Here is a 288358-nt window from a genome sequence, read left to right as displayed (position 1 = left end):
ACTGAAACTTGAAAGAAATATCAAAATCATTTTGCTCTGGTGGTTTTTAAATGACTAACTTTATCTTGCTTTTATATCACTTTCATCTCCAAATACATCCACCACCATCACACCAATCCCATACAATGAATTGTGCCTGGAGATAAAGATTTGAAAATGAAGAAAAAAAGGCAGTTTAACAAAACCCATTAAAAACTCTTCTGACAATGCATGCAATATTCTATAAATATAGTTCCCTATCTCTGACAAGGGGGGGGGGGAATATTTTTGCTTTAATTTTAAACTCACCAAACAACCTTTTTTGATGTACAGTTTGATATATTGAGTGAATTTATCCAGTAAGAGAAAGGGAACGCCTTGGGCAAATGACCTCTCTCAGTTATCTTGCTAGATCTATATCTCTGACTGTAAATTAATAAATCTCCATCCTGCTTTATAAATCGTCTCTGGTGAGTGCTCATGAATCAGTTATACAAAGCCTAATCACCTCAGGGTGGACTGATAATATCAGTTCCTGAGTCTGAAAAGCTGAGGACCAGATCTGTGACCTAACATGACCCCACCAGGGTGCTGTGACTCAGGGAGGCCCCCAGTAAGCAACCAGCTGGCCAAGCTCTTCCCTAACATTGTCTTTCAGCTGCAACCTTCACAACTGCCAGAAATTCAATATTTCTATCAGTAGTAAGCCTTTTTGTTATGTTAATATTGTAGATGGTTTCAGTAGTCTTTAATATTTTGCTGTATTAGGACAGGGCTAACACAGATAGGTCTCTTCCCCCCCCCCCAATTACTAGTAATTAAGACACTCTAGATTGTCCCTTCACAAAAGTTTTCCCCTTGTCAATTTTGTAAGGTAGAGCAATGGATAGAGTGCTGAACCTGGAGTCAAGAAAAAAATCCTCTCTTGAGTTCAAATCTGGCCTCAGACACTTACTAGAGGTGTGACCGTGGGCAAATCACATCATCCTGTTTGCCTCTAGTTTCCTCATCTGTAAAATTTTCTGGAGAAGGGAATGGCAAACTACTCTAGTACTGCCAAAAAACCTCTAAACAGAATCATGAAGAGTAGGACATGATCAAAACAAATCATCAACCACAACAAGGTGGTTGGTGCAAGTATCACTGTCTGCATTTTATGAATAAAGAAATGATGATGATGATGATGATAACAATAATAGCAGTTTGCATGTATATAGAATTTTCCAAAAGTCTAAGAAAAGTTTAAGCCTTTATAACCTAAAGGTCTGCAAGGCATGCTACAAATATTACCTCATTTTGTCTTCACAATGAAGTAGGTGCACTTATTATCCCCCATTTTACAGAAGCAGAATTTGAGTGACTTTGCCAAAGTCACACAGCTAGTAAGTATTTGAGATAAGATTTGAACTCGGGTTTCCAGATACCAGACCCTGTACTGTGCCTCCTAGCCAAAGACCAAAGAAAGAAAAATTTTCCTGTGATTAAAATCCTTTGGGATCCAAGGTCAGAGTTCTGTCTCTCACCCAGTAGCTCCTAGGCTTATTCCTGCTAGGAAACATTGGTTAAATGTGGAATGTTTACCTGCCTATCTACATAGTTTCTAGTTGTTGTTGTTGCTAGGTTTGGAGTTTTTTTTTTTTCCTTTAAGTTACTTTTTAATCAACAAAGCAAAAATAGTTATACAGTAAGTTGATGTATTTATCTCCCGAAAAAGGAAACTAGGAATTAAAAAACCAAACAAGCAATCAACATTTATTACTAGGCACTGTACTATGTCCTGAGGAGGAAAGAGAGACAGAGACAGAGAGAGTGAGATAGACAAAAAGAGAGACAGAGAGACAAAGACAGAGAGAGAAGAGACAGAGAGAAAAAGATAGAGATACACAGAGACAGAGAGAAAAGAAACAGAGAGAGAACAGAAGAAGAGTAGAGGATAGTCTCTTCCCTCAAATCTAATAGGAGAGCTTAAAATCTAATAGGGGGGATACCATGCAAATAAATAGTTATAAAGTTATCTATATACAAGATAAATAGGAAATTATTAACAGAGGAAAGGAACAGGAATTAAAATTAAAAAGGTTGGGAGAAACTTTACCTCAAGAGAAATCTTTTTATATTGACTTTCAATAAAGAAGGTGAAGGTAGGAGATTGTTTGATGCCCTCAACTCCATCCATTATTTATAAATCATCCTCCTTAAAAAGAGGGATCAGACCTTAGAAAAGAAATGACCCCAAGTTTTAGAATTTGCCTATCCCATCTAAAACTCATTTTACAGACAAGAAAACTGAGGTCCAGAAAGATTAAGGATTTACCCAACACCAAACAAAAAACTCACTTCCAATTTACTGTTTTTGTTGTACAAAGGCTAGAAATTCCACCTACTTCCCAGTCTAACAACCTAAAGCCTCTTAATCCCTTAAATACATCTTAGAAGTTGGAATGGCAATTATAATGAAACATTCTGCTTTGAACTATCTAGATTCAATAAGGAATGCAGCACACTCTACTTTAATGACTACATGCTGCACTTTGGGTAACAAACACATCAGCCAGGATATCAGGAATGTGTGAATTGCAAGTCAGCACTGCAAAATTGTTTATTTTCAGCCTTTCCAGAAAGAGTGAGAAAGAGGGTAGGTAGTATGCATAATGAAGAAATATGAGACATCAGGGAAAAGAGTAGCTTTTCATAGGGCCATAGTCAAAAATATAGAATTTAAAGGGAACTAAGAGATCACCTAGTGTACCCCTCTAATCTTACATAATAGGAAACTGAGGCCCAGGAAGATTAAATTACCTGTCTAGAGTTACACATATAGTAAATAACAAAAGCAACATTGGAATCCATTGGTCCCTTGCTTCTAAAACCAGTGCTCTTTCCATAGTAACAAAGTAAGTCTGATTCCTCTTTCAGTTTTGAGAGAGGACTAGGAGAGAAGGAACAGGAGAAAGAACTACCTCCTCAATCCATCAACAAGCATTTATCAAAGACTTACTCTATACCCAGCACTACCCCAGGTATTAGTAATGCAGACATAAATAAAATAGTCCTTGCTTTCAAGGAGTTTTGTGTTCTATGGCGATTCTATACTACATTCTCAGTCATGAGAATATAACTTCAACCCCCCCCCCTTTCTCACACACACCCCCAAGCCACTAACACTTTCGGTTGTGGGGAAAAGAAAAAAGAGGGGTGAGACCAGAAGAAAAGAAGGTAGAAGGGAGGAAATGAAAGAGAATTATAGGGCAATTTGCACTCAGATGTGGGGGAGCAAAATTAAAGCTGCCAAAAGAAAAACAGGAATATGGTTTTTCTTCCTTCCCCTGATTTTCTCCTCCCATCCCACCCCCAAGCTGCTCCTATAATTAGATGATAAAACTGGGTCTGAGAATCACATGTCATAGGGGCAATACCAAAACACAGTGTCCTTCCTGCCAAGGATTTACTGAAATTCAATGGCAAACCACATTCACAAAGATCTCTTCCCTTGAATGGATGAAGTTTGTGAGGAGCTCCTTTCCTCTACAATATTCTTGGTGCCATCCTCAACATGATGAAAGACGATTAGCAGGAATAACATCCAATCAGAATATTAAAGTTCTAAGGGACTGATAGAATATCAACAACTTGAAGTTAGGAATAGTTTTGTTATTATATCTGTATCCTCCATCCCCCCACCAGGATGCCTTGCCTATAATATTCACAGCACAGGCTGGATAGAATTGAATCAAATTGAAGATCATTGCTTTCAAAGAGCTCACATTCTTATCACAAGCCATAATACATATCAGAAAGTTCAGCAGTGGAGTGAATGGAAGACCTTGGTGAGCTTAACAGGGTATATACAAGGCAAATGGCTGTTTCGGAGAGTTGGAAGATAAGAAAGTTGGAGGTAAAAGAAGTTGGTAAGAGTTGGTAGATATAAGGAAGCAATGGTAGAGCAAATGATGAAGTGTTGTGGTCTTCCATTTTACTGGGAGGATTATAGTTAGAGTCTCTTTGTTTATGTAAGTAAAGTAAAAGGCCATGCCCCCCCCCCAAAAAAAAAATTAAGGCCATGTGCCCTGAAGTAGTGTGAGGTGGAGATGGAGGGGCTTAGCCTACTACCATTGGGAATCAATAAATTGAAAAGCATTTATTGGGCACTAATTTTGTGACAAGAACTATGCTAAACACTGAAAATACAAAGAAAGGTAAAATAAAATAATCCCTGCCCAATTCAAGTATCCCAGAGGCAATAAACACCCAGTTAGAGTCAGCTCTCTAACTTTTCACCATAAGAATAAGACCAAATAAGAATTACCAAGATCTAATTACAATTAGATCAAAATATGCAGGAGATAATCCTCCTACCCTCATTTGTAAGGAGATAACCCAAAAGAATTGGTTTGCATTTCTCTCTTATTGGTTAGAAGCAACATTTCATAGGGTTGCTAATAGTTTACAATTCTTTTGAGAACTATTAATTCATATGCTCTGACAACTTTACTAGGGAGTTTTAGTTAATGTCATTTAAGCTACTTCTTTGAAAATGGTTTTTTATTCAAACGAGGCCTCTTTTCATTCACTTTTCCAACAATTTGTTGCAGAACCATCATTTATAGAGCAAGGTAAGAACCCAGAATCTCCCTTTTATCTGTTTAACTTATCACTACTTCTTTTCTCATTGACAGAGACCTGAACCCTGAAAGAATGAGATAAGAATGAGTCAAGTTAAATGGAAAGGGAAAGATGGGGACAGAAAAGTCCAGAGTACCACAATGCATTTTTGGCATTTCAATTCAATCATTTATTCAGAAAACATTATACTAGCCATTGAGATCAACAAGACACAGCCCATATGCTGAAAGGAACCTACAAACATTAGAAAACATTCAAGTTAATTTATATTAAGATATTGATGGAAATTATAGCCCACATAAGCTCAGAAGATTCTTCTCAAGTTCAGCCAAAATACCATACTTTTCTAGAATTCTATCCTTTCCTTCTCATCTTGATTGATAATTTATAGACAAATCCTCAAGTTCCCTCAGCCTATCTAAACATTTCTTCTTAGAAACCTTTTCAGAATTAATCTAAGGTCTTTAGATTGAGACTTCTCACTTAGATAAAGTATCAAAGCTAAAGTAGGATAGGATAGTTTACACTTAACCCTATTGATATACTCTCAGATAATACTAGATAATGCCTCTTCCATCTTTAGAGATCTCTTTCAACTCGCATTTCTAATGCTTTTCTTATAGAAACATTATGTGGTAGATGGTACAAGTATAATTATCCTCCACAATAAATTGTAGTATATGAAAATAATGGTGCTGTAAAATCACCTATTTTACCATAAATAATATTTATGCTATACGTATATATAATATGCTATAAAATCAGATGGATAGGAACAATTCAGAGAAGTGTGAGAAGATTTGTATGGTCTGATACAGAAGGAAAAATACAGAAACAAAAACAACTTATACAATGACTAAGACTGAACACTATATAATTATATAGTGCCTTGCCTATAATATGCACTTCATAAGCACTGGCTGGATAGGATTGGATCGAACTGAAGATCATTGCTTTCAAGAAGCTCACATTCTAATCATAAGACATAATACATATAGGAAAGTTCAGCAGATGAAAGACCTTGGTGAGCTTAGCCATGTAGTTCAAGACACTATATAGTTATATAGCTTTCCAACAAATAAGAGCTAAGAATATGTTCCTGTCTCTCTTACTTATAGAAGTAAATGACTATGGAACATTATTACTTTTACTGCTAGGCTTGATTGATGTATTGCTTAATTCTACTAAAAAATTACTTCTTTCCTTTTTTTAAATTTTTGCTAGGAGAGAAAAATCACTGAGTAAGAGATAAGACAATAAATATATTCAGAAATAAAGGTAATGTAAAAACAAAAATTTTAATAAAAATTGTTTAAAGTGGTATACTAGAACTCTAACCCTCCTCTCCTAATTCAAAATCCAGACGATATCTACTATGCCAAAGCTTCTTAAACTGTGGGTCATCACCCCATATGGTGTCACATAATTGAATGTGGGAGTCATGAAATTATGATTTATCATCAGTAAATGTTTCATTTATATATCTATTTTATATACCTACATATCTGGGGTCTCATAAAAATTTCTCAGAAGAAAAAGGGTCAAGAGTGGGAAAAGTTTAAAAAGCTGTGCAGGTATTATACCATATTTCAGGAAGATTGTTTACAAGGAGTAAACTCTCAAATTAACAGTCAATGGGAATGACAAATACATGGTAATTCAATGATTTCTTTTCAAGCAAAGACTTGTAGAGAGAACACAAACTGCATACCTTTAAGGTCACCTACTCTTCAAATCTACAAAAATGTTTGAATTAGTGTGATGATTTTACCACAGGAAAAAAAAAAAATTAGAGCTAGGAGAGAGTTCTGAGGCCTTCTACCTCTTGTGTGCTTATGTTTAGATTTCACAGGGTATGGAATCTTGGGTGTGGAGCAATTTAGGGGGCTGACAGATGAGCCCCGTGGGCTTGATGACTGAAATATCATTAGGAATTCTTGAGAGGACAGTTGATTTACTTTTCTCCCTCTCTACTCCCCACCCTGTGCTGCTTGGCTGAGAGAATATGTGAGGAGGTGAATTGGACGAGCTCTATTACCTCCCTTCTAACAGTATTGGCACACTGGACTAATGCAAAATAAGAAAATTTAGCATCACAAGCCAGATTAACACCATTTTCAAGGAAGAAAGGTCAGCTCAACCAACACACTGCAAGTCTTTTCAAAGAAGGATTAGGCATTGAATTAACAGAAAGGGGTATGACCAAAAGGCAGCATTTCCATGTTGGTCCCCATTCAGAACTAATGGATTTAGACTTTAATTCAATAAACATTTGTTGAATACCTACTATGTGCCAGACACTATGCTAAGCTAAGAACTTAAAAGAACATCTTGAAGCTTCCACAGTCCTATTAAACTAAATGAATATTCATTCATTCAACAAATGTGTCATTGAGTGCCTATTCCATGTAAAGTACTGTCCTGGATGTCATGGAAGATACTAAAAAGACAGTCTTTTCTATTTAGAGCCTATAGGTGAAATTGTTTAGTTCTAACTGTGAGTAGTGACTTTAGGTAGCACCATATAAAGACTTAAGATTTACAAAGTCTTTTATATTTATTAACTCATTTGATCTTCACAACAATCCTGTAAGGTAGGTACCACAGATACTATGAGTACCATTTTGCAAATAAGGATATTGAAGCTCAGAAAGGTTAAATGATTTTCCTAGGATCACACACCTAATAAATGTAAGTGGAGATTCAGTCTCAAGTTTCTCCTGATTCCAAGCCTTGTACACTATCTCACGCTGCTTAAAAGGTACTAGAAATGGGATTAACTGATGCATAGAATCCTAAAACATGGAGAAATATAATCTTCATCTTTCAAGGTTCAAGTGACCCAAAGAACAATGTAAACATGATATCCTGTACAGTATCTTACCAATATCAAACAAATGACTTCAAAGTCATTATCAAAGATATGATTTACTAGAAAAGGTGATTCGTTTTTTCTTTTTTTTTCCTAAATTGGAGGGAAGAGAGTTGAGAAGGAGGTTAGCAATAGTATCTCCACCATCACCACCACTACCCAAAAGAAGAAGAAAAAAAAAGAAAGGAGGGTCATTAAAGTATTTTTTAATGTATAGAAGCAAAAAGAAAGAGATGAAGAAAATAGTTGATCAGAGCAACTTTGAAAATAATATTGATTTTATTATATACTTAAAAGAAAAAACAAATTTGATGTAATAGATATTCATGAATTCAAATACAATCATTACCTACTCTACTTTGTGCATGAAAATGCTCATTAAGAAAGAAAGAGAAGGAGGGACAAAGGGAAAAAAGGAAGGAAAAGAGGAATCAGAGAAAAAAAGAGAAGGAAGGAAGGAAAGAAAGGTAGAAAGAGAAAACTGTATTATATAAGTATAATCTAAAATATTCCCATATTGGTCACATCTAAAAATGAACTTATTCCACATATTAGTACATCATTTCTCTGTCATGTCTCTTCTTTATCAGTCCTCCAGAATCATGGTTGATCATTTTGTTTTTTAAAATTGTTGATTTTTAAGATTGATGTAATAGTATAAATTGTTCTGCTTCTGCTCACTTTACATCATTTTCCTATATTTAAATGTCTCTTTGAAATCAACTTTATTTCTTAATGCATAATAGTATATTTCATATACCATAGTTTGTTCAATCATCCCAAAATTGATGAGAATCCCTTTAATTTCCCATTTTTGTCACCACAAAAAGAGTTAGTATAAATCTCTTTGAACATATGGGTCTTTATCCTTTATCTTTCATTGAGGAGGGTATAGGACTAGCAGCTATATAGCTGGGTTGAAGTTCATATGCATTGTTCAGTAATTTTTATATATAACTCCAAATTGTTTTCCAGAATGACTAGACACATATAGAGCTCTACTAACAGTACATCAATATGCCTGGATTTCCACAGCCCTTCCAACACTTGTAATTTTCTTTTGGGGATTTTTTTTTGGTGGGTTGGATGATCAGGAATTAGTTCCAATTCTTTCTAGCTCAACTCTTGAGTTCTCCCTTCTCAGTCTGTCTCTAAAAGAGAGAATTCCAAGGGATGACTCAATTCTGCCTTTTCCTCAAAGTTCTTCATGGTCCCAAATCTCTTGAAAGCTGAGAGAACTATTTGTCCTTCCTGAATTTAAGATTCCAAGATACCAGTCAGCCTTCAAACCTCTGTTTCTCAGAACTCTTTGTTTAATGACTAAATTGACTGCAAAGCTTTTTACTCCAATGATTCAAGCAAGCAATGTTGATGAGAGCTTCAAACAGTCAGAAATAAAAGGAAAACTGTTCCATCTCCCTACAAAACCATAACATATGGCAGGTGCCAGGAAGGATAAAAGTTCAGGAATAAATACCTTTAACACAATCTTTTTTGTCTGTTTGGGGTTAGTTTTGCTTTTTTTTTTTTTTTTTTTTTAAACCAGGTATGATCTTGTGGGAGTACATTGACTCATCATGCAAAAATGGGAGTAGTAATTTAATTAGAAATGGGACATTTTTCCACACACTTCCTACACAGACATATTAACATTAGGCCACAAAGTGGGGTGATGCAGTTATTCTTATGGCTAAGTACACTTAACCATAATGGGTCATTTCATCAAATAGAGTAGAGGCTCCTGAGTATTGGGATTCATTGGGGTATGGAAATGATGAAAGAATATTGACAAGAGTGTTGATTAGAGAATTAACCTAAAACAAAAAAAAATTAAAAACTGGAAAAGGAGGCCAAAGAAAGGAATTAATGCACACCCAAATGCCCCTCTGCTGCCTAGAAATGCTGAGTCTGCTCATGATTGGTTGCAAATATTTTAGTATTTCAAGTTTATATCTCTCCACTCATGTTCATCATTTCACTCATGCTCATCACAACCCATCGGTCATTTAGTAGGTGATCTCTGAGACTTATTATAGCCATATTCCCCCCCCAAAAAAAAAAACCACATTACTATTCAGGTAATCTAATGATAAATATCCCTGAATTTAGCTACATTCAGTCTTTAATGACAGACATGTAGTCCATGCCTGTGTCCCTACTTTCTAATTTGGAAGAATCTACCAGAGCTTTCATTCCTTTGACATACCCTTTGAGAACCTAGGTTAACTTACAAGGTTGCTATGATAATTCAGTCATAGTGAAGCATCAGACGACCTTCATAAAGGGCTTGAAATTTTAAAAATAACAATGATAATAACATTTCTAAAAATTTTGAAGCCATAAATTTGATATTTCTGACTCCCTGACTTCCTTTCTTACCTTTGAGTCCTGGTCACCTCAGCAAGAGGCCATTCTATCTTTCTTGACTTTTTTTCAAACCACTGGGTTCAACCTGTTCTATATACTTAATCATTTTTAATTGTATTATAATTATTTAAGTAGGTGTCTCATTCCCTCTAGTAGATTATAAACATCTCAGGGACAGAGACTTTGTTTTTTATCTTATCCCAGCATCTAGCACCATTCCATGTATGTAGTAGATACTTAGTAAATGTTTGCTAAATTAAACAGAAAAAATTTGACATATACATATGTAACCCAGATTTCTAGACAAGCTTGGGGTATTGTGCTTGAAATTCTACTAATCAGTACAGAGAATGCTATCTCTTTCAAAAACAAAAAAATAATCTCTCTCTGTTCCCAAGATCTTGCACCAACTCCTCCCCTCATAGAGTCATGCTGAGTTGTGTCACCACTCTCTCTACCAATTAGGAAAGTTTCATGTAAAATGTCCCAGCCTTGCCTAAAAACCAAGGCTATCTATAATACACTTAAGTGCCCTTTGCAAACCTAAAGTCATATTGTAAACTTAAGAATAAAGAAATAAGCTCCATATAAATTTGTTTATTTACAATTATAAATATAATTATCACAAAGTTGGAAGAGTTCTCAGAACGCATCTAATATTCTAATGCAACCCAACCTGAACAAAAATTCCATTTATTTGTCAAACATTTGCTTAAAGACTTCTAATGAGGGAGAAGCCCACCATCTCCACAGCCAACCCATTCCTCTTTTGGATACTTCTAATTCTTATGAAAGTTTTCAAGCCTAACCCCTAACCTAAATCTGCCTCTCTGCAATTTTCACTTAAGTATTTAACATATATATTGGGAAATATAAGGCTTCGGGGTAAAGAGCAGAAAAATACAGCAATTAATTATTTTTTCAAAAATTTACCACAATTTGGAGGTAAAAATAAAAGTACTCAAAATAAAAAAACTCTGTCCCTCACCCTCTCTATCCCACCCACTTCCCACTCCCCTTCCCATTTACCACCCACCTCCTAGCCCACCACCTTATTTTTCTGTGCATAAATTCTAGTTGAAAGAATAGGTAAGATGTTCCTAACCTTGCTTGCTTTCACTACTTCATCTTCCCATGGCCATTGTATGTTATTGGTTACTATTACTATTCATTGAGTGACTCTGTGTCTTCTTTTGGTCAGAGCATGATATAACTAAGGCCATAATCTTGGGTTTGAGTCTCTAAACATGTCATTAATTCCTCTTGGAGACAATTACTATTCAATGGCTACCTGAATTAATTATCTCAAAAACAGTGAGCCACTTCAGATAGTAGGGATGGTTCAGAAGTCCATTTTGCCTCTAAGAAATGCTGTCAGGTAAAAGCTATCAATGTTTAAGGGCTGCTGATGGTGGGTCAATATTATCAGAGGCTTGAGAGTAAGACAAAGGAAATCATTATCTTCATCATTGTAAAGGAAGCAAATTCTAAGAAGCACTACTCCCAAGGACAATGAGGCTCTTAGCACTTCTTCAGATCAAGGATTCTAATGAACACAAAGATTTCTAGATTAATCAATCCACAAATATTTATTCATTGAGCTATATGAAAGGCACCAGTTATAGTGAGATACAAAGAAGTAGGTTGGAGATGGCCATACCATGTGTTTACAATATATTTGAACAGACAAGAAATATACACAGGAAAAAAGATCAGCAATAATAGGACAAACAATAGAACATAACATTACAAATGACTGTTATAGAATACAAGTTCTATAAATGTTTAAAGATTAGAGTAATGTCTGTGGGCTGGGATAGTTAGCAAAGGCTTTACAGAGGTAAAATTTTTGGGTCAGAGTTAAACTTTGAAGACTATATATGAATTAGAAAGATAGGGAAGAAAGGAGAGTGTTCGAGATGAGGGGAAGAACCAGAAGGTTCATTCCCAGAAGGGAAATGAACTGAGCAGAAGTGCATTATAGACCTAGACATTATCCAGGACAGAAATAGGAACAAATGAAACAAGAATGGGATCAAGCAACCAAGAAACTGATTTTCTTCTAAATGAAATTAATATTGGACCAAAGATATCCAGACTAATCTCTGTGCCAGTGTTATAATGAGTATCCAGAAAATCTGCACACATGGAAAGCAGGTTTCCCTTTAGTCATTGTATGACTATTCTGGCATGAAGAGGTGGTAGGTACTATAGGTAGTAAGTGAAGAGATTTTTGGTGGCGGTATCTAAATAGATCTAAAATCCTCAATCTTTAGAGGAATGGAGCTTATTGATGAAAAGAATTGAACCAAGGAAGTCATCACAGGAAAAATGCAGCTGTGGTAGCTGCTCTTACGGGCTGGGAAGTCATCTCAGGATACAACTGTGGCATGTTCTGCTATTTTCCTGGGAAAAAGAGGTTTTTACAAGACTTGTATCCAATTCTTCATGATCCCATTTGGGGTTTCCTTGGCAGAGATACTGGAGTGGTGAACCATTTCTTTCTTTGCTTATTTAGAAATGAGGAAACAAGCCAAAAAGGGTTAAGTGACTTGCCAAGGTCACACATCTAGTAAACCAGATTTGAATTCAGGAAGATGAGTCTTCCTTATTCCAAGCCCAGTCTCTATTCATTGAGCCACCTATGCCTCTTGCAAAACTTAACCTTACCCAGATTTATCAATATTGGCTCTTCATTGTAGCTCCCTCCAACCAACATTTAATGAGGCGTCTTTGAAGTTAACTACCTTCAGTTTAGAATTTCTATTATCCTTGGAATTTTCTGATGCTTCATGGAAATATTGCTTTTCAAGGTTATGGTGTAATACCATATTTAGATGATGTCCTGGTTTTCAGTGTAATACAGAATGAACTAAAGAAAGCTTTCAGGAAGTCCTATATCATTTAAATAAAAGTAGCATAATCAGATATCTGAATTTTTTTATTTAAAGGCAGCAGTGGAAAGGGAAGAAATCAGAAATTCAAAAGTTACAATAGCACCATCTCAAATTACTTCATCAGTAATGCTGGTATTTGCTTGTACAGGAAGATCCAGTACATGGAGGTCATCATCCAGATCCTCTTTGGACAAAGCAAGAGTTTCAGGCCTCCCATGGGGTCATTCAATTTTCACTATTTAAATAAAAGAGTAAAAACCCATTTCATTACCTACAAAAAAAGTACTGTGCTATTGAACTCCAATCTTTAAGGGTCTAGATCAACTTTTCCATTTTACATAAAAGGAAACTGAGTCATACAGAGATCACACAAGTCATCATTTCTTGCCATTGATGCCACACCAATTCTGTGTCAAGGAAGTAGTCAACCAAAAAAAAAATCTCACTTGACACTAAGACAATAATTGTTGATTATTCAAGAACCATGTGGCCTACAGAATGGAACTTTACACAGATTAATAAAGTGACACTTGACATTATTACAGGAGTAGCAGAGCTAACAGCTACTCCTGCAGGCATTTCCTAATTTGTTCTAGTAGCATGTTGTTATATCCTAGGGCAAAATCTGTTTGAGATGCTTACTCCAACATGACTCAGAATAAGCAAGTCTAGGTTCCCAGAGAAGAGCAACCACCACATGGCCACAACTCAAACTCTCTCTCAGGGTTCCAGGAGTAGCCCTTGTTATAGCGGGGGAGGAGAAGGGGAGGTGGGTTAGAAGAGGGAAATATATGTCCCCTTACATGGCATGATAGTTCCTGAGCCTCATTCATGAAGGATACCTTTTTGCCTTTTTTTAAATAGTTTATACTGATATATTTTTGGTTTTTTCTCATATTACCAAAATTTCCTCCTTTATCCCTTCCCCTCCTCTCCTAGAAAGTCATTCCATAGGATAATTTTTTAAAAAGGTAAAAAAGAAAAAAATTCATGCATTATAATTAATATATTTTTAAAATCTGAAAATATATGCAATTTATCTTGGGGATTTCTCATCTCTGAGAATGGGTGCATTGAAGATATCTTCTCAAATCTCTTTTTCCTAACTTGTTCTTTGTAATTTTACAGTTTTGATTGTGTATGTGTATGGGATTAGTCATTCTATTTATATTGTTGTAGTCACTTTGTATGTTATTTTCTTGACCTGTCGTGTTCTCTTCTTTTTCTAAAATATAATCATTCTCTCTGGGAGCAGGTTTGTTGGGGAGGTTTTCTGGAGGCAGCCTTGTTTCAGTTCAGAGTAATAATCACCTCAAATACAGGAGTTAAAATCCAATCTTTTATTGTCTCTTCCAAAATAGCCCAGTTAGTTTTCCTTAATTCCAAGAGCTCTCGTTGCTAGTCTTTTGCCTCTGCCAGCTTCTGCCTCTAGCTCAACTCCGAGTCCTGGCAATATTCCGAACTGACTGACTTTTGGCTTTCAATCTCTTCCACTCACTTCTCCACTGACTGCTCCTTTTATGCTCTTTTAGAGGTATAAACTCAAAGATGGACTCCTCCTCTGAGAGTGGGATTATGGGAGCTGTGAATCTCATTCTTGTGAATATCATATTGAATTCTGATTTGTGAATCTCCCAAACTTGTGAACTAATGTGTGTGAGCTAATTTGTGAACTCTCAAAGGTGCAAACACAAGCACACAAGCATTGCTTCCATCAATTCCAGTGAGTCAGCACCTTGTTTCAAGTTCAGGCCCATAACATTGACCCTTTTTACTTTGCTCCACATCAACTCATGTAGAGCTATCCATGCTTCTCTGAATTTGTTATTCATCATTTCTTATAGCTCACTGATATTCCATTGCATTCTTGTCCCACAATTTGTTCAGCCATTCAACAGTTGATGAGTATCACTTTGTTTTCATTTTTTTCCTATCACAAAAAGTGCTTCTATAAATTCTTTGATATCTATAAAGGTTTCTTCTTATTGCTGACCCCCTTGGAATACAAACCTAATAGAATCTCTGGATCAAAGCATGTGGGCATTGTATTTACATAATTCCAAATTACTCCCCAAAATGGTTGCACTAATTCACAGTTCCACCAGTAATGCACTAGTATGCCTCTTTCCACAGCCCTTCAAGCTTTGACCATACCCATCTTTTGTCATCTGTTTGTAGGATATCAACATTGTGTTGATTTGCACTTTTATTATCAGTGATTTGCTAACAGTTTACTAATCTCCTTTTGAAAACCATTTATTCATATTCTTTGACCACTTTTTTTGGGGGAATGACGTGTGTGTGTGTGTGTGTGTGTGTGTGTGTGTGTGTGTTTTGAATACCAAATCCTTATTAGAGATATTTGATAGAAAGGTTTTTCCCACTTTGACTGTTTGTCTTATCTTAGGTGCATTAATTTTTTATGTGCAGAGTTTTTAAATTTTATGTAATCAGAGTTATCCATTTTAATTGTCTAAAACTTTTTGTCTAAGAAAAACATCTCCTAACTATGCCCAAAGAGCTATAACACTACAATCCTTAGAACCAGAAATATCACTAGTAGATCTATATTTCAAAGAGGAAAAAAAAGTGGAGGCAGAGGTGGGTGAAAGACCTATATGTATGAAAATATTTATAGCAGCTTTTGGTGGTGGCAAAGATTGGAAATTGAAAGGGTGTTCATCAATTAGGCAATGGCTTAGCAAGTTGTGGTATATATTGTAATGTAATACTATTGTACTATAAGAAAGGAAGAGCAGGATGCTTTCAGAAAAACCTAGGAAGACTTATATGGATTGATACAAAGTGAAGTGAGCAGAACCAGAAGAACACTGTAAACAGTAATAATAACAGTGTGTGATCAACTGTGAATGACTTACCTATTCTCAACAATGGAATGATTCAGGTCAATTCCAAAGTACTCATAAATAAAAATGCTATCTACCTCCAGGGAAAGAACTGATGGAGTCTGAATGCATATTGAAGCATACTGTGCTTTAAATTTTATTTTTCTTCTTTGCTTTTTGAATTTTGTTTTCTTTCACAACATAACTTACAAAGAAATATTTTGCATGACTGTATATGTATAATTTATGTCAAAATGCTTGCCTTCTAAAGAGATGAGGGAAGGGGACAGGGAGAAGAATATTCAGAACTCAAATTTTTGAAAGATGAATGTTAAAAATTGTTTTACCTGTTATATACATATATATATGTATATTTATAAATATGTATATAAATATACACATATTTGTATGTGTTTTGTGTATGTGTGTGTATATGTATACATATATACTTTAAAAAAAAAAAAGATTATATCTCCTAACCATAGCTCTAGAATACATTGTGGAATATGGTATATGGTATTAGTCTAAGTCTGTGTTCTATTAGACTGCTTTCCATTTTTCCATTAGGGTTTTTTAATATGAAAAATTCTTTCTTAAGTAACTTATGTCTTCCAGTTTATTAAATCCTGGTTAATGAATTCTATTGTTTCTGAACCTCCCTTGTCCAGTCTGTTCCATTGAACTACTTCTCTATTATTTTTAACCAATACTAGATGATGTGACTTACTCTCTTCTCCTGTCAGGAAAAAAACCCAAATCCTTTTGTACAGAATAATGTGAAGTCAAAACCTATTGTTAATTCATCCATCCTGTCTCCAGTCTAGTTAGCATCTTTAAAGACATTCACATCAACTTCAGGGAATTTAGCTTTCCCAGACTTTCTTATTACCATAAGTTAAGACAGTTGTAAACTCTTATCAACCATCATTGCATTCAAAAAGTAAGTTAGCTTTTCCAGAATGTCTCAATTGGCATATCTTTAGATAGGTCTGGGTCCTGGTTTGCCAGGTGCAATTTCTCTAGCTCTCTAACCCTCCGTTTTTATTTCCCACCTTTGCCCTGAGAAACTCCAAGGTTACATTTCCTTTATAAAGGATCTGGTTATGATGAATATCTTTGTTAAGTTTTCTTCAGGAATAAGTCCACAATGAGCTTTTTCTCTCTTCCTCTTCATAATGCCTTCTCTCTAATGGCACCTTTCTCCTTACTCTAGCTAATTCTGGTTAGTCTGCTAAACTTTTCTATGGATCTAATCTGCCAGTTATTATACTTAGGCTTGATAACATATTCATTTAATGTATTCTTCCAAATTCCTTTCCTATCTAATGATATGTTCTCCCATCTCTATTTCTTATTTGCCTAATTTACTTCTTATTTTTTTCTGTAAACTTCTAAATAAACCTCCCTTTTGGCAAAGAGAATGGCCATTGTGAATTTATCACATGTTTATTTCTATCTAGTCTTGTATCTTGACCTCATCACTAAATAGTATGTTTTATGATATAGTTTAAGGTCTAGAATCTGTGTCTTCTTCTTTGTCTCATTTCATTAATAAGTTTTTAATAACCAAAAGTGCCTTCTCTTTCCCCTTTAAACCATGAAACTGTTAACATATAAAAGAGGCATCACTCTACATCCTTTACAAATGATTTAAACCTTTATATTTATGCCACAATATATTTTCTCTCCAAAAATGCTCCCATCCCTTGTGAGAAATTTTAGCAGTTTGTATTAAAAGTTCTTTTTCTATTCCTTTTAGATATCAACTTATTCAGCATTGACAGGCAAATCCTATAGAAGTTGATTTAGTTATTTACAATTCTTCAAATATTTTTAAAAATTGTCAATTCATCTGGTACCATCACTACCATTCCATTCTTCTCTTCTGAAGGCTAGCCACCTTTAGCTTTTTCAACAATCTCCATATGGTCTGAGGATAATGGAAAAGACCCAAAAGCCATGACTTCTAAAACAAGAGTTAAAGTAAAAAATAAAAAAAATACAGTAGTCAGCCAACAAGTATTTTATTTTTTGCTCACTATACACCAGGAGCAACTAGGAGGTACAATGAATAGAAAGTTCCTAAGTTCAAATCTGGTTTTAGACACTTAGGAGCTGTGTGATCCTGGGCAAGTCAATTAACACTACTTGCTTTGTTTCCTTCATCTGTAAAATGAGCTAAAGAAGGAAATCGAAAATCAGTCCAGTATCTTTGCCAAGAAAACTCCAAATGAGGTCACAAAGAATCAGGCACAAGTAGACGACTAAATAACAGTAACAAAATATACCCGGCACCTTGCTAAGCATTGGAATATAAAGAAAGGTTTAAAAAAATCATTTCCTGTCTTCAGGAAAGGAGAGAGGGAGGGGGCAAGGAAGGAAGGAAGGAAGGAAGGAAGGAAGGAAGGAAGGAAAGAAGGAAGGAAGGAAGGAAGGAAGGAAGGAAGGAAGGAAGGAAGGAAGGAAGGAAGGAGGAAGGAAGGGGAAGGAAGGAAGGAAGGAGGGAGGGAAGGAAGGAGGAAGGAAGGGTGAAAGGAAGAAAGGAAGGAAGGAGGGAGGGAAGGAAGGAAGGAAGGAGGAAAGAGAAAGATATGTCCTATATAGATACTAAGTAATTTCACAAAAGGAAAGTATATTGACAACTTGGAGTGGGGAGAGGAGTGGAAAATTAAGAAAGGCTTCATATAAGGAGGTGGCATCTAAATGAGTTTTTTTTTTTTCCATTCACTACCTTTCTAGAACTGTTTCCTTATCTATGAAATGAGAAGGCTGGACAATATGGTCTTTAAGTCGTCCTCTAGCTCTTAATTAAATGATTCTATTAAGTAAAACCGAATGAGCAATACATACAGCAGTTTTGTTTTGGTTTTTTTAGCCCGTTTTACAATGTGCTTTTAAATTGTTTATATTGCCCCATTTGTCTATATAGGTTACAAGTTCTTATAGCAGCCACCCTGTTTAGTCCTTCCTTACATATCCCAGTACTCTACACAATCCCTTGAAATGATCTGAAGATGGACAGTGATGAGTGAAAACATAAAAAGTCATTCTCCTTTCATTTGCAAGAAGTTTCCATTTCTCTTGTTGATTTCAAACATTATGTAAGCTAAACTCCTTTCCTTGAATAACTAACTGCATTTGGGTTTGAGGAGATTTCCATCATGGAAAGGGAACTTGGGTGTTTTCCTGGGCAAATAGCCAGACCCACTTTAGAACTAACACTATGAAAGGTCTAGTTTCAACTAATTTTCAGCCGTGACAGTGAAGAGTAGTAGCAGACAAATTTCTTTCAACTTCTCCTAAAATAAGAAAAGCTCTCAGTTGGTAGTGTATCTTCTGCTGCAGCCCAGACACACTGTGGTTACAGTCAGCTGGATTGAACAGGGATATCCTGCTGACTGTGCAAATTTAAATAAGGTTTCTTTACAATCCCTGTCGCTGGTGATTTCAGAAGATAGAAACCTTGAGCTTAGAGGCACTGACCCCGCTGGCGACTGGGGAAAGGCTTAGCATATAAGAAAGGGGAGGAGAGAAAGGAAGGCTGAATCAGTTGCACCTTAAAGGCTGCAAAGAATCAAGCTTTGTGATTATCTTCCTCCTACCTGTCTAGGCAGGAAAGTAGGGGATAAAGGGGGAGGGGAAATCTTTGTGTTCAAATCCCAGTGGTTACAGTATGCTGTTTGGAAGTAAGCTACAGAAATTGGAGACTCTCTCTCACCCTCTGCCCTCCACTGAGCAAACTTCCTGTAACTAGAACTAATCTCCTTGACAATAAATGGGATTGGTTGGATGTCCAGGTACTCACAATTCTTTTCGGCCACCTATTTTTGGGAGAATGTAGTTTTCACCACTCAATAAACATGGGCAGTATTCTCCATGACTTAATAAAACAGCAGACACTGGGAGCAAATTAATGAGTGAAAAAAAAAAAAAAAATCAAGGAAGGAAGTTGCTCCAACCACTGTTTGTTATGAACCTAGTTAGATTGTCCCATTTCCCCTACATAGGTTACAAGCTTCGATAGCAGCCACCCTGTTTAGTCCTTCATTACATATCCCAGTACCCTACACAGTCTCCTTGAATCTATAGCTTTACATATATTTATTTAATATGTATTTTACATATATATATTTAACATATATACCTATGTAGATTTTATATGTGTATATATATATATATATATATATATATGTTCTATATAAGTTAGATGTTGACATCTTCATTCAGTTCAGATCCAGACATACCAACTATGTAAGCTTGGGAAATAGCACAACCTTTTATGGCCTCAATTTCCTCATCAGTAAAAATAAAGGCAATAATAGACTCCCTAAAATAGCAGCTTTAAAAGAAATGCTTTATGAATCTTAAGATGCTATATAAAGATTGCTTTCTCTTGACTCTAATTTCTGTCACACATAATTAATGACTAAGAAAAAAATTTTCTACTTTATGAAGAGAGGTGGGAAACAATGAATCCTGTCCTTTTTAACAAGATATTGGTTATGAAACCTTCCTTCTTATAAGCCTTCTTCAAAAAAGTAGCTTGTAAGTCATATCCCCAAAGAGATAAGGATTGGGGGGGGGGGAGGGGAAGACCCATATGTTTTTAAAATAATTATAGCAGATCTTTTCATGGATCAAAAAGAACTAAAGGGAGGTGGAGGAGATGTACTTCAGTTGGGGAGTAACTGAACAAATTTCAGTTTATGAATATAATGAAATTCTATTTTATTTTACCTATTGGCTAGGAAAAGTGATGATGTAGATAGAGTGCTGGACCTGGGGTCAGCAAGTCAGAATTCAAATCTATCCTCAGATAAGTACTAGCTAAGTTGTTTAACCTCTTTCCTCAACTGTAAAATGAAGATAATAATAGTACCCACCTCCCTCTTTGAAAGAATATAAAAACTAGTCAGGATTCCAGAGGGAAGGTGAGTTAACATATTGCACTTATCTCCTGCAGAGAAGTAAGAGAATTACAATACAGAATGAAAGTGCATTTTTGGATCTAGACAATTTGGGAGCTTATTTTCCTTGACTGTGCATATGTTAATTATATATTTATTATGATGTTTATCAATATCAATATATAATTTATATAATCTACATAGGTATATATGTTAAATACATATGTAACATACATATTAAATAAATATATGTAAAACTATAGATTCAAGGAGACTGTGTAGGGTACTGGAATATGTAATGAAGGACCAAACAGGGTGGCTGCTATCGAAGCGTATAACCTATGTGGGGAAATGGGACAATCTAACTAGGCTTTCTTTTTTCTAGTAAGGGAATGAGGGAGAGAGAGAAAAAGAAAATGCTTGTTAATTAAAAATTAAATAATTTAAAAGTGATATCTGGAATGCTAGGCTCAGAGTGAGAACATGCATTTAAATCCCATTTTTCTGTTATCTGGGACAAGTCACCTGACTCAGACTCCTCATCTGTAAAATAAGAATGAGATAGTGTGTGTAAAATGTTTTGTACATTGTAATATTCAACTTTTTGAGGAGGTCCCAGAAATCAGAGGTTCCAAGTTTGTATACACATATGTCCCCTTATGCCATAGGGAAGCTTCCGGCTGAATTGTAGGGGGGAGCTAAACCACAATTCTATCAAAACTGTTCTTTTATCCACTAGGTAAACACCTTTCTCCTCTAAATAATAGTTGTACTTAAGCCTGATAGCCCCTTTTGTATCCCTGAACTGGCGTCACAGTCTCAAGTGTATTTGTTCCCTTAGAGCAAGGAAATCTCACTCAGTCGGGCACAATCAAGCCATTTAAAGCTTAATGTAATTACAACAGCTGCAAATTAGCCAATGTTTCCTTTTTCTTTGTTTCTATACTACACACACCCAGATCTTAAAAGTCTATTAAATCTCACCCCTAGGCCATCCCTTCCTAAGGAACTATCTAGGACCTGGTATTAGTGTTACATATTTATTGGGACTTCATCCATAGTAGAAAAAAAAAGTCTACTCAGGGAATAATTTTCAATGAAAATTTAGATGACAAGATGAGCAGACAGGAATACATAAGTAGGGTGCTAGCTATTTACTTGATGTGATTTGAGGAATTTAGCAAAGTTCCCCTGCCCCACAATTTTTTTCTTGTAAAGTCTTGCCATTACATTTACATTTGGGGATTATTTCTAGAAATGATGAAAATTGTTGCCTAGCTGTAATATGAACTCCCAGACAAGTTAGTAGGGATTCCTTTATCAAAGGATTCCCTGGATGAGAACAAAGTCAAGAGGAAAGGTTTGTTGGATAGATAGTAAGGGAGATCGAAGAATTTAGAATGGAGAATAGGATGGGGAATAGCAAGAACAGAATTAGAAAGGGGATGAGAATCTAAAATGGGGATGGGAGGAGTATAATTTATGTAATGGAAAAAATATTTAATATATTTGGAGCCTATGAGCCAGATTCTATCATTGTATTTACAATGTGACCTTGAGCAAGAAAGTTCCCTACCCTTTTATCTATAGAATGAGGGTTTGAGCTTGGTAATCCTTTCCAGTATAAATATTATGTGGTCCTATTAAGGTCTCGAGGTAGAGAAGTGATTGGTAATAAGAGACCTTTTCTATTCATTCCAAATTAGCCAAGGGCTAATCCTAATTTATGTGGTAATAGTGCTATAATCAAATTATACTAACAGTACTACTCATTATTACCGTTAAAAAACAAACAAATGAACAAGTAACACACTTGAATTTACAAAACAAAATAGTTTTAGTCCCACCTCTAATACTAATTAGCTTTATCATGTTATTGAAACTTACATATCTAAGTCTCTGTTTTAGCAACTAAAAATTAAGGAAAATAGTACAAAATCATAAAACTCATCAGATATCATCAAAAACATTTATGGATCTAATTTTTGGTTAAATGCTTGGTTACAGTTGTTTGTCCTTCCTTTTCAAAGTGGACCAATGATATTTCAGGAGTGATATCTTGACTGGCACAAGAATTAGATGAGCAGAGTTGCACAAAGTCATCAGCCTCACTTTTTCTTCCAAACTCCTTCATTGAAGTTCAGTGTCAAGACAAAGGTTAAGACAACTGGTAATGGCCCAGGATACAATGGATGACCTTGGCATCTTTGATATTTGACCAACCTCTGAGCACTCCACAGCATCTACTTCAGCCATCTTCATGACTATTGGAATAAACTTCTCATTTTTCAATTCTGTTACATGAAGTCTTCACATGCTTAAAGTAGGCACTTCCCTAACTCATTCCCCTAAATCATCAATGAGTTTGAGGCCAGGACTAGCATATCTGGTGTGAACCCTTTTCAGGGTTGTTCATTCATCTTTGGCATCTGCCCGTCATTCAACTCTCACCTATGGTTCCAAGATCCTATAGCACATTCAGAAGGCAAACCCTAGAAAAACCCTCTTGATGACTGGCTAGACCACATTGTACATAACAGCAAGATTGTATGATGATAAACTATAATAGACTTAGCTCTTCTCAGCAATACAGTGATCCGAGACAATTCTAATAGACTTGGGATAGAAAATGCCATCTAGAGAGAGAACTATGGAGACTGACTGCAGATCAAAGCATACTTCTTTCACATTTTTTTGTTATTATTGTTGTTTGTTTTTTCTTTCTCGTGCTTTTCCCCTTTTGTTCTGATTTTTCTTTCACAACATGACTAATATGGAAAGACTTTTAAAATGTATGATCCATATTATATTGTTTGTTCTCTTGGGGAGGGAAGAGAGGAGGGAAAGAAAAAGAAAAACAATTGGAATTCAAAATCTTACAAAAATGCATATTGCAAACTATCTTTACATTTAATTGCAGAAATAAAATACTATTGAAAAGGAAGAAAGGATATTTTAGTTGGGGAGGGGAGATTTTAGATGGCCTTTGAGTGAGGACTGGAAGGAAGGGAAGGACCCATACAAGCAAAAAGAAGGGAAATAGTAATCCTGAAACTGAATAAGCAAAGGAAAGAGATGGGAATATACACAGTCTTTCAAATAAACAAATAAGCAGAACATTTTGGCTGGAATGAAGCCATTCTGTGGGAGAATGAGATGAAATCAAAGTCTTTTAAAGCTAGAATGGGTTTTTAGAAGGGATGTGTAGATAGCAACAGTGTGTTTTCAGATTGACCTTCTAGGAGAGGAATGGAAAGGGTAATAACCTGGCAGTGGAATATTTACCCTGCTTACCTCACAAAGATGATCTGAGGTTTGAATGAGATTTAAGAAAAAATGGATGTTTAAGTGCTTTGTTAAAATTTTTTTTTAATATTCAACAATTATAATGTGTTATTATGCCTCATTTCAGCACCTGCATTAAACCTGCTAGCTTTCAAAGTGTTGAGATAATAGAAAATGCACCATAGGAAGTTAGCTGACCTTCATCCACTTCATGAATAGAACATATCTGCTCCCCCTTCCATCTTAAAGCACAGGAAAATAAAAGTAATACAAAGAAAATCCATCTTCCTAAATTTGCTGAGGGTTTCACTCTACAAAGTTAATTGAACCTGGCCCCCAATATACATATTATAGGCTCAAACTCATTATTTATTGTTTTTTCCCAGGAAGAGGTTTCTTTCATCCCAATACCTATGGGAAGTAGTAAAAGCCCCCAGAAAAGAAAAAAAGATACCACTTCAAAAGAGAAAGTCACCAAAGTATGTCTCCCCTTGATTTTGCAGCTCCATTTCAAAACATAGGCATCAATATTTCTCAAGAAAAATGTATGTATTCAATAATGGCAAGTCCATCCAGTTCCATAAGCACTTCTCTAACATATAAAGCCAATAGCTCTAGGGGAGGTCATATACTGCATTTGGGACATTCTGCAGACATTAAACTACTTAGCAGACAGACTAAAGAGCAGGGAGCTGCAGTAATTCAATCAAGAGGATATTAAAATATGGACAATAAATCCCCAGCTCTGCCATAGTTCACAAATGATACAGTCTAGTAAGGCAATCTTCCTTTTGGTCCACTGCTCACGGAGTACTCAGTTTCACAGGGCAGTAGTCTGGGTAAAGGCCAATATTGGAAGAGTTCCATTTTTTCTCTTCAATTAAATGCATCACAAGTTTGTGAAGTCTGGGAATTATACAAAACACCTTTCTGCTATTGTTGCTGCTACTATTATGTTGTCTCAAAAGTGTAACTGCCGGGATCTCTCAACAGGGTTTCCCACCTCTTCAGCTAAGTTAAAATTTCCCAGAAAGCAAAGAAGCTCTGCTCCTACCCTAATCAGAAACAAGCTTCTTTTGCAGGGTCCAACTTTATCTCTAGCTGTAAACTTAGACTTAGGAGTCTGAGAAGGACTCATAGAAGTCACAAAGAAGGAAACATAACAAAGGGCAGAGAGCAAATAGCTTGGAATTAAAATGTATCGTAGCATCTCTTGGACACAGCTTATATAGCAATTTAAGACTTACAGAGTGCTTTCTAGCAATTAATAACCCTTTGAGTTAAAAAGCATAGTTACTCATTCCCCTTTAGACAAATAAAAAAACTGAGGAATAGAGAAGTAAAATCAAGATCACAAATGTGTCAGAGCCAGAATTTCAACCCATATTCTTTCTTCTATTTGCTGTTGATTGACTTTTCTTCTAACAGACTGATGGTCAGTAGGTAGCTGCTTCAGAAATGGCTTCCACATTAATAATTACTCACAACTCAACTTTCTGAACTTCTCTTTTTTCCCCTTCTTCTCCTCTGAACAATCTCACCTTTTCACCCAGAAGAAACCTCAGCTTTGAGACCCCATTCTCCTGATTGATGACTTCCTACCTTGGACCATTACTGTGGAAGTTGTCCCCAGCCCTGCTTCACTTGTGACTTGATCATTGTGACTTCTCTTTGCCAACAACCTTTCCAACCTGCTGCAAATATTCTCCTCCTTCTTTTTCCATCTTACTTTTTGTGTTGTCTTCCTTTACCTCTTTCCATTTACAAGTTTCGTGAGGAATAATTTTCTTGTTTGAATCTATTTGGATACTTAGCACTTAGTGCAATGCGTATAGTAAACTACTCTGTCTCTGTCTTTCTCTGTGTGTATCTATAGATATCCATTTGCCCATTTGTTTACCTGTCTCTAAGATTAATTTCTTTTTTGTATGATGTTATTTGATACCTTCTTTGTCAAACATCTTCCAATTTATTATGTCTGTATATATACATATATGTAAATATGATTTTTATAATATATGAGTATTACCTATATTATTTATAGATATAGTTTTGAGGTCTCTGTATTAAATATCTCTATATATGTATATCTATAACTAGGCACACATAAATATATGCATGTATGTATTTTAAATGTATATATGTTTTATGCATATATATGTATATATGTACATATATACCTATAAAGTTAAACATATATACAATTAAAGTTTACAATTTTTATCCATATATGTGTGTGTATATTTATTTTTATATGCTCATGGGATTTAAGATGAGGGCAAAGAGTAAGTTTTTGCAAATGAGAGAAATAAAAAAATAGGGCAGGTTGTAGCTAGAGAATAGAGTTTTCATGTTTACAATCTTTGAAGGGCTGTGATTTTTTTGATAGTGTGACATAATTTGTAGATGAAGTGGGGCAAAGGAAATTGCTGGAGCTGAGGTTTCTGAGAAATTGTAAAGTTAGGATGTTTGAGGGATCATCAATCTGAATATTGAAGTCACTGAAGATGATGATCAGGGATGAAGAAACAGTGAAGAATTCCTGTATTGCTGATAATAGTAAACAACAGGGAAGAAATGCCACACATTGATGCTTGATCTTCAAAGGAGGCAAGGATATTGAAAAGTAGAGGCAAAGAAATATTCTAAAAGCAGCAGTTGAAAAAATGCATATTACCAACCACTCTTCTGTGTCCTATGAATTAGGTAAGATAACATAGAACATAAGTGTAATGTAGGATGGGAAATGCAATAGAGATGCCCAGAAATTTATAGGAAACAAAATCCAAGAAGCAAACCAGCAATAAAAAGATGTCTATCTGTACCATATGAGGGAAAAGGAAGGTAAATGGGAGATTTCTTACTCAAAAAGAGAAAACTAACCTCATAGAAATCCCTGAAACTTGTTTGAAGGACATGTAACTAGAATACATATGCTTGGAAGGGAATATGACTTATTCAAAGTGGGGGAGAAGCAAAAATGATTTTTTTAAATTAATAGTAAATATTAAGAAACTATATTCATATGAAGAAATCCAAGAATCAAAGAAAAGAAAGAGGGAAGAGAGCCTTTTGGTAAAGAATAATAAAGGGAGATACATAGTCTTTGTAAGATCTAAAAGATTTTTAGTGTGAGATAAATTGGTTATTACCTTTAGCATTGTCATTCTTAAAGTAAAGAGTTTCTTCTGTATGTTGAAACTATGCTTAAATTATTTTCATGAAGCCCAATTCTGAACAAGTATTTTTGCAGAATTGAAAATATATAATAACTCATTTTAAAAGAATAATAAAGGCAGGAAAAGAAGAAATATTGTCATCAGAATACACAACAGATCACCTGGGACAATAGGAGAAAGTAGATGAGAAGTTCAATAAATAGAATAAAAATTTTGCATGAAGGGATAACGTATTAATTATAAGGAACTTTATTATCTAAACATCTGCTGGGGTCTCTCTATCTAAGGAAGAGAAGGCTAATCATTTCTTGACTTCCCTAATGATAATTTCATCATTCAAAAGGTGGAAGAAACAACAAAGTGAAGTGTTATGAAACTGATTCTCATCAAGAGGAAAGAATTGCTTTCTGTCATGTAAATGATAGGAAACTTAGGGGAAAATTATAATCACATCTAGAATTTAGATAGAGTAGAGGAAAGCTGGGCGGATTTAAAAAATTCAGAGAAAGGAAATATAAAATTTCATAGACTGAAATTCTGCAAGTAAAGCCAGCAAGGAGTGATGAGAAGCTCTCAAGAATGAAATTCTGAAGAAACAAAATATACACATACACACAAACAAACATTTCTATTGAGTTAGAAAGGGGTGAGTCCTTAAAAGAGAGCAAGGTGGAATGAACAACTAACTGAAGATTTTTTTATAAGACAAATATGGAATATGAATCAAAGGCAGGTAAAACAGGTTGACAACAGTATGAACTATGTCATAGACTTGTAAGAAATTAGTCAAAAGTGTTATAACTCAGAATGAAAGACATTTTAATTATTTTGTAGAGGGGGAAAAAGGAATTATATCAAGGGAAGGAGAGTCAAATGAAAGGTAGAACTTCTACTTGAGTGAAATAATGAGAACAACTAACAGAAATAACAAAAGAAAAAACTCAGTACTTCTTTTCCATCTATTTCCTGTGCCAAAGTGATTAATTTTTTCTCTGGAAAGAACAAAAAAAACTAATAAGGAGTAGTGAGGAGAACTCATTCTAAGTAGCAAAAGAGTATTTAGCTGTGCTTAATAAATTCAAATCACTTGTCCTCACATATTGTATCCTCAAGTACTAAAAGAGCTAATAGCTACAATGCTGAATTATCATGTCAATTCAATAAATATTTATTAAATAACTATTTGTGCAAGGAACTGGATGAGGTACTTACGATACAAAGGCATAATGAAAAATAGTCCTTCCTGCTCTAAATCACTATTAATCAGAGAAATGTAAATTAAGATAACTCTGAAGTACTACCACATACCTCTCAGATTAGCTAAAATGACAGGAAAAGATAATGATGAAGATTGGAGAGGATGTGGGAAAACTGGGACACTAATATATTTTTGGTGGAGTTGTGAACTGATCCAACCATTCTGGAGAGCAATTTGGAACTATGCCCAAAGGGCTACCAAACTGTGCATACTCTTTGATCCAGCAGTGTTTCTATTGAGCTTATATCCCAAAGAGATCTTAAAGGAGGGAAAGGGACCCATGTTGCAAAAATATCTGTGGCAGCCCTTTTTGTAGTGACAAGAAACTGGAAACTGAGTGGATGCCCATCAGTTGGAAAATGACTGAATAAATTATGGCCTATGAATGCTGTGGAATATTATTGTTCTATAAGAAACAATCAGCAAGATGATTTCAGAAAGTCCTGGAGAGACTTAAATGAACTGATGCTAAGTGAAATGAGCAGTACTAGGAGATCATTATGCATGGCAACAACAAGATTATATGATGATCAATTCTGATGGCTGTGACTCTTTTCAACAATTAGATGATCCAGGCCAGTTCCAGTGATCTTGTGAGGAAGAAAGCCATCTCCACCCAGAGAAAGGACTGTGGGAATGAGTATGGATCACAACATAGCATTTTCACTCTTTTTGTTGTTGTTTGCTTCCATTTTATTTCCTTTCTCATTTTTCCTTTTTGATTTGATTTTTCTTGGGCAGCAAGATAATTATATAAATATCTATGCATATATTGGATGTAACATATATTTTTCACCATGTTTAACATATATTGGATTATTTGCCATCGAGGAGAAGGGGTGAGGGAAGGGGAAAAATTGGAACGCAAGATTTTGCAAGGGTTAATGTTGAAAAATTATCCATGCATATGTTTTGAAAGTAAAAAGCAATTGTAAAGTTACCCATGTATATATCCTGTAAATTAAAGGCTATTAAATAAAATAAAAAAAAAAAAAGAAAGTAAAAAGCATTAATTTAAAAAAGAAAAAAGAAAAATAGTCCTTCCTTTCAACCAGCTTGCATTCTACTTGAGGATGCAGAGAAAGCAGGGAGAAAATTTGGGGCAAATACTATCACAATGCTTAGGGTTTGGGGTTTTTTTTAAGAAGAAGAGAGAGAGATGAGTCTAGAAATAATAGACCAACAAGTTTGATTTCAAATTCTTGCTAAATTCTAAATTGTTAAAGGAATGGCTAGTAAACATCTAAGAAAGGAAGGGAACTATGTGAGAAGCAGTGCAACTTCATCAATAACAGGTCAAGTTCAATCATTTTAATTGTATTATATTATGAAAATGCTTGTTTCATTCCAAAAATTAAAAATAAAATAATTTTTTTTTATTTAATAGCCTTTTATTTACAGGATATATACATGGGTAACTTTACAGCATTAACAATTGCCAAACCTCTTGTTCCAATTTTTCACCTCTTACCCCCCCCTCCCCCTCCCCTAAATGGCAGGATGACCAGTAGATGTTAAATATATTAAAATATAACTTAGATACACAATAAGTATACATGACAAAACATTATTTTGCTGTACAAAAGAATCAGACTCTGAATTATTGTACAATTAGCTTGTGAAGGAAATCAAAAATGCAGGTGTGCATAAATATAGGGATTGGGAATTCAATGTAATGGTTTTTAGTCATCTCCCAGAGTTCTTTTTCTGGGTATAGCTAGTTCAGTTCATTACTGCTCCATTAGAAATGATTTGGTTGATCTCGTTGCTGAGGATGGCCTGATCCATCAGAACTGGTCATCATCTAGTATTGTTGTTGAAGTATATAATGATCTCCTGGTCCTGCTCATTTCACTCAGCATCAGTTCGTGTAAGTCTCTCCAGGCCTTTCTGAAATCATCCTGTTGGTCATTTCTTACAGAACAGTAATATTCCATAATTTTCATATACCACAATTTATTCAGCCATTCTCCAACTGATGGACATCCATTCAGTTTCCAGTTTCTAGCCACTACAAAAGGGCTGCCACAAACATTCGTGCACATACAGGTCCCTTTCCCTTCTTTATAATCTCTTTGGGATATAACCCCAGTAGTAACACTGCTGGATCAAAGGGTATGCACAGTTTGATAACTTTTTGAGCATAGTTCCAAACTATTCTCCAGAATGGTTGGATTCGTTCACAACTCCACCAACAATGCATCAATGTCCCAGTTTCCCGCATCCCCTCCAACAATCATCATTATTTTTCCTGTCATCTTAGCCAATCTGACAGGTGTGTAGTGGTATCTTAGAGTTGTCTTAATTTGCATTTCTCTGATTAATAATGACTTGGAGCATCTTTTCATATGACTAGAAATAGTTTCAATTGCTTCATCTGAGAATTGTCTGTTCATATCCTTTGACCATTTTTCAATTGGAGAATGGCTTGATTTTTTATAAATTAGAGTTAATTCTCTAAATATTTTGGAAATGAGGCCTTTATCAGAACCTTTGACTGTAAAAATATTTTCCCAGTTTATTGCTTCCCTTCTAATCTTGTCTGCATTAGTTTTGTTTGTACAAAAACTTTTCGGTTTGGTATAATCGAAATTTTCTATTTTGTGATCAGTAATGATCTCTAGTTCTGCTCTGGTCATAAAGTCCTTCCCCTTCCACAGGTCTGAGAGGTAAACTATCCTGTGTTCCTCTAATTTATTAATAATTTCATTCTTTATGCCTAGGTCATGAACCCATTTTGACCTTATCTTAGTGTACAGTGTTAAGTGTGGATCAATGCCTAGTTTCTGTCATATTAGTTTCCAATTTTCCCAGCAATTTTTATCAAACAGTAAGTTCTTATCCCAAAAGCTGGGGTCTTTGGGTTTGTCAAAGACTAGGTTGCTAAATTTGTTGACTGTTTTATCCCTTGAACCTAACCTATTCCACTGATCAACTAATCTATTCCTTAGCCAATACCAAATGGTTTTGGTAACTGCTAGGGCAAAGAATTTTAAATTGAGAGGGTGCCCATCAATTGGAGAATGGCTGGATAAATTGTGGCATATAATGAGTCATGGAATATTGTTGTTCTATGGGAAGTGATGAGCAAAATGTTCTTGGGGAAAAAAAAACCTGGAAAGTCCTCCATAGAGTCAAGCAAAGGAAAATGTACTATTTACAAAGTAATAGCAATGTTCTGGGATGACTAGCTGTAAATTCTGCTATTCTCAGTAGTACCATGATCCATAACTACTCTGAAGGATTTATGATGAAAAATCCTATCCAAACAGGGAGAAGAAACTGATTGTGTCTGAATATAGATTAAATCATACTTTCTCTCTCTTGTTAAAACTTTGTTTTTCTTGAGTTTCTTTTTTTAATTAGGGTAGCACATCTATGTTTTCTTTCACAGTATTACTTACATGGAAATGTTTTGCATAACTTCACAAGTGATTGCTTAATGGGTATAGGGAATGGAGAAAAGGGAGAGGATTTGGACTACAAAAGCTTAAAAAATGCATAATAAATAAATGAATGAATGAATAAATAAAAAGTAAGTAAAATATAAATAGATAAACAAACAAATAAATATGATTTTTTAAAAGAAAAGAAAAGAAAGTAGGAACTGTATTACATGTAATTGAGGGGGAGAAATAAAATATTAATTTTTTAAAAATAATTTTTCTCTTGGATTTAAAAAAAACAAAGTAGCAATTGCCTTTGCCTTTCTGTGTATCTCCACTACTTGGCACAATACATGGCACATTATAGGCTCTTAACTTGACTAGAAGGAGTAGGTATTAGATGACAGGATCAGCATTGCAGAAGGGCTTACTCTAGAATGATCCAGAGGAAGACAGCCAGGATAATGATGTATCCTTACCATTTGAGGATCAGGTAAAAAAAATTAAGAAGGGAAGATTTTCAAGATGCAAGGTAGATGACATAGATATCTAGAATTTGAAGATTTAATAGTGCTATGTTGAAGTATCTGAAACTATTGTTATATAGAAAAAAGGATTAAAGTTTTCATGTCCAGTCTTAATAGGAATGCTGAGAAACAGTAGGTACAAATTATAGAAAGGATATTTAGGCTTAATATAAGAAAAAAAAACTTCCAAAATATTAGAGTTTCCTCCCCTTAAAAAAGTGAGTGAGCTGCTTAAAGAGAGTGGGCTCACCTGATTAGAAGTCTTCAAAGAAAGACTAGATGATTATTTGTAAAGGATTCTTCTTTCATACAATTGGTCTTCCAATTCCAAGATTCTATGACTGTGATTCAATGAATGGGAGTGGCAAAAATGTGCTTACTCAGTCAAGAAATATTTATTAAGTCCTACTATGTGCTAGTCACTGTGCTAAGGACTAGGGATACAAAGAAAAGCAAAAGATAGTCCCTGTCCTTGAGAAGCTCACAATCTAACAGGAAAGAAAACATATAATTATGTAAAAATGTAACAACATACAGGATTCATGGAAAATAATCAATGGAGGGAAGGTACTAGACTTAAGAGGAATCAGGAAAAAGTTTTCTGTAGTAGATAGGATTTTAACTGGGACTTGAAGGAATCTGGGGAAGTCAGGAGGAGGAGATGAGTAAAGAGAGAATTCCACGCTTGGGAGACAGCCAGTGAAAATGCCTGGAGTAGGGAGAAGTATGTTATTCATGAAGTAACAAAGTGGTCTGTAGCACTGAAATGAAAAGTTATGTGGAGGTTACAGGGTTATTCAAAAGATGACTGGAAAGGTTCAGGGAGGTGACTACATTATGAAAGGCTTTGAACACCAAATATAGAATTTTTAATTTGGTTCTGCTGGTGATAAGGAGTCACTGGAGTTTCCTGAGTAGGTGGTGAAGTGGTCAAACTTGCACATAAAGAAAATCACTTAAAAAAAAAAAAAAAAACTTAAAAGGGGCAGCTAGATAGTACAGTGGATAGAGCACCATCCCTGAACTCAGGAAGACCTGAGTTCAAATCTGATCTCAAACACTTAACACTTCCTACCTGTGTGACCCTGGGCAAGTCACTTAACCCCAATGGCCTCAGCAAAAGAAAAAAGAAAATAAAATCACTTTGCCAGCTCAGTCTAGGATAAACTGGAATGAAGAAAGATTTGTATTAAGCAAACCCACCAGCAAAATATTGCCATTTTCCAAGCAGAGGATAATGAGGAATTGTATTTGGTTGGTGAAAAGTATCAGAGGAGAGAAGGTGGCAAATTTTAGAGATTTTTAAAGATTAAATCAATTGGCTTTGCAATGGATTGGATATTGGGAGGGACAAAATAGTATGAGGAACTGAAGATGATGCCTAGATTTTAACCCTGGGAGACTGGGAGAATGAGAATGCCCTCAACAAGAATAGAGAAGTTTGGAAGGAGGAGGGATTGGGAAGGAAAATAAATGAGTTTGGTCTGGGAGATGTTAAGTTTTAGATGTCTCTAATTCAAGATGTCTGCCTTAAGCAGGTACCTATTAAATCCTTATTGAATGAATGAAGAGTTGAAAGAAGAGCTGTCAAACACAGTGCTTGGGTTTAGAAACGATAAGGGAGATAAGCTTAGTTTAGCTTATCTTAGCTTCTAATTCTGACACATACTCTAAAGGTGGCTTAAGGAAGTCAATGAACCTCTCAACGACCTTATCGGTAATAAGATACACAAGATAGGAGAAGGATATTTGACTACTGGCTGAAGGCATCATATAAAACAGGCCAAAATAGGATCAAAGTCACAAATAGAGGTCTTAACTTCCGTGAAGAGAAAGAATACCTCTTCTTTTGTGACCAGAGTGAAATAGAAGAATGGAATGATATTGAGAAGAACTAAGAAATGGAATAAGGCTAAAGAAGTTCCTAGTGGATGACCTTTTGCATAAAGTAGGAAGCTATACTAATTGAAAGATTGAGAACAGGAGAAAAGGAGAGGAAATAAGGAATATTTTTTAATAAATACTGTCAGGAATGAGATATGAAATTCATAAGGCTAGAGTTGAGGAATGCCTGGGTCAATAAGAAGTTATGTAAAAAATTTTTCACAAGTGAAATCAGTAGAAATAGAATTATAAAAAGATAGCTCTCTTCCAAAAACAAGGATTTGTAGATGGGTCAATAAATACAGAAGGTTGGGGAGCAAGTTGGGTGGGTAGTAGTCACAGAAATATTAAAGTGTCTCCACATAAGATCAGAGTTAGGAATAGAGGCAAATCAAGCCAGAGTGTCAGACTAGGAGAATGGAGAGGGGTCAAGATGTGAGAAATCCCAATAAGAGTGAAAAATAGATTCAATATGAGTGATGGGGAAGGGACAAGGAATGAAAGAATAGGTGCCTATGGTCTGAAAGTAAAAATTCAAATTCTAGATTCTGGAGGTGGTTTGATTCTGAGATGGTGACATCTAATCCAATGTATGACCAGTGTAATATATGAATGAAGTTGTGTGATAAAGGTAATTGTTAGGGTCAAGGAGAATTAGGAATATTGAGATTATTAAAGATCATTATATATTTTATATATATTTATTATATATATATATATATCTTTTACATCTATTAATATATATTTATAATTATAATATAATGTAATATAGAACATATATATAATTATATACTATTAAAGAATGCTATATACAAAAATACATATTTTTGGACCTTTTCCTTCCCCTACCTCCTTTTAAAATCTTTTTTGGTATTCAATAATGGCATTGATAGGTCAAAGGATATGCATGAATTTATTACCCCTCAAGCATAGATAAATAAAGAAATCTATTTTATGCTAAAATAGCATAAAAAATGCTATTTGAATGACATTTCATTCAAGTAACTCTAATACTAATAAGAATAGTTAACATTTATATAGTACTTACTATGTGCCAGGCACAGTGCTAAACACTATAATATTAACTCATTTGATCCACACCACAACCTTGGGAGGTAAAAATTATTATTTCCCCCATCTTACAGATGTGGAAACTAAAGTAAATGGAGGTTAAAAGACTTGACAAAGTCACACAACTAGTTTAGTATTCGAAGTTGGATTTGAATTCAGATTTTCCTGACTCCAAGTCTAATGTTCTAGCTATTATTCCCACCTAGCTGCTCCTGAGTATTAGTGCTAATACTAAAACTAATACTAATGCCCAAAAGGACTCTACAACCCTACCTCAATCAATCAACAAACATAATTATGGTTTTTTAATATGCAAAGAAATTTGCCTATAACCTGTGATCTCTTTGTCAGGTTCAAAACTCTTTTTCAATTTGGTCAGGAAAGAAAAATATAACTAATTCACCAAATAAATCAATCACACATATTAGGGATTTAAATAGGAAAGGAAACTTCTGCAACTGTTCAGTCAAGTAGTGGAGCAACTCATTGGTGAATGACTCCAAGTTCAAAGCGAAAGGTAAAAGGGAAGGTAAAAGAGAGTTTCTCTAACTCTTTTCTTCCCCTTTCCTTCAACAATCACATCATGATACAGAAGAGACCTTCACTAATAGCAGAGAGCTTTACTAAGAGCAAACATATAGTCCCCTGTGAAAGGAGAGGCTGTACTCAGGAGTAGAGACATACCAAAAATAAATATAAACGTGGACTGCGACATTTAGAAAATACCCAAAGTCAAAGAGGGCTTCAAGAAGACTGATGGTGGAATAAAGAAGAATGCCAGTTATGGACTTAAGGATTTCCAATAACCAAGAGTTGTGTTTCCCTTTGACCACATGTGCTCTATATGTATGCTTCATTAATATAAGATTATGAAGGCCATCACCAGTTGTCTTGATCTATGTCTTGCCACTAGTCTTTGATGACTCTGGAGGAGAGAGTAAGGCAAATGATTTTGCATAGCTCTAACTCACTTAAATCCAATTCACTTGCAAGTCATCACCATCATATCATCATTGGTCCTCTTCAAGATCAAAGGATGAAAAACAAGAACAACACATTCTTTTTTTTAATTATAACTTTTTATTGACAGAACATATGCATGGGTAATTTTTTACAACATTATCCCTTGCACTCACTTCTGTTCTGATTTTTCCCCTCCCTCCTTCCACCCCCTCCCTCAGATGGCAAGCAGTCCTATCCATGTCACAGTATATCCTAGATACAATATATGTGTGCAGAACCAAACAGTTCTATTGTTGCACAGGAAGAATTGGATTCAGAAGGTAAAAATAACCCGGGAAGAAAAACAAAACTGCAAACAGCTTAAATTCATTTCCCAGTGTTCTTTCTTTGGGTGTAGCTGCTTCTGTCCATCATTGATCAATTGGAACCGAGTTAAATCTTCTCTTTGTCAAAGAAATCCACTTCCATCAGAATACATCCTCATACAGTATCGGTGTTGAAGTACATAATAATCTCTTGGTTCTGCTCATTTCACTTAGCATCAGTTCATGTAAGTCTCTCTGTATTCATCCTGCTGGTCATTTCTTACAGAACAATAATATTCCATAACATTCATATACCACAATTTCCCCAACCATTCTACAATTCATGGGCATACATTCATTTTCCAATTTCTAGCCACTACAAACAGGGCTGCCACAAACATTCTTGCACATACAGGTCCCTTTCCCTTCTTTAGTATCTCTTTGGGGTATAAGCCCAGTAGTTAGCATTGCTGGATCAAAGGGTATGCACAGTTTGATAACTTTTGGGGCATAATCCCAGATTGCTCTCCAGAATGGTTGGATTCCTTCACAACTCCATCAACAATGCATCAGTGTCTCGGTTTTCTCACATCCCCTCCAACATTCGTCATTATTTTTTCTTGTCATCTTAGCTAAACTGACAGGTGTGTAGTGGTATCTCAGAGTTGTCTTAATATGCATTTCTCTGATCAGTAGTGATTTGGAAGACTTTCATATGAATGGAAATAGTTTCAATTTCATCATCTGAAAATTGTCTGTTCATATCCTTTGATCATTTATCAATTGGAGAATGGCTTGATTTCTTATAAATTAGAGCCAATTCTTTATATATTTTGGAAATGAGGCCTTTATCAGAACTTTTAACTGTGAAAATGTTTTCCCAGTTTGTTGCTTCCCTTCTAATCTTGTTTGCATTAGTTTTGTTTGTACAGAAGCTTTTTAATTTGATGTAATCAAAATTTTCTATTTTGTGATCAATAATGGTCTCTAGTTCATCTTTGGTCACAAATTTCTTCCTCCTCCACAAGTCTGAGAGATAAACTATCCTATGTTCCTCTAATTTATTTATAACCTCGTTCTTTATGCCTAAATCATAGACCCATTTTGATCTTATCTTGGTATACGGTGTTAAGTGTGGGTCCATGCCTAATTTCTGCCATACTAATTTCCAGTTATCCCAGCAGTTTTTGTCAAATAATGAATTCTTATCCCAAAAGTTAGGATCTTTGGGTTTGTCAAACACTAGATTGCTATAACTGACTATTTCATCTTGTGAACCTAACCTATTCCATTGATCAACTAATCTATGTCTTAGCCAATACCAAATGGTTTTGGTGACTGCTGCTTTATAATATAGTTTTAGATCAGGTACAGCTAGGCTACCTTCATTTGATTTTTTTTTTCATTAATTCCCTTGAGATTCTCGACCTTTTGTTCTTCCATATAAATTTGTTGTTATTTTTATTTTCTTGGAAGTCTGAAGAATATCACATTCTAAGATAAAAACCATTCTTTCCTCAGCTATGTGTGTTCTTGTAGGAAGTTGAGTTTTGGTTTTTTGGATCTGGTAGGGTTGGATAGAGTTTGTACTATGCTCTTAGTAAATATACTCTTTATCAAAACAAATTGTCTGGCTAACTATCAGTGGGAAGTATACTGGTGGGATATTATGAGCAGTAGTCCTAAAACTGCAACTTTTCAAGATAACCCTTGAATTCTGGAAGTAAATGGAAGCCACCTCTCTGGAGACACCAACATGTGAGTACAATGCTATACTGACACTGATACTAACAATAACAGTAATAATAGAATGGTATAGTAGATAAGAGCTGGACTCAATAAGATCTGGGTTAAAATCCTCCTTCTGAGATTAGCTATGTGACAATGAGCAAATGAATTGACTTCCATGTGCCTCAAGGAATTTTTTTAGGACTTAGCCTACTACATCATAGACAAGTTGTTATTGGAATTGATTGAGCTAGCTCTCCCAATGGAGCTCCCCAAGTACAGGAAATCTCATGTTTTTAATCTATTTGAGGATCAACATACCAAAAAGAAAATTGTATACTTGAGCTTTAAGTCAAAGTTCAAATCCCACTTGGAATATAAAACTAGATGTAAGACCACTGAGAAAGTCACAAACTCCCTAAGCCTAAATTTCTTCTTTGGAAAAATTTAATTAATAATAAATATAATACCTATCTACCAGGATAGTTAGAAAGATCTGAAAAGATTGTGTATGTGTGTGTGTGTATAGTGTTTTGTATGACCAAAAAATGGGACAGTTTTGTTGCTAATGTATCGTACTTAATGTAAATTTTGTTATTCATTGTATATTGAAATGTTTGTGTTGATTGGTAGATTTTAGATTCATAATAAAAGAGAACATTTTAAAAATCATTCTATAAACCTTATACTATTATATAAATATCGACTTATACCATAACTTAAAGAATAGATGCCTAGCAGGGTTAATATACTGCAAAAAATCTGTGATGGCATTTGGAATTCTAGTGTTTCTAAGCCCCTGAAGGAATAATAGCAGGGGTGCTCTAAGAACCAGATTGTTAAATTTTCAGCAAAAAACTACAAATCAGGGTTTGATTTATTGCTTTGTTGATTGTCTAGGCTTAATAAAGAGATGAAGGTAATGTTAGTGATGCAAATTAAAATGAAAAGTGTATCCTGCAAATATTTTTAATAGAGATTGTTTGTTAAACATTTACCAGCATACCACTGAAAAATAATAATAATAACAGCTGATATTTACATAGCATTTTAAGACTGCAAACATTTTACATATGTTTTCAATTTAATTCAACATTAAGTCCCTACTTTGCTCCAGGTATTCTGCTAGGCAATAGAGATAAAATACAAAAATGAAATAGTCCCTACTCTTAGGAAGCTCATATTCTAATTAGGAGGTCCCAGGTATACACAAATATATAAATAAAAAGCAAGAATAATGCTGTGAGATAGAGTAAATGTTACAAGGGTGACTCCCTGGGTAGATCATGGAAGAGGGATATATTAGGAAACAAAAATGATATAAAAAAAATAAGATGAGTAAAAACCCAGATTTTTATTTAAAAAAATAAAATGTATAAAGTTGCTCCTCATGGGAAAGAGATGGGGACAACATGGAACATTCTTATTTTATTAATGAGGAAACTGAGTCTCAGAGAAATTATGTGACCTGCCTATGACTACACAGTAAGTATAGCAGAATTCAAACAGAATTCCAGTCTCCTGATGCCAAGTTCAGTGCTCTTTATACCTAATTTCCTCCTTAAAGTTCTGTGGGGTTCCCAATAGGAGAAAGCCAGTTAATATAGAGCAACTATATAAATCTATAGTTATACCTTGAAACTATTCTACTTTGATTAAATTCTTACATACCTTGGGTATTGAAATTTCATATTTTCTATCTATTGTGGATATTAAGTAATTTTAGAGATTAATACTTTAATTCCACTTATTGGAAACCAAAATTTCGGAGACTTTGTTAGACATCAATTCCTTCTTTTATCTCTTAAATTAAATTAAATGTTTCTTCAAAGTGCTTTAAGTAACCCAAATAGAAACTAAAAGAGAGTTAATATGGGTTAAATTATAAATCTTAATATCCAGTTTTTAGATTCTTCTCAATTTATTTCCAATTTAATTTTTAAAATATGGGTCATTATTAGGAGCTACAGAAAGATAGGACTACTAATTCATTGTAGATGGAACTACAAACTATTCCTACAAATCGAGAAAGCAATTGGACTTATGCTTTTTAAAAAAATGATTGAAATGGCCATGACTGTTGATCTCAAAATCCTATTCTAAGAGGTTACAAAAAGGTCCCATATACCTCAAAATATTCATAGACACATTCTTTAGTAGCAAAATATAAGAAACAAAGTATATGCCCATTGATTGGGAAATGGATGAATAAACTGATATGTTAATAAAATCAGTATTGCTATGTGATAAGATGACAAATATAATGAATTCAGAGATGTATGTTAAGAGTTCACATAAACTGATGAATAGTTGAAGAGGAAAAATCATTAAAATAACCAAGATTATCCCCAAATTAAAACTAAGAAAATGGACCTTCTTTCCCTCTTTGCAGAAGTGGGACAACAGAGCTATGGATTTTTGCATATATATAAGTACTATCAAGCCATGATGTGTTGGTGGATTCTTGCTAAGTTGCTTTTCCTTTTTATCTTTAAATCTTTCTTCTAACAGTGACCTTGAGTAGGTGTTGAAAAAGAAATATATTTATAAATGATGATGGTATGATAACAACATATCAATAAAAATAAGATTTTCTAAAATACATTTAAAAAGAAAATGTGCAAAGTGTCTTCTCCTAACAGATAAGTGGAAGTTACAGATGGAAAACACTCTCTACACTGTCAGATACAGTCATGGGCATTGTTTTTTTTTTAGAAGGGGGGTTAATAGCTTTTTATTTACAAGATATATGCAAGGGTAATTTCTCAGCATTGATAATTGCAATACCTTTTGTTCCAATTTTTCCCTTTCTTCCCCCCATCCCTCCCCCAGATGGCCAATACATATTAAAGTGTAAATTAATTACAATATATGTATACATGTCCATAAAGTTTTTTTGCTGTACAAAAAGAATTGGACTTTGAAATAGTGTACAATTAACCTGTGAAGGAAATAAAAAATGCAGGCGGACAAAAATAGAGGGATTGGGAATTCTATGTAGTGGTTCATACTCATTTCCCAGAGTTCTTTTGCTGGGTGTAGCTGGTTTAATTCATTACTGCTCTCTTGGAACTGATTTGGTTCATCTCATTGTTGAAGAAGGCCACGTCCATCAGAATTGATCATCATATAGTACTGTTGTTGATTCCTGGTCCTGCTCATTCAGCATCAGTTCATGTAAGTCTTTTCAGGACTCTCTGAAATCATCTCGCTGGTCATTTCTTACAGAACAATAATATTACATAATATTCATATACCACAATTTATTCAGACATTCTCTAATTGATGGACTTTCACTCAGTTTCCAGTTTCTGGCCACTACAAAGAGGGTGGATGGGCATTATTTTTGATGAATTATCTTTCTCCTGAGGGAGGATCTATGCAGGAAAGGGTAGTAGAAAGTGACTAAAGCACAAAATTCCCCAAATTATATTATTTTAAATTTTTTTTATTTAAAAAAAAAGCCTATCTTTACTCTCATTAAAAATCTCTAAATTCTAAATCTAAAGTGACCAGGAGGCAGCACAGTCATTCTAGGGATTCCTTCCTTTTTTTATTTTTTTTAGTTTGAGCCAACCTACAGCTATCAGACATTGGTAGACATTTGTTGAGCTCCTAAGACTATTCAGGAGAATACACAATGTCTGAGGAGACTTAAAAAGAAACATAGTCTCAGTTCCCATACTCAAGAAATTTCTAGTATGTGCCATCTATTGTATAAAAAACTATCACCCAAAGTAGTTGATCCCATAAGGCTGGGACCCCATTGTGTTATAGTAGAAAAAAAATATTGAGTATGAGCTAGGAGACCTGAATTATAGCAATGGTTTGCTGATAACTCCAGATCTCTTCATATCTCTTGTGTGTGCTTTCTCATCTTTAAAGGTCTATCTTATAAATGTACAGCATACCCTCTGGTGCCATTCACCAAATTCTCATTATACTGGCAGGTTAGGTTCCCTGAGGATGATTAACAGTTTCTCTCCTAGGACTTTAGGATAACCCTAAAAGTTTGAGGGTTTTAATATTTTTTCTCAATTGCCCCCATCAAGTGTACGCTATCATTATCAATTGACTAATCAAGATTTATGAGTTTCTACAAACTGATATTTACTAAGATGTACCAAGAATATTTGTTATAGAAACATGCACCTAGAGCAGTCATATACCCTCCCCTTGCACCCATTATATCCTCAGAGAGAAGAGTAGGTTCAAAGTTAGAAAACATATGTAACCAAAAGGTCAGTTCATAGATCCTCATTGCTGTATGTCTTTTTCTCTCTGTGTATAGTTCTCAAGAAGTTCCTCTTAGGTATAGCTCTCTGATGTGCTTCAACAGTAGAGTTCTGAAGTTGCTTTTTCTCATCAAATTTAGTTTCTTCTTGATGTTTCTCAATCATGCAGATGCTGTCATTAGGCACTGCCGCTCTGGGGCCATTGTTACTGACACCTCTGAGAAATCCAGATCTTTCAAAATTCATAAGGGAAAAACTTGGTCAATGGCAGGAGAGAAACTCAATATTTCTTTCCCTGGGTGTTACCTATTAGGCATCCTTCACTACTAGATTCAGTCATCATTTAATAGATCTGCCACTAAAACTCCATTTTGAACTGGCTTGTTATGTTAAACATAGGTCTACATGTATGTCTGATTTAGCCAATGATAAGAAATTTCCTATATGGCATCATCTGTCTTTATCCAAGTTCTGAAACTCTTTCCAAACTGATTAATATCTTGTTTTCACTTAGGTCATGCTCCTGATTGATTGATTCAGTGGTCTGAATCTTCTGAGATTGCATTCATTGGAATGGAGGGAGGGGTATCTACTCAGAGCCTTATATATTAATTAATTACATATAAATTGCTTATAATTATAATTGCATATAAATGTAAATCTACAAAAACTTTCTACATAATGTCATAATCACCTTATAAGATGTCAGGCAGATATTATAACCCCTCTCTTACATATTAATATGAGGAGGGGTTTAAGTGACTTGTTCAGGATCACATAATTAGTTAATGACAAAACCAGGACCTGAATCTTAATCTTTTCCAAGATCTTCCCACTACTCTGCTTCTCATAATGATATCTTACATTGTCTGCCTTATACACAAATTGTCCTGAGGTTCAAATTTGAAAAGCATTTTCAAAGGTCTAGAGAGTTAAGTGAATATAAGGTCTTCTTATTACTGGAAGGAACCCTTACCCTGGCATGATTTATGATAGGGGTGTGAGAGTATCAGGTTAAGGCAGCAATACTTCCTTCAAAAACCTGGGATTTAAATTTATATTACTGACTTTAGAAACTCCTAACTCCTACTACGTTCATTATCTAAATAACTTTAGCAAAAGAAAAGAAAAATCTTTATCCATATTTTTCCATTTAAAAAGTTAGCACAGTTTTGTGGCCTGGCTGTATCATAGTATGATAGATTTAGAGATAGAAAGAAATTTAGATAGCATTTAATTCAATCCCCTCATTTTATACATGAGACACTTGTGACTTATTTAGCTCATAGAGGTAATCAATGATAAAGATAGAATTTGAACCCATGTCTTCAAACTCCAAGGCCAGTGCTCTTTTCTCTTCACAACAAATTGAGCATGTATCTGTATATGAGGTATATGAGAGAGTGAGTGAAAGACAGAGAAGAAAATATATCATATTCTTTATATAATGGATTATGTACTCTAAATATAAAAAAGAAGTGTGTGTAAAAGCAAGGTAATATTTTTTTCCAGGGGACTGAGAGGCATTTTCCCTTTGCTCAAGGTCTTAAGAAAAGCTTCAAAGGTAAATATCACTGGGCCAATAAAATTTATACGATTTATAGAACTAGTCACATCTTACAGAGAATCATTTTGGGGAGGGGCCTATACAAGAAGGATAATAGCTAGGTGTTTTAATTTCCTAAATAAATCTTTGGACCTGATGACATTCAATTTCTTTTTCTGGAAACATCTTCCCTCTGTTTGAGGTCTAGCATCAGTTATTAAATGATGACCACTCTCCTGAAAATCCAGGTGAGTAGTTGAAATTGAAGGCAGTCAGAAAGGAGAAAGCATGTAGACTGTATCTGGCTAAATCCACCCCATATTTATACACAGAGAAGATCATCTGTCAATAATAATTATATCTGGGAAAGATAATTACCAGCTAAGGTATTATATTTATCAGATAAAATTATTAAACAAACGCAAAACAAAATGAGATGCAGTTGCATTTGTATCATTGTTTTAAGCAGAGTCATATTTCAAAGACTGGAAACAAATTAAAATGTAAAAATCACTAAATTAAAGAGTCATAATTTATTCCCTCTCATATTGCACCTCTCTTTCCTTACTGCTACCCACATAACAAAAATTGCCGAAGGAATGGAGAAGAAAACTTGCCCTCCTCCTCCTCCTCCTCATATAAAGAAATGTTGCTATACAATAAAGCAATATTCTATTCACTGCCCTGACAGAAGGAACCTTAAAAGATGTGTTATGACCTAGCTTGGCAGCAGCCAAGAAGTGGGGAACTGCCCCAGTACCAACATGATACACTTAGATGCCACTGAAAGTGAAGTTCTGTTTAGTATTATCCAGATCCAGCCTTTGACAAAAGGCAAGTGATATTTGCCTTTGGTGCTCTTCCATAGAATCATGCCCTCTTGCCCTTTCAGAACTCCTGCCCTGTCTTCCTAACAGCATAACTCTTGTGTCCACAGACACTAGAGATCCAAAGTCTTCTAATCCTGCCCTCCCCTAAACTCCACTCTCCTCTAGAAGGAACTAATTTAGCCACTAAAACTCCTGTTTCTTCAGTGCTCTAATCTGAGATAGCTGTTAAGAAGAAATAGAATAAGCTAATTCACAATGAGATGTAAATAATTAATAGCAATGATTCAATCTATTACTTTTCCAGGGTAAACTGGTGTTTAAAAGAAGATATTTAGAGACATAAGGCTTAACTCCAAAGGAACATATAGTTGAAAGAGCCTTGGATTAAGAATCATAGGATTTGAGTTAGAATCCAGACTCTTTAACTACTTCCCTGTGTGATTTGGGAAACTTGCTTAACTCTGTGAAATGGTTTCCTCATCTGAAAAAGGAAGTGTTTAGTCTATTTGCCCCGCTCAGCTCTGAATTTTAATGCTTTTCAAGTGGTTGAAGTTGAGGCAATATGAAAGGTGGGTAGGGGAAATTTCTTGATGCTCTTCCAATTATATCATGTAGGTAATTGCTTTCTCCAAATAAAGGCTCAGGGCTGAAATATTGGGGAGTTAAGAAAAGGCCATTGGGGACCCAGTCCTTAAAATATACACAATATGTTCTGTATCAGGCTACCAGGCTTATTGAGACTGCTTCCAGAAATATATGATATAACAGAGGAAACATTCTCCTCTCTGCTTCAGAAGTATCTTTTCACTGTTTACTGTGTAGCAACAAAAACCTTTTAATTTGGCTACTGAGTATCCATACAAAAGCCTCAAATAGTCAAAAGCTCTCTTTTCCCTGGTGGCTTTCAAGTGAGGAGGAAAAAGAATACCATAAGCTTCCAGGTAGGAGGAAGTTTAGCAGCTGTAGAAATGGCAACAAATTGCTGTCTATTAATCTACATTCTGTGGCCATGAATGTGTAGTATTGCTTCTGCTTCTGTGTCTTAGGGTATATTCTTTTCTGATCTTAATTGAATGTAAGATGTAATAGAAACGACGGGCTTACATAATTTCTTCCTCCTCACAAGCCGCTGGGGTGGGGGGAAGTTTATTCTTTTGTTGAGTCTTGTGTACTCACACTCAGTTTCAGCTTATCAACTAGTTAAGATTTTTTGTTACTATACAGTAAACAAAAAGTAAATAGAGACTACCTGAATATGCTCTGAAGTGGGGGGGGGGGGGGGGGGGAAGGGGAAAGGAAGGATGTAACTATCACATCATGCAGCAGGTTTAACAAATCTCCATGTGGGTTGATATTAGGCAAAGCTCTCTATGAATGATTTAAGGACTGTGCCCTATTAACAAATCCCCCCTTATTCCCCTTACCTTACACTTAGTATAATTGTTTCGTGCTTCTCTTCTTCACCTATTAGTCATGGGATTATTTATTTCTCCTCCTAGCTAAGCAAAGAATGACACCTGGTCAAAGTATTTTTTGTATAATTGTAATAGCATATGGAAGTGGAAGAGGAAATTCATTTTTATCTATTTTGGCAAAAAGTCTATCATTCTAAGCTCAAGAGTAGGAAGTTGTATAATGAGAATTTCTATGTGCTGAGTAATAAGGTATAATAGGCAATAGCAACAACATATTTTCACTTGTATAAGTATCGCCAAAAGGAAAGATCTTTTGTCATATGATTAGATGATGTTTAAATGACCAAGTTAGTCTAAGTATTCTTGAAAGATCATTTAGATTTCCACTCTCCACTGATTATTTTATACATGTGCTCCATCACAACTATGTAACAGACTAATTGCCTATCTGGATTGATAGTCTACTCATAGGAAAATCCTTACATAATGATGATATATTCATATACAATTTCATACTTGTATACATATATGTATATATGTATAACATGGCTACATTGTGATATATAAAATATTAAATACTTTGAATTATTATACTTTTTATATTTCTCAAAGCATTTTCATATCCATTAATTCATTTGCTTCATCCAATTACCCTGATAAGTAGGCAAGAACAGATATTATAATTCTAGCCTACACAATAAGGGAAACTGAGGACCAAAGAAAGTGACTTGCCTAGAGACAAATGATGCCTGCTTTTAAAGCAATGGTTTGCCATTTTGAATCCTGATAGAAGATTTTTCCACCCTAGATCTGAAGACTTTTATGAAAAATTTATAGAATATGAATGACTCAGAGAAACTTGGAAAGACTTATGTGAATTAGTGCAGAACAAAGGAAGCAGAAACAAGAGAGCTATCTGCATAGTGATTATAATAAGTTAGAAGAAAACAACACTGTACTAAAAGACATTAAAATTCAAGTCAATGTAATGGCCACTCTCTTCTCTATTAAGAGGTAGAGGACTATGGATGTAAAATGAAGTTCATGCTCTCAAACAAAGCAAATTTTGGTTTGGCTTGCTTTACTTTGATTTTTAATAAGTGTTGCTTTTGTTGAAAAGGAGGTAGTATTGAAGAAAACATCAAATTTTTTTGAAAGTATCAGTAAGATTAATTAATAATAATTTATTTTCAGGAAATTATAATATAATTGTAAAATATATTATATATGTAATAGGAAAATATGTATTTATATGTATTATATAATAAGGAGAATTATATTAAAATAATTGATGGTGTCAGCCTTACTACCTTATAGATGCGTGGGTTATTAGTCATTCTAAAAAAATCATACTGAAAACTGATTCCTAATCTCCACTGATTTCCCTCCAGCTTTTTGTTTTTTCTTTTACTATTAGGTATGTTATATAAGCAATGGATTTCGCTATACCATCTAGCAAACTATGTGGGAGAAAGGTGTTACACATAAAAATTATTGGGTGCAATAGTGTCAGCATGACCTAACAATAATTCAGATAATAGCATTTCCTTGACTACTATAGTACCTACTTTTTATTTATTTTATATTTTAAATAAATAATTTATTCTATATTTTTTGATGAATAAAAATCATTTATATTATTTTACTTTTTTATATAACTACTTCTGGTGGGAAACTCCCACTGCATCCAGGACCATCTCCACTCATCCTGATCTATGTCTTACCAGTGGACCCAGATGGCTCTGGAGGAGAAAGTGAGGCTGATGACTTTGCACAGCCTTCCCTCATTTAAATCCCATTCACTTCCATGTCAGGACATTATTTCCCTGATGTCTCTTTGAGAATGAAGGACAGACAGCAATCAGCTAGTAAAAAGGCATTGGGTTTGGAGTAAAGGGGTCTGAGTTTGAATTATGGCTATACTAATTACTAGATATATGATTTTACTGTCACTTCACTTCTTGGGTCTCAGTTTCTTCATCTGTAAAAAAAAAAAAAAAAAAAAAAAAAAAAAAAAAGCAGTGATAGTAAGATTGGTCTAACTCTAAATCCTGTAATTCTGGGATTTGGAGCCTTTACTTCCTGAGTTGTCACTGAAAAAAAATCTAATTTAAATTAGTTCTCCATAACAGTTTCTTAATGCCAGAAAACTGTATGAGTTTGTAAAATGAGTAATTTCTGCTGATATCTTTGTGGCTTCATGGTGGGTTGGTTGGTTGGGTTTTTTTCCTAACTTCAAATCCCTTTTACCCAAATAACTTAGTGTTTCTAGAAAACAATTGAACACTGTTTTTCTGACTTTCAAATCTCATTAACACATTTGGCTTAACACAATTGCAAGACTTCCACACTATGTTTCTATGGTTGTCTGTATGTTATCCAGTGAATATGTATCCATGACTCACCTTTTGAAACTCTTAGTTAAAACACACACACACACACACACACACACACACACACACACTGTTCCCCAAACAAAAACCTAACCCCAAACAAAAAACATACAGGACTCAACAATGCTGAGGCAACTAACTACACTGGACTAATTTTTTTTCATAAATAATCTCAAGTAAGGGCAAATCCATTTTCATTAATTTACTAGTGCTCCATAAAGCTAAATTATAAAAATAATAGCTCCCAGTTTAGAAGTGGCTCTGCTACCTTATTACAGTATCATTGCAGAAAAACTTGGGTCAGGCCTAACTGGGAGATTGCTTTTCTTCTATTAACATGGAAAATAAATCCTAAAATTTAGATTGAGATGGGAGTAGATCAAAGCCAGGGCTAAATGTGAGTAGTGAGAAGGCTCCTGAACCCATTTCTCCAAGTTTAAGGGTCCCCTCTTATTTCTAGGATGCTGACATGTTCTGACAGACAAGAGAGTTTATGTTCTTTACAGAGGAAAAGGGTAAAGGGCGAGTGAGAAGAGAGAGGAAAGGGAAGGAGATGAGGGGGTGGGGTGACAACGGGATGTTTGTTTTGGAGGAAACATTCAAGGAGAATGTCTGGGAAAGATGGGGGAGGGGGTTGGGGAATGGCCAGGATGAATGAGAACCCATATAAAAATTCCCCAGTGCAAACACAAGGAGAAATTTCTTTATTTCAAGAAAACAATGGAGACAGAGGTAAAAAGGAAGATAGTGCACTCATTGTGGAGAAGCAAGAAGAAACTTATCCTTTACTTTCTCATTCTGATCTTCTAAGCCTCTGGTCTTAGAATTTTAGTGACATGAGACAGTTTCCCACATACTTATTCTTTCAGTAAACAGTAAAACTGAGTCCCTACTCAGTAAAAGGTACATAAGTGAATGACAGGGTCATTTACTCACAAGGTGTTATATTCCGGTAGGTTTGATAAGACATGTACTTATATAAATACAATGAAAAAAAAAATAAATGGATAGAGGAAGAACAAAGTATTAAGATAGTTCAAAGGAAAAAGAATTTGTTTCTCATGAAAGGCATGGAGGTGGTGGAGAGGGAAGAGAAATGGGGAATTGATTCAGGAAAGTTCTTTGTGAAGTAGCCAGCATTTTTAGTGGGGCCTTCTTTCATCCAATCCATAGAAATGCATTGTGTCAGCATTAGTATGGTTATATTAAATTGCTTTTCAATTTTTTTATGTCTTATCTCCCTAATTCATTGCTAAGCTCCTACGTCTTATTCATTTTTGTATCCTCCACAGAACCTAACACAGCTTTATACATAGTAGGAGTTTGATAAGCGTTTATTGATTACTGAAATACTGTTTGGTGAAGTGAGAGCATCTTGCCATAAGCACCAAGTATTTGGTGGTCACCTTGCCTTCGCCAGCCTGGGAAAGTTTCCTGTCTTCCATGGAATCCTATTCCATCATGTCCCCATCATATCCAACTTTTTCTGGCCACCTTTCCCTTTTCAGCAGTTGTTTTGCCCTAAGATGGGGATCTTCTACTTCCAACAACTCTACCTCCTCCAGAGTTTATTAGCTACATTCTGCTGGCTGATGCTCTTCAGAAACTCCCAAATTGAACTCTTCTGGATCATGATGACCTACTTGAACTCATTCCTCAATGATTAATATATTCCCACCTCATAATTCTCTCCCATCCCAATGATTCTGAATTTCAATCTGTCATTGTCCAGGGCCTTTTCAGTCCCCCTAGTGACTGTTCTTCTTCTATTATCATTACCTTAATAATCTCTACTCTTTTGAAGTTCATATATATTTTCCTTCTTTCTCAATGAATTGAGTTCAGTGTGTAACTCACAGTCCTTTTTTTTTTCCCTTTCCAATTATTTTTTATAAGGGAACTTCAATTTACAAATTGATCCTCTCAGAGAAACTCCCTTTTTCCCCTGTTTCTCAACTTACTCATTTTCCATGACCTATTTTTTTATTCTATTCAGCTACACACAGAAATGATCATACTCTTGAATTCTGCCATCATCTATATGTGATCCACTTTAATGTTCATGAATTCTTGATCTTGCCATCATCCATGTGTGATTCACTTCAGTGTTCATGAACTCTAATATTCCCTTATCTGCTCCCAGTCTGTTAACAATTCATCTCTCCTTCAACCTTTCCTCATTTGTAAAAACAAAGGAGATTGGGCTAAATGACTTTTAAAGTTCTTTCTTGTTCTTCAACTATTCTATAAGAAATTCGTTAAGAAAAGTACTAGCAGTGGAGAACTCATCTATCTTGATTCAAAGATTGGCTGGGCATGTAAGTAGTCTTTCTAAACACAACAAAGATACAAATGAAACATGAAAAATTTGATCCATCTTTTGGAATTTTTTGCTTGTACATCAAACATACAAGTAATTGAAAATAGCTGAATGACTAAAGACACATTTCTCTTTTCTTCCAGATTCTTGTTACTCAGTAGGCAGAGTATGAGCGCTCAAAATAAGAAGGTATAATAGGGAAAATTCAAGTTAGAACATTTTATAAAATTGTCACATAATAAAAATTTTTTTAATGTGGTAAAGATAATTATTTTTCTGATGATATATTTCTTCTATGATCTTAAGAAAATTATCCTTCTTTGGGACAGAATATTTCAATGGTGTTGAAGTATGACAATAATTTATTAGTCCTTCATGATCTTTGCTCAGATTCCTAGGCCACCAGTTCCATAGAATGACATTCCTAGACCTTATCTTCCCACATCAAAACTCTTTTCCTCCTGACCAGATTGGATCCTTGAATTCAGAGATACAATCCATCAATTACCTGTTCCCCTTTTGTGTTTGAATTTTTTAAATCAAACATATTTTAAAAAAAACATTTTAAAAAACAGGAATAAGAGAGAGAATATACAAGTTAACAAATAATATATTTGAGCCAATTATGATGATTACCCAGTCTCAGACCAAGATGTAGGCCTAAACTTTTTAGTCTATCCTTAACTAATCCTTAACTAGCCTCTTGAGCACTTGAACTTCACCATAACTCCTATTGACCTCCTCTTCCACAAATATATGGTATTTTCACTATAAGAACATCCTTATATCAATTTTGGAATTTGACTACCTCAATTCCTTGGTACCAACTCACTAATTCGCCCTCAAGCTTCCTGATAGCATAAAGATTTTTGATACTCCAAGTCTTCTCCTCACTTTTTTTTTTTTATTTTGGAGGGTAGGAGGAAAGGATATAAATTTCATTGGCCTGGGGAACTCCCAGTGAAGAAATTGTCTGTATCAATGCAGATCAGGAGGGTTGTTTAGGATCACTCAGAATTTAAAAGATTCATTGAGTTACACAGTCTGTATATCTCAGAGGTTCAATTGAACCTGGATCTCTCCTGTGTCAACACCAGCTTCTTATATATTATGCCATGTGGCCTGCCCATATTCTAGTAGGGGTTTGATAACTGACTGGCATTCTGGAATTTGTAGCCCAGAGGGACAACCTTCCTTCACAATCCTGAAAGTTATTTGGGATTATTTTTGAACCAGAAGGCAAATTTGAATCATGCCTGGGAATTGTTAAAAGGGCAGGAATTTTGAAGCAGAAGACTTAAATTGACGCTACCAGTTATACCAGTTGAAGGAAAGTCCAAAAAAGATCTGTTCTTTCTTTGTAAATCTCTAGCTGTATATTAGGAATTTTCCTAACTAGGGATTCTTACAATAACTTTTTGCCTGATATGTGCTCCATAAACTAAATAAAAGAACCAAATGGCCATAAGAATCATTATATTGCCCCAAGGCTAAAAAATGAGTTCATTTTTGTTATAGGTTGTTGTAGATTAAATCTTCAGAGAAAAATAGGATAAGAAGAAAGGATAGAAATGACAGCATTGGCTTAGAAGCCAGGAGACCTGGTTTCTAGGTTCAGCACTGCTACTAACTTTTTGATATTGCTTAATATCTTTTGGGGTCTCAGTTTCCTCATCAGTTACAAATAGTGGGTTGTTTTACTTTCCCTTGTGGTTGTAGATTTTATATTTCTATGGATCTCATCTCATCTAAATGAATATTCCCTTTCTACTGCAATTTTCCAAGCCTATTCATATATTCTCTAAGCTGGGATCTTCTATAAACCTATACATAAATTTTCCATAATAGATCTATCCAATATCCTTGAAAAGTTCCTAATATTCTTAAAAAAAAATCTTGCCAGACATTTTTTATTTTATTTTAAAATTTTATTGATGACTATTGCCATTACATCACAGACATTCCCCATGACATCCTACAGAATAGAAGCCTTCTCTGTCAAAAGAAAACAATGCAGCAAAAACATCCATTCCAGAGACCATATTTGAAATCATATACATCATTTCTAGTTGTTTGTTCATCATTCTGGTGTGACGAAGAAGGTATATTTAGAATCTGCTCTGAAACATACCTTATGATAATACAATACAATACAATAAACATTTATTAAACATTTCCTATGTGCCAAGTATTGTGTTAAGCACTGAGGATACAGATAAAAAAAAAAAAAAAAGAAAGGCAGTCCTTGCTCTTGAGAAGCTTACAATCCAATGTGGAAGACAATACACAAAAGGAAGTTGAAAAGTGGGAAGGTTGCCCGAACCAAGAAGTGAAAATGGTAGGAAATGAAGAAGTTGGTGAATTTCTGGGATTGCTTTAAAGGCCAACTTTAGGAAGAGTTTTATGCTCTATCCTCTAACCCTTCAGTCTGAAGGACAGAGGCAACTAGGTGGCTAAGTGGGACATTAGATCTCATAGCTTGTCTAAGCAATCAACTTTTGGATAGTTCTAATTGCTATTCAGTTTCTCTTGACATTAAGCCTAAATTTCCCTCTTTGCAACTTACACTTATTGCTCCTAGCTCTGTCCTTTGAGTCAAATAGAACAAGTCTAGTCTTTTCTTCACATAATAGCACTTCAAACAGTTGAAGAAAGAGATCATGTTTGTCATGAGTCTTCTCTTTTCCAGGCTAAACAGTCCTAGTTCCTTCTACTGATCCTGATATAACATAAGATTTCACCAACTTGATTTCCTTCCTTTGGATCCTGACTGTCAACCAACCACATTCTCTTCATCAAATGAGTAGTCCTAATATAAAAAGAAATGGGGTTGTTTGGCATAACTAACTAGTTAAAAGAAGCCATGAAGACTCTAGGGTTTTAACAATCCTGTCCTAGATTTCTCCAAGAATCAAATCAAGCTCACTGACCTACAGTGTGTAGACTCTACTCTCTTTCCTTTTCTGAAAATTGGGTTGTTTTGTATTGGACTACCTGCCATCTAGGGGAGGGGGTGGGAGGAAGGAGGGAAAATTTGGAACAGAAGGTTTTGCAAGGGTTAATGTTGAAAAAATTACCCATGCATATGTTTTGTAAATACAAATATATAATAAAAAAATTTAAAAAGAAAGAAAATTGAGATGTTTGTCCTTCATTCTTGTAGTATTTTTCTAGCATTCCATCATCTTTAAATTATCACCAACAATAGTTCAGAAATTACAACTGCCTGTTCTTTTAGAATTTGAGGATATAGTTTATCTAGGACAGGAAGCACAAATTTATAAAGGAAAGCTAGATGTTTTTTATCTTCCTAATTAGCTAGGATGTCAACTGTCTGCTTGTCATTTTTTGTTGTCATGCTAGTATAAAGATCATCATTTTTAAAAATTAAAGCTTTTTATTTTCAAAATATATACATGAATAATTTTCAACATCTACCCTTATAAAACCTTGCATTTTCATTTTTCCCTCAATTCCCTCCACCCCCTCCACTAGACAGCAAGTGAAGATCATCATTTTTTTGCAAATAAAATAAAAATGAAATATGATTTAATCAGCTCTGTCCTTTTTTCTCAGTTATTATTGTACCATTCACCTAAAGCAAAAGTCCTATCCTTTTTTTGATTTTTTTTTCTTTCAATGTAGCTAAGAAGAAAAAGAATCCCTTTGTTATTCTTTCCTTAGGTACCTCAGTTTGTCCTGAGCTTTAATATTCTTCCCATTGCTTTTGTTCATATTCATTTGCTGTTGTTTAGTCTTGCTTCCACTTTCTGTATATTTCTTTGTTAAGTTTAACCTAATTTATGAGTTCCCTATGCATGCACATTAATATCTTCAGACAAACTCTATTTTCTTTCTTCATTAGAATTAGTAATTGCCCTGCACAGCACAATGATCTCCTGGTTCTGTCATTTCACTTAGCATCAGTTCATCTAACTCTCTCCAGCCTCTCTAAAGTCATCTTTCCGATTATTTCTTATAGAACAATAGTATTCCATAACATTCATAAATCATAACTTATTCATCCTTTCTCCAACTGATGGGCAGCCATTCAGTTTCCAGTTTCTTATTACTACAAAAAGGGTTAGTGTTTGTGGCTACTTTTTATAGTATATAACATGGAAATATGCATAGGCAATTTTCTCCTTTTTCATTTTTTGTGGCCTATTTAGGTGTACTATATCATAAATCTGTTAGCAGTATATTATAAATCAGGATCTAGAAATCCAAAGTCCATTCTCATATACTGTTTTTTAGTCAGTTAATCACTTCTCAATTGATTTTTTTTTTCCTGAATCTCTTGCCTTCAGTGGGCAGCAGTGTGAAAAATTAAAGCATGATTTTTTTTCTTTCTGGTCTTCAGTTTTTCAGATGAGGCTTCATAATGGTTAGGAATACTTTTTTGGTTCCTTCTGGAAGTGTGGGATTCATTAGAAACTGATAGTTGTCATCTACTTTGATCAGTCTTGAGAGAGTCTCATTAGTGTTTTTGAGTAGGAAATCTCGAACTAAAAATAATTTTCTCCTCTTCCTCTACCCCTTACTACATAATCTGTCATCTTTGTGGCTCTACTATGGCATTCTTGTAAAGACATGCAGCTTCTTCCTCAGCACATTCAGTTCTCTTTTCTTTAGGAAAAGAATCAGTTTTTAAGCTCAAATTGTGGAGTTGCTCTTTTTTTCCCTCTACCTCCTCTGTGGATTTCTTTCCCTTCCTCTAACATCTACTAAGGAGCAAATCTCCCCTCAACCTCAGAATATTCTCTTCATCCCAACCCCATTGAAATCTTGATTATGTTTTCTGTAGGAACAGTTTATCGTCTCTAACAGGCTGAATTTTGGAGAAGCATTTTGACCATGGCAGAAATACAACTATTTTCACATCAAATTAAATCACTGCATATTTCCCCTGCATTCCACTGAGATTAAGATTTTCAGTCTCCCTGATGTATTGTTGGTGGAGTTGTGAACAAATCTAACCATTCTGGACAGCAATCTGGAATTATACCCAAAAAGTTATCAAACTGTGCATACCCTTTGATCCAGCAATGTTACTACTGGGCTTGTATTCCAGAGATACTAAAGAAGGGAAAGGGACCTGTATGTGCAAGAATGTTTGTGGCAGCCCTTTTTGTAGTGGCTAGAAACTGAAAAATGAATGGATGCCCATCAATGGGTTGCCCAATGAATGGTTGGATAAATTGTGATATATGAATGTTATGGAATTTTATTGTTCTGTAAGAAATAACCAGCAGGATAAATACAGAGAGGTTTGGAAAGACTTACATGAACTGATGCTGAGTGCAGAACCAGGAGATCATTATACACTTCAACAACAATATTGTATGAGGATGTATTCTGATGGAAGTGGATATCTTTGACAAAGAGAAGGTCTAATTCAGTTCCAGTTGATCAATGATGGACAGAAGCAACTACACCCAGAAAAGGAACATTGGGAAATGAGTGTGAACTGTTTGCATTTTTGTTTTTCTTCCTAGGTTATTTTTACCTTCTGAATCCAATTCTTCTTTTGCAACAAGAGAACTGTTCGGTTCTGCACACATATATTGCATTTAGGATATACTATAACATATTTAACATGTATAAGACTGCGCGTCATCTAGGGGAGGTGGTGGAGGGAGGGAAGGGAAAAGTCGGAACAGAAGTGAGTGCAAGGGATAATGTTGTAAAAAATTACCCATGCATATGTTCTGTCAATAAAAAGTTACAATAAAAATATTTTAAATCTCCTTTTGTTTTACATTTAAGTTAAAATAAACAAGTTTAAAAAAGAGCAAGATAAAAAAAGAAAGATATGCAGACTAATGAAAGATTGCTGAAGCTATGAATTAATAAAATTATTTGTAAAAGTTATTTGGAATTATGAAAATAAAGTTCCTAGAGAGCAGCTAGTTGGTGCAGTAGACAGAGCACCAGCCTTGAAGTCAGGAGAACATGAGTTCAAATTTGACCTTAGACACTTAACACTTCCTAGCTGTATGACTCTGAACAAGTCACTTAACCCCAATTGCCTCAGCAAAAAAAAAAAAAAAGAAAGAAAGAAAGAAAGAAAGAAAGAAAAAGAAAAAAGAAAATAAAGTTACTAAATTTACATACTTTTCTCTCTAAAAATTCTTCTATTAGACAAGGAAGTTACTGACAAAAAAAAAAAAAAAAAAGCTTACCATACAACAAAATATTGATACCAGCACTTTTTGTGACAGCAAACAAACTTCATAATCATTATTTGAGGAATGACTAGACAAATTGTGCGACATGGTTGTAATAGAATAGTATTGTGAAGAAATGACAAACATACTGAATATGCAGAAGCACTGGAAGACTTAAACAAATTGATACAAAAGGAAGTAAGCAGAGCTAGGAGAACAATATAAAGGAAAACTACTGTGATGTAAATACAAAGAAAAGCTATAGTGAACAATGGAAACTGAATATTAGCCAATTTTGAAATATAAACCTGGTCCTGAAGAAGATACTTCTTAGGTTTACTCATTTCCTTTGTAAAAAAAAGTCCGTAGGTGTTAACTATTGCATATAATTTCAGGCTTTTCAATGTGTTAATTGGTTTTTGCTAAATTTTGCTTTTATCTTTAAAAATTATTTATTATAAATTGGAGGATGTGCAAGGCATGTAGGAAGAATTGTAAATAATGTAAAGAAAAAATATGCCAATTATATATACATACATATATATGGAATTTATAATTTGCCCCCCTCACCAATCTATTTTATCATTTTACTTGTCTCTATTTGTTATACTTAGCTTTTCTTGCTTTGTCTTGCCTTTCTTCTTTTTGAGTATATTTAATCAGATCTCACTTCCTAATGTTTGTTAATTCTTTTCTATCTTTCTAATAGTCCTCAATTTTATCTATCATAAGTCTAGACCTGGAGAGGATTTTTTTTTCAATTTTCTTTAATTTTTCTTCAATTTTAAAAGTTTTTCTTTAAATTTTCCTCAATCTCTCCCAAATTTTGCCAGATCTTTCCTTTCTAAATTTAAATTTGCTAATCCAAACCCCTCCAAGTCATCTACATAATTTACTTCTTAAATTCAAGTTCTCTTTTTCCCCAATCTTCCCAAAACTTTCTCCCAAAGTACAATTACAATTAATAAACACTTATTAATCACCTATTATGTACCAAGTACTGTGTTAGTCACTGGGGATATCAAGAGAAAAGCAAAATAATCCTTGCCCTCAAGGATCTTACATTCTATAAGAGTAGATAACACGAACATAAATAAATATATTTTTAAAACAGATTTAAAGTGATTGGCAGGGGATGGCCCTAACACCTTGGGGATCAAGAAAGATCTCAAATAAAAGGTAGTTTTTGAGCTGCATCTTGAAAGATTCTAGGAGGCAGAGACTCAGAGGGAGAAAATGAGAATTGTTCTGGGATTGGAGTTAAGTAGCCTGTAGGGTTTGTGGAAAGGATTAGTTAGGTGGTCTATCAGTCATTGTTTACTTTCACTAATTGATCAGTCTTTAAATTGATACAAACTCCAGACTATATTTTTATGCCACTTCTAAAAGATTTCATTTGGTAGATAATAAATAAATTCTATATTAAAACTGCAACATATTTCATCCTATTGGCAATGACATGGGTGAACTTGTCAGGACACTGGCTCCCATCATTTGTTAGGTTGTCTATGATTGGATATGTTGCTTTTTTGTTTCTTAAAAAAAAAAAAAAGCCATCTAGATATCTTCATTCTGACAAATTGCAAACCAAGAAGTTTAAGTAGATGAATTCAGAAGCCAGTGTGACATAGAAAAGGAGAATGATTTAATTAATGTGAACTATGCTTAAATTAAAGCTGCCAAAATGGAGAATGAGGGTAAGAAGGAAGAGAGTTTATTTTAGGTACCAAATAATTCCACAACTATTTGGTCAAGCAGCAAATGGCTAACAGCAAAGTCAATCTGTGGAACAGGGTGAATGCACTAAAATGTTCCCTCCCTTTATTCCCTCCAGTGGCTGATTTAGCTGGAGGGAAAGAGTAAGGTTGGTGATTTAACCCTTTAACCCTTCACAAGTTGACTGAGGGTGGCCCTTGTATTTGTATACATTGGCAGTGGAGGGAGAGAGGAGAAAAACTACTTTCATTTTTAGGAAGTAAGGTGTAATGTCACTGCACATGTCATTTTAACAACTACATACATATCTGTTAAATCGAAATTGATTCTACTATCATAATTATTCCCTGTAGTAAAGAAGATATTCCTCTGACATGTTAAGGCGCATGTTGCTTTCACTTTAAAAGTCTGATATGTCTCTTCCACTTTGAATACAAAGAAAAAGGGAAAGAACAAATAGAACTAAGAAAAGACTGAGAATTATGAGATTTCCTCTATAGTCTTTTATTCCCCAGCTGATAATTTTATAGTGGGAGAATCAAGTTGAAATCCCCACAAATATCCAATCATGGCCCCCTTTAGAAGGCCTAAGAGACATCTGCAGAAAGTGAGGGAAGCTCATGTGAAAGAAGAATACCTGGGTCGGAGGAAGGGTCCAATGTGGGGGCCTGAATCACTGTTAGGCAGCCTTTACATAAGTCAATTTAAAATTGTGGTCAAATGTGTATATTTGTAAACAGAAACTCAAACAGCCCAAATGTGGTTTTAAAAAATTCTCATCACTGTCAGTTATCTCTGATCTTATTCAGTTCCTTCCCATCACATTTCCGCCCCTCTTCCCCCCTCCCCCCCCCCCCAGCTCCTTATACCTAAATGACATTGAGCCTCCCAACTGGCTGAAGTGGCAGGCACAGAGCATTGCTGGAGAGGGAGGTTATCGCTCCATTCATATTACATGAACTTGCTCGGAGCTCTGCTGGAGGTTTTACATATTTCATTTACTGGAATTTTCAATCCTAGCAATCCGGTTGAAAGGAAAAAATGACCTGGGTTTGAAGAGACCCAGACGTAAAGTATTTCGAGATAACGGTACAATACCCAGCTTCACCCACCAGCTGGCTATTTATACCATTCACATTATGCAATTCAGCCCGAACCATTCATACCCAGATCGTGAGCACAGCACGTCTCAATGGCTCTGAAGGACTCATTCCGGTGTGCTGGGTCAGTTTGCAGTTTGCACCATAGTGTTCACTATGAGTTTTTGTTTTCATCCTCGTCAACTGATCTTTGGTTAGGTGCAGGGTTTATATCTGATCTACCTGGCCAGGCTGCTGAAGATCTGCAATCAAGCTCATTTGCAAAGTCTTGACAAATTCCAGCTTTATATATACATTTTTTTAATGGGGGAGGGGGAGAATAACACAAGCAGAGGAGAGGCAGCAAAGTGCGTGAAAGGGATCCTTCAGCTTGGTTTTTAGAACAGACCGGAAGGAAACTGATAAACTCGCTCTCTGTTTTAATCATTGCGCCCGCCCCATCGGATATGTCCTCGGCGCTCCTGTCATTGAGAAATACCAAAGGAGAAGGGATGGAGGGTGAGGTGAGGACAGGGCGAGCAGCTGCGGCAGTCTAGCTGACCCAGGTGGAAGTGGCGGCGGGGGAGGTTTCGAGCAGCCCTCTCCCGTCTCCCCTACCCCTGGGGGTGGGGGTGGGGGAACGCACCCCGAGAAGCAGCTCCTGCAGCCGCAGCCCCGGGCGGTGGGGAAGAGAGGGGAGCGGCTAAGCGAGCGGAAATCGATGCCGCGCCCCCTCCCCCTCCCGCCCCCCACTCCTCCAACCCCTACCCTTTGCAACTCGATTCTCGGGCAGGATTCCGAACTTGCTTGACTTCTCTGGCGGTCCCGCACTACGAAGCCTGCCACTCACGTCCCTCGGGACGGCACTCACGCCGCTGGCTGGTGGTGGGGAAGAAAGGAAGGCCATGGGGGTAGATTTAGGCGAAAGGCACAATTGTAGAAACAACCAAAAAGTCTCCCCCAGCTCAGAAAAGCGTTCTGAGGGTGGAAAGGGAGGAGGGAGAAGCAGAAGCTTCCTCGTGAAACAAAACCTGAGGGTCTACTGAGCATGCCCGGCGTTAGCTTGTTCTGTGAGTTTAGTTTAGGAACTAGTAGATTCCGGGCTCCACGTTTTGGCGGTGGCTGAGGGAGAGGGCGGAGGGAAGGAGAGGGAACCAGAGAGATTCAGGATTGAATCTGAATAGAAAGGCTAGCTGGAATTTCTCAATGCAGGGCTAAGGCCGGGAGTAAAGAATAATGTAAAACACGAGTAGGTAACCCACACTTTATATACTCCACTCCCATCTGGAGCTGTTGTTGAAATGCAAAACCTGACTCAAAGAGGATCCTATTTTGAGCCACTATTTTAGACCTGAAAAAGACTTTAAAGAGCATTAGATCCAATCCTCTCACCAAAGCAGTTCTCTGGTTAGACTCCCACACGTATTTTAGGTTTAGTACCTTTTGTTTTGCTAGTTCTCAGGCAGAGCTTTAGCTAGCCTTGAACAAACATGCCTAAGGCACTCATGTGGGGCGGGGGAGGGGAAAAGGAATGTTTGCAGACTACTGTCCTTGGGTCCTCCCCAAAGGCTCTCTGCAAGTCTGCATTGCAGGATGATCCAACCAACCTGAAGTGGTGGGGCTGCATCGTGGTCAGTGTCTGTGTAGTTGCTTCCTTGGACTTCATCCCCAGCCACCCAACTGCTTTTGGCCCAGGTGAAGTGATTCCTAATTATACCTTGGCAATGAGAAACGGGCCTTTAACTGAAATGAGGGGAAAAGAGCATTTTGTTCTTTTGCTTTATCGTTAGGTCCTCAGTCATGTAAAGTGACACAAATATATGATACAAAATCATATCTATATTTGTCTCACTGTGTTTACATAGTTCTCTGGCATCTAAGAGCACAGTCATAGGATCTCATTTATCCTCAATATGTTTACAGGAGAGGTTAGGTGTAGGTGTTATTTCTATTTAATCAATGGGAAAATGGGGGTTTGGAGAGATTAAAATGACTTGCTCCAAACCAAAGAGTTAGTCATTGATAGTGTGGGCGGGTGTGAAAATCTAGAACTACCTTCTTTGGACTGGCAAGTGCTTTTCCATTAAAAAGTATTTATTTAAGTGCCTGGATGGCTAATGCCCCTTTGCTTTCCACAAACTAACCATCTAGAAACTAGGTACAAGCCAAGTTACATGTTCCTAGGTAGGTAATGTATATTACACATTGTATTTTATAAAATATATTGTTATTTAGAGATAGATCTTGGTTCCTATCCTTTCACTGATAACTCCTTATGTGATCCTGCATAAATCATTTAATCAACATATATCTACTAAAGTAGTTCTCAAGTTAGTGGACAGGAGTGAGCTTTCTCTTCGTTTCCCTGATACCCCATCATACATTCTTTCTGTATGTGTATACATTAATGCTGAAGGTGTGGATTTTTTTGCCCTTATTGTGGAGGACAGCCAATCTGAAAGGTAGAAACCCAGAAGAATTTTATTTATAATAGTTAGATAACAATAAAATCTTACATTAAGGCACTTTCTTTGTCTCAGCTGGCTGTCATAATAACCCTCTGAGGTAGATAAGGCATATTTTATTCCCATTTTATAGATTAAGAAACAGAAATCTTCCTCATAGATCTTTCAAAGCATTTTTCTTTGCAACTCTGTAGTTCTCTTAGGCAATATGGTACATTCCAATCAATCTATCAACAGGCACTCATTAAGGTCCAATTAGGTACTGGAAACTGTCCAGCAGATAGTCATCTGTGTTTAGGTGGCTCAATTGATATATTGGATGGGGGGGGGGGGAAAGTGTGTCAGGCATTTCTGAGTTCAAATCTATTTTCAGACACCATAGGTGTGTAACACTGACAACCTTAACATCTTTGTGCTTCAGTTTCCTCATCTGTAAAATGGAGTTAATAGGACTTAGCTCAGCATAAAATGAAATATATATTTGTAAAGCATTTTGAAAACCTTATAAAGTACAATATAAATGCTAATTATTACTATTTTATACCCAAATAAACTATAGGTTCCATTCAAGGTACACAAGCCCACTTGGATCTATCCCAACTTCCATCGAGTTACCAGGCAAATGTTTTTTGTTGTTGAAGCAACCTGGGGGTAAGTGACTTGCAGAGTCACACAGCTAGGAAGTGCTAAATGTCTAAGGGTGAATTTGAACTCAGGTCCTCTTAATGCCTGGTAGGTGCTCTATTCACTGTGCCATCTAACTGCCCCTATGCAAATTCTCATTGAAAGGACTTACTCAAGTTCACATTTCAATTAGACCTAAAACTCAGGCATTCTGATACCTAATCCTAAACTCTTTCCATTATTTGAAATTTCCTCCAGGGCTTTATATGTCAAATCTATCTAATAAATGCCAGAAGTATGATAGACATGACATAAATGCTAAACTTGATTAGTTACTCCTAGTTAGTTATCCTACAAATGCCCCTATTTTTATTATACAATATATACAATACAAATATCTAGCCTTGAAGCACCTAATTACTCTGTGGATTGAACAATGGATTTAGAGTCAGGAAGACCTGAGTTCAAATTTGACCCTAGATGCTTGCTGTTTGACTCTGTACAAGTCACTTAACTTCTGCCTCAATTTCCTCAACTGTAAAATAGGAATAATAATAGCACCTACTTCCTAGGGTTGTTGTGAGAAACAAATGAAATAATAATTGTAAAAAGAACTTAGCACAATGCCTGGCACACAGTGGAAGCTTCCCACTTTCCATTCCTCTAGTATTGCTAGTAGACATACTGCAAGGGTCTACACAAGATACAAAGATGAATAACACACCCTCCCCTCAAGGGGTGTGTGCTCTCTCTCTCTCTCTCTCTCTCTCTCTCTCTCTCGGTACTGTCCTAAGGGTGAAGATATTTGGCTGTTATCCATCTGGCATCCAAAAACAAAGACAAATGGAATAGCAGAGGAGAGGGAAGGAAGGGAGAAGAGGAGAGAATGAAGGAAGGAAAGAAAAGAAAAAAGAAAAGGAGAGAGAAAAACGATATAATTTGGAAAAATAGACGTTCAAGGCTGCCTCTAGAAGAAATAATTTTTATATGGAAATAGGATAGTAGATTTAGCGTTAGAAGTGACTGTAGAAGTTATATACATTACCCTTCTCATTTTATTGGCTAAGAAACTAAGATTTAGAAAATTAAGTGACTTGCCCATTGGTTACATAGTTGAAAAGAAGAGCTGGGGGCAGAATTTGAACACGGATTAGAAGGGAATGAATTGAGAATTGGAAGGAGTCTTGAAGGCCACCTAGTCCAATCTGTTTATTTTGAAGGTGTGGAAACGAAGGCCCAAGGGAGATTTATATGAGTCACAGATCAGAGAGAGAAATAAGATTTGAATTCAGTCTACTACCTGGACTTGAGATCCATTTCTCTTTTCATTCTACCACACCTTCTTGACTCCAAATTCAGCACTCTATTCCTTATACCTCATGTTTTTAGAAATTATCTAGTTCAGTCTCATTTTCCATAGGTAGAAACATTCATTACCAGTGTGACTTGTCCAGGTCGGATATCTAGTTTATGGCAGAACTGGACCAGAACCTAGGTCCTGGAACTTCTAGATTAATACTAGTTCCTTATATAACACATTCCATTGATAACCAGGGTGTATGACATTCTGCTTCTCAGCAGCCAACTAGTGATGGAGAGCGGAAGGAGAGAGGTCTGGGGTCACCTCTCTTTCCTTGCTCCCTCTCCATAGTCTGGCGACAAATCCTCTTCTCTTTCTTCAAGAGACACACAATTTGGGACCCTCTTTAAACCGAACAATCCCTATAATTTCTGCAGGAATGCAAACATTTTAGATCAGTCTGCTTGCCTGTGCATCGTTTAGGTCCGAGTGGAGGAGAATTTGAGACAAACAAAAACCTGTTGGTGCTATGCGGTTGCCGAGCCCTCCAAAACTAGTCACTCTTCTCCCCTCCCCCTAAATCCTAGAGGGCGCAATGCAAGGACATCCAGAGAGCCCTCATGCTAAACAGGAGGGGCAAGGTAAAGTTGGCTCCACTCTGCCGATCCCCGGATCCCCACGAGTTTCTCCCGCTTTACCCTAATTTGTCCTCCCCTACCTCAGTACTTCCCTAAACACCCTCCCTTCCCTCCTCGTTTAAACCCCTAATTTAATCCCAGGGTTTGGGAGCTGGCGCTGGCTGGGGGAGCAGGCTCCAGGAACAGGAGCCAGATGTGTATGAATCCCAGTGCAGCTCCCGCCTCCTCCTCCTCCCCAACCCCTGGGGCAGCTAAAACCCGGAGCATGGGAGAGTTGGGGCTAGACTAAGAAAGCCCCAATAGAAACAACTCCACTCCGCAGCTCCTCCAGTAGGGAGAGGTGGGGAGGGGGGGAAATAAGCCGGACATGCCCAGTGGGGATGGACAAAGTTTTTTTTCCTTTTCTTTCTTTTATTTCTTCTCTCTCGGGTTTTTTTTTTTTGGTCGCAAGTAGGAAGCTTTTTGCACTCCACCACCTCTGGCCGCTGGGAAGACGTCATCGCTTCCGCCCTACTTCCTCCTCCTGTTGGCGGTGGTGAGAATCCAATATGGAGTAAAACGGAGGAGGAGTAGGGAGATGGGGCTCGGACGGGGCGCCCAGCACCGCCTCCTAGGCGCGCCTCCCCTCGCGGCGGACCGCTCCCTGGGACAGTGATTGGTCCAGCTTCTCCCACCCTGGGGGCGACCCCCCGCCCCGGACCCCGAGCCCCCTCCTCACTCCGGGCAGACCCCTTCACCTCCCCTCCTCTCCTCCCCACAGCAGTTCTCTTCCACTCTTCTCCCTTGGCTGCTTGTTTTTCTTGTCTTCGTCCCCTCCTCCTCTTTTCGTCCCCCTCCCCCCCAACCCAAATCTCTTCTCAGTCCCCTTACTCTTGGAAACTGCACCTTCCTTGCTTCCTTCGAAACCTCCTAGCCTCTTGCTTCATTCTCCCTCTTTGCCACCAGACTGTAGAGTCTCCCACTCTCTTTTCAGCTCCCCTTTTCCCTGTGCCTCCCCCTTTTGCTTTTCCTCTTTACTCTTTCCCTGCCCCCCACCTAAAACCTCAGCACTTCTGCTGCTGGCTACTTTAATTCACACCCTCCCTACTGTGCCCCCGTAATCCCCAACCCCTTTTCTCCTGTCTCCTCCTCGCCTCTTCTCCCCCCTCCCCAAATCAGGCGATCTCTCGAAATGTGAGGAAGGGGGGGTGGGTGGATGGGAAGATGAAGGGAACAGAGCTACCCGCTGCGGGGCATTCATCTAGGTGAACAAGAAAATGACCGAAGAAACACACCCAGACGAGTAAGTTTTTGTATTTCGGGGACGGAGGAGGGTAAAAGAGGGGGTTCCATGAGAAACTAACGTGGGGAAAGGGAGGAGAAACACTGATGGGGGAAACTTCATGGGGTTAAGTTTGTGATGTCGATGAATTGACTCCAGCTTAGAGAATTTCTGGGGTGGGATTTTTTTTTTCTTCTTTTGATGGAAGGGGGGGGGGGGGGCGTGATAGCGCAGATAATGTTGAAGTGGAGGGTTTTACCAAGAGACTGGAGCAGGGATGATTCTATGAAACATAGTTAAAGGAGTGGGGGAAACGAAGTAGCCCCCTTCCACCTCTGGCCCTGGGACGGAGGAAAGGGTGGTGTTGATAAGGTGGTGGGAGACTGTCCGTCTAATAACGAAAGGGGGGGGGGAGGGAGAGAAAAAGAGAGAAAGAGAGAGAGAGAGAGAGAGAGAGAGAGAGAGAGAGAGAGAGAGAGAGAAGAAGAAGGAAGGAGGGGTTAGTAGCTAGAGGATTTGCAAAGGAGGGTCAAGCCTTTTCTTTGCCCCCCCCCCCCCCCAAGGTCGGGACAGTGGTGGGGGAAACATTTCCCTCCCCTTTTTTCTCCTTAGTAACTCTGACTCACAAAGGTCCCTATACCTTTCGCTGCAGAAAGGGAAGCCTTTACACTACCTTTACCTTCCCTCTCCCCCCCCCGCCCCCCACACCCTCTTTCTTCAATCGCTTCCCTCCGGCCCTCCGTTTGTTGTTACTTCATTATTTTTAAGCCTTCACAGCTCCCCTCTGGTGGCTCTTCGGGAGTCCGATGATGCCCAATATCCGCCATTTCTTTTTCTTGAATCGCTCTCATTTGCATACCACATTTTCATTCATAAAAAACACACTAGAGAGAGGGGAGGAAGAGGGCTCCACCGCGGTAGCAGCGGGTGGCATTTGTTGTACACACGGTCTCCCTGCCCTGGCCAGCCGGCATTTTATTGAAACCCCTAGGGGATGTGTGTGTGTCTGGGTGTCAGTCTGTCCGTGGGTCAGTGCTTGTCTCTTCCTCTCTTGCTCCCCCCACCTCCTAAGCAATTTCGGAGAAATGGAGGTAGAGGTTCTTTTGAGGAGGGGGTTAGAAGGAACTGTGTCTCGGGCTAATGGAGAGCCCTCTCTGCCTATCTTGGTTGATGTTCACACACACATGCAAGTGGAGCCTAGTGTGCGGGATGGACTAAAGAGGGAGGGGGTGCGGCTCTGCGGGACACACACACTCACCCTGGTAGAACTGGGAATGTGAGGAATGATATTTACCCGTAGGGGCTCAGACGGAGTTCTTTGGTGGGAATGATACTGTAGCGCTGTGTCTGGGTGCCTGCAGTCTGGAGGAAGGCTTAGATCATTTGTTACGAGTTCCCCCTCCCCCTTCCCTGACACTTTATTATCATTACTACTATTATTATTCCAAGTCCTGTGGGAGTGTGCAATTTCCAGACAATCAGTCTCGGTGTTGAGGTGACTGCTTTTGATTTGACTTCCCCCCCCAACTTCCCTCCTCCCCCCCCCCCCCAAGGCATTTGCCTGCGCCGGTGTGTCTGGGGTGGGGCCGGGTCTCCTGGTCTCTTTTCGGATGCTGGGTGCCTCTGTCTCTAGGTCTCCAACCCGAATCAGTTGCCTAGCTATGGCTGTTAGGTACTTAGTAGCTCTCCCTCCCACCTCCCACCTCACCTTTTTTTGTGAATAAGACGAACCCTTTGTCACATGATTCCTCCCCCCCTCCCAGCACATTCATAAATTTAGTGCAAACCTTCAGCATCTTTCATTCAGAGCTGCCATTAACCTAGGTACCTCCTTTCTCCCTACACCTTTTTTTCCCTCCATGTCTTCGAGCCACAGAAATTCAGAACCCGAACTAAACGACCGGGGCGAGGGATGGGGGGATATTAGAGAAATGAGGTGAAAGATATTGCCCGGGGCGGAGTTTTTTTTTTTTTTTGGGGGGGGGGGGAAGGAAAGGGCTCAGTCCTCCAAGAATTGATTGAAAAGCCAAGCGGAGGGAAGTGACTCAGTTTTGTGCGACAGGATGATTTGAAGGGGGAGGGAAATCTCATCATGCGGCAGGTGAAAGAATGTTAATCTGGCTCCCCCAGCCCCAAACCAGGACTTGTTTTTTTTTTGTTTGTTTGTTTTTGTTTTTGATGTAGCCTCAGCAGGTATTAGGAAGGGAGGTTAGGTACGAATGCAGTTCTTAAAATGGTGAATGAATGAATGAATGTTGCTCCACCCAAAGAAGCCTGCTCTTTCCTTTTCCCCCATCTGTTATTTTGTTTAGACAATGGGGTTATAATCTTGGAAAGGGAGGCTTATCTTAGTTGGAGTATGAGGATTTTCGTCCTATTTATACATCCCACTATACAGTTTTGACCTGTTCGTCTGGAGCCATCCTTTGCTTGGATTTTGTCCCAGCTGGTATTGGTTTTTCTGGTTTGTTTGGCCTTAACTGCTAGTAGTCTATTCCAGTTTTTGTTTTTATTTTGCTTTCAGATGGTCCTTTGAAATGTTAATAAAAAGGAAGTTGAATTTTTATGGCTGACATACAATAGGGGGAGGAAATGTCTGTGAATCTTACACCTGAACCTGTCTTTTTTTCATTTTAAACCATACTAATAAAATATCGTGTTATAGAACAGAATGTATGCTAAAAGGATCCCAAGCAATTGGGGACCTTTAGCTGGAGGTCTGAGGACATATTCCCAACCTAACATAATTTCCAAATTCTTTTTTTGGCACATGAAATTGTTGAACAGTTCAAGATTAGAATTAGAAAATACACATTTTGGATTTAGGTTGCTTCTTAAATTTCAATATAACTAAAAGATCTCTAGTAATCTGTTACAAAATCAAATAAAATGTAATAGATGCTCCTAAGAAAGTATATTCCCCATTTAAATCTTATATATTATATAGATAAGGTATTCATGTGAACCCTCTAATATTCATTTCTAACAGGGACAGAATTACTTTTAAAGAAATTGCAACGGTAAAATTGTTTCTTTATCCAGTATCAAAAGACTACTGTTAGCTCAGTTATGCATTAAATGAAGAAGATTAAAAGGATGGATAAAAATAATTGTTCAACTCCATAATGAAAATTTTGGCCTATAAGTTTATTTGATGATGCTGTAAATAAGCTAAGGGTTCAAATAACAACAAAATGATACACTGCTGGGAAAGCAATCTGATTCAGGAGTATAAAGGAAATTTATTCAGTTTCCCAGTTCCCATTTTCTGGAACTTATTTTTTCTTGGGATGGTTTTGGAAGTTTATCATTCGTCTGAACCTTCCTTGGAGAAAGAGAAGGAAGGTGATGGTTCAAAGGCCTTTCTCTTTGTGAAAACAATTGTTTTTTAAAATTCTCTAAACCCACAATATCAACAACAAATGCATAGTTCTAAATTGTCAAAAATAGTAAGATGGAACTAAGATGAGGCAATGAAGCAATGGCTTTTCCCATTTTGATTTACCCACACCTAAAAGACCCCTAAAAACTTTTTGTTGTTGTTGTCTTCATAATCTCTTTTCAGATTTTCTTGGCAAAGATACTGAAGTAGTTTGCCATTTCCTTCTTCAGCTCATTTTACAGATGAAGTAAGTGAGGCAAAGAGAGTGAAGTGACACGTACAAAGTAAGTGTCTAAGGCCAAATTTGAACTCAAGAAGATGAGTCTCCCAGATTTCAGGCCTGGCATTGTATCCACTGCACTACATAGCCGCCCATTCATTTATGGAGCACTTATCTGCCAGGCACTGTATTACGCTTTAAAATTCTTGCCTCAAGGAGTATATATGCATTTTAATGATGAAGATAAAAGTGCAAAAAAAAACTTTATGTAAAAGATATATGTGTGTGTATACATACATACATACATACATACATATGTATATCTCTATATACACATATACAGGGGGGGTTAATTTCAGAAAAAATAGACTAGTAATGAGTCTTTGGGGAAGCTATTAGTTGGAAATGAAGAGGGAGAGCATTCTAGGGCATGAGAGATAGCTACAAAAACACATGGACATTGCAAGTGTACTGGTGTCATTATACTGTAGAGTATGTGAAGAGGAATAAAGTGTCAAAAGACTGAAAAGACCCAGCTTGTAAGGGACTTTAAATGCCAAAAAGAATTTTATCCTGGATGTAATCTGAAGTATATACAATTAGAGTGGGGAATGACATGGGATGATATGATCACATCTGTCTTTTAGGAAATCACAGTGGTAGATGGAATGGAGTGGGAAAAGCCGTAAAGATAGGGAGACCAACCCAGAAGAATATTGTAATAGGCCAGGCATGAAATGATGAGGACCACAATTAGATTAGTGGCTGTGGCAATGGAGAAAATAGGATGTATATGGTAGATGTTGTGAAGGTAGATTATGTCAAAACTTGGCAACAGGTTGGATATGTGAGGTGAGATTGAGCAGTCAAAGATGACCCCAAGGTGTTGATTTAATGACTAGAATATCTGAGTATCAAGAGATAGGTGAACTCAATATTTACAAGGAAGTTCAGAAGAAGGGAGGGTTTGAGGGTTTGTACATAAATTCTTATTTGGCCAGGTTGCAGGGTTTACAGGAAATCCAGCTGGAAATGTCTAGAAAACAGTTGTTCATTTGAAACTGAAGTTTAAGAAAGATATAAGGGTTGGTAATATAGATCTTGGAACAATCTATGTAATGATAATAATTGTACACATGGGAACTGATGAGATCACTAAGGAGAAGAGGACCCAGAACAGAACCTTGGGGGACACCCATGATTAATTGGCATGACCTGGCTGAAGATCCAGCAAAAGAGACCAAGAAAGATCAATTAAGAAGATGAGAGAATAATCAAGAGAGAACAATGTCACAAACCATAGAAGGAAGAAAGTATTCAGGGGAAGAGGGTGATTGACAGTATCAAAGGCAGAAAGGTCAAGGAGGCTAAGAATTGAGAAAAGACCATTAAAGTTGGCATTTATGAGATCTTTTGGTAATGGGAAAGAATTTCAGTTTCAGTTGAATGATAAGGTTGGATACACAGCAGTGATTTTAGAAGAGAGAGGAGAGGTAATGGGAGTCAGTTTAGAAGGCTTTCTGAAAGAATTTACACAAGAAGAGGAAATACAGGATGATAGTTACTGGAAATTGTAGGATCAAGTTAACTTTTTTTTTTTTTTTTTTAAGCATAGGGAGACGTGGGTCATAAGGAATCGGCCAGTAGACAGGAAAAAAATTGAAAATTGTCAAGAAAATGAAGGTGATAATGAGGACAATCTGTTGGAGGAAACAGAATTGGGATGATCTCAAGGGTACATGTTGAAGGGTTCACTTTAGCAAGGAAGTTTACCTCTTCATCTGATAAAAGAGTGAAGGAGAGATAATACAGGAGAGAAGAAAGAGGGAAGAATAGGGAGCTCACCATCAAACTATCAATTTATTTTTGTTTTTGAGAATTTCATGATAATTCTTGGTAATTTAGTCACATCCCATCTGGAAGTGTTTTTGAGGGTATGGATTGGCTTTTGTCAAAATTCTGTATTTTCTACGGGCCTAGAACTGTGCCATATAATAGAGGTATCAAACGGCATAGTGAAAAATTCTCAGTGGGCAGATTAAAATATAATTGGGAAAATTTTTAAGTACAGTACAACATAGGTAATATTCATTTATGGTTTCTTAAGTCAATATGCAGCAATCAGGGATCTTGTTTTATTTGAATTTGACACCTTTGCTCCACACATAGACACACACACACACATACACACACACACAGATACAGACACACACACACACAGAGTAGACAGTTAATACATTTTTTAAAAGAATTTGAATCTTGGAGGCTGATGGGAAAAATCAGAATTAGTTATCACTGAATCTAGAGTATAGGTCTTAAAGCTTATAAAATATAAAATCTTGATATAGTTGAGTTAGTAAGGCTTTGTCTTGGATTTGTTATAAATTTCATTACTATTTCATCATAAAGTTCATTGAAGCAGATCAACTGGCTGCTCAGACCTAAGGTGTCACCTTGGGTCCATTCTGGACTTCATGCCTCCTTGGGTCAAGGATTAGACTTCATTTTGTAAATTTAGTCAATAAATCTATAAATCAGCATGCATTTATTAAATACCTATTGTGTGCTGTATCCCAAATAAGCACTTGGGATACAAATACTTGCTTATACTCAGTGAGTTTACATTCAGCAAGAGAATACAACAAGTACATATATAAGCAGATACAGAATAAAAATGATCAGTACAATATAATAAAATATAAGGTAGTTTGGGAGGGAGAGTACTAATCACTTTGGGGAAACCAGAAAAAAAATCCATGTAAAAAGTGACTAGAATTTCTTCCTAAGGAAGGGAAAGATTCTATGAAGCATTGGTGAGGAGAGAATACTTTCCAGAACTGAAGCACAGCAGGTGGATGAAGTATGTGAGGAAGAGGAAGCTGGATTACAAAGTGAGTGTAAGGGAGATGTAGGGAGCAGTATACAGTAAGCCTAGGAAGATAGGTTGGAGCCAGGTCATGAAAGGCAGTGTATATTTTTTTCTTCATCTGGACTTAAATATCATGATCCCTCTACTATTGGCTTATCCTGGCTTTTCTCGGTGCTTTCTTAATGTATTCACTATATGGAATATTCCCCAGAAGCTAGTTTCTCTTTTCTTATTGAAAAATTTTTCAATTGAGACTGACCTATCTTTATTCTTCTCCCTGCCCTATTCTTGACTTCATACTCCTTTGCCGGAATAAGTCCATATCCCCACTTTTCAGCTCCTTTTTGTGTATTGTCTTTTTCACATTAGAATATAAGTTCTTTGAATGCTGGGACTGTCCTTTTTGCTTGTATTTGCATTCCTCTACCTTAGCACAGTTCTTGGCACATTGTAATGGGCTTAATAAATACTTGTTTTCTTCCTTTCTTTATCAAGAACAGTAGGAAACCCCTAGAGCTTACTGAGTAGGAGAGCAACATGAGTAGAAAGAAGTTATCAAGCTCCAGAAAACTGTATATAGACCTTTTTAATGAGAAACTGTCTTACATGCCAACCAGAGTACCCATTTATTGATTTGTAACAGTACTTTCAGATGGCATCAGGGCAGTTGGGAAACTGAATTTAAAAGTCAGAAGATTGGTTGGTGAGTAGGAAGTCAGACTCAAGAGAATTTTATGGTCTTGAGGGAGGGAGCTTGGAGAATTAGTTGTTTTTCCCTATCTATTGTTGTTGCTCAATCATTTCAGACCCCATTTGGGCTTTTCTTGCAAAGATACTAATGTGGTTTGTCATTTCCTTCTCCAACTTATTTTATAAATGAGAAAAGTAAGGAAATGACTTGCCCATAGCTAGGAAGTATCAGAGGGTAGATTTGAACACAGGTTTTTGTGAATAGAGCCACCTGCTTGCTAATCTGTATGGATACTGGAGGCCATAAAAGTACAAGTTCTTTATCTGTCAGATACCATGGTCTGCCTTTCCCTTGCATTCTGAAAATTTCTTTTTTGATGTGTCCTCCATTTAGGAGGTCTTAAATCATCTCTTCCAGTGGGTTACTTCTGGTAAATCATTCAGTTTGCATTCTTATTTTGGCATCACATAGATACAAGTTTACTGACCTTGTCTCCAAAATCTGAGGGAATATCCTGTTTAGAGTTCATCATTCTTGTCTCTTTCTCTCCCCTGCTATCCCAATACCTTCTCTTAAGATTCACTGCATAGTAGTTGGTCGCAGTAAGTCTGACTGTCTGAAATTGAAATACTTGTTCTATTAACCATAGAACCTTAGACTTTTAGAAATAAAACGGGGGATTGTGGGCATTGACCAGTCTTTTGAATTGAGAAAACTGAGGAATGAATAGTGCTTAACTTGCCTAAATTCCTGAAGCTGTTTTGGGATAGTTGGGGGAGAGAGTAAGGTACAACACTGAAGTATCCTAATTGTACAAGTCTGATGATTGTACTTTATTTGACATATTTCCTTTTTTTCTAAAGAATACAGCATGGAAATTGGTGGGGCCTCCTTTTTAGGGGCAAGAAGAGAAGGAAATTTCTTTAGCACCTACCATGTCCCAGGCTTCATTGAAAAGACAAATAGTGAAGCTTAAATATTTTGGTCACGTAACAAGAAGACGAGACTGGTTGGAAAAGACTGGTGGTGGGAAACATTGAAGGCCAAAGAAGGGAATATAGTAGTAGAGGATGAGACAGATAGATAGTGTCATGCAGACAACAAACATGAACTTACAGACATCTTGGGAGATAGTCAGGACAGGGCCTGGTGTGCTATGGTCCAAGAAGTCACAAAGAGTCAGACATGCCTGAGCTAAGCACAAGGAACACAAAAAGAGGCAAAATCCTAGCCTACAAGTCCAAGGGGAAGCAGAAAGAGAACAAGCAAACAAATATGTACAAACTGTATAGGATAAACAGGAAATAATAAACAAAGGGAAGGCACTAGAATTAAGAGAGGTTGGAAAAAAACTTGTGGTAGAAAGTGAAATTTGGGATTGAAAGGAAGCCAGGGAAACCAGGTGGTAAAGATGGGGAGGGAGAGCATCCTAGGAAGGACAGCTAGTCCTGAGAGATGAGATGTCTTGTTGAGGAACAGTGAGAGATCAATATTACGGATCAAAGAACTGGAAGGTATAACAAGACTGGAAAGCAGGGGAGGGTTACTAAGTTATGCAAGCCTTTGAATGTCAAGTAGAGGATTTTGTATTTGATCTTAGAGGTGATAGGGAGCCACTGGAGATCATTGAGGGGGAGTGTGGGTTGGACCTGCATTTCAAGAAAATCACTTTGGCAGCTGAATGTCAGATGGACTGGAGTGTGCAAGAACCATTTTAATAGCCTATATATGAGGTCATGATAACCTGCACCAGAGTGGTGGCAGTATCGGAAGAGAAAGAGTGTATTTAAGAGGGACTGAAAGGATGAAATCAGTAGATCTTTGCTGCTGACTGAATTTGGGAAATGAGAGAGACAATGAAGAGGAGCAGATCATACCTAGGTTGTGAGCCTGAAGGACGGGGAGGATAATAGTGCCCAGATAGTTATATGTTTGTTTGGGGGAAAGGTAGAACTTTTGGATGTGTTGAGATTAAGATGTTTATTGGACATACGATGTAAGTTATCTGAAAGACATTGAGTTGTGAGACTGAAAGTCAAGGGAGAATTTGGGGCAGGAGTGGTAGATTTGTGAGTCGTTAGCATAGAAGTGATACTAAAATCCTTGGGAACTGATAAAATTCCAGTTGAAGTAGTACAGAGGGAGAAGAGAAGAGGACCCAAGTCAGCACTGTGGAACACCTATGATTAGAGGGTTTGAATGATCTGGATGAAGATCCAGGGAAGGGAAACTGAGGAGAGGACTGATATGTAGGAGGAGAACCAGGAGAGAGTAGAATCTCAGAAACCTGGAGAGAATAGGAGAAGGTGATTTAGTTGAGTCAGAAACTTTTACAGAAATGATCTTATTAGATTCTCACAACAGCCTGCCAAAAAGGTCTATGACCCACACAAAAAATGTTTAAAACTCCTGCTCTAGAGATCTTGACATTGGATGGATCCCAGAGGAACATGGAGGATTTTTTTTTCTCACTGTCACTGGAAGGATTGCCAGAGGAACACCTACAAAGTGTTTTGGTCATATACACCTTCTTTTATTCTCCTTCGCTTTTGGTAATAGCATGTCAACATATGATAGGTTGATAAACAGCTTTAATGCTTCAAATAATAAAACTTCTTTCTTCTTAAGTTAGTCATTTAATTTTTTTTAACTCCCACTTGAACCAATATCATGCATAACCTTGGTTATTTTCTGGAACTTTTCTGTAGGCAATAAAGGGATCATAGAAGTCTTTCATCACAAATTATCCTATCCTAACGATTATGGATCATAGATTTCTGAGCTGGAAGGGGTTGAATCTTTCAATTTAATGGATGAGATTGAGACCCAGTGAGTTTAGATGATTTACTAAGTCACATAAAGGGCCCAAATCCAAAGCGCTTTCCACACAATGCTGTATGGATGCATGGGAAAATTGTTGCCTGTCCTATTTCTAACAAAATGGATGACTTTCTAGGACTGAAAACATCAGTGTTTGGTTTTCAGTTCAGTATTCTGTGCACGGGAACATTACTGAACTTAATGTGAGAACTCAGGATCTCTGAAATGAAGGAATTAATATTGTAAAAGTTTTTGGTTTTTTCTTGCCAGTGCCCTATTTCTTTTTTTGTGGGGAAGGTGGTAAATCCTATGCTGACTTACTAGTTTATTCTTGTAGGTTTCTCCTCTAAATTATAAAATAGAATCAGTACTTCAAAATGTGGTATTAACTAGGAAATTGTTAATTTTGCAGGGATACCAAGAAGATAAAACTACAATAGGAAATGATTATACTGGAATCTTGTTACTACATCGTTAATAGATTGAACATTCATCTCTTGAAGATTGTTGACAGGACATGTGTATATGGAAGCTTTAACATGTTCTAACAACTTCTCATAAAGGGATAGAATAGTTTCTTTCCTTTTGGGTCTTGCTCAGGATCACTCAGCTTATTAGCTGCCTGAGGCCAATAACCTATCTATTGTATCACCGAGCTGCCCCAAACTGTTTTATTGCATGAACTTTTGGGGCTTCTCACTCCTTTTTTTCCCCCTTACTTTTGGAATAATCAGAAAAATGCTTGTTTCCAAAAGATATGATTTAGTAGCAAGGTACAGAATTGTTAATGATTTCTTAAATTTATTAAGACTTTTTTTAAAGGATCCTTGCTTTTGCCACTTACTGCCTATTTAACTGGGACAACTTACTTAATTTTGATGGGCCCCAGTTTCCTTTACTGTTAAAAATTTTATAAAAAGGGGGATGATAATTCATGACCCTGCAATCTCTTCTAGCTCTCAATATATTTTTCTTCCATTTCAAATTGAATAGTTAAATATTTGTTTTGAAAGTGACAGAAAAAAAATAGCTTTACCATTTTTCTTTTTTAGTATTCATAAATGAAGAAACAATACAGCTATGAATGTTTTTGAAATTTTGATCCAATTTGATTAAGCCATATAAAACATTATTCTGAAATGAGTAATATCATAGTAAGTATTCTCCCTACCACTTAAAGGATATATGTAATACTGAAGCTAATATTTCCATATTTTCCTTCACAGAATAAAATATTTCCATTTTTTTCATCTGGTAAAGGATGAGTCATTTTTGAAAGCATCTTCATAATTATTATACACTGTTAATAATTACATTCGGTCCAGAAGTGTTATGTGAATTCAGAATTTTTCTCAATTCACAGGATCTAAATCACATTTTGTGTTTTAGAGGTGGGAAAGAACTGGGGAATCTTTTGGTTTATTAAGCGTCATTGAGATTTAGTGAACAGAGAACTGAATTAGAGATGGGAAGATCAGGATTCAAAATCCCTTCTGAAAACACCTACATAATTACTATAATCAGCAAGTCATTTAATCTCTTCAAATCTTATTTTTTTCCTTTAGTCCAATGTAGGGATTGGACTAGATTTCTTAAGTACCTTCTATCTTAATTTTAAAAAAACATTCTTTTTTTTTCCCCTGAAGCAATTCGGTGATGACTTGCCCAGGGTCATACAGCTAGGAAGTATTATCTAGGCTGGATTCAAAATCAGGTCCTTCTAACTTCAGGGACAATGCTCTATCCAACTGAGCCACCTAGCTGATCCCCGGTTCTAAATTTTTGATCCTATGAAACAATGTGTTTGAGGTTCAGATAGTTGAAAGGTTTGCCAGGAGCAGGAATATGAACTTTTCTTCAAATTAGAAATTGTGGTCTTTGACTATATCACTTTTTCTACTCTTTGCCTTACCTCCTACCTACAGTGCCTTTCACCTGACTTACATTGCCTTTCCCCCAGACTTTCGCCTATCCAAAGATTGCCTGAACTTTAAGGTTCACCTCCCTAAAGGAAGTGATTTCTGTAATCTTCATTGATTTCTTATTCTCAGAAATCTTAAGACACATTTCATAGTCTTGCTAATTAATAGACCATATACATGAAACAGACTTCCAATAAAGACTATCCCACTTTTGAAGGCAGAAATTATGTATTTTTTCTTTGTTTGTATTACTTTATATTGCCTAGCACACAAATTGTTTACATGAATTAAAATTATATATCAGCTTAACTCAAGGAAAGGAAGGAGAGAAGCCTGATCCCATTAGAGAGATGAAAAAGTCAAGATTTTTGAATCATTTTGAGGGAGCTGTCCTAATGTGAGAGGGATTTTTTCAAATGCTACTGGTCCTAAATCCATGTTATGATGGTTTAAGTTAACACAAACCATTATTCCAGAGGTATACAGATAAATCTCTGTCATTGCATATTCAGGCCCTGGCTTTTTCTTGAACACTGGTCAATACGCCTTTAAATAGAAGAAAAACTCAACCCTAGTAAGGAAAAAATCAGTAGCCAGAATGAAGTGCAGCATTACCTGATATTCCCCCTTAATGGGAAATTAAGGAAAATAGGATATTTGCAAGTTAATAGAAAAGTATTTATATGAATGTATATATTTTATATTTATATAATGACACCTTGTTTTTGTTTTGTTTTGTTTTGTTTTTTTGTTTTTTGCAGAGGTAGTAACAAGGAATGAGTTGAGTGTATGGGACTTTTCTAGCTAGCATTTGCCCCTAAAATGAAAATTACTTTAAAAATTCTGTAATTTCTTTGGGATTCTTGCCATCAGAGATGATCCGAGTCTTTCAGCAGAATCTGTAAGAATTCAATCTTATGTGGTCACTTTGGTGATGGGTAGTCCTTGAATTTTATTTCACTTGATCAAGATGCTATCAAAGCTTGTCCTTCACAGGCAATGGACTGTTGAGAATATATTGTCACCACTTCTACAGGACTATAAAAGAGTTAAATTAATCCCCAAATAATTGAAACAATTTTTGATAGAAACATTTCCAAAATGTTACATATTTTCTCTGAAGTGGAGTATATAGAATGGGGATTGAACTTGTGATGTCTTTGGTATAAAGAATATCTGGATAAGGATACTCAGTTTCCACCTTTTATGCCACATAAGTATCTTAGAAAGTTGCCTGTTGTACTGAGATGTTAAGTCAACAAGTCTTTATTACTGATCTGCTATGTGCCAGGCACTGTGCTAAACACTAGGGATACAAAGAAATGTAAAAGATATCCTTGCTTTCAAAGAGCTCACAGTCTTACTGGGGAAGACAACATATAAGCAACCTTGCACAAACAAGACGCATCATAGTTAATCAGAGGCAGAACACTAGCATTTGCTAGGGCTGGAATAGACTTCTTGTATAAGGTAGGATTTTAACTGAAATTTGAAGAAAACCAGAGAATTCTGGATATAAAGATGAGGAGGGGAAGCATTTCAAGCATGGGAAGCAATGAAAATGCCTAGCCTAGAGATAGGAGGAAATAACCAAAAGGAAGACTGTGAAATGGTTCGAAGGTCCTAGACTGTGACTTACTTCAGATCACAGAAGCACATATATCAGTTGTGAGTCTTAAATCCACTTCTTCCTGGCTCCCCATTCACCATATGACTCTACTTTTCCGAATGGACCAGACTGAATATAACGTGATTATTCAGCATCATTGTTATGAATTGGAATTATTCTATTGTACTGAAATAGAATGGGAACTCTTGAATTGGCTTTTTGTACCTGTACTATGTGATCCCAGGTAAATGTGCTTTTTTTTTTTTTGCTTCCTTATAGGGTTCACTGTCATTTCTGCTTGATAACTGCATACCTGTCTTTAACAGAAATCTTGTAATCTGCTATTTTAAAACTGCTAGTGGTTTGAGAAATTCAACCACGTCTATTGGAATTATATCTAAAACGAGTTAGTCACTGACTCTGAGCAAGGGTCCAAGAAGCTTTTTCTAAGTTAAGTGCATGCATTTTAGTGACAGCTATTTTGGCTGCTCAGAGGCATCTTAAAATGTTCCTTTCTTGGCTATGTTTCTTATAGTTGAAGTTGCCTGAATATGTGATGAGTAAGGTGTTATTATAATCAGTTAAAGGAGACATAATAAAGACAGATTAAAATCATGCCAAAGTGTTTAGCCTAAACCATTCAAACCATTTTGCTTCTCAAGGAGCTCATTTTCTAAGGGAGAGGCAACATGTACATGCAAAATATATAAAGAATGGATGGAGAACCAGCCTGAGAGCCAAGATATATAAAGCATGGGTGGAAGGTAATCTTTTAGCAGGGAAAGGCACAAGCAGCTGGACTGAGAGAAGGCTAAGATGTCTTAGATTGTGGGCTCAGATAGTAAGAAAAGTCTAGTAGCTCTTGAATTTAGCCTCAGTGGATGTATTACATTAAAAAAAAAAAGCTGTGGGAAGGCATAACCTGACCTTAGCTATTAAACTTAGGATCATAGGATTTAAAACTGGAAAGGATCATAAATCTAATGTCCTTATTTTCTAAATGAAGAAACTGTAGCTAAGAAAGATTAAAAATATTACCCAAAGTGACAGAGGCATTAAGTGAGATCATCCATCAATCAAGAGCTTGAAAAGGACTTAGAGATCATACAATACCATTCTCTCATTTTATACTTTAGGTAACAGATCAAGTAAGGAGGCACTTACTCAAGGTCATATGTAGTCAGGTACAGTACAAAAATCCCAAAGGAGAGAGGTGGGACTAGATTGCAAATCAAACCTGATCCTGGGTCATTCTGCTTCCAAATTCAATATACTCCATTATATTGATGCCTTCTCTCTTTCATCCCAAGAATTGGAATCTCAGGTTCTGATTTCCAAACCAAGCCTCAGGAAGTGGTTATGGCTGAGTTATTTCTGGACTTCTAAAGCGATTTTCTTAGTCTTGTCTTTAATTAAAATGAGTACCATGTCACATTAAAAATTATGGAAAACATCAATTCAATTCAGTAAACAATTATTAGGTGCCTTTTATGTGCTAGGCATTCTGCTTAGTGCTGGAGATAAAATGGGACAAAAGACAGTTCCTGCCCTCATTTAGCTCACAATCTAATGGGAAAGACAACATGCAAACATATGTAAAACCAAGCTATATGCAGAAGCAATTAACAGAAGAAATGTACTATAATTAAGAGAGATTAGGTAAGGCTTCTAGTTGGAAATACAGTTTTAGTGGGACTTAAAGGAAGCCAGGGAAGTCACAGTAGAGAATGGGGAGTACTCCATCCATGGGGGAACAACCAAAGAGAATTCCCAGAGCCAAGATGGAATGTCTTGTTTATGGAACAGCCAGGCCAGTGTGATTGGATCCAAGAGTTTGATTTAGGAAGTAAGGTGAAGGAGTACTAGAAAGGTCAAAGGGAATCTACTTTATGAAAACTTTGAATGACCAGCAGAACATTTGGTATTGATACCTGGAAACAACAGGAAGCCATTGGCGTTTATTGAATTGGGGATACCTATACTAAGGTTGAGCTTGTAAACTCAAACTTGATGGTTAATTCTGATGGTAAACTTAGCTTCTGGTGTTTAATTTCTTTTTATAAAAGCAACACTTGAATGATTTCATGGTACTAAGTTTTTCTTAGGTGCCTAGCTATCATAAAAGCTATGGAGGAGTGCTTGGACTACAGTGCCTGCTTGGGTAAGCTTTGGAATGGAAGGCCAAGAACTGCCTGAGGGTGTGTTAAAAACTTATGAAAGTTTAGTGGAGGAGGGAAGTGTTGATGGGAAAGATTGTGTTGGCTTAATGTCAAACAAAGCACAAACCTTCTGTTGAAACTGTTTTCCGGGAACTCCTGGTCCTAAATGAATGTTTAGTTTTGCAGATGAATCTCTTGTGATCTTTTCCATTTAAATTATGGACATAGTCAATTCTTGCACATTGGGCACTTAAAAGGGCTTTATTCTTTTCGGGGTTGGTGCATAATTTTTTTCTCAAAAGCTAAAATCAAACTACATAGTGTGCTCCTTGAAAGAATCTGAACACTTTCTATTGCTCTTACCTTGGTGAAAAAGGAACTAAGTTTGGGGGGTTGGGGAGGGAAGCATTGGGAGTGTGCCTTACTGATGTCTGAAACCAGGCTACTCAAGTAGTGATCCATCCATCCATCCATCCACCCAGATTTGAAAGTCTTTTGGGGGCATGGCAGTTGAATGATCATCTTTATTTTCCCGTTTAAATGATGTGAGTGCAGTAGCAGGGGTGACAACAGGAAGGGGGATCTGTGACAATATGTCTATTCTTTATATTGCTTGTTTCCCCTGATTGCAGGAGTGTGTGTGTGTGTGTGTGTGTGTGTGTGTGTGTGTGTGTGTGTGTGTTGGAGCCAGTGAAAGAAAACATTACCTGTTGTCGGTGATTTGCTCGCCTCTACATGGAAATTTAGAGGGGAAAAGAAATGGTAATAACAAGCATTTATTAAACACCTACTTTGTGCCAGGCACTATGCTAAGTACTGGGGATACCAAGAAAGGAAAAGACTGTCCCTTAGGTCACAATCTTGATGAGGGAGACAGTATGTGAACAACTATGTACAAAGCTAGTAAAACCAGAGGTAGCACAAAGCAAATGTTTGCTTGTTGATAATTTGCTTAGTTTCTACTTTTGTTAAACTGCTTGGGATTAAAGATCTTAATATGATTTGATTCCTTGTTATGTATATAATTTGATTATTTGGGGGAACAGCGACAGTTTGATTTTTAAAGTGGAAAAACTGAAAAAAAGTTCAGATGGAATTATCTTTTTTGTAGACCAGATATGAGTTGAAACATCTGCGTGAGTTTATTTGCTGGTAAAGAATGCATAATAATCACAAAGGTTTTCATAAAATTTAGACCTGGAAAGACTTAGAAACCATCTTTTTCAGGAATTCTTAACTTAGGGACTGTGAACTTGGTAATTAAAAATATATTTGTATGAGCTATATTTTGATATAATTGGCTTCTTTTGAAATGTTATTTGTTTTATGCATTTAAAAACAACTTCTGTAAAAGAGTTCAACAGACTGCCTAAGGGATCCAAACGCACAAAAAGGTTAAGAAATCTTGGTTGAAATGACTCATATCTTGAAAACCAAGATATTTATTGGTGTAAGTCATCTACCTCTTGATTCTCTCCTTCCTTCTACCCCACCTCACTGTCTACTTCCAGTTTAAAAAAACAAACAAACCCTAAAACCCAATAATAATCTCTGTTCCATGTTTCAGGTCAGTTTTGAGGGGAGTGGGGATGAGCAAGGAGTAGAAAAATTTGGCCTGTGGAGATCGCCATAGAGGAAATTCTAGTGAATCCATGCTCAGAGAGATCAAATACCCCTAGAGAAGTAAAGCCCCAGAAATGAAATGTTTTTTGTAGTCAGTCCCATTCTTCACTTCCAAACAAATTTATTCCTATGGAAAGTTTGCAGCCCTGGGAAGCATGCATACTCAACTCTAGAAGAAATCACAGGAAGTAATTAAATAGAAAAGGTCAAAGAATGAGGAAGTGGTTGTGTTTCTGATGCGAATAGCATTGTTGTTACTTAGGGTCTAGTTGGGAATGTTTAAGTCTCTTGGAATGTGGCTGCTCCTGGGCTTTGATTGTATTTAAATTACAGCCCTTTTAGTTTATATTCTCTGACATCAATCTAGCTAGGAAATGAATTGCTTTTAGTTCTTATCAGGAATCCCACACATGCCTACCACTGGTCTCCTAAGCGACTTTCTTACACTCTGGGAAATTATACTTACAGAAGGTTAATTTGAAAACTATTTAAGATTCCTATTAGGCTTCTGGATTTTTTAAAATTACTTTTTTGATTCTCAAAAAGGACCAAGATGTCTGGGAGTTGTTACCATATCATGGAAATGAATTGGATTAAGGTAGGGAGGGTTGTGCAAATTCATTTCTCTCACTTTCTCCTCCATTACTCTTTTGATTAAACTTCTTTATCTAATAGGGTTAGGGCACTTGAATAAGGACAGGGGCTGTGATTTCTTTGGTTTAGGGACTCGAAGATAAAGAGATTACTCTTAACTATGTAGGTCTGCAATTCCTAGTCTTAGAGATTTGCCTAGGAGAGGACTGGGAGTGACTTGTATAAATTCTTGCTGTAAGCATATTTCAAAGGCAGATCTTAAACCTATGTTTTCCAGACTTCTTGGTCTACAGTAAACACTATGCTGTCTCTTTTATTTAATATACTAAATTTTAAAAATTGAGATAATAATGGAATATTGTTGTGCCTAAGAATCAAACAATTTACCCACATTTAAGCAGGTTAATAAGCAGATGAGCTTTCCGTGTTATATATCCATGCCTAATGCTAATAGGAATAATAGAGAGGGGGAAAGATGTATATATGTATATTCATTTTAAATTTGTATGTTGGTTTTTTAGAATTATTACTGATAACCTACAAAGAGACTGGAATATGAACAGCTACATTTCATTTTGAGCTCAAAGTGCTAGGAAAACTGAGGGGTAGAGTGGTCAAGATAGTTTTTATCCTAAAAAAAAGAAAATAAATTCTAAAAATACAAATTATGTCAAGGTAACCAGATAAGCCTAAATCAAGGTGATCATAGCTACTCTGCATAATCTTTAATTATCCTAGATATACTGTAGTTTTTATCCATTGTGACCTTAAAGCTTATTATTTCCTTAAGGGAGCTAACTTAAAGCAATTTTTAAAGACCCCCCCCTCTTCAAAAAATGGTTACATTTTTTTCTACTGAGGTATGAATGAGTTATTCTAGACCACATTAAGACCTGGAAGAAATTTGAATATGTTCATTTCTTTCATACATCAGGAATTCATTAAATGCATACCCTACCCTATACTAAATCATGGGGATACAAGAAAGTCAAAAGCCTCCAAGGAGATTACATTTTAAGGGGAGACATCATGTAAAGAACTAAATATAGACATGCTATATAGAGAGAAGATGGTAAGTGAGCGATCTCAGGGGATGTTTCCAATAGTCAGGAAGACCCAGAATGATCTGCAGAAGGTGGGGATTTGAGCTTAGTTTTGAAAGAAGCAGAGGATGGAAAAGAAAAAACCTTCCAAGCTTGGGGAAACATCCTGTGAAAGACTGTGAGTTTGAAGGTGAGTATTAGGTATAGTCAGTAACTAAAAGCTAAGTTAGCTTGATCTGAGAGGATACGTAGGGCAGTAAAAGATACTGCATAAGTAGGAAAGGGCCAATGCCAGAAGACTTGATATTTGATACTGGAGATAACAGGGAGTGAATAGAGCTGGTTGAATAGTTAGATGATGTGATCAGATCTACACATTGGCAGTTGAGTGGAAGATAAATTGGTGTAGACAGAGAGACTCGAAGCACCAAGACTTATTACCAATTGGTAAGATAGTATAGATAAAAGAGGGAAGCATGCATGGGGCAGAGTTAATGGACATGATATGAATGAAGAGCCTGGAAAAGTTTTTTTGGAGTAGTCAGAGAACTTGGGAGTAGTCTGTAGTAGAAGGATAGACAAGGGAGAGAGCAGTGTTGGGAAAACCCAAAGAGAGGGGAAGAGTATCCAAGGGTATCCTCAGTGTCAAATGCTACAGAGAATTCGAGAAGGATTTCCTGAGAGCAGTTTTGTTGAATGGTGAGATAGGAAAAGGATTTAGTAGTTAGCAAGTAGATGATTGCAAGGGTGGTCATTGGATCAAATGAAAGTTTTATAAGTATGGGAGAGACATGGATTTGTTTGTAGATTACTCAAAAGGTGGAAGTAAATAGGAAGAGATTAAAGGATTACTTCCTTTGAGAAAGACATGAAAGACATAGTGAGGAAGATGTCTGAGATGAGAGTTGGGAAAATAGGACTTCATAGAGAATGCTCTTTTTATTTTTATTTTTTGGTTGTAAAGTATGAGGGGAGGTCCTCAGATGCAGGAGTAGAGTGAGGGGATACTCTAGATGTAGAGAGATGAGAAGATCTCGAACTGACTCTTTGGAGAGGGGGTTAGTGAATCGATTAGGAACATGTAGAATGATTGCTATACTGCAATGAGGGCTCAATTGAGATCAGAAACACAAATTATTGGTGTACCCAATTGACATGATTTCATGATTTTTTATAGCTATATTCAGCTCATGAATAGGAGTAAAGGAGGAAGATGGTGGGAGTATCCAGGATCAGGGTTTGGCAAAATACTGTCAATGATGGGACAAAGGAGTGGGGGTTTCTAGAGTAGAAGATAGTATAAAATTCAATTGATTCACCAAGGGATCATGAGGGATGGAGAGTATAGTCAGTACATAGCTATGCCTAGGAAAGAATTGAAGGGTGAAGGAAATGGAGACTAGAGTAAGGGCAAAAGACAGTATTGTGGGATTGCAAAATACAGGGAAAATGGAATTATAAAAGCTTATGCTTAGATAAAGGAATTATGAGGTTCATGAACATGGAATTGGAACACATGTGGTAGGTGGTAAGATCAAGGATTTGACCCTCTTTGTATAGCTAAGTTAGAGGGGGGAATAGTAAGTAGATCATGAGAATTGAGTAGATTGAGGAACTAGAAATTAGGATATTTGGAGGATCATTAAATGTATATAGTTGTATTATATGCATATCTGCATATGTATATGTATCTGCACATGTATACACACACACACACACACACACACACACACATATATGTATACCAAAACCTCAAGGTGGGGGATTTTTTAGGCTGAGATTCTTGAAGTGGCAATGGGAAACAAAGAATCAGGGTTTATGAGATAAATCAATATTGGAAAAGACAGTAGGCTAATCATGGAAGCATAGTCATCAGGAGGGAGCCTAGGTATCACTGAGTACCAGGATAGAAGTAGTGAGAAAGAAAGTTTATTACTATGGAGCAGGCTTTCCAGAGAACATATTAAGTAGAAAGGCCATCATATCAGAGCTGAACATTATATAGGTAGGTAAGTTCGAGGTGGATAAGAGTAAGGAATGGGAAATGGGTTTGTATATACGTCAGTCTCCGAGGTTTCAGAATTATGTGGAGAGGGACAAGTCTAAGATTCAAAAACTGTAGGAAGATGGAGTATAAAAAATGTTAAGCAGTCATTTGCTGGGGCCTTTCTACCACCTATCAGCACATCCTCTCCCATTTATCTTCTCTCAAACATACTGGTTTCTCTTTTTGGTTAGCTCAGGGTTGGGCTTTTGTAGGAAGGGAGAAGAGAGCTAGCCTTCATCTGAGAAAGAATTATAAGTTTGAGAATGAGCTCTCAGAACACCTAGCCCTCAAGTCAATTCAGCAAGGTTTGTTGTTGTTTTTAAAGAATAATGGATAATGGAGCTGAAAAGATAGATTTGGGCCAGAATGTAGAGGTCTTTGAGTGCCAATCAAGAAGAGTATGGATTTTTTTTTCAAGTAGTAGTGATATTTTCATTGAAAGTGCTATGTTATGTATTGGTCAACCTGCCATTGGGGAGAGGGGATGGGGGGGAAGGAAGGGGAAAATTGGACAAAAGGTTTGGCAATTGTCAATGCTGTAAAATTATCCATGCATATAACTTGTAAATAAAAAGCTGTAATAAAAAAATAAAGATAAAAAAGTGCCATGTTAAAAGAAGAAGAAGGAAGTGCTATATTTAGGTAATTATCCTAGTGATATTCATTGAAAGAAGTCTGTTTAGTGTGTTTATGCTAGTCATGGGGTGGAAGATTAGAGAAAAGGGGAAGCTTGAAATTGGGACCATTATTCTACAGAATCTGTTGTGCTAGACGTTGGGGGAAATTCATAGATACATGGGGCATAGTCTCTACCTTTTAATTTACAGACCAGTAGATTTAAAATGGTTCCAACTTGTATTAAAAAGAAGGGCAAGAAAGACTTTTATACTTTATTTCCAAGTTTATCATTAATATGAATATTAGAAAGATGGGCACAGGGACCTGTCTGGACATAATGAAGAGCCTTTTTTTGACTGTGGCTTGAGAATGACCTTTTGAAAAACATTTTGGAGCAATCTTACCCTAAATTTCTTTTTCACTGAAATGGTAATAAGATTGTAGTTTTTATTTTTACAAGATGTTTTTCAAGCAAGACAAGATAGTTGAAATTTGAGCTTATTCAGAATCATGGAAATTAGAATGGGCAAGTACCTTAGAGATGATCTGAAGATTTATCTCTTTTTTTTAAAGATGAGAAAATTGAAACCCAAAGATGTCAAATGACATGCTTAAAGATACTTAGCCAGTCAGTATCAGTTGTTTTCTGTACATCAGCAAGGATTGATTCAACACTTTTCAGACAAACATTTTTGCCCTTGAGTTGTTTATAACCTGGGACAACAAAACAAAACAGTTAACATGCTTGAAATTTGTCCTTATGGCTTCTCTGTTGATTAAAAAATTAACCAATTGTGAACTATAAATATTGACCTCTTAACATTGTGTACAAAGTTAACATCTGTACAAGAAGATTCAAGTCTTGATAAAATGAAGAGTTTGTGCCAGATGATTTCTTAAGGCTTACTTGATATGGTTGCATATCATGTATTTTATGTTAAGATAATAGCGAATCATAACCCAAGACAGTGCACCTCATAATAACTATTTAGTTAGAATTTTTTCAGCTGAAAGTATTCTAAATAGCTCAGAACATTTCTCCTGAAGTGAGATCACAGGTGGTGATGTGATGTAAAGGATTAATCCCCATTCATTTATACTTGAGGAGATTAATGACTTCATTCATAGATTCTAAGAAGTAGCAGGTGGAAGAGGGAGCATCATTTGATAGTTAACCTTTGGGGTGATAAGCTTCTCCAAATTTGTCCTTTCTTCAAACTGTAGAGACCCCAGTGCATCATTAGGCCTATTTTTGAAACTTCCAAATCTAGAATGTGCTAGGATTTCTCTAACATATATGGTCTTTAAAAACCCAAAAGCATTACTGTGTAATGCCATAGTGAGTAAGACTTTAGGGAAGCAATCATTCATCCCTCAAACATTCAAGGAAGACACTGTTCTAGTTTCTGTGGCACTAAAGCACTCTGCTTAGAAATTTCTTTAATTTGGTGTTCAGTGCATTTTGATGGAGAAAAGTGCTCCAGCCCTTGATGCTTGCTTAACACTTGGTTGTTGTCATTGTTGAGTTGTGAGGTTGGCCCGTGCCCACCAGTGCTTTTATTGGGCTCAGCCACGGACAGCTCCTCCCCAGTGAAGGTGGCTGCACAGGACTGTTATTTTGGTCCCCACAATGGTAAGCTGTGCATATAGGTGGGCACAACAAGAGGCAGTTCCTGCACGGTTATGTGGCTGCAGCATGTGGCTCCCAGCTTCTAAAACAGAAAGGCTGGATGGGACACAGCTGATGGGCTCTGCAGGGGGAGAGTAGCAGAAGCTGCAGTTGTGCTGAGGGGAAGAAAGCAAAGGACCCAGGACTCCTGGCAGCCCAAACCCAAGAGACCTGAGGATGTGGGACTATAGCTTCTGCTTCCACATTCAGGCCTATCTCCGGGGAAGCTTGGATGGCATGATTTCCTTTCAGAAAATGAGTTGGGTCAAGAAGGAAGGAGCTGGGTTGGGCTACCTTGTTTCTCTGCACCTGAAAGCCCAACTTTCCCTTTTGGGAAATTGGGTGGGGAAGGGTGGTTAGGCTGCGAACTGGAGATGTACTCCTTATGGGAAAAATTCATTTCATACTCGTCATTTTCACCACTTGTCATGCCTTCTGCAACAAGTACAGAGGTACTACTGTAGTACAGGGGACATAGAAAATAAGTGTTTTGCCCTCAAGAATTTTACTCTCTATAGGGCAGTGAGGCAGAAACATACATGTCTTTAGCATAGAAATGGATGAAAATAGTAAGCACTAATTTAAAATAGTAAAAGGATACAAATTAGTAGAGACATTCAGATTCGGGAACACACATTTTGGTTAGGGAAATAAGGGAAAACTTTCTATAGGAGATGGCATTTAATCTGAAGTTTAAAAATGGGTGATTCTCACTGGCTAAGAAAAGAGGAATGGGTTTTAGTGATAGGGGACTGTTATTCTATGCAGAAGGAACTGCGTATAAACAAAGGTCTTTTATTTTCTATTTAAATGAATCAAAAATTTAATTTGTTCAATTGGAAAGAAAATGATAGTAGTTTACCAACAGACTGGTGTCTTAGCAAAGAAAGTACTAGATTTGGAGTCCAGAAGACCCTTGAACAAAGTTATTAAAGGAAAATCATGGTTTCTTGTGTTTGGCTAGAGGTTGGACTTGTCAACCTTTGAAGTCCCTTTAAACTCAAAGGAAAAACAAAATTGAAAAGAGCCCTTGAGAAGTTGAAATTTCTAAGAAGAAGGTTGAATGTTGGCAACCCCCCCCAAAAAAAAGGTTTATGAAACATAGTAGAATTATTTCTCTTCCTCTTCCTCTTCCTCCTCTTCTTTCTCCTTCTTTTCTGCCTCCTTTTTCTTCAGCTTTTTACTGAATGCCTTTTTACTGTTAACAGCCCAAAGTATGTGGTCATAGACAGCAAGAATTAGTGTTTGATGTGCAGAGCCTCTGGGGTCAAGGTGGATTCAGTGCTCTGAATGTGGCTGTTTTTATGTGGGGATTCAGAATTATGCTATAGGCAAACATGTTATGAAAGCAAGGGAGAAAGGCATGGTTTTTGTCTTTGTTACTCTAGACATAGTATGTCTTCAAGGATTGGTGATTTCGTCAGTGTAAGTCAGTGGTTCTCAAACTTGTATTTTTGCTAATAGTTGTGAGGAATCCTTGCAGACTTCAGGATCATGAAACCATGGAAATGGAGTAGAAGGGATCTTAGGCTAACTATTCTGACACCCTCATTTTATTGGTGAGGAAACAGAAGTTCCTAGGGAAGTGAGTGTACATGAATATCACCTGAGATTGTATTTGAACCCAAGCCCTCCGACTCTAGAGCCTTTCCATTGTACCATGCTTCATGAAATTGCAAATATGAGTCCCAGTTTGACACATACCTAGCTGGACCCAGTCCTGACACAACCTTTAAGCAACTCTGCTGTATTTGAACATCCATCCCTCATGTGTTGAGTCTATATCATTACAGATACAGATTTTACAATCCTTCTTTCTGAGTAGATGTTCCCTTGAGAGTGCTATTGGGGTGGGGAGGGTATCCTGGTGGGAAACTTCCATTGTCAATATGGATCAGCATTTGCTTACAGTCTTAGAGAGTTGCCTGGGGCATTGAGATTAAAAGGTACCCAGAGTCTCCTGGCAATCCTTTGACCAGATCTTTCTGACTCCAGAGCTGGTTCTATGTCTCTCTTCCCCCTCCACCCCCCATCACATAGTCTCTTTAGACAAGATCTGGGAATTCAGACCTGTGGTTTCATGAGTAGAGAGAACTCCCAGTGTGGAACACCCACCCACTCCTCCACCAATACAAGTATGTTGCTAGTTTAAAGAGTAGTCTAGAACACTTGAGAAGTTAAGTGACTTTTCTCAGGGTCCTGTCCCTATGGGTATCAAAAATAAAACTTGAATTGGTTCTTCCTAGCAATTGTATCACAATGTCATTACTGGAGGTTTGGACTTTCTAATGATGACTTCTCCAAACTCTGTTAGACTAGTCTTCAGAAAACAATTATGTAGAGTCACATTCTGGGTCACTTTTACTTTTTTTTTTTTTTTTTTTTTTTTTTAAATTTAAATTCCAGGCCTTAAATAGAAGATACAGATCATTGGGTCATAAACATGGCTTCTTTTCCATTACACATCAGTAATGCTTTGTGGGCACCTCTTATCAAAGTTAGTTTCTCCAAACTATCTACAAGGTTAAGTCAGGGTATAGATGATAATGACATAACAATTTTAGATTAAATTTAGGTCCCAGAAGATTTGAGGGAATTAGAGCTCTGAAATTCTAGATTAAGAACAGTAAGAGACTATAGAGACAGCCTAGGACAACTCTTATTTTATAGATGATAAAGCTTTGACTGAAAAGGGCATGACTTGTCTAAATTTTTTATAGGAGGATCAGAACTGGGATTTCAATCCAGGTTTCTGTCTCCAGAGTCAATGTTCTTTCTACTTTTAGGATATTCCTTCTTGAATCAAGCTCACTGTTTTGAGATAACAATAGTTGAGAATTAGTCCTCCATTATTTTTCTCCTTTTTTAACACCATTGAGGATTGGAGCATGGGAGAACTCTAAACAAGGTGAATGAATGTCCTAGGAAACTTCAATGTGTTTTCTTGACACCGCGTCCAGACTGATATGAGATTCACGTTTGTAGGAGAGTAGTTTTTTCAAACAATTTGTGTGTGTGTGTGTGTGTGTGTGTGTGTGTGTGTGTGTGTGATACTTTTGTATTGTTAACAAGTTAATTAGATGCCTAAGTTGACATCATGATTAAGAGATTCGTTTTTTGGTTTTTTTTTAACAAAACATATGCATGGGTAATTTTTCCAACATTGACCCTTGCAAAACCTTTTGTTCCAAATTTTCCCCTCCTTTCCCCTACCCCCTTCCCTAGTTGGCAGGTAGTCCAATACATGTTAAATCCAATATATGTATACATGTTTATATAGTTATCTTGCTGCAGAAGAAAAATCAGATCAAGAAGGAAGAAAAAACCTGAGAAAGAAAACAAAATGCAAGCAAACAACAACAGAGAGTGAGAATGGTATGTTGTGTTCCACACTCTGTTTCCATGGTTCATCCTGAAGGATGAAGAGAGCCATCTATACCCAAAGAGAGAACAGGATCTGTTCACAGGTCCATTAACAATATATCAATGTCCCAGTTTTCCCACATCCCTCCAACATTCGTTATTATCTTTTCCTGTCATCTTAGCTAATCTGAGAGGTATGTAGTGGTTATCTCAGAGTTGCATTTCCATGATCAAGAGTGATTTGTGACTACAAATCATTTCAATTTCTTCATCTGAAAATTGTCTATTTCCTTTGACCATGTATTAATTGGAGAATGGCTTAAACTATTATAAATTTGAGTCAATTCTCTATATATTTTAGAAATGAGGTCTTTATCACATCCTTTGGATGTAAAAATGTTTCCCAGTTTATTGCTTCCCTTCTAATCTTGTCTGCATTAGTTTTGTTTGTACAAAAATTTTTAAACTTAATATAATCAAAATTTTGTTCTGTGAACCTAACCTGTTGCACTGATCAACTAATCTATTTCTTAGCCAGTATCAAATGGTTTTGATTACCACTGCTTTATAATATAGTTTTAGATCTGGTGCAGCTAGGCCACTTTCATTTGCTTTTCTCTTCATTAATTCCTACATGAAGGCTTCTGTTATTTCTTTCCTTCTCTCATATCTTAAAAAATGTCTCCTTCCTCAGATTTTTCTATTTAGTGAGACTCTACTCTCTCTATTTTTTTACATTTAATTGTTTATATAATTTTTTTTTTACATTTTAATTTGTGTGTGTGTGTGTGTATGTATGTGTGTGTGTTGTTATTCCCCACTAAAAGGTAAACTCCTTGAAGATAGGAGCTATCATTTTTGTCTTTGTATTCGTAGTTCAACACCTGGTAATACTTACATTCAAAAGGACTTGTGATCTCATTAGTTTGGGAGTCTCTTTCAACCATAAAAATCCCTAATCAATATTCATCCCTGTCCTTCCTATGCAATTTTTGTTTATATTCTCCCATACAATATGAAGGTCATTCAGTGTGCTAGAAGCTTTCCCTGTTTTTTCCTTGCTGTTGGGTTATAGACACTATTCTGGTTGCTTTAAACCCTATAACATAGTCTCCTGGAAAAAAATCAATCACTGTTCAAGAATTTAGCCTGATGGAGCAGCTAGGTAGCACAGTGAATAGAGCACCAGCCCCGAAGTCAGGGGGACCCGAGTTCAAATTTGGCCTCAGACATTTTCTAGATGTGTGACCCTGGGCAAGCCACTTTACCCCAGTTGCCTCAGGGGAAAAAAAATTAGCCTGACCATCCACATTGGAAAGGCCAGATCAATGAAGAAATCAGTTGTTATTTATTATCATAGTTGGCAATTTTAAAAATGCTTTTTGAATGAAAGAATTTCTTCCCTCTCCCCTATAAGATCTCACCTTGAATTATATATATTTGTGTATTTTGTGTCCTTTATATTAGACTAAGCCTTTTAAATTATATTTTGTTAATTTTTTATCTTATACAAAATAAAGTATAAACCTCTTACACAGTTACATAGTAAATTTTGACTTAAAATAAATCAAGATGTCATATTTTCTAGAGAAAAAAATAAAAATATAACACTTAATAGTCAGACCCATGATCTGGCCAAATATTCTTTGTCAAACAGTGGCATCAAGAGGTCTTATGGAAGAGTAGGGTCAAGATTGTTCTTGTTTAACAAAGGTTAGGAATGTGCCAGTTTTTCCCTGCATCCTCCATCATTTAATTTTCTTGAATTGCTTTTCCTCCTTTTTATTCTTAATTTTAAAAGGGTAGCTCACTGAGAAAGAAGGGAAGGAACTCATTAGGAAATGAAGGAGATATGAAAGGAAATGATAATTAAAACAATTTAATAGCATAGTATATCTTTTATGCACTCTAGGAGTTAGCTCAGGTTAGAGTCCCTATCCCAGAGAGGAAATGGGATATACAAACAGAAACAAAACAAAACAAGAGAATTGAGAGAAAGCCAAGGGGAACCCTTCCCTGTCTTCTTTTATTCATCCCCCAACCTCTGAGAAAGGGGAAAATAAAGCTTTGAAATCAACAATTGGGCTTTGATCCTAGTTTCTCATAATAAATTGTTTCATATCTGTCATCACTGAATTTCTCCAAACTTTAAAAAAATATTTTCAGTCTGCATCACCTCTGGGGTAATGAATTTCATAAGTCAGTTACTTACTCTATAGTCAATGCTTTACAGCCATCATATTTGAATCCTTTCAGAATACTTGTGAAATAGGTAAGTTATGAAGTAGTAAGAGTTTCTTTGGGTTAAGCCTCCAAAAATTTGAGTAACTTTGAGAATTAATCATTCTGGGCATAAATCATCTACCTCAACCCATGGAATAGTAGCAAAGGAAAGTAACATTAAATACTCTTAACTTTCTAAAAGATTATGTTTTTGTCCTAAAGTTATATATACTTTTTACTTTGAAAGATCTGTGACTTTACTACAGTGAGTACTGCTCCACTGGCCCAAGTTATAGGGGTGTTTGAAATGTAATTAATTTCTTCAGTTCTGGTTTTCCTTTGAAAAAGTATTTCAAACACCTTTATTATTAAATCTCCTTTTTTTTCTTCATATAAGATTAAGCTCAGATTGTCATGGTTCAGGTCACCTAGGTTTGCACCCTGAGCTTCATTGATCTTTGGAGTGCATCATTCCATTCCCATCTATGTTTTCTATTGAGTGCAGAATAGTCTTTCATTATTCAAATTTCCTCTCCTTGGTATATAAAGGTTTTATAATTATTTGCAGAACTTGCTTTCTAGATTTTACTTGATATTTAGGAGCCAGTCATCGGCTATTTAATATGTGGGCTGATTTTTGATACATATTACCTTTTTTATATTGACATTTTTGTGCTATTCTTTTGACCCTGTGTCACCTGTGTTATCCAGTGACAGGTGCCTGGTTGTATGTGTCTTATTCTAATTTATTTTTGTCATCTTGACATTTCAATAAGAAGATTTTAGTATCATTTGCAAATCTGGAGATTTCACAGGGACTTTATACAAATATTAATGAAGACTAATCAAGGAATGTTTTAGAGCCTCCTCTTCTACCCTCCTCCCCCAGTAAATATTTATTTAAATTCATCAAGGAGGATTTATTCTTCACAGTGTCTATCATGTTGGATTTTATTCAAGAATCATTTGTGTGAGTTAAGTTGAAGAATATATTCCATTCCTTCCCTGCTCCCACTCTAGCTCTCTGTTCTTTCCATTTATCCAGGTTTTTTCCCTTGGTCTTACTTAAATGACCAACCCATGTCATATGAAAACCATTTGAAGAAAATATGGCTTTTAAGCTTGAGAAAGACATGGGAGTTGTCTCAAGGCCCACATGTAGAAAAGGGATCATACTTCTTTCACTTCCATTCTTTCTTTCTGGGACTAACCCAGAGGTTTTAATTAGAAGAAATGGATGGAAGTTGCAAAAACAAATTTCAAAACTTGATACAAGAAAATAGCTTTTTAACACTTTAGGGCTAAAAGTGGAATGGGCTGCCTTTTTAAGAGAAATGAATCCTTTGTCTCTAAAGATCTTTAGGTAGAGACCATACAATCAGTTGGCCAGGATATTATAAAAAGGGAGTGAGTTCTGCTTGAGTTAGGCGATCTCTAAAGTTTATGATGTTCTTCGATCATTTAGCCTGTTGAGGTAGGGAGGTATGGGTCATTTCCCATGATACTTAGTGCTTTGCTAGCTCCTACTACTTCATATTATCTGAACTATGTTATTGAATGTTAGAATGGCTAAGGATATATTTAAAAGAATATCAACTTTTAAAAAATTATTCTTCTTTCTCCTCCCCTCCCCCCACCATCCTGTAGCCTTGCACTTTATAACAGTATATAATCTACCAGAAGAAAAAGCAAAATAATTCCATACATAAATTGTTATGCATGAAAAGAAATTTTCTTTTAGAAACTGTGAACTAAGTTATAATTGTTGATCCATATAAAACCCTCTCATTTATTAAATAGAATATAAAAATCAAAAGTACACAAAAATCACTTACAGCTGTCATCCTAGGTTAGGTCTGGGTTTTTTTTTTTTGTTTTTTTGTTTTTTTTTTTTAAAGAAAAATTTGGCTGAAACTTTAAAAGCACTCTTCATTTTTTCAGAAGAGAAACTTCATGATGTAGTACAGATGCCTTTAGGACATATGAATTTAGCTATTTCCAAAGTTAAAGTAGTAAATAATAAATTGGGGGGGGGGTAGATAATTTATACAATGATTAATTCTTTGAAGTTAAAAAAAAAATTAAACCTTTGTATTATGGTGGAGCAGTATCTGCCTGGATCTAAAAGGAAACAGTCTTATAGAACCATATGCTTTACCTAAACATGAAAACTACATTGATGCAAAACAGATTTTTCTTGAGTAAAAACTGATTCCAGAATTTAAGATTACAGGTATAGGCTATACCAAGGCTGTGACATAGGCTGTGGAACACAGCCTATAAATATAAGAAAACTAGAAAATTCTTCTAATTGCTTGGGAAGACATGGAAGGCTTGACTGGTGAAAGTATTTAGTTAACTAATAACTTACTGAAAATCCTTTTTAAAAATTCAAGATTTATTAGACATCATGATAAGGTAATAAATGACTAGTTTATCTTGTACCCTGAAGAAGGAATATTGTGTCCTTGAGATGTAGCTTTGGTGGTTTCCTGTTTTTAGTGTTAAGACTTTATAATGAGGGTAAGATAGAGGAGCTACTAGTATTTCTTTTCTGCAAATAACTTTTTATTTTCCACAGTGAATTTTGCAGCAGCTCCAGTTGTGCCAGTTGTGCTTGCAACTGTGTGACATTCTCTCTCATGTTCACATCCCACATCAGGATGTCTGAATTGCAACATTCCTTCTTTTCTTGGGATAGTCCATCGTGGCAAATAAGTTTAGGGATTATAACTAGGAAATCATAGTTTTATAGTTGAAATTAACTTGAGAGAGCATCTAGTCATAGGATCATAGATTTAGAGATGAAAAGCTATCACCAATCCTCTAATTTTACAAGTGAGGAAACTGAGGATCATTGACAGCGATTGCCTTTGCTTATGACCCCACAATTTACCAGGAGTTTTTTTTAAAGGTAGAGCAACCCAGGTTTCTTTACTCTCCAGGCAAGTGTTCTTTCTCCTATAACACATTGCCTCTTTTAGGTGAATTTAGATTATTCTTCATTGTAAAAGAAAATAATTCATTTATTAATTCTGAATTTTTTTCCTGCTTTAGGACTTATTTCATATGTAAACTTAATTAGCAATTGAAATGAATTATTAGAGTTTCCAAGTTTCCCCCCCTGATTTGATGCTTGTGTTAATATCTCTCAAAGTAACCTTATAAAGAATCTAATGAAAAAAGGAAAATGTAATTTTAAAAGGGGAAGGGGGGGCATATGCATGTGGAGGTAGGAAAACCTTGGTTCCAATACCATTTCTACTGCTTAACCAAGTCACCTCATTTCTCTAAGCTTTAGTTTTCTTCATTGTAAAATGACAGGGTTGATCTAAACAGATTCTCAATTTCCTTCTAGGTTTAAATCTATGATCCTTTTACTACATGCCTAACATGATCATCCAGCTTCTGCTCCAACACTTAATAGGGATAGGGAAACTTCCAGGTTCACCAGGCAGAGCCAACCTTTTCCCACACTGTTCTAATTTTTAGAAAATTCTTTCTTCTGTTGAATAATAACTGCTTCTCAAACTATATGAATTGAGACTAATCATTTTTCCAGGTGACATTTTTTTCCCCCTTTAGATATTTGAAGCCAGGAGTCATGCTATAAATGCTCTTAAAATATCCCCCTCCCAAGCTAAATAGCCCTAATTTCCTTGTGCATTTGTCATATGATTATACATAGTCCAATTTGTCAGTATGCCTTTAAGAGGCATTGCCCAGAACTCAGTAACAATATTACAGATGAGAATCTGAACAGGGCAAAATACATTGGATCCATTTGCTTTCCTTATTCTGCATACCATACTTCTATTAATGTAGCCTAAGGTTGTGTTAACTTTTTTTAAGCCATAAATTCTTTTCATATTGAATTTGTCAGATAAAACCCCTAGAAGCCTCTCCTTTCATTTTCCTTCATAGAAACTGCTGTTAATCTATATACTTGTGCTATTTAATATATTGGCAGGCTTATCACCAACTTTTTTTTTTAAGCCTATGAGCAAGGCAGATAACTGTACAAAATTAAATTTATAGAATTATAGATTTAGAGCTTAAAAGGACCTCAGAGACCATAAATTCATCCTTGTGATTTTATAGATGAAGAAACTGAGTCACAGAGACATGAAGTAATTTGTCCAGGGTCACCCAACTAGTTCTGTTCTTGAAGCTTGGTCTTCCTGACTTCAAGTCTAGTGTCCCATTCACTATATCATGTTTATCCTCGACTCTTTTTTTATATGAGTCCTCACTCCAATAGTACTCTTTGGAGTACAGAACAAAAAGAAAACTATACCTGTTACTAGAATCTCTATCATTGTTAGTACATAATTAATATCTTCCCTCATGGGTTTATTACACTGTTATTATGTCTGTTTTATAAGGGAGGCAACTGAGACAGGATTAGATGACGTGCTTAAGATTATATAACTAGTAAGGGGTGTAACTCTTGTATCAATCCAGTATCAATCCATTCTTATCATTATCCTATGGCATTCCTATAGAATTCTTAGTGCATGCTCTTAGGAACATAAAACATCAGAGTTGGAATGAATATTAAAGTTCATTGAGACCAACACCCTGCTTGAGATTAAAACTGACTTCTGGTCAGTTACTCTGCTTAGGTATCAGTGACAAGGAAAGATATAGAAAAGCAAGGAAGTGTCTTCTGCTTCATAAGGGCCACTCTACCATCAGTGGAGAGTCCTTGGAGAGTCTGTTGTGAAATCTTTGCTTTTCAGACTCTGTATAATATACACATCACAATTTATTTTTAAGGATTGAGGCAAGAGGCAATATAGAGGTCATAACTTTAAAACATTGCGCCATTTTCTAGTGTGCAGTTTCTAATAGGGATTATTTAGTTCCTCTGCAGGCAACCTCAGATCCATTACTCAAGCCAACTCATGTATTATAAGTTTCTGAATGTATTTATGTAATCTGCATTTTATGAAGTCCCATAAAAACATATTTACTCAATAAGTCACAAGAGCCAAAGATCAGATCCCCTGAATGTGTGTAAAGAGTTATCCTTTATGTTTAACAGGTCTTCAATAAGGAACCTATTAACACTGATTTCATAAGCCAGTTAAGCAAAGGAAATTGAGATGTTAAGGTTGATACTTTATCTCCAACTTTTGTTCCCTATTATAACCATGAAATATTTCAAACAGTGGGTAAAAGTACAGTTTGCTAAAGTGTGGTTTGACCTGTCATAAGTATTATTTAATAATACTAAATGCTGTAATTTGACATAAGCATTTGATTGTTGACCAACCTTCTATCTGCCTTATGAAGTGGAATTTCTGAGGATCCTGAGAAAGGTAGACAGAAGGACATCAGATTAACATGCCAGTGGTGATCTCCTTCAGTTAAGACTTTTGGGACCTCCAAATACTTCTTTTCTTAGGTGGTCTACCGTGCTTAGATGCAGAGCTTATCCAATTTCTTAGGTGCCTCTTCAGTTAACAGGACCAGCAGGGCAGGAACAAAACTTCAGTGCTGAGTTTTCAGCTGGCACAACTTAGAACAAATAACCTATGTTGATTGGGAATCACTCAATGATTTTTAAACAGACACTGGAGTTTCAAATTATTTTGTTTTACATTTTAAACAGTGTTCATTCTATGAGCTTTTGATTACCATATCCCTGGTTCCCTACTGGATTCTAGAATTAAAAAGACAAAACTTGAAAAGTCTCTGCCCTCTAGGAGCTTATAGTCAATTGAGAAAGAACTACACATATAAGAACAGACAGAATAAATAAAGATCTCTTTGGAGAGGGCAGGCATTAGGAACTTGGGGAGTCAAGAAAGGCCTTTTGTAAAAGTAGTGCTTAACTTGGCTTTGAAGAAAACTGGGGTTCTAAAAGGTAGAGGTGGAGGTTGAGAGGAGGGAGGGTGGGAAGTGTATTCCATATCTTGGGCAAAGCCAATGCAGAGTCATTGAGATAAGAGATTGATGTGTAATTTGTGAATACCAATAAGGCCTATTTAAAAGGATTGTATAGTGTCTGAATTATAAGTAATATTTAGTAAGACTGGAAAGGTAAGTTGGAGCCAACTTATAAAAGGCTTTAAATACCATCAGAAGAGTTTGTAGTTGATCCTGAAGTTAGAAGAAGCCATTGGAGTTGATTGATTTGACATGAACAGACCTGTGTGTTAGACAACACTTTGGAAGCTGTGTGAAAGATAGGGATGAAAGAAGGAAGACTTGAGATGTCTTTAATTAAAAATTCAAATTTCCTTCCTTTGGTATTTTGATGGGTACACGATTTCCAGTCTATAATTATGCATCATAGTCTATCCATACCTGCCTGTACTGTGCAAGGGCCCCATTTAATCTTGCTGTAATCTTCCACAGAAAGTCCACCCAACCTGATTTTAGTGCTCCTCCTATAACATGGGAACAACAGGCTTCCCATCTGTTATCTCTCATGCTCATTCCACAATCAGCATCTCTGTGTCTCTTGTCTATTGTACTCTTGGATGGTATCCCTTAATATCACTTCTGGGTCACAATTCTTTGCTGGTAATATGCTGTAAGTCATTTAAACCCACCATACACTACTCTATTTCTGGAAATTATTTTAGGGATATGGTCAATACCTAGAGCTGAAAAGTAGTTTTCATTTGGGGAAATCGGCAAGGATTGCACTCTATCACAAGAAAACTAAAATTGTTAGGTAGAATTCATTCAAATTGACATAAGTATTTGATTGTGAGGGATGTGATTACTGCAGGATAATGATAGCTGCTCACAAACCATCAAAGCAGAGAATTCCATGGATTTTCTTATTCCATAAAATGGGAATGAAAGCATTTGTGCTATTGTCTAACTACCTTGTTTGTAAGAAAGCACTCTTTGAACTTTAAAGCTTTATGTAAATGAATATAAGGTAATAAAACCTTATATAAATAAATATAAGAATAATGACAATTGTAATAAATATGATAGGTGTTTGGGTACCTTTTGAAGTGGAACCATCAGAAAAGGATCTTGCTTCTTCAGTGATCACGGAAGTTGAAAGAATATCTCATCCTTGGACTAGGGAGTGGAAGAGTGAACTATCAAGGATCCTTGGTGACCCAAAGGATTGAGTTACAGGAAGAACTGACCTATCTCTGGGTGTGGAACAAGAAGGACCTGAAAAGAGACTAATAAATGCCTTAGGCTGAGTCAGATTGGATTGAGTAAAGTGACTCAGCCTACAAAATTTTATACAGACATTTATTTATGTATGTTTGTATATGGACATATACATACGCACATGTATTTGTATTTCATTCCTGTCATTCCCTGGAGCTATATTAAAACTATATTAAACTAGTTTCTGTTCCTTTAAATAACTTAGTAAGTTAATAGTATTCAGGCACACTAAACTATTAGAGTGGAGTTGTGGGAAAGAAAGGCTTCTCAAAGGTAATGGGAAAGACCAGAAATAATGGAAGTCTAGTCTTGGGAGGGGGAATTACCCTCCTAGTGACTAGGATGACTGCAGTCCCAGAAAGTCTTAACCAGAGGCAATGGAATTTGACCGATAGAGCTAGCTCTCTGTTTAGGTATCTATCCTGGGGACCATGACAACATTTTTGAAACCTTGCTTCTTTTCTCTCCTTCCTGTCATCAGTAACACTTTTTTTTCTTTTTTCTTTCCTCTAAAATGTATTCTTATGGTCATGACAGAAATAACAGCACAAATCCTGCCTTAACACACAATCTCTCTCTTTCAATGTAAAAAAAAAAAAAAAATAGAATTATTTTTACTAATAGCAAGACCTACTAAAAAGGATCAAAAATTTAAACAAATCAGTCAAAAGAACTTGGGGTTATATTAAGTATAACGATATTAATAAATATTATTGTTACTACCATTTATATAGTACTTTAATGTTTGCCAAACATTTCATATTTATTCTCACTTGAGCCCAGGTTTTAATAAAATGTTCTAAGGTAGATACTATAGGTATTATTATACACATTTTCTAAAGGAAGAAACTGTGGCTCAGAAGTGGCTGATTCACAGTTACAGAAGTCAAAGGTCAGATTAAAATCCTAGTCCTCCTGAATCTGGCTCAGCATTCTTATCTACCATACTGCTTTTCCAGTGTCAGATGTATTGTGAAAGGAATTCTTATCAGGGTTCTTAACACCGGATTCATGCTTTTTTATTTCTTACTGAACTGCATTTTTCCAATATAAATGATTTTGTAATTCTATGTATTTTACCTTACAGATTTAAAAACTTTCTGAGAAAACTCCACCAGAATTCCTAACAGGTCAATGACACACAAAAAATTAAGAACTCTTGGAGTACAAAGCATCAAAAATCAATCCCAATTCTCATTTTCTCTAATCCATTTTACCTTAGAGACTCTCTAATTCAGTCTCTTTATTTTTCAGATGAGAAAACTGAATCCCAGGAAGTTTTTTTAAAACAATCCAGAGCCATAAATTCTGAGCCAAAATACAGCATTAATGTGTTAGAAACATAGAATTTGAGGGTTCAGAGGAATTTTAATGGCCTTCTGGTCTAACTTGTACTAGAGAGAAAACAATGGCACCGTTTTCTCCTGGTTTTCTTCCTATCTGATTCACCTCAACTTCTCCCTCTCCTTTGCTGGATTTCATTCAGGTCATGTCCACTGATTTTGGGTGTCCCCTCAAGCTTCTGCCCTGGGCTCTCTTTTTTTTTTTCTTTCCTATCTTGCTAGGTCATCTCATCAAGTTTCCATGGATTCGATTATCATTTCTACTCAGGTGATTCCTAGATCTATTTAGTACTAGTCTTCTGATCTCCATTCCCATATCACTAGCTGCCTTTAGATTGGAGCTCCTTCTCATCCCAGCTGCCTTTAGGATGTTCTAACTGGAGAACTGCTACTCCAGCATGTCAAGAGTGTTTGGTTCTTGATTCTATCATCCTGTGCATTTTATGTCATCTACAAATTTGATGAGCATGGTACCTGTGCCTTTATCCAAGTCAGTAATCAAAATATTACGACAGACAAAACACATTCCTGTGTATGACCCAGATCTCATCCCACACTGACATTAATTAACATATCAACACTAAATCATTCATGACTTATTCTTTGAGTTGTACCTTACAATCAGTTAGAAATCCAAATAATTGCATTTTTTTCTAGTTCACACTTCTCCACTATCTTTGTGAAAATTGTATGAGATACTTTGTCAAAAGCTTTGTTAAAATTGATATAAACTGTATCTACAGTGTTCTTTTCATATACTTAGTATCAAAAAAAAAAGGAAATGAGGTTAGTCTAGCTTGACCTGCTCTTGATGAAACCATTGACTCTTTTGTAATTACTATTTCCCATTCTAGATGTTCACCAACCCTCTCTTTAATTATCCATTCTTTTCTGTTCCCAAGAATCAAACTAAAACTCTGGTATATTATTTGCAGACTGTTCTGTAGTCTTTTTTTTTTTTTTTTCTATTAAATCATTTGCCTATCTCCTGTTTTTTAGTACCTCTCTATTAAACAATGAATGTCATTGTACAAAATATATTCATACCTCTCAGTGATTCTTTGTATAACCAGTCCTCAACTTTTGCAGGGATAATATTACTAGAAAATGGCATCAGAGTCAGAAGTGGGAATGTTTATACTCTGAATCTGTGGGAAATAAGAGTTTAAGTTCCCTTGACCACTATATTTTTCTGCATACAATTCTTTATAACAAAATACTAATTCTGATAATATGCAATTTTCCTCTAACAGTAACCATGAAATAACCTAGAAAATGCAGTACACAAAATAAAGTTGTAACATGGAAAACCTTTTGCTCACTGATAATTCTCTAGAATTCTGACCTTTTGTGCTGACATGTTAAAAAATTTAAAAATTTTAAAAATCATTAATTTCAGACAATATTCACTTTTCATAACAAATGAAATCTATAGCACCATAAATAGCCAATGAAATGATTAAAACTAGAACATTTTTAACCTGATGTTGTTGCTGACTTTGTTAATAGGAGTAATTTGGTATATGATGGCGGGCAAGATTGAGGTTGTCACAGCTGTTGAGTTGTTTGATTTGTAAGGTAATTATTGTGTGGATTACCTTCCACTATAATCAGATCACAATGTGAGGGAATTGTATTGTGTACTCTACTGCTGTGAACCTCTTTACCTTGGTCAACTTGTGAAAAACCAAGGGAGAGGTTGTTGCAACTTCAGTTACTGCTTTCAGAAGACTTTAAGATTGTTGTTGTTCCTCACATGTGCACTAAAAATAAAAATGAGGTTATTGATAAAATCATTCAAATGGTTGAAGTTGAGAAAGCTAAATGGAATGTTAAAAATAGGAAGGTTGAAGAAAGGCTTCATATTCTTTAAAAAATATTATGAGATAGGAGTTTTTATAATAAAACTCAGTTTCCTTTTCTCATTCCATTCAGTTAACTATTTGCATTATCCAAATTTGATTCACATGCAACTTTTTAGGAATATACCCATTGATTACATAAATCAGGCAAAACTTCTATATTTATTTTATGAAAAAGGAGAACGTTTATGCTGTCTTTTCATAAAGAGAGTTTAGGTAGTAATGAAAATAAGATGGTTGAACATGTTAGTAATTTAATAGATTTCCCCTTTAATATAGATTTCTCTCAGTTTAAAGCATATTTCTTCACAAAGGCATTACACACAGCTGTCTTAAGTCTAAAGAGATTAAGTCCAAACTTTTCATTGTCTATAGTATTTGGGTAACTTTATAATTATTGCCTCTGTATATAGTTCAATGAAGGACAATGCTTCAAGTCAAATTTATTACTGTCTCTGAGGAAGTGGAGGATACCTAGTGAAACAAGTTAACTCTACGCCCTGAGGTTCTAAAAGGAAATCTGAAAAGCTAACTGTTTCTGCTTCATGTCTTTTCCATGTTAATAAGGTGATGAGATTTGCCCAAAAGAAGAAAGGGTGTTATGTGGTGTGAGAAAAGTAGGAGGTACATGATTCTTCTCATCTTTCTAATTTTTTTAAAATAAGTACTTGGCTAATTTAGAAGTTTCTTCTAATGAAGTAGAGTGCCCAATCATTCTGAGGTGTGGCAAACGTTGAATTAGGCTACAGTCCATACAGTATAAAGATGACTTTTGGCATCTTTATAAATTATGTGCGCCTATCATACAATATGACTTTTGATTTTTTTAAAAAGGGACTTTGCAATCATAAAGAATTCATCAATGGATATCCGAGTAAAGAGGTTTCAGATAACACTTAGCAAAACAAACTTTTTTGCTTTTGTTTTCTTTTTACTATTTTTTAACCTGTTAGACCCATTATTCTTTTTTTAATTTTTAATTTTTTTAGTTGAAGCCTTTTATTTTCAAAACATATGCAAGGATAATTTTTCACTGTTGGCCCTTGCAAAACCTTGTGTTCCAATTTCCTCTTCTTTCTCTTACCCCCTCTCTTAGATGGAAAGTAATCCAATATATGTTAAACATGGTAAAAATATATGTAAATCCAATATAGGCATACATATTTATACAGTTATCTTGCTGCATAAGAAGAATCAGATCAAAAAGGGGGAAAATGAGAAAGAAAATAAAATTCAAGCAAACAATAACAAAAGAAGCGAAAATGCTATGTTGTGCTTCAAACTCAGTTCCCACAGTCCTTTCTCTGGGTGTAGATGATTCTCATCATTGCAAGATTATTGGAACTGGCCTGAATCATCTTATTGTTGAGAAGAGCAACATCCATCAGAATTGATTATTGTATAATCTTGCCATTGCCTTGTACAATGAAATCCTGGTTCTGCTCATTTCACTTAGCATCAGTTCATGTAACTCTCTCTAAGCCACTCTAAAATCATCCTGCTGATCATTTCTTATAGAATAATAATATTCCATGACATTCATATACCATAACTTATTCAGCCATTCCCCAACTGATGAGCATCCACTCAGTTTCCAGTTTCTTGCCACTATAAAAAGGGCTGCCACAAACATTTTTCCACATGTGGTCAACCTGTTATTCTTGAATAATGACTGCTTTGTGGAAGAAAGTAGAAGAATGGGAAATGGAAACAGCTGAATTTGGGTAAAATAGATCAAGATTTTTTAATGGGACACAATGTGAATTTTTAGACTGGGTTAAGTGTCTTTCTTGGATGGTTTATTTAGGATGTCATCACTCAATAACTTTCCCATTCTTACTAGGGAATTTTAATTCTTGAATTAGTCCAACTCTTTCAATCTAGAAGTTATTTGATGAATAAAAAGGAAAGAGGAAACCTTTTCTCCCATTTTCAAGCGGGTCAATTTGAAGACTTAGGACTGGGAACCTAAGAAAAAAGGAGACATTCACTTAGGAGTAAACAGCAGGTCCCCCAACATGTGGGTACTGGGTGGGAGGAGAAAGGCAGAAGGCTTGTGAGCCTTGAGGACTTTTTGAAGGAGATCAGATGTGGCTGCTTAAATTAGTTTAAAGTGAGAAATGTAATTACTATACTTGCTCAAACCAAATGTCTGAACATTGTTATAAAATGAGGTGCAATCACAGAAAAGAAGATTACAGCTCAGCAGTTACTCCCACAAAATATCTTTTGTTTCTTGGTAGCCCAATGTTACTGATATTGTCTGACTTTCCAAAGCATTCTCTTCTGGGGTTTGGGGGGGGGAAATTGAAGTCACATTTAATTCAGGTATATGTTTGGAATTTAATGCAATTTTTAACTCTGCTTATCTGGGATACTCATCGTTCTATATTTATAACCAGTATATGATGGAAGAAAGAAGAATGCATAATATACCCTACTAAGAATATTCTAGATCAGAATAAAAGAAAAACCTGAGCCAAAGAAAAACTGATGCTAATTTAGAGGCTTCTCTTTCCCCTGTTAGCCACATTATGAATTGCTGAAGGAAAAATGAGAGGGGCATTCCAGGAATTGGCTCAGATTCTTTAAACCAACCAGCAGAATTCTGTGTTTAGTTGTTGAAGGAAGCTATAAGTTTATAAAAAAAGTGATAGACAAACAGCTTGACTTTGAACCGAATTTCAGATACTATATGTTTAACACACATTTATTAAGTGCTTATTGTGTAAGAAAGTCAATCATTCAACATTTATTAAGTGCCTACTAGGTGCCAGGCAGTAGTCTGGCCTAGAATGGACCTAGAGTCAGGCAGACTCATCTTCTGGAGTTTAGATCAGTCCTGACATTACTAGCAGTGTGATTTTAGTTTTGCCTCAGTTTCCTTATCGTAAATTGAGCTCGAGAAGGAAATGGCGAATTATTTCAGTATCTTTGCCAAGTCACAAATGGACTCTCAAAGAGTCACATGATTGAAAACAACTCAGCAATAAAATGTGTCGGGTATTGTGCTAAGGAACCAGGGTTACAAAGGCAAACAAAACAAACCGAAACAAAATTCTTGTCCTCAAGCAACTTACATTATTATAGAGACATACAACTTATACACAGATCTTTGTACTAAGCAACTGAGTAACTTCAAAATAGAGAGTATATTGATAACTCAGAGGGGGATCAGGAAGGGCCTTCTTATGTGTCATTACATAAAGTGCACTGACTAAAGATAAGTGATAGGAGAAAATGCATCTGACCATCCCCCACTGGACCTAGGAAGACAAAAATACAAAAGGAGGTGGGAGGCAAGATGATCCTCCCCTGAATAGAAGGAAGGATGGACCTTTGCCCTCATTGATCTTCTTTGAACTGATAAAGCACTTAGTCTCTACTTTGATGCTTCAGGAGCCCCACTACTAAGAAGTAATGTCTTTAAAGTGCTTATCAAACTTTAAAGTGCTGTATAAATATGTTTATTTCTATTACTACATTATATACATTGCAGCTCCTCCCTCAGTTGGCAGTCTTCTAGATTTGCTGTGGTTTAAAGGTTAATCACTTTGCTGCTACAGGGATCATGAGCCCCACTCTCCCCTGGGAAAGGCTAGTTGCCTGCTGACAAAAGTGTTGTTATTTGCTGTCGCTCAATTGTTTTGGTAATATCTGAGTCTTAAAGATTCTTTTTGGAGTTTCTTTGATGGAATTACTGGGCAGGATTGCCATTTCCTTCTCCACTTCATTTTATTGATGAGGAAACTGAGACAAATGGGGTTAAGTGATTTACCCAAGCTCATACAGGTAATAAGTATTTGAGCCTTGATTTGAACTCAAATCCTCCTGCTATCAGTCCTGACCTTCTATCTACTGAGCCACCTAACTGCTCTACTAACAAAAAGGACATTGATTCTTGAAGTTTGCATAGTTTGGTGTAGGAACTGACTGGTTCATATAACCTTTCAAAAACCCATGGTAGCCTCCATGCTACATTTAGCAGTGGAGCATGCCAGTAATCCATTTCATCATTTGTATACTACCTTAAGTTTAATGATTTATCAGGTTAGTCTTGTCTCTTTGAGTGGATTAGTAAACTCTTTGCAGATGGGGACATTTTACATATGTATTTTATGTCCTCTACAGCCTGGATTATCACAGCCCTGGACTTGTGATGAGCTAGGGAGGAAGATAGGGGCCTGATTATGGGAGTGAGTGTCTCTATGTGATAAGGATTAAACTGTCCATTGGTATCAAAGAAAACCATCATTTCATTTCAGTTTTTATAGATAATGGGGAAGCCCAGGGGAAGTGGGAAAACTTGGCTAAAGAAATAAGAACATCATATATGTGAATTTTTTCATTTAACTAACCTGTAGCACTTGATATATATCAATATGTATGATTGATTGGAAATAGCTAACACACATATAGTATTTTAAGATTTACAAAATATTTTATATATTTTATCTCACTTGATCATATGTAGTGTATATGTGTGTGTATCTATATATAATTCTCGTACAGTTTAAAAAAAAAGGTACTCATTCTTATTGCTACTATTTGAGGAAAATAATTTTTTTTTTCAGAGTAGACTGTGTTAAGTACTTATCTGAATAAGACATTAAGGTGTACATGATACAAAGCAAATTTAACTTGATGTGGACTCTTACAGGGTTTTAAATTAAGAAGAAAATTATTAGATTGAATGGGACTTTTTGTTTTTTGTGAGATTCAATTTTTTTCCCAAGATAATCAAGGTTAAAGGAGATTTGCTCAGGCTCACATAGCTAGAAAGTATTTGTGGTTCCTGTTTGAACTCAGGTCCTCCTGACTCCAGGGTCAGTGTTCTATCCACTGTGACACTTAGCTGCCCCTAGACCAAATGTTAAAGGTCAAATTTTCTTGATGTTTGAAGTATTTTTCTTGGCATACTCTTTCTTGAATATTTAAGAAAACTAACCTAAAGACTAGGAGGTCCCAATTATCTTTATATTGAATCCTTTTTTAACAACATTCCTTTTCTTTCTTTTCTATTAATTTACTTTTATTTATTTTTTTATAATAGCTTTTCATTTTTCAAAATATGAACAAGGATAGTTTTCAACATTCATCTTTGCAAAACTTTGGATTACAAATTTTTCTCCATCCCTCCGTGCACTCTTCCCTTCCTCCCCAAACAGCAAGCACTTCACTATAGGTTAAACATGTGCAATTCTTCTAAATGTATGTTCACGTTTTATCATGCTGCACAAGAAAAATCAGATCAAGGGGTGGGTGGGAGGGAACAAGAAAGAAAAAAAAAAAAGCAAACACTTGTTTGTAGTGACAAAACAAAGTGAAAATACTACGCTTTAATCCACCCAGTCTCCATAGTTCTCTCTTTAAATGTAAATGACACTTTATATCACATCTATTGGAATTAAGAATCATTTCATTGTTGAAAAGAGCCAAATTCATCATAGATAGTTGATCATCACATAATCTTGTTGCAATGTATAATATTCTCTCTTGGTTCTACTCACTTCCCTTAGCATTGGTTCTTCTAAGTCTTTCCAGGATTTTTGGAAATCAGCCTGCTCATCATTTCTTATAGAACAATAAATACTCTATTACATTCATATATCATAACTTATTCAGCCATTCCTCAACTAATGGGCATCCTTTCAATTTCCAGTTCTTTGTCACTACAAAAAGGACTGCTATAAATATTTTTGTACTTGTAGGTCCTTTTCTCTTTTTTAAGATCTCTTTGGGATACAGACCCAATAGAGGCACTGCTGGATCAAAAGAGTATGCACAGTTTGATAGTCCTTTGGGCATAGTTCCAAATTGGTCTCCAGAATGGTTGGATCAATTAACAATTCTACCAATAATGTATTACTGTCCCAATTTTCCCACATCTTCTCCAATATTTATCATTAGTTTTTCCTGTCATCTTAGCCAATCTGAGAAGTATAAAGTGGTACCTCAATATTGCCTTAATTTTAATTTCTCTAATCAATAGTGATTTAGAGCATTTTTTTCATATGACTGGAAATAGTTTTAATTTCTTCATCTGAAAATTGTTCATATCCTTTGACCATTTATCAATTGGGGAGTGGCTTGAGAATAGGCCTTTCCTATTCTAAGGTCCTTTAAGGTTTTCAAATGAACAAGGTTTTGAGGAAAACCTTTGAGGTTTTCAAATAGTAGTAACTGACAGGTTTGTTATAGCAACTTTTGGGAAACAGACATTTTAAGGTTCAATTTAGAGGGTTGTGTGAACAGTTGACAACAAACTTTTCAAGTAGTTCTTACCTTAAGTCCTTAAGTAAATCAAGTGTTTTGGTTTCACTTAGCTAACCAAAGTAGGTACTGTTTAAATAATATATGGTACACTCTAGAAGATGTTGGCTTCATACTTTATTTCCTTAGTCTATCAAATCTGAAACTCATTGTCCAAGCCTTGCTAATTAATTTCATCCCTTTTTAATTAGCAACAAATCTACTCTTTGCAAAGCTTTGCATAAAGGAAAACTTCCAAGTTATTTCTTGGCTTCTTGAAGTGTTTCTACCATGTCCATTAATTTTAACATTCCTTTCTTAGCTGGGTGTGGTGTCTGACCTGCTACTAAGGGAGTCCTTGAGCTCAGCAGTTTTGAGCTGCAGTAGCACTAACACCATCGGTGCTCAAAAACAGTCAATCAAAAAGCATTCATTAAGCATGGACTATATCACTAGACACTGTGCTAAATGCTGGGGACAAAGAAAGATCAAAGAGTCTTTTCTTTCACAGTTTAAAGGGAGAGACAATCAGCAAGCTATTCAAACAAACTTTATTCAGGATAAATTGAGCATAATCTCAGAGGGAAGACACCAACATTAAGAGGGACTGGGAAAGGCTTCTTGTAAAGAATGTGATTTTATGCTGTAAAGTTACCCATGTATATATCCTGTAAATAAAAGGCTATTAAATTTTAAAAAAAAAAAAAAAAAAAAAAAAAGAATGTGATTTTAGTTGAGACTTAAAGGAAGTGAGGGTAACCTCAAAAGTCAGTAGGTAGAGATGAGGAAGAGCATTTCAAGGATAGAGGACAGCCAGGGAAATACAAGAAGTTGGAAAGTGGAGAGTCTTATGCAGTGACCAATGTTACTAGATTTTAGAGTGCCTCTAAGTCTGTCACCAGAATGTTGAGCCTCCTGTCCCCTAAAAAGGGAAATTTTCCACTCCTTTAAGGAGAGATGCCAAGTGAACCCAGTTACAAATGGAGTAGGACAAAGCATCAGTGAGACCAGACTGGCTACTTTACTTCTGGCCTGAGTGAGATTGGGAGACCCAGCTTCAAAAATTTTAATAAATATTGATTTCCCAAAGTCTTGAGTAGTTTTTCTGGAATGCCTTCAAGAGCTATCCATTTATCCTGTAATTTTTTTTTTTTTGTTTTAAGTAAAAGTTATCTGCTTATCCTTTAGGCAGTGGGGAACCATTACATTATTTGAATAGAAGAATAATTTAGGTAGACTTCTCTCCTAGGAAGATTATTTTGTCAGCTGTGTGAAGGCTTGAAGGAGAGAGACCTAGAGGCAGAGATACTAATTAAGAAGCTTCAGACTGATGAAGACTAGAAGTAGAATTGGTGGCAGAAGCATGAAGGAGTAAGACATATTAACAGAGAAGAAATTCATTCCAAAAACAGTTTCAATTAATTTTTTTCTTAAAATTTTTTTTTCAATTAAAATTTTTAAATGGTATTAAATACCTTCTCTGTGCAGGGTATTGTATTAGCTGCTGGGGATACAGCAACAAGACTGAAATTGTCCTTGCCTTCAAGAAGTCCACATTCTGCTGAAATGCTTACATGATTGAGAATATGGGATCAACCTAGACTGGGAATATAGCCAAACCAAGCATTTGAGCCTCAATTAGTTTTTTTTCAACAGTAATCATAAAAAAGCCTTCAAATGCATGAACAAAAATAAAGTGATGATTCATGCCATTGTAAACACTAAAATAAAAACAAAAATTATTTTTCCCCATCCTTTCCCTTTTTTCATTTGTTAATTTTTTTTTTCTAATTTTATTGTTCTCATCTGTCTTTCCTGCTAACCCTGGACTTCAGCAATGTTTCTTTAGAATTGTTACCAATATCTTTTATTTTTATATCACTTTCATATCTAAATATACTCTTCTCCAGTGAACCATTCTCTGTAATAAAGAATCAGAGGAGAGGAGGCGAAAAGCTAATCAGCAAAATCAATAAATATATCAACCTAGTCTCCACCCCATTCCCTAATACACATACTCAAGACATTGTTCTACTTCCATAGTCCTACCCCTTTTGGCTCTTCTCTTTCCACAACCTAACATTTTGTGATCAAGATTCATTTTCTTATTTCTTTCTCTGGAACAAGGCTGTCGTCATCATACAGTTCCTATACATTTTTTCATGTTTTTCTGGATTCTTTATAGTCACTTGTTATGGTGCACTAATATTCCATTACCTTCATGTGCCACAATTTATTTACCCATTTCTCTCCCACCCCCAATCAGTTGGCATCCTTTTTGTTTCTTTATCTTCAACAATGCCTCTTCTTCTTCTTCCTCTTCTGTCTCTTCATCCTCCTTCCTATTCTCTTTCTCCTCCCACTCAGTCACCAACTGTTCTCATCCATTCTGTCTCCACAAAATCCTCATTTCTTCTGCCACCCATCTTTTTTAACTACTACCTCCTTTTCTCATCCTTTCCTCTAACTCCAACTTCTTCTGTTTATTCTTCCTCACCCTCACAAATCTCCTTCCTTTCTTCTTTCTTCTCTTAAGTACTAAAAATAGTGTAGTAGGCAAGAAAACTATTGACTGATAGGTGAACTCATGGTGTCTTCTTTAGAAAGGTCTGTCACTGTGGTTAAGTAATAGTGTGTTTTGTGTACATTTTGAGGTTTCTCTTACTGTGCAGGAGACTTGAAGGGAATGTAGTGACCTTTCCACCTGGCATTTCTACTTTACATTTATCCTTCATCTCATCCCTTTCTTTCACTACCACAGCACTCCTTCATTCATTCTGTTCTCTAGTTTTCAATCTCTGTATCCATTGACTCATTACTTGCTGCCTACAAATATTCCCAAATGTCCTGCTATTCTTCAAAAAACAAAACAAAACAAAACCAACTCATTAGACCATACTATATTATACCTACTGTTTATTATTCTATACTTCTCCTCCCCGTCTTAGCAAAAAAACCTGTAGGTATAGCTACTTAATGATCTTCCATTCTTTCTTTTAAAATTAATTTGTTTATGTATTGCCTAAATTTCCCCTTGTATTCCTACCCCTTCTCCTAAGAACATCTCATGTACAAAAAAACATTAAAAAAAATTAATGAATGAAAGAATAAAAAGGGAAAAGATAAGCAAATCCAATTAATATGTTGAAAAAAATCTGAAATTATTTGGAATGTTATACTTATTTGGAACACTCATTTCTGCAAAAGAATGAAAGGTGGGGGAATATTTTGCATATTTCTTTTTTGGGACCAAAGTTTACTCTTCATAATTTTGAAACATTAACTTCCAATTGTTTTGTGGTAGTTTTAAAATTTACATTATTATAATCATTGCGTATAATGTTTTCATAGCTCTGCTTATTTCATTTTGTATCAATTCATGTAAGTTTTTTCATGCTTCTATATTTTTCATATTTATTGTTTCTTACAGTAATATTCCCTTACATCTATATGTCAGAATTTGTGTAACCATTCCCAGTTGATGCTCATCTACTTTGTTTCCAGTTCTTTGTTATGACAGTAAGTGTTGCTATATAAATATTTTGGTGTATATGAAGCCATTCTTTTTAACCATGACCTTCTTGGGGTATATGCCTTCAGTCAAATTGCTGGGTCAGAGTTCACCATTTCCATAATTCAGTTTACTTTCCAGAATGGCTATATATATAGTTCATTCACACCAATGCCTTAGTCTGCCTGTCATTTCATAGCCTCTCCAACATTGAATGTTCTTGCTTTTTGTCATCACTGATTTTCTGGGTATCAGATTTTCAATTACTTTATTAATCATATGGAGCATTCTTTCACATGATTATTAATAATTTGCAGTTTTTCTTTTGAGAAATGTTTGTTCATATCCCCTTGACTATTGATCTCTTGGGGGGGAATGGTCGGATGGTCTTATTTATAGATATCTATAAGTTATTTATTCTCAGTACAGAACCTTTTTCAGAGAAATTTGATGCAAAAAAATGGCATAGGTTAATTTTGTTTGTGCAAAAGCTTTTCAATTTTGTGAGCCTATTAAAATAAGCTCTTTTATTTCTCCTCTTTTATAAATCCTATGAAATATTATTGGGAGGCAGCTAGATGGTAAAGTGGATAGAGCACTAACATTGACCGAAGGAAGACCTGAGGCTACATTTGACTTCAGACACTTGCTAGTTGTGTGACCCTAGGCAAGTCCCTTGACCTTTACCTGCTTCACTTTTCTCAACAATTAAGTGAGGGTCATATGATTGTTGTATCAATTGGCATAATATTGTAGTATTTAGCAGGAGTGCCTGGTACATAGTGGGGGCTCTAAAAATGCTGGTTCCCTTCCTGATCTGGGAACTGGGAACTGGAACCCGGAACTGCTCTTTCCAGAGTTACCAATGATCTACAGATTGATAAATGTAATGGCTACTTTGAGATCCTCATCCTTCTTGACTTCTCTACCTACCTACCTTAGCACTCCTTTTCAGACTCTTTTTGTAGTTCTTTCTTTATACATGTATGCTCAATAACCCCAAGTATCCCCTAGTGCTTTGTCCTGGATCTTCTTCCTACCTCAAAGCTTTCCTCATCCTCAGTCCCATCTTCACTTGGTTGTCAAAATGATTTTCTTAAACTGCAGGTCTGACTATGTCACTTTCTCTATGTCAGCTCTTTCTAGTAGCTCTCCACTGTGAGGATGAACTAGAAAATCACCTGTTTGTCATTTAAAGTCCTTCACAACCTTCTCATTACTCCTGTCTGTACACCCCACCATTCCCTCTAAGGTTACTTTCCTTCTTTCTGTATTTATCATATATGTTCTGATTTGTCTGTTTTCTGCTCGATTAAAATATAAGATTCTTGAAGTCAGGGACTGTTTTTTTTCTTTTATCTCCAGTGCTTGTCACAGATAGTAAGCACTTAATAAATAGTAGACTTGTTGATAATTTCCCTAATCTTGCTTTTTGAACAGTTACACTGAGTTCTCCTGTTAGGAGAGAGTATCTTCATCCTGTTCTGCAGATCTACATTCTGTGGACCTTTAGCTTGGGAATGAACAAGCTATGAACCTTTTAAGCACAGACTACCCTGAGGAAAAACTTCATCTGTAATCATTGTTAGGATGGCTAACTTGTCTCTGCTTGATTCCAAAATCATATAACATGGTTTAGTTAAATGCATTTACATTATACCTGGAAAGGAAGATTGGGATTGGAGGCAATGTGCTGCGATGAAAAGAATGCTAGACTTGGAGTCAGAACATAAGTTCTAAACTCAGCATTACTGGTGCGACACAGACCAGCCTTTTAGGTTTCCTAGGCTTCAGTTTCCTCATCTGTAAAATGAGATGGGTTGGACTAGATAAGATGTAAGGCTCCTTAAACCTATAAGTCAATGATTATGTTAGAACATGAGCAAAAATTAGTTTCTTGATATTCAAGGATTCTGGGCCTTGGCTGTTGCTAACCTCTAGTAATATAGGGAATAGGGGGATGGAAAATGTAGAATGTTGGGGAAGGATTGCTCATTCATTTTTAGTGATGTGATCAAAAGGCAGATCTTGCTCTTCTTAGGAAGGAAAATAAAACACATTTTTAATCCTGATTTCGTTCGTAGTCTTTTACATACTTTCTTTAAGCAAAAAGATCTTGTATTCTTATTTAAAAAATTAATTTGGCATATGGCAGACCTTCTTGAGCTATCTTTAGTTGATTGTGGGCTACAAGTGATTAAGAATACATCTGTACTTGTTACCAGTGCATACTTTTATGGAATATATTGTGAGGCAGGCCCAAATAAAAGTATAGCTTTTTCTCCTCCTTCCCCTCCTTCTTCAAGGATTGAAGTTTATTTGATTCTGAATTGTATGAGATATCTGTTTTCGACCACCAGAATACATAGAAAGATTACGTTGCTTCAGTTGGAGCAGTAAGAGTTTTAGTTACTTGAAGATTTTTCCACACTTGTTTTTTTTTGTTGTTTTCAAAGTTTCTCTATGTGAAAAATTCTTTGCTTCTGGAGCACTGGTTTCTGTTGTTTGGCAAAGTACTCAGTCATCTTAAAATGTGCAGAGAATATTGAACTCCTCTCACCAATATCAAGTGAAGGAAACATTAGGGAACCCTTTTGGGTTTCCAACCTCTTAGCTAGATCTTCTAGAGACCTTTCTTATCTGAGCAAGTTTCTATTTTCTCTTTCAAATAATAAAGATTGCTTCTTACAGCTAGAAGAATTATACTTGAAATGATATTAAATTAACCAAATATTAAAGGCCTTCTTTGTGCTGAGCATTATGCTAGTTGCTAGGAATAGAGTGACAAAAAGTCCTTTCCCTGAAGGAGTATATATTCTAATGGGAGAAACAAGTAGAATATTGTTCTATTAGCATAGTAGGTATCAAACTAATTTTTCATAAAGGCAGCTGGAGAGGTCAGGAAAGATTTCCTGTAGGAAATGATGAGCCCTGAACAAAACTAAGTTAAATGTAAGGTATAAGAGGATGGTCTTTACTAAGGTACAGTGGCAGGAGATAGAGGAGAAAGTCCAGTTGAATTGGACCAATTTGAATTCAATGGGGAATGGAAGAAATGTATAATAAGACTGGAAAAATTACACAGGAGATAGGACTTTAAATGTCAAACAGAAATTAATATATTAGGTAATCACTAGTTCTAAATCTACAGGTCAGTGAACCATCTGCAAACACTTGTTCAAGATACATGAAAGCTAAAAGAGAGAAACTGTGTAGCACAGGCAAATAAAAATAATCCATTTTCACTGACACTTCATTACCAAGAAGCAATAGCACTGGCTCAAGATCTCAATTTGGTCATCTTTTTTTTTTTTTTTTTGTCTCCATATTATTTAGTGATCATCTTGGAGTTTTATTTACTAAACTCTAAAGGGGAAAAAAAAAACACTTTTCCCCCTCTCCATGAATTCTGATGTGGTAATGTCTACATTACTAGATGATGGTAGACCCGAAAAGTTGGGGTTTGGTCATGTGAAGAATTCCAATGGCCATTCCCTTTGGCGAAAGACAGATTTATTTAGAGGATTCCAGACAAAATAAAAGGATACAATAGACACCAGGCAAATATGAAATAGAGAGAGAGAGCATATGAAAGACAGGTTTCTCAGCAGAACTCACAATTACCACACCCAACATTGAAGATCTCATCAAGCTTAAATAGAACAGGTGATACCTGTTCTAAAGCATCAAACAAATGATGATATGAAAATTTTTAGAAATTTGCCTATTCTGTGGTGTGAATCAGCTCAGAAAGGGAATTACACCAAGTTGAAATTTCATGGCAGTTTTAAATAATATTCTCTATATCCTTGTTCCTATCTGATAAGAACCAGATTCCCTATTTGTTGTTAAAAGTTAGCCACATATGGGATATTGGTTAGTCTTCCTTTCCCTACATGGCAACTGACAGACATTCTACAACAACTGCCAAATATTAGAAGATCATTTTTAAAAACACACCAATTAGGAATATTAACTTTCTAAACTTAGCAAGGGAGAAAAGTCACAATTTCTTTGCAATTATCTCCATTCTCCTTGCCCACTTTAAAAATGTCAGCCAATCATAAAAACCCATGGTATAATAGAAAAAGCCTGCAACCAGTCAGAAGATGTGGCTTCAAATTCTAAGTCTGGATCATTGGACAGTTCTTATCATCTCTCTGAGCCACAATTTTCTCATTGTAAACTCTTTCAGCTCATTTATGATCCAATGTTGACCACATTAAACACCCAAACTGAGTGTTGATTATGTAACAGACCTTGGTGATCTTCTTGATCTTTAAATATTGCCTTTGTCTCTCTCCTTGGATATTGCCTAGGGGCACCGGGTAAGAGGTCCTAGTTTCAGGTCCCCTACCTAGGAAACCTGTCAACTAGCTTATATTAAACACTTAAGTATGTTCCAGAGACTAGGAGCAGCTAGGTAGTAAAGTGGATAGCACACTGGACTTGGAGTCAGGAAGCTCTGAGTTCAGTTGGGGCTTCAGACAGTATGTATGAATTGTATGACCCTGAGCAAGTCACTTAACTCTGTTTGCTTCAGTTCTTCACCTGTAAAAAATGGGGACACACTAGAGAAGGAAATGGTAAACTACCCTTGTATCTTTGCCAAGAAAACCCCACGGAATTGTACATGACTGAACAAATGTCCCAAGACTATGCTTAGTTAGTGCCTGTGCTGGGCACTGGGAATAAAAAATAAAGGCAAAAACCAGTCCCACAGTCCAAAAGGGATGATATCAACAAGTGACTATGTACAGATAGAATACAGAAAGGCTTGGAGATAGTTACAGAGGGAAGGCAGTAATATTTCGGAGGATTAAGAAAGGAAACATGATTTCTAGTTATTTAACTCATTATAACAACTTTCCATTCCATTGCTTTTATTATGATTTATTTTATTTTGATATTATTTCTCAATATGTAATATTGATAAACATATAAATATATTGATATGTAATATTGATATCAATATATCAATAAAATATTATTTTATGATATATACATAATCCAAAAATCAAAAGAACTGGCTAAAATTTCTGCTGAGCCAAAAACAGTCTACCTTATATCTAGCTGCAGTACTTTGAAGTTATTTACTCTAGAGAGAATAAACAGTTTCTGTTGGGTTGTTCAGTCATATTCTATTTAAGAATGCTAGAGACAATGGCTAACATTTTGGGGAGGTACATCACATGTGGCATCAAGATTTGGGAGGGGGAAAATTTTTTGTTTTGTTTTGTTTTTCATCCTAGAAATTCATTGCCAGCATTACTATGCAGCTAAGGTGGTAGCACTTTGGATAGAGTGCTGGATCTGAAGTCTCAAAGACCTAAGTTCAAATTCTGCTTACCATACTCAGTAGTTCTGTGATCCTGGGTAAATTACTTAATCTCCAGCTGCTACAGTGTTTTCATCTGCAAAATGGGCATATTAGCATCTATCTCCAGGCTTATTATAAAGCTCAAATAAAATTATATTTACAGAGTTATTTGCAAACTTCAAAAGCACTAAAGAAATACTAGTTGTTGTTATTATTATTACACCAAATAAGTTTCAGGGAAAAATGAAATATCTGTTTTGGAATACAGGTATTATTATCTTTATTGATCTGGTTATTCTCTGATACCTATTAAATGGTGCATAATTCAGAACATCTGACTTTGTTTAGAATCTTTCTGAGTTTTATTTTGTCCTTTTTTTCTTTATCCCCAGAAGCATAAAAGTCCTTTTCTTGTTTTTTTCCTTTTTATTTTTGATGGCAGAAATGTGTGGGGAAAGTGCAAGAAAAGAATAGAAAGATACATTTTAAGAAAACCGAACACCAAACTCCTTTCCCCAAGGTATTTGAGCTTTGAAAGGGGTAGGCTACTACTTTGGGGCCTCAATTTCTCAAGGTGTGGATATGGTCTAAGGTCTGTCTTTTTCAGTTCTTAATTTCATGTAATAAAAAAGAGTCTTAAGTATTTTAAAGAAAATAAGTGAAAGCTTTTTAAGGGTAAAATGATAGCTGTCTTTTAACAGGCTATAATATAACCTCAAGCTGCTAATTCCCTGAGAAGGGGATATGATATCGCCTGTTGGAAGGAGTGTGAGGGGATAGGGGAAGAGGAAGAGATGGAATCTCTGGGCCTGGGCCAGTTGGGTTGGTGACCTTGAGAAGCAGCCCAGAGCTGGGGGAGGGGGCTTTGAAAGTAAAACTGTAGATTCAGGAAGAAGGGATGAGCTAGGAGAGACTGGCAGGAAACCTGAGGAGCAGGACCCTAGGGGATAGAACCCAGGATGTGCTAAGTGGAAATGGCTGGCTCTGTCCTGAAACCGAGAAAGGAGGGACTGAGTGCTTCTAATCAGGATAAAAGGCTGCTCAGATGTTTCTCCTACTGGCAGAGCCTGGGAAAGAGTTGTTGGGCCAGGTGACTGACTGCCCAGAGAGTTGCTCTGTGTAAGGAGAAACTTCCTAAAAATGAGAGCTGTCTGAACACAATGGCCTCCAGCCAAAAAAGGGCTGACCCCAATTCTATGGATAATTATGGACTGAGAACCAAGGGTAACTCAGTCCTGGGGAGTGGAAGTAAGGTATATGTACTAGTATAGACTAGCAGATTAAAAGTTCTTTGAGAGCTGTGCAATTTTTTTCCTACTTAATACCCCATGAGTTTTGAGATTTTGTTTGCCCAGTGCTTGGGGACATTTGAAAATACTTATTAAATTGAAAAACAGGTTGTAGAAGTAAGGCCTGGAGGAGTAGCTTTTCACCTGAGTTCTGTGAACTTTGGAGGTAGTGGGGTGAGTGCATTTTGATGGTTATATTTTAACATAATTGATTTCCTTTATACTCTGTGGATTTTATTTTATATATTTAAAAATATTATTCTGAGAAGAGGTCCAGAGACTTCACTAAGCAGTCCTTTCCCCATCTCTCCCTCTCCCTCTCATCTCCCCCCACACACACACGCAAGAAAGGAAGAAGATTTAAAAGGGAAGAGACAATTAATTTAGTCTTTCCAATTCTGCCTTGGTTTACTTCTGATTTGCTTCAACTATATGTACCTGACAGTAAACAATCCCTCCTCCCCCAAATGAAGATCATTCGTGCTCTTGAATAGGGTCTGTGGTCAGATAAATTCTTGGTGTGTGAGTCACATCTCTTTTACTTCCACCCCTTTAAATGTTGTTCCTACTGCCCCCTCCCCCCCAAAAAAATCATCCTTAAACTAGCTACATAGATGTTAGAATCTTTCTTTCCTCTCTTCTCCTCCTCTAACCCCAGCCAACATCTCCAGATTTTTCCCTCCCTTCTGCTCAAGATAGAAATGTAGGTCTTCTCCCACCCCCTCTTACAGAATCAGAGGTCACCAGCCCAACTCTTACCTGCACTTGGCAAGTAGTTTAAGGACTTTAGTGAAAGTGAAGTCATTACTTCACAAGTCAGTCCATTCAGCTTTTGTGATAGCTCTCATTATTAGGAAATCTCTGTACATGAAGCAAAAAAAAAAATCTCATTCTCTGATACTTCAGTCTATTGTTCTTTGTTCTTTTTACCTTTTGGGACCAAGCAGGGGGTAGCCCAGAAAACACAGATGACATCTATCATGTTTTTACCTCCCACTCCCCCCAAAATGCATTTCTTTTCCTTGTTGTGTGGTTTTGTAATTTCTCTGTCTGCCTGCCCTTCTGAATACATTGAAGTTTATATTTTTCCTCTTTGTGGTGTCCAGAGTGAACATAATACACTAAATGTCACTTGAATAGGGAAGAGCATGTTGGGACTGTCTTGTCACTGGACATCATACCCCCAGGAATGCAACAATCTAAGGTGACATCTACCCCATCACATTGTTGATGTTAATCATTGTTCATTTCCCCCAAAGATGAAAATACATTAACTTTGATCTGGTGAACATTAAGCAACTACTGTGTGTAAAGAAAAATATAGCTTATTTTCTGCTATGGAGAAAGACAGAAAAATAAGCTAAAGATCTTGGCTCCAAAGTTTCATTTCTACTTGGGACACAGATAAAAAAAAAAAAAAAAAAACACTAATACAAAATAGGAATTAAATACATGAGAAATGCAGACCAAGTGCTTTGCAAGGTTAGAAAAAACAAAGGACCATTTGAACTGTCATTTTAAAAGGATAGTAGAAATTTCCAAGGAGTTAAAGGAGCTCCATATTTCATTTACTTTAAGCACTCTCTTTGTATGTATCCATTGATTAAGGAAAGATAAAGCAAGTATAGTTTTTCTCTTTCCTTGAAATATGGGACTGAAAGGAAACAGGCATTTGAGTTCTGGATTGAATAGGTATTGAATACAAAGCTGGGTGTGGAAGCAGAGCTATCCTAAACCATATCCTATCCTAAACCATAGTAATTACATGATTATTAGTCATGTGTTGAGTGATGAAACTTGCTATCTTTGGCCCCATACCTAACAGAATCTCTACCTTGAGGGCTTGTATTCTGTTTCATAAACCATACTTTCATTTATATTGAACCTTCTACCTTTTCTCTCCTCTGTCATCCTCCCAGGGGAAAAAACCTAAAATATTATAGTTAAATTGAATGAATAATACCTTTGTTTATGATAAATTGGCTTTGTTAACTTGGTGACTAGTCACTGTCAATTGAGGTAAATACATTATAATTATTTTCAAAATGCTGAAGCATAGTTGGTATTGATTGTGCCTAAACATTTCATTGCCTACATTTTTTACAAAAGTATTTTTCAAGGGCATGGTGAATAAACATATTCAAGGCAAATTATATTGCCCCTTCCCCTTTTTCTTTTTCAAAAAACAAAACAAAACTCACTCATCCTATTTCAGATAAATAATATAAAACTATTTTGGACCAGATTTGTAATTTAATCAGCATGAGAAATTCTTGGATAGAAAATTTCCTTTGCCAATGCATATCAGTACCTGTTCTATGATTTACAATCTTAGAGTTACCTGGGATACTAAGAAGTTAAGTGATTTCACCTCTTACCATTTAGTATATGTCAGAGACAGTACATGAAAAGCATCTTTTTAATTTGAGACCAGCCCTCTAGTCACACCATCATAGCTACTTCATAGAAGTATAAAGACAACAGTGTATTTTATATTTAATAACAAATTAGCTACTGGCTTATCTTGAAGTTTCTGGTTTGGTTCTAGTATCACAGAATTTTAAAGCTGTGTAGGCACCGTAAAAATCACATCATTTAGGGTTTAATAGATTTCCTTGGATTGTAGGAGCCAGCCCCCAAATTTAGGAGATAGACACACTTTTTTTTAAAGCTTTCAAGGATTTTTACAAGCCACTAATGAATATTATTGATTATGTTTAAAAATCTAATCATGGAAAAGCATTTTCGGATTTTAAGTATGAATAGTGGGGCATTATTTTTGCTGACATTTTGCTGGGCATTATAGTAGCTGACATTTCTGTCTTTCTTTATACCCATTTATCATATTTGTTTCTGAAACAACCTTATTCCCAATTTACAGATAAAAATATTGAAACTGAGAAATGAAAAGAGGTGTGCAGGGTCCCACAGCAAGAATGTGACAGAAAGGAGATTCATGTCGGCTCTTTTCTGACTTTAAGTCCTAAATTAGACTATACTACTGGAATCAATTTTCATCATGACCAATGACTTTACAAAAGAAAAATGGTATGAAATCAAGGCTACTTGGGGAGGTAGGGATATTTGTATGATTTTTTCCTACTTAATGCCCCATAATTTTTATTCCCCTTTCCCGCATTCCTAACAGCTTTATAAAAGCTTTGAAAATTACCTAGTCATTAACTTTCTAATTCAAAGGTAGAAATAGTCTAGTCTATCCTTCCCCTCTCTCCCCCCCCCCCCACCCCCAGCCTCTACAAACACATCTCTTTCCCTTCTCTTTCAAAAAGAGACCATTTTGAAACAGTTTTTCCTGGCCTCAGCTTGCCAGAATTAACACCCACCCAACCCCTTCCAAATGCCAAGCACCAGGATGAAATTGCCAGGTGCCATGGCAACCAGTGCCCAGGACTAGTGGATTTGTCATTGGATTTTGAGAAGAAGGGGACTTTAGAGATCATTCTTGTCCAATTCCTTTTTACAAGAAGAGAAAGATGAGACTTAGTTTTTCTTCCCAGTATTAAGCACTAAGGTTATAAAGAAAAATAAAATATGGTCCCTGACCTCAAGGAGCTCACATTTAATAGAAGACAAAACATGAAAATAGGATAGGTATGTATGTTCAAAATACAGAATGGATAAAAAGTACTGTTGAAAGAAGGCACTCTCCCTGGAAAGGACCAGAAAAGACCTCTTACATAAAATAGGATCTGAGCAGATTCTGTGTAGTCTTCTTGTCCACCTCCCCAAAATCTTTCGTGGCACCTGGCATCCTTTTGCCTTTAAGATAAAATGCAAACTTTGGCTTTTAAAGACCTTCCTAATCTGACTCTGATTGAGCTATGAGCTCCTTAAAAGCAGGTACTACCTTTTACCTTTGTTTGTAACCTCAGTGCAGTATTTAACACATAGTGGATCCCTCCAAGTATTTGTTGATTTGACATTACACATTACTCCTTTTATCCACCCTACGTTTCAGCCACAATTGCTATTCTTCAAATGTGACATCTCATCTCCTTGACTTTTTTGATTTCTCCCTAAATTATCTTGGTTAGTCATCCCTCTATATTTGCAGGGGTTAAGGACTCTGAAATGTGGAATGCCCACCCCTAATTTTTATTTTTAATAATTCTGACCATATTTCTTAAACACAAAACAAGTAAAACAACACACTGCACTCATAAAAAAGTTGCAATTTCTACAAGAGATTAGCATCTTGTATACTCTGCAGAGTCTTAGTCTCCAAAAAGAGGAGAAAAATCACATGACTGAGAATGGATAGTAGAGAGACAAAGAGGAAGCATTTGCAGAGTGCATAGTAGCTTGTCATTCTTAAGTACACTGAAACTTTTAATAAAATTTAACTTTTTTGTTTGTTTTTATTTTAATAATTATAACTTTTTATTGACAGAACCCATGCCTAGGTAATTTTTTTACATTATCCCTTGCACTCACTTCTGTTCCGACTTTTCCCCTCCCTCCCTCCACCCCCTCCCCCAGATGGCAAGCAGTCCTATACATGTTAAATATGTCACAGTAAAATTTAACTGTTTATAATGAATTTATGTATATATACTTATGGTAGTAAATTATAAAATAATTTAATACGATATAGTATTTATGCATTAATGATTTAGTAAAATCTTTTTTTTTTTTACATGCATGTCATCAGTGATTTCCACAGCTAAATTTCCAAAAATTCTCATTTAAGTATTGATGGCCAACCCACAAATAACTAAAACCAGGAATGTGAAACCTATGGATGTCAAGAGATGACTATGTATTTATATATAGATGCATTTTTTTCTAGTGAAATAGAAACTCTGGAGAGTAACAACTATTTCATTTTTTTCTTTGTTCCCTCAATATTAGCAGAGTACTGTGATACATGGTAGGAATTTCATAAATTCTTATTGACTGATTTGATTATATCTGGTCCACTTTTCAAAACAGTTTTGTTAAATATCCCATCTTGAATATAATATTGAGTTATACCACTCAGAATTTACCCCAAATTTGCATGTGAAAAAGATCAGGCTTTGGGATTATTAGAAGGAAGAGTAAACTATAAGATGTCATGGACCAATACCCATAGTACCAGCTAGAATTTTTTTCTTAAATACATTTTGAAGAAAGAGCACAGCCAATTAATGTGTAATTTCAGAGAAGTCATCTAAGTGTTGCTTTTAATCAACAACTTAACAACAAAATGGATATTGATGATACCTACAATATCCACTCCTCAGAATTGTTGTAAGCATCATAGAAAGAGATGCAAGGGACCCCCTCAGAGACCATCTAGTGTAGCCCATGACTCAATAATAATTCCCTCTATAAAAAACAAACAATGATCATAAAACCTCTGCTCAAAGGTCTCTAATAAAGAGAAACCCATTTCCATTTCTCAATGCAGTGCTTAACCAATCAAAATTTTTCCCTTAAATCAATTGTACTAATTCTAATTTGGGGGTCATGCAGGACAGCCCCATATAACAGCTAAAACACCTTTTTTTCCTTTGAATCTCATAGCACATAATCTTCAGTACTTGACCTTTACTATCTTGATCATTCTTAGCTCTGGAAATGCTTCCATTTATTGATATTCTTCCTAAAATGTGTAACTCAGAACTGAATACAATCCTCCACAGATGGGTTATTACTGGGACAGGGTATGATGATACTGCCATTTCCCTTTTCCTGACCACTTTAACTCTCATTTTCAAGTTTATGATAGAAATTAGTTTTAGATATTGTCTTACTGTTAATTCCCTTTGAACACTGGATCTACTCAAATCCTCAGATCATTTTGAAGTTCATTGTTATTTAAAGTTTTCCCCATGTCTTGTGAAGCTTTTCTTTTTTTAATCTGAGTATAAGACTTCCCCCTCCTTGCCAATTTAATACTACTGTATTTGACTTAATATTTTATCTTTTTAGGTCTCTTGATTCTATAATACACAGTGTTAACTATCCCTCTCAGGTTAGTGTCACTGGAAGATTAGATAATCATGTCACTGATACCTTTTTAAAGTCATTGATAAAAATATTATGCAGCTTTAGGCCAAGCACTGAACCCCTTGGGCACTGAAGACTGCTGCCCTCGAGGTTGATGGGGATCATTAATGACTACCCTACCACTTTAGCCAATGTAGCTAAAGTGCTTTACAAATCTTAAATCACCATACAAATGGCAGCTATTAGTTATAATAATAATTATTAGAGGTGACTCTGTTCTTGGGCAAAAGGAAATTGTTGGGAAAAAATAGATTTTTTTTTTTAAGGAAGAGGAAATATTAAGCCATTTTTCTCCCTGATCAGACCTTTCCTTGTTCTTTAGGCCACATTGGGTACTGAGTGGTGAAAGAAGTTAGTTGCCTAGTATGAGTTTTTGCCCTGAAGTTTTAAAATCAGCTTGTCATGCACTTAGGAAAGGCAGTCATAGTTGTATTCACAGGGTTTCTCCCTTTTTTTGATCTTAGCAGTGTGAGGTCTATCTAGGGAAGAAGGAACATTTTGGCTTATTTGTAGTTTGGAAGGCCCTTAGAAAGTGTCTCTAATAAAAAGGATCAAAGAAAATAAGTAAACTAATGGGTTTTATCTGTTTTGGAGTGGGAGTGGAGATCCCTGGTTGAATTTTTGGTGAAAGTGCTTTTGATATGAGTAGATATACAAAGCTGGGAGCCCTTATTTGCAATTGCTAAAATGGTTTCTGTTTTGTTGGGATTTTTTTTTTTTTTTTTTTAATTTGCATGATTACTGGAGGGCTGCTGGAAAGATCAACTAGTCCTAACAATTCAGGAAGTTGTGTTTAGGATTTCTACTGTTTTTATAAGATTTTTTTTTTTTTAAGTTAGCCTTGTGGCTGGTCTGCCTGGGGGGGAAGGGGAAGAGCTATAAAGAGTTGCTTCCTATGCCTCTTTTTTTGGCCTGATTAAAGGGACTTAAGGGCCCAAAGGCACATTCCCCTCCTTCCTTTCTGAGGCTGGGCCTCCCTTTAGATCTACGCTTTTAACTTTCTGCAGCTCCGGAAACTTTTGTCTTTATCTCATCTCTTTTTTGTCTGGGAGAGACGGGAAAGGGGCCAGTTATTAGATAGTGTTCTTCCTCTTTTTTGTTATACCCTATCTTGGTAAAGAGTGAAAGAAGTAAAATCGGCCATGTGTATACACATACACAACACACATGCGTACACATACACACACACACAGAGTCTATCTCTCTTTGTCTCTTTTTCTGTCTCTTCCTCCTCTTCCTTTTTTATTCTTTCTTCTGTTCTTCCAACATTTACACTAAAGCAGGCATTCTAGGGATTGGGGAGTTAGGGAGACAGACTTCAACCACTTTATTGACTTAGCCAATTATTAAATTGGTTCACTGTGTCTTGCTTAAGTTTTCTTTTTTTTTTTTTTTAATTTAATAGCCTTTTATTTACAGGATATATACATGGGTAACTTTTGCTTAAGTTTTCTAATGGCAGTTCCACTTCACAGCTCTTTTCCTGAAAGAATATTTTACCACATAGGATCTTAGTATTTAAAGGTCTGGAAAGGATCTTCGAGATAACCTAGTTCCCCTCCCTCATTTTACAATTGAAAGAATTGTAGTGGAAAGAGAAGAAATGACCTTTCACCTCTGGATTATTGGAATAGCCTCCTAATTGGTCTCCCTTTATCAAGCCTCTCCTCATTATCCAGTTCATCTTCTATATAACTGCTAAATTGCTATTTCTTAAGCACAGATTTGACCATTTTTCCACAAAAATTCAATGGCTCCTCCTTACCTCTCTAATGTAAACTACAACAATCTCTTCAATTTGACCTTTTAGAGCTCTTCACAATCAGGATTCTATCTATCTTTCCAAATTGGTTCTAAAAATCTCACGTTCTACAGGAACTCTTTCCTGATCCCTCCTAATTCAAGTGCTCTCCTTCTAATGATTATTTCTAGTTCATTCTGTCATATCTTGTTCTTAACCTGGTTATTTGAATATTGTCTCCTCCATTAGACTGAACTCCTTGACAGCAGGAACAGAAATTTATCTTTCTTTGCATCCTCCAATGCACAGTGTCTGGCATATATTAGCACTTACTTATTGTTTGACTGACTGATTATGCTACATACTTTTTGTCATTGACTAGTTTTCTTTTCCCTTTATTGGATTTCTATCCTCCATTTTGAGATTGCCTTTCTTCCTTTTCCTCTCATCTACATACATCAGGGATGTATACCAGTTTCCTTTCAGGCTCAGTGCTACCTTTTCTAGAGGCAGTTCCTTATTTTTACCAGTAGTTTTATCCCCCAGGCTTTTTGAAAACAGATTTCTCTTTTTTGTCTGTATATTCCTAGAATCTTGTGCTTATTAATAAATACTTGATAAAGCTAGGATTCAAATTTAGCTCTCTGGCTCCAAGTCTCAAATGTTTTTTTCATTATGCCATATTTCTTTCTTTAAAGCTTCACAAAATCTTTGGGTCTTTTTGTTTTTGTTTTTTGTTTTTTTAGGACAGGGCAGTCTCTGGGCTTTTAAGAATGTATTATAATTGAAAATGGAGACATGATTATTTAATAGAGTTCATTCTCCAATGCCCATAGTAATAATATGTTTTATTGAAGTGCTTATTGGTTAAAGTGTTGGGCCTGGAGTCAGCAAGATTCATCTTCCTGAATTCAAATGTGAGCTCAAACACTTATTAGCTATGTGACCCGGGGAATTCACTTTATTCTGTTTGCCTCAGTTTCCTCATCTGTAAAATGAGCTGGAAAAGGAAATGACAAAGTACTCTCATATCTTTGCCAAGAAATCTCCCATTGGTGTCACAAAGAGTCAGACATGACACAAAAGTGACTGAACAGTAAAATAACCTCTAAACCCACATAGATTGGGATCAATAGACATTAAGTTCCAGGTTCAATTCGGCCACTGATTAGCCCTCTGCATAGGCAAATCCCTTGATGTCTTTAGACTTTTGTTACCATAAAAATGACACCATAAAGAGGGTGAGAGGAACTCAAAATGGAAAGATTTCCCTTTACCTCTGTCCTTCAAATTTTATTAACTTTTTTTAGTCCTTTTACTGGAAGCTGAGTATTCTTACCTGTTACCTTGGTAACCATTTTGAGCATTTGGAACAATGGTTTAAAACATCAAATTGCAATGGTGGCTCTAGCTTAATAACCAGAAATTGTCTCTATTCCAAGTGTGTTTCATAGCTGTCCAGTGATTGCTTACACTGGGCTTTATGAAAAACCCCTCACATCATTCCAATCAAGTAACGGGAATCTTTGCTACCTAGCCATGTTCCTTTCTATTAGGTACTGTAGTGAAATAGGTGAAATGTTAAATTCTTTACCATTGTTTAATTGTTTCAGTGACTCCTACACATGATCAGAGTTGGAGTATATCCTATAAAAATGATCTCTAAAAAAATTGCTCAGAAATTTTTCTATTTCATCAAATCTAAAAATTTGCCTCTATGCAGTTTTTACAGTAGGTTAAGTTCTGCCCTTTGGGGTGAAATAAACTAATTCTATTTCCACTGCAGGCCACTTTCTGAAATCACTTTTAACTCATTCAGCTTTCTTCACAGAATCTTAAGAGAGTTTCACAGATTCCTCATTTACATATCTAGTCTAATTTAGTTTGGAAAAAGAATTCTCACTGCCTTATACCCAGCAAGTGGTATATAAGCAAATTCCACTCTGGAATAGCTCTGATCAATATAGAAAATTTAATTTGGCTTCTTTATAGACTACACATTGTTCTTGCCCCAAGATGGCCAAAGAGAACAATTTCAGTCCTCCTTCCATATGTCAAGTTTCAAGTCTACAGTCAGCTAACATGTTTCATATAAACCTTTCTTAGGCCAAACATCTTTATCATTTTATTCTTGTTTCCATCATGTCAATATCATTTCTAAAACATGGTACCCCAGAAATTGAACCCAAAGCACCAAATGTGGCTTAATTAGGGCATCTAGTACTTTTGCCTACTTATAGCCTCATTTGAGATTGACATTGGGAATACAGGGCCAATAAGTTTGGTGCCTATCAACCCCAATTTAGAACAAATTAAAGACTGGATTAATTCTTTAGCTTTTGCACAAGTATTCATGTATATATACACCTTCATTTTTTGCAACATTTGTACATAAAAAGTTTTACTTAATTAGATGCTAATGATGAAATGGTTATCTTAGTTCAGTTACATCAAAACTTCATTATTTTCACTTACTTGTTTGTTTAAAGCTCTAAGCAGTGTTTTTCCCCTGTTTTAAATACATATATATATAATATATACATACATACATATACATTATATATATATACACACACACACATACATACATACATACATTTAGGCATATGTCTAAAACAAAATCCAGATTTTAATACAAGGACAATATAATCATTCTTTAATGTATTTATATACACTAAAGAAGCTTTGATGATCTTCTTAATTGTATGGTTAAATGGTTAAAATGGTTAACAGACTTGACACAGGCAGGAGACTTTACTGCATCACAGGAGGGTGTGTGTGTATGTGTACACATGCGCGTGCCCATGTACTCTAGATGTGTCTAGATTATAACAACCTTCCACTTTTCATTTACAGATAAAGAAATAATGTATTGGTATAGTCTAGGAGCTTATGATCTAAAAGGAGAACTAAAGGTACACTGGTAGTCAGTGTACAAACAGGAATAAATACTACAAATGGTACATCAAATTATCTGAGGAGTCCAGAAAAAGGAAAAATCACTTAGGACTTTTGCAACTAAGTAGGCTAGTTTTACTTGGTTTCAACTCTTCCGAGGAAAAACTGATCACTTCCAATCTCATCTCTTGAAGCTAACTCAGCCTTGGATATCCTTCTCATGCCCCTCTACCCTCTATTCCTAGAAAGAGCTAAAGGATGGAGGGGCTAAACTCTCCCCAAAACCTTCCTTTATAGAGGTCAGGGTTTAGATTTTCTAGCCAGGATTTCAGCTTCATGGAATAAGATCCTCCTAGACACTCTCCCTCCCCTCTTCCCAGGCCTTCCCTCAGGTATTTTTAGCTCCTTTTTGTGTATTGTCTTCCTCTAGATTGCAAGCTCCTTAAGGACATTGACTGGCTTTTTTTCCCCCTTACGTGTATCCCCAGTGCTTAGCATAGTGCCTGGCACATGGTAGGAACTTAATGAATGCTTATTGAATAGGTGCCACAGTAGATAGAACACTGAACTTGGAATCAGGAGGATCTAATGAGATGATATTTTTAAAACCTGATTAGCACAGTGCCAAGTACACGATACTTAATAAAAGTTTATTCTTGTCTTCCCTTTCCTCTTCCTCTTCCCTTCCTTAAAACATCAAGGAAGAAGGAGGCACTTGAGCTGAACCTTAAAGAATGGCCAGAACTTTGTTTACTTAGTATTGAAAAAAATAGATTTCTATTTTGAAGAAGCATCACTCTTCAGGAAATGATGGGGCCATCTATTGTTCTGCGCTAAGGGAAGTTCATCGTTCTAGGGAAACCCAGATGGTAGTGGTTATTATAAGCTAGTTTTATTTAATGGGATCAGACTGTGCAGCTTTAACTCTGTCCAGGTCAGCCTTATATGGTGGTTAAATATTTGCTTGTTATCCAAGGAGGAGCAGAGAAGGGAGTGAAATGGTGCTAAACCAATCAATCCGGTCCATTGGAGGTTAAAAGACTCAAAAAACAGGTTCTAGTCTTGAGGAGTTGAGAGATATGAGAGTAAGTCTAGAGAGAGGGAAGGTAGACGTTCCCTGTGTCAATTTGTGGGAATCTGATGATATTCAAGATGTCTCCAATTGTGGAGTTTTATGGAGTCTGGGTTCAAGTCGTTATTTTTATATCTATCTATCTAGAGAGACAGAGAGAGAGACACATAGAGACGCACGAGCTCTTAAGAGCTCCAGATTCTGAAAGAGTCACACCTTCTTTCCTTTCCCCTTTAGGGATTTAGAGCACTCAGTACTTGCTAAGAATGAGACAGAATTAGTGACATTGAGAGAAGTCCTGAGGAGAGTAAGGAAGAAGGAAGATGGGCTGGTTGTAGAGCAGATGGACAATATTCATCTGCAAAATGAACTTTAATACCTACGAATAAACTATTAGGACTGCGGAGGTGTTTTATAAACTATGAAGCACTACTGCACAATGGTAAGCTATTTTTAGGATCAGTCTTTTCTTTGTCATTCTTCCTCAGGGAAATCTTCTTTGTTAGTAATTGCAAGTGTCTGTGTGACATTAGCCCTCTTTCCCTATCACTACCTGAACCTAATAGCTCACAGAAGAAATGGGTACATATATTTATATCCCAAACCCTTTATCAGAAGGAGTGATTGGCCTCCATGACCATGCCTCAATGGGGGCATTTTAGAATCAATATCTGAAGTTTTGCTAAATAAAATATCTGTAACCCCCACTAGTATTCTTAGCTATAAACTTTCCCCAACTAACAGAGGATCCACAAACATTTGTTAAAAGGTTTTCATTATGGCTTTTCCAGTCTTCTCCATATTACCCTCTCCTCCATATTGCATCCACCAAAAATGTGTCCCACTTTTCTTTCAATCCCTAAAGGATAAAAAAAGTTTCCCTAATATGTTTGGGTTAGTGTAGGACCCCAAATATTTTAGACCAAGTTAAATTGCATAAGGTTGGTGATACAAGCAAATGTTTGATAGGAGTGTCTGGCAATGAAGTTTTTCCAAAAAGAGATGGAGATCCCTAGTGGGACAGCTTGAGGAAACATGGATTGCAGCAGCTGTGCTTCTGTAGCAAATGACCTGCAGATCAAGGTTTTTGTCAGTATCTTGAGCTTCACAAGAACAAATATTCACCCAAAAATAACATTTAAAAAATAAACTTCCAGTTCTTCCTGTTTTTATAACTTGTCTATTTCCTCAGAGTTTAAGGCTGATCTCTAGTTTTGTGGGTTATTAATCTTCAGAGGATCAAGCCCTCCATAGAAGTATTTCCTGTACATGTTTATCTGCCCTGTCTTCAATTATTTTCCTCAAATGATAAGGGAACTTTTCCATACTAATGTGACAGAAATTTTCTTTCAAGTGGAGATCTAGAATTGGACAACTTTGAGGGTTTTATAAGAAGAAATAAAAAGTAGGTTTTCAAGAATCTAGGCTATTGGTGCCATTTAGTCTTCAAATCAACAAGCATTTATTAAGAACCCACTAGTAAAGACAAAAGATGGAGTCAGATTTCTCCCTGTAGGTTCCAGGTAAGCTTTAATTGATATCTCCTACAGTTCTTGAAGGATTAAGAGCAACCTACTTAATGTCAAATGTCTTTGGGGTAGACAAAGGGGTAGCCTAGAGGGATTTGCTTGATGAAGTCCTAAGTGCCATAATGATTATGTATGATAGAATAATAGCCTCTTCAAAGTACAATATATCTTTGAGAAGGAGACTGCCACTATACCATTTTGATTGGAAGTGATATGGTTGTATACCTGGAAAGAGAGAAGTGTTTACAATCTAAATTCAAACAAGCCAGACTGCTGGCGTGGGTTAGTCATGGAAATAAACTTTAATCCATGGCTAGAATTCAGCTGTTAGTCTAGTCTTCAGGCATTTTAAAAGATTCTACTATGTGCTGGCCATTGTGCCAAGCTCTAAGAATATAAAGAAAGACAAAAACAATTACCATCCTCTAGAAACTCATGATCTCTTGGGTAGCAGAAATATGACTTTATATAAACAAGATATATACAATGTACATTGGAGAGTCGCTGGGGGGAAAGCACTATCATTAAGGGAGATCCAGAAAGGCTTCTTGAAAAAGGCAGGATTTTAGCAGAGACTAAAGGAAATGTGGAAGCAAAAATGAGGAGAGAAGATGGGGGGACAGCCAATGAAAATTCATAGTTCTTTTTCCTTCCACTCCCCTATTCCTGTCATCATCACTAAACACACATATTTCACTGTGCTCCTCAGCCAGCAGTTGGAAAACAAGTAGGTAGTCCTCTAAAGATCTTTTAATATAGTATTTAGTCTTGGACCTTAATGGCCCCAAAGATATGAGTATTGTTTTTTTCCCATTATTATCATCATCATTATTAATATTATTATTAAGGGGTTGTCTCTATTTGGGCAGCTAGGTGATACAATGGACAGAGTATCAAGCCTGGAATTAGGAAAACCTGAGTTCAAATCCAGTCTCAGACACTAGCTGTGTGATCCTGGGCAAGTCACTTCAGCCTGTTTGCCTCAGTTTCCTCATCTGTCCAATGAGCTGGAGAAGGGCATAGCAAATCACTTCAGTACCTTTGCCACGAAAATCCCAAAAGGGATTGGGAAGAGCCAGATACAATTGAAATGACCGAACAGCTCCCTTTGTTGCTCAGACCAGAAGTACAGCAGCCACTCACAGCCCAAATCCCAGTGCAGATGGACATGGAAGCTTGGACCTGCTCCATTTTGCTTCTCCTTAAGTAGCCTGTTGGCTTGCTCCTTCCCCGCTCAGGTGCTCATCAGACACTGCTTATCTCAGAACCCTTGAGTTCAGTTTATCCACCAGCTTCATCTTCATCAGGATGAGGGATTGGCCTCCATGACCATGCTTCTATTTAGCACTTTAGGAAACTCGTTAAGCTTATTGGTCCACCCTATTCTGACCAGTCTTGTTCATACTTTGTTGGGAAAGGATCATACAGGGATCTTAAAGGCCAAGTAGTCAAACTCCTGTGTTTTGTAGACAAGGATGCTAAGGGCCAGAGAGGCTGTGATCAGTCCGCAGCCTTCTAGTAAGTAGGAGACCTAAGTTTTGTGACTCCAAGTTCAGCAGTGTTGAGATCTGAGAGCTGAAATAACCTGCTGAAACTTTAATCAAGTTTTCAAGCTTTGAAATTTCTTTCTTTCTCTTTTTTTTTTTATTAAAGCTTTTTATTTTTCAAAACATATGTGTGGACAATTCTTCAACAGTAGCCCTTGCAAAACCTTGTGTTCCACTTTCCCCTATCTTCCCCCAATCTCTCCCCTAGATGGCTAGTAGTCCAGGATATGTTAAACATGGTAGACATATGTTAAATCTAATGTACGCATACATATTTATTCAATTATTGTGCTGCACAAGAAAAGAAAATCAAACTGGAAAAAAAGAAGTGAAATAAAATGCAAGCAAGCAACAACAAAAAGAGTGAAAATATTATGTTGTGATCCACACTCAGTCCCCACAATCCTCTCTCTGGGTGCAGAGGGCTCTCTCCATCACAAAACCATTGGAACTGGCCTGGATCACCTCACTGTTGAAAAAAGCCACGTCCATCAGAATTGATTATCACATAATTTTATTGCTGTTATATACAATGTTCTCCTGGTTCTACTTACTTCACTCAGCATCAGTTCATGTAAGTCTCTCCAGGCCTCTCTGAAATCATCCTGCTGGTCATTTCTTACAGAACAATAATAATTTCATAATATCTTTCCAACTGAAAACCTCAAATCACCTTGTGGAGTTCCTGTGTCCATTCATCTCTTCTCCTCTCTCCCCAGCTTCCAGGTGTTCCTAATCACTTCCACCCTTTTCTTTCCCTCTACCTGAAACATTCTAACAAAATCCTACCCAGTCTCTAAGGTCAGGTTCAAGTTCTTGTATGAAACCTTTCTAAATTCAGCAACAATCTTCTTCTCAGAACATTGACTGCCTGTAATGTGATACAATTTATAAGAAAACTGACTCTAGAATCAAATGGGTCTACGTTCAAATATAAGCTTACTATTTATGTGACCATAAGCAAGTCCCATAACTTCCCCCAAATATTAGCTTCCTCACTTATAAATTAATGGGTTGACTTACATGGTCCCTGTGGTTCCTGATAAATGGCACATTCTTTTATAGTCATGATCTCCTCGGGGTCAAGGGCTATTATATTTATTCTTCACTTTTGGAGAATAGCTTTATGATGGAAAAGTAAATTTTGGGGAAAGGAAGCAAGGTGATTTCCAATGTGAGACCTCATTAGGAGGTTATTTTTATGCTTATTTCCCCCACAAGTCAATCACTCTGGAGCTCTTGCTGCTAATCTTAAAAGAAAGATCACCTTTGGAATGGATGGATGGATAAATGAAAAAAGCATTTATTAAGCACTTACTATATGGTAAGCACTGGGAATACAAATAGATGCTGCCAAGTCATATGGAAAAGACCCATCTTTAGAGCACAATTAACGAAGCAGATAGTAATGCATGTTCTTTATTAGAACCACTAATAAAGCAAAGATGGGACTAGAATAACCTTGGAGCTTTAATAAAACCACATCCATTTCTGATGTTGAACAATCTGACTACAGGCACCTACAAAGCCGCCTAAGATTATGTCAAATTATTTTTAAATTCTTCATGTGCAAACTTTTGGAATAATTCAGTCAGAGTGGGTATAGATAAATGAGGATAAGAAACAGAAAGATCAGTGGAGTGATACCAATTAAAACTTTTCAGAGCAGTGTTTAACTTTTTTGGTCATAGACCTCTGGCAGAATGGGCCTCTTCTAAGAATAATGTGATTGTTTTGTTTTGTTATGTTTTTAATTTGTAATCAAAGGAAATATTAACTTTCAGTTACAGGTTAGTGATAATAAAGATGAGAATTTTTCTCCTTCAAAGTTCACAGACCTCCTGAAAACCGAGTATTTCAGGTTAAGAACTGTTGTTTTAGACTATGATTTCTCAGGATTGATGTCTTCCTTTACTCAAGGTCTGTGGAACCAGAATATTTCTCCTACATATAATCTTGAGGAAGATTCCAAACAGACCTTTCTTAAAGAGGCTTGGTGATCAAAGGTAGAAATGTTCCATCTTTTGAACCAGATGTGGTTAGCATTCAATTCCAAGAAGTGGGAGTTGAAGAATAACATTGGCTACATTTGTCTTTAAATACGTATACTATATAAACGATATTAGAGCTACTTCCTCTTAATATAACTAGAATTTTTCCTTATATTACAGATTATTTCTCTTTGCACCCTCCAGAGTCTTTTCTTGCATCAGTCCTATTGAATATTAATAATTTGCATAAAGGGGGATAAGATAGCATGAATATTGAATTTCAGACAAATCAGTTCCTCAATATACATGTGTTAAGTACTCTACTATGTGACTAATCTGTTGGATTATAGACAGTATCTGAAAATCTCACAAGTCTAAAACAAAAGGTAAAATTGAATATTATAAAGTTTAAAAGAAATAGATATCTGTCTTAGACTTGTACAATTAATTTTTTTTTTTTTGAGTCCAAGTCCAATATGAGGGAAATCTAGATAACACTCTGTATGAGAAAGACTTAAAGGTTCTGGTGGCACTCAATGAGTCTGTAGTTGTGATGTTAAGAGCCCTCCCACCCCCCAAAAAAGAAGACATGCTGGGTTTTTGTTTTGTTTTTTAAGGTGAGGAGAGGAGACTAAACCTGTGATTTTATTGATAGAAAGACCTTCCATGATGGAAGATCTATCAGTTTACCTGATCAGTAATTTAATTGAAAGTCTTAAGAGAGCTACTGAGGGCAGTGAGAGGTTAGTGAGAGTAATTTACTTAAGGTCACACAACAAATATATATCAGAAGCAGAACCTGAACCCAAAGTTATTGCTTGGTAGATAGCAGCCCTTTTCTCAGTTTCCTCCTCCTCCTGTGTTCTCACTCTTAAACAGTGTGATAGCTCATGACCCACAGGTCACCACAAACAAATTAGAGAAAGGCTACCAAAATTTATTTGAGAAGATGGTCATTACTGGAGGGGGAAAAAAGGCTAAAGGCCCACATTGATGTCAGAACTTGCCACCTGCCCCAGGGAAATATCTTGTGGTTCCTTCTTGTGGCTAGATTTGCATTGCTGAGAGAAAATTTGTTCTTCCCTCCTCAAACTATACCAGGTGTTGGGAGGTGGGGGAGGGGGACTAGAAGAAGAGAACTTCAACTAATGACCAAACTTGAAAAGATTCTAAGAATTGAGAGGGACTAGAGAAGTTAACTGTCTTCCCCTTTTCTCCCCTTCCCCCCAAAAAGAAAAACAGTCTTTTAGATACTTAAAGTCAGATATCACAGATCTCATTTATCCCCAAACCTGTTTCCTAGCCTAAGTATTTTTATTTCCCAATGTGATGGAGGGTAAGCAAAATCTCAAAGTTGTTTTAATTTGCATTTCTTGTATTCATGACTTGGAACATTCATATAGACATGGATAGTTTTAGCATTTTTAGAAAACTGCTTATTCATGTGTATAGATAATTTAAGGTTTGGTAAGTGGCTTTTATTTTTATATAATTAAATCAATTGTTGATGTATTGGTTATCTGACCTTATATGAGATTTGATGTAAAGATTTTTCCCCTAGTCACTCTCTTTTAATATTCTAGCTGTGTTTATTCTATTTGAATAAAAAAGTGCTTAGTCTTATACACTCAATCTTGTCCTTTTCATCTTTTAAAATAATTAACAATAATAATTAGCATTTGTAGGCATTTTAGGGTTTACAAAAAGCTTTACAAATAGTATATCCTTTTATCTTCACAACAGTCCTGGAAAATAGTTACTATTACTGTCATCTTTTTATAGATGAGGGAACTGAGGCACAAATAGATTAAGTGACTTGCCCAGGGTATCTGAAACTGAATTTGAACTCAGATCTTCCTGTTTCCCTGCTATCTCCAGCTGCCTCTCCTCCTTATTTGTTTAGAAATTTTCTCCCATCATCCTTTCCCAAACTTAGTTGTCCATTTCCCTCTAATGCTTAAGTGGCATGACCTTTTTTAAAAAATATATATTATTATTATGGATCTTTTTGTATATATAAAGCCACAAGTCCATTTGAAGTTTATTGTGGTAAATGGTTTAACATGTTTTAAACCTCATTTCTACTAAACAACTTTTCAGTTTTCTTTGAAGGCTCTTGCTAAATCAATATCCAGTCATTTGTATTCTTGAGGTTGTCAAACATTAGGGGCTGCTATGCTCAGTTGCTTCTGTGTCTTGCTTGTCTAATCTGTTTCACACATCAACTTTTCTTTTTTTTTTTTTTTAATTTTGAGATTATTTTAAGATAGTGCCTGTTTTATAGTATATGTATATGATGGAGTTTCCATTTTGGTAGTGCTAAGATTCTTTTTTTCCTACTTTTTTCATTTCTCCCCCCTTAAAATTTGTAACTTTTTGTCCTTCCATTTTTGTTATTTTGCCTTCTACAAAGAAACTTTTTACATAGTAGGAATATAATGGTGCCAAATCTATAACTTATTTAAGTAGTATTATTACTTTTAACTATATTAGTACAGCTCAACCATGATCACTGAGTAGCTCTCTAGTTATCTAAATCTTGATTTTATTTCAGTAAAGAATATTTTGCGATTGTACTCCTATAAATTCTGTGTATGTTTTATTCAAGTGACTTTTCCTTAACAAAAATATATCCTTACTGTGACATATTTAACACGTATAGGACTGCTTGCCATCTGGGGGAAGGAGTGGAGGGAAGGAGGGGAAAAGTCAGAACAGAAGTGAGTGCAAGGGATAATGTTGTAAAAAATTACCCAGGCATGGGTTCTGTCAATAAAAAGTTATAATTATTTTATAAAATTTTATCTATATCTATATATCTATATAGATATATCTATCTGTCTATCTATCTATCTATCTATCTATATATATATCTTTGTATTAGTTTAAAAAAAAAAAAAAGCTCTGCTCTCCTGAACTTTCTTTTTACTATCATGTTGCAGGAAGGGAGGGAGAGAAGCAGGCAAAGGGGTGCATTTGCATGTATTATTGCAGCTGCTGATGTAGATAATTGGTTTATCTCTCAGCTGGATTCAAGTGTGCTCAGTTTCCGGTTTTATCTCTTCTTTGCCAGGCCCCTAGTTTTTAGGACCTTAATTGCACCATCTAATTGCTGGGAAGTCTGGTATGGACTACAGACCAGCATAACAGACATGATAATCGGGGACAGCACAGGAAATCTAAGCAGATAGCAGCAGTCTGTCAGCCTCTATCTTTCTCACGAGGAAGATCTCGTCTAGGCTCCCTCAGCCTTGCCTTCCAGGCTCTTAAAACCAGAAAAATATGAGAGAGGAAACCCAATGTATTGAGGTTCCTTGAAAATCCAGTTTTGCTTCTGTTCTTGTCTGATTGAAGTACAGCAGCTGCCTAATGCCATGTTACAACATTGCTAATAAAACTTACATGCAGTCAGCTTTCAATTATCCGAATAGGGATTGTCCATGCCAGATATTTAATCCCTAACGGGCTTCTCCCTGCCATATAACATATTACTGATTCTGGGCCACCTTCCCATCTTGTCATAAGTGGTTAGTTCTCAGGAACTATAAACTCATTTTATCATTCATCTGAGCTAAACGCTATTAGGAAAGTAAATCTGCTGTTTAAAAAAATTTTTTTAATCTATCATGCAAACCTGATTTTAAAGGATATTTGATATTTGATCAATCTTGGCACAAGAAATTATCCACATGTACCTATTCAAATCCTTCGGTACCAATTTCACCGGTGACTGGAATTGGTAGTATACGGTGGTCACTAAAATTTTACCTCATAGAATTAATATACTTTTAATATACTAATTAGTATATTAGTAGATAATTTTAGTATCTTGTTTAAGGAAAATATACAAAGCTACTATGGATTCACTAGAACTTTTAATGGGTAGTTCCTTAACCAGGAAAGCATAATGATGATTACTATTTTACTATTACTTTAAAGGTCTACAAAATGTTCTACACACATTATCCTATTTGACCCTCACAACAACTTTGAGAAAGTAAATTCTTTGATCATCCCCTTTTTACAGTTAAGGAAGAAACTTGAGGCTCTGAGAGAGGTTTAGTGACTTGCCCAAAGAGTTTTGCTCAGTAGTATTTGAGGCAGGATTCAGACTATCTGATTCCTAATTCAGGACTCTAGTGTGTAATGTAATTAAATCTACATAAAATTTGGGGGGAAATGGTAATGCAGATATATATGAGATGGTGTGTTATTTTTGTAGTTTCTAGAAGACATAGAAGATCCTATAGAATCAAGATGTATTGGGCTTAATAAAAATTAAAATGACAGTACATATTCATTTAGATTCACTCCTTGACCAAGATTGGGAATGGCTATCAAGAGAATAGGAGACACTTCTGTGTCTTCAACCTGAGATCCATTTTCTTTCTCTTCCCTACTGTTTCAGTCCCAAGGCACAGCTTATCAGGGGTGACTGAGGAAATGGAATTTGAATGACTTAAATGATGGATGAGGGTAATTTAGCATTTCCCACTATCTTGTTAAAAATTCTGAGATCTTTCACTCAAGGGTCAGGAGAAGGGGCACATCTACTGTCACCTTAGTTCCTCTTTGACTCTGCTAAGGAATCCTTATTTAATCGTTCTCTCTCAGAGCTCTTTGTCAAATATAAGGAAGTATACAAATTGACCTTTTTAAGGCTCTTCTTTGGGTTTACTGACTTCATCTTCTTCTATATTTTAAAGGTTCAGAATTAGTTGAAAACCCATGAAAGTGCCTGGATAAATGATACTCTTCTCCTTCACCAGGGATATACTGATCTGGGAAATAGAGTCAGTCTAAAAATAACTTGGTGATATCTAAACTGTGGAAGGAAATAGGGGAAAATGTGCTTCGAATGGACTCCCTACCTTAATGAGCTCCTGACATCTGTGCCTGTGTCTACATGTGCCTCCTGGAGTCGGGGCAAGGAAGAAGGAGCACTCTAGTCTCTAGGCTTTTTTGTTTGTTTATCTTTTGGCATATAGATTTTAGTAGTACAGTTGCTTTGTGATCTATGAATTTGTGTTACTTTCAAACATGACTATATAGTGAGAAAACCCTGTGAATAGTTAAGTATACTCAGAGATTAATACTAGTTATTCACTTTGATAACCAGGGAAGGAAGTTTGAAATTCCAGAGAAGGGGAAAAAAAGGTAGGAATTCCTTAAAGGGCTTGCAAGAAAGGGAGGAAGTTTTAGAAAAGGGCCACTTAAAGGGCTCTGAAAGATAGCCATGTGTATGTATGTTTGCTCATTATCTTTATTCTACTCCCTAAACAGAATTTATCTTTCCTTCTAAATCAGGAGTTCTAAACTTGGGATTCCACAGACCTTTCTGTAGATAGATTTCAAGGGGTCTGTGAGCTTGGATGGGAAAACATTCCATCTTTATTTTTACTAATCTTCAGTTTCCTTTCCAATCCTTTATATATCATGCATTTAAAAACATTCTTCTGAGAGAGGGGTGCATTGGCTTTACCAGAATGACAAAGGGATCCATAACACATGCTCTAAATCTATCCTTTATCTTCATTTTCTTTGTTTTTATTTAGGATACCATCACCTTTTCACCCAGGATCTCAAACTTGGAAGGCATTCTGACTCTTTCCCCTGTCCCTTACCACCATATTCGATTTTTTGCTAATGTGCATTTTTTGTTGCTCAGTCATTTCAGACTCTTCACAACCCCTTATGGGATTTTCTTGACAAAGATATTGGAGCAGTTTGCCATTTTCTTCTCCAGCTCATTTTACACATGAGGCAATTGAGGTAGACAGGATTAGATTATTTGTCCAGGATCACACAGCTAATAAGTGTCTGAGGCCATTTTTGAACTCAAGAAGATAAGTTTTGCTGACTTTAGGCCCCACATCACCTAGTTGCCCCTTTGTTGATTCAAACATTACAATATTTCCTGTTTCCATCCCCATCATCACTAAGTTGCCATGTTAGTTCAAGTTCTTACCACTTCTATAGCTGTATATCTTATATGTCTCTTTGTATTATGCCCACCAAGACTAAGATTGTGAAGGTTCTAAGTATGATCCAAAGATTTCAGCCTAGTTTTGACTTTCCATTTCTAAGTAAAGACTTTGGGTTTTATAAAGAAATTTCTAAATTGTGTTTCATACAGATAGACCTCATTTCTTGTAATGCCCAAATAATTGGGATTACCTTTTCTCAATGAAGAACTGTATTTAATTTTCTCAAAGATATATAACTCTTTATTCTGTATTTTATTCATAAAAAGGTGTTTAGTTTTATGCACTCAAAATTACCAATGTTGTTTTTCATTCTAATAATAATGATGATGATAACAAGCATTTATATATAACATTTAAGATTTGCAAAGCATCTTATAAATAATATCTTATTTTAACCTCACAACAATCCTGCAAGGTAGTTTATTTTCAGAAACTGAATATACCCATTTATGCTGGATTTCATAGTCCAGCTTGTTAGCTAATATTAGTTATCATTATTCTCATTTGACAAATAAGAAAACTGAGATACAGAGAGGGTAAGTGAAAAATTGCATCTCTCCATACATTGTGGGGAGTGAAAATGCTGACTGTATCCTTTTTCTTCTAGGACTCCCTTCTAGCCTTAGAAAGGGCCTATGGTTGCAGCAGCCAATTTGTGGATTTATGAGGAAGGACTTTGAGAGCTTTTGGCAGGTCAGGATCTTTTAGTTGAGGGGGCAGGAAGAGAAGGGCAGATTTTTCTAAATTTAATAGTATGTCTGAATGTTGAACTTTTGATAGAGTTAAAAAAGTTTAGGGGCCAGAACAGAAATTAATCTAGCCATTTGGTTAACACTGTAACCTTTGCAATTATGTAAATTATTCAGCTTAGAAAATCTGGCCCATACAGATGATAGAAGCATTCCTTTTCAGTTCAAATTGATTTATTTTTTAGAAACTAAATACATTCATTTATGCTGGGTTTCATAGTCCAGCTTGTTAGCTAATGTTAGCTATTAAGTTCCTGTTATTATCCAGCAGGGATACAGAGCCAAAAATGAAATGATTGTTGCTCCAAAGTAAGTTTTCTTCTATAAGAGGATTCACATGATCACATGTAATATATAAAACAAGAATCTAGGACATTTTTTCAAAAGGCAATTTGGAAAGAAGCACTAGTGATTGAATTGGTAAGGTAAGACTTCATGAAAGAGGTAGTATTTGAGCTAAACTTTATTTTATTTTTTTGTTAGAGGGTATATATATAATTTCACTTTATTCTAATAATATTTTTATAAAATTTTTTATTTTCAAAGCATATCCATGGATAATTTGACGATATTGACCCTTGCATTGCTTTGTGTTTCAGATTTTCTCCTTCTTCCCTCCATCCCACCTCCCCTAGATGGCAAGCAATTCACTATAGGTTAAACATGTTAAAATATATGTTAAATCCAATATGTATAAACATATTTATACAATTCTCTTGCTGCACAGGAGAAATCAGATCAAAACAAGAAAATAAATGAGTAAGAAAACAAAATGCAAGTGAACAATAACAAAAAGAGTGAAAATGTTATGTTGTGATCCACAGTCTTCTCTCTGGGTGCAGATGTTGAGCTAAACTTTAAAGGAAACTAGTCATTCCAAAAGGTAGAGATGGTGGTGAAGTACATTGTGGGAATAAGGGGAAACTTTCTCAGAGGCATAGGTAAGACATGGAATGCCATGAATGAGGGGGGAAAAGAAGGCTAGTGGGATTAGACCTCTTTTATGCCCGGAAGGAATAGGCTGAAGCCTGATTGTGAAGGAGGAATTTGTGTATATATATACTAAGAATCAATAAGGAGCATTTGAACTTTTTGAAAAGCAGAGTTATATAGTCAAGGATGACTATTCTGGCACATGTATAGAGAGAATGGATTAGAGAGGGGAAGATTATTGAGGCATGGGATGAATTAGGATAAGTAAAGAAGATGTATACTAGACTGTGTAGAGAGAAAAGAGCAAACATGATAGGTCATGGGGAGAAAAAAATCAACTTGCCTTGGCAACTGATTGGCTGAAGAGTAAAGAAGGAGCTCAGATTGCAAAACTGGATGACTAGTATTCTGATGTTGCCTTTGGCAAAAATAGGAAATAGGTTTTAGGGTAAAGAAAATGAGGGATATTTTGCATTCGAGATATCATTGGGATTTTCACGTGAAGATGTCTAGAAATTAGTGATGAAGGACTGTCTTACTGGTACTCGGGAAGAAAAACAAGTCTGAATATTTAGATCTGTGAGCCATCTGCTTGGACATGATAATTGAATCTATTTAGATTGATTGATGAGGTCACCTAGAGAGGGAGGGACTAAGATGGTGTGTTGGGTTCATTCATAGAGTGGGCTATGTGAGTATTCAGCAAAGTAGATATGAGGGAGAACCAAGAGAGTGCTATGTCAGGAAAATCTTGAAAAGAAAGAATGTCCAGAATAAGGTTAACCATTAGTTTTAAACAGTGAAGAGTCAGGAGTCCTTTTTTGAGCCATTGACCAGTTGAACAGTCTTGGACACACATTTGATTCTTTGGAATTTTAGTTTCCTCATCTGTAAAATAAGAACGTTGGATGAAGTGGTCACCCTTATAAAAAAAATCTAAAAGTTGTTATTTTACAATTAAAATTTATATGTAATATTATAAAATTAATATGTAATACACATGTATAATAAAATATATCTTAAAATTTTACCTTGTCTCATTAGATAAACAATAAAGTTTTTGTAAGGTTTAAATATTAAAGTCAAACAGTCATTCCTACATCTGCTTTAAAAGTTGCTGGCTCAGGGATAAAATTTAAATAGAAATATCTTTGCACATGTAAATATCTTTCTTTTGGAAGGCATGAGGAGGTAGGCAGGGGAAGGTTCTCTTGTATTTCATTTAAACACGGATCAAAGATGAAGATTAAGTCACTGTTTTGTAGTCTTTTATAGAAGAAACTCCTGTGGGGTCTGAGGCCTGAGCAATATCATAGATGAGATTCTCTTAGAAAAAGGTTATTTGTTCTTTGCTTAGCTCAGCTCAGTTCCCTTTATGCTTCTGTGATGTATGTTGAATATATTTTTTTAAACAGAGTGGATCATTTCATTTCTTATCTGATTTCTTGTAACTAAATGGATAGGTTAAATATAAAAATGGTTTTTAAAAAAACCCCAACAACAACAGATCTATAGATTGCATAGATTTTCTTTGAATCTGTCTCCCAACTATCTCCAAATAAGAACAGGTTAGTCTGTTGATGTTGATGTTGATTAGTCCTGTTCACCTTTTGAGTGTTTGACATGTAGCCCAAGGTTGCATTATGTAGGAAACAGAATAGCTTCCTGGAAGCCAGCAGAAATTTACTTGAAAATTCCATGATACCCTAAGGGATTTAAGATATTCTTGGTGTGGCTTTTTGCCGCCAGTGTTGCAAATTTCCTTCCTCTTCCTATGTAACTCTTGTCTGTGCTCTGCTTTAAGGTCGCCACTAGGGGCATCTAATTCTATCTTCTTTTTCAATCCTAAATTTCTTTGTTATTGTGTAATTTTTCCTTGTTTGCAACTTGTTGCAGTTCCCTAAAGTTCCCTATGTGTCTCTTCACTGCCTAGTGAGGGTGTGCTGATGTCAATGGATTTTTTGAAGTCCTGAGTACTTTCTCAAGTATTTTCCAAGTATAATTAATAAAACACTGTGATAATAACAATGTTGGTGATAACAGCTAAAATTCATATAGCATTTCATGAGTTTTCAAAGTGTTTTTCTCACAACTAAGTTAGAAAAAATATTTTTATTATACCCATTTTGCAGATGAGGAAACTCAGCTTAATTGACCCATGTTAGATGCCTGATAATTGATAAAGTTTTTCTTATTATTCCATACTGCCTCTTGCTTACAACTAAAAGCTGAATTCAAAGCTAATGTTTACATTAGTAGCAGCCCACTTGACCAGTGTTTATTTATGAAGAAAAGTCAGCATTAGTAACATTGGGATAAAATCAGCATGAAGGAGGGGTTCTGCTAAGACCAGGAGTAGATCCTTCTTTTCTTGCTCTTTTTTTGTATCAGGAAAATTTTTATTTGCTGTTTTTCCTGATGGTGATTTTAATATTGATGTTTGGATACCTTAGATATTCTGTGTTCATTAATTAATTGTTACAATTGGGCCAAACTCCCTTTGCTCAGGATTTGTTTCAATTTTTTTTTATTAGTGGTAGTATCAATAATAGTTACTGGTTTATATAACACAGTGAAGTGTTAAAAGCATATTATATATAATTTATTTCTAAGCCTATTGATATTATGATGTTTAGCTGGCCCTGACTTTGTGCAGGATGCAGGAACATGTACCTACTAGAAGTTCTGTCACTCCTTCCCTAGTAGGGGTCACAAAAGCAGAGTGGACTAAAGACTCAAGATCTTTCTTTAGAAGAGGTATTTCAGTCAGAAAAGCTATTATTGGATCCTACAGTATATACAGAATAAGAAAAAAGTTCAGAAACTAATAGTACCTCCATAGTTTTTAACCCCACAAAAAGGTAGGAGTGTATATGTATGTTTTAGAGAGAAGGGCGTCACAGTTTCAGTCTGAAGCCTGTGGAAATGGAAACAGAAAAGGAAAGGAATTCCATACCAAAGGAAAACCTACAGTTATTTTTCCCTGAACCTGCATAGCTTTCCATTTGGCTGATAAAATCTGTCTAGAAACAGTCTACCTGAACTTCAGCAAAAGATAAGCCCACAAAGGTGCCACCTAGGTACAGAACTTGCAGAACTCAGACTTGGAAAGCAAAGATCAGAATTTGCATTCAGTTAGATCATTTTGCAGCAATGAAAGCCTGAGTTGTCCTTGCAGTACAAGAACACTTGGTGTCCTAGGACAGGCACAGGACACAAGAGGACAAGATCAGCCCAGACATTCCTTACAGAAATAAATGGAACATGCACCTAACATAAAGTCTAGAGTCAGGAAGTAGGCTGGAAGAATAAAGAAACAAAAAGAACCTCACCATAGAGAGCAATTATGATGATAGATGTTCAGCACACAAACCCACAAGAAGAGAAGGATTCCAAAATATCTACAAAGGCTCAGAAAAACACAACTAAATCCTAAATTCAACTAGAACTCCTAGAAGAGGTGAAGCAGGTTTTTATTTTGTTTTGTTTTGCTTTGTTTTAAGCATAAAAATGATTTTAGAAACTAGTAATAATATTAAAGGGAAAAGTGCCAAAAAGAATAAAAACCATGTAAGAAAGAATTAGAAAATTTAAAGCTTGAGACAAGTGGTAGAAAACCTTATCCCTGAAAATTCAAATGAGCCAAAAAACTAATGATTCCCTGAGATATGGAAATAAGAAATATTAAACAAAGTCGAAAAACTTAGGGGGAGGAGAAGGAATAAAAGAAAATGTAAGATACCTCATAGCATAAACAACTGGTTTAAATTGAAAAGATATAAATTGAGAATCATTGGGCTATCTAAAAACCATGAACTTTTCCCTCCCTTCAATGAAAAAGATCCTTGCTAGAAACATTTCAAGAAATTTTAAGATAAAATTGTCTAGTTCTCTAGAATCAGAGGACAAAGGTGAAAATAGAAGGGATCTATCAATCACCTCCTAAAAGAAATTCCAAAATTGAAACTCCTAGAAACATTATAGTCAAAATCCATTTCAAAGAAAAAGTTACTGCAGGCAGCCAAAAAGAAAAAAAATTCAAGGACCATGGAGCCACATTCAGGATCACACAAGATTTATCAATCAACTATCTGTATTTAGGAGTAGAGAAGTTGGAATACTTACTGAAAAACAAAGGATATAGTTTTGGAAACAAGAATAACTTATCCAAGAAAACTAAGTAAAATGTTTTATAGGGAAGATGTGAACCATGAAATAGAAGATTTTCAGGGATTTTTGGTGGATAAAGACGTTCCAACAAGGAGGTCCAATGTCACCTTTACTATATTTAATATAACCTGAAAATTATGGCTATGGTGATAAGAAAAGAAAAAAATTCAGAAATTAAACTATGCTAAAAAGGAACAAAATTATTGCTTTTTGAAGCTTATATGATGGCATTCTTAGAGAATCCTAAAAAATCCACTAAAATGCTAATCAAAACAATTAACATCCACAGATGTTAATAAAGAATAAAAACCATGTAAGAAAGAATTAGAAAATTTAAAGGAATTAAATTAAGGTTAGGATATAACCTTAGTTATAGGATATAACTTAGATAGGATATAAAATATATCCTATAGGTTAAATATAAAAATGGTTTAAAAAAAAAAAACAACAACAACAAATCTATAGATTGCATAGATTTTCTTTGAATCTGTCTCAGGATATAACCTGTAGGATATAAAATAAATCCACTTCAGCAGCAGCTTATTACCAACAAAATCCAACAGGAAGAAATAGAAAGATAATTTCATTTAAAATACCATAGATAGTCATCTCCACCCAAAAGAGGAATTCTGCCACTAGGGCAGTCCATGTCCCTAACCTGTTTCCTTATTTGGTGGACTCCCATGGCCCATTCACAGTCTTTACCCCAAAATACCCCTGTAGTAGTGGAGAGAACTTAGAGTCTTATGTTATCTATCATCAATAAAAATCATAATTTTCAGGGGCACACACAGAGAAAACTACAGAAAGTATAAAACACTCATAAGATATACATAAAAACTATATACACAATTACAAAACACTTCATACAAATAAAGCTTCTGAAGTAGAGAAATATTAATTTCTTTGTACAGGCTGAGTCAATATAACACAATAGACAATACCACCTAAATTAATTTGCTCATGGTAAGTGTCTGAGGCCAGATTTGAACTTAGGAAGATGAGTTTTTCTTGATTCCAAGTTCAGCACTCTATCCACTGCACTACCTAGCTGCCCAAGATTGATAAGTGGAACATATTAATAAACTATGTGAAGATATAAATGAGCAGAATAGCCTACAGTAGAATAAATTGAGAGTTTCCAGCTATTGGGGCAAGAACTCATTGTTTTCCAAATTTGAGTTATTGGTTGTTTGGTTTTTTGTTTTTTTTCAGTGTGGTGGAAGGGCAGGTATATATCATACCATACACCAATATAAGCACCAAATTTGTACATAAGTTATACATAAATAGCACCATCATGAACAAATTAGAACAACATGAAAGAATTTGCTTGTCAGATCCAAAGAGAAAAGAATAGTTCACGACCAAATAAGAGACAGAGAAGGTCATAGGATGTAAAATAGACAGTTCTGTTCACATAAAATTTAAGTTTTACACACACACACACAAAAAACAATTGCAACTAAAATGAGAAGAGAAATAAGCAAATGAAGGGGCATCTTTGCATCAGGTTTCTTTGGTAAAAGTCTCATTTCTGATCTATGTTGTGGACTGATTAAAATTTGTAAGAAGAGATATTCCTTAATTGGTAATGGTCAAAGAAGAGGTAGTTTTCAGTAGAAGGAACCTATCAATTACCATATGAAAAATGTTCTAAATCACTAATTAGAGAAATACAAATTAAGATAATTCTTAACTCCATACATCCATCTAATAGGGAAGAGTTGACCAAAAAAGGGGAAAATAACAAACCCCTCCAGCGAGGGGTTGTGGGAAAACAGGTGTATTAACGTACATTAATGGAACTCTGACCTGGTCTAGCCAATATTAAAACTAATTTGGAACCATGCCACAAAGCTACTAAGCTGTGCATACCTTTTGACCTAGTCTTTACTTCAAAGAGATTGAAGAATGAGGAAAAAGACCCAGATGTATCAAAAAATATTTATGACTGTGTATAGGTGCATGTGAGTGTGTATGTATATGGTGGTTGTGCTGGTGATAAAGAGTTGCAAGCTGAGGGGGTGCTTTTCAATTGGAAAAAGGCTAAACAGGCCATAATATGTGAATATGATATTATGCTATTGTGCTGTGAGAAATAATGAAAGGAATGGTTTCATAGAAATTTGGGAAGAATTTAAAGAACTGATTCAGAGTGAAGTGGGCAGAACCAGAAGAACAATTCATACAATAGCAATAGTAATGGAAAGACAAACTATTTCAAAAGTCTTAAGAATACTGATGAATGAAATGAGTGGCCACAGTTCCAGAAAACTCATGAAGAAACATGTTACCTTCCTTTTGAGAGAGAAGAGAGGTTATGGACTTGGAATACAGATGAAGACCCCTTTTTGGGGGGAACTTGACTAATGTAAAATTTGTTTTGCTTGACTATATATATTTATAAAAAGGGTTTTGTTTGTCTTGCTTTATCAAGGATTTATGAGAAGATGAAAAGGAGAAAAGATAGATTCTCTATTTGAAAAAAGTTAAAAATAATGAATATTAATATGTCCAAAATGCATCTCAAGGATCTTTTTTATTAATCTTTGTAGTGGTTGGCATCCATCTTCATAGCAAATTCCCTTGAATTCTGTTTTCTTTTGGATCAACCCACTTTGAATTCCCTCAGTGCTTTGTCCCTTTTCCTATTCTAACCTGGCATGCCTCCTGTTGAGCTGATTTTTCTAACCTTTTCAGTCTTGTTCAGCTCATCCTGGATTTTCTCCCATCTGTTCACATACAATTTTTGCAAACTCCTAGAGTTAAGTTTTTTTTCCTTGTAATTTCATCTTCTACCCATCTTCCAAAACTTCCTGTCTTTCTAGCACTTAGGAAACTCACTTAGAGAAGCCACACAAGTTACTATGCTAAAGAAACCTTCATTTGATGTTTTAAGTTGGCTCACAGCACTTCACATAATAGCCCATCAGAATTTAATTATACTTCAGCTAACCTGGGTCCAGCAAGGATAAACATTACTAAAATCCATTATCACTTTTCTATAGAGAGTCATTCACCATTTGGTTCAAGGTTTTATAATAGGTCATATACAACATCATAATTGGAAGAAACCCAAACTATTTAATACAATCTCAACCCAAACAAGAATTGTTATAAAAGTATTAAGTTTTTTTCCATAGTGTTTTTCAAATCTTATTAGAGTTAGCAACTTCTTGATTTTCTTTTCAGATCAACCTTGCCAAGTCAGATAAGTCTCTGCTGGCCTCTGTTTCCTCATCTGTTAAATAGGGAGGTTAGTCTACATGATTTCTAAAGTTCCTTTCATCTCTGAGTCTCCCCATGTGCTCCCCTTATGATTTTGGTTAGGAAACAGCTCTATTTTAGAAGCTAATCTGTGCCTATCTATTGTAGCATTGACTTTTTTTTTTTTAAGGTATGCAAAATTTACCAGCAAATTACCATAGGAAAGGCACTATTTCCTAAGTGTACCCCCAAAGTAAGCTTCTATTTAAACATCTGTTTATTAAATAAAACATAGGATTGGTGTTTTGTTTTTGTTTTTGTTTTATATATTGTTATTTAAGGTTCATCCTTAACTGGAAGATACTTTACCATGTTTCCTTTGTTCAGATTTCCTCTTCCAGGGAAATAGCCCCAGGAGTTTCTTCACCTGCATTATCCATTACTGCTTGGTCAGAGAGTTAGCTGCGGATTCATTTTTTCCAAAATAAATAAGCTTTTTCTGCCAAGAAAAATATGAAGCTTGGATGGGGGGGGGGGTGAGGGGGAACAGTTAAATATCTCAGGAACTGCAAGGGAAAGTTGCTTTTTCCCTAACTAGGACTTAGACCTCATCTCTTGATCTTGCTTAGCTTCTTTGGTCTAGCTTTGGTAGCCATGGATGGTTTATCCATTGTAGATTTTGTTTTCTGGCACCTATCTGGTTGACTTGGTTGCCTCCCACCTTTATCTTTAAACAAAGACCATTAACTTGGTTTTAACATGATTCACAGATATGGCAGTAGAAGGAGACTTAGAATCAATACCCCAAGCAACCTAGAATTTGAGATTCTGAAATGGTGGAGGAGAGCTCTTGTGAAATAGGTCAAGAAAGTTGTAAACCTTAGAAAGGAAAGCAGCCTTAAGTTGGGCATATTTCAGTCATAGTGTCACAAAAAAAGAATTGGTATATTTCTGTATGTCTGTAAAGAAAAGACTATTGGCTTTTCAGCCACATTCACATATAAGATAATGGATTTAGAGCCATAAGGGAATTTTAGAGGACTAGCTCAATTCTTTCATTTTAGAGATAAGCAAGTCTGGAAAAATAAAAGAAATTTTTTGACCTTGGACAATTAAGTAGCCGAGCTGTGATTCAGACCTTGATCATCAACTTCAAATCTATTGGAGACAAATCTCCATTATTATCATGCTCAGCATATATAAAACTGATTAATGTTCAGGGTAGTTAGCAAAATAATATAATTATTAAGCAGAAAAAAGTATCAAGGACCCCAAACCACACTGAACAAAGGATTTGTTCCTCTTCTACTGAACTGCTGACTTCCATTATGCTGGACATTTGGCTAGTGAACACAGCTGACATCTAGATTTGCTGTCAAATCTTGACACTAACCAGGCTTTGGACTTTGGCCATAGTGTATACATTTGTGAGCAGATAATCTCTAAGGCAGCAATGCAGATTAACACAGGCCAGATTTTCAAGAAACAAAATACCAGCAAGCAAGTTAAAATTCTGCTTTATCAGGATGCTAATGTCTCCTGCTATTAGTCATTTCTAGGAAATTTGTAAGTTTACAAAGTACTGGTAGCAAAACAAAGAAAATTACACGAGCTCAAAGGCTAAAGGAATGTAGCTCACCCGAAGGCCCTTGGTAGCCTTTTTCTCCAGTACTTAATTGATGAACTAGTGGAGTTTAGTCCATAACCTTCATATAGTCATAATCTTCAGCAGGTTGCTTTACTTGGCTATGTGTGACTAAGTCAGATTGGCTTTATGTGTTCCATATAGACTAGAGGAGTCAAACATCTGAGACCAGTATTACTACATAAGTGCTCCAGAGACAGATTAAAATATGATTGGGAAATACTTAACAAAATAAGAGAAATACAAAAAATACAGAAAATGTTAATATATGATTTTCAAAGTCAAGTTGTAGGTAACTGGGAGGTTCCCAATTTCTATCAGAGTTTGACATCACTGCTGTAGACTACTGAAAATTCCATCAGTAGAGTCGAATCCTAGGTATATATTTTAGGCGTGGCTCCTTCAACCACTGCTACTGCCACAATTCACTGGTTAAGATTTTGTCCCATCTAGCAAGGGACATGATGGCCATTTGTTTTTCTATATGGAGTAGCTGATTAACTCAACTAAATTTTTCTTAAATTACTTTGAACACTCAAAGGACTTTCATACAATTATTTCATGCAAACATATGTGTAATAAAACAATCTAGGGCTTAATTTAAGTTAGAAATCTGATTTATAGGCTACTTAGAAAAGAAATATGGCTTCATTGCTTTTAAATATAAGGAAAGTAATGCATAGTAATCTGGGAGTTCATTTGATATTTAAATCTTGCCAAATGGATGTTTTGGGGTTATCCATTTTAATTAATAAGATTGCATTGGAATGAGCATTTCATTTGCCTGTATATTGTTTTACTCAAGTGATTAAAAATAGTTGTTCTCTCATTTTGTTAGACTAGTTCCCTACAGTGTTATTTATTAATACCTTGTTAAATTGCATTACCTAAGCTTAATTTGCTAAGCAAAAGGACCTTATCCCCCAAACTAATTTAATTAGGTTTAATTATATCACTATTAAATGTATATGAATATTTGTCACAAGCATATACACTCATTTGGATTCATCTTTGAGGGAAGTGCCTTTTGAACTATGCTCTCTCAAAATTGGGACATTTTGGAGAAAGATATAACTTGTTTGAGTTTTATTGCATTTGGGTGTTTTGCCACCTTTTTTCTCTTTTGTTTCAGAGACATCTCTGGTGGGGGAAAAATAGCTAAACAAACATTCATTAAATATTTATCAAAGCACTGTGTTAGGGACTAGAGATACAATGACAAAAATCTACCTTCAGAGAGCTTCCATTTTGGAGCTTGCTGGAGAAGGTGACAGGATATATGCATTTTTGCAAATAACCAAATGCATGCATAGTAAACATGAAGTCATTTCATCATAGGGGGAGCCTCATACTAATAGCTCAGGGGATCAGGAAAGGTGTCATGTAGGAGAAGATGACACTGGAACTGACTTTTGAAAGAAGATATAATTATAAGAAGTAGAGGCAAGGAAATGCAGTCTAGAAATGGAGGGGAACTTGTGCACAGAGAGGAGAAGTGGGATGTAATAAATGAGATCTTAAGTAGGCAAGTTAGCTACAATGTGTAAAGTATGTGAAGAAGAGTAATGTGTAATAAGTGAGACTAGCAAAGTAGTAGCCCATTGATAAGGGCTGTAGATTTCAAACAGAGGAATTAACATATTATCCTGGGAGCCACTGGACCTTAATGAGCAGGAAAATGGAAGGATAGATTGCAGAGGGGAGAGTTTTGAGTCAGAGAAACAAATGAGCAGGCAACTAGTGGATTAGTGGATTAACTATTTACTGATTTGTGATGCTGGGCAAGCCATTTAACCTCTGTTTGCCTCAGTTTCCTCAACTAGAAAATGGGCCATCATGAGGATCAAACAAAGCAATATTTGTAAAGCATTTAGTCCAGCCCCTAACATATAATAAGCATTATATAAATGCACGCTTTCCCCTTCCTTAGTAGACCCTTGTAGTAATTGGTGCAAGAGACCATAAAGGTTTGAATCAGATGGTAGTACATGTAGGGGAAGAAGGAAACAAGTTTGAGATAAATTGTGGAAGCAGAGTCAACAAGGTTTGTCAACTGATCAGTCTGATTAGTTACCAGAAATTTAATCAGTACCTGGGACATGCTAAATACTGTACTTGACTCCAGGAATATAAGTACAAAGACTTTTTTAAAAAAGGATCCTTACTTGCAGGGAGCTTTCATGCTAATGAGGCAATCATTAAATACATGTAAATACATGTAGCAAAATTAAAAGTTAATAAATATATTTCATATAGAAGCCTCTTCCTTCATTCTTAACTCCTTTCATTCTTGGAGAAAGAAAAAAGGAGTTGAGGGTACCTCGGGAAGCAGAGGGATTGGCGGGGGGGGGGAAAGGTCTTTTATTGAAGTGACAATGTTTTAATTTTTGCATAATTATGTCTATGATACATTCCATGGAAATGCCCAATAGGCCATGGGAAGGAGGGGGAAGCATTTAGTAATTGGTATGCACTGTGCTAAGAACTTTGGTATCATTATCCCCATTATACAGTTGAGGAAACAGACAGTGCCTAAGTGACTTATGCAGGATCTCAAAGCTTATAAGCACTAGAGGCAGAATTTAAACTCAGTTATTTTTTTTTCTCATTAGTATTTTATTTTTCCATTTATATGTAAAGATAGTTTTCAGCATTCATTTTTATAAGATTTTGAGTTTCAATTTTTTTTTTTTGCTCCCCAAGATAGCAAACAATCTGATATAGGTTATACATTTACAATCATTTTAAATATATTTCCATACTTGTCATTGAACTCAGTCTCCTGACACCAGACCTAGCAACAATGCATTACCTATTGGTGTTACACACTAGAACTCAATAAAGAAACCAAGACTGCATATATAGATTTGAGAGTTATTTGCATAGAAGTATAATTAGAACCCATGGGAACTGGTAAGATTACAGAGAGAAAGTATCTAAATCAAGAAGAAAGGACTCAAGTCAGACCCTCAGGTCCATCCAGAGTTTTGAGGAAGGACATGACTAATAATCAAGCAGATTTTCTTTATTTTATGATGTCTGTGGCCATTGATCTTTTGCTTCATGTTTTGATTGTAAGACACCTTGTCCAATATCCACGCAAGTACTACTCCAGGCTGAGTTTTTAATAGAAAGATCCCAAATGTTTTAGATAATGTTAAATGTGACACTAATGCATTACCTTTAGGGTTTTTTTCTCCCAATATAGAACACATATGCTAAAATAAGTATTATTCTCCAAATTAAGCTCATCAAGATGTTATAGGCTTATTTCAATTATACTGATGTTCAAACCAGTTAGGGTTTTCTCTTGGGAACTGTCTTCAGAACCAATGTACAGACCACACAGGAAAATCAGCTTATTTTCTTAAGTGTTTCTGTGTTTGTATAAGCTGTTATCCAGCATTCCCTTAACCTATACTCTTAACTGTGCCTTTATATTTTCTTCACTACATTCATAATTGATGCTATCTTGACAGTCTTGAGTGCTTCATGTCCCTTCCAAATTTTCAGAAAGTGAAAAAATCTTTTTTTAAAAAAAGCTGGTATATTGTTAATGTTAAGAGTGCCTTAGTATTGCAAATTCTTTGAAATATAAAATCTTTGTAAAGTATGTAATTTCTATTCACCACTTTATTCCTTAGTCTTGCCTGTTAGGGTATGCTGACTTCAAAATACATTAAGAGAATACTAACATTAGGGTGGGGGTTGACTATTGTTTAGAAAAGATCAAAACATAACATGATCCCTGTCCTTTAGATGTGGATGTTTTAATTTGAGAAAGTCAATCAGAAAGCATAAAATCATAGAATTAAAAGGTTCTCAGTGATTTGTTGCTTATCGACTATAACTAAAATGTGTGCGCCTTTTTAAAAAACCTATATAACTTTTATATTAATTCATACAACGTGGAGTACTTCCTAAGCCACATAAAGAAGCTCAGTATATTCCCCTCATGATTCAAATGTTTTAGTATTAATATTATGAATGAGACTGACATGTTCATTGATAAGGAGAACAGCCACTAAATTGTCACATAAGACGTGAGTATAAAACATTTATTTAGGGTTTTATAAAAGATGCAGCTGTTATAAACAACTTTAGGGCATTTATAACTTAAATATCAAACAGGATGACTCAAAATAGATTGCCAACTTTTTCTTATTCAGGAAGCTAAACCCTTCATAAAAGTATGTCTTGTTGAGTGAATCCTATTAGAAAAAAATATATATTGATACCACAAGACAGGACCTGAAGTCAGGAAAATCTGAGTTCAAATCTAACCTCAGTCATTTACTTAGGTAGGTGACCTTGGACAAATCACTTAATTGTGTTTGCCTCAATTTCCTCATCTGTCAAATGACCAGGAGAAGGAAATGGCAAACCACTCCAATATCTTTGTCAAGAAAATTCCAGACCTGACTGAAACAACTATACAGCACCAACAATGATACTACATGAGAAGATAATTTCCTAGCAATCCTGACTTGTATAGTATTGCTTTCTACACAAGTGTGGTCAATGTTTATAAGAGACATCTGAGGTGTACACCTATGTTTATTTAGCTCTGAAGCTGAAAGAGGTGAGATCTCTTGCAATTTTGAAACAGTTGGTTTGGAGGGGAGCGATTTATAACTGTAGGTGTATAGACAGTAATTTTAGGTACTTCCTTGCGGTATTTATTTTTTGAGATACTTTCAACGCTATCATCAATGACTGATTATTGCAACTTACAGGAATTTTTAAAAGAATATTTTAATTGGAAAAAGCATCAGTCAGCTGTCAAGCTTCCAGCTTCCACTTTTGAGAGCAGGATGTTGAATGTGAGTAATGACACAACAGGCCTATAAAATGCAGAATAACCCTCTGATGACTCATCCAGTACAATGCAGTATATTTGTCAAGGAGACTGAATCATATATGGGGGAAACCACTTTTCAGGCAGCCAGCTGGTTCTCAGGTCAGCAAGAGACGATCCATTTTTATCAGAAGGTTTATAGTAGCAATAATGGTAACACCGAGCACTCTGGCTCGAAAATGTAGAGGAAATGGCATCTCCCAGCAGGTATGTGCTTAGTATTTACATATATCTTATTCTGGCATTCTTTTCTGTTGCTTGTCTTCTCCATTTTCTGATCTTAATTTTTTTTAAGATTAAAAAAACAGGATTTCTAATCATGGAAGCCTAATTCATTTTTTAAATATATATTTCTTCTCTATGCATCAATATGAAACTTCATCTCCAGATAGAAAGTCATTTTCTCCCTCTTCTTTCTTTAAAAAATAATTTTTTTTTCTATGTGGTCAATGTGAAATATTTTCATATTTAGTTCCTCTCATGAAGTCCTGAGTTTAAAAGAGGAGGTTGTAAAAATGGAAGTGGTTAAATTTTAAGTTATTGAATGAATAAGGATGGTTGAGTTGAGGAAGGGGAATTATTGGTAAACTATTATATAGAAAATTTCTTCCCCTCCTTTGGATTTTTATTTTAAATGCATGACTTAATGCAAGAAGCATTCTAATAGTGAATGTAGTTATATTTGCAAATCAAAATGTAGCTATATTAAATTCATGTAAGTATTTTTTCATTGAGGCAGAGTGGTATAGTATTATGTAGGGGAAGAGTAAATATAACTTAAGAAATGTCATGGATCATACTATCAAATCTCATGGTTAAGACTTCTTGCTGAAATGAAGGGCCTGCCTTTTTTGGGGGGGGTATGAAAATCAAACCATGCTTAATCCACAGAATCCATGTACTTAAACATGCTAAGCATTCCATTATATGTTGACAGTCTATTCAGTGTCTCCTCATTTTAAAAATAAATGAATTTTTTGAGCCTTAGATGTTACGGGCAGATGGCTATAGTTAGAGCATGGCATGTACTATTTATGTTTCATGGGCCAGCATAGCGAGGGGTCAAGACTTGTAGCCCATCTACTCATTAGTTCTCTAAAATTTGGAGTTTCTTTAGTAGAATTGCATATATAGGTACATCCTTTCACTACTAGCAAAATATCAACTGGTTTTGGGGATACCAAGCCTGGAAAATATAAGCATTTTTCCATATCCTTTTCTCCATGTGAAACCTTCAGTAATGGTTTGTTTATTCTTAGCTTCTTTGGAACATCAGTTTTACAATATTAGTTTTAGGAAAGCTGCTAATGAATACATGATTTATTCATCTCAGTAGTATCCATATATTAGATTAGGTTAGGAAACCAGCAGCAGGGAGAGGTTTTGTTTTGGAGGTAGAGGGTTAATTTGTTTTTTGTTTTGATTTCTTTGGAGGAGTGGGGAGGAATCAAGGTGTCTTTACTTTAGAATTGCCCATTTACACAGAGAGATATAGTCAGCTTAAAATTTCATTAATTTTACATATTATATAAATGAATGCCACCTGTCATACAGTAATGTGCTAATTATAGTAGAAGACAATAAGGAAGAAGAACAATATTTCAAATATGTGGGAGTTTTGTTAAGAATTTTCCTATCACATCTGTGCTTTTTATATATTAAGTGGATGTTTAATAAATAGCATTCGATAATTTTTTTAAAGTCATGTTCAGTATGAGGACAGATTTTCATTTATTTTTTATTGAACTTTTAAAAAGTCATGTTATTATTTATTAACTTAGATCAATTCTTTTGTCTTTTCCAAAAATGTGGCTCTTTGTAACATCTTTGATTTATGTAACAAAATTTAGTACCTACAATGCTCATTAAAAAAAAAAATCTGTAAACAAATTATTAATTAATATCTACGTTATGTCACCTATCCACTTTACCCTGAGGTCTTTTATAACAAAACTACTTTGACTTGCTATTAAGGTGGGTTAAAATGTTTCATTCGTCTTAAAGATGTATAATAAGTGAATTATTTAAGGTTTGTAGGTTTTGATTTACTAATTGTGTTTTCCACAATAATCTCTGTGCTACTCTTGGTCTCCAGTGATTTCTGCGTCTGTGACTTTCTTAGGACTTCACTGATCCTTTCAGGAAGGTATAGATTCTTTTAGCTTGCTTGCATTATCCTCTCTCTGGGTATATTGATCATTGTGAATTTTTTTTTTTTGAAAGAGAATGATTTCTGGAGTTGGGGCAGCCAGTCCTTAAAGGCTTCAGTGCCATTGAGAGATATGTACCTTCGAAAGATAACACAGTTTTCAAGTCTTTTATCTCTAAGAGAAAAGAGACCCTTCAACAATCAGTAAAATTTTTTTAGGCCTAAGAAGTTCAAGGTTTGCTACTAGAAACTGCAGGATAAAAAAGAAAAAAAAAAGTTTCCCCTACCCCACTTTTATCCCCCTTCAGATTATTGGAATTTTCCCAGTAGAATTGGAATCCATTGTCCCTGGAAGTAGATAACTTTCCAAATTTTCTCTCCTTTAATATCTGACATCTTATTCATAGATAAATGGAATGCTTTTTTTCCTTCCTTGGTAGTCACTGTAGAACTGTTTAATGCTGGACTTTAAGATACAGCTCAAAAAATGGTCTTCTACACGAAGCCTTTACTGATTTCCCCAGCACTAGTTCCTCTCAGCCTACCCTGTATTTAACTACTTTATTTATGTATTTATTAATCTTATACTTGATGTATTATATGTGTGTAAATATACACATCTACATACATATCTGTAAGTATATACATGTATGTATGTGTCTTTCTATATGTATTTGTCTCTTCCACTGGGATATAAAGCTCTTTGCAAAAAGGAGTCATCTCATTCCTGTTACTTATATCATTAACTGGTTTGAAAAGAACATTCACTAATAATTTCTAGCAGTAGAAATAGGTACTTCTTCAAATTTTATATTTCATCTTCTCTTCCTCTTTTCTGATTAACCTTTAAATGAATGAACATAACCCTAATACCAAGCCAGAAAAGAAATTGTTTTAACCATAATTACTTTTGGGGAAAACTTGGTTATAAAGTGACTTGGCTTCCCAGCTCTGCTACTTATTACTTGTGTGATTATGGGCAAGTCATTTCACTTCTCTGGACTATGGTTTCCTTATCTATAAAACAAGAGGATTAGGCTAGATGGCCTTAGGTTCCTTCCACGTCTGATTCTGATATTTTTATGATCTTTGCTGTACATCAGATTTGTTTTACTAGAAATTATTAGTGGATGCTCTTTCCATGCCAGTTAATGCCATAATCAACTCAAGATAAAAATTCATGAGTTTTTGTACATAGGTTCATTCATCAATGTGAAAGCCTGATGCCCCAACTAGATTAGAAAATATTTGTTATGTAGAAAATGAGTTATGATTATTAAGGGACCTTAGAAATATTCTACCTCTATCATTTTCCAGATGAGAAGCCTGCTACTTATTACCTATATAATCATGGGCATTTCATCTCATCTGTCTGGGCCTGCTTCCTCATCTGTTGAATGAGGGCATTCATTGGACTTAGAACATCTCTAAATATATAATCTTATGACATAGGTCCAAAGAAATGAAGTAAGTTTGTTATAAAGGTCATATAGTTAATGGCAGATCCAGGAGGAGAACTCCAGGAAAATGTTCTCCTGGCATATCACAACAATCATATGGATTTATAGTCCTATATAGATTTATAGACCTAATTTCAATCTTATCTCTACCATACAGCTCTGAAATCTTGAAGAGGATTCCTCTTCTGAACCTCAGATTATTCTCTGTAAAAAAGGAAGGGGAGGGGCCAGAAGGGATTTTCTCTTTTTTTTTAAGTGGATTTTTAAGGCCCCTTCCAGCTCTCAATATTATAATATTTTGAATGGCAAAGGACTTCACAGATATTTTTTTAAAGGGCTTTCACTCAAGCGATTACTTTTGTTTTCAGCATTATCTAGGAAGGTGAGGAGTTACTGAATGAACTTGTCTTAAATTGGTATTTTCATCCCATACACAAAATCTCCATCCTCTCCTAGAGACCAACTTTAGTGCCTCATTAGGCCATGAAAGGAGTTGAGTCAACAAACATTCACTAAGCACTACATAGGTGCAGGCTCCAAGAAGCTATAGCAGTGCTGCACCCAGGCAAAATCATCTTAGCAGATGTAAGTTACCCTCATCCTGGTTTATTTAGTCCAGGTCTCAAATCTGTAGGTGAGTTAGGGGGATATCTATACAAGTCTGTGAAGGCTTCCCCCTACCAGAATGGGTGGATGAGAGCAACTTGGTCCAAAGGCCATGAAGGTAGCAGAAGCAGGCTCACAATCTAATGAATGACTGGGTTCTTGTGATTAGGTTTATCATACTGTACATTCTGATAGGTCTGAGAAAGCCACCAACTTGGAAGCTTTTGATTGAAAGCTTGCCAATGGAATTTCTTTTATTAGATCAATCTGAGTAAATTCAGTAGACTCGATATCCAAATGGTTAGTCACCAGATAATAATTTGTAACTGGTTATTGTTTATTTGTGAGGGATGACTGAGAGGAGGGGAGAATACAGAATCTCATGTAACCCTTTACCAAGGTGGTAAAAAGATCTGAGGTAGAGGATAAACTTACATACATTATAATATTTAAGATATTTAAATATAGTCTCAGTATATTAACCCAATAAGGAATGTCAATTGTCGTTGAATCCAAGGACCATTTCTGTTGAGATAAAAGGACTCTTCAAATTATTAATAAAGCACAGGCAGCATATGTCATAAAGGCATGAGAAGGGCGAAGAGCAAAATTAGTGTCTTTGGGTGGGCGTCTGTTCTCATCATGCAGCCAAGGAACTAAAATGTACAAAATCAGGCAGGAACACATTCCAAAGAAAAAGAAAACAACCAATGTTTTTTGTTTGTGTAATATTACATAAACATATGTAGTATGTAATATTACAAAAACATAACTGACCTGTGTAACAGAAATGGAACTGTTGCAAAATAGCCTCTCTCTCAACCATTTCTTTTTGTGAAAGCAACGTCTAACTTAAGTTCTTGATCTCTTTGGATTTTTGCTGTTCACTTAATTCCTGAAAACTGTAATAATAATGACAAAATTCAAATATACTGAAATATGCTTGATGAAAATACATACCATGATACCAATGAGAAGAGATATGATTCTTGGTGCTCTTACCCCTGGACCTGATCATGATGTCAGTGATCTTAATGGTAAAACACTTAAAGATCTGAAATAAATCATTTTCTTCCAGAGAACATGCAGGAACAGTAAAGCAATTTAGTGTGTTTTTGCTTGAGTTGATAACTTTCCATCTTTTAAGGTAATTCTATGAGAAAACACTTTTCACCTCTATTAGAATGATCAGTAAATGAAATATTTGCATTTTTATGTCAAATTTATGAAGAGCTCTATTTTACACAAGGAAACAAAACTTAATCAATACTTTGATTTGTAATCAAGGGCATAAGTTACCTTTGGGGCAAAGAAATGTATTATTTGTTCTTTTCTTTCTTTCCTGGTTGTACCTATACCTCAAATACATTATTTGATATTTGAGAACTGGTTTTGAAAAGACTATGAAAAGCTACAAAACTAGAGCCAAAAATGGATAGATTTTTATAAAACATTTTTGCTGATGAAGAAAAAATATAAATGGAACTCAAATTTTTCCCAATAGAAATTGATCAGGCCCCTAATACTTGTGGAATAGAATGATTTGGGCTAAACAAAAATAGTTGTTTATTTAGATTGCTTAAGAACTGGTTGAAGAACTAGATCTAAGAATCCTGAAACTTAATTCTTACACAAGATTACTTAGTTAGAATGCTTTAGAAGTAAGACTGGAATAGAGGCTTTTCTGAATCTAAGCTCTACCCTCTAACCACTAGTTCTGCCTTTCTCTATAGCATTAACCTAAAAAGTGGGATTGCAGTAATTTTGTTGATGATTTCTTCTGAGAACCAGAAATGATTTTTACAGCAGACTGTTCTGAACTGCCAACTTCATTACATGACAGTGCAAGCTTACAATATAATGTCATTCAATCATTAAATAATTTAAGCATAGGAGACTCTTTATCTCAATATCAGGTATATTCATCCAGAAATTTATTTCAGTGGGCCACATATTCCTTGCAAGTGTATCTAGATGGTGGATTGACTCCCATCATTGAAATTAAAATTAATCTTTATAAATAAGTAAGCTATAGTCACTGCTACTTAATCCAACAAACATTTATTTAAGCACCTACTGTGTGCAAGGTACCCTGCAAGGTGCTAGACAAAAGGAATAGTTCTTGGCAGCAAAATGGAAATACAGTGCATACATACATAAGTAGTTTATAATTTGGAGAGAGATTAGCAACTGAAGTGTAGGAGTATGGGCATGGGAAGACTTCAGAACGAAGTAGACACTTAATTGACAGAAGTTAAGTATTCAGAACTGCACATGGTAGGGCAAGAGAAGAGGTGGGGAGTCTAGCTTATGTAGACATAAGATAGAATGTCTAGGTCAGGACCAGTACCTCTGGAATGAATAGTGAATTAAATCTGAACAGGCCCTTAGACTCTCTCAAGTTCAATGTCTTCTTTTAACAAATGAGGAAAAGGAAAATCACTTACCCAAAGTACTGAAAAAGTGAAACTTAAGTTATACTCTTGTCTCCAAGGTAAGTGCTTCAATCCACATGTCCCCTAGCTGCCTCTTGAACTCAGAGATCAGTCAGCTAGCTTTTATTAAATGCCTGCTGTATACAAGGCATTGTGCTAAGTGCTGAGAGTACATGGCAAAACAAATAAACACAAAATCCAAAACAGAACCTCCTGTTTCCAAGGAGCTCATATCTGATGAGGGAGACTTGCAGAGAGCTATGTTTTTTTTTTTTTTTTTAGTTTATTTATTTTTAATACACATTGTTTTATGAATTATGTTGGGAAAGAAATATCAGAGCAAACGGAAAAAACATGGGAAAAATAAAACAACAGAAAAAAAAGAAGTAAACCTAACATGTGTTGATTTACATTGTCTCCTTCATTCTTTTCTGGATGCAGATGGCATTTTCTGTCCAAAGTCTTTTGGAATTGCATTGGATCACTGAACTGCTGAGAAAAACCAAGCTTTCATAGCTGATCATCGCACATTCTTGCTGTTACAATTTATTACTGGTTCTGCTTGTTTTGCTCAGCATCAGTTCATGTAAATCTTTTCAGGCCTTTCTAAAATGAGCTTGTTAATTTTTTATAGAACAATATTATTCTATTATCTTCATGCACCACAACTTGTTCAGCCATTCCCCAACCGATGGGCATCTACTCCTTTTCCAATTCTCTGCTACCACAAACGTTTTTGCACATGAAAAGGGTCCTCTTCTGTCCTTTATGATTTCCTTGGGATACAGACCCAGTAATGGCACCATGTAAACAACTATGTACAAACAAGATAGATACTGGAGAAATTGAAATAAGGCATGAAGATTGAGGATTTAGAAAGATTTCTTGGAGAAGAGTAGTATTTTAACTGAGACTTGAAGGAAGCAAGGGAAGCCAACATTTAGAAATGAGGAGCAAGAGCATTCCAGACATGAGGACAGCTAATGAAAATGCTCATGAGGTAGGAGAGCTATGTCCAAGGAATGATGAGACCACTGGTGTCACTGAATCTCACAAAACATGAAGGGGTGTTAGTACAAAGCCTAGATAGGAAGGAAAGAGCCAGGTTAGAAAGAACTTTAAAAACCAAATAAGGTTTGATACTTGATTTTGGAGATATTAGGGAATTGCTGGAACTTATTGAAAAAGCTATAATGTGGGGCTTATATCCCAAAAAGATAATAAAGAAGGGAAAGGGACCTGTATGTACACGAATGTTTGTGGCAGCACTCTTTGTAGCGCCTAGAAACTGCAAACTGAGTGGATGCCCATCAATTGGAGAATGGCTGAATATGTGGTATATGAATATTATGGAATATTATTGTTCTGTAAGAAATGACCAACAGGATGATTTCAGAAAGGCCTGGAGAGACTTACACGAACTGATGCTGAGTGAAATGAGCAGGACCAGGAGATCATTATATACTTCAACAACAACATTATATGATGACCAGTTCTGATGGACCTGGCCATCCTCAGCAATGAAATCAACCAAATCATTTCCAGTGGAGCAGTAATGAACTGAACCAGCTACGCCCAGAGAAAGAACTCTGGGAGATGACTAAAAACTATTACATTGAATTCCCAATCCCTATATTTATGCTCACCTGCATTTTTGATTTCCTTCACAAGCTAATTGTACAATATTCAGAGTCTGATTCTTTTTGTACAGCAAAATAACAGTTTGGTCATGTATACTTATTATGTATCTAATTTATATTTTAATATATTTAACATCTACTGGTCATCCTGCCATCTGAGGGAGAAGGTGGGGGGGGTAAGAGGTGAAAAATTGGAACAAGAGGTTTGGCAATTGTTAATGCTGTAAAGTTACCCATACATATAACCTGTAAATAAAAGGCTATTAAATAAAAAAAAAAAAGAAAAAAAAAGAAAAAGGTATAATGTGGTCAAATATGTGTCAAAGAAAGGGAACTGAATGGAGCATGGACCAAAGTGGGGAAGGTACTTGTGGCAAGGGACTAGCAAGCTATTGCAGTGGTCTAGGGTTGAGGTGATGGGAGTCTGCACCAAGATGGCAGCATGTCAGAAAAGAGATATTACAAAGATAGATTAGTTCAGAAAAAGGGTGAGGTAGGGGGAGGGGAAGAGAGTGTATACAGTTTTGGATATGCTGTGTTTAAGATGCTTATCACACATCAAGTTCAATATGTCATAGCTATGTCATAGCTGCTATCATGTTGGTCTTTTCTCCAGCTCAGTCCCCTCTCACCACAAAGTCTTATCACAGTCCTGTTTGCTATGAGACATAATCATATGCTTTAAGTTTCTCAGCAAATTATCCTCCCCAAAGGTCTCCACCCCGATGTGATCTGTGAAGTTCAACAGACTAGAAAGCATAGAAATAAAAATGGCCTCTGGTTTTTGCAGTACATAATAATATCGATATTGTGGGAAAGATGGAAAAGATGAGCTAAGCTCAGATTATTTCCAACAATTACATGTGATGGAGGTACTTTTCAAGTATCTTAAGGTGATTTCTTTAAATTTTGTATCTAGATACATTGTAAAAGGAAAAGCATATCTTAAAATACACTGTTAAAATAATTTTAAAAAGACTTTAGTATTTTTTTCTCCCCCCAAACAATACTACGAGGGAGAGGACAATTGTATTATCAAAAAAGAAATGTCATTAAAACATCCTTTTAAATGCATGTGAGTGAATAGAAGAAGCTTAAAAGGAAACCAGTGAGCAAGACAGCTTTGAATGTAACTTGAGACTTAGAAAAGCAAGTTGTGGTTTCATGTACAATCAACATTATCTGATCAATTTTGTGTATACAGAAATGTTCATTTTATTTGGTATTTAAGTTTAGAATTTACAAATATTAATTTGCAAAAATACCCTTGTGGTATCTGCTGAGTCATTTGCACCTCTAGATCTCCCCCTGTACCTAGTGAGATACCTTACACATGTTTCAGGCTGCTGTAATTTTATTGACACAGTTAATTCTTTTTTTACCATTATAGATCCTCTATACATTAGCGAGTGGTCTTGGAGAGTTACCTTGGCTGAAAAATTAATTCCATTGTAGCCAGCCTGGTGATTATCCTTTTTGAACTTGCCTAGGTTAATCCTTGGATATAGACAGAGTCATTCATTGCCTGGTAGTTAAATTTGCTAAACTATAGAACATGGAAAATTTGGAGTAGGCAACAGCTTATCAAATAAATTTAAATACAACATCTATTACTCCACTGATTTACAGGGTTAATTTCAGTGATCTCACTGGTCAGGTGGGTTTACCCCCTACCTATCTTTTATAGTAGAAACACTATAGATAAATGAATGAACCCAATTAAGTTAAACTTCCTCAACAGCTTTATTGTTCTTCTATGAGACTAAATCTAACTCTGATAGATTCATGGGATACCTTAATTTCTGAAAAGTTGCATTTTATGTACATGCAATGTTATTTATAATATAGCTTGGATATGTTGGGGATCAAATAATTCCTTTAAAGCGTAAACACATAAATCTGGACTAACATAGTTTGCCTTTAGACTGGGATTATTCCTATTTGCCCATAAGTGAGTTCTGACAAGTTCCACAGTTAAGATCAAAAGCTTGAAGAATTCCACTAAAAATTGCTGGGTTTAGATATTACTGGAGAGATTCATTTTCATATTAACCCTCATTCACAGATGCTATTATTTGAATAAAGATTGCCATTTTTTCCAGAGGTATGCAGAGGTATCTTTTAAACAATTTATTTGTTATTGTTATATTGTTAAATATAAACATTGTTATTAGTATATTGTTATTATCAAACCCAGACATGAGTTAGAGGAATGGCTGCTCCAAGCATGTGAAGACTTTCCTCACTAAAATGGACAGGTGAAAACAGTTTGTTCTATTGGCCACAATGGTGGCTCTAAGTATAGAGCACTTAAGAGTTTAGTCAGACATCAAAGGCACCAAGGTCATCCACTGCATTCCAGGCCATTGCCAGTCATCTTGATTTTTGTCTTGCTACTGGACATTGATGACTGAAAGAGAAAGTGAGGCTGATGACCTTGTGCAACTCTGCCTCAATCCAATTCACTTGTGAGTCAAGACATCACCCCGTGATGTCATTGGTCCTCTTTAAAAATGAAAACAAGATTCTGTGACCTATTTCTTCAAGATGGTACCCTCCCTGCTTTGCTAAATATCTGGAATGTTCATTTGCTAACCACCTCTCTAACATAGTACTCCAGAAACTTAGCATCTTTTACTCATTCTACACCTGCAGATATGTCCTAGTATTGTCGATACATTTTTCATGACACTAATAGACACATGGAGGCCTGGGACCTCCAAAACTCCTTTTCCTTCCCTCTTCTTCACCTTTATTGGGATCTCTTCTGTCTTTTGATTGAGGAATCAATCACAGGGGAAAAGGAAATGAAAGACCATGTAGGAGGATTCAAGACTTTTTGATGGGAGCAGAGAAAATGTTCAATTTAAGTTACATTTATTCAGTGCCTAATATGTCTACTAGATACTTGGAGTACAAAGAGAAGAGGAAAAAAAGTTAAACAATCCCTACTTTTAAGGAATTTACATTTTGTAGGAGAATTCAAATGCTAAGCTAGCCAAGCTCATTGCCAGAAAGACCCCAAATGCTAATATCCATTGGGTGAAAATAGGAAAGGTGGGTTGATTGCTAGCTTGAAAGCTAGGGAAAAAAATCAGAAATAAAGGAGCTGAAATTTAAGGACTGTAGGGATTTATCCCAACTTAAAACTATCCTCTTTTGCTGCTATGTGGAGAAGGGCCGAGCATTTCTTCATATTACCTGTTTCATTTCTCTGCATCTTTTTTTTCATAATAGTTTTTTTATTTTTCCAATTACATGTAAAGATAGTTTTTTCCTCTAATCTGATATAGATTATACATGTATAATCATCTTAAACATATTTCCATATTAGTCATGTTATGAAAGAAAAATCAAGACAAAAGGGAAAAGCCATGAGGAACAAAAGCAAACCAAAAATAGAGTTGAAAATACTAATCTTCGATCTGAATTCAGTCTCCATGATTCAAAATACCTGTAAAGATAGATTTCAACATCTCTCTAAAACCTTGAGTTCCAAATTTCTACACACACACCCCAATCCCTTACTCTAGAGGGCAAGTAATCCAACACAGGTTAAGCACATGCAATTCTTCTAAATATATTTACATATTTATCATGCTGCACAAGAAAAATCAAATCAAAAAGGAAAGAAAATGGGAAAGAAGAAAAGCAAACAAACAACAATTTTTTAAAATGTGAAAATACTATGTTGTGAGCCACATTCAGTCCCCATAATCACCCTCTCTGGATGCAGATGGCGTGTATTGCAATTGGCCTGAATCACCTCATTGTTGAAAAGAGCAAATCTATCACAGGGGATCGTCATATAATATTGCCATATACAATGATCTCCTGGTTCTGCTCAGTTCACTTAGCATCATAGTCTCTCAAGACCTTTCTGAAATCAACTTGCTAATCATTTCTTATAGAATAATATTCCATATTATTCTATTCCCTATTACCATTCCATAGTATTCTATTCCATAACATTCATATACCATAACTTAATTCAGCCATTTTCCAACTTATGGGAATCCACTCAGGTTCCAGTTCCTTACCACTACAAAAAGGACTGCCACAAACATTTTTGCACATATGGGTCCTTTTTCCTCTTTCCCGATCTCTTTGGGATTTAGTAACACTGTTGGCTCAAAGGATAGACACAGTTTTATAGCCCTTTGGACTAGCTTCTAATTGCTCTCTAGAATGACTGGATCAGTTCACAACTCCACCAAAGCATTAGCGACACCTATCTGCCATCTTGGCTTTGCCTCCTGCTTCTCTCTTTAAATTTTCCCCAGTAACAATGTCATCCATCTCTATGGTTTCAATATTCCCTCTGTGCAGATGGCTCCCCAATCTATAAAATGCCATTTAGAATTTTTCACCTGGATGTTCTTTGGACACAGATAACTATATATATGTATATGTGTATGTATGTGTGTTTGTGTGTAAACCCCAAACTGAATGTATCACCTTCCTGCCAAAATTTGACCCTCTTCCTAGGTTCCCCATTTTGATCCAAATCTTTTAAAATTCCTTTTCGTGCCTTTATCCAACCAGTTGTCAGGTCTTGATGATGCTGTCACCATAGTATGTTCCATATATATCTATTTCAAATTCTCATTGCCATTATCCTAGCTCCAAGATGGTGATTGTAATAGCTTCTTTATTATTCTTTCCCGTAGTCTCTCCCCCTCTTCATTTCATCCTTCATCTAACCACTGCTCTGTTTTAATTGCATCATTGTTCTATTCAAAAACTTGTAATGGCTCCCCACTGCTTCCAGGATACATTTGATTTTTCAAACCAAGCTTCAACTTTTCAGTCCTCCCTATATGAACCTCTTCTCTAAACTGTCTATACTTTAGCTAAAGTAATTTCTCAGGCCATTCTGTTTGACTCCTTCAGTTTACAGAATTGATCGTAAATATGTAAATCACACAGGACCTAGAGTTTGAAGGGACTTTGAGTGATTATCAATAGGAAGGAGTTGCAAAAGTGTATTTTGTCTTGGTTTAAGGAAAAAATTTCTGCTAGAGCTATCCCAGCATAAAACAGGCTGCTTGGGAAGGTGGTTTGACAGCTAGGTCACACAGTAGATAAAGGTTACAGAAAGTCCTGGGTTTGAATATGGCCTCAGACATTTACTAGTGTAGTGACTCTGGGTAAACATTTAATCTTTCTTTGCCTCAGTTTCCTCATCTGTAAAATGGTAATAATAACAGCATCTCCATCCCTGGGCTGTTGGAAAGATGATATTTGTAAAGTACTTTGCAAAACATAAAATGCTCTATAAATCCTAGCTACTGATAAAGAAGATGATGAAGATTTACCCTTCATGAGGTGAACAAAGTCTGGACAGTTCCGTGGTTATATGATAGAGGAGATTCAATGGCTCCTGCAGTTTAGGTCCCTGCACCTTAGATTTTGTAATACTTAGACAAGTCAGTTCTTTCATTTTTCAGATGAAAAATCTGAAGCCCAGAGTTTCTGATTTTGTCTCATCAGCCTCTGAAATTGTAAGTACCTTAAGATGTCAGTGCTGTTTTTCACGTTCCCTAGTTTCTAGCAGATAGTACCTTGCAGTGCTGAATTATTTAAAACATACATATCTACGAGATTGGATAAGATGATTAAATGGACATTTGAGAAACTTAATCAACTTTGAATTTTCAGTATATTTAGCCTCAAGTTAAAAATACAGGCAAGGCCCTCCCTAGGAATACTTGGCTTTGAATTACTTAAACTATAGCCACTTCTAACAAACCTGAGGAACTGTTGCTGCCTAGAAGTTAAGCCAGTGCAGGTCACCTTCTGGACTAGAGAGCTTTTAAGCCTTTTTGCCTGATGGCAGATTTGAACCCTGATGGACCTCTTCCCAAGAAAGTAGTTGAACCTACAAGTCTAGCATAGCCTAGGATGCTCCTTCTTTCTCCACTTCCACCCTCCTTGGGAGCCATGTTCTACCTCCCTCTTGACTCCCACCTTCATTAGAGTGTAGCTTGAGAGGGGCCCAGTTAAGTCTTTAGTTAGGACCCCCTTTTCTGGGATTCTGCTTAGGCAAGAATGTCTTCCACCTACTTCCAATTAGAATTTGGAATTCAGAAGAACAACATTCTAAGTGGAGGTTGGTCTCTGTTACTAGAGTGCAGTGGTTCAGCTGTCCTATGGGTTAATAAATAAGCTTTTGTGGGCCAGCCTTGCAATTTAATCTTGTTTTTTGGTTTTTTTTTTTTTCCTATGGAAAAGTGCATTCTGAGTTCCCAAAAAACTGCTTAACAAATGAACTTTTGGAGCATGTCCCATTTGTAATTTGGGGGCAGGTAATCTTGAGGACCGTGGAGTCTTCAAGAATTTGCACATGCATGCAATCTGCTTTGTATCTTCCTTGGGAAGGAGGAGTTTTAACAACTTAATAAAGTTCACCCTTTTTCAAAAATTGCTTTTTAAGTAGTTTTGAGAACTGAATGGGAAAAGATATCTTCTCTCCCTCCTCCCCTCCCTTCATGTGACTAACTCTTAAAACAGATGGGAAAAAAATAGTTTGGGGGAGAGTTTGCCTCAATTCTGCTGAACTTGTTCAGTGGTGGATTGAGTTTGGATTTGTCTTTTATTTGGAGAGCCCTAGCAGTGTAGCCTTGGAGAATCTCAGATTTGTCGATTGACTACACAGTGGGGTTGTTATCAGGTGAGAAATGTAAACCCAGATAGGTGAATTGACTGAGAAAATTTTATGCACAATTACTAGCAGTTTGCTAAATTCTTTAGAGAAAACAGGATTCCTTGTTAGTGTATGTGTATACACCTGTCTATATGTGTACATGTGTATATACATATGTGTGTACACACTCTCTCTCATGCTTTTCCTGAGTACCCAATCCTCACCTTCATTTCCCTCCTCTCACTTTTCTCATCCTGTCCTCTGCATTGACAATGATGACTGAATTATGTCACAGCACCTATGCCAAGTGGTATTTGTGAACTTTTTTTGTGCTTTCAAAATTATTTCAACTTCTCTAACACATAATTTTTTTTCCAGTTCTTTGTGGAATGTATTGGATTTGCTAAGCCTCTAAAATATCATGGTAAATTTCTTGAAACTGTGTGATGATGTCCATTAGTTCATCCTTTATTCACATATTAATTTAATAAGCATTTATTTAATAATTTTCATTTAGATGATAATGCTATGATGAGCACCAACCATGTGCAATGTACTTTAGGGGTTATAAAAATGAATATAGTATGCACAGATAACTATTAACAGAGGAAGAAGAAAGCACATTTATGTAGTGTTTTGTTCTCAAAAGTAATATGACATATAACTTAATGAATCTACAAGTATTTATTAAGTACTTGTTCTGTACTGTATGCTGGAGATGATAATGTAAGGTGACCTGATCTCATCTCAGAGAGGTTGCATTCTACTGGGGATATGCAACACATATTCGTGAGTCGTATTCGGGACATTTCTAAGTAATTCCAGATACTGTGAGCAGTTATTGGGGCAATAACTTTTGTCACTATAGCAATGGTAATAGAGTTAAGGGATTTCTTAGGCTCTTGATGTACCAGGCACTATAATAAGTGCAAGGGATACAAGTAGAAGCAAACAAGAGAGAATCTGTTTTCAAAGAGTTCACATTGTAGTGGGAAAAGACAACAAATAAATGGGAGGTCAATGGATAGGGAACAGTAAGTGTCTGGCAAGCAGTGATTTGGTAAAAAGGCCTGTGTTTATGCAAGGTAAGACAAAAGCCTCCTTGCCAGAGCTGAGGCACTCAGTGATAAATTGCAGGTTAATCCTGGAGAGGAGATGGGGGTGATGGTCCAAGGAGATAGGGCATATTAGGGAGCAGACTTGATGATTATTGTGGAAGTAGAATGTATAGGTGGGGAGGAGTGTTCTGCTTGTGAATAGATAGATCAGAGGACATGATAGCATGCCCATGCTGACCATATTCTGATGTCCTAGCAGATACCTGAATAGGATGAGAATTAATCTACTAGCCTTCCAACCAGGGAGCTCTGCAAATCTCAGAACTTCAGGGGATTAAAATTCTTCTTATGGACAATGCCATTGTGTTTTTTATTTTATTTTTTACTTTATTGTGGGCACTCCCTCCATAAAATGTGGACTGTTTGACTAGGGTCACCCAATACAAGAATGACCCATGTGACAATGGTTTTGCAGATGTATTTTACAGGACAGCACTACACATTGATGTCATAGCTGTTTTTGAAAGCTCATTCACAGAAGGGAAAGTGAAAACCAGTGATCCCCATATAACTTCAATTAACGGTGGACTAACATTGTTTTTCTTAAGGAGGTCCAAGTTGAAGGGACTGCATCTCCCAGGTAGATGAGACATCTTACTTTACTGAATAGCACTGACACTTCCATGTTTTTACTTTACAATAGGCAAGTGGGTAGCACAGTGGATAGAGCTCTGGACCTGGAATCAGAAAGACTCGGTCCACATCTGACTTCTTAGATACTCACTGGCTATGTGAACCTGGTCAAGCCACTTAACCTTAGTTTCCTCATTTGTAAATAATAACAGTACTTCTTTTAAAGAGTTGTTGTGAGGATCAAGTAAGATAATATTTGTCTGGCAAATCTATCTGGGGAGTTAAACTTGGTTCGTTTTTTTTTAATTGAGCTTTTTATTTTCAAAATATATACATGGATACTTTTTGACATTCACCCTTATGAAATAGTGTTCTAATTTTTTTCTCCCTCGTCAGCAAATGATCCAATATATTTTTTAATTTGGTTCTAAGCATACATATTTCTACTGATGAAAAAGTTGAAGGGTTTGGGAAATGAGGAGAGTAGAATCCTTTTGAAGACAATTGCTGTTGCAATGTAAGCTTCACCTCTCTTTGCATGGAGAACAATGCTTGGGGATGGTGCCAGATATATAAGAAATTCTTAAACAGTGTTTTTTGATTGGTGCATAGCAGTCACCTATGTAAAAATTAAGACCTGAAGGGCACAACTTTAACCAGACTGGTCAAATAGCTTGCTTAAGATCCCCTACCTAGTTTGTGGGAGAGCAGATTCAGACTTAGTTCCTCCAGTGCAGTACACTTTGCCACAATGCTTCTGAAGCAACTACACCCCATTATAAAAAATGCTAAGATTAGAAGCTGAATTTCTGTTCTTTTGTGGATTCTTTAGGGGTAGCCTCCTTTGATTTCTGAAAGCTATCGCCACCAGCTCTTACAAAAAATACCAAGTGATTAATTTCAATTAAAGTGCACATTGCTTACTATGGGGTTGAGATTTACCCATCTTTCTAAGAAAATAGGATTATTTTTCACCTCATTTAAAAGAAAAAGCTGAGAAAATCAATTGCTTGATGTTTGAGGAAAGCAGTGTTTTTTAAAAAGCTAGCATTGAGGGAGTGTCCCTATTAATGCCACTTCAGCATTTAGAGCTGAAGGGGATTCTGCGATCTTTTGTTTGAAGTTTTTAAAAATATGTTTTCTTTTTTCCTAATTACATGCTAAAAACAACTTAATTTTTTTTAAATTTTGTGTTATATGACCAAAAGGTTGAACATCCAGTTTTTTTCCAGGATCCCTTTGATCCATCAGTGTGGGTCTATATACCAAAGAGATCATAAAAAAGAGAAAAGGTCTCACATGTGTAAAAATGTTTGTAGCAGCTCTTTTTATAGTGGCAAGGAACTGGAAACTGAATGGATTCCTATCAGTTGGGGAATGGCTGAATAATATGAATGTAATGGAATATTATTTTACAAGAAATGATGATTGGGCTGATTTCAGAAAGGCCTGGAGAGACTCACATGAACTGATGCTAAGTGAAGTAAGCAGGACCAAGAGAACATTGCATACAGCAACAAGATTATATCATGGTCCATTGTGATGGACATGGCTCTTTTCAGCATTGAGGTGATTTAAGGCAATTTCAACAGACTTGTAATGGAAAGAGCCATCTGCATTTAGTGAGGGAACAATGGAGACTGAATGTGAATCATAGTATTTTCACCCTTGTTGTTATTTGCTTGTATTTTTTTCCTTATCATGTTTTTCCCCCTTTTGATCTGTTTTTTCTTGAATATAGCATGACAAATGGAGATATATGTTTAGAAGAATTGCACATGTTGAACCTGTGTTGGATTGCTTGCTGTGTAGGGGGAAGAGAGGGAGAAAAATTAGTGATACAAGGTTTCGCAAGAGTGGATGTTGAAAACTCTTTGAACTTATTTTGAAAAATAAAAAAGTTATTTTTTTAAATAAGGGAATTGGGTGGGAGGAAGGGAGAGAATTTGGAACTCAAAGTTTTAAAAATGAGTGTTTAAAATTGTTTTTTAAATGTAACTAGGGGAAAATAAAATACTAAATAATTGGTTTTTAAATGTCAAACAACAAAAAAAAAGTTTTGAGTTCCAAATTTCCCCACCTCCCCCTAGCAAATAAGACACATGTGCGCTAAACCCTCATATTTTACAAATGAGAAAAGTGAGGTCTAGAAAGAGGAAAGTTGATGATTTACCAAAGGTAAGATGTGTAGGGAGGCTTTTTCGGACCCAGGTCCTCTGACTCTAAAGCCTGTGTGTTCTTTCCAGTTGACCAGGATGTTGTGTATTTGAATTACCAGCTGATCAAATGATTAAAATCCCATAAACAGCGATGTTTCCATTACCTAGTGATTCTTGTGGAGTAAATCAGAGCAGAAGAAAGGGTTCTTATGAGGTGGGTTATCTTTCTTTCACTTAGTTATCCTTTGATCCTACTTCTAAAATCCATTACCCTAGTTTTCACATAAGTAGTAAAGGCAAAATCATAAACCAAAATTTGGTCTTTTGCTTCTGAGGTTTTGCTTGCCCAAACTTTTGTGTTGCATAAATTGCCTTGAAGCTCTTCCCTGGAGGGATAGTAAATTTTTGTTTTACTCAGTCTTCTTTCACCTCCTGACAAGTTTAGATTCATTAAAGTCCATAAATGTTTGTTGAGTTGAATATATTTTATTTTAATTTAATTACATTTTATTTGAATTTTTATTCTTTGTTACTTTTAGAGCTAAATGAATTGTAGTCTTTAAATGTAGCCTTATAATTTTAAAAAATTTGAAGTAGATTTCTTGAATATTTGCTAATGAACTGTTGTGATGTTAAAAGCATCTAGACACATGCCCTAATATTAGGTTTAAAGATGTTATTAATAGTTCTGTGGAGTTTGGGATTGTGATGCTAATAAAACTTCCACCCATAATTTCCAAAATTGTCTCAACAGATCCTTAAAATAACTATTTACAAGTGTAGAGAAGCCATGAGTATTTCTGTAATAGACTGCTTACTAAAAGAGAATGAAAGGAAATATATTAAGATATTATTTATTCAATTAACATTATGTCTGTAGGTTGATTTTCTATTTCGGATTTCATTCCAGAAGGTTTTTAATTATAAGCAGCAAGGGCAAGGTTTGAGGTCTGTTCTAAGAGCAGACAGAGAAATGTGTAGAATTGATGTCAAGGAGAAAGAGAAAGGTGCACATACAGAGCAATTTGCCTTGAATGAAATAATAGAATCTTCAAAAAAAAAAAAAAAAACCAGATTTGTTAGGAGAGTTTGACTTAAGATTTATATTTTTCTTTTTAAAATGTGTGTGAAAAAAATTGGTGTGTCAAGTTTAAATGTATAACTAGAAAAACAACCAGTCACGTGGTATGAAACAATATTCACTGATGAATCAATGATAGTTTTAATTGACTTATTGGTATTTCTTGGGGGGTTAGTGGAGGAAGCCAGCATATTCTATCTTGTTGAAAACTTCTGGAAAAACATAAGCAAAAGTTCCACATGATGAGATAAACATTGTTGAATCTTTATCATCTTTGGTGGCGGACATACAAACATCAGGAATATCACTGATTCATTCAAGTATTACATCAAAGAACTAAATTATTTTTTAAAAATCATTTTACCACTTAACTTAAAAGGTTTAAAAATTCGTTTTTAAAATACACATTTAATTGAGAGGGGTTAGAAATTCTTTGCCTCATTTTTTTATTTAAATAATGGGATTTTTCTTTTTCTTTTTTAGTTAAGTTGAGCTTAAAAGACATGAGTCACATTTTTCTCATTTCTCCAGGCCCTATTTGGCAGCTTACATTTTGGTTCCTCTACAAATGAGGCTTTTGCTGTACTTAGGTTACAGCTATCAGTACACATTTATTGAGCACTCATTTATATCAGTCACTATACTAGAGATACAAAAGTAAAATTGAAACACTTCCTCCCCTCAAGGTTTTTGCACTGTATCCAGGAAGGCAACATGTATAGACCCAAGTAAATACAAACTATATACCAAGGAAGTATGAGGTATGGGAAGGGAGCAGCGTGTATCTTTCCAAAATTGTCTCAACAGATCCTTAAAATAACTATTTACAAGTATAGAGAAGCCATGAATATTTCTGTAGTAGACTGTTTACTAGAAGAGAATGAAAGGAAATATTTTAAAATATTATTTATTCATTTAACATTATAGGAAGGGTACATGAACAAAACTTTGAAGGAAGATGGAGATTTCAGCATGTGGACAGTGAGGGCTTTGCTTGTGTAAAAGTATGGAGACTATTTTGTTAATGTTCACTGAGATCTATGGTTTCTTTCCCATCTGGGCAAAAAAAAAAAAGAATATTGGCTAGAGATGGGATTCAGCTTCCCAGGAAGGAGTTAGGGAGAGAGAAGGAAATTTGGTACCTACTAGGACTGGATATTTTTGTCTTACCTCAAGGAAAGCATCTGAAACCGCTCTTGTAGATGAATGTCTTCAGGGCCTACAAAATAATCTTACTAACTCCAGTAAAACAAAAGGGAATTGTTTCAGGCAAAGGTATAATCATATAATTCATTTCAAGTGCAAATAATTTCCTTTGGATTATCTCATCCTTTTAGTTCCCAAAGATGGTGGTTTGTCAATCAACAGATATTTATTAAGAGCTTAATATTGTGGGCCAGGCCAGTACTGTGCTGAGTGTTAGGGATAAAAGACTAGCACCAATGATCCTTTACCCTTAATGAGCTCACATTGTAATGGGGGAGACAAATAGGAGAGTAATTCAGCACATCCAAGATGCATATAAAGTCAGATGGAATATAAGGTGCTAGCAGCTGCCTCATGCAGAAAGAGCTGAATTTTGCAGGAAGCCCAGAAAACTGGGGGCGGGGGGGAGAAGTGAATTTAGGGTTAGGGTTAGGGCATCGGAATGTCAAGAGATGGATTGTCCTCTGTGAGTAACAACATGAAGGCCAGTCTAGCCAGATGATAGAGTATGTCAAGGGAAGAGTAAGTAAGAAGGGAAAGGCCAGGTTGTAAAGAACTTTAAAAGACTAGCAAATGATGTTCTATTTGGACCTGGAATTCAGAAGGAGTTTATTGAGTAAGAGGGCTTGGTAACATGATGAGTGCCCTAGTTTCAAGAAAATCACTCTGGCAGCTTATTGAATGATAATTTGGAATAGGGAAAGAATTGAGGTAGGGAAGAATAATTAGAAGGGACTGAGGATCTAAGTACTTGCTTGAAACCACAAAATCACACACTTGGTTTCAAATCTGATATTTATTGAAGCATCAGAGACTGACACAAAATCCAGACCTCCTAAATTCCCAAGTCAGTCCTCTGTCTGCTAGACCATACTGCCCCTAGGGGAAAACAGCGGCTAAAACTGGTATCAGTAGGGTTTCAAGTTTTTCTCACTGATTAAAATGACCCTATTATGTAGCAACAAGTGTGTGTGTGGAGATAGCTTTAGAGAGCTAAATTGCTGCTTGACGTTTGGGCTTGAATGCCTCTCTAGGATGCAACTAAGATGTTTAAAAAGCATCTCTTTCACAGGGACATCACTCTTCCCAACAATTTCAACTTGGAAAGTTGTTCTTTTATAAAGAAAGAAGGCAGATAGTTGACCTTTCTTCTGTTAAGGGGATTCCAACATTGTCTTTTTCCATTCTTAAATCCATAGTTGAGAAGCAGCCAAGAATGATGGATAGATAATCTTGGAATCAAAAAGACCCTAGCTCTGTCTCTTGATAAATACTCTGTGACTCTTAACTTTTGTAAAATGAAGCTGCTGGTTGTTAGTGAAGAAATCATCATAGGTCTGAACCCTCCCATCTCTCCATTTAAATTTTAGTTGATTTCATGATACATTAACAAAATAGTGCTTATGAATATTGTTTTGCTATTTCCCCAGTTTGTGGATTTTTTTTTAATACTTGCTCTTTCAACTTCCTTTTCTTGGCCCAGTACTCAATCAACTGCAGCATCCTTGTCTAAGAACATATTGGTAGGTAAATGAATAGGGTGAGGATTCAGACTTCAGGTTTAATGCCCTTTCCACATGATACCACAGGACTTGTTAAAGCTATGCATTTGAGTTTTTGCATCTCTCTTAATTTCTTTCTTAGCTCATGTTGTAACCAGAGGCAGGCAGGCCTTGGGAAGACCCTCGTTCCCTTTCAGTTAAAATCTGAAGCATGGGGGAAAGACAACAAATTAATCTGGTGTGGTTCTGCCACTGACTTGGTATACAATCTTAAGTAATTTAATCTTTGCCTCAGTTTCTTCAACTGTAAAAATAGAGGAATATCAATTCTATCTACTTTATAAGATTATTGTGAGGATGAAGTGAAATAATATATTGTGAAATGCTGGGGAAAGCATAAAATATTGTGTAAAGATAAAGAAGTAGTATACATTTTCAGGGGCAACCAGGTGTCGAAATAGATGGAGTGCTACATCTGAAGTCAGTAGTACTTCTCTTCCTGAGTTTGAATCTGGCCTCAGATACTTAGTAGCTATGTGAGGCTGGGCAAGTCACTTAATTCTCCTTGCCTTAGTTTCCTCATCTGTCAAATGAGCTGGAGGAAGAAATGTCAAACCACTGTCTTTGCCAAGAAAACCCCAAATGAGGCCATGTTTAAATTGGACATGTCTGAAAAAACTAAACAACCTAGAAATTCAGGAGATTTGTACTCAACATCAAAATAGAGCTAGAAAAAGCAATATTATTACAGGATGAATAATCAGGGGTACAGAGAAATCTGGGAACCCAGAGACCAGTCAACCCTGGACAAAGGACAGAAGGACAACAATCCCAACATGGGGTAAATGAAGAAAAGTGAAAGCTGCTACAATGCAGAGCCAGCTATTGTGCAGAGATAGAATTGCTTTGGAGTTCCCCATCTTTATTCTCTGATTGGAGGAGAATATCATTTCCTTGAAAGCAGGACCTAATTAAAAGCCTACCAACAAGCATATAATAAGTGCTTCATAAATGATTGTTGAATGGAATTGTAGACATGCTGCCATTTCTGATGGCAAAATCCTTTCTTAACTCATTTTCCCCTTTGTGTTCTTTCCCTCTCCTTCAGTATTTGCATCCCCTACTAGGGTAAGCTAGTTACCTAGCATAGTGCCAGACACATAGTACCTGTGTTATAAATACTTGTTTATTAATTGAGGCAGAGAAAGCTTGAGTGACTTGACAGACTTGGCTGGGGTCATAAGAAGAGTTAGAAAACATAGTTAAAACGATTTAAACAAAAAGTAACAAAACCTTGATAATTCAAGTCACTTGAACAAAATCTAAAAACTTAGTTTTGGTTAATGCCTAATAGGACCTCTGAGGAAGACCTTCCTGTAGGACATAACTTCTGGCTTCACGTGTCCCTAAAGAGCTGTAGCCCAGTAGTATGGGTTCTGCATTGTAGCAGCCTTCACTTTTCTTCATGTTGGGATTGATGTCCCTCTGTCCTTTGATTAAAGGCAAAGAAACAAAAAACCAGACGCCATTTTAGTTGACTAGACCAAGAGCTAAATTCTCGTTCATTTTCCTTCCTTGACCACTTTCCTTCCCCAATTTCCCCCACAATAACTCCACTTGTGTTTTTTAGCAGGTGTTATTTTCTTTTTTCATCCCAGAAGGAAAAATGGGGTGGGGACAAAGTCTGGGATAGAGGGAGCTCTTTCCATAGTCTACCTTTTAGTCTTCAAGTTCATTGTCATTTTTGTTCTGGGTGGGGATGAGTGACTGAAGACCTTAAATATACAGCAGATAGGAAAGTGTTGGCTGGCTGCCCTGCAGCTGGATAATCCAGACAGATATTGTTTCCTCCTCAGTTTTCAGTGCTCTCCTTTAACCCTGCTGATTTCTTTTATAGAACCAACCACATGCTTCAGTGCCTCAATTCATACTGGTCCACTTTTTTTTAGATTGGTGTATTCTTGGGGGATCAGGTGGGAGGCAAGGGTTAAGAGTAGGATAAGAGGACAGGAAGGAAGATTTTGCAAAGAGCAGAAAGTTTCAGTAGGTGATATGGAAGAAATTGACAATCCTTCCACTTGCATTTTAAAAATTAATCTCTAGTTGGTTAAAAAAAATGCTCTCTTGAAATGTTAAGTGGATTGCATGCATTTAAATTATGTAAACTTTTTTTTTCATCCTTAATCTCCTTTCTTCTTTCTACTCCCCCATTTCCTCCCCAAAATAATGTCCTAGCTGCTGAAGCCCAATAAAAGACAGGTCACGTTTGAACAAGAGGTGTGTGGGGCTTGAGTTCTGCACCTTAGTAATTTCTTGTCAAAATGAACCGGTAACACACGTATAGGATTAGGAGGGCAGTGTGGTTAACTCTGGGAAATGCCTCAGCCAGTTTGTTCTAAGTCACTGTGGGAGAGATGCCCGAGGAACACAGAAAAGTTTGTGTGTATGTAGCTCCTGTGGGTAGGGAGAAAGTAAAAGAGCATTTCTTAACATCTGCCAGCCAGAGAAGTGGTAAACAAAGCCCAGGGTCTAAGAAAAGTAATCCAGCCTCCTAAACTGGTTTTTCCTGGGCAGTTAAGGCCAGTGAGTCAAAAACCTTGTTCTTAAGTGTGAAGTATTCAGCTAATTGCTTCAGTTTTCCATGTTATTTTCCATTGGTAGAGGTAGCCTTTCTCCTAGACCATGGTAATACTATACATTTTTGTAGAAATATGCTGCCAATAATTTTTTTAAATATTAGAATGCAAATTTCAGGCTACTGTAGTTCTCAGGATTATCTACAAATAATTAGCTCCCCCCCCCCCCACTTTGTTTTGCATGTATGCATAAGGGCAGACATTCCAACTCTATGGTGGACCTTGCTCCTCATTTGATCTCTAACCACTGACAAGATTTTGAATTTTATTATTCTGCTTTCCCTTCAGTGAAATGGGGAAATAGCTTGGTCAGCAAGCTATTAGGACATTTGTGAATCTATCTTCATTAAACATTTTTTATTTATTCAAAAATAATTGAAGATAAATCATTGCAAAATTGTTGCATTATATATTTCACCTTTGATAGATGAAATGTTGCTACACTGTCCATCTTATGCAAATAGACACATCTATTTGATGGTTTTATGGAAATAATTGTTCCAAAATGTAACAAAGAATAAGAAAAGGCTGGATTTGATATGGAGGAAGCATGTTTTGGCAGGTTTTCAAAGTAACTTATTGTGAAACTAAAATTATTTAGACTAGCAAATAAAATGGTAAACAACAGGCTATGCTGTAGGCGAGATAGTTGAAGGAAAATGTTTTGTAAGCTATATAAACTGTTTTGTGATTCACTTTTGATTTGAATGTTTGTCGTCCTTGTAATCTTATACCAAAAGTAACTAGATTTCTGAAATGTTGAGAATCAGTTTCTGCAAAGTCAAATTTTAAGGGTTAAAGACCATCTGACCTTCCTTTTTAGGAAAGTCAAGCTAAATGATATAATTTATAGATGCCATATAACACATGGTATAATTATCTTTTCAGAGCTTATCCTTCAAATGGATTCATAAACAGACCCTGTGAATTGTTATCTAAACTTTTAAAATAGATCCATATGCTTTCAGATGACCATAAGATTTTAAGATGTGAATGAAGAATCATTAAAGGATTGCATTTTATGATGATTTTTAAGCAATTGTCTTTTTCTTATGACAGTGTAAAGATTTAGTAAGGAATTGTCTGCTAAGTAACATTTTCCTTTTTAAACATATTTGTATTTCTTAAATCACAAAAGTCATATACAGATTATTAAATCTAAGATTTCATCTTTTTTCCTAATTTTAGAGAGAGGAAGTCTAAGATGATAGAAGTATCATGGGGTATCCAAGCTAGGAAAGTTATGATGAGAGCCTATAGAGAAGACACAGTTATTATTTCAGTAGAAAGAGTACACAGTGGACCTTTAATTGAGAGAGACTTGGATTCAAATCCCATTTTCATTGTCCACTGACTCTGTAAACCAGGGACAAGTCACTAAAAATAGCCAACATTTATTCCTAAAGCACTGAAAGATTTTCATAGTGCTTTACAAACATTGTCTTATTTGGTCCCTGAGACTACTCTAGGTGGCAGGTATTATTATCTTGTATTTCTTCCTGAGGAAATCAAGCAGCGTCAGGGTGTAATAGCTAGTTAGTCACTGAGGTAGGATTTTAATCTTATCTTCCTGACTCCCAAGACCAGTATCACATAGCCATCTGCCCCTAACTTTTCTGAACCTCTCTGTAAAATGGGAATGATAATAACTGTAATGATAACTTTACAGGATTGTTCTGAGAATCCAATGGCAAAATGCATATTTAATTTCTCTTTTTATACCTTTGAAAACTATGTAAATATCCATTGTTATTAAAAGCAATATAATTATGGAATGTTTTATTCAGGCTTAAAAAAGGAAAAGTATTCTGGATTTCAGTTGTTATAGCTGTCATTTAAATACTTTAAGGTTTAAAAAGTGCTTTATATAAATCATCTCATTTGATCCTTATTATCACCCTAAGAGGATGTTGCTACAGGTATTATACCTATTTTATAACTAAGACTGGAGCTGAGAAGTCAGATGACTTGCCTATGATTTCAACTAGTAAGTGTCAGAGACAGGATTCGGATCTCTGTTTCTTCCATAATGTCTACTATATGCCAGACTACCTTTCCATAGAAGATAATACTTAGCCTTGATTTTGTGAGCCCTAGCTTTAGTGCTTAAGTCTTTTTTGGGATGTTGGTTGGTTGGCTTACTGAAAGAGTTTCTTTTAAAAAATAAAAAAAAAGAAAGAAACCAGAAAGTTTCTTATATGGAACAGATAGGAGACAAAACTGACAAATAATTTCTTTTACCAAGTTGTTTTTGTTGTTGTCGTTTTAGTGACAGCTATATTGTTCGTGTCAAAGCTGTGGTTATGACCCGAGATGACTCCAGTGGGGGATGGTTACCTCAAGAAGGAGGTGGGATCAGTCGAGTTGGTGTCTGCAAGGTCATGCACCCAGAAGGGAATGGAAGAAGTGGTTTTCTCATCCATGGGGAACGGCAGAAAGACAAACTGGTAAGTACATATATAAGACTTGTGGATTAAGTCACTGACAGTTTATTTTTTTTTTTCTTGAAGATAAATTTAAAAAAAAAAACTTTTCTCTCCAATCCCCTCCTTCCCATTCATGTTTATTTTTTTTTTTTATTTCCAATTCTTGGGAGAAAAGTTTCAGAAGGTAGACTCTGCAGCCAAACCAGATTACATAATAAGACCTTTGTTTCAAATAAAGGCTTCTTCATCCCCATACCTTCGTCTGAGGGTACTTCACTTTTTTCATGCTTTGGATCCCTTGGGAAGTCTGGTAAAAAACCAATTTACCTTTTCTCAGAATGTTTGTGAATGCATAAAATAAAATTCTTAAGATTACAAAGAAAGCCAATTATATTTAAATATGATTATCTCAAAATAAGTTCACATATCCCAGGCTAAGAACCTTTGCCTTAGCCCAAAAAGTAGCTTTAGTTATAACTGAACTGCTTTTTTCAGTCGATGCCAAGTTTTGAAATGTCTAGGTTGTTCTCCCCAACCCCCACCAGATTTAGAACTTCTGCCATCTTAGTGGAATTACGGAAACCATCCATTCATGGATCAGACCTTCCAGCACTGACAAAATCAGTCACATTGTATGGCCCAGTGGCAGTGAGAGCTTTGAAAGCTAATGCATTATTCAGAGTGAACTATTCCTGAGTTGGATTGGTAGAGTTAAAATGTGGGGGCAGGTTGTCTCCTGGCATACTATTCCTTCCAAGTAGATGTTTACCTAAAAGACAGTGTAGCTTTTATTGCACAAAATTAATGAATAAAACATGTTTTGGAGGGAAAAAAGCAGTAACAGGAAAATTAGCCAAATCAACCTTCTATTGGCATCTGCTTCCTCCCATGATTCTTTGAAAAAGGTACTTTGGTGTTATAGAAACTAAAAATATATTGAATGCTAAAATCTACTTTAAATTAGCAATAATGTTTATGAAAAAGCTATGAAGTTCTCCTAGGCAGCTTTAAACTCTTCATGTTTGTTGCCCATATTATGTACTGGAAATTTACTTCAGAAGCCAGAAGAGATTCAAAATATTCAACATATTCTCAATTAATGCTAAGGAAGTATATGTAATATGCATAATAAGTGTATATAATATGAGTAGGTTAACATTATTCTGAGAATATTAACATTTGTATTCTTGATCATTGTTTATGTTAAATTTGCCACCTGAATGTTCCTTTGCAGTCATTTTTCCTTTTTTTTTTTTTTTAAAGCAGTTAGGAGAGAGACAATTGTAGCTAAAGTCAAAAAATTTATACTTTGACAGTTCTAAAGCTTTTGTTAATAAGTATTGAGTGCCAGTATCCTTTGCTTCAAGTAATGGTTCTATTACTGAAACAGTCATTATGCATAAATTGAATTTTTGTAAATGGAAACCTATTTGGGGAGATTTAAAAGAATTAGTTAAGAGGGATAATTAGTAAAGAAATTGTTTACCTCCAAATTTTTAAAACTTACTTTAAAACTTCAGTTTCTCACATAAATTAATTTAAACTAAAAAAAGTGTTGTGTATATGTGCTAAAGCAGTACAACAAAGGTGCTCAATAAAACCTGGCACTGGCTGCCATTTTACGTTAACTTGATAGTTAGTCACTTAGTTTTTTTTATTTAAACTGTTGGGATTTTTTAGAGTTAATTGTACAAAAGGTATTTCTTTCCCATTCACCCAACAAGCTTATGCATAGAGTTCTATTGTTGATTCTGGGAAAGTTTCCATGTGCCAAAAGCTGCTTTTCTGGAGCCTGAAGGGATGGGGACAAGAGCTTCAAAACTGTGACACATACACATTTCAGTTGAGATACTTGCTGAGCATCTACTAAGTGCAAGGCACTGTGACAGATAATTTTTAATGCAGAAGAATGCATGGCACCTGCTTAAGTTTGATGCAAACTTTGTGAGGTATCAAGAGAAACTGATGGGGATTGAGGGAGGTGGTTATTGATTTAAACTTTAAAGAATGGATAGATAGAAGAAGAAAGGGAATGCCAACAAAGAACAGAACATGAACAAATTTGGGGAACCATTAGCACATAATAAGCATAATAACCAGGTTTTCTTAATCATTGTTATTATTGTAGTTATTATCATTATATTAGTCTCAATTTCTTAAGATGATTTTTTTTTCTTTTCTTCAAAGGAAAAATTGTTGCTTGTTGTGGTGACTATTTTTTTTCTTTCTAGTCACTTTATTTAGATGACCAATTTTAGCTTAAATTTTCCTAGGAGAATTGACTTTTGGGTTGAATCTAAGCATGGAAAATTTTAGCCAGAGGATCACTGAAATTATGGAGAAAGTGAAGAGTTTTAGTAAAGTTTTTTTTTTTTTTTAAACTTCATTTAAAAGCTTTTGCAAATTTTTAAATTGCAAACATTTGTGACAGTAAAATCCCTGATCTGGACTTCTCTAATTCTAAATTTATTTATCATTCAGATACAGGCTGGTCCGGACTAACGTTGTTTCCCTTTGCACTCACTATTCCAGACCAAGCAAATCTCTTTGCAAATAGCAGGCACTCAAGAAAAATATTTGCTGATTTGAGATTTTTAAAAAGCTTTATTAGGCAATTAAAAAAATAGTAAACATTAACCAGCAGAGAGAGGGCTAGTCTTGGAATTAGAAAGAAGCCCTGCCTTTGATACACATAATAGCTCTATAATAAGGGTAAGTCTAGACCTCTCAGTTTCTCAGTGAAACATAGTCTTAAGACTATGAATTATATAGTTCTTGAACTGTATCAGTGAAAGGCATTTCTTTATATCATCAGTGATAATAATAAAAATAGCATATTTATAGTACTTTAAAGTTTTCAGAGTGCTTTGCACTTATCCGATTTGGTAAAAATGATGAAAATCACCTTTTCCCAAAAAAAAAATCAATCTTAGAATTTGTTTATTAATAAGTTATGGAAATAAGCTGTTTTGATTATATATAATGTATAGAATAGAAAGTTAGTACACAAGATTAACTCAGATCCCAGGAATCTCAACTCAGCCACTGCCACTAGTTGCATGACCTTATACAAGCTACTATGCTTTTCTCATCAGTGGTGTAAGGAGGCTAGACTAATTTCTTTGAAAAATTTCTTTCAGCCCATATCTGTGATTAATTATGCTGGGTTTTTTATGCATTAAAATTAGCACCAAAAAAAATTTAGTGAGGACTTCTATTTGACATATTGCCTATTATCTTCTTTGTAATTATCAATTTTATGGACCCCTTCCACTCCTGAAGTCTTAAAATAACGTGGCTCTACTTATTTTAAAAATTTTGATAGCTTATTCTTTACATTAAATTCAGACCAAATTTTACCTCTTCCCCTAGTTCATCTAATTAATTATTTAGTTTTTTGTGAATATGATCAATGTAACATTGAGATTAAGCAATTGAGCAAAATCTTCATAGTATTCAGAATATCAAATAAAACAATATCATTTTGAAAGAAAGAATATTTTGAGATAAACAACAAAAGAGAAATTTTCTTTTACCTACTTAAAATGGTACTTTATTCAAACAACTTTAAAATATTATCATTTGTTTAATCAGAACATATTTAATTAGTATATCCTATGTGCTGAGCATCATGCTAAATAGTAGAATGTAAATTAAGATTTAGAAATGGCCCATCTTCCAAGAGCTCACCTACTTAGGGATACAAAAGGGACACAAAATATACATGAAATAATTATAAAATAAGATGTGATAGCTTTTAAGTAAGTCTTAGTTGTGTGGTATAGCCAAAATAATGAAACAGCTAGAAGTATCATGGAGAGCATGTCAGATTTGGCATCAGCAGACCCAGGTTAAAAATTTCATCTCTTTTCTCACTACCTGTATGACATTAGTCAATACACTTAATCTTTCTAGATCTCCATTTCTTTGTCAATAAAACAAATAGTTTGGACAAGGTGGTATGAAGGCACTTCCAGTCTCAAATTTGTAATCCTATTTAGTTCTTAAGGAAATTAAAATCAATGAAGACTAGACTAGTTAGGAAAGGGTTTCATTAAGGAGATGGTCTTGAACTGAATCTTGAAAATTGGATAGGATTTGAAGAGGAGACCATATTATCATCAGCTGGCCCAGAATAAGGAGTGAGCTTGATGTATTTGTGGGATTTTGTATCCATCCTGATTCATTATGATAATTTTTTAGCTTTCAAAACATTTCACATTCATGACCTTATTGATCTAGACAGCAATTGGATAATTATCCCTGTTTTAGGTGAGTAAATAGTTTCAGAGAGGTTCAGTGATTTACCCTAGTTACATGACTAGTAAGAGACTACAAAAAGCCTAGTTCTTTTATCTATTGTACCATTTTTAGAACAAGAGAAAGAATGACAAGATATAGTCATATTCAAGGAAGATGAGTCTGTCATAGATAGGAAAGGGATGGCTACTAGAATCAGGAATATTATTTAGAAAGCTGTTTACTTCAGCAAAAAAGTAACAAGAGTCTGAACTAGAAATTGTCAATGAGAATGGAAAGGAAGAGTTATAAAAGGTATTTCAAAGAAAATGTTGATAGATCCTGATGAATACCTGGATATAGGAGAATAAAGGAGACCTCCCAAGTTTGAACCTAGGTAGCAGAAAAAAAGAATAGTATAAAAAATGCAGAGACTGAAAACAAGTTAAATCCATTTTTAAATATTTGGAATTTGACCACGGCACCCAATCAATAAGTAGTTGTATCTGAAGAAAGAACAAGTTTTAAAGGTTGGGGTGGAATCATTACTGGAGAGATGATAACTAAAACCTTGAGACTAGATAAACAGAACAATCATTTAGAAAATAGGGAAAAGATAAGAATTTATGAAGTTGAGTAGGAGCATATAGAGAACCCAGCAGGACCAGAAGAATCCAGTATTTCAGTAACCAAGAGAGGAGAGAAGTTTAAGTCAACACTTATAAATACAGTTGAAAGATCAATGATAATAATTCTCGTATTTGTGTAATAGTTAAAAGTTTGCAAAAGAGCTTTACATACTTAATCTCACATGAGTTTCTTAATAGCCTATGAAGTAGGTATTACTCGAATTATTTTCATTTTATAGATGGAGAAACTGAGGCTCTGAGAGGTTGTGACTTGGCCGTACAGATGGTAAGATAGGATTCCAAGTACCATGTTTTCTTGATTCTAAGCCTAAACACTCTATTACGCCATGTGAACCAAAAAGATTTTTTTAAAAAAGCCTTTGAGTTGAGAGTAGAGTGACAGGGTGCCTGGTACAGAATAAATGCTTATTAAATTTATGTTGCTTGGTGATTTTAAGAGACTGATTTCAGTGGAGAGGCAGGGAGGAAAGCCATATTACAGAGAGTCAAATGGGTGGTAAGAAAATTGAGATTGTGTGTTAAAGAGTATTAATTTGAGAAATTTGGTAGCCAATGAGAAGAAACAAGGTAGCAGCTAGAGAAGAAGCAAGGAACAATGGCGGCTTTGATACTGTTACTGTTTTTGAGGTTGTTGGAGTTTTGTAGTTTAAAGTTGGAAGACCTCAATGCCATCTCTTTGTAACTAAGCTTCTAGACCTCATTACAATAGTATCATTTGTAACTATTCCCATTTATTTAATCTTTTAGGTGGTATTGGAATGCTACGTAAGAAAAGACTTGGTCTACACGAAAGCAAATCCAACATTTCATCATTGGAAAGTTGATAATAGAAAGTTTGGGCTTACTTTCCAAAGCCCAGCTGACGCACGAGCCTTTGACAGAGGAGTGAGAAAAGCAATAGAAGATCTGATCGAAGGTACTGGATTCTTTAACTGGAATTTGCTCACTCACTGCACAGTGGGATCGTATGGATTTTCAAGTTTTTAAAAAAATCTTCTTCTTGCTATTTGTTGAGATTATTGTTGTTACTTGTTTTTGTTATTTTGGCTTGAAGAATATATTTCTTGGTTAGTGCTTTTGGACAGGATTAGATGACTAGATGCAAAGACTTGTTATCCAATCCAACCAACATTTATTAAGTGCTTACTTTTTGTAAGGCACTATTCCTAAAACACTTAGATATACAAAATTTAAACAAACAAACAAAAAACAGGCCCTGCTCTCAAAGAATTTATACTCTCCTGGGAGAATTGTAACATGTAAGTAGCTAAGTACATATTTGATTATTTGAGAAGGACAGAACAGGCATAAGCGCCCAAGGAAATTAGGAGACGTTTCCCATAAGCAGTGACACATGGCTTGAAGCTTGAATGAAGTCAGAGAATCTAAGAATGGGTTTGAGGAGAGATACTGAAGTGCCTTCCTCAAAGAAAAAATGAAAATAGGCCTTATGATAAGGGGAAGTTATTTAGATCAGAGAAACACCTTTTTGGCAACTGTTACCATGACATACTTAAGCAAGACAGGTAGTACTCTTGATGAATTAAATATATGGAAGTTCTAGAAATAAATTCCTTATCCAAATTTCACTTTTAGTCCTATCCTCAAACTGCCTTTGTTTTGGGGTATATCCAGTTGGCTCTCAACAAACTCACAGTCATATTCTATTAAGAAAATGCTCCAGGAAGCTGAGTTTCTGGGAAATGATCCAACAATTTGTATCCTGTCCCCTGGATTTCCATTTGCTCTGTGATTGATCAGTCGACCAATAGATATTTATGGAACAATTCCTGTATATGTCCCTAGGATATCTAACACAATGCTAGAATCTGTGGTCAGTCCAGGAGTGAAGCCTAATAGTATCAGTTAGTTTCTGAATGAAATGAGTCTTCCAGTCCCCTTCCCCAACTGTATCTAAGAGGTAGCTGGAGACAAATTGTTAGAAGACTAGGCCTGGAGTCAGGAAGACCTGAATTCAAATGCAGCCTCTCTTACTAGCTTTGTAACCAGAGTAAGTCATTTAACCTCTGTCTGCTTCAGTTTTCTAAACTGTAAAATGGAAACTCATAATAGCACAAATCTCCCAGAGTTGTTATGAGGAACAAATGAGATAATATTGGTTAGCATAGCATGTGCAGCACATAGTAGGCATCTAACAAATGCTTGTTTCCTTCCTTCCTAATCTAGACTACTTTAGCCCCAGACATGAGCCAGTGCCTCACCATCCACAGAAGGTAATGAATCATAGATTATGTGTTTTGGAACTAGAAAGGATCTCAGAGAGATCATTTAGTCTAATTCCCTCATTTTACAGGTAAGGAAACTGAGGCCCAAGGAAGTTAAATGGTTATCCTAAGGTCCCAAGGGTGGTTAGTGGCAAAGCTGGAATGGGAACTTAATACAATACTCTTTCTATTATATTACATATTGCCATTTTGCAGGAACTTATTTCCCAAAGGCATTTAATACTTGATTAGGCACCCAGATATACAGCCATTAATTTAAAATAATTTTGTGCTGCATTCTTTTTAGGCAGAGGCTTAGACTAGATGACCACTACCCCTTTTTATGTTGAAAACCATGAGGCTAAAAGATAAAGAAGTACTCTGATAGCCTGCCCTATCCATCAGTTATCTTAATTTGAGAGTTGAAAAGTACCTTAAGAGTTTGTCTAATCTACTCCTCCACATTTTACAGAAAATATCCTATGAGTTGCTAATTTACAGAAATCTCTTTTCTCTGGATGGGTAACAAGGAGGAATTTTAATTTTTGTTGGTTTTGTAACCTTTGTGCTTTCCAAAGCGACAGACTAACTAGCTGGCTTATTTAAAAAAAAAAAAAAAAAAAAAAAAAAAAAAAAAACCGGGAGAAGGAATCAAATTTTTATAGCTGAAAGTCTGTTAACAAAAACAATATTTAAAATACAGCTAAAAATCTTAGCACCTAGATAATCATAGTTACCTTTTATATTAAACACTCTAAAGAATAGGAATCATAGAATTGTAGAAATAGAAAGGAAACTTAGGTTATCTCATGTAGTCTCTCTCTTTGTAGCGTTTTACAGTTAGGGAAAGTGAGGCCAAAAGAGTTCAGGGGTCTTGCCACCCAATTAGTTCATGTTCTTGTCTCATACTCCCTTCTCCATCTCTTAAATCTAACTTCCAATTACTTAAATGAAATTGTTCTCACTAACAAGTTTTTTTCTTTAAAAAGAAAAAAAAAGATCTTTTTTAAAAAATGACCTATATTTTGCCCCAGTCCCAGAGAACCATAACAGTTTTTTTTTAAGAGGAAAAAAGAGATTCAACAAAACTGATTAATAATCAGCTAATAAACATTTATTAAATGCCTACCATGTGCCAAGCACTGTTCTAAGTATTAGGGATATACAAATAAGAAAAAAAGGGAGGGAGGGGGGGAGAGAGAGAGAGAGAAACTTTGCCCTTAAAGAAGTTTGAGTCTGATGAGGAAAGGTAAAGCCCAAAAGAAAATTGAAAAGTAGGGAGAGGAGAGTGGTATAGATGCATGATGGACTTCCATCCAAAGAAGTACAGCCATAAGAAGACTGAAGGTTTGGGAGGAGTTCTTTGCTCAGGATTCTGATCACAGGACAGAGAGTACTGTTGAGTACTGAGGTTGCTGCCATCTTGAAAGATAATTAATGTCTTGATAACAGGATTCCTTTCACCATGATAGATTCCAATTCTTCCCCCTCTCCAAAACAAAACAAAACAAAAACCAAATAATCTTTATTTTATCTAACGCTCTACATTCACGCATCCCCTTGCCTCTGCCTCTTTTCTCTTCTTTGAAACAAAGCCTGGTCTTTATAGTTTCACAACATTCATCTTCATTTGTTACCAACAGACTCTTTAATTGCTAATTCTAGCGGTCAATTTTGGAACCTTAAGCCTTTTCACCTCTCTGGCTTTTGGCACGTTGACCAGACGTCTAAAAAAAAGGATCATCTTTTCTTCTGGTTCTTCTTTGATCTCTCCTACTGTGCTTCTCCTTTGCTGTCTTCTGCCCTCTTCTTGGCTTCTTCAAAAAGGTAAAGGAAACTAGTGTTAGTCAGCACCTACTATGTGCTAGGAACTAGCACTTTACAAATACCCTGTAAGGCAATTGTTGTTGTGATCCCCATTTTATAGTATAGGAAACTGAGGCAGAGAATGGTCAAGTGACTTGCTGAGTACCACATAGCTAGTCTGAAGCTAGATTTGAACGTGAGTCTCCCTGCCTTCCATCTAGCATTCTATCACTTGCACCAGCTTGTCATCTCTAGATGTTTGCCATTGGTCAGGTGTGGGTCTTTTCAATATATTCTTCCTTGACTTTTAGCTCCTGCATCCACAAACATGATTTCTACCTCTCCCTGTCCATCTTTGACCTCTCTCCAGAGCTTCAGATCTGTCTCTCCAGTTGAATGCAGGACATCTCCGCTTAGATGTCCTACCTTGGACTTAATCCAATCTGAGTTTCAGATTTAAAATGTAATCAACATTTTAGTTGCTCACTGTGTGCAAAGATCCTCTGCTAATTAAGACCATGTAGCATGCTGTATAAAATGGAGTTCTTGTCGGCAGAAAGCCCTAGGTTCAAATCACTCTTTTCTGATGCTTACGAACTATAGGACCAAGGTCACTGGACCACTTCAATCCTCTATGCTTCAGAATACTCCCCAGGACTTAACTATTAGTTTGGGTTGGTGAAGAGCAATCCAGGGCTAATGACATCCCAGATCCCTGGGTGTTGTATTGACAGAAATCCCTGAGCATTGAACTTCAGCATTTTTGGCAGTAGTTTTGCCATGTCCTCAGGCTTCTGCATCACGACCTTAGGGGTCGTTGAGCCTTCCTTCTGCCTAACCTCTCATATGCAGTCACTTAGCAAATACTTTGAAGGAAGCTTCCTCTCCTTTATTCCCTTTTCTCTATGTTCATTGCCAACCCTTCATCCTTTACTACCACCCTTGTATATATACTGCCACAATAATATCCCAACTAACATCATTCTCGTTCTCCTCTCTAATCCATCCTTCACATTGATGGCAATAAATTTAGCTTTCTTTTCCAGTGATTTAGTCTTAGTAGCAGATAGAACACTGGGCTTGGAGTTAGAAGATCCTGAATTCACATTTGACTTCGAACATTTACTAGCTGTGTGATCTAGAGCAAGTCACTTAACCTCTGTTTACCTCACTTTCTTTCACTGTAAAATGGGGATAATAACAATGCCTACCTCACACAATTGTTAAGATTAAGTGGGATAATATTTTTAAAGCACTTAACTCAATTCCTAGCTGTATAATTAACTGTTCTCCCCCATCCTTCCCCAATTTCTCCTGTCTCTTTAGTGGCACTCCCTATTGTTTATCAAGTTCAAACTCATTAGCTTAATATTCAGGGGCTTCTACAGTTTGGTACTTATTCTCCCTTTGCATCCTTATTTCATTCTGCTTCTATTATGTTTTCAGAAGTACACTCTTATAGTTTGGGGTAACATTATGGCAAAAATATTAGGCACAATGAACTTGTTTGGTGACATTGTAGAATGATTACAATTTATGCTCTAAAGAAGAATTCTTGGGTAAAGAGAGGAACATGATGCTGATGTCTTCCATATACTTTAACTGCTGTCCTCTGAATACACTCTACCAATTTTATTTTCCCTTGACTTCAGTGATGAAATTAAAGTTATTATTCAGAAACAGCTCTACTTAAAAAAACAAACAAACATAAGCAGTATGATGGTATTTGCTTCTTAATGAAATCAAAAATTAAATAAGGAACTACTTTCTAAGAAGAAAATTTATATTCTGTTTTTCCCTTAAATAGCATTACATTTGCAGATTCAGTCCAAAGTGACTAAATATCATCTACTGAATCATGTCACCTTTGTGCCATTCAAGGTTGCCTGCAACAGATTACTAAGCATGGTTGTCAAGGATGGTGGCTAGGATCCACTGGCACAAACTTACAGGAATATTCTGCCTTCCAGCCCAGTCAGCAAGCAAATCCTGGAATCTTTCCATTGAGAAAGATATAGAACTAAGGATGGCGTGTGAATAGCCAAATCAGAACTTCCTTTGGAAGATATATTTGTGGTTTTGAGGTTTTTGTTTTTTTTTTTTATTTCTAGTCTCTCAGGCCCTCAGTTTTCTTTTTTAAAATTTTATTTAGTACTTTTCTTTAGCTACATTTAAAATAATTTTTAAAACCTTTGAGTTCCAGATTCTTTCCCTTATTATTATCACCCTCAGCCTCTATTAAGAAAGCACATCTGAAAGTTATGCAAAGCATTTCCATAAAAGTCATGTTATGACAGAAAACAGAGGTCTTTTCCCTGCCCCCAAAAAATACTCTCAAGAAAAATAAAGTAGAGGGAGAGGGAGAGAGAATGCTTCAATTTGTTTTCATATACAATCAGTTCCTTCTCTGGATATGGACAGGATTTTTCATCATAAGTCCTTCAGAGTAGTTATGGATCATTGTATTTCTGAGAATGGCAAAGTCATTTCCAGATGATCATCCCATAATATTGCTATTGCTTTGTACACAGTACATTTCACTTTGCTTAAGTTCATGGAGGACTTTTCAGATTTTTCTGAGAGTATCCTACTCATCATTTCCTAGAGGATAATAATATTCCATCATAATCACATACCACAATTTATTCAGCCATTCCCCAATTGATGGACATCCCCTCTATTTCCAATTTTTTGCCCTGAAAAGAGAGCTGCTACAAATATTTTTATACATATAGATCCTTTTACTTTTTCTTTAAATCTCTTTTGGGATTCATGCCTCATAGTGGTATTGTTAGGGGAAGATATATTTGTTTAAAAAACAACAACAAACAAACCTTTAATCAATTTGAGCAAGGATAGCATATTTTTTACTCATTATTGGGTCTAGGAAGAAATGAATGAAAATAGCTTTTTAAAAAAATGCATGACCTCAAACTCATTTAAGCATACAAGGTTTTAGTCAATTATTCACTGCAATTGTGTGATGGCTAAACAGGTCAGTGAAAATTTCCCAAATCTAGGGTTATCACAAAAGGCAACTGTTTGTTTAAAATGTAAGCAAGAAACATAACTTCAAAATTGTTGATGACATGGACATCAGTCTATATCTCTATCATTAATAATAGTTAACATTTATGTTGCACTTTAAGGTTTGCTAAACACATGGTATATATCATCTCTTTGGTCTTCAAAACAGCCCTGGGGAATAGATGCTATTATTATTCCTGTTTTGCAGATGAGACTGAGAGAAATTAAGTGACATGCTTAGAGTCATACAGCTAGTCCATAACTGAGATAGGATTTGAGTCTAAATCAATAAACAATACCACTTGATTCACAGTTAGATAGTGCCTCTGGAATGGATTGGCTCTGCACTATTCTTTGTGACTCTGATATGAACACACTTCAATTTAAGTGAGCTTTGGGACAGCTAGGTGGCAAAGTGGATAGAGTTCTGGCCCTGAAGTTAAGTGGACCTGAGCTCAACTGTAGTCTCAGACACATACTAACTGCGTGACCCTAGGCAAGTTACTTAACCCCAATTGCCTTCAAATAAAATTTTTTAAAGTGAGCTTTAAAAGGAGGAATTTTGATGCTGAGTTGAAATCATGACAGAGAGATGGGTATGTGTGCCAACAGTATGTTTATTTAGTTGTGCCTTTTCAGGCACTGTATATGAATATTTAGACAACTGCTTCTCACACTTTTTCTAGGGGGATATTTCAATCTTCTTGTATATTGGTAAAGAAAGAAATATAGGCCCCTAGATCCTCACAACTAAAAGGTTCCTTGAAGGCTGTCTAGTCCACTACTACCTCCATTTTACAGATGAAAAAACTGAGGTCCAAATTAAATGATTTTTCTCAAGGTCATATATGTAGCATCATTGTTCCTGAAAATCATAACCAAAAAAATGGGTCAAAGCTTAATTTTTAATCATTTTACAAAAGGGAGGGGAGGAAAGACTATAAAAAAGGCTGATAATTTTGTGTATTTTTTTCTTGCCAACTACTAACTTCATTTTAATTATTCCACACATTATTAATCTTGGTAGGAAAAGAAAAGATGATAGGTTATGGCTGCTTGTAAATATAAGCTTCTTTTGTTTAGTCTCTTTTCCAAGAATATTTATATAACTTGCATACCAGGATGAAGAAAGATGTGAAGTTGTAAATAAACTTAGCTTTTGTGGGCTGATTCCTGTTCCACCATGAGATAAGCTGTTGTTTTTTTTCTTTTTTTCCCTGACATGTCTCTAGATTTTAGCTGAAAACAGCAGGGCATAAATAAGTCTCCGGAATTCTAAGTGCCAAGAGAAGAAGCATTGTGGTTAAGGGTCCAGAAATCCAATCTTCAGCCTTTGCCAGAGATCCTTACTTCTAAGTCATAAGAGTTGGCACAATCTGGCTTTTAAGAGTCCTAGAATATTTGGACCTGGAAGTGATCCCAGAAATCATTAAACCCATTTCCCTCATCTTACACCATGAGAAAATGGGGCCAGAGAAGTTGCTCAAGGTCAAATAGGTCATTAGTGACCAGACCAGCACTGCTTGATAACTGACAAGTAAAGTTCAGCTTTGAGTTTTCCTCGTGACATAGCAGTAACCCCTGGGATCTCAAAAGCTCTCTTACTGAAGCATAAACCATGGAAGAGCCTCTGGTCCAGTAAGGTTTCAAGGACCCCAAGCCCAGTAATGAACTGGTCTAGGTGTCTCATTTGATAGCCTTATTCCAGATCAGAGAGGTTCATCACTAGAGATTTGGCCCCTAGGTGGCCATTTATTTGACCACTATGATTTATGGAGACCATCTGTCAAAATAGAGTTGGCTACAGTCTGCATATATGTGAAATAAATGACAGCTCTTGGGGCATCCAAAGCATAAAACATTTACTGGTTTTTCATAGTTCATTGATGTTGATCCATTTTGTATACAAACACATAACAGAATATTAGTTAGATTGACATTATCTTGAAAACATAATGTATTCCTCGTGGTCAACTTTTCTTTATATGTATTTTCCCATCTCCTTCCTAGGATCTACAACTTCTTCTTCCACAATCCATAATGAAGCTGAGCTTGGAGATGATGACGTTTTTACAGTAAGTGCACTTAGTTCACTGGGTTGGGTGTTTTTTTTCCCCCCAGATAATTGGATGAAGAATCAAAAAGGTTTCATTTATGGGTTCCGGTTACAGGCATGAGATAACGCTTTTAGTCTGCACTTGATTCTTTTCTTCAAATACTCTCATTGAGCACGTGTCCTTTCACAATTTAATCCATTCTAATTTCTCATTCTTTGTACCTTATTGCCATGGGTATATGGTTTCTCATTTTCCTTTAGATATACTTCCTTACATAGCTCTGGTCTAGATTTCTTTTTCTTGCTTCGTTTTATTTTTTAATATGGCTATTGCAGAAATCTGTTTTGTATAACATACATATTTAATAGATTTTGTTTTTCATGCCTTCTCAATAAGAAAAGTAGGGAAAGGCAGGGAAGTTGAAAGTTTAAAAAAAAAAAGAATAAAAAATTCTCTATGCTTTAAAAACAAACAAATTTTTAAAAATTAAAAGTCCAAGGGAAAATAGAGGTCTGGGGAAAGGCATTTTATTCAGTGCGTTAAGGCCCAATCAGTTGCTTTCTGTGATTTGCATTGTCATTTAACATCAAACAACAAGTATTTCATATGATGACTCAACCCAGGCTGGCTGGACTGTGGATTACACAAAAGTAAAAACGTAAAATCTCTAACAATCTCTGTTGTTAGGTAAAGAAGACTGATATAAGGCAGGTATGGGAGGAATTTTACTGGTTGTTTTTGTTGTTGTTTTTTAAGATATATAAGACATTGTATAATTTAATGGGGCTAAGTGTTCAAAAGGAGGGTACATTGATAAGGTCTGGAGGTGAATGGAAAAAAAATTGAGGAGGTAAAAACATTTGGGAACTCTTGAATAGGGGATCTGAAGTTAGAGAATCTGACTTCAGATTCCTCCTCTGCTCCCAACTACTTGTATGATCTTGGGAACATCACTTAACCTCCTCTGGATTTCAGTCTCTTCATTTATAAAAAGAGAGGGTTAGGTTTAATGATCTTGTAGTTCCCATAGAACTTCTGAATCCTTGATCCTGTGAGTCAGGGCTTGGAGCGAAGAATGAACATAATGTGTGCACGGGACAGCAAGGAAGCCCTGCCTGACTTGAAAAGGGCCACCCACAGCAGTCATTTACCTTCATGAAGTGATTGGTATGGTGTGGATCTGAGCAGGCTTCCTTGCTCTGACCAGATCCTCTCCACAGTTGGCATGTTGCTGATAATATCTGTTCCTTTGTCACAGTTCACAGAGACAAACAACAGCAGGCGGGTTAAAAGGTGGCTTCCTGTACTCCGGAGCAAAGTTATCCTTAGCAGCTGCTTCCCAGCTACCTGCCAGCAGTGATTTATAGAATGGAGAGGGGAGATGAGGCCTGATTGAAGCCAGGATAGTCTTGTTATCTGTAGAGATATATTTGCTGTGAGAGGTTAAAAACATGTTTCTGCATTTCTTTCTAATACCAATAGTTTCCAATATAAAATCGGGGTAGAAATTTTACATAATTTACCTACTGTGAAATGAAGAGTGCTGGAGTTATAGAAAAGACTTAGAGATTATCTAATTAGTTCCACCTCTTTTGTTTTTCAAATTAAAAAAAAAAAGTTCAGTTCAGAGACAGAAAATGATCAATCTTGAGTCATGCTTAGAGCAAGGAGAAAATGTGAGACTAGGCTCTCGAATCCCTTAAATCCCAATGTTCTTAAATCAGCGTATTGTAAATGGGCAAAAGATTGGAGGAAAGTTCTGCCAAAATATACTTTTTTTTGTTTTGTTTTGAGAACACACAACTAGGAGGTATTAAATGTCTAAAGTTGGCTTTGAACTCAAGTCCTCCTGAATTCAGGACTGGTGCTTAATCCACTGCACCATCTAACTTTTCCCAAAATACATTTAATGTTTTACATATTTGGCTTTTAGCTGAGAAGGACTGAGTTTAAGAACTGCCAAATGAAGATATGTATAGAGACCTACAGTCTAGGAACAAAGAAGTCTCCTTATATTTATAACTGTTAGAGTAAATAATATACCACTGAAACTCAAGTAAAAGAAATGAACAGCAGTTCTTAAATAATTGCATTTTTACTCTTCAAGGTGAGGAGACAGTGGTCTAAGTCACTTGTGCCTTCTGCTTGTATGAACTAGGAGTTTTAGTATTTGTTTCTTAATGAAAAGCTGGAAGATGAGCCCACAATTCGAGAGAGAGAGAGAGACTTTATGCAATATATTCTATTCAGTTTTATTATATTCAGCATATGGATTGGGTCATTCCTCAAGTATCATTTCTGTAAACTTTTGAATACTCAGTTTTCATATCATTCTCACTTGCTTCAAAGCCTTTTTAAGAATCCTATCTATTCCTCAAAAAAAAAAAAAAATACATTTATCAGTTTGCATATGCATGATATAGTTCTCCCCAGCAAATTAAATTTTAAACTTAACATAGCGCTCCATACATCAAATTCTGATTCTTGTCATCCTTCAATTGTTTTATATTATATCAAGGGTCATGCAGGGTTGGGGATCTTCTCTGGGGGTCAGCTCTGTCATGTGGAGATCTCCATGAGACTCTGGGCAATAAGAATAGGTTCTGGAGTGGAATGGATTGACTCAAAGAGAAAGTGCTGGAGATAACACTCTAAACTTTGGTTACCTCTTAAGATCATCACAGTCTCAATTGACCCTATATTCCTAGGCTGATTATATATTATTCTCCCTCAATCCAAGCCAAACTTGCTGATTCCTGTAAACCATGTTCTTTCCCCTGCTGTTTTAGCATAGGCTGCCTCTCATGCCTGGAATGTATTCTCTCCTCACTTTGGCCCTAGAAGCTACATCCCTTCAGGCTTCTGATCATAAAGCTTTGCCTCATTCCCCTGGTCATCAGTTCCCTGATTCTCCCCCATTTCCCATCTCCAATCATTTTGAATTTGTTTGGCATTTTATTTATCTCTGTATATGCTGGTTCCCCCAGTACAGCTGAGGGCAGGACTATTTCTTTCTTTCTGTTTTGGGGGTCCTGTATCCACAGAATCTAGCAGAGAAGTATGGAAAGTAGGTATAATGTTGAGTTGGATTTTCAGTTCAACAGTCTTGCTGCTTTTCTCCCTTTGTTCCTTTTCATATAACCAATCTGTGGACATTAATCTGCCTCTTTCTTTGTGCAGTTTACCTGCAGCTCGAATCCTCCATCAGTAAATTAGCTGGATCTGCTTTTTTTTTTTTTTTTTTTTTTTTTTTAAAGCAGCTTGAGGGACTACAGTGGGACCTGTAGTTTCTATAAATGGGATGAGTAGGTTTCATGGCTAGCCTAATGCACTTTGGAAGGGCAATTTGAGTTTAGAGAAGCCCTCAAGAATGGTATAGTTGGGAGTAAGGTTGCCAGGTAAAAAATTAAGGAATACTATACTTAGCTTGCTGCCAAATTCCTGTTCTTTAGCAATATCAGTTCATAAAAATCTGACCATGTATATACTGTCGCAGTCTTCTAAAGCCATTCTTAATCTTTTTGGATAGATAATAGTAGCCTGTTTAAATTATGGTCTTTGGAGCATGCAGCTGAGGGGTGTGGGTGGGTGTGGGGGAGGGGGAGTATGTATAAATGCTTGCTCACTATATAGTCTAATCTGTAATCTGTGGTTGTTTCCTTGGCATTTCAGCAGCTGTTGCTGTGTGAATAGCAAAATTCTGGTTTTAAAACGAAGATTAATAGAGGGTGTGTGTGTGTATGTGTGTGTGTGTGTGTATTTTTTTTCCCCACATATTTACTCCATATTATGTTAGTAGCTTTTACGGTTCATTAAAAGCCACAAAAAGAATGGGATTTCCTGGAATCTTGTAGAGCAGTCTATTAGCTCCTGGGGTTCACCTCCCTCCTGATTTGGCCTGTGATTTATTTATTATTCCCTCCCCCTTTTGTCTTGAAAAGGATTAGACTAAAGTGATAAAGGGATTTGATGTGATGAAGATTGGGAGAGAGAAATATTAAAAGTGGATATTTTAGGTTTGTTTTTTGTTTTCCTCAAATTTTATTCATAAGGACCTGAAATTTCATGTAAATGTTAACATCCTGTTTAATGGACATTTTTTTCATTACTGAATGTTGGGGCTGTTTTTTCCAACTCTAACAATTATATTAAAAATGTGGAGAAAATGTTATAGATCCCTTAAAGGGACAATCTCAATTCTTTCAACCAAATTAATTTTTGCAATTTGCTTTGTATGTTTGGGAGAGACGAACTGGAAAGAACACAATAGCCCTGGTAAAACAGACATCACTGTTTTTTCAGTGCTGATTATTGAACTCAAGGGAGTTTTATCTTTATAAAGAGGTTGAATTGTATAGCTCAATTAACCTTTTAGTAGCCTACCCCCGTATTCACTATAGCCTATTAGGAAGCAATCTGTGCTTCCTGTTTGGGGATCTGGGTGGTCTCTTTTCTCTTGAAGGGATGTATACAGGGTGTGTGACAGAAGTTAATGGGGAAATGTTTGAATTGCTGTGAAATGAGAAAAACCATAGAAATGTCAAGTCCTTAGAAGCATAGTTCTTAGACAAAAGGAATCAAAAAGATAATCTGGTCCCACCTCAGCCTTCTACTTGTTAGTTCATTGGCACATCTGATCCCTAGAGAATTCATTTCATTTTTTAAAAATACCTTTTATTTACATTATCTTTATTTTGGAATATATCCTTCTTCCCACCATACCCAAAAAATAAAAAAGAAAGAAGAGGGAAAATCAACTGAGTGAAATTTTATACAGTGTTATATTACCTGCCTATATTCACTCACCTCTGCAGAGGGAAAGAGGTGAATTTTCTCATTGGGGGGGGGGGGGGGGGGGGAAGTTTGGTCATTATAATTCAATATTTCATTTTTTGATTTTTGTTCTACTTACACTGTTATAGTCATTGTGTATATTGTTTTCTTGATTCTGCTTGCTTCTTTTTATATCAGTCTTTATCAATCTTTCTATGATTCCCTAACTTCATTATATTCATCATTTCTTAGTGTGTAGTAATATTCCATTATGGCCAAATATCACAATTTATTTAGCTGTCCCCTAGTTAATGGGCATCTACTTTGTTTCTAGGTCTTTGCTATTGCAAAAAATGTTGCAATGACTATTTTGGCATTTGTGGGACCCTTTTTTTTTCTTTCATGGACATCTGTAGAAAAGGAACCCTAGAAATTTTTTAATAACTTGCCCAACATCACAGTTGACTATCTAGTAATGGAGTCAAGACCCAGAAACCAGGTCTCCTCCTTCTCATTTATTGCCTTTTCCATTTATGCCTCAGCTTTTTTGCTCAATTATGTCGTGTATTTACTAAGTTCCCATTGATGTTATCTGAAAAGAGAACAAGGAATGTGATAATAAAATCACAGGGCTGTCTCTAAACAGAGGCAATGTGGCTTAGTGGAAAGAACAATGAGTTTAGGGTCGGAGTATCTGGCTTATATCCTAGCTGTGTCACTCATCTGTATGCTTCTGGGCAAGTCACATCACCTCTGTAGGCTTCAGTTTCCTCATGTGTAAAATAAGCCATTTTGGATTAGGTGACCTCTAAATTTCTTTAAAATTGTATGTGTAACGGCAACGATAAGATTATACGATGATCAATTCTGATGGATGTGGCTCTTTTCAACAATGAGCTGATTCCAATGATCTTGTGATGAAAAGAGCCATCCTCCCACCCAGAGAGAGGAGTGTAGGAACTGAATCACAACATAGCCTTTTCACTCTTTTTGTTGTTGTTTGCTTGCATTTTGTTTTCTTTCTCATTTTTTCCTTTTTGATTTGATTTTTCTTGCACAGCAAGATAATTGTATAAATAATGTGTACATATATTGGATTCAACATATTTTTAAGATGTTTAACATATATTAAATTACTTGTTATCTAGCGGAAGGAATAGAGGGAAAAAGGGGAGGAATTTGAAACACAAGGTTTTTTAAGGGCCAATGTTAAAAAATTATCCAAGCATATGTTTTGAAAATAAAATAAAATAAAAATTTTGTGAGTAATTCTGTGATCTATCCTTGGGTCATATAAGAAAGGGAAGAAACTAAGGAATAGAAGATTAATGACCTAAGTTTCTTCAGAGATGGAATTTGATACCAGTTCATTTCTCTAAAAGCTATCATATTTCAGAAGAGTATTCTGGAGGATAAAGAAAAAATGTAAGATATCTTAAGAAAAGAAAATAAAATGAGTTCTGAAAACAAGATTCACTGATTATTGACACACAGATACAGATCTTTCTTGCCTTGCTGTGCTAATGCACTGTGAAAATTTAGGTGGATATTTTTTAAAAAAATAATTATTATTTGAAGGTAAAAGGGATCTTAAAAGTTGTGTAAGCCCAATGTTCCATTTTACAGAGAAGATATTATTAACTGAGTATGTTTGAAAGTAATATATTTCACATGGTGTTGATTTGATTGATTTTGAAATAGAAAGAGGTGAAATATATAACTTGGAATGGCCAATTTCTATTATTTTTATTTGCTTTGCAATAATATAACTTTCTCCTTGATATATATATATATATATATATATATATATATATAAACATAATAAAGTAGCACCACATTAGTTTCCTAATGTTTGAATGACAAATTTCTGGTATTTCCATTACTCTTGGGGAACCAAAAATAACCCCAATAGGTATGTTGGAGATATATTTTTAGGACTTGTATGTTTTACTTTCTATCATTTAATTGGACAGGGACATAGATTATTTTTAATAGTATTTTATTTTTCCAAGTACATGCAAAGATAGTTTTCAACATTTGCATCTGAAAAACCTTGTGTTCCAAATTTTTCTCCCTCCCAGATAGTAAGCAATCTGATGTAGGTTAAATGTGTACAGTTTTTCTAATATATTTCCATATTCATCATACTACACAAGAAAAATCTGATCAAAAAGGAAAAAAAAAAACAAGCAAACAACAACAACAACAAGAGGTGAAAATACTATGCTTTGATCTCATCACAATTCTCTCTCTCTGGATGTGAATAGCATTTTCCATCGAGTGTCTTGGAATTTCCTTGAATCATTTAATTGTTAAAAATAACCAAGTCCATCACAGTTGATCATCACATAATGTTGCTTGTGCCATTTATAATATTCTCTTGATTCTGCTTATTTCATTCAGCATCAGTTCATGTAAGTCCTTTCAGGTTTTTCTGAAACCATCTAGACAGGAACACATCTTATTTTTAAGAAAAAAAGCTGCAAAGCTCTATCCTAGTAGGGCATATTTCTATCCATAATTTTTCAAGAGGGAAAGCATGAACCCATGACATTTTGGACTCCCCATCTCCATTTTATTGCTTTTCTGAGTGTTAGGAGTTGTTACTGTTACCGCTTTTCCCAGGTGGGGGCAAAGTTATAAATGAGTTAAATTTGCCTTTTCTAGAATTCATTGAAGTGTTTTGGTTTGGTGAGGGGATGTTACAGAGAGTATTTGATTTAGAAATTTGCATGCTTTGTTTCCCATTTCCTTTAAGGAAATGAATGAAAATTTACCAATTTCTTAGTTTCTAAGCTTTTCTATTAGGGAGAGAGAGAAGAACAACCTAAACAGAACATTAGCACACTTTTCCTCTTGTGGAATAATTCTACCATTGGGTCTCAGTTATATTTTCTGTAAAATAGGACATTGGACTTAGCTTTTAAGATTTCTTCAACCTTGTGATCCTATATCTACAAAAAATAAAGCTATATTTGAACATCGCTCTTTACCGAATTTGATGGCAGTTTTGTTTGTTAACTTGTGTTTTGTTTTAAAACTGTGGTTTCGGTCCTCTGACAAATCTCAGTAGGGAGAACTGGAAAACTTTCTCATCCACAATTTAGGGCTTTAAAGAGTTGTCTGAAGGCATGGAAAAGTTAAGCAGTTCACCATGCTCACAGAACTTAGTGTCCGTCAGAGAGAATTTGACTCCAGATATTTGTGACACCAAACTAATACTCACTTTCTAACCAGTTATACTAAAGCATAAAACCAGAAGAAGGGAGTCGAATGTAGAATGTAGAAGACAAAACAATAATATTCAACATTACACTTAACATTTAAAGGATTACAGAACACTTAACAGAAGTTATTTAATTTGTATCTTGAAGCAATCCCATGAGTGACTCAGCAGGTAATGTTATTTTCATTTTATAGATAAAAAACTGAAATTGAGAGGTCAGTTGATTTTCTCAGAAATATCAGATGTAGGACTCAAATCCATTTCCTCCTGACTCCCCATCCTGTGTCTTTCTACTGCCATTCACTCCCTTTCAAGGTCCTAGACCAATTCTGCCTTAAGCCTGGATGACTATAGTTCAAGTACTTCTTGTTTTGTACCACAAAGTTGAACAACTTTATTTCCAAGGTGTGTGCATGTCTCTAAATAGTTTGCTATATCAAAGTATTTCCCTTGAGTGTTCTTTCTGTGTGCTTGATTTGATGAGTATTTATTTCTAAATCCTTTCTAGTTAGGATACATTTCCCATGAAGCATCTTTCTGAGAACTGGCTGAATGAAAAGGTCTTCAGTGTATTTAATGCACTAGATTTCATTAATTTACTTTGAGGGTCAAAAGAGGTACTGACTATCAATAGATTTTTTTAAATTGGCATATTAAGTTTGTAAAGCCTGACTTGAGGATTATTAGATCCTTCCATTCCTCTTTCTAGTTTCCTTTTAGCTAATAGGTTGAATTTACCCATCAGCTTTCCTTTTCTGTTTGTTTTGAAATTATCATAAAGGCTGGAAATACCTCTGAAGATATTTGAGTAGATGCTATGGATGGAAGGTATACAGTATGTTTAAGGGAAATTAGAATGTTTTATTTTATAATTTAAATTCCTTACAATAGATATTTTTCAACAAACCTCTAAATAAGCTCCCTTCTAAAGAATTATTCCCCCCACTAGAAAGGCAAAGTGTACCCATTAAGAGTATAATACTAATGTGGGCAGCTAGATGCCATAATGAATACCATACCAAGTTTGAAGTCAGGAGTACTCATCTTCCTGAGTTCAAAACTGGTCTCAGCCACTTACTAGCTTAATCCTATTTACCTCAGTTTCCTCATCTATAAAATGAACTGGAGGAAAAAAAAATGACAAATCACTCTAGTATTTTTGCTAAGAAAACTCCCCAAATGAAGTCATGAAGAATCAAATGTGACAAACAAACAGCAACAATAGCAACTTATATGGACCATTGCATTTAACTCTCAATATAGTCTTTCATTGCTGAGTTCTATTTACATTGTTATAATTCTTATGTGTATTTTTTCTTTTATTCTGATTTCACTGCGTGATTTTAGACGAGTCATTTCACACTCACTGGGCCTTACTTTCCCTATCTAAAAATAAGGCAATGATTTCAACACTTCAAATGAGTATTCCAATATTTCTCCAGATTCTTCACATTCATCATTCCTTGAAGTATGGTATTATTTTGTTATTTTTATGGCATAATTAATGGAACTTTATTTGGTTTCTAGCTTTCTATTTTCACAAATAATACTGCTATGAACTGTTTTGGACTTCCTGCTTTTAGTAACATCCTTGGGATACCATCGTAATAGTAAAGTCTGTAGGTGAAAGGGCATGAGTAGTTTAGTAACTTTTTCTTGCATAATTCTAAATTGTTTTCCAGAATAATTGAACCACCTCACAGCTCAAGCAGCAGTGGATTGCCAGGCTTGTCTTCCTACAGCCTGTCCAATAATGGGTTTTCCTACTTTGCCAATTTAATAAATAGCAATGAGGGAATAGATACCTTAGAATCATTTTATTTACATTTCTCTGATTATTAAAGAGATATAAATTATCATTATGTATTATAACTTAAAATATATCATTATTTCTGTTTTTAACACTTTTCTCCATTTAAAACAAGAACATTTTAATTCACATCCTTAACTTTTGAGTCTGATGTCATGTAATCAAAACACTCCTAAAACATGTCTTAAGTGATTCTTCCACATAGAAAGCTGAGCTGAATGAACCCATCATTCAGTTAACATTTAAGCACCTGCTATGTACTCAGCACTGTGCTAAGTGTTAGAGAAACACAGAAAAACAGAAATTCAGGCCCTGCTCACTAGGCTATCAGAGGCTAATATAAGTGAATATGACCCAATATAGTTAAATTTTGTGCCATAATTTTATATCAGCCATACTAAAGTATAAAAGAAGTGAATTTCTTCACATTTTATACTATGGGAAGAAAATTATATCTCATAGTGCAACTTATAAATAATAGCTAGAATTTATATGGCAACTCAATATCTGAGAGACAGGTGTTATCATTATTCCCATTTTACAGATTTGAAAACTGAGGGAGACAATGGGTAAGTGACCTTGCCCAGTATCACACAATTAATAAGTATCTGAGGTCATATTTGAGTTCAGGTCTTCCTGACTTGTGCCCAATGCTCTGTCCACTGTGTCATCTAGACTCTGGTAGAAAACACTTTTAGGATCACAGGAAATCTCAGAATTCATTTGATGAAGCCCTCTGACTATGTAAAGACCCAGAGAGATTGTGAATTGGTCACTGGACAGTGGGATCCCCCAAAGCATTATTCTAATACTAATTTGTTAGTTCTCATATTCATATTTTACCCTCATGGTTACCCCAGTGAGGCAGATGCTATTGCTGTTTTATGGATAAGGAAGTTGAGATCCCGGGAGATAATACAAATTCCCTAGATCAAACAGCTAGTGTAGTTCCAATACCAGGACCCCCACACACACCTGCAGAGGAAATTCTAGCTAATCATAACTTGGTCATTTTCCTTCTCTAGGATACTAAAATTTGACCAAGTATCACATTCTGAGTGTAACATTTTGAACTGTGCAAATAACTTTTTTTTCCTCCACAAATTAGTCCCCACTTTATTCTTCTTCTACTTGGTACCTTTCTCTTTTCCCTTAAGACCACCTAATAAATAGTTTGCATATCAACCTCCTGAGAAGGCCTTGAGCTCTGCTTTGTTCTAGGCTATGCTTCCCAGTTGGAGGAGCCTACCTAGAGGGACAGTGGGCTCTGAGGGCCTGTTAATTGTGTTATCTCCTGTTCTCTGGAGTCTTGACAGGGAAATGACTGACAGCAATTTCCTGTTTACCCGGAGGAAAATAATTGAAGATTCAGGATTCACCATAGGGAAAATCAGTAGGATAGGATTGTTAAAGTGGGAGCTAGAATTTGGGGCTGGAGGAAGAACCTAGGGAAAATGGTAGTGAAGTGGAAACTTTGGGAGAAAAAAGTCTTTTCCTAGTAACTGGGACATTTATTTACCTGGAATCCTGAAGGGAAATAGTGTTCCTCGCTCTCCCAGGCATGGGTGGGAGGCTGAGTGGGATTGACTCCTTGGAGCCTGTTGCATTCAGTCCCAAGATAAAGTGGGAGGAAAACTAACTGTCCCGGGGAGTGAGAAAGCAGTTGTTTAGTGTTGGGTATGAACAAGAAATGATGTCACTTTACATGGATTTTGTTTGTTTTTTGGACATAGGAGTTATAACTTGTTTCGTTGTATAAATGAATCTATCAGTAAGCTTTTATTAAGTGCCTACTATGTGCTAGTGCACTTGTGTTCTATTTTAAATATTAAATTCTGAATAAAATGTCAATGGGGGTCACAAGCTCAAATAAATAATCCCTAAAACATTTTAAAATAATCATCCTGGTCCATAGAAGAAATACTGAGATACTACCAACTCAAACCAAATTCATTCCTGAGCTCTACCACCGAGCAGAAACTTCAGACTGGCTTCTCTAAAACCTCAGGTCATTAATTCTTCCTCTGACCTTGCATGGAAGAGTTTCGTAGTGTGATCTAATTCCTTTGGAAGATTGTTTTTTCTTTAAATCCTGTTTTTACACTTTCTGTGTTCTTTAATGGGAATCCCTCTCCACTGATAGTCCACTGATACTCCATTATAAATTGTTTACTCTGCTCAAGGCCTTCTTTTTGTCTTCCTTTTTGTTTTCATTTGGGGGACCCAGCTGCCATTCAAGCTGTAACTGCCGCTTTTAGTCTCCTTAGATACAAATCATATCCTTTTCCAGTCATATATTTCCTATGTAATTTTTTAAAAATACCACTTCTCTTACTCTTAAGTGGTGCTGATAATATGCTTGCAGCCTGCTGAGGATTAGGAATCTTGCCATTACATTGGAAGTTACCTATAATTTTAAATACTCCAAGATTCCTATGTTTAAGGGAATGTAGCTATAGAGATTCACCATGCTTTTGGTGTTTCCCCCACTCTCAGAAAAGAACTTTTTGCAACAATGAAGAGTTTGTGATTGCTGGACACTTATACAATTTTTCAAATGTACCTTTACCTACTGACTTCTAGGCCAGCCCATTATCTCTCTGTAGTACCTATCCAAAATACACAGTTAATGAATTGATGACATCTTGCTATCTAGTTGCAGGCTATGATCTCCAAAATATGCCATGGTCTCATCCATTTTGTTTTTCTGGTATGAATGGTTTAGATGAATCTCTTTCATGATCATGGAGTTTCATATAGGCTTTGCCATGTTCAAAGACTTAGCGCAGCTAATATAATGCTATATGTGAATAATAATAATAATTAATGTTCACAACAGTCATGTGAGTAAATAGTACCAGTTACATCAGGTGGTTAGGTGACATTCATCAACCTGAGTTCAAATCTGGCCTTAGATATTTAACTATGAGACTCTGTCTGTCTCAGTTTCCTTATCTGTAAAATGCGTTGGAAAAGGAAATAGCAAACTACTCTACTATTTTTACCAAGAAAAATCCAAATGGGCTCATGAAGTTTCATTCACATTTCAAAAACAACTATATAGCAACACCAATGACATCCTAATTTTAATAAATGATAAAATTGAAGTTCACTTAGCTCAGAGGAGATATATATAAAATTCTTTGCATAGTACCTGGTATACAGTAGGTACTACATAAATGTTAGTCATTATTATTATTATTACTAAATTATTATTATAGCTAGTAGGGGTCAGAATTGGGATTCAAAACCTGGACTTTTGACTCAAGGTTCAGAGCTTGTTACTCCTTTTAGAGAAGCTAGCCATTATCATTTGGGAATTCTACTTTTGTCTGAGCATTACCCAGACATCTTTGGCATGCATATCATCTGCTTAATGTTAGTATTCAGTGGATCCTTAGACAAAGTTCTTTTCAAAAACAAGACATAAATAGACTGGATGATTTAAAGGAATGTGATGGTTGTGAAAGACATTTTATCTGAAGAATCTTTAAGGTTATATACTCTTACTAAGTCACAAACTTTTGAAATTGATAAATAGACAAAACTGGATTTCATTTTCTCTCTTCCTCTGTCATCTGTAGTGTGAAAAGGGTAGCCTGCTGCAAAAAATCATGTGGAATAGGTTTTTGAGCTAGTTCTGTCATATCCATTATAGGTTTGTTCACTTCACTGAAGAATGTGGGCAAGTCATTTCCCCTCTGGGCTTCAATTTCTCCACCTTTATAATGAGAGGATTGGATTAGATGTTCACGTCTAAAAATTCTTCCCAGCTCTCCCACTCTCTGATTTTATGGTTTAATTGTTGCCTGCTTGACTTTTGTGTTCAATAAGATAATGGGCTATAATATAATAGTCTTGTTCACTTCCTTCTCTAGAGTAGAGTAGGTTTTATTCTATAGGATTCTGTCTCCAGCAAATAGCCTTCATGCTTTTTCACTAACAGATGTGGCCAGCAGGAGCTTCCTTTTTGAAAAAGTAGTAAGTCAAGGTGCCCTTCAAAACCTAAGCAGTCCTTGAAGCCTTAGAAACGCAAATCTAGTCATACCTTTTCTCTCTCAAAGGCAGTGAATTTCTTTCTGTAGCAGATAATGCTCTGACTTTTCTCTCCTCTGGCAAAACACACTGGGGGAAGGGAGAAAGGGGTAATCTGAAATTATTTAACAAACTTCCAATTATATGCATTATCAAAAAGGTTAAAGGCCTATACCTATAATTCCCTCAATCTTTCTGTTTAATTAGCAGCGGAGTAAAGCAAATTTGTTCAAGTCTGACTCTATATTTAAATCTTCCAAACACTTCAAATTTAAGCATTCCAAATCTTGAAGCTTGAGCTCAATATTATGGATCTGGAGAGCAAGTTCTAAAAAAAAAAAATTTTCCCTAGCAGTGTTTGTTAAACAGATGCTCCACCTGTGAGTGCAGCATCAGTCAATAAGCATTTATTCAAGACTTGCCATATATTGAACTGATGCTGAGTGAAGTGAGCAGAACCAAGAGAGAACATTGTACATAATAACAAGAAGATAAGGAGATGATCAACTGTGAGGGACTTGGCTTTTCTCTACAGTGCAGTGATTCAAGCAATTCTAATAGATTTGGGTTGGAAAGTGTCATCCGCATTCAGAGAAAACTACGGAAACTGAATGTGAATTGAAGTATAAACCTTTTTATTTGTTTGTTTTTTTCCCTCTCTTGTAGTTTTTTCCTCTTTGGGGCTGATTTTTTTTTCTTGCACAATGTGAAAAATATGGAAACATATCTTTAAAAAATATATCTAAAAGAAATATATCTAAAAGTTGTATTAAAATACATCTAAAAATGTACATATTTAACCTTTAAAAAAAAAAAGAGACTTGCCATGTACAAGGCACTATGGTAAGTGCCAGGGATAGATAAAAAGAGAGGTGTAAAAAGCTGTCCCTGCCCTCAGAGAGCATACTAATAGGGGAGAAAACATTTAAATAGATATATGAAAGACTATATTCAAAATAGATGAAGCTAACCAGAAAGAGAAAGAAATCATCTGGGAGAAACTACTAGGAAACTGGGAAAGGTTCCCCTTTGGAAATAGGATTTGAGCTAAAACTTAAAGGAAGCTAGGGAAACTGAGGTGCAGAGATAAAGGGACAGCATTCAAGGTTTAGAGGTAGGAAATGGAGTATGGTGTTTGAGGAACTTCAGGTAACTTATTATAACTAGATCATTGAATGTATGGAAGGGGAGCAAGATATAAGAATCCTGGAAAAATTAGGAAAGGGTTCTATTAATGAAGAGCTTGAAGTACTTAACAGAGAAAAGTTTATATTTCATCCTGAAGGTAAAAGGAGGCGAATGGAGTTCATTGATCAGGGAGATGACATGTATAGTCAGATTAGCATTACATTGGAAGCTGAGTGCAGGTTGAATTGGAGTAGAGAGAGATGTGAGGCAGGGAGCCCAGCATGAAAGCTTTTACAGCAATCCAGGCAGATGATGGAGATCTAAACTAGAGTTGTGGTTGTATAAAAGGAAAGAAAGCAATATAAATAAGAGCAGAAATTTCAAGTATGTGGGTAACAATGAATCAGAATAAGATAAAAATGGGAAAATTTAACAAAGTCAATAAAAATACAATAATACAAAGATAATATCACTTTTAAAAATATTTAATATTTTGTTTCCCTGTTACATGTAACCATAATTTAAACATTTTTTTCAAATTTTGATTTCAAATTCTCTCTCTCCCTTCCCCTACCACTGAAAAGCAAGCAGTTGGACATAGGTATCACATGTAGTCATACTAAACACATTTCCATATAAGACCTTGTATGAATGAAAATACAGGCCAAAACAACCCCCAAGAAAAATAAAGAAAAAGTATCTTTTATCTGCATTCAGGCTCTATCAATTCTTTTCTGGAGATGGACAGCACCTTCCATCATAAGTCCTACAGAATTGTCTTGGATCATTGTTTCACTAAGTTATTCATAGTAAACCATCTTACAATATTAATGTTACCGTGTACAATGTTCTGATTCTGCTCATTTCACTTTGCATCAGTTCATGTAAGTGCTTCCAGGTAACAATACTTGTATTTGGGTTAATCATTTTATTAACAAGGCCAACAGGTTATTAAAAAATAATAGTCATTTGGTCATCTCTTTTATATCAAAGACAAACACTTTATCAAGGGTTTCTTGGGACTTATGAGGGGATACAATGTGAAAGGGGAAAAATGGGACAATATATGACAAAATGGTTTGACAAAAATCAAAGAGGACAATACTCTTTGATAAATAGACCTTACAGATAAAAGATGCAAAGGAAAAAGTAAATATCTTTGGTCTGTTATTCTCCAGCTCGGGTCATCTGCAAAATTGATCTTAAAACAATCTGCTTTCGTTTTTGTCCGTCTTCTTGTCACCATTTTGAATCCAAAAAGGATTGAAGGTTAGAATCAGAAGTTTTAGGTTGAGAAGAGTCAAAATCTTAAGAGATTCTCAGGAAAGAGCCTCTGTTTAGGTGAAGAAACCTCTCCACATAGGAGAAGACTGTTTCCAGACTTTGTCTCTGCCTCTTTTCCTTCAAAATGCCTTGGGTGGACATCATAACTGAGACATTTTATTTTAAAAAGGTTTGAGGGTTTGAGAGACATGGAGTATGGAGAATTTAATCCCCTTATTTAATCCTCCAGCCAGAGTAGTAATAAAAGGAAGTTCATTTTGTCTCTCTTATACCAAAGAACGATAACATTACTTTTAAAAACTAAACCAGTATAGAGCCAGCAAGGATTTTTATGTATGAATTAGTGGTCCCCTTTTCTATTCAAGTTTGATGGCACTGATTAAGAAGTTGGATATGTGAGGTTGGATGAGAATGAGGAGTCAGAGTGAAAGTGAGCCTGAGTGACTTGAGAGGATGAGAGTGCCCTCAACAGGTAAAAGGGAAATTCAGAAGATGGAGTATTTGAGCAGAAAGATAATGAGTTCAGTTTTGGGCACTTTAAATTTGAGATTCCTATCAGACATCTAGTTTGAGATGTCTAATAGGCACTTGGTGATGTGTGACTATAGCTCATCAGAGAACTGTGGCCTAGCTATATAACTCTGAAAATTATTGACATAGAGATGGTAATTGAACTGTGGGAACTGATTAGAGAACCAGATTCGATACTTTAGATTCAGGAAAAAAGAAAGGAGTCCAGGACAGACCCTTATGAACACCCACTGACTGTGACATGAATAAAGATACTGCAAAATAGACCAAGGAAAACAGTTGAACAGATAGGAGAATTAGGTGGATGTTGTTTAATTGTTTTTCAATTGTGTACAACTTTTTGTGATCCCATTTGGGATTTTCTTGGCAATGAGATTGGATTGGTTTGCCATTTCTTTCTCCAGCTCATTTTACAGATGAGGAAACTAAGATAAACAGGGTTAAATGACTTGCCCAGGATCACATAGCTAATAAGTGTCTAAATCAAGATTTCAACTTGGGTCTTTCTAACTCCAGGCTTGGCACCCTATCCACTGTGCATTATTTTTTTGTCAAAATTCTGGAGACTGAAAAAGATTGATAAATTGAATAGCTAGATATACTCCTTTCTGGAGTGAGCTCCATGAGTCACAGCAGATGTTAAAGCTGAAAGCTATCTTCAGGATCATCCAGTCCATTGATTCTCTTGGATTTTTTTTCCTTAGGTCCCATTATAGTAAAAATAATAGTTTATATTTATAGAAAGATGAATGTATTGAGTGGTGTGGTGGTCAGAGCACAGGATTTAGAATCAGGAATACTTAAGTTTAAGTGCTACCTCAGATCCTTAGACACTTAATAGCTTTGTACCTTTCCCAGTCTTAGTTTTCTCATCCATAAAATGGTGAGAATTATATCACTTGTGTCACAGAGTTGTTATGAGATAACATCTGTGAAACATTTTGCAAATGATAAAACACTATGGGAATACTAGAAGTTATTCTTTTTTTAAAAAAAAAAAAAACTTAGTTTGCAAAGCAATTTCTTGGCAACAATGCTATGAGTAAATATTTTGTTTACTGTTCCCATTTTATAGATGAAGAGATTGAGAGAAAATTGAATGCCCAGAGTTCTCAGAACTAATAAGTATCCAGGCTGGGATTTAAACCAAGATCTCCTCACTACAAGTCCAACTCTGGCCTGCCTTACATATGGTTGTCTTGCTTGTGCTTTTTAGCTTGAACACCATTAATTCTCCATGCAAAATAATGCCTCCAATTGTTTTTTGTTTGTTTCACTAGTTTATTTGTCCAGCTGTATCTTTTGTTGTTATTTTTGTTAGGATGGGGGTGGTGGGAAGAAGACAATAGAGTCTTCAACTCTTCAGCATAATTTGTGAAAACTTGTTGAAAATGTTTAGCATGAACTGGATGATCATTTATCTGCAATGATGTACAGAGCATACATTCTTGTGATGGGCAGGGATTTGTTTGCTAACACATTGACAACTCCCAGAATTCTAGAGTAGTCTAGCCCTATTTCTCTTTCTCAGTTCATTAAATCACCTTTTCTCTGAATTATTAAATATCACACTTGATTTTTCTGTAAGAGATACAGAAAGAAAAAAAATCTAATTATGTTCTTTCTAAGTAGATTCATCCCATACAGGAGTGACCTAGGTTGTACAATCCTCAATATTGTTTAAGCTGAGATAGAAGTTTGCTTGAGATGAAAAGGTTGGATACATTTTCCAGACAGAATAGAAACTGTAGGCTGTACTGATGGTTATATGTTGAACATATTGGAAAATAAATAAGCTATATCATTATATATAACACTTTGGGTTTTACAATAAGCCTTCCTTACATTAACCCTAACCCTAGGAGAGGGGTAAATATCTATATCTATAAATATAGATATAGATATAATTGTATTTGTAGTATCTCCATCTATAGATAAAGATAGAGATACTACAAATACAATTATTTTCCTTTTATATCTAGGGAAATTGAGACTCAGAATTTCTGATTTAAATTGCCCAGCTAGCAAGTGGTAATATAAAGACTGAATTCTAGCTAGTCTTGATTCCAAGTCTAATGTACTTTCTCTATAGAATCATTAATCATATTATAAAAGTTAGAAAGGATTTTAAAAGTCCATCCTCTTCATTTTACCTATAAAGAACCTGGGGGTGAAAAAGGTTAAATGATATGCCCAAAGTCATAGAGCTAGTGCTTGATGTAGGATTTTTAACCCAGGTCTTTCTGATTCCCCAAACCAATTCTTATCTTAACTATGATCCTCCTGTATGGGAGTTTCTGAAAGAAAGAAATTTCATTTATGATTATTAGGCCTATAGTGTGTCAATCACTTGGGTTTGTAATATAGCAAAGTCTTCTATTTTGTCACTACAAAAAAAATCACCTTGATCACCTTTTTTAAAAAAATTTCTTAATCGGGGCCTTTTCTTTTTCTTTTCTTTTTTTTTTTTTTAATTGGGGTCTTCCTACTAGTCATGGTCAAACCAGGAGCAAAAGCCCTTTAGTTACCACTTAGGTGGCAACTAAGCCTTGTTGCATCCTACTATTTTGAGCTTTTTTCCAATAATTATATATCACCTGTCATCTCACTCCCATCCTCCCCCCAAAAAATATGTTGCTGCTAATTGTCAGTACTAGATCTGATCAGAGTGGGGGGAATTAAAGATATTAGTTGGTGCTTTGGCACCATATATATTTGTTGACCATATGTTTCTTGAAAGAATCCCAGAAAAAAAGAATTTGACCTTGAATTATTTTTAAATTACAGATCTTTGTCAGACAGATACTTGGCTTGTAGGTACAGATCATATGTTGGTACCTAATGACTGACCTTTTCAGAGTTTAAAAAATAATAAGACAGCACTCTAGATGTATAGCATGACTGTATAGAGTGATTTTCCACCAACCTGGGCTTTCCTGTCTGCCATCCAGACTTGTCCAGACTTCCTCACATTAGCTCCATGTGGCTTCCATAGGCCATGTCACAGAACTGTGTCTTCCCTCCCATGCCTTCAGGGAGAGCTTAGAAGAGATAAAGTAATGGGTGAAAGGGTGAAAATGTAGTTTTCCTTCCTACACAGTGACCTTATACATTCATTCTTTAAGTTATGCAATTTACACCCACCTCTTTGGAAAACTTGCCTGGTATTATAGAGTGTAAATAGGTCTCAACTTTTGACATATCCTGTCTCTCATGGCTTCTTAGAACTTGAAAATGATGAACAGAAAAGCAATGTTATAATAGAAAAACGGTTGGCCTGGGAACCAAAAGATAGGGTTTCTAGTACCAATTCTGGATAGAAATCCAGATCAAGTCATATCATTTTTCAAGCCTCAATTTCTCTCTTGGGAAAATAAGGAGGATGAAAGAGAATTGAAATTGAAGATGATTTTTAGCACTAATGTTTTCTGATTTTGTGAATATTCTAAGAGTCAAATCCTGTATTGCCATGATGCTAAGAGCAATCAGAACTGGATTATTTGGGGAATGGAGGGAAGAAATTCAAGTGAAAAGCTTCATTTGACTGCTGCCCTAATCCACAATTAAGACACCCTAGGTATAATACTTTTATTTTGGCTTGCATTCGAATTCTAGGTATTATTCATCTTTGCCTTAAGTCACACAAAGATCTGTCAATATTAGAATAAGCAAATGACTGATGTCATGTAGTGTGTAAAGTGTGGTTCTAAGGAATCCTATACTTTGGGTTAAATAAATAATCTCTCCAACCACTAGTACTTCTCTACTTCATCCTAGTCTCCATTACATTTAGATTTGTGTAAATTTAGGTGTATATTTGTATCTGTACCATACAGAAAGAAAACTCTTAATTTGAACTCTAGGAACCTAGTTTAAATTCTAGCTCTTTTATATAATTATTTCTGGTGTAAACTTAAGCACAACATTTACCCTCTTAGGGCCTTAGTTTACACATCTGTAAAAAAGAAAAGCTCGTATTAGATGGACTCTAAGATCTTTTCTACCTTTAAGGTAAGACCTATGAGTCTATGAATTTATACCCAAATTAATCAGTGTTACTTTATTTTTCAATTTATACATTTAGTATGTTCTGGACATACAAAAATATACAATGACAGTAGTGAAGTGGTTCCTGTTGTCATAATCCATTTTACTTTAAAGTGGAGTTAAGCCTCTTTTTAACTGTTAGAATTGATCAAAGAATCTAATGGTAGTGTTAGGTATATTTTTATTTTTTTTAATTAGCATCTTTTTTCATATGCCTGATTTGGGATTTGCAAAATATCAAACCTGTCGTCATAGACTCAAACATGACCAATCCAGTCATTTGCTTTGCTTGACTATGTATACCAAGTGTTGTTCTTATTGTTGTTTTGGTCTATGGGAAGTAGAAGGGGAAAATTAAGTGCTTGTTAATGGGGGGAGACTTTTTTTTTTAACTGAATCCAAGAATCTAAAAGTGAGTTACTGATTTACTTTAAACTAGGCCCCAAAGAATGCTTATTTTCAAGTGAATGCACTTTTTATTAAATATATAGTAACATATGACTCTTGAATGGATTGCATGGCAACTCTAACACATACTAGTAAAAGCAAGAGCCATGGGATACTTAACCTCTTCTCAGTGTTACAGGAAATTCTTAAAAATTATAAGTTACAAGGGGGTTGCTATTCTGAATCAGTGAGAAGGATGGGGTTAGTTAGTCTTTTTTTATTATTATTTTAATATACTGCTCATCAGGTATTTTGTAGAGAATTTTGATTTGACTGTTGGTTGGATTAGATGGTATGAGAGGTTCCCTCTAACTAAATTGTATTTTTTTTTTAATGTCTGCAGCTTAGAGAGATTTGTGGATGTTTTCAGTGTCATCAGTTCTTTTAGCTGGGGCAGCTTTTAGCTACCCCCACACATATTTACCTTCCTATTTATTCTTGTCCCTGTAATTCACTAAAGTTTCTCATAAAGTAAAACTTAGAACCTTCTAATCATAAATTCTGCTGTGATTCTTTTTTTTGCCCTGAGGTTATTGGGGTTAAGTGACTTGCCCAGGATCACACAGCCAGGAAGTGTTACGTCTCTGAGATCAGATTTGAACTCAAGTCCTCCTGACTTCAGGGCTGGTGCTCTATCCACTGCACCACCTACCTGCCCTTTCTGCTGGTTTTGCTCAGGACTCAGGACAAAATTTAGTATTGAGATTTTACATAAAATTATTTAATTTCCAATTCTCCCAAGTGCTCTTCTTGACCTTAGGAGAAGCTAGGTGGATCCTGCCCATTTGTGGCATCTGAGCTATGGCCTTCTCCATCTCTAGCCATCAAAGTATAATAATGGAAAGAACACACAACTTAGAATTTGAATTCAAATTCTGCCTTTACTACTACTGTCTATTTGACTCTTGGATCAATCTCTTGGAACCTCGGTTTCCTGAAGTATAAAATGGGTAGAGGGTGGGCTAAATGGTATCTAAAGGCTATTCCATGACAATTTACTTGCTATGTATTCTCCATGGGAAGATTCTTGAGATTATAGTGTCTTTCCTTGAGCAGGTCACTTAAATCCTGTTTCCTTGTCTGCAAAATGAGAGAGGTGGGCTAAGTAAATGATCTCTCCAGGTCACCTTCTAACTCTACATCTTGGATTCTATGAATCATGTAAACTCTCTTTGGAAGAGCAGTGATTGCTAGTTGAAGTATTCTAGGAGTCTCCATGGATTAAAAAGTCTTGGGTCAATAGTCCAATTTATACTGTTTAAAAGTTTACACTAAATACATATTTTTGTGATACAGATGCTATATCTACAGTTTGGGGGCAGCTAGGAGGCGCAGTGGATAGAATACCAGGCCTGAAGTCAGGAGGATCTGAGTTCAAATGTGACCTCAGACACTTAACACTTCCTAGCTATGTGACCTTGGGCAAGTCATTTAACCCCAATTACCTCAGAAAGAAAAAAAAAAAAAGAAATTTTCAGAAGCTAAATGATAGTATGCAATAATTGGAGGGAGGTATTTGTTTTAAACAAAACCAAATTTTTGCCAGTAGATTTAACAGTATTCTCTTTCTTTTCTTATTATAACAGTATGAGTTAACCTTTCTTTCTCTCTCAATACAGACAGCTACAGACAGCTCTTCTAATTCTTCTCAAAAAAGGGAGCCACCCAACCGGACAATCTCTTCTCCCATGTCCTGTGAACACCGGAGTATATATACCTTCGGCCATATTCACGACCAATATAGCGCTGACCACTATCAACTTGAACAAGTGAGTAAAATTCTTCATTTTCATGGTCTTTCCCCCTTCGTATGTGTGAGCTTCTCTCAAGAAGTGACTATTTCTTGCCTTTCTTCATGTGCCCAGCACTTACTGTGGTTCTGCAACACAGCAGTGCTTAATAAATCCCTGTTGACTTCAGGGCCAAACTCCTGTCCTGTTTTCTCCATGAAGTTTTCCTTGACTAGATCACCCACAGAGATCACTCCTTTCCTCTTTTCTCTGAATTCTTACTCTTCCTCTTATCTGTTCCATTGCTACCTTGTATTACTGCTCTTTTTATGCACATATTCTGTCGCCCCAACTAGACTTTTAAGTGTCTTGTGGACACAGGCCACGTCTTATGCCTCTTTGTATCCTGTGTGACTAACAGATATATAGTAGGCACTGACTAATGTTTGTCGTCAAGGATAAGTGGGAGGTTTTTTCCTGTTCTATGTAAGGTGTTAATGTCATCATCTAAAAGGATGTCTGGGATCAGATTCATTTAAAAACCAAATCCATTAACACTACACATGCTGCTTAGAACATGGGTACAGTTCTAGTTGTACAGAGTCTGGGGGTGGGGGAAATGGTATCTGGAAAAATGGATGAGTTAGGTAGTCTAAAACATAGTCCTTTGCTACCCTAACCTAACTGCCTCAGGGCATGTAAACCAGCTTCCAAAAATGAGTGTTTATCAAGCCTCGGGCTCCACTCATCCAGAAGAATGTTAGTCCCCAAACTTTGGTGAGAACCAGGTTCTACTTGATTTCATGGCCATAGACCATATTCTCAATCTTGTCACTTCATAACTATATGGCAGTGTTCATGGGGAAATAGGGAAAGAAATCCATAAATAAGATCATGTAAATCATCTAAGTAGCAGAGTGGATAGAGCACTGGCCCTAGAATTAAGAAGACCTGAGTTCAGATTCAGCCTCAAACACTTACTAGTTGTAAGTTGGAGCAAGTTGCTTAATCCTCTCTGACTCAGTTTCCTCATCTGTCAAAATGAACTGGAGAAGGAAATGACAAACTACTCAAATACCTTTGCCAAGAAATCCCCAAACAGGGTCATGGAGAGTCAAGTGTGAGTAAAATGATTCAAGAACCACCAAAAAAAAAAAAAAAAAAATCATCCCTGCTATTCTTAAAGACAGTTTTACATAGATGATGAGGCTGTCTGGTATTGTCTTCATAAACCCTTTTGTACAGTTTGTTTGGTTTTTTTTAATTTAGTGATTTAAAATAGAAATGACCTAATTTTTTTTCCTGGAGATAAAGTAGCAAAATTTCCTTTTTGCTGCTCATGTAGATTCAATTCAGTCCACAGGACTCAACTTAACCTTTTTGTCTGTGAGGACCGTTTTTCATTTATCACAGTCTGAAGCAAGAATCATTAGGCTCATCGCTCTAGAACTGGAAAGCACCTCAGAGGCTAATAAATCCAGTTATCTTACAAATGAGGAAACTGAGGTAAAGGGAGGAATAGTGTTAAATGGCTTGCCCAAGGTTCTTCAAATAGTAAGTCGTCAGAAATAGAAACTGAACCTAGAGCCTCTGTTTTACAGAAGCTAGTTATCATTACGCCATGTTTTTCTCCCATTATGTACAGTGCTGTCATAGTATTGTCCTAAATGCCAATAAACATACTTTATGCTTTTAATAGAGTCTATTATACTTGTGGCCTGAGTTATTAAAATTTCAAAACACATGGGAGTACCATACAAGCTTCCTGGCACACAGTAGGCACCTAATCCATGCTTTCCCTTCCTTTCAGCTCTTCCGTGATCCTGTCCAAAGGACAGTAGGTGAGGGTAGGAAGCCTGTAGACTCAGTCTGTCTCTGTAGCCGGGCCTTAAGTGAGGAGGGTAAATAAAGACTGTGTGCTTTTCCTTTTCCCACATACTTGTGCTGACTCCTTGTATTCTAGTCATTATAATTTGTACAATTAATTTGATGATCATTAATTTAATGAAGTTCTAGAAGCTGCTACCTTTTCTTCTCTTACTCTGAGCTATTCTGAAAACCTCTTATTCTATATCGGCTTGCCTTCCCAACTAGATTTGAAGGTTTTTGAGGGTTTTTTATTACTCTTTTACTGTGTGATAGCAGGCCCTCGAGAAATAATTTAATATATTTTTAAATATCATACATGTATGTTTATATACAAATAAAAATGTTTATTAAATGGTGCCTTTGACCGGCAATGCTTTGGGGGAGGATGGGAGAGGAGAAATGCCAGGTACATCAAGAGACAGCCTTAATTTTGATTGGTCACTGATTAAATAAATCCCATTTGTGTGTCTCCCTGTTCCCAACCCTGTTCTCGAGCAGTCCATCCCGAGACCGTACCGACAGGTCAGTTTCCCAGATGACGAGGAGGAGATTGTGCGTATCAACCCCCGGGAGAAGATCTGGATCACGGGCTACGAGGATTACCGGCACGCCCCGGTGAGGGGCAAGTACATGGACCCCTCCGAGGATATCGACTCCTACGTGCGCTTCGCCTCCAAGGGCGATGCCTCCAAGCACGACTACACCTACCCCTACGTCGACCACTCGGACTTCGACATGGGGGATGACCCCAAGGGAGGGGGCGGTGGCGTGATTAAGACTCAGCCCAGCCGTGTCAAGTCCCGGCGGAGGAAGGAGGACGGCGAGCGCTCCCGCTGCGTGTACTGCAGGGACATGTTTAACCACGAGGAGAACCGCAGGGGCCAGTGTCCGGACGCCCCTGACCCCGTCAGGACTTGCATCCGCCGAGTCAGCTGTATGTGGTGCGCGGACAGCATGCTCTACCACTGTATGTCCGACCCCGAGGGGGACTACACGGACCCTTGCTCCTGTGACACCAGCGATGAGAAGTTTTGCCTCCGGTGGATGGCCCTCATCGCCCTGTCCTTCCTGGCCCCCTGTATGTGCTGTTACCTGCCCCTCCGAGGCTGCTACAACTGTGGGGTGATCTGTAGGTGCTGTGGCGGGAAGCACAAAGCCGCCGGGTGAAGACGTGCCCGGGCTCGTCTCCCTGTCTCCGTACCCTTGGGGGCCCCGCCCCATGGGGGCCACCCCGGCCCTGCTGCCCCTGGAGGCACCATTCCAGCCTGGGAAGCCCGCGGAGGGGTTTGCCACTTGAGCTCCAGCCAGCACTCTTAATCATTCACACAGACACACACACACACACACACACACACACACACACACACACACATACGCCCCCTCCCCAATGTTGTAATGAAATTAACCTTTGGCATAGACTATTGTATTAATAATCTGTAATCCAACTGATTGTCTTGTACGTGTTTATAGTCCCTGTCCCCGCCCTCCCTGGCCCTTCCCTCCTTCCAGCTTTCCACTTCAGAAGAAGGGAGACTACCGGCGGAACTGTGGATTTGCAGGGAATTTTCTTGGTTGGGGGTTTGGGGAAGAGCATCTCAAGACTATATCTCGTTAAGCTTGCCTTGACAAACCACCTGTACCCAGAAACTCGGGGTACTTACCAAAATAAGTGAGAATGATGAAATCCCACCACAAGTATTTGAACCTGCAGTCAGTTATTATGTGTATAGAAGGTGTGCTAGCGTGTGCTACAACACGATATTGCTATTACCATTCTAAAGCCAAATTTCTAATGTCATGTCAACTGCAGTTTTTGTTTCCAGTCCATCATCATTTCTTTTGCAAAAAAAAAAAAAAGGAAAAAAGAAAGAAAAAAATGAATTTAAATTATTCACTAATGGAAAACATCCGTTCATGCAAAGACAATGAGAAATAAGCCTTAACATCAGGAGGAGTCCTCAAACTTCACATGGTTCCAGCTAATGCTGGAGAAGCAACTTAAGATTTCTATGAGCTACCCAAATAATTACAAAATAGAATCTAAAGGATTTAAGTAGAAAAAAAGGGAGGCAGTATGATATGGTGGAAAAAAAGACAGGTGGACCTGGGTTCCAGTCCCAACCCTATGTGTGTGATCTTGTGTGGTTCAATGGAAAGGGCACTGCATTTGAAATCTGAAAAGCTAGCTTTGAATTCTGACTCTCCCACTTATAACCTATGTGATGTTGGGCAAGTCACTTAATTTGTCTAGGCCAGTTTCCTGGTCTACAAAACAAAATGAGGGGAATGGACCAGAATGACCCAAGATCCCCTCCCACTCTAAATTAGTGATTCTCCATCACTTTTCCTTAAGTGGGCCTCAGCTTCCTTCTCTCTAAAATTAGGAGGCTGGTCCAGCTGATTTCCCTCCCCAGAATTCTGCAATATGGTGGTTCTAGGATGGGAATTAAACAATCACATTCCTCCCTCAAGTACTCCAACTTAGAGTAAAACACTAACTTACAAATAATTCCTATATTGCTCATTGTTCTGCAGATGGATAGTAGGAATCCAGGGCAGACACAAAAAGCAGTTGTCAAGATCCACTAGGATTTTAGAGAAACACTAAGGTTTTGGTGAATGAAACCAGAAGCTTTTTCAAAATAGACTTTATATTAACTGTATAGAGGGAAAAATTTTAACCGTCATAAAGCTTAAGATTTTGTTTTTGCATTTCCTAATCACTTCCACGTCACCAAATTCCAAATTTGTACTTGAAAAGAAAAATAAGGCCATATGTAAAATACAAAAACTTCCCGATGCCTAAGTGTCTTTCTCCCTTGACTCAGCACCCAGTCTTGATGTCGTCATTAGGAGTGTGCAGATGTTTCCAACAGACTTGTCCTATTTAAAAAAAAAAAAAAAATGTCTTCTCTCTATGTACCAGGCTTGTAATTAGCTGGGGAAAAGAGTATTTTTCTAACTTATTACAAGGAATAGCCAAATAATTTTTTTATTGAAATAAGAAAAAAAAAAATGAAAAATGTAGAGCAATTAGCGGTAACTAGCATAGTACAATCAGAACCGTTCCAAGGCCGTTAGGGGTAGGCTTGTCCATCAACGCTGGCACTGCTCTTCCTGCCATAATTTCTTTCTGCAATCAGTTGCCAGTTGAGTGCATGGCCTGATCCACCCCTCCCTCCTTATTGCACATGGACATCCGTCTTCGAGGAAAGGGATTTCTCTTCTTTTTGCCAATCACATTGGAAAAGTGTTTGCCATGATTAACCTTCTTGGGAATGTTTTGCTTTCTTCCAGTTCTCGGGGAGTTGATTACAGTGCTTGGAGTAAAACTATCAACAACCAACAACAAAAACCGTGCCCAGTGTGCTTTTGACCTAGAGTCATCAAGTGCTCAATTCGTAGCAGTTCCTGATTTAAGCCTTCTAGTTGGAAAGGGGGCACAGGGGTAGATTTGTCTGATTCTCTAGAATTGGAAAAGAGTTTCTACTGTCCCTGGTAGCAAATGACCGGCCTTGGTTAGCAACTCTGTCGAACATCAAACCAGCCTCCAAAGGCTCCCGCGAGAGCCAGTGTGTTCATTCCTCTGTGATGTCCTCTGGAAGGTGTCAGTCTCTACAAAGCACAACAAACACTAACCCAAGTTTCTGGTCAGATCCCAGTTTAAGTGCTCCTATTTATTTCAGTAAGAAGACATGCTCCAAAGCAGCCTCTGTATGTGGGATCTTCTTCCTCTGTTACCTGTTATTGAAATCTTCCTTGGCCCTGTTTCCCTTCAGTACCCTTTGGGCTGACCCTCAACAGCTCCCACTACCCGTGCTCTTTTTGGTTTCTGAAGACAGTGTAAAAGGGCCCAAAGACAGACCCCATGGGGACTTTTGTAAATATCTCTCCCTACTCTCCACACTGCAGCTGAACAGTGTGTGGTATTTTCCCAGTCAGCTTTGCAATACTGACTTCAATCATCAGAGAGAGAGAGAAAAAAACTATTCAGATTTTATTTTTATACCTGTGGTAACAAAATGTTAACCAAAATTTTTTTGTCATTGTTGTGAAGGTTCTCCCACCCACCCCAAGCTATTTGCTCACATTTACCAATTAAAGTGCCTGAAGCATAATTCATTATGTACCTGTATCCTAAAAGTCAAAACCTGTTGTATTGATTTTTTATAACAAGCCTTTTTACCTCTGTGTAAAAAATATATATACACGTGTATGATGTACATTTTAGTTCTTAACTTTTTTTATGGTTTCTAATATGTTTGATCAATGTAGTTATTGCTTTAAAATTTACCATGTAAATATAAATACATCATATCAGATTGCTGCGTCCTAGAAATTTCTCTAGGGATTGGATGGATGGGGGAAGGAGAGGGAATGTCAGGGTATTTTCCAATCTGGATGAAAGGGGGTTGCTTTGGAGAGGAACTCTACACTAACACTCAGGGACTTTTTTGCATCCTGCTGCTTCCCAGCCAAGGTGAGTAGTATGTCATTTTCCCCAGAGAAGCACAGACAATTCTTAAAGCAAATAACATCAAGTGAAAGGAATGTTCTCTTGCAGGGAGGAGATCAGCAGCTGCTCTATTCCCAGAGCTTTCTTTCCTCTAGTCAGAGCTCCACAGAAAGGATCTTGTAGGCTTTTTTCTGTGTTGCAGTGGATGGGGGTGGTTATCTGAGATCTGGGTTTGGGAAGACTTAGGTTTTTTCCAGAAAGCACTGTAAAAATAGAGCCACTTTTCTGACCAACTTCTCAGGTTCAGTTAACTTCATCTCATTGTTTAGTCCATGACCCAAAGGTCAGTAAGCCACCCCAGAGCCAAAAAAAGAGGATTTACTTTGGAGAGTATTGGGACAAAGGTAAAGCTCTTTTGTAATGCAATTGGTGTACACTCCCTTGAAACAACCAGAGTTCACCATATCTAGATGGCCCCAGATCTACCACACCATGGTCTAACCATCTTCCTACCAATTCTACTGTATTACTTCCTCCCCAAGTCTTTCCACCTCTTGCCCTGGGTAGAGTAATCAAATCAGTGCCCAGCATATTGTAGTATTATTTGTTGCTTATTCATTCATTCCCTTAAAACAGATAAACTGATATAGTAAAAAGTTAAATTTGGAATCAAGGGAAATGGCTTCAAATCAAGTAGCTGTGTGAACTTGGACAAGTTATCATTTTAGGTTTTAGTTTCTCTCTGTAAAATAGAGCTGGGGCCAGATCTGTTCTAGAGCTGTGATTTTTCTCTATGTATATAACCCTGTGTGTTATTGACCGAAAGGATTGGACTGGTTTACATGTTCTCTAAGATCCCTTCCTGTAGGGCAAACTCTCACCTTGATCATCCCATGATTATTTCCCTGCGCCTCTGTTTCCCCATCTATAAAAAAAGAGGGAATTGAACTTGAAGACCTCCAAGATCCTAGCTCTAGCTCCTTGATCCTTTGGTTCCCCCATATTTATTAATGGAGCATGTCTTCCATTGTCCTACTTTGTAGGGGAAGACTCAAAATTTATCTTTGAGGAAATACCAGGAGGCTCTGTATTTAAAATGTATATTAGGCAGAACTGAAACACCGTTCTGCTCAGCAGATTTGAGAGCATGGATACCAGTAACCTAGAAACTTAAGATTTCTTTTCCTACCTTGATTTGGTTGGCCATCACAAAGGCTGCACAAACATGCATGATTCCTGCAAAAATGCCTTAGGCTTACTTCCAAGCAAATACAGCTCAGAAAACTCTGTGGTCACTTTGAGCACAAACCGCACAAAGAAGAGGAAACCAGAGCCGTCCTGGTAAGATTTTTGTCCCATAGAAGCTGTGGGCTTTTTTGACCTTGGCTCATGTGACCTTTCGGGATGGGAATATGTATTTCTTAAGCCCCTACTAAGTGCCAGATACTTTTCAACTGTCTCATTTGATCATTACAGTAACCCTATGAGGTAGGTGCTTTTATGGTCCTCATTTTATAGATGGAGAAATGAGCATTTTATTGCCAGAGAAATGAGGTAGACAGAAGTTATGATTTGCCCTGGGGTTATACAGTTAATAAGTATCTGAGGCCAGATCTGACCTCTGGTCTTAATAATTCCAGGTCCAGCAGTTTATCTACCTTGGGGTAGGTCTTTGCAGGTGCCACTTGGGGAGAATTCCGTTTCCTCCATTCTTCCTATAATACAATCGATCTGCTTGTTTGTTTTTAATTTTGATAACTATATTCTAATATAATTAATTTTGTAATCCTATCTATTTTATGTTTTTAAAAATGTTATTCTGAGAAGGCATCCATAGATTTTTACCAGATGGCCAAAGGGGTCCATGACACAAAAAAGATTAAGAACTCCAGATCGAGATCTGCTGGAGGATTTTTGGAGAAACATAGGTCTAGAAGATCTGAGTTCAAAACCAGCTTCACACACAACCTGTATGAACCTGGGCAGTTGCCTGCCTCAGTTTCCTCATCTGTAAAATGGAGAAATGCACCTACGGGTAAAATGAGATAGTTGCAAAATGATTTACAAATCCTATAATGATATATATCAACAGTAGAAAATAGGTTTTTTTTCTGAAATTGTTGAAAAATAGAAATAGTGTTCTACAAAGGAGGTAGTAGGATGTAAAGGACAGAATGATGGATTAGGGGTCCGAGAGACCTGGGTTCAAGTGCTACTTCTAGCCTTTAATAACTGTAACAGTGGAGAAGTTTCTTTCCCTCTAAGTTATCCACTCACCTCCCCTACCCACCTCCTGCAATTCTCTAGACCTAAGCTCCTAAAACAGTAATACAAATCATTGGAGAAATCACAGAGACTTCCTGTTGTCTTCTGTGAGGATGATTTGATTTTTCTTAAGTGGGAAAAGATAAAATACATAGGAGCTCTTTGATAAATTCAGAAGAGGCAAGGTAGATTCTTTGTACCATTGTTCATGGGGAGGTGAATTCTTTCAAACTATTCAAGTTTCTCACTCCTGGGAAAATCAGGACTGCCAAAATCTGCTTCTATATAGGTACCTGACAAAGATGCTCCTTAGCTTGATGGGCAGATGGGGGATGCTTTTGTCTCTGTTCTTAGATAGGTTCTGTGGAACTTGGCCAGGCTCCATTTTGTTTTTGTACACAAATTCTGCCAAATGGGTTCGCCTTCTGAAAAATAGTGAAGAACAGCTTTTCTTTTCTGTGCCTTTGGTCTACGGATGAGGGTGTCTTGATTAATCAGATCTTATCCGTTCTCCAAAGAAGTCCTTTTCCAGTGTTTCACAAAGCTGTGAAGGTGACCCTGAATTCTCAAAGGTTATGCCAGCAGAATTGCAGTCATGGCAGATTGTGCCAAGCTGGAAAAGTTTTGAGTCTAGCCCTGATGACAGGTTGTCTCCTGTCCCAGGACCAGCCTAGCTAAATACAGAAAGGCTTATCACCAGAAAGTTGGCCACAGGAAAATGAATTCTCTGGCCATGGCAACCCACGAAACAGACAAAAATACAAAAGGGCCCAAAGTCCTATGACTTCTGTTTCTGCTAGGACAATAAAGGCCTGGATGGAAGGAGGGATAGATGGTGCTAAGAGTCACACGCTTCTCTATCTACAAGCATCAGTTTAATTCGTTGACTTTTAATGTGAAATCTTCTTTTCCTCCCAGTGGCCAATAATTTAGTACTATATTGAAGAAGTCAAACCACTTCCATTTTGTTATTCCTGCCAATGAAGCCAGAAAATAATTTATGATTTTTATTTTTTATGGTTTTTATGATATTGATGACAGTTATGACTAAAAAAAAGCAATTTACTGGTCTTGTATCCAGAATGAGGGTTAGCTGAAGGACAGCTCAAGTGCTCCAGTAGTACTGGTATACTTGGAATAATGAAAGGAGCAAAGGAAAGCTCTCAGCACATTAGGTAAATCTATGAAAAGAATCCCCTAAGATGAAAAGTGGACCATGATCTCCCTGACAGAAGGAATACCCACAATAGTAAGATCATAGATCTGTCAAAATATGAAAGTAAATAATAGAAAACACCTCTAAAGCCACGGAAATTTTCCATAATTTGTGTCACTTCAAGATTCAACTGAATGAATATTAAGTATCTGGTGTGTAAAGCACTTGCTAGACACTGAAGATGGATCGTCAAAAAATGGCAGTCTCTGATCTCAAGGAGCTTACAATCTAATAAGATTTTATATTATTGTGAACATTGAGTATTACACTGAAAATGAAAATACAATGAAATTGATTTCAAATCAGTAAAACCATTGCACAGTTCTGTAAGAGTATAAAAACACTTCCTGTAAGAGGAGTGTAGCTCAGAAAGAGCTGAGGCTAGCAAAGAGAACTATGCCCAACAAAAAGGGGCAATTGTTTTTAGAGCTTTAAGAGGGAAAAAATGAAAGCCCAAAGAAGGAATTGTACTTTATCCAGGATAAATAGAACCTATGACGGGGTATATCACCTTGGCAGTTGCACAATGATAATTGCTTATCACAGAGGAAGGCAGTGCATGCTTACTTCCTTGCTTGTGCTCACCCTCTCCTTCTTTCCCCCTCTCTCTCTCCCTCTCCCCACCTCCTCTCTCTTCCTCTGTTTCTGTCTCCCTCCTTCCTTCCCTCCCTCCCTTTTATCTCTATTATATACCTGTAGTTTCAACCATGGTCTTCCTATAACAATACTTAAGCCATTATACAACTCATCTGCCTCAGGAGTTCAAATCTAGCTTCAGATATTTTTTTTTCTTCTATACTATTATATCTGCTGAGTGATTTAAGTTATAGGCCTTAAGCCTATACCATTCACCTTCTGTAATATATTTCAAGCTCTCCACTCCTTTTTAGTGGTGGTTGCTAAGTCTTGAGTGACTCTGATCTTGGTTCCATCATATTTGAATTCTTTTTTTCCAGATTCTTGCAATAATATTATTTAACTCAAAAACTTTGGATTTTGCCTATAAGGTTCCTAAAAGTTTTATTTTGGAGGTTTCTTTTTCTACTTTTCCTTCTGGTTCCCAAAAGATCAGGATAGTTTTCTTTTATATCTTAAAATATGTGAGGGTTTTTTTGTGGGGGTTTTTTGGTCTTAGCTGTTAGATAGTCCAATGATTTTCAAATTATTTCTCTTTGATCTGTTTTCCAATTCAGTTGTTTGTTTTATTAGATATAATTTTTTCAGGAAAGTTTTTTTGATTTTGTTTTAATATCCTTCTTGTTTCATCGTGTCATTAGCTTAGATTTGGTCCATTCTAATTTTCAAAGACTTTATTGCTTGGATAAGGCTTTGTATTTCTTGTACCATACTGTTAATTCCTTTTCTAATTTTTTTCTTCCATAGCCCTTTTCTTTTCAATTTTTTTGATCTAATATTCTCATTTCATAAAATAATAACTTTAAAAAAAAACTTACTCTCCCAGGAATTATAGATGAACTTGTGCCTTTGCTATATTCTGCCTTCAGTCTTTGCTTTAGATGTTTTTTGAGTCATTCTCTTCTTCTGAGTCTCTATCTTTTTGTATTTGATTTATTTATTTAATATTTTTCCCTAGTCACATTCAAAACAATATTTTTACATTTGTTTTAAAATTTTTCAATTTCTAGTTTCTCCCCCTTAGCTTCACCCACAATTAAGAAATTACATGTGAAGTTATGCAAAACATTTCTATAAAAATCAAGATGTGAAAGAAAATATAGACCTCCTACCCTAATGAAAAAAAAAAACACTCAAGAAAAATTAAATTAAAAAAGAGAGTAAGAGAGAATGCTTCAGTCTTTATTCAGACACAATCAGTTCCTTCTCTGAGCATGGATAGGATTTTTCATTATAAGTCTTTCAGAATAGTCATGGATGATTGTACTACTGAGAACAACAAAGTCATTTGCAACTGGTCATCCCAGAACATTATTGTATTATGTTATTATAATAACCTATTACTTTGTATACAATGCATTCATTTTGCTTGATGAATTCATGGAGGACTTTCCAGGTTGTTGGGTTGTTGTTTTTTTCCCTAAGAATATGCTGTTCATCATTTCTCATAGAACAATAATATTCCATCACAAACATATACCACAATTTATTGAACCATTCCCTAATTGATAGGCATCCCCTCAATTTCCAATTTTTTTGCTCTGAGAGCTTGCTATGAATATTTTTTGTACATGTAGGTCATTTTCCTTTTTCTTTTTTTAAAATTTTTTTTGTTATTCATCCCTAGTAGTGGTATTTTTAGGTCAAAGGATATGCATGAATTTATAGTCCTTCGGGCTTAGATCATATCTTTTGATCATTTATCAACTGGGACATGGCTCTTATTTTTTATAAATTTGACTCAGTTCTCTGGGTTTGTATCCTAAGCTTCCCTTTACTATAATAGCTTTTATGGTAGAATTATTTTTGTTTACTCATTCTTGTAATCTATTACTTTTCTGACTTCAGATTTTATGTTAAGGTGAGACTGCCGGAGAAAATATCTGGGCTGAGCTTTTATCTTGTTGGGTCCTGCTAGGTATTATTGCTGCTTTTTTGAGTTATTGAATGTTGTGTTATTACAATCACAGGCTTTCAGTCCTCCCAGAGTGGTCTAACACAGGACAAAGTTTGATCACTGTTGTCCTGGTCTGAGCTCTGCAAGCTCCTGACCAAAGTTTGGGTCTGGATAACACAACTCTGGACTTGACCTTGTTCAGTAGACTGGTGCTATATTAACCCTTTATCAGCAGCTTAGAAGGATCTGTGGGTTCAGTTCTACAAGACTATAGATTCCCCTTCAATCTGAATTCCCTACCCAGTTACTCTGCTGCAGGCTTCAGACTTGATTGGGGTCTGAAACTAAGGTTCTGCTCTACTCCTGTGATCATAGCCACATGTTCCCATTTGCTTCTTTCTCCAAACAGCAGTTTTTTACACCATGATTAGACATAGGTCCCTCTTCAAATTGCTCTGAATCTGTGCCCCATATTTGAGTAGTGAGTTAGAGAGCTCCCAGTTGATACCTGTTCCTGTATTTTACACAAGGTCAGGTCCCCTTGTGTTAGATCTGGGACTTCTTACTTTAGGTCTTGCTTAACACCATGTAGCTGTCAGATTGTGTTTCAGTGTCCCCCTCCATCTCCCCCCCCCCCCCATGATGATCTGGATTGGAAAAATGACTCACTGTGATTTTTTTCCTTAAGTTTCCTGATCAGGATTCAGGCTAGAGTTTTCTAGATCTTTATAGAGGTAAGCTCAGTTGTATTTCTTTCTACTACTCTACTATCTTAGTAGATTTTCACTTTTTTATAGCTCTTTCCAAAAACCTCTAAGAATTGCCCTAGAAAAACATTGTTTCCAATACCTTTTGACAAAAAGTAATGCTTTATTTTTTCTTTCATTTTTCACTCTTGACTTCTCAGAATATTCTTTAACTCCTTATGATCCTGCTCTATTACCGAGTCTTCTTTTTCGTACCAGCCTCATTTACACACATTCATTGGCAGTCATACTATTGCCTCTGATTGATTATACTCACATTGAAGAACAAATCCATTTGTTCTTTTTTGTGCTTTTTTGAAGCATAGGATTATGGTGGACTTGGGAATGTACCTTCAAACATTGCTCCTCATTATCCCTAAACTGGTATCACTGTGTGGAAGGACACTGGGACCCAGAGACCTCATACACATCCATCTCTCAGTGCTCACCGTGGAGTACCAATTCCTATTAGTACCTGGATGAAGATGCAGACAAGTCTCACTCTCCATACAGGGGTCCTCAAACTTTTTAAATAGGGGACCAGTTCACTGTCCCTCAGACTGTTGGAGGGCCGGACTATAGTAAAAACAAAAACTTTGTTTTGTGGGCCTTTAAATAAAGAAACTTCATAGCCCTGGGTGAGGGCCATAAACGTCTTCAGCTGCCGCATCTGGCCCATGGGCTGTAGATTGAGGACCCCTGGCGAATCTCACTCACAAGAAGCTACAAACCCCTTAACCCTTGCTCACAATCTTCCTTCTGCATAGAGTGACCAGCGGGCCTTCAGGCTCCCAGACACTCCTTTTCTCTATCACAGTCACACTTCCTCTCCCATCGTGCACGGCTCTTTCTCACGCTACCTTCTCTCTCCAGCTTAGGGGTTTTTGTGCCTGTCTCCCACACCCAAGGGCTAGTCTTTTCTGACACAAATCTGCACAATCACCAGCATCACGAGAATGTCTCCACACTCCTAAAAATGCCTCAGGAATTAACAACAGCTGCGACTGGCTTTTTGCCCAAGTGCCCAAGTAGCCTCAAGTGTACAGCTGTTCCTCACCTCCTTTACTAGGGGCTAAAAAAGTGGCAGGTCCAAAACTCCAACCCTGGTCTTCTGACTGCAAACCCTAGGTACATTTCATCATCCCTCATAAACATGTATTGATGATTTTTTTCATTGCATTTTGGTATCCTAAGGCCTGGATGAAAAATGTAAATATACATATATATATACACACATATATGTTATGTATTTTATATTTTATATTATATTATATATTATATGTATATATATATATGTACATACATACAGAAGTACAGTTACTGTTCCTGAGTTCCTCAGGAATGTGTATATATAATTATATGCTTATATACACATGTGTATGTATGTACTGCCCATCTCCTATGGCTCCATGCTGTTATTGATTAAATTGGCTCTGAAGTCCTGACTCTCTGAGCTGAGACTCTCCAGAACCTGACCAGTTATGAAAGTGCCATTATAGGTTGTTACCGAACTACCCCAGGAAGGCGAGAGGTTCAGACTCTGGGACTGGGCCCGTTTCTGAGCAGATTCTCTGGGGTCAGGAAATGGTACTGTGGTTTTGGGGCAGTGCTTTGAATGGAGGGTCTCAGCTTCCTCACTGACTTGATGATACAAGTTGAAGCAAATATAAAAAAGAGCTGGCTCCTGCCCAGGCCCGAGATATTTACATCGTGGAAACTATGCCTTTCATTTTGCATGCAGCCTATGAATCTCAGCAAATATTTTTAGGCCTCCCTGCATTCATGCACAGCCCATCAGTGTCATTCATCAGCTTGTAAGTTCTCTTCACAGGCAATGAGCCACAGAGAGAGGCCTGACTCAGAGCACAGATCACTTAGCCTGTCTGCTTCCCCCTCTTGCCAACATAGAAGTGGCCAGAATGAGAATGGGAATCTTAGAGTTGGGGTTTAGGATTAAAAAACACACATCTGCATGGACTCATGTACACATACACACACACAACCAACAGCCAACAATCCATGCCCAAGTAAAATGATACTCAAGGTAGATGTATATAAAAATAAAAATTTGGGAGGAATAAGAATTGTGTGTTTTCCATGATTCATTGTCTCTTTTAGTAACAGCAAGGGAGACTGGCCCTACAGAATCAATCTGTTATAGAAGTATTATTTTAGGAGCCTTTATGGAAAGTCAGTCTGAAAGAGAAGGATCCAAGTTACTGCTTGGCTTCTCACCTTGCTGCCTGCACTGTGGGTTTCCCCTGGATTTTCACAGAGCGAGCATGTCCGACTCAGAAGGAGGTCCTGGGGGAGACAGACAACTCTGTTGGCATTCCCAGGTTGCAGGCAGGGTGCCAATTAGCTAACCTCTTCAACTCGAACCATCAAAGACTCCCAGGTTTCCTTTATCCTATCAGAAGTTGGGTCAACTACTCCGATTGGGTGTAAGGGGAGCAAGGGTGGGGGTATGGGAGAAAGCCAGGGCTTTTGTTCCAAGTCTGACTTGAGTCTAGAAATATGTGTTGACAAGGCTGGTTATGAGGAAATTTGGGCCTGGTCCTGCTTTCTCCAGCAGGTGTTCCTGCCTCTGGAGGGACTGGAGAGCCACCAGCAAAACGTACCCTTCCAGTCCCCATGAGCACATGGTCTTTCTAGGATTGTGCTTTAGTAAGGGACCGAAACATGGCGCCGTTCTTTGGAGCTGACTCACCCGCTTGGCAGAGACGAGTGGGGCCTTTCACTCGGGAAACCCGGAGTCACCCTAGGTCAAGACTGACCTCCTAAGCAGCCAGCCATCTGTGAGAGTCAGGCCTAAGGGACAGGGCTGTGCATGTGTACCTCCTAAGTGTGTTCTTTCCCACTTGACGAGCCCAACATTCTGGCTTTGTGTTGGAATCTCAGCTGTTAGCTAGTGGGAGGCAGTCTGATCTGAAGGGCTGAGCCCAGCTTGACCACCATGGCTCACTGTCTTGGGCTGAATCAAAAATTCCTCTTTCCCTCAGACTTTTCTATCTGTAAAATGGGAAAAATATCTATGCCTCCCCCCCAACTCACAGACGTGTTGAGAGGTAATTAAAATAACTAGAAAGACCTTAGTGGGCTGAACAAATATAGAACAGTCTTATAGCCAGAAAGAACTTTTATTTAAAATATTATTATTATTATGGCTTTTTCTCTGTGATTAATTAATTAGTGAAAGATTTCATCTTAAAATTTTTGTCTTTGATGATTTCATTTGGTGCTAGGTATTCCTAGTATGAAAACTTCTTCACTGATAAGACAAGCAATTCATTTGCAATTTATTGTCTTAAAGAATTCCCTGGAACATCAGCACAGCATTTTAAAAATAGAAGAAAAAAGTAGAAGGATGTTCAGAAAGGGATAGAGTCAGTTACAGTAGTTTTGTTACTAACATTAAATTTAATATACACATAAAAATTCATATTTCATATACAATCGTATTTTGTCTTCTTAATAGTATTTTATTTTTCTAAATACATGAAAAGATAGTTTTCAACATTCCCTTTTGCAAATCTCATGTTCCAAATTTCTCTTCCTCTTCTCCCTGCCCCTTCCCCAAGAGAGCAAGCAATACTATATAGGTTAAACATATGCAATGCCTCTAAACATATTTCCATTTTTGTCATGCTGCACAAAAAAAAAAAAAAATCAGATCAAAAGGGGAAAAAACATAAGAAAGAAAAAGAAGTAAACAACAACAATGACAAAAAAGGTGAAAAAGAAAACATGTTTTGATCCACATTCAGCTTCCATAGTTCTCTCTCTGGATGCAGATTCCTTTTTCCATCACAAGTCTATTGGAATTGCTTTGAGTCACCTCATTGTTGAAATTTATCTTCTTTTTCACAGATTTAAATATTTATGCTTACATTCATAATATTGTTTGAACTAATAACCTAAGGATACTGAAAAGATAATTAACTAGGCCAGAGTCTCCTAGTATTCACTATCTTGACCCAGTCTTCTGACTCTCAGGATAACAGCTGGCTATCCACAATCTCTGGCACTCCCTGCCATCTTTCATGAATTTTATTATTAATAACTAGTTATTCCAAGGCAATCCCAATAAATTTGGGATAGAAAATGCCATCTGCATCCAGAAAAAAAAAAAAACTATGGAGATTGAATGTAAATTCTACGTTCACTTCTTTTTTCTGTTTGTTTGGGTTTTTTTTTTTTCCGCTAGTGGTTTTTCCCTTTTATTCTGATTTTTCTCTCCCAACATGATTCATAAAGCAATGTGTATAAAAATAAAATAACTAATTGTATTTATAATTGTATTGAGGCAACTAGATGGAAGAATAAAGTGTTTGATTTGTAGTCAGGAAGACCTGAATTCAAATCTTGCCTCAGATACTAACTTACTCACTTTGTAACTGGGTAAATTAAGATAATCTTTTTCATTCCCTGATCTGTAAAATGGGAATAATAATAATAACACCTATTTCACTAGGTTGTTGTGAAGTTCAAATGAGAAATTTATAAAGTGTTTTTCAAATTTTCAATGCTTATTATTCTTATTATTAATAATAACAATTTACACTTTCTACATTGTGACTTTCCCATTATGGTTTCAAAACATTGTGGATCAGCATAAGAAATGGGAATCTGGGGAGAAGTTTTGCAGAAGCTGCAGATGAATTCAAAGGCCAACAGACAACACAGAAAAAAGTTTAGAAACTCAAAAATGCAAAAAATATATGTGTAGTTTTGCATAATATCAATATATTTTATCTTTTAATACTTCAATAATTCAAACTTCTTCTCTGGTACAAAGGAAGGGGCAAAACATTTTGTGTGTATCTTATTTCAAAGGAAGTGTCAAAGCTAGGATATGAACCAAATCTTCTAACCTAGTACCCAGTTCAGCACTCCTTCTATTAATATCATTTTGCTTCTCTCATCCAATAAATCTGTTTTCAGCTTATTGCAGAAGACAGCTCAAAAGTAGAGTTACCATCACATTTAGACATCAGCCTTCCACAAAGCAGGAATTTAGTCAATACTTCTCCATGGTATTAGTCCCCATCAGCTTTGCCATGGCTTCTGCCAAAGCTTCTTTTCTTTGGGGGTCTTTTCAGGCAATACAGATCATGAATTGGTATTCAAGAAAGCAAAACTGGGAAGAGCTTTTGGGCTAGATGAATTATATTTGGAACAGGTCCATAATGTATCTGAACAAGTGTGAAGGCATTGAAGGATCAGCTAACAAGGTATCCAGAAGAGGAGAGGATATCATAGTCTATGAAGATTTAAGGCTGAGAATCACCTCTAAAGGGCATTGAAGAGGTACAAAATTTAGTTTAATTCAATTAAACTTATTAAGGACACCATGTGCCAGGCATTGTGCTAAATGCTGAGGATACAAAAAGAGGCAAAAGACAGTCTCTTCCTTCTAGGTTCTCACAATCTAAGGTGTATATCTTACAAATAATGTACATCTGAGTAGACTACAGCACGGATCCTACCAATAGTAGAGCAAGAGATAGGCAGATCATGTGTTCAAAGAGAAGGATAATCTTGTGATCAGCCCTTGTGTTCCATTGATAACCACATAGAACTTCATTTCTACTCAAGTCTGAGGTATTTTTCCTTAGGGATTACTCACTGCAGAAGGGAATTCTAAGAGAATGAGTGGAAAGTTCCCAGAGCTTCATTTGGAAGATTCCAATCAATCAATAAGCACTTATAAAGAGCTTGCTATGAGCCAAGCCCTCCAGTTAAGAAGAGAGAAGTGAAACAGTTCCTACCTTCAAGGAACTTACAATCTATGAGAGAACACAATATGTTCATTTACAGAAATATAGAAGATAGATATGAGAGCAGAAGGTTAGAGGGATCTAAATAGGTTGTTTCCTATTCTATATTAGTGGAGATATAAGCCATACTTACCAGATATTTCACAGGTTATCTTCTGGGGAACTAAATGAGTGTGTGGCTTGACTTTGTGGACAGAAATTCAAAATAAACAATCTTTTTGTTCAGAGAATATAATAATAGTGATGATGATAACAATATAATATATAATAGCATTTTAAGGTTTGCAAAGTGTATTATGTTATCTCATTTGACCCTCATTTACCCTGTGGTGCATTATCTCCATTTTATAGATGAAAAAACCTTTTCGGATAGCCTTTTGGGTTAGGAAAGCTGGATGGCCTCTGTGTGGTATGTGGAATGAAGGCCTTAGCTTAAGGATACAGTAGTTGGAAGAATGTTCCCCTAGGAGGAAGAAGACTTGCATTCTACTTTCCACATTCTCTGACACCCATTCTTCCACTTACTAACTATATAACTTTGGACAAGTCAAGCTTTCTGAGCTCATCTTTAATTAGAAGTAAAAATATCTTGCCCATCTGGAGGCTGAACCAAGTAATCACTTGAGTGATGCAAAAAAGCATCTTGTTCTCACAGAATTTTGTAGGTTTGCTCATTTAGGAAAGGAAGTGGATAGGATGATTTCTATGGTTACTTTCTACTCTAAAGTTCTGTAATTCTATTTGATGTGATGGATGGACTTCTCCTTTCCCATCACTTACTTGAATTATTATTGACATACAGTGTCTTCTCTCTCTTATTGGACCATAAGCTTCTCAGGGGCAGGAATAATGCTTGATGCCATCTTTGTAGCTCTCCATTGGATCCGCCAGTCCATGCAGTCTCAGAGTTCACTCTTTTAGATAACTCACAGATCATTCTTTCAGATAACAGGTGTTCATTTTAATATTTTATCAGCTGGCAGCTTCTTAAGAAAAAAATCATTCTGACCTACTTCCTGTGCCCTGCTGCTCTGCTTTTAACATCCTCCAATTTATTTTTTAAAGCACTACTTCTCTGTATGGCTTCCCAAAACTTGTAATATATAGATGAAGTTAATGTATAGCTGAGCATCCTGTTCTCCTTGGGCTTTTATGGAGGATGTGACAGAGAGAGAGAGAGAGAGAGAGAGAGAGAGAGAGAGAGAGAGGTCTCTTACCAAGTCAAAGAGAAAATACTCTCAGTTCCATTATGTGTTTGACACCAACTCAATTAGCCCTCTTCATGCCCTTTTTATTGTAAGCACTTCCTAGATATCATTAGCTCCTGACCAATGCTGCCAAATGAACTTGCTCCTTTCTTTCTGAGACATGTCTGTGGAAAGGAACAAATCCTTACTTATGTGTCTTAATTGCAATATTCCTCTTTTCTTGAATAATGGACATCAGAAAATCTGACACAGATTCAGAAATAGATCTCGTTGATTATGTGTAAACCTATGGGGGATGGGGAGGGGGGGAGGAAGAAAAACACTACCAGCAATACTGCCCAGATCTATCCCCTGTCCATTCAACAAGTCAACAAACATTGTAAACATTTCAAGTGGAAAGCATTGTGCTAGTTATCTGGGATACCCTCAAGCAAGAAGAAAGGGTGTATATTTGTCTGATACTAAATAAAATGTGATAAGGAGGGACAAAGAAAGGGTCTAGACAAAGTACCACAGGAAATTTGAAGAGGGGAAGATTACTTTCCTCTGTTGGGGGGTGGGATCAGTCAAATAATAAACCAATAAGAATTTATCATATGTCTACTATGTTCCAGCTAGGACGCTAAGTGCTATAGATACAAAGGTAAAAGAAGAAGAGAAATAATCCCTATTCTTAAGGGCCTAGATTCTATTGGGAGAGCCAACATATTATAAACATATAGAGAATATAGATAAAAAATAAAAGCAAGGAAGTACAATACAGGCAAAATCAAACTTGGGCAGGTTGGTGGCACAGGGGACTGAAGCTCTGGGCCTGGAGTCTAAAAGATGTGAGTTCAAATCAGGCCTCAGACTAGCTGTGTGAACTTGGACAGATCATGTAACCCTGTTTGCTTCAGTTTTCTCATCTGTAAAGTGAACTGGAGAAGGAAATGGAAAACCATTCTAATATCTTGCCAAAAAAAACCAAGTGGGGTCACAGGGAGGTGAAGAAGGACTGAAAAGATTCAACAGCAACAAAAATGATGAAATATGCTGAATGGAAATGTGTGTGTATATATATATATATACATATTCCATGTATATATTTGTGTATGTGTATATCTATAGAGAGAGATATATATAGATATACACATACACAAATATATACATGGAATATGTCAACATGGAAATTTGTTTTGCTTGACTATGCATATTTATTGCAGTATGGTTTTCTTTTGTTCTCAAATGAGAGAGAATAAAAGTAGAAGGAACAAGGGGCAGATTTTTGCTAATTTTTTTAAGAATATAATTTTTAAAAATTGTCTACTACCTGAATGTGGAAGGGGAAATAGAGAGAAGGATCAAAGATGATTTGAAATCATTGCCTTTATGTCTATCCAAAATGATCTTAGAAATTTGAGGAAGGAGAGATCACTTTCAGGTGTGGGGGATTAAAAATAAGATGCGCAGGTTTGTACACATCTCTGCTTGCTGAAATCCTTCTTTTCAAGGTCTAGCTCAAATGTCACCTCCTCCCAGAAATTTACTCCCTTTACTTCCATCACACATATTTGAAAAATTGTGTAGATACCCAGAACATCTTGGCAGTGGAAAATGTGAGCATGGAGTTCAAATCTAAGATAGGTGTAGAGATTTGGGGGTTGATCCCCAGGAAAAAAAAGTGATTAAAGTTAAAGCTAGATAACCATTTGATGATCATATTGTTAAGGAGCTTATTCCTGCTTTATTAAATTTCTTTAGATGATTCATAAAGTCCTTTCCAAGTCTAAGCTTTTATGAGGCCACAAGAAGAGACAGGATCACTAAAGGAGAGAGAAGAGATGAGGGCAGAGGACAAAGATATGGAAAACAACATTTAAGGACTGATAGGGCATAATAAGCCAATGAAAGAGATGGAGGTATGTTTAATCAAGTAACTGGAGACTCTGGAGTGAACAACATCATAGGAACTAAGGATATAAAGAGATTATCTAAGAGATACTAAGAGGAAGGAGTAGTGTCATATGTTACAGAAATGTCAGGGAGAGTGAATACAGAAAAGATCTCTGAATTTGAGAGCTTAGAAGTCATTAAGTAATGATGAAGATTGGCCATGGAGAACAGTTAAGGAAATAGATCTCGATTCCTTCATTGTGAGGTCAAGGGCTATTGTTGTGAAATATAGTATCTAACATTAGATACTGTTGATGTGCTGGGTTTCTTCTCTCTCTTTAAATCTTTGTTACAAGCATTAGAGAAGTGTGGAAGGTTATAGTCAGATATTAAAGTGACAGAAAATAAAATGGTATTTTAAAAAGAAGCTATTGATGGTCTTGAGTAGAGAAATTTCAGTAGAATGGCAGGGAGAGAAGAAAGTTTTCAGGGGATTAAAGAGAGAATAGAAGGTGATTTTTAAAAGTAAGTATAGCTCACACTTACTAGAAGTTTAAAAGTAAAGATAGAGAAGCAGAAAAAGGAAAGCAAAAAGAGGTAAGGGGTAAGGGGAAGAGAAGAAGAGAGGAGAAGAGAGAGAGAAAGAAGAAGAGAAGAATAATAGTTTGAGGGGAGAATAGAAGGAAAGTGTTTTTTTCGTTTGTTAGTTATTCTTTTGTTTTTAGCATGACCCACACCCTTATATTGAAACCCTAGATTTACATGGATTGTTTTTAAGCATAAGTAAGTGCTTTGCTCTCATCCAGAGTTTCCCCAGAGAACATTGAAATACACAACTTGTGTCTGCTCTCCAAGGAAAAGGTAAAAGGATTCTCAATCAATATGCCAATACTTAGATTAACAATATATCAATTCCTTTCCTCTTCTTCTAATGAATCCCAATTGTGAACACTAGTCACCTAGTGACAATTAGAATTCTCTAGACTTGTCATACTAAGATTGAGGTTCTCCAGAAAGAAAAAAAGTACTAAGGGATTGTTTAAAAAAATTTCAACTCCCTTCTAATTCATAACAGTAACTAAAGTAAACAGTACTAAAGTACATGTTTATTGTTCAATTTGTCTCTTGTTTTCCCTCAGCCCCATATTAAAATACAAAAAAATATTTTCCTGTATTTTGTCAATTATTTCCCCCTCCTTAATTTTTAAAATTTTCAATAGCAGTTTATTTTTCCAAATACAGGTAAAGTTTTAAATATTCATTTTTATAAGACTTTTTGTTCCAAATTTTTCTTCCCCTGTCTTATCTCTCCCCTCCCTAAGACAGCAAGTAATCTGATATAAGTTAAATATGTGCAATTCTTTTAAACATATTCCCATATTTGTCATGTTGTGCAAGAAAAATCAGATCAAAAGGGAAAAAACTATGAGAAATTAAAAAACAAACAAAAGGTGAAAATATTATACTTTGATCTGTATTCAGTCTCCATGATTCTCTCTCTGGATACAGATGACATTTTCTATGTCAAGTCCATTGGAATTGCCTTGAATCACCACACTGTTGAGAAAAACCAAGTCCATCACAGTTGATCATCCCATAATCTTGTTACTTGTTGAACTGTTACATCAACTCATGTAAGTGTCTCCAGGTGTCTCTGAAATCAGCCCACTCACCATTTCCTATAGAACAATAATATTCCATTTACACGCATATACCATAACTTATTCAGCCGTTCCCCAATTGATGGACTCAATGCTCGATTTTTTTTAAAGAAGAAAACTTTTGTAACAAATATGCATAATTATGCAGAACAAATTCCCACATTGGTTGTATCCAATGATTTTTGTATGTGTCCTTCTGCATCTTGAGTCCATCTCCTCTCTATCAGGATATAGCTGTCATACTTCAACAGCAGTTCTCTGGAATCAAAGTTGGTCATTACACTCTTGAAATTGCCTAAGTCTTTCAGAGTTGTTTGTCTTTGCAATATTGTTCTAATCATATAAATTGTTCTGCTGATTCTTCTCACTATATTCTGCATCAGTTGAAACACGTCTTCCCAAGTTTTTCTGACACCATGTCTTTTCATAATTTTTTTACAATGTAATCATATTCCATTACATTTCCCTGTGCCATAATCTGCTTGATAATTGATGGTTATCCCCTTAGTTTCCAGTTCTTTGTCACTACAAAATGAGCTTCTATAAATATTTTTATATATTTAGATCATTTCCCTCTCTTTTTGGATCCCTTTGTAGTATAGGTCTATTAATTAATTTAGATACTTCTTGAGGATAGTTCCGAATTATTTCCCAGAAGGCTGTACAATTCACAGCTTTACCGACAGTAAATTAATATTTATTTTCTTTCAGTTCTTCCAACATTTTGTTATTATTCCTTTTTTTTATATCTTTATCAGTCTGATAGGTATGAGGCAGAACAATAGAATTGTTTTAATTTACATTTCTCTAATTATTAGTAGTAACTTAGAGCATTTTTCAAATGGCTATTAAAAACCTTTTTGCTCATCTCTGACCACTTATCAAGATTTGAATCAATTCTTTTTATATCATAAATAAAGAGAAAATTTTTCATAAATTTTTTCAATAAAATGTTTTCTTTCCCTCTCCCTAACTATCCAATGGAAACAAATAACAAAAAGAAAAATATGTAGTTAAACAAAACAAATTTAATGATCTTATCCAAAAGATGTTTCATTTCTTTATTAGAGAAACTTGTTGCAAAGATTTTTCTTACTTAAATGTTTTATTCCTAATTTTAACTGCATTTCTTTTATCTGTGAAATAACTTTTTAAGATTATGTAATCAAAATATTTCTATTTTATCTTCTGTATTCATTCTTTCATGATCTTTCCCTTTCTATAGATAGGAAGTCTAAATTTCTTGAACTATGGTATCGAGACTCTTTTTTGTTTGTTAAGGTCATAGCTTTCAGGAAGTCCAGTGATTCTTAGATTCTTTTTTCTTCCTGTCTTTTTTTTTCAAACTAAGTTTTTAAATATGAAGTATTTTATATTTTCTTCTTCTTCTTCTTCTTCTTTTTTTTTTTTTTAGTTCTTTGCATTTGGATGTTTTGTGGGTTTGGTTTCATTTGTTTTTGTTTTTTTGCATTTCTTTCCTCATTGGATCATTTAACTTCTGTTTGGTTCATTATAAATTCCAGGATTATCTGTTACTGGAGCAAGGTTTTTAATTTATTGTACTAAATTACTAGTTTTCTTTCAAAGTATTCCTTAGTGTATTCTAGGATTCTACTTTCTTTCACTTTTCTTTCTCCAAGAGATGTCATTTCACATATTATGTGGTTTTTTTTTTAAGTTTTTTATTTTCAATATGTATGCATAGATAGTTTTTAACATTCACCCTTGCAAAATCTTGTGGTCCAATTTTTTCTCCTCCCTTTCCCTCTACCCCCTTCCCTAGATGATAAGTAATCCAATAAATGTTAAACATGTGCAATTTTTTCTATACATATTTCCACAGTTATTAATTACATGGTTTTTATTGGTTTTGTTTGTTTGGTTGGTTTTTTGTTTTGTTTTGTTTTTTTTGCTGAGGCAATGGGGGTAAGTGACTTGCCTAGGGTCACATAGCCAGGAAGCATTAAGTATCTGAGGTCAGATTTGAACTCAGGTCCTCCTGACTTCAGGGCTGGTGCTCTATCTACTGTATCATCTAACTGCCCCAATTACATGGTTTTTTAAATTGATCTATTTCTTCCAGGAATTCTAGTTGGTCTTTGTGGCCATGCTATATTTTTGTTTGAGGCTTTGCTTATAGATGTGAAGTTATACTCTTACATCTCAGGTGTTTGAGTTCCATCATACTTGGGTTTTGGGTTTTGCTTTTATTTTCTTAATTAGGGGTATCATTTTTCACTTATCCTTTTAGCTTTACTTCCCAAGTTGAAACTTACTATCAGGAGCAGGCTTTTTGGACTTCTACATATAATTCCTGTTTGCTCTTAACCCTGGATTCTCTAGAGACCCCCTTCTTACACTTTTTTACTCAAGTGGGCTCCACAGAGCCAGAGTCACAGTGCCATAGCTGCTGTTTCTGATTCTTGCCTGGTATACAGCCTCAGGCCTTCAAGTCTTTGCTAGATCTGGAACACAACCACCACTGTAATCATTCCTTGTATTGATACACTACCTTAGGCCCCTCTGGGATGAGAGTGAAAAAGCTACATACTAGATCTTATTCCTGATACTTGCCCAGTATATAGCTTCAAGCCCTGTCTTTGCTCGATCTGGACTGGGTTCTGTGTTCTGGTATACAATCTCTCAGGGTCCATGCTCTGTCCTTGTACTAGAAAACTCTGAATGGACTAGCTAGTCCCTTTCTCTAGTGTGAAGACCACATATTTTAAAATCAGCCGGAGTCAGGAATTCAGGTTAGGGGAAAATTGTCAATCTTTATTCTCAGTGAAGAAAGATCGGAGGTGGAAGAGAATGGGCGATAGCAATGTGTGCAGCTGAGTCAAGAAGCTAGCTAGACCAGAAGCCACACGACCAGCAGCTACAAGCCTAGAACCCAAGCTCAATCTCTCCCAGCCTCTCTTGCTGTCTCTCTGCCTCCACCCACCAAAATCATTTCCTATACAACACATCAGGACTTGCACAGAGAGTGGGCGGGGGGCATTCTTTATCCAAGCATATATATTATTAGAGTATAGTCCAATTACTATTTAGCCTCATATGCTTCGGACCTCAGTGTATCAACTCAAGCCTCAGCCCATTACACTCTAGTGCCTGCAGGTCTCTAGATGTTTCCCTATACTGATCTGGGCTGGAAAGATAGCTCACTGTGATTTCACATTGGATTTCTTGATTACTGCTCAATTTGGCGGTCTTCCTTGATCTTTATTAATGTAGCTGTGGAAAAGAGTTACGTTATATTGCTCCATTCTCCATTTTATCAGTTTCAGACCACCTGATTTTAGTAATGTAGAAGCAGTATAAGAACAAGATGGCAGTGTTCAAAAGTGAAGAATGGTATTTTGTTGAAATGAATAACATAGCATCCAGGCGATGAAGGGGAAGATAAGAATCAGAATATAAATGATAGACAGCATGGATTAAGAAGCTGAAGGACCAGGATAAGGATGAAAACAGATGCAGAAGGAATAGGATAAAAGATTGTGATCAAAGAAGGGGATTTTAGGCTTCAATATATTGAAAATGGAGTAGTTTCAAGTAATAACAAGGATAAAGAGATAACCATTATGTTGAGTAGCTGAAAAAGACTAGGGATAGAGATGATAGGAATTAAAGAGACTGATGAACTGGGAAGACAAGTTGTTGGGAGGATAATCAATGTGAATAAAGTCTAACAAAGAGGGCCAAGAAAGATTAGAAACCACATGATGAAATCATTGTGGGTAGGTAGGGAAATACACGAGAGGTCAATAGATCTCAACTAGCATTGTGACAAGATCACATAACAGAGTTGTTGAAAATAATATCTAAGAACTAAACTTTTGTGAAATCTCTCTGTCGATTTTCTTCACTTCCCCAGGAAGATAAAATGGGATAGAATGAACTCCAGAGGAGGAAAGGCTGCTGAATGATGGTAGTAGAATGTATCTGGAAATGACAGCAGAGAGTAAGAAGTATACCAGATGCTTCCTTCTGGTCATGTGATTTGAGAGTTAAGAGTGAAGGGCAACCAACATCTGAAAAAATAGCGAGGGATGTGTTGTCACAGGGGGAAGAGAAAAAAGTATTTGTTTTATAAATATTTGATCCGAATATAGATTGAAGCATTCTCTTTTCTCTCTCTCTCTCTCTCTTTTTCTCTTTATTTTTAACTTAATTGTTCTTGAGGGTTCTTATTTTCATTAGGGTGGGAGACCTATATTTTCTTTTACAACTTGACTTTTATGGAAATGTTTTGCATAACTTCACATGTGGTTTCTTAAATGTGGGTAGGGATAAGGGAGAGAATTTAGAACTCAAAAATCTTAAAAACAAATGTAAAAAATTTTGTTTTGAATGTAACTTGGGAAAAATATTAAATAAACAAATCAAAAAACCAAACAAACAAATAAATATTTGATCCTTACAAAATTCCTGTGAAATAAGTGTTATTATTATCCTCTTTTGACAATTGAAGAAACTGAGGCAAACAAGAGACTTTCCAAGGATCATACAACTACAGCTTGCTAAGGGTCATACAACTCTCTGATTGATTTCCAAGCCCAGCACTTTATCTACTGCAGCACCCAGAATCAGAATCTCACAATCACAGAATTTGCAAGTTGGAAAGGATTATCTAGTTCAAGCTATACATGAAAGGAATCCCCACAATAATATACTTGACAATGTCTTCAGGATGAAATCTGATTTTAACTAGTGCCACAGGATAGAAGAAATGTAAAGAGATACAGAATGAATGGGAGTTTGATGACAAATATAGTGCCAGAGAACACAGCAGAAGAAACTTGCAGACACAAGAGGTAAAATAGATATGAGCTATTAAAAGTTCATAGGATCCTACAATCAAAGATTTAGAGCTGGAGAGGATCTTTATGGCTCCTAGTCCAACCTACTCATGTTATAAAAGAGAAAACTCAAGTCCAGAATGGCTAATTTTCTCAGTCTTGAAAGAAATTTTACTTAAAGGTGTAGAACATGAGATTCTATGTATGAATCCTGGTTCAGACATTTATTACCAGAGTGACTAAACAAGTTACTGTTCACCTCTTGGAAGTGGATTTGTCTTCTTCCATCTGTAAAGTGAGGGGATTGGATTAGATGACCTTTCAGATTTCTTCCAGCTCTAAATCTGTGATCCTATAAATGACTAAAGAACACAAAAGCCAGTTATAGCTTGCTCACCACCACCATGTTCTAGTAACATCTGTTGGTTTGGCAAAACTAGGGGCTTGAAATGTCTCTATTTCAAGATTATAATTGGATTTTGTTATTTGGAATTTTACAGACATTAAAATTTCCATATACAAAGAAGATGAGAAAAATAAGATCAAATATAAAACTGTGAATCTCTATTGTGTACAGGTTGATTTTTTTAAAGTATATAATAAATTCAACACATTAGTTCCAAGACTGTCTTCTTTGTTTTTTTCCCTGATCTTCTTTCTGTTCTCTATATTGTTTTAATCTTCTGGGTTTATATGATTTTTACTGCCCCCTCTTTAACAAAATAAAAGCATAGGAAAGAAATGCACAGGTTAGAATAAAATGAAATTCAGAATCACAAAAAAAAAAAGACAGCCTTGAAAAGTAACATGGTAAATTTATTATATATGTTTTTTTTAATCTATGTAGTAGAGATTCTCGAATCACATATAGTTACCATTTTTGTTCAATTGTCTATATAGAAAAGCTTTTTTGGCGTTTGGGTTTTTTAAACCTATAATTTTTATTTTTCAATTAACAAGCTATTTTTTTTTAATTAACCAATGTTTATTTCAAACCTTCCCACTACTCCCTTGATTGAACAAATAATTTTTAAAAGCTCTCGGTGCTTGGCTGCATAGCCTAACAAAATAAATCCCCATAGTAGCCATGTCTGAAAATATATGTCTCTGTCTTAATTTTAAGTTCATTAACTCTCCATCAGGATGCATAGAGCATGTTTCATCTTCATTTTGGACTAATGGTTTAATTAATTAGAATTCTAAAGGTTTTCAAAGTTGTTTTTCTCTCTATTGCTATTATTGTATAAATCATTCTTCTTTAGTTCTTTTCACTCTGCATTATTTCATAAAGGTCTTCTCAGTTTCCTCTGAAAATGTCCTTTTCATCATTTCTTATGGCACAATCATACTCCATATGGAATATGAATGTAATTTATATGTCACAAATTGTTTGGAAATTCCCAAAGTAGGATACTCCTCTTAATACCTCATTTTTGGCTTCTATTAAAAGAGCTGCTATAACTATTCTAGTATACATACATATAAACATAACTACACTCATATGTTATATATACACATGTGTGTATGCATATCTCTATTTATCTATCTGTCAATCCTTTTCCTTTTTATTTGATTTCTTTGGATGTATAAACTTAGTTAGGTAAAAGAGGACATATGTTCTGGTTGGTAACTTTCTAGACTCTCCAAATTGATTGGACAAAATTCATAGCCCCTCCAACATTTGTCATTTTCCTCTTATCATCTTTGCCAGTCCAAAGGGTATGAAGTAGGGCTTGGAAGTTGCACTAATTTGTCTTATTTTAGTTCTTATTTAGAGCATTTTTATTATGCTCACATATTATTTTAGCTATGATTTAGAGCATTTTTTCATATGATTGTTGATAACCTGGATTTCTTCCTTTGAAAACTGCCCATTCTTATCCTTTGACCATTTATCGATTGGGGCATGTGTCTTTCTCCTATACATTTAAATCAGCTCTTTATATGTCTTGAATATAAAACTTTAATCAGAGAAATTTGCTACAAATATTTTTTCTCAGTTACCTGTTTCCCTTCTAATTTTTGCTATTTAGATTTTTATGCAGCCACTTTTTAATTTTATACAATAAAAACTGGCTATTTTATATGGTATGATCTTTCTACCAGTTGCTTTGTTCTGAACTCTTCTTATCTATAGATCTGAAAAGTAATTTTTTTCTTGATCCTCTAATTTTTTTATGATGTGACCTTTTATGTCTAGGTCATGTATCCATTTAGAACTTATCTTGGTGTATTATGTGAGATGCTGATTTAAATCTAATTTCTGGCAGATTGTAATCCAGTTTTGCAAGCATTTTAAAAATCAAATAGTGTCTTTCCTTGAGTAACTGGGATCTTTGAGTTTATCAAAACCTATACCTTGTTTGTTTCTGGTGTATCTAATCTATTTTGCTGACAAAATTTCCTTTTTTTAGCCAAAACCAAATTATTACTGCTTATAATGCAACTTGAAATTTGGTACTGATAGACGTGCTTCTCACTTTTTTTTTCCCCTATTAAATCCCTTGAGATTCTTGTCCTTTTATTTTTCCATTTACATTTTGCTACTATTTTTTCTAGGTTTATAAAAATAATTTTTGGCTGTATGTTACAGCACTGAATTAAGTAAATTTATTTATATATAGTGTTATCATTTTTATTATATTGGTTTGCTCATGAACAATGAATAGTTATTCAGTTATTTGTCTATTTCTGCAAAGAATGTTATATAGCTGGTTTAATATAGTTCCTCAGTAAATCTTGGTTGATACATTCCCATATATTTTATAGTTTTGTTATTATTATAAATTTAATTTCTTTTTATAGTTTTTGTCAACTTTTATTGGTTATAGGTAGAAATATTGATGATTTATTTGGATTTGTTATATCCTAAAGTTTTGCTGAATTCAATAATCAGTTTTATTTAGCTTTGTGGGAGTGTTTAAGTACAACATCATATCATTTGTAAAAAGCAAGAATTTTATTTCTTTTTTGCCTATCCTTATTCCTTCAGTTTCTTTTTCTTATTTTATTGCTATAGCTAGCATTTCTAGCACTGTTAAATAGTAGTGATGATTCTTGTTTTACCCCTGATCTTAATGGAAAATCCTTTAACTTTTCTCTGTTATTTAAAATATTTGCTTGTGGGTTTAAATAAATATGACTTAGTGTTTTAGGAAAAGATCCACTTATTTCTATAATTTCTAGAGCTTTTAATACAAATCCATGGTGGATTTTGTCAAAAGTTTTTTTCAGCAAATATAGATATAATCATATGGTTTTTATTTGTACTGTTAACATGTCTTATTATATTTATATTATACATTCCTAGTATAAACCCAAATGGCACATAGTGTATATACTCTTCCTAATATGTTGTTATAACCCACTTAATAATATTTTAAGATTTTTGTATTAATTATAAACATTGATTTGTAATTTTCTTCTTCTACTTTGTTTCCCCTAGGTTTGGGTATCAAGACCATATTTGTATCATAGAAAGAGATTGGAAGGGTGCCTTCATTTGTTGCAAACAGTTTGTGTAGTATTATAATTAATTGCTCTTTGAATGTTTAATAGAATTCACTCATAAATCCATCTGGCCCTGTAAAGTTTTTTGTTCTGTGTATATTAAAAAGATTTCAGTGATGCTCTTTTCTTTTCTTCCTTCCTTGGCGGGCAGAGATTGTGGTGGTATCATTAACACTGACCCCCTTTTCCCTCATCCCCAGATTTTCTCCTGCAAAAAAAGCTCTTCTTCATCAAAGGAAACAAACATAGTAAAGCAAAACAAATATACATTTTGGCCATGTCTGAAATGTATTTTTTGTTCTGCATTTCTAGTCTATCACCTTTTTGTCAAGAATTGGGAAGCATACTTTATTATCAATTTTCTCAAGTTATGGTTGCATCAATAGTATGACTGCAATGTCCAGCATTCTTTAGTCTTTTTAAAACTCTTGCAATAAGTCTCACAAAGATATTTACAAAATCAGTGTTAATTTACAAACAAAGAAAGTAGAATCCAAGGGTTTGAATTTTGAAAATTAGGAACTACAAGTCTTCAAAAGAAAATGTGGAAAATAGATGTTTTGCCAGACTCCTTGCAGGGAGGGAGGCTGTATAGACAATGGAGAGTAGTGTTGTCTTATCATAAACAGGCAGTCTAGTGAAAATGAGATTTGTTCATTTTATGATGAATTTTATAATATGCTAGGATTTGTTAAAAGTTATCAAACTTATTGCAAAACAACACTAGCATTATCTAAACATACATGAGATTTCTTAATAATTCTGTAATTAAATAAATGAACTATTTTCACACAGCCCCAAAAAAAGTAAATTAGGAACTAAAACTCTCTTGCCCCCCTCTTCTGTTTCATTCTGAGTATTCCAACAGTATATAGTTTTTAAGTTGTGCTAAACCACAGCAAGCCAACACCTTGCAGGGAGCCTTTATAAGATGGGTTATACAATTCAACAGTGTTTAAACTTTGAATTTCTTTCCATTCTATTTCACCAAGGTATTTGTACCTTCATAGAGAGGAATTTTCTGAACTTGTGCTAAATTTTGTGGGACGGGAACTGGGGACATGAGGGAAAAAAGATAAGAATAAAAGGGGAAACTATTTGGGATCATAGACCACCAGCCCCAGTGACATCTCTATGCACCCTATGAATATACTCCATGCTACTTTCCTCTCCCTCTTTTATTCCATGACCTTTCTCCATGATGAACCCTTCTATCCATTCTTTTTGTCATTTTTACTGTTATGTAAAATACCCACATTAGAGACTTTCTCATTGCATTTAAGAATGTTGTTTATGTTCATTTCTTCTAGCTGTGTCCAACTCTTTGTGACCCCATTTGGTAAAATAAAGTGACTTTCCCACAGTCACACAGCTAGTATATGTCTGAAGTCAGAATGATGGGTGTCAAAATTTGTATTCTCATGTATGGAAAATTAGAGGGGTTTTATAATAATAACTAACATTAATATAGCACTTTATGGTTTTCAAAGAACTTTACAACTATTTTATCCTCAAAACAATCATTTGAAGTAGATGCTATTTTTATCCCCATTTTTTAATAGATAGAAAACTGAGGTTGTGACTTGCTCTGGGTCATACAGCGGAATGACTTAACACATTGAATACTGGATTAGGAGCCAGGAAGGCTTGAGTTTGAATGTTGCCTTTAGCACTTTAAATGTATGATTTTGACCAAGTCACTTACTCTTTCTGTGCCTCAGTTTACTCCTAAATAAAATGGGGATTAATAATAGTACCTACCTCTCAGGGGTATTGAGAGGATCAAATAAGATAACATATAAAGTGCTTTGCAAACCTTAAGATAGTACATAAATGCTAGATATGATTATTATGAGTAAATGTCTAAAGTGGGATTTGAACAAGTTCAACACTGTGTGCACATCATGCTGAGTCCCATGAACGTTATAAAGCTACATTCACTGTGGCAGTGAGGACATATCCCTGCACAGGTGAGTCTGAGCTCCAAATTGGCAATTGCTTCTTCTGTTTTATGTTTCCATACCACGACTTCTTGAGAAGTTGACATTGTTGGCTACTTTTATGAGTTGGAGAAACTGGGACTTCTGGAGTTGGGTGCTGGCTGCCCAGGGAATAGTAATTAATGAAATGACATGGTTTCTTAGAGGAGATGGCCTTGGACAGGATCGTTCTTGCAACTAAACATACAGAGAAATCCCAAACAATCTATGTCTTGAGTTGCTCCTGGAATAGACAATGCAAACTGAGGTGAAAGTGAAATTTGTTCAGAACAACAACAAAGTTGTCTTTATCTTTCCAGGAAAATAGAATATGAGTGATAGCTTACTATTTTATGTTAGGTATTTATCAATGTTTGCTTGGGAGTCTTTTGTGTGTTAAGCACTTCTTTTGTGGTGGGGGAAATACACATTTGTTCTATACCTGATATTTTGTACAATGAATACTTTTTATAGGACTTATAAGGGACTATCTAGATAGGAGCCATATCAAAGCTTTGTTTAAAAGTTGTCCCAGATCTCAGATACTTTATACTTCCTTGCTGTGTGACCCTAAACAAGTCATTTAATGTATGAGAGAGAGAGAGAGAGAGAGAGAGAGAGAGAGAGAGAGAGAAGAGAGAGAAGAGAGAAAAGGAAGGAAGGAAGGAAGGAAGGAAGAAAGAAAAAGAAAGAAAGAAAGAAAGAAAGAAAGAAAGAAAGAAAGAAAGAAAGAAAGAAAGAAAGAGAGAGAGAAAGAAAGAAAGAAAGAAAAGAAAAGAAAAGAAAAGAAAAGAAAAGAAAAGAAAAGAAAAGAAAAGAAAAGAAAAGAAAAGAAAAGAAAAGAAAAGAAAAGAAAAGAAAAGAAAAGAAAAGAAAGAAAGAAAGAAAAGAAAGAAAAAAGGAAAGAAAGAAAGATAGCTGTTCCCTAGAACTCTGGGGTGGAGACAATGAACCAAAGAGCACAAGAAAAAAACTTGATATTCTTCTCCTTGAAGTCAGGCTCCTCCTAAAATACATGTGGATCTGCTTGAACCCAGAGCTGGAAACTCTTTGGGGCCATGGATGATATCTACAAGACATATTTGCTTATTAATTTTACTAAATAATTTAATAAAATGGATGCATAGACATTCAAAATCTATAGTTTAGGTACTGCTGGCCTGATTCTAGGCCAGCTATATCCTCCTCAATGCTTTGTGCAGAATAGCACTAATGTCTTCACATGTTGATTGAGCCCAACCATTAGACAGGCGTTTCCTCCTGTGGCTGTAATAATTGTACTCCCCTGCCTCTTACCCTTCCGACAGATTGCGTTAATAATGGCTTGAGACTGGGGTAGGGTCTTCAGAAAGGTGGGAGAATTATTATGAGCTAAAGGTCAAAAAATTAGGAGTATGAGACCAAATAGCTTACATTTCTAAGGATAGTTAATGCTTTGGGCTGCTCAAATCAAAGCACTGAAGAGCAGGTCCAGGACTGGGGCAGGGCTTGAACTTTTTCCACTCACTATCCCTTTTCACCCAAGAAATTTTTACTTGACTCTCAAGTATATATATATATATATAATAAGTATACAAACCAAACATTTACTGATAATAAATCATCATTTTGTGACTCCCCACATCCAATTATGAGACCTCAAATGGGGTTGCGACCACAGTTTAAGAAACTGATTTCTAGAATCTAACAGAAAATTAGAAAAACCATTTTGTCCCTGGGAGGGACAAAAGAAGAGTGTCTTGGATTCTAATGCTGCCCCAGTTCTAATCATGTGCCTGCTCCACAATCTAAGTATGAGTGGTAACTGCTTAGCTCCTATGTCCTACCCACCTCCCTGTGGCTCCACTGGAATAATTGCTTGGAATTCGATTAAAACTAGTGCTCGTGTAACTGTGAGGCTTTTGTCCAATTCAAGTAAGATATGTTAGAATCTGAGAATTGGAAGGGACTTATAAAATTTTTTCTTTTTTTGTTATTGTGAACTGAAAGACTTCAGAAATGGTGGACATTTCTTTATAAAAAGAAAAAAAAAAAAAAAAAGCCCCGCCTTGGATTGCCAGCTCCTGCCCCAGCTAGCAATGCCCCAGGGATAGGGCCTCCTGCATGTCGCGGGAGTTAATGTTACTTAATTCTTACTACAAGGTAGGCTGTCAGAGAGTCCTGGACAAGCTAATCACCTCCCTCCTCAATAGATTTCTCTCTCCTCACTAATAATTTGCCCAATCTTATTCCCCATTGGTTTGCATACTCCAAACCAATTATCCTTTCACCAACTCAGAGATTCTGAACCCCATCCGGGTATGTACATGTGTGTGTCTATATGTCTCTATATAAACATGTCTATGGATAACTATGTGCATACATTTGAATATACAGTATACACACATGCATTGTGTATTTACACGTGTGTATATGTAGATATTCATATACTTGTGGGGTGAGTATAGACATGTGTGTATGTTAATTGTACATATATATCCATGTCTGCCCCTATCTATCTATCCCATCCTTTATCCATCACTGCTTACTCTCTCTTTTTTTTTTTATCTCTGTGAATTCTACTACCCTCTCATTATCCTACTGTGCTCTTTGGACTTGCTCCATAGTTAACAAACTCCTTTGATCTTAAACCTTTTCCTTTCTTGTTTCTTCTGTCTTTTGATACTCACAGAGACCTAATTCCTTCCTGATAACACAGCATCCCTGGTTACAGAATCCCTATCTTCTAGGAGTTCACTGATAGCATATACACATACATTTACATATAGATAAAATACACTTACATATATGTATATGCATGTACATATACAGATATGTAAATTTTATGCATAACTATTTGCTATACATACACATTATATATATATATATATATACTGTCTAAGAGAGAGAATATTATTATCCCCATTTCCCAGATAAGGTAACTGAAGCTATTTGTTCACTGGCCTCTTAGTTTTAAGTATCTGATTCTTGATCAAAATTGATATATACTGATGACCAGTTCTGATGGACCAGGCCATCCTCAGCAACGAGATCAACTAAATCATTTCCAATGGAGCAGTAATGAACTGAACCAGCCACGCCCAGAGAAATAACTCTGGGAGATGACTAAAAACCATTACATTAAATTCCCAATCCCTATATTTATGCACACCTGCATTTTTGATTTCCTTCACAAGCTAATTGTACAATATTTCAGAGTCTGATTCTTTTGGTACAGCAAAATAACGTTTTGGTCATGTATACTTATTGCGTAGCTAATTTATATTTTAATATATTTAACATCTACTGGTCATCCTGCCATCTAGGGGAGGGGGGGGGGTAAGAGGTGAAAAATTGGAACAAAAGGTTTGGCAATTGTTAATGCTGTAAAGTTACCCATGCATATATCCTGTAAATAAAAGGCTATTAAAAATAAATAAATAAATAAAAATAAAAAAAACAAAATTGATATATATTTTATTGATATATTTTCTGCTTATCCCTATTTTTAAAAAAATGCTAGACTTATTAAAAAGTCTAGAATTTTGTTATTTTGTTAATTTAAGGCTACATAACATAGGCATATTAAGACATTTTAGAATGAACTGGTATAAGTATTTATTAAATGATACTATGTACAAATTTATTTCTCCAACTCTTTTTCTTTTTGCTTCAGTAAGAGTTGCACTTTTAAATATTTCTAGCAAATTCTTTCCAGTGTATTTATGGAATGGGAAGGAAGCTCTAATTGCCTATTTCCAAGCTTTGCTGGGACTTGCAAATCTCTAGATTAGCAATTCAGATAAGGGAGAAATTTGGGACTGGGTGCTGACTGAAAGAAAAGTAAGACCTATCCTTTACTGAGACCTGTTTAGGGAGCCCTCCAATCACTCAGGACCCCCTTACGGTATAAAGGATTGTTCAGGAGGCTGAACAAAATTTCCACGGAATGGAGATTGCTTGCGGAAAGGGTTAAGGAAATTCTGCCTTAGACAGACTCTCAGCTAGTCAGAAAAACTCGAGCTTCCCAGTTGAGCTCAAACTCCTCCATCAGATTGGAACAGGTTTCTAAAGCCTGTTTTCTATTTATATCGGAGCTTCTTAAGGAGGGAGACAACAGGACACATTAGAAAAGACAAACTCCAGACAAACAACTTCCTGAAATTGACTTTGGTCCGGGACCAAATGTACATCACAGTAAGGAGGGGCTGGCCCCGCTCCCCACGCCGAGTCCCTGGGCAAGACCTGCCCGGCAACAGTCTGAACACCGCACTTGGTGCGCGAGCTTGCCTTTTGAGCTCCGCTGCTCTGATTTTGCCTCCGCCCTAGTCCTCCCCAGCTGCATCATCGGGGAGTGGAATCGATCCGCCACTCTCGAAGTCCCGGCCCGGGGAGCGCAAATTCTCTGGCCGGCTCCACCGGGCTGGACAGGCAGAGACCGGCCAGGGCCGTAAATGGGCCCGGGCTGTGGTGTGTGACTGCAGAGAAGGGAACGTACGCAAGGAACGCGGTGGAAACGGGAGACGTCCAATGAGAAGGAAGATTGGGCAATGGCCTGGAGGTTTGAACTTGGCTGGCCTGTGGAATCGTGGCCCAAGTTCCCAAGGCCCCTTTTTCTAATCTGTTCTGAGGAACTGATAACCTCTGAGGGGCTTTCCAGCTGAGGATCCCGAGTCCTGTGAACTAGGATCCTATGGTAGCCTCAACAGAAAAAGGCTTAAGATGGACGTATTCATAGAGAAGTCATAGCTAATGACCTCATTTCATAGATGAGGAAACTGAGGTCCAGAAAGGTTCATTGGTTTGCCCAAAGACACCCATGTGAGGAGAATTTAGATTCTCTTATTCCAAATCCAGTCTTCTTACATTGAATAACATTGCCGATATTTAAACAAGCTTGGTTTAAAGTTTTGTGAATCCTGTTTGTTTTCCCCATTATAATGTAAGCTCCTAGAGGTTCTTGTGTTTGTTTTTATTCCCAGTGTTTGATGCTAAGTCAGGCATATTGTAAGTTGGGTCACTCAACATGAATTCTGTGTATTTTTATAAATGTTTTATGGATGGTCCTTTCAAAAAATTTTCTTCTATTTTAGTATCAATATCACTTCTCACTTCTTTCACTTTTACAATAAGCTCAATTTCCCTACACAGGGAGGCCAAATAGCATGGTATTGAGAATAACAATAGCTAAAATAGGTCTTTAAGATTTTCAAAGCTTATATAAATGTATTAATAATAAATAATAAAAACAATTTTATGAATAATCTCATTTAATCCTCACAACAGCATTGAGAGGTAGATGCTATTAACAGCTTCATTTTCTAGATGGGTAAACTGAGGCTGACCACAGTTAAGAGACTTGCCTCAGGGAAATGAGGCAGAATTTGAATTAAGGTCTTCCTGACTTCAAGCCTAGTGTTCTGTCTACTATGTCTCCCTAGCAAGAATACCAAATTTGGAATTGATGACATAAGTTAGTGCCAGATTTGTTACTTCCATCTCTTTTTCTGTGCCTCAGTTTTGTATTCTGTAATTAACAACAATGTTAATTAACATGTATATATCTCTTTAAGGTTTGCAAAGTACTTTATATATGTTAACTCAGTGATAAATGATCTTCAGAATGAGTACAATTTTTGCTTTGTACTGATTCCTCTTAAAACAAATGATGTACTATATAAGAAAATATAATTTGTAAAACATATATTTTAATATAAGTTATAAATGTATGTAAAAGTATGGTAATGTGCAGTGAGAATTAACGTCTGGAATCCTAACCCTGAGGCAATTTATGATTTTTCACTTCCAGAGAAATGTTGTAATGACAGAATTTTAAAACTGTAAAAATTTTATTTCCTTCATTTTATACACAAGGAAATTGAGGTTCATAATCTCTTTGAAAAAGAATACTATTCTTAGGCAGAAAACTGGAGTCATATACTGTGGAAACAGTGAGTGAATCAGAAAATTAATGTGTTCAGAACACCCTATTCATAGTATCTTAGACAGGAAGACATCTTAGAGTTCATCCAGCACAACTTTTTCATTTTGTAGAGAAAAGAAAAATGGAATCTATGTCAGTTGGCAAGTATTTATTAGGTACCTGCTGTGTTCCAGGTGCTAAGATCCAAGCATAAAGAATGAAACAAACTACTGCAAAGAGGTTTGTGTTCTAATGAAGGAGACAAGTGCATATAAATATTGATAATATATCAAATCAATGAGTACAAATATATTGGGCATCTAGGTGTGTGATACAGAGAGCACAAGGTCTGGAATCGGGAAGATCTGCGTTCAAATTCACCCTCAGAAACTTACTAGCTGTGTAACTTGGGGCAAGTGACTTAATCCTTATTTGCCTCAAGGACACACTGGAGAAGAAAATGGCAAGTCACTCCATTATCTTTGTCTTGAAAATTCCTCAGAAAAGTCGATGAGGTCATAAAAAAGTAAAACACAACTAAACAACAATAATTAATCAGCAAGGAGTAGGATGGTATGAGTTGGGAAGAACTGAGACAGCAAAGCTAATATGAATTGATATTAATCCAGAATACCTTCTATTTTGTTTCATGACACAGTTTCTAGAGATTTCATCAATCTTTTGTTTGTTTGTCAACATCTCTCTTAAAATATATTTATCTGTTCTGCCCCCATCAGTTAGAATGAAGTGTAGTTTTAACTATACATCTCCTCTTAGAAATTATCTGGTTGCCTATCTCCTAGCCTTGTATCTCAGATGCCAAGTAGAATTCAGATGGAAATTATCTACCCCTTACCTAAGCTTTTGCAGAGGTAACAAGGGTTAGAGAATTTTAGAACTACTAGAAGAGTTTCTTCCAATAGTCCCATCGCTTTATTGAGTTAATGTGAGAGCTGAAGGCTGCAGAGGTGATGTGGTCTGTCTAAAATCTCAAAGCTAGTCAAGGATAGAACTTGGGCAAGAATTAGTGGTCCAGGCTCTTGACTCTAAACTAAATAATCTTGATCCATGCTTTCCCCTTTTTTCCACTCTGAAGTCCCTGCCTTCCCTGAGTAGAGCAAACTGGCATTGCATCTGCAGCTGGGGGGTTACATACTTTTCCAGCTTTGTGTTTTGGAAGGAATCCAGTTACTATCATTGGCACCCTATACAGTCTCATGTGATAGTCCTGTAATTTATAGCCTACCTGTTATTTTCTGTAGAGTTGATCCTTCTGCTTGATGTCTGCAGCTGAGAATGAGTGGTGTGGCTTGCCATCTGTTTTAATTCCAACTAGGTTTCTTCACTGGGTCTGCTGGGCTTTACCATTTTTATTCCCCGCTGCCCATTAACATGTATCTAATTCCATTTTTGGTTTGTTCTTATGCATGACCACCATGAGATTTAGAACCTGGAAACTGTACTTGCAAGTCAATTTTTAAAAAAAATTTTTAAAGAATAGTCTTCTTCAAAGCACTTATAACACAAAGTGTTCTGGTCCCTTAACGAAAAGACCTTAACAAGCCCTTCTCCTGTACCATGAATATTATTCATTAAAATGAGCAGGCTAGTAACTTTGTATCTGGTTGTGTCTTTGTCTCTTTAGCACTCTTAAGTTCTTTGAAAAAAAAAGGATTGAGTCATATACTGTCCTCGTCTGCATAAAGGTAGCACCCAAAGTGAGATGTATTTTTTTTTTACTTTATTGGTACATTGTTTTTCCAATTACAAATAAAGATGGTTTTCAACATTCATTTTTGTTAAGATTTTGAGTTCTAATTTTTTCCCCTTCTCTCCCTTACCTCTCCCCTCCCCAAACAGCAAGCAATCTAATATAGGTTACACATGTATAATCAATTTTTAATATATTTCCATATGAGTCATGTTGGGAAAGAAAAAACAGAGCAAAAGAAAAAACCACAAGAAAGAAAAATAAACAAAACAATAACAACACAACAGGTGAAAATAGTATGCTTCATTCTGCATTTAGTCTCCATAGTTCTGTCTCTGCATGCAGATAGCATTTTCCAACCAAAGTCTATTGGAATTGTCTTGGATCACTGCATTTCTGAGAAGAGCTAGAAGTCTATTATAGATGATCATCACACAATCTTGCAGTTACTGTGTACAGTATTTTCCTGATTCTGCTCATTAGTGGTGATTTAGAGCATTTTTATGATTGTTGATAGCTTTATTCTTCTAAAAAGTGCTTGTTCATATTTTGTAATCAATTATCAACTGGGTTATTGACTCATATTTTTGTGAATTTGGCTCCATTCCTTATGTGTTTGAGAAATAAAGCCTTTAGTAGAGAAACTTGCTGCAACATTTCTCTTCCTTCCTTTCCGGTTTTTTGCTTTCCTTCTAATTTTGGCTGCATTGATTTTGTTAATGCAAAATTTCTTTAATTTAGTGCAATCAAAATTATCCATTTTACCTCCTGTGATCCTTTCTATCTTGTTTGGTCATAAACTCTTCCCTCAACTATAGATCACTCATTCCTTTTCCCAATTTTTCCTCTTGCACTTTGATTTTAAAAATAATTTTTTTTCTTTACTCTTTTTTTTTTAATCTCTTCCTTTAGTCGTTCCAGGAATTCTTCTTAGGTTTATGTCCAATCTGCATTTTTCTTTGAAGCTTTGCTTATAGATTTTTTTCAAATTGCCTTCTTTTGATCATGTCTTGAGCTTCCTTATTACCACAGTAGTTTTTTTTTTAATGATAAATTTATTTTTGTTTGTTTGTCTATTATTCCAGCTAATTCTTGTCTCTGGTCTTCATATTGAATTGGGTTCTCCTCACTTTGGATAGTGAGGTACTGTTTTCACAAGTAATTGTTGGGGTGTCTAAGTTTTCAGTGCTTACGGGATGATATGATCCAGGGATAGTTATGGTCATTGCTCTCCTGGTCTGTACTCTGAGCCTTACCAAGGTAGGATACTTGATCTCTCACAACCATAAGTACCAATGCTCCTCTGTGACAGGAACTGGGTAATAGATAATGGGGTTGCCAAATAGCACCCACTCCTGTGCCCAGGGCCAGCACAGAGGTCCCTTGTAATCTCTTCCTGACTTATCCCCTTATCTTCTCTGGGTAACAACAGCTCCTGAAACTGCTCCTGCTCCTACTGATGCTATTGTCATTGACTCTAAGGTCCAGCTGGCGTTGCTATGTGCTATGCTCAGGGCCAGCCCCCACTCCATTGTCATAGATCTCTCTTTTTAAGTTGTCTTGGCTAGAAAAATGTTTCACTCTGACCTTTTGTTGGCTATGTTATTCCAGAATTAGATTTGATGCATTGTTTTAAAGTTGCTTGGATAGGATTTTAGAGGAGTTCAGCTTGCATGCTACCTCTACTTAGCTATTTTGGCTCTACCATATGATATCTTTTTTTTCTTGCTTCTCTTCCATTCCCTCAACAACATGGATAATGTGGAAATGTGTTTTGCATAACTTCATAGCTATAATGGTATTTTATTTCTTGCATTCCTAATGGGTGGGGGAAACATCAGGAGAAGGGAGAGAATTTGGAATTGAAAACAAAAAAAATTTTTTTAAGTCACATTGTGGTTTTTGTTGTTATTGTTTTTAATAAGAATGATTGTGGCGATACTGTTGGTTCAGGGACGAGAGTTGCTAGAGGAGCAATCTAGAATGATCTAAAAACACAAACTTTCAGTATACATCTATCTGAGCCAGAATGATAAACATCCTAGTGAATGTGATAAATATTGTGAAAATAGAATCGACAAGACTTAGCAAATGAAAATGTAGAGTAAAGGATGAGGGGTGAATTGAGTACGACTCTGACGTTTCAAAGCAGAGTAACAAGAAGGATGGTGATACTCTCAAATGAAACAGATAAGTTTGGAAGATGAGCATATTCAGGAGGAAATCAGAATGAGGTTCATTTTGTACATGCCGACTTGCCTGCAGGACATCATATGGAGACATTCAGCTATAAGAAGATATCCAGTTGGTGCTGAGTGATAGAAGTTTACAGGAAAGATAATAATAATCGCTGGCATTTGTATCGTGTTTTAAAATTTATAAAGCACTTTGAATGAATATACTACCTTATTTGACTGTAGATTGGCCATGGAGATATTTTTGTCCCCATTTCACAGAAAATAAAACTCAGAGAGATTAAATTAAATTTACTCATGATGATACAGCTGGCAAGGATCAAAGGAAGAGTTTGAATCCAGATCTTTCTGACCACATGTATTGCTTCTATGATTGAGGTTATGAGTTAAAATTGTATCTTGTTCTGGTTCCCTTGTTCTGGTACCTCTCTCTAGTCATTATAATAAGTAAGTTTATAAGTAGCCAATATGAAGATCACTAGCAGAAAATAAGATGGCAAAGGGGAACATGGAAGTCATGAAAAAATCATTCCAATGATCAAAGGAGTGTAATTTGAAAATTTTACCACAGTAAACAAAATTTACATCCTGATAATACATGGCACTGCTGTGAGGGCTTTTTGGTACTATGATATATAAATTCCAGACTGGTGGAACATCAAAAAGATACTGATAACTTTGAGATGACTTTAAAGTTTTACCAATAGCTTTGAGATGATTATGTTAATGAACTAATCTCAACATGACATATATAAGAATTGGTCTGTTTTCAAAAAAAAAAAACATAAAAAGAAGACCTCAAAATCCTGTCCCCCAAACACTCTCCCATTTCCTCATCTCTGAGCTATGCTATCTGCCCCTGTATGTTTTTCACTGCTTTTATCGGGGTTTTTTGGTCCCCATGATCTCTATGTTTAATTAAAGGTGACTGCCACCCTGTTTCTCACCATCACTTGTGGTCTTTCCTGGCAAGTATCTAAAGAACTGGGTGTGCCCGTCCTCATTTCATAATTTTATAAATCAATTATCAACTCAGGCGGAAAACATAGATTTGGGATTTAACTGCTCAGAGATGATAATTGAATCCAGGGAAGCTGCAGAGCCTGAGGATACCACAATTAGGGGATGAGGCACAGATAATGATCCAGCAAAGGAAAGAGAAAGATAGTAGTTAGAGAGGAAGGAAATCAGAAGAGAAGTTACATGAACTAAAGGAGGAGAAATTATCCAGGTAAAGGGAAGTAGCTAAAAACAACTATGTCATTGAAAGTTGCCTAAAGATGAAAAAAGATGAGTACTGAAAACAGACCTTCAGATTTAGTAAGAATTGATGGTAACACTGACAGAAGCATTTTTGGCAGTATGGAGGTGAGATAACAAAGAGTTGCAAAGTCAGCAGGAGTTTAGAAAACAGAGTTAATAAGTAAAACATTTTTTCCTACGATTATGACTGTTTAAGAGAAGAGAGATATACTACAATAACTTGAAGGATCTATTCCAAGCTTCAAATGAAAGCCTTTTTTAAAAATGAGGGAGACCTGTATAGTGGGGAGAGAATGAAAAAGAAAGAGTTGAAGGGAAGATTATTGAGAGGGTAATTACCTGAAAGACCAGATAGGGGTAGGATTGAGGAATCATGAAAAGTTGGTTTTGGCAAGAGGAGGGTCATCTCTTCCTCAGAGAATAAAGAAAAAAAGAACAAGGCTAAGAAAGAGGGATGTTGAAGTATAGAATTAGGAAAATGAGAGAGGCTGGATAGGGAATAATGTAGATGGAAACTAGAAAAGAAAGTTTGAAATGGTTATTTGGGGGAATATATTAAAAGTAATCAGTGAGCACACAGTTGGGACTGAATGACATAAAATTTAGTTGATTGAATTGGAAGAAATTTTATTACTTCCTCCAGTGGTATTCAGCAGTATAAGTAAGTGGAGAAGGTGGATGTGAGGGTAATGCAGGACTGGAGTTTGAATGGAGAATGGAGATTGTGATCAAGAGGCAAAGAATTCAAAGGAAGAAGGCAATGCATCATTGAAATGGTTCACTATAAGATCGAAACTTCAAAAGCAGAAAAGGGAAGCTAGAATTAAGATGATGGACTAAAAGAGCAGAGAGGAATAGAGTAACTGGAATTCTCATGGAGGACAAAGAAAGATTTAGAAGGACTAAAGAAGAGGAAGAATTGGAAGAACAGGATATTGAGATCAATAAAAAGAATTACAGAGTTTTAAATAATGTAACTAAAGCAGTTATGGGTCATGGCCAGGATATGACCATCCTTATGTGTAGAGAAAGTAAAGTAAAGATGTAGGTCATAGGAACAAAGGTTGATGAAAGGCCAGAACAATTAAAGGAATATCTATGTGTGTATTGACAAATTGATAGATGAGGATAGGGAGTGGGATACAGAGGAAGTCTGTGAGTCAGACTTTGTACTCTTTAATAAAGGAACCAGAATGATCTTTGAGTCAACAAGTGACTGGATAAAGTGCTGAATCAATGTAGATGTAATGGAACTCAAAGAGAGAGAGGTTGCTTAGTGAATGCAGCCAAAAGAAAGTCTGGAAGTGGCAGTGAGGAAGACTTTGCCAACTCTTCTTCCTGGTTCAAATTATTAAAGGGGTCTGGTGGAGGAATGAAAGAAAATGCAGCTGGTACTGGAGAGCGTGGAAAAGGAGCCAGAGTCTTCTAAGAAGAGCCAGATTTCTGTTATTTCAAGATGAAAGAATTGGGAGAAGAAATTCAAAATGAGAAGTTTATTAAAAACAGAACATGGAGGAGGCAGCTAGATGGCACCAGTTGTGGAGTCAGGAGGATCTGAGTTCAAATTTGAACTCAGACACTAAATACGTCCTAGCTGTGTGATACTAGACAACTTACTTAACCCTAATTGCCTTAAAATAAACAAACAAAAAAATAGAATGTGCCTTCCAGAGACTTCTTTTTCTTTTTTTTTTTTAAAGTTTCTTTTTTCTTTTCTTTTCTTTTCTTTTAATAACTTTTTATTGACAGAACCCATGCCAGGGTAATTTTTTACAGCATTATCCCTTGCACTCACTTCTGTTCCGATTTTTCCCCTCCCTCCCTCCACCCCCTCCCCCAGATGGCAAGCAGTCCTATACATGTTAAATAGGTTACAGTATATCTTAGATACAATATATGTGTACAGAACCCAAACAGTTCTCTTGTTGCTCAGGGAGAATTGGATTTAGAAGATATAAATAACCCGGGAAGAAAGACAAGAATGCAAGCAGTTTACATTCATTTCCTAGTGTTCTTTCTTTGGGTGTAGCTGCTTCTGTCCATCCTTGATCAATTGAAACTGAGTTAGGTCTCTTTGTCAAAGAAATCCACTTCCATCAGAATACATCTTCATATAGTATCGTTGTGAAGTGGCTCTCTTCAATACCGAGATGATTCAAACCTCATTTCACTCAGCATCAATTCATGTAAGCCTCTCCAATCCTCTCTGTATTCATCCTGCTGGTCATTTCTTACAGAACAATAATATTCCATAACATTCATATACCACAATTTACCCAACCATTCTCCAATTGATGGGCATCCATTCATTTTCCAGTTTCTGGCCACTACAAACAGGGCTCCACAAGCATTTTGGCACATACAGGTCCCTTTCCCTCCTTTAAGATCTCTTTGGGATAAAGCCCAGTAGTAACACTGCTGGATCGAAGGATATGCACAGTTTGATAACTTTTTGAACATAGTTCCAAATTGCTCTCCAGAATGACTGGATGTATTCACAATTCCACCAACAATGTATCAGTGTCCCTGTTTTCCTGCATCCCCTCCAACATTCCGTGTTATCTTTCCCTGTCATTCTAGTCAGTCTGACAGGTATGTAGTAGTATCTCAGAATTGTCTTAATTTGCATTTCTCTGATCAATAGTGATTTAGAACACTCTTTCATATGAGTGGTAATAGTTTCAATTTCATCATCTGAAAATTGTCTGTTCATATCCTTTGACCATTTATCAATTGGAGAATGGCTTGATTTCTTATAAATTTGAATCAATTCTCTATAGATTTTGAAAATGAGGCCTTTATCAGAACCTTTGACTGTAAAAATGTTTCCCCAGTTTATTGTTTCCCTTCTAATCTTGCCTGCATTCATTTTGTTTGTACAAAAACTTTTCAATTTGATATAATCAAAATTTTCTATTTTGTAGTCAATAGTGATCTCTAGTTCTTCTTTGGTCATAAATTCCTTCCTTCTCCACAGGTCTGAGAAGTAAGCTATCCAATGTTCTTCTAATTTATTTATAATCTCTTTCTTTATGCCTAGGTCATGAACCCATTTTGACCTTATCTTCGTGTACGGTGTTAAGTGTGGGCCAATGCCTAGTTTCTGCCATACTAATTTCCAATTTTTCCAGCAATTTTTGTCAAATAATGCATTCTTATCCCAAAAACTGGGGGCTTTGGGTTTGTCAAACACTAGATAATATTGGCTGTTTTGTTCTTTGAACCTAACCTATCCCATTGATCAACTAGCAGAGACTTCTTTTTCAAACTACTGGGGAAGTAAGGAAGATTGGGTTGGAAATCTTATTTTGAATCAGTACAATTTGTACCTTCCTAAAAGTTGACTTTAATCTCTGGTATAAAATTTGCATCTAAACAGCTGTAACCCTTTGGATAAGTTATATCCCTTTACTTCTCTGGCCTAAGCTTCCTCATTTGTAAAATGACAGAATTGAAGTAGGTGATCCCAACATCTTCCATCTTTAATATCCTATAGTTCACTTCACAGTGAAATGAAAGAATCTAATAAGAAACAAAACATACACCATTCAAGATTAAGATTTGAGTCTGAATTTAGTCCTATCAGTCACTTCTGAGCCAGGCCTACCTCAGTTCAGTCCCAGTGATTCAGACTTAAAACTGAAAACACTTTGTAGACTAGATAGAATTAAGTAAAAATAAATGTATTTAACAGTAAAAACTTTCAAAAGGATACAATCACTGATTTAGGGAAATGCTGCTCTGTTCTATTTCTGGGTTTGCCATGTTAGAGAAATAAAATTGACTTGCACTGCAGTGGGGACTCTCTCAAGCCTGAAGACCACCAACTTCTCTTGAGCTTTATATAGCTCAAGCAACCAGGAAGCATGGCAAAAACTCAAACCAAAATCCCAAGAACAGCTTCTCTGCTCTTTTAAAGAGAAACCAGCTCAGCCTACATAAAGCAAATACCTTTTCCTACCATATAGATACTTTGACTGTCAATGTAGAGGTATGAATGAGGGCATCTTTTCTGAAAGGGAAATCATCTTAAAGCAATTACAAATAAAGCTGTTATTCTATCAAGAGCAAACTCACAGTATATTCTTTATGGGAAAACTGCATTTTTTTTTATTGCTAGAAAAGATGCAGGGCAAAAAGTCCTATCCTTATCCCTTCCTTGCTTAGTGAAGATCCCATGGTGATTCATATGGATGTTGATAGTGATCAAAGGGATGATAAGAATTTAAAGGATTTCTCTCCATAATGTAAAGAACAGACTGTGTTCAAGGAACAAAAAACCTGAAGTATAAACAAGAAATTCAAAAGACAGTTCAAGTCCTGAGAGCTTCTGCTGGTTTTTGCTGACTGGTTGTATTGACTATTGAGTCAGATTCACAAAAGGAACTGAAATAGCTCCTGAGGTTATGACTAAAAGAGCTGACATCCTACCCCCTCACCATACCTCACTTCTTCCTCCCTCCCACCCTATCCCCCTCCAGAAGCTTATATAGCATGTACAGTTAGTTCAATACCACAAAAGGTGAACACAGGGCAAGAGATCCTGCACAGAATAGCTCAATGTAGACACCTAGGGATGACAGTACCACATAGGACCGGCAGGTGCCAGTGCAATGGAGATTACAGCTCAGATATAAGGTACGGTGGGATCATAACAGTGACAGCCTAATGACAGGTTCTGCTATCAAGCAGTGTAAATTCTACAGAAAAAACATGTAAATGTATGGGTACCTAGATACATATGAGACATATACAGAGTATATAAAGTTAATATAAAAGGAGGACATTAACATCTTAGGGGACCAGGAGAAGTCTTCAGCAGAAAGTGGGTTTTGACAAGTATTTAATAAGTACTTGTCACTAATCAAAGAAACCTGGAAAAATAAAGGAAGAAGTGACAGGGCAGAGCGTTCTAGCCATGATGGATATCCTGTAAATTGGTGTTGAGATGGGACATGACTGTTATTTAATTCTAGAATCCTGTGATTTACAGACAAAATGAGGAAGAGGAATGGAAATATAAATTTCAACCTGAGTAATTTAACAGAAGGCATTGCTGCCTATAAAATGTGGCTTGTGAAATAAGAAAGGCTACCTGAGGCTCTTGAATGATTCTCTTAAGTACAAGCTATGTGGCCAATTTGTGATAGAAGCAGAAGTACAGTAATGTTATCTTCCGGGAATAAAGACTGGTTTCACAAAGAACCAATTCCATACCTAAGGCTCCTCAAATAGGCTTAATGTATACCGATGGAAAGTCATTACATATACACAGGATGATAGAAGGAATTATTAATTGTTGGGTTAAACCTGACAGATCATTTTCAGGCTAATTTCACTTGGCCCCCGACTGTCTGCCTGGCTGCTTTTGTTTACATGCAAAAAACCTGCAAAATATTTGGCTCCAACATGCTCCAGTCCCCAAAGCCCCGACAAGAACAGCTGTGTAAGACGAAGACTTCAAACTGCCACATACCACTTGGCTTATTAGAACTTGGCAAACTAAAGGTTGGGATAATTTCGTATTGTTACAAAATGTTGTTATGCTTAATTACTGAAGGTTTGGGGTGCTTCACCCAAAAACTAATGAAGATCTCAAATGAGTAGGTCTCTATGTTAGAAGTAGGACTGTTTACCTTCTGGTTGGGCTGAACTGCTATTACACTTATCATCAAGGTCCTAATCTAGAGTCTTCTTCTACCAAAGATCCCGTGTCATCTGTGAGGGAAAGCAAGCCAAGTATGTCCCTTGTTTTTCCCTAAAATATTGCCAGGAGAAACTAGGATCTGAGTTTGCTTTGGACTAATACTCAAATGTTCATTGAATCTCACTCTCCTTTAATTTTTAAAGTGATTATTTATAGTAAATAGTAACATTAATAAGCCTGTTTAATTTCACACTGGAAAATTCAAGTTCACTTTATAGCTTGACTTCTAAAATTTACTGTGTATATTTAAAACAATTAATATGTGGATCGTGATGCATCTAAATATACAGAAACATGAAACTAGTCTGTTTCTAATGCAGCTTTAGACTAGCCAGTCACTCCACCCTGCCTGTTGCTATTTTCTTGGTATTCCTATTTTATATGAAAGCATTTATTATTACCCATAAATCTCAAATCTCTCATATATATATCAGAATTACTGATTCTTGCTCATCTAAAAAGCTTTCCTGAGACTTTAAAAGTTTTTTTTTTTGTTTAATCCTACACAATTTCCTTCCTTCCTTCAAGTTCAGTAACCTTGGTACCCCAGGAGTTTCCTATATTAGGCTAACCACTAATCATGTCCTTCTGCCCCAGCAACAACCAAGAATGAAGCTTCTTCCTTTTGCCCCATTCAAAGGAGGATGTAAGCAGGAATGGTGAGCCTAAACACTGCTATTCATTGTCTAGAGATCTGGGAAGATATCCTTGAATTCAGATCGCTAAATTAGCTGCTGCTTGAGTAACACACAGCTGCTGTGTATAGGTCCCATAGCATCTTCTCTTCAGATACAACAATTCTTGACATAAACTCATCTTTATATGTGAGCTTTGAATTAGATTGTCACCAGCAAGGAACACACCAAGAGTATTCTTGCAGTGAGACAGTTTCAGAAAGCCCATCAGTACAGAAGTGGGAACACAGGCTATTTGAAATTCTTGCCTGCCCTTACCAAATGTTCTTTGTATGGGCTGTTTGGACTCCAAGGCCTCTGTAAACTTTAATAATTTAGATTCTTTCCATTTCTTGCTTTCCTGCCTTGAATGGAGATTCTCAAAACTCAGTTTATTTATTTGTCAAGTTCTCATATAGATCTGGGGTCTCTTGCCGAATTGAACAAAAAAAAAATCCAAATAGATAAAATTAAGCCACTGTTTAAGGAAAAATCCCCAACTTGATACAACCTAAAAATATGACAAGTCTACATTTGATCCAAATATCTTATAGTTATATGGCCTTTACTTGTTGGCAAACAATTCAGAATATACCTAATTGTATTCTTCAGAGTAGTTTACTATACACAGAAAAGCAAGTTCTTCTGGATAATTCAAACCATAATATTGACTTTAATCTTTCCTGCCACATCAGTGTCCCCACAGCACTCTCCCACTGAGTTAAATTCCATCCTCCCTACTCCTTTACTAACAAATTTATAATTTCCCCCCAGGGCACTCAGGAAGAGTTGAAAAGGAAAAAAAGTGATTTTGCACTAATTCATCTTTCCTTTTTCCTCATTTTTTCCTACAATTCTCATCAACAAGTCTCAGTAGACAGATGTTGCCTTTACAAAACATCTCCTGCTATTTCTTCTCAGTTCAAGTCTGACAGTCTTAAGGGTCTCAGTCATTAGAGACAAGACATTTTAAAACTGTCTCTTAGGAAGTACTTGTCAAATTGGAATGTCCAGCTTTCTTTCTCCAAGTTTTAATTAATAGACTCTAGAAATATAAACCAGGTGTAGTAAATTTTTTACTTCATCAGCAACTTCAAACAAAGTATGTGAAAATTGCCTTCTCCCATGCTCAGCACTGGGTTAGGCAGGTGAAATATTTGCCATATAACCTGGCCATCATTCTTGGAAAAACTCCAAATCAGGGTAGAGCCTTTTGGAAATGCCAGAATGAAAAGATGTATTTGTTTTCAAGAAGAGCTGACTATCCTGTCTTGAATTTTTGGCCTAAGAGTCCTTAGCTTTGAGACCTTTTTCCATAAGTTACTCATGACACTCAGAACCCCCAGGAAGGATGAGTACTGCTGGGGAGTATAACACCTACATGACTCAGAATCTACCTTGGACCTAAATGGAAATGATTTACACAGATCCTGTCACAAATCCAAGCTATCTGGGCTTAAATGGTTTCCTCCTTAAATCAATCTGAATATTCCTGGCAAGCCCTCTTACTCTTCATGGTGGGCAGCTGTGGTTTCAGCCTAGTATTTTCCTCCCCAACTATATTCTCTTCTTCCTGTCTTGTACAGATGCAATTCTTTTCCTCTGTCTGCTTCACAGATAATTATTTTAGCAACCAGGCTCTGATTCTACAGAAAACAGACCATATTCTTGAAAATAAGAACTATATTGAAATGTAGAGATCCCTTTCATCTGTCCTATTCTTTCCTGAAGAGTATCATCCAGAGAAAAAGCCATTTGGCTTAGTTGACATGTGTAGAGTGAGCTTTACAACATTGTATATACGTTAATTCACTTGATCCTCCTAACAACCCTATAAATAAGCAGGATGGGTGGGATCAGCCCTATGTTATAGATGAGTGAACTAAGGCCTAGAGAGGAAGACTTCTTTAAGATCACTCAATAATTGGCAGAGTGGGCAACAGAACACTCACTTTCCCACCATCACCTTTCTAGTACTGCATCATTTTACCTACTTACTTTCTCTATTTTTTATTAAGTCCTTAAACCTTGATCTAGACTACAGGCAGAAAAATAAAACTTAAAAAAGACCCTGGTCCCTGCGCTCATAGAGTTTATAGCCTAATAAAAGGAAATCTTACTCTTGATTAATCAATAAAGTTGGGGAGTAAAGGTGTGTTAGAAGGCTGGATGACAGAAGTTTTGCTGCACAGATACTCTGTCTCAGCATAAGCTTTACTCTGATATTTACCCAAGGTGTCTGATAGTATCAACTCAATGAAAGCAAATTGCAGAAAGAGTTATTCTTCCCAACTGCTCTGTCTGCTTTTGACCTGCAGACTGACCTGTCCAGTTGTCTCGAAGAACTTCTGAAATTTCATGATCCCCCAAAGCAGCAATGTGTTTTAGGGTGAGTGCTTCAGTGTCTGAGTCCTTATGATCAACAAAAGACAGCTGTAACTGGGAGCAGCAATCTATCAAGTTAATAGACTACAACTGGAAAGCTCAGGCTTTCCTCATCTCTCACCTGCTTCTAGACATATCCTTCTGCTGTCTACCTAAATGCCATCTTCCAATTTTCAGAAGAGATTTTATTAAATAAATACATAAATATACAGCACACACAAAATGTTACAAAACATCAAATTTCCAAAGAAACCAATTTTTTTTGTTTCTAAAATTGTCCATGTACGATTTGTTTTATGTATCACCAATCTTTCCTTCATTTCAATGTTTTCCAGAGAAGACAAAAAACCTAAAAAAGGGAGAGCTACACATATAAAATGGAAATGGGAAGAAACAACAATTATTTTCAGTCTTCACTTTGAAATTGTATCAGAAGGTTTGAGGGTATCTGGTCAGAACTTTACTGCTTTGAAAGTTTGCCCTTCTTTCCCTAGATTCTTTGCATCTAACAGACATGAACATTTAATGAATAAGCAGACATGTAGAGGTGAAGTAACCAGTTTGAACACTGAGAAGATGAAAAAGACTAGGAGCTAACAGTTTTTGAAAGGATGCTTCCCTGGTGACCTGTCCCTTCCCACAAAATTGCCAGCCTTGAGGGGAGTCTTCTTCCCTTCCTCCCTCCTATAATTTTGATGGGAACAAGCAGAACCCAATCCCCGAGTTCTCAGAAATCTCAAAGGTGACCCAAAATAAATCCTGTTGTCTCTGGGTTTTCTTTGAGGAGAATACCTCAAAAGTCTAAACAGGACACAATCCCTTGTGTGTTCATCTGTGTTAAGTCTTATACCCTGAACCTGTTAGCTTCCTGAAGCTGGATATTGGGTACATGGAAGGTCAGAGCACAATTTTGTGCTACCAGTATTTGATGCATTTGGTTTATGTTTGATGTTATTATATTATCTAAATAAGTTGTCTTGTCTTTTTGGCATGAAGTTTAAGTAATTTGTTAATAGCTGGATCTAAAAGAAAAATGGCTTCAGGGAGTGAAAGCTGAGTCAAAACTTAACTGGAACTTGTGGTAACAGGAAGGCGGTACTGAGGTATTTGCAGGATATTGTCACATGCTTGTTACACTAGAATTAATAAACACTCCAAGGATAGGAATAAAAACTTGTCACACCATTTTTTTTAAAGTCAGAAATAACAGAGGGTAAAGGCTAACAGCTTAAAATAGTAGCTAAAATGTTCTTGGTGTCCCTTACACCTCATGTTTTTAAGAAAAGGCTAACAGGAAGCATGAATACGCTAGAAAGCCACAGTTGTAGACAACACTGCTTTAAAAGACACCTTGTGATTGTTCAGTTCATTTTGCTGTCAGGAGAAATATATTTATAGCAAAGTCATTAAAATTAATGTGTGGACTATTGGTCATTAAGAACAATTAGACACTGCTACTCTTGGACAATTTTCTAAAGGTCAACATTCAGAATTGATAAGACTCCTAATGATCCAGCATGTGTTTTTATAACCATCTGCGCTCTAGATCTTAGAGGGGATGTTTGCAAAGGCTGGAAACTGTTTTGTTCGGTGTGATGACCTAGAAGTGAAAAGGAAAACTAAAAAAGATAAAGAGTAAGACAGCAAAACAAAATCTAGCAGTTTTCTTGTTTAATCGGAGGGAAAATAAGACATGTAGTAAAGGGAAATATCAAGCTTTTACTATTGGAAATCAATTTTCTAGGGCCTGAAAAGTCACTTTCATGGCTTAAAAGTTAGTGAATCTTCTGAAATAAAATTGCTCCCTACTGATTCACAGGATCAGCATATCCCATTGTTAGTAAGACACACATTTCTCAGTGAATAGGAATCGAAAAACTAGACATTCCTTTCATGGAGCTCATTCATCCTAGTTAGTAGGGCCCAGACCACTTTCCACTCCATGCCTACTTTCTGCTCTCAAGACATCATCCTCTATTTCCTTTCATAGAACCTCTTGTGGACTTCACTCCTTGGGTATTTCCTGGCTTAAATAGGTGAGTTTTCAACTTGTATTTCAGGAGATTCAAGCATCCATATTACCTTATATTCCCATGCCAACCCCAGAATGGTTTTGCTTCCTCCTCCTCCTCTCCCCTCAATTAGAATTTAAGCTCACTGAAGCTAAAAGCTATCTTGTTTGCTTGTATTTGTACCTTAATGCTTAGCAAAGTGCCTCTAAATGATGTTCTTTTTACTAAGTGGCATAATGGACAGCATGCTGGGCCTGGAGTCAAGAAAGACTTCTTAGGTTCAAATCTAGTTTCAGATATCACCCTGGGCAAATCACTTCACCCTGTTTGTCTTGGCTTCCTCATCTATAAAATGAACTGGAAAAGGCAAACCACTCCAGTATCTTTGCTGAGAAAACCCTAAAAAGGGTCAGAGAGTCAGATACAATTATTAAGCAACAAAGCTTAATTTGTATTGATAAACTTAGTACACAAATGCTTGCTACCTAGCTTTCTCTTTCTCTATAAAGCAGAATGAGCATTGTATAGTCAGAAGGGCCCTGTATTTGAATCCTAGATCTGATGATCCTTATCTATAAAATAATATCCGAAAAATCAAGAAAGATAGGTAAAAATATGTAAATGCTTTGGAAACCAGGAAACTTTATATAAATGTCAGTTGTTAAATGGAGTACCTGACTATGTTGTTCTTTACTAACTTCTCTATACATGTAAATATAGACAGTGTAGTGCAGTAGAGAAAGTCCTGGGTTTCTGAAATATAGAGGTCACCTATCCATTGAAAACATTTCTCAAGCTTTTAGTGCCTCAGGTATCTCTGGGATTTTCTATACCTATACAAATGAAATCAATGATATATGTGCATGTGTGCGTTTTATAAATACATATACATATATATATATATATATATAATATAATATATGTGAATATATATACACCTATACACATAGGTTTACATACAGGGGACTCACACACATACATATATACTTTAGTAAACACTCACAAAACACTCACAAAACACTATATCCACAAATATATGAGTCTTGTACAATTAAACTTAAGCTACAAATTTGCTCTCTCTGTGTGACTGTGTAAGACACAACAGAAAGCAGCCAGGTGGGACAGTGAATAGAGTGCTGGGCTTGGAGTCAAAAAAACCTGGAATCAGATCTAGCCTTGGTTTTCTAGTTGCTGACCCTAGACAACTCACTTAACTTACTTGCCTCTCATTTGTAAAGCAGGGATAATAACAACATCTTATCTCAAAGTTATTGTTAAGGATAAAGTGATTTAATAGTTTATAGAGGTCTTAGCATTATACCTGGCATAGGCACTATATAAATAGTTATAGTGCAATAATAGTATTTGATGTGGCTATTAGCTGGTTTTTTTCCCCTTAAGTCTACAACAATATTGAACTCTACAGTTAAAACTCAATAAACATTTATTGAATGAGAGAAAACATTTTTAGTTTGAACTTTAATGTCCTTTGTAGCAAGTTCTCTGATAAAGGTTTCAGGATTTTAAGAATAGATTAAATTTATAAACAGGGAAGAAAAAGATTTTTAATGAAAAAAAAATTTTAAACTTTGTCAAGTGAAGTCATTTGGACATTATTTAGGAGGTAATGGGGTGACATCAGAGATTTTTGAGCATAAGAAAGAATGTAATTGAAATCATGCTTTAGAAGGATTATGTATGTAAGAGAGGCTGGAAAATAGAAAAAGGGTCAGGAGACTGGTCAGGGGCTATCCCCTTATTCAAGTGAAAGGTATGAAAGCCTGAATTAGAATAGTGGCGAATGAATTATGACACTGGGAACTGAAATAAGAAATCTTGAGAAGGTTGAGTCAGCAGTATCTAGCAATCAAATAAATATGGAGAACAAAGAAAGAAAAGTCAGGAAATCCAAAGGTTTTGTGCCTAGGTGAATACGTAAGCCTGATAAATACTATTAACAGAAATGCAGGATATACTGGAACTATTGGGGTTTTCTTTAGGGGTGAGGGAAGAAGATAAAGAGGAAAACAGGTAGTTTAAGATCTGATGAGTTTTAAGGTGTTAATGGCACATTCAGAAGGTTATATTGGAAATATAAGAGTGGAACTCAGGAGTGGAGATACAAACACCATTTCTAAAAATGGTCAAGGTCTTTGAAGAACTACAAGAAGTACTTAACTTATAAAACAATTGTGTATGAAAAGTTCAATTCTAAGTTTGCTGATTAGAATTCAAAACTTTTCACGTAAAAATATTGAAGTTGGGTTCCCAGGCTATTCCAGAAAAACCCATTTAACTTATAAATAAGGGAAAACTATAGTACTATATACTACTACCAGCCTGAATTTCAGATTCCTAGAGCAGACCACTGAATACTGGAAAAGGAAAAACTGCAGAGGAAAAGAGGGTAGAGGATGAAGGAAAGCTGATGATAGTACATTCATAGGCTATCCAGTAGATCACTGGAAATGAGATTAAGCCTCAGAAGACAGATAAAGGCTAGATACTGGCAAATGCCCTTTATACTCCCCACTTTTATAGATTTAATGTCAGATGCAAAATTTCCCGAGTTAAAGTTGTTTTGGGTATCTTTCTACTCCCCTTTCTAGAACTCTCTAGAGACATCCATGTTGCTTTGTTTCCCCATGTAATACCCAACCTAATCCTCCCCCACCCTCTCCTAAAAAAAAAAAAGCATGCCGCCTATCTCTTTTTCCCCAGTCAAAACTCCTTTTTCTATAAAGCAACTATCACAGCTTGTTAGAAGTAATCCGAGTTAATTCAAATTGTTAAGTGAACTAAGAGTCTTGTGAAATTTACAGATATATTTATGTGTTATTGGTGAACATAACAAAGTTAAGTGAAAAATTGGGGGCTTTATGAGGAAGAGATATATAAATTGGAGAGCCAGCCTCAAAGGCCCAGGGCAGGAGTCTGTTAATGTGCCCTGTTCCCTTTTCAGATTATACAGCTTCTTTTTGCAGTTGTGAATCTATAGTTTTTCAAAGTTCTGTTTTAAAATGAAACAACTACTCAAGTGGAGGGGACAAGCTAGGAAGGGCAGTTCTTTCTAAGAGAGGGGATATTACCTGCTTCATTCAACTGTCTGAAATAATAGGTAGTGATTCATTTAGGAAAAAAATCACTGGTTTTATCATTATTACCCCTGCAAAGCTTCCTAGACTGGAATTCATAAGACTTAAAACCTATTCAAGTTTCCATATTAACAAGTTTTATAACTTTAGGCAAATAATTTCACCTTTCTGAACCTAGTTTTCTTCCTATGTTAAAATCAAGAGGTTGGGATTGATACTACTATGGCCTCTTCCAACTAATTGTATTCTACCGTAGGCAACCACATTGAAATAATTTATTTATTGTGTGGATTGGATATTCAATATCCAAAATAAGCCTGAAAAGTGGTTTCCATTTAGAGTTTCTTTTTAAATTGTTTATAAGTTGAGGAAAATATACAATCTTGTGGGCTGCAAAAATCTGTTATCTGTATTCCACTTAAAAGGCAAAGAAAAAACTATCTTCCGAGTTTAGAGGCAATTGTTTTGGCCTTTTGACTGTCACATTTTGGGGACCTAAAATGACACTTTTTTTTTTACACTAAAAATAATGTTATTCATGAGGCTTTTCAGTAGGTCTTAGATCTTAGGAAGAAAAAAAAAAGGGTGGGAATCATCAGACTTCAGTTTCAGTTCTGATTGCTTCTATTGTTTGATCTTGATCTGTAGATCACTTATTTATTCCACAAGCCTATTTTATATGGGTCTACTATGCACCAGATACTGCGCGCTAAACTCTGAAAATAGAAACAACAGTTTCTTGCCTAAAAAAAAAAAACATTAAATTTTATTGGGAAACAACACAGATAAGTAAAAGCAAGACATATACAAAGTTAAGTCAAAGTAATTCTAAGGAAGGGCTATTAGCAGCTGAGGGGATCCAGAAAAGGCTCTTGTAGAAAGTGACACCTGGACTGAGCTTTAGAGTAAGTTGTAAGAGTTCTGAAAAGAGGGGAGGATTAAATGGCAATCAAGGGATGAGGGCCAGAACATGCAAACAAAGGCTTACAGATAGATAGATATGAGGAACAAGCAAGGTGGAAAGTTTGGCTGAGGCTCCTACATTTCCGACACCTAAGTCACATGACCTGTGTTTTAGGCTCCTCATATGACAGCTAGAGACTTCAGAGGTTATATCATCCAATCTCATTTTATAGATGAAGAAATTTAAAAAACCCATTCATTCTAAATGACTTGTCCAAGATCACACCAGTATCCATCACTGATAAGTAGAGAAGTACCAGAAAGTGGAGAGGCTTGTGGCAGGGAGATGAATGTAACAAGGATCCAGGACAGGTCAATTAGAGTCATGGTCATGTATGATGATGAATAAAAAATCAGCAAGCCAAATATTGGGTGGTAGAGAATGGAAAGCCAAGGATGAGACTCAAAATGGACTATTGGAAGCTACTGCCTTTGACAGATGTAGGTAAGTTGGGGGAGGAAGGTTGGAAGGAAAAGATAATGAATTCTATTTTGGATATGGTGAGTTTGAGGTGTTTTACAGGCTTGAGTTAAAACTGGAATTTAGGAGGGAAATAAGGCCAGATATATATGCATACACAGGAGCTGATGAGAATCTTTCTGGGCCTCCCATTTCTGATTTGTAAAACTAAAGGATTAGGTAAATCCTAAGAAATCATCCAATACTTAACAATTTAAAAGTTAATGAAAAGAATTTGGATCCCCAAATCAAAATTTCATTGCTACCATAATTTATTCCCTATTATCTTTTGTTCAAATCTCAGCAAAGCAGAAAATTTCATTTCTTATTCTTCAAACAAACAAAAATCAATCCTGAAAATGAAATAGCAAAGTAAGAGCAATAAAGGGAGAACAGTTCACAATCAGGAAATCCTTAAGTTTGGTTTCCTGAAATAATGATAATAGTTTAAATTCTCTTGTGCATATTTTATGATATACCTATCTTCCCCCTCAAGAAAAACAGAAAGGTATACATTAAACAAAAGAAATTCAACAGGACCAAATTAATGTTGTGGTAGACCTTCCCTTTAGAGTTTCCTGAAGTGAATGCTTAAATTCTCAACCTTTAGGTGGTATTAATGTCTTTGCATTTAAAAATTTATAATCAATCCATCTTTATGTACAGGAACATTTATAAATAACATCCTTACTGAGCTTGTTCTTAAAATTTTGTATTTGGGGTTATTTCTCAAGGAGAATAGAATGGGACCTTTTTCTTCTACTTCTCAAAAGTGCATGCAAAAGGCTAAATATTTTCTTAGAATTCATATGTGCTACATGTAATAAGATCAATAGATAACCCCTTTTTTAGATACCTCTCCTCCAGGTTTTCAACTGGATTTTTTTTTACTTGAGTGAACCTAAAGATGGTGCTGTCCATCCTTGAGCCATCCACACTGGATTGAGAGTCCTTCAGACTTAAGACACTACACCCTGCCTCAATGACCAAACTTGTTTCCATGTGCAACTGAAGGGGGTTACTGGGTGCTCCGACTGTGTCATGTCCTGAATATCTTTGCCATGTTAAGAATGAGTAAACCTCTTTTTGCTAATAACCAATGACCTACTATTTTGTCCAGGCTTACCCCTAACTTCTACTTATCCCCCACTATTTACAACTTTTTCTATACTACCACATGCAAATTCTCCAAGGTGTCTATTCACAAGTCATCTCGGAAAAATTATCTGCCAAGTCCCTTTCAGTCTACACAATGAGAAGGAAAAAAAAAATCACATATTCCATATAGGTATGATTTCACACATTTGCAAATAACTGATATGTAGTAGGAACAAAGTTGTTTGTTTTGGGGAGGAAATGGGGCCTTCACAGGATGTTTGACTTTATTGAGTCGAGATCTTGGTTAGGAGTCCTGCCTTAGATGTAGACTAGCTGTGTAACCATGGGCAAATCATTTAAACTAAGCATCCCTTTCCTTACCCGTTTTCTAATTTTATTTGCAAAACTTGCTTTTCATGACTATTGCAAAGAAATATTATTCATGTGAATAAACTCTGATTTCAAAATATATAGATTCAGGGGAACTGATTCCATGAATGCAAACTTAAAAAAAATAAAATTACTAGCTAAGTCCTAAGACCTTTTCTCCTACATATTGGGGTTAAGTCGCCCAGTGTCATCAAAGAGATCTGAATTAGTTTTTCTGACTTTAAGATTAACATTCAAATTCAATAGTAGTTAAGACCAGAGTGAGTAGAGTGTTGAGCTAATTAGGAAGATTTGAATTCAAATCTCACAAGATTGCTAACAAATCACTTAACTTTTCAACTATAGTTTACTCATTTATAAAATGGGATAATAACAGCATTTACCTTACAGGGTCATTGTGAGTCAAATGTGATAATACACACAAAAATACTTTGCGATAAATGCTATTATAAGACAGGCACAGTTTGAGTGGATATTCACACAGGACAATTTAATTTGAATTAAATATAACAATCTTTTCACTCAAATCCCTTTATTAATCCCTTTCATCAGTCATTCTATATATTTGTCTGACCCTGATGGAATTCTTAAAGCCACCCTTTTACAGTAATTTCCTTGAGATGGTGAGAAGTATTTTCTTCCCTTGTACAATAGCTGATTCGTCAGATCCAGAGAAACACTAACCCCACTCATACCAATACACTCTAAAATGGTTGGTGAGTGCACTTCAGTTGGTTTTTGAAAGGCCAATTTGTCCAAGGTCATGTGACAAGATAAATATTAAAAAGAGATCAATCCTCGATTTTTCTAATCCACTGTTCCTTTTTGGTTTGGAACCATCAATCAGTTAGTATCAGAACTTTTTATAAAGGTTTTACAATCTTTGAGTTATATGGGTTATGGTTATATGATTATGTGGGTATCAAGAACTTAAGTGCTCACCCAGGGTTTCATACACTCTCTCTCCTACGAATTCACCTTGTATTTTTTTGTAAATACGTTCTCTTTCCTGATAGAACATGAGCTACCTGAAAGTGGGGACAGGTTCATTTCTGGTTTTGTATATTTTAGTACATAGGAAATACTTATTAACTGCCTGTTAATTTGAATGTATCCTTCTGTTGTTTTTAGAGCAGAATTCATTCCTTCTAAGGGGATACAATCAAAATGTCATGCATTAAATATTCTCTCATACACTGAGAAAAATGAAGGTTTGGGGGGAAGCTGAGGGAGAGAAACAATAGGATTCTGCTCATAGTAAGTGCTTTATAAAAACATAAAAAGTATCTGATACATACCATCCATGTGCTTTTATTGTTATAAAAGCAAAGTAGAATGATATCTCCATGTAAACATATTCCATTAAAAAATGATAACAGGCAACAGGGCTCTATGAAGGCTTAATGGTAACTATGGAACAAGACCCATCCATATTTGAGCACTCTCACTCTTTTTCTCCTTCCACTTTGCTGGTTTTCATGACTTTGCCCCCTTTCAACTATTTATTTATTCCCCCAATAAAAAACAGTATTAAAATTATTATGCATATGGCACTGTACTAATCATGGAGAAGATGAAGATAGGTAAGACAGACTGCTTTCAGAAAGTTCATTTATTTAATGGAAAGACTTAGAAAATGTTACAAGAATGTAATGAAATGGAGAGGGAGAGGTTGTCAGAGATTTCGTGGAAGAAAAATGGCACTTGACCTAGAAGCTGAGGGAAGAAAAGGACTTCAATATATTTGGGAGAAGAGATAGAACAATACATTCCAGGCAGAAGGACAAAGAACCGAAAAGATATTGGATCAGTTTGGCTAGACTATAGAATACATGAAGATAATACAATATAAGTTGGAAAAGTAGAGGGTCTTTAAATGCTAGATAATAGGAAGCCAAAGGTTTGACTAGTGAAATTAACATTATTCAGGCAAAAATCTGAAGAATGCTTGGGAGA

The 288358-nt window shown here is 36.1% G+C and overlaps 1 protein-coding gene across 3 annotated transcripts; it reads left to right on the top strand.

Moving 5' to 3' along the window:
- Positions 1-65238: 65238 nt before the first annotated feature.
- SPRED2 (sprouty related EVH1 domain containing 2) lies at positions 65239-230838 on the top strand. Of its 3 annotated transcripts, none has more exons than XM_003758227.4 (6): positions 65239-66090; positions 187476-187653; positions 193269-193437; positions 201590-201654; positions 224537-224686; positions 227015-230838. In XM_003758227.4, exons 1-6 carry the CDS (start codon positions 66065-66067, stop codon positions 227681-227683), a joined length of 1257 nt encoding a protein of 418 aa, XP_003758275.2. In that variant the 5' UTR covers positions 65239-66064; the 3' UTR covers positions 227684-230838. The 3 variants fall into 3 exon arrangements, with proteins under 3 accessions (XP_003758275.2, XP_023350670.2, XP_023350671.2); XM_023494902.2 differs by lacking the exon at positions 65239-66090 and adding an exon at positions 159521-160202; XM_023494903.2 differs by lacking the exon at positions 65239-66090 and adding an exon at positions 178676-178995.
- The last annotated feature ends 57520 nt before the right edge of the window (positions 230839-288358 follow it).

This window comes from Sarcophilus harrisii, chromosome 2 (genome assembly GCF_902635505.1).
Source record: "Sarcophilus harrisii chromosome 2, mSarHar1.11, whole genome shotgun sequence".
Classification (NCBI taxonomy): Eukaryota; Metazoa; Chordata; class Mammalia; order Dasyuromorphia; family Dasyuridae; genus Sarcophilus; species Sarcophilus harrisii.
This window is presented reverse-complemented; position numbering and strand designations above follow the sequence as displayed.

Coding starts and splice junctions, on each gene's coding strand:
- SPRED2 (XM_003758227.4), top strand. CDS start 66,065: ATGACCGAAGAAACACACCCAGACGA. Junction 66,091..187,475: donor GAAGAAACACACCCAGACGA/GTAAGTTTTTGT, acceptor TTGTCGTTTTAG/TGACAGCTATATTGTTCGTG. Junction 193,438..201,589: donor AATAGAAGATCTGATCGAAG/GTACTGGATTCT, acceptor TCTCCTTCCTAG/GATCTACAACTTCTTCTTCC.